A 255,147-nucleotide genomic window follows, 5' to 3' on the forward strand; every position below is an offset into this window, starting at 1 on the left:
AATTTTAATAACCTTCGTTATATAGTTAGCACGTGTATGATACTGATTAGAATTTTAAGATTTTGTTCAAATAAAGTGGTGTATCTGCACCGTTGTCCTTATTTGGCTTGTTGCTGTCTTGTTTATTTAATTTGTAGTGTCTCAAAGGATTAGTGTGTTTATATGCACAGCGAGTCAAAGGATCTGCCGAGCCAAATGGAAAATACCAGATTTGATTAATAAATCAAAGAACTGAGATACTTAAAACAAAACTTATTTACTTACTAACTAATGGAAAACATCTCTTCAAAGTAATCTACATAGGAAGAGTAACATGCATAACGTTTTCCGTGAATTGTATCTCGATGATGCTATAAAAGTCTGGAATAGAGAGATAATGTTTTTTTTTTTTGTTTTTTTTTAACTGATAAGCGCTCATTCGTAGAACTCTCATCAAAGAATGTGGTCGACATGATGATCACATTCTTTCTCCGATGCCTTGATTTCTTTGAGACTCCGAGGTTAGAATTACTAAGATTTCACTAATGAGAGTGAGTTGAAAATATTCTGGAGTGGTTGAGGAAGATCAAAGGTAAAGAATTAGAAAGATCATCATTGTTGGTTAGAAGCATTCTATTTATAGTGTGCATGTTTGCGAGTGTGAAAAGGTGTAAGGAGATGGTTATATATAGGAATGGGATCATATAATAAAGGCAACTAAATGACCAAAAGAAATCTGATGACTTATATTTATTGCATTATTTCATCACAATTGCTTTACGATTTTAAACAGCGTTTGCCATTATTAGCCAATTTCTCTCAGCTTTGGACAGAATTATTGTTAACCAAATTACTTCTGGAGCGAGTCAAAATATGTCGGAACAAACACAGGAAGATCAAAGAGACGGTGGGAGGATGGGATCAAAGAGATGACTGGAACTCGGCGGAAGAGAATAGTCATGATAGGACAGGATGGAGGACTTTGAGAGAGGCTTTCGTCCAGTGTATAGAAAATGGCAGACAGTGATGAAGATGTTGCCCAAAACACTTTCTCTCAAAACATATCAAGCATAGTATGAATTCACTGACGTATCTAAGTAATAATAATAATAATAATCTTCTTCTTCCCTTCAGGTATTAGACCTAGTGGCCTGTTACGGAGGAGTTATCTTTAGCCCTTCTAAATCGTGCCCATCTCGAGGATAAAGTGGCTAGCCCTATGCCTCACGGTGTGTCCTATGTCTGTAGCTGCGTATGTTCAGGGGGAAGGTTTGCCCGCTTGCGGGAGGAAAAACCACAGATAAACTGGGGGGAAAAACCCTGCAGGCCACGCCCAAGACCGGCTAACTTGGCTATGTCTGAGAAAGATCCCAAGCTACTCACGTTGACGACGAGAATCGAGCCCAGGTCACTCCGTTCTCGGGCAAGAGAACGGAGTGACCTGGCTGTGCGCCCTGCAACCGTATGCCTGCAAAAAATTGTAATTAACCGCCGTTAATTACAATTTTTATAATAATAATAATAATAATAATAATAATAATAATAATAATAATAATATTTTTTTAAACATTTTTATTATTTCTCAGATAAATTACATACATTATAAGAACACAATTATGCATAGCAAATACTTTCTCGTACATAAAGTTTTTTTAATAATAATAATAACAATAACTGTTTACAACGTATATTATTATAGTATTCATAATGATGATTATTACAGATGTTTCTTTGCAATTTTACACTCTATATATACAATATCAATGGATATAATCACTCTATATTGCAAACTCTTGTTACAGTTATTACATACATTACATACATTTGATTACATATTATACATATGATACAACTTGGATGAGAACTAATTTCTCTGCTTTCATCCTCGAAGCTTATATGTAATCTGAGGATGACACCAGTTGGTTATTATGTATTTTTTTTTTTTTTTGCTGTGTTGGGAAGCTAAGAAATCTATGATTGAGAAATTCGCTCGCACGCACGCACGCACGCACGCACGCACGCACACACACACACACACACACACACACACACACACACACACACACACACACACACACACACACACACACACACACACACACACACACACACACACACACACACACACACACACACACACACACACACACACACACACACACACACACACACACACACACACAATACCTTGGAATGTGTTGATGCGTCACTGAACTGGAAGCCTGAACGAATATATTGTGTTTCATTAAGTTTGTATGGGATTTTGGGTGCGTGTTTCTTGTTCATAGTATGTCCTTAGAGCTCTTTTCAGACTTTTGTAGTTTGTATGGTTTCTGTATTCAAAAGGTAATTCGTTTATCATGTCTGGGATGTAGAAATTTCGTGTGGGCTTTCCGTAGTGATTATTGTATTTATATGTGATATAATTAGTAATCTGAGGTCTTGTTATACGGCATGTATTTCTGACTGTCCTGTAGTTGGCATCGAAATAATGTTTTAGCAAAGCTGAATAGTGACATGAATGTTTTGACATTGCAATGTATATAAGGTCGTTATTTTCTCTTTGTTCCCAAAAGATCAGTTTTATCATTTTGTACTGTAGCGACATTAATCTATTTAATTTGTAGGGTGCACAGAATGCATACGTTGTTATAGCGTATCTTAGTATATTTTGGCATAGTGCTTTGTATATTAGTGTTTTTTGGCGTATGGGAACTATGTATTTTAACACGTAGAGTTTGCCACTTATTGTTCGGAGTTTGTTGTGTAGATGGTTTATGTGGCTATTCCAGTTCATATCTGCATCGAGGTAAATTCCAAGGTATCGTATTGTTTCAACCTGAGTGATTGTAGTGGTTTTGCTGTTCTGTGTGTTTTTTATGTTGGAAAGTGGATGTTGGATGGTTATATATTTGTTATCAACTGGTCGAGTCAGTGGATTTCTGCGGATCATTAATTTTGTCTTTTCTGAGTTTAGCTGTATGGAGTTTTTCGTGAGCCAGTCTATGATCAGCTTTATGTCATGTTGAGTATTTGTTTGGGCTATGCTTGCGTTATTGTGGATGGATATTATTGCTGTATCGTCTGCGTATTGGAATATCTTACCTTTGAGTGATAGCTGATTAATATCGTGCGTGTAAATGTTGAATAGATTTGGGGAGAGTACAGCTCCCTCTGGTACTCCACAGGTTACTGGTAGCTCTCTGCTTCTGTTTAACCCGATACGTGTGATATGCTTTCTATTTTGGAGGTAGTTTGTAAACCACCTGTGAAGAGGCCTGTCTATTCCAACATGCCTCAGCTTTTCTAACAAGGTTTGATGTGTAAGTGTATCGAATGCTTTAGTTAGATCTATAAAGACTACCATGGCAATTTTGTTTTTGTCTAAGACAGTATTAATTACGTCTGTAAAGTCTTCCAAGAGAGATGTTGTTCCCTTATTTTTCTGAAAACTATATTGTGTTTTGGGGATAATATGAAAGGTCTCTGTGCATGCTCTCAGTTTCTTCAGTACGATTCGCTCCATAATTTGATTGATAATTGATAATGTTGCTATGGGTCTGTAATTGCTGATTAAATTTCTTTTTCCTTGTTTGTATATGGGTGTGATTTTGGCAGTCTTTAGCATACTTGGTATCTGTACTGTTTTAAATATTTTATTTATTAATTTTAGTAGGATATGACGTAAACTAGTTGCATGTTGCTTTATATCTTTCGGTCTGATACCATCTATTCCTGGGCCTTTGTTTGGTTTGATTTGATGTATTGCAGAAAGAAGTTCTGCTTCTTTTATGGTTCGAAACCATAATGTCTGTTTTGATTGTGGTCCAAGTGGTGGGTCTCGTTTTGTGATTGGGGGAATATTTCTGTGCAGTTCTTGAATGGAGTCTGCAAAGTATTAGTTAAAGTCATTTGCTAGTTGTTGGATAGGTTTTGCGTCTTTCATGAAGCTGTGGTTTATGGTTTCGGAGGAGGTGGTGTTGGGATCAAAATCTAGTATCTCATTGATCAGATGCCAGGTTTGTTTCATGTTGTATTGTGCAGAGGTTAGTTTTCTCTGTAGTAGCTTCTTCTTTCTTCTCTAGTACATGATGTTATTGTTGGTATTAGATTATACATGGACAGCGTGTCTAGGTATTGTACAGTGTTGTTCTGGTTTTCGTTTGCAATATTTATGTTTATGTTGCCGATTATTATTAGGTATTCGGTTGAGCATATTTCTTGGCTAGAAAGCCAGTAATTGAGTTCGTGCAGAATTTTATCATGTTTAGGTTTGGTGGCCTGTAAATAGCATTTAGTATTATGGGATGTAGTATTTAGTATTATTAGTGGTATTAGTGATTTCGAGGCAAAGGGTTTCAGCATGCTCAAACTGATAGGCCGTTTCTTTTGCTATTAATTTTTGTTTAATAAATATTAATATTCCACCCCCTCTTTTTGTTTGGCGGCATGATCTGTGTTGTTGGAAGCCTGGAATTTGGAAAGCAGTCGCTTCGTCATTAGTTATGGATACTTCTGTAAGAATCAATATATCAATAATATGTGTAATTCCTCAGATAAGCCTGTAACAACAACCAATGTTTTCGGATGCCTCTGATGTCAATATGTAAGATTGAGTGACCTCTCGCTTGTACTGTTTGTTGTTTCCATGCATCAAGCGATTCGAAAGTACAATTACTGATGTATTCTGGTGTAATTACATCTATCTGATGGTTCACATTCATTTTTGTTGTGTTGAGATCTTCTTATTGAACTAAGTTGGAGTCTTTTGTTTCACTCTGGCAACCTGTCTATATCTTCCGAGCTTTTTATTTGTATAGACTTTATCTGTGACTTTCTCAAGAATATTTTGCCGTCTTTGATCCATAAAAATTGATACTTTTTTTCTGTTTTTTCTTTTCTTGCTTGGTACAAAAGATTCTGATTGAAAGGTGTTAAATACTCAGATAGGAAGATTGGCGTATTGCCTTGCGATGCATTTAAATCCTTGACTACTGGTTTTTTCAGTCTGCTGGCTTTTATGAGATTGTGTCTTGTAGCCTTGCTTGTCAGACGAACTATGACTGGTGCGGGTCGTGGCGAGCCTTGTTTTTTGTTCTTCCTGGGAAACCGATTTATGATCTGAATATCATTATGCTCTGGGGGATGTCAATTGCATGGCCTAACTTTAAACCAACGTCTGAGATTTTCTGTGGATTCAGTTTCTGGAAGATCGTTTATGACAAGGTCTTCTTTATGTTGTTGTTGGTTTAAAACTTCATATTGTAGTTTCAGGGAATTAAATTCTTGACGGAGTTCCGACGTGTCTTTTATCAATTTGTGCTGTCTGTCAGTTAATGCGTTAATGCTGGTTTTAATGTTTTGTAAGACTTCTTCGACTTTTGAATTATTAAATTTAACAAACTCTTCATATTCGCTAATTTTTTTGTTATTTGTTTATTCTATTTATCAAATAGTTCTTGGACAAGATCTACCAAGCTGGCTTTTATATTTTCTAAACCTTTTTCTAGTAATAAATTTACGGAACTCAAATTATAAGACTCACCGGTATTTTGTTGTCTGTTCAATTCATCGTCCGATTCTGCCTCCGGCGTAATCAGTTGCGTCGTGGGTGGTGGCGTTTCTTTGTTCTCTATACAGTTTAGGCACTTCCATTCTTCTCGTTTGGCATTGGATTTGCGTTGCCATGTTGTTTCTGAAAGTCCGGAACATGTAAACTGAAGATTCCTATGGCATTTCCTGCAGGTTATATAACATCCGTCGGACGGTAATTCCTTCTGACACTTGTTGCACTTCATGACTCACCTTTCTTCCTTTGGACAGCTGTAAAGATGGCGACGTCCCTTGTTCTATGCTCGTTAGCAACCGCGGTGCACGCTTCAATTTTTAGCACACTCAGATTTTGGATTCCACTTGGCCGATTTCGATGAATTATATATCACTGTCTTCAGCGTATATATATATATGAAACTCATAGATTCGTAGTTCTCGATCTTAGAGATTTGCTTACTGGCAGTTGATCAACAAGGGATTTGTATCCCCTTAATTATTATTAAGGATGCCAGAAAAATGGCCGTTTGGCTTTCAATTTATGTTAAAATGCAATATGTGTTTCTAAATTGTATTATCTTCTTTTCTCTATTATTAATTTTAGGCAAAAGACCGGGTCTATACACGATCGTCCTTTTCTAAATCCATTCTCTACTTCTAGAATAAAGTTTTCGGAATATTTCATTAGTTTGCTATTTAAGATTCTGCTATATATTTTGTAACAGGAATTTAGTATACTGATACCTCTATAGTTTTAGGGTCATCTCTATTACCTTTCTTAAAGATAGGAATCACACTTGCTTTTTTCCATTCTATTGGGGGGGGATACCAGTTGAGTAAATTTTATTTAAAAATAATAAGAGTGTTTCTTTGAATCTTGTTTTCCTGCGTATTTATATAGTTCTGAACCTAGCTTATCTTCTCCAGGTGATTTTCCGTTTCTTGTTTCTTTCAGGCTGATTTCTAATTCTTCTTTAGTTATTTCCTTTTCATTTTCATTAATTGTTTGCCAGTTGTCTTTTTTAAAATATTTGTCTGTCCACAGTTCTGTGTAGTAATTTAGAAATTCTTCTAATTTCGATGCGATGTTTAATTTTATGTTTTCTTTGGTATCCGCATTTAAATGTTTCAAAATCTTATATACATTGGGTCTTATTTTATATAAATCATGTTTCCAAATTAGAAACAAATTTATTCCATGATTCTCTATGTCTTTTTCTGACTTCTCTTTTTGCTATGGCTCTTATTCTTTTATATTTTATTTCATCTTCTAATCTTTTACTGTTTAACCATTTATGATAAGCTTCTTTTTTAATTTTGATTATTTATTTGATTGTATCATCTCATATCTTCAGTTTGTTCCTTTTATTGAATTTTTTGGTCTTTCCTAAGCTTCCATTTGCATTTAGTATCGTTTTTATATTAAGCCATTCTATTTCCATTTCTTCATTTTGTTTTATTTTATCTAGATATTGGTTAATTCTTTGCTCATATAGCTATTGTATATTTGTGTCATTTAATAATCTAGTTTTATAAACAAATGTTTTAAACTTTCTTTCTGTTCTTCTTGTTATTTGTAGCCATTTAGGTGTAATCTTAATTTTATTTTAACGAGGAAGTGGTCACTACTGATTTCATATTCTCTGTGAACTCTAATATCTAAAGAGAACTTTGCTGTCTTTTCATTTAATATAAAGTAATCTAATATTGATTTCCATCCTCTTGCTGCCCAAGTATATTTATGTATGTCTTTATGTTTATAGAAAGATTTCATTATTTTTAGGTTATTATAAACTACAAAGTCAATCAATTTTTTACCATTCCTGTTTAGAGTATGTTCTCCATGTATTCCTATATTATTATTAATTTTCATGTTTCCAATTCTTACATTTAAGTCTCTTGCTAAAATTACATAATCATTTTTGTTTATTTTATTATATATATTTTGTAGCTGATTAAAAAATTCAATATTATCCTGTTCTCTTACTTCTTCTGGGGCATATAAACCAATTATTGTTAAATAGCCTCTATCTATTTTTATTCTAGATTCTATTATTCCTTCATTCCATAATTTATAATGTTCTAACTGTTTTGAAAGGGAGTTATGAATCGAAATCATGATACTCCTGCTTGTGCTCTTTGGTCTCTGTCGACTCCACTGTATATCACATTAAAATTTTTTGTTCTCATGGTTCCTTTTAATTTCTTTTTTGTTTCAGTGATTACCTATTTCAAAATTTCTTTCATTTAATAATTGGTCTAATTCTATTTCTTTATATGCTATTCCTCTTACATTCCAGTTTGCTATGTGTATTATATTTTGTCGTTTCCATTTTTGTTTTACCTTTTCCATTCCAGGGTCGTTTTCCATAGATTCAGTCCGCTTATCTTTTTCTGTCAGCTTACAAGTAGAATTATGTTCTCCATGTCAGGGAACTAGCCTGACGATGGAATAGTTCAGTGGTAGGGCTGAACCTGACACTTTAAGGCTTCTGAACTGGCCTTCTTCTGAATTTAAACCCATAGGAGGAATAGGGTATATTGAAGGGGGGAAAGAATAGATTATAGAAGAATTATAGTAGGGTCTATAGAGAGGGCATAGTTGTAAGGCCAGAAATGAAACGACCCCATGGCCCTCGAGTACTCTAATAGCATAAGGGTCATAAAATAAGAAGAGTTGGCTGATAAGGTCTTATAGGAAAGATTAAAGTAAGTGGATCTTCCTCGAAGTAGAAGAAGAGGATAGATCCAGCTAGAGGGTCCATGGGAGTGCCACTTCCCTTACAATCAAGATGATTGGCCCTGATGGCCCACGAGTCCTTATTCAGTATATTCGGACCACCCCACCACACACACACACACACACACACATGCATGCGCACACACGCACGCGCACGCACGCACACACATACACACACATAGTGGGCTCCCCTATTCGTCACCCAGGGGACGCGCTCTCTAGGGGTTACAGGGTCCCCCCGAGAGTAATTTTAATTAAATTTTAATTAATTTAAATTAAAAATTAATTTAATTTTAATTAAATAGTAAATAAAGATAATGAATTAAATATGGAAGTCAGCTGATTAAATCTATAGTAACAGAAGAGAAAACACTTGAAACAACAAAGAGCATACAAGATAGAGTTCAGACCAATTTTAACTCGTAGATCTGAAGAGCAATAAAACGGGAATTCAATGAAGACCACAGACACAAGAATACTGAGGGACAGAAGAGTAGACAGTTGACATTATTGGAAGAACAAAATTAAAAATGAAAATAAAGATCGCAATAGCAGCAACAGAATGGGAAATGAAATTTTTTATACAGAAATAAAAGTCTTTATCTGATTTTTTTTTTCGCAAGAAAAATACTCAAAGGAAACTAAGAGAGAGGTAGAACGATGCAGTAAGGAGCTCTTTAAAAGATCAAAATGTAAGAAGTCATCAAATAGGAAACCTAACAAAATAATAATCCAGTTTGAAGTAAGTTATCGATAGGAAAAGGATCATGAAATATTAATTAGATTGAACTGGAATGACAACTCTCTGGAAGGCAGACACCAGAAAATGATACACCCACACATATATATAAAGATCCATTCCTTTCTATTTTATTTGAACGAAGAATATACCACCAACGTATTCCATTTGAAATTTCCTCCGGCGTGTGAACAAAAGTGCCTCTAGGGCCAAGTATCGGCTCCGTTACTATACAAAATGGTAAGAAGAGGAAGAAATATTCCAATACCAATGGAATGGACTAATTTTTTTTTTTTTTTTTTTTTCCCTGAGTGTTGTACTGGTCAACTGCCTGGTGGCGTAATGTTGTACATAATAAATTAATACACATAGAGAAGGACTATCCATGGGGAAAAAATTGGAAATAGTCCACCATTTTTAAATCTCGACGCGCGAACAAAAATATGACATTTCCATGCAAGCTTTGGATTTACTTCACACTGTCTGCTACAACTATTACTTTGAAAATGCCATTTTTCACTCCGCTGCACAGATTCAAACGGCACGCATGTATTTATCTTTCAGTAATGTTGCACATTTCAAATCTCAGCATACACACGCTTCTGCTATTTACATTTAATATAGAATGCAAGTAGCAAATGAAATATACAATAAACTGTTCTGTAGAATGTGAAAGGTATCTGATTCGTCGGTTTTTGTTAGGTTTTGTTGAAACTTTTATTGTTGCGTTGCTATGATAAAAACATATGCAAAACAAGGCAGATAAAGCAGACGACTAATGGAAATATGAAATCCTCTCATACGAATAAAATGTTAAAAGGTAGTTGCAAATGGAAACAGGAATATAAATGAGCTGTTTAATGCTCAAAACTGTAGGATGTACTTCTATAAATGAATTCTGAAAAAAAAAAAAAAAAAAGACATATCCTAAGCAGCTGAGAATTCCAAACGAATAAAAATTGGCTTTTAAATTCGAATGCCAATCTCAATTTAAAGAAGCAGGGTGCTTCAAACCTGAAAGTTCTTTATTTCATAGAGAGGATGCGAACTTGTTGAAATGATGACTTTCTCCGTGTTTTAAAATAATAATTCGACTCTGTTCGAAGTGAAACAAATATAGAGATGTCAATATAATCCTATATGTCAAAGATTAATAGCATTTTTTTTTTTTTTTTGCAAAACCAGTGTCCTATAGGCATGACAAGCCAAAATATCTCGAGTCAGAAATAATAATTACGAACATAATCTCGAAACCAAATGCCTGGTAAGAAATAAAATAGAACTCTATTATTTTAGTCGAAATTCAGGCCGTACGTTTTCCTTCAGTGAAAACAGAGAATTCGAACCTGGGTGGTAGAATTCCATCTACCACACCCAAAGAACCTGTATTAAGAATTTTTCAACTGCGGGTGAGTTAGCTGATCTGTCTCATACGGAGAAGGAAGGATTTCCTCCTGGAAGTCTGTTCCTCCCCCCCCCCCGCAAAACAGCCCAAAACATACCACCAGAAGAGCACATGCAATTAATAACTATCAATACTTTTAAATGCCATCGAGGGAAAGAAGTATAATAGGCAACTAAAGCTATTTTTTATTCCCTGAAGCGAGCAGTATATATTATTGTCTGAAACAGTGTGAGATCTACTGCCAATTTTCTTGAGTTCAGGATTAAACACCTAAGTTTCTGGGAAGGAATAAACTGTACTCGTCCATGTCAGTGATCGACTAACTTGGGAACCGATCGAAAAAGGCTTCCCTTGTCAGCGACTGGAATCGAACTTTCTTTAAGGTTTTTTCTTAGGCGGCCTAGCGCTATGGATGCAAACATCCTTTCAACAGGGCAACACGGGCCTTAATAAATAGATTAATATTAAATTTTAAAAAAAATGTTACTGTTAAGAAAGGAAGCTTGTAATTCGCTAGATGCAGAGCTGAAAACATTTAGTAAATTTTCTAACTGAAGAAGAAGATGGTCAGCTCTAAGCACATTTTGGAGAAAGGCTTCCTTTCTGAACCTGATATAGGTCTCCGCATCTCGTCCAATCTACAACTAACAGGAACCTAAGGGTGGGTGCGATTGTTCAGCTTAGAGGATTAATGCTAAGACTATGAGCAGAGTATTTGCCAATCGAATGCGCTCTCTGGCTAGTCTGTCTGCTTTGCAAGAGGAAGAGCGCTATCACTTCCGTATGAGTCCTGTTATAAACCCACATTTACTTGAAAAACTTATCATTCTGGACAACTCCACTAAAACATAATACACTAATTCTAAAAACATGGCGGTAGTCAAAAGACAAAAAATATGTAGCAGCCATGTGAAATTTAATGAAAGAAGTCAATGTTAGGAGAAGGAAAAATTATAATTCTCTATCATTAGTAGGAATTGTTATTTATTTTTCCTCCCATTGTCTGAAAGATATGAAGGTTTCTCTACAGATACTCTGATTATTCTGTTCTTATTGTTTCAATGAGAATTTATTAACGAAAATGAATTTCTTCCAAAACTCTCCGAAATCCTTGGCGATTACCTCTGTCGTAATTCGTCCATTTGTAGAAGACGTCCTTCTCTTTTATATTTCTCTTACTTTCAAAATTATTTTTAACTATCGTTTCTAACCAGGGACATCTGAGACAGATGCTAAAGTCTCTAATGTCTTTAAAGATCCTGTAAATGCGCTTTCCTTACGGTTGATGGACGTCAGTAATACCGCCTACTCCTGCCACGATGTTAATGGATTATCCTCGTACAAGTGAGTGCTTTTATACTCATAGGTAATATGAACATTATTCGATCATAGCACCAGGAATTGGGAGGCTATGTGGGTTGCACGAGATTGACAATTTTCCGTCATATTTTTGTCTTTATATTGAACTCAGCATAAAGGTAAACAATTAATTTCAAACATATCGCGATCTATAGAATGTGGAATTTTATTCAAGTGCTAGTATTTAAGCCTATTTTTTAAAAAAAAATTTCTTCTAAAAATTTAAATTTCTATAGATTTTTATTTAAAAAATAGTTATATCTTCTAATGGTATTTCTTTCATTTTAAGAGAATATTTGACACTCTTTTAAGTCCCAATTTTTTTTCGAAATTGGAAGACTGCGGGTAACAGATTCTCCAATGTTGAGTTTATTCCCATGGCATGCTACATAAAAAGCGATGTTCCTAATCCGAACTAGTATTGTTAGGATTACTTCTGTTCTATGATCTACGGTCGATATTGTTGGAATGCGGAGAGAGAAAAAAAGATAGAAAGAAAAAATAAAATAAAAATAAAAACTACTTAACTTGGATCAAAAAAATAAACGTTTAGAATTCTGAAATCGGATAAAAAAAAAGGTCCGAAAAAGTTCTTGCACTTTTGGCGACTAGATCAAACCTTCATTATCTTTTTTCTGAAGAATACCCATCTAGATGGCGAAGGTTGGAGTAACACAAAGTTACACTATTGGGCCATTTAGAGTTATGGCCGAAGAAACTAAGGCTATGAAGCTAGTGTATTATGTCTGTTAATTACGTGTATTCTTCGGTCGACTTGTCTGTTTTCTGGTATGGAAAATTCATGTTACCGGGAGGACCACGGTTATTCACCCCGCGTATTATACGGAGGTGAAAATGAGACCGACTAACCCAGCCTCAAGAAGTAAGCCGGTATCTTTTGTCTTTAAAGTTCCTAGGATATTTCGTAACTTTGCAGAAACTTGAAATTTATTTCGTTATAAGAGGATATACTGCACTCCACGGGATAAATGTCATAATTCATAATTTCAAGTGATGGATAGAATACCGTGGTCGAAAATTGTGCAATAAGTACAAGACTTCATCGGATCGACTAAAAATATTTCCGTTTAGTGAACCAAATATAAATTTAGGAAATATAAAATTGAATGTTAATAAATCAAATGAATCGATAAAATTTTAATAATTGCATTAATTTTAAAATATATCGCGACTACGTTAATTTATCTATTCTCTCTATCTAACAATTTTAAATTACGAAAAAAAGCGAAACATAAGACCATTCCTCAATGTGGAAATTTCGGCAAATGATTATTTTTTTTAACACACTCGATTCTACATTGTTAAAAAATTTTATATATGTAAAAATAATCTGACAATTGGCAATTATGTGAAAAGCTAGAATGCATTGGTTCATTTACACTGACTTGTAAGTGAGTCAGAGGTTTCACTCAGGTCACAGGTTGATATTCTCTCCCTCTGCTGTTACAATTTATCCCGAGACCGTAAATGAACGAATTTTATTCAAATTTGGCATTTGTAATCGTAACAAAATTTGTGAGAATTCCGAGGTGGACCAATTTTTGTTTCAATTGGACCATTTAATTTCATTTTACACTCTCTATTTCTGCCTGTTGACACTAGCAGACTCGTGGTATATACAATTTATTTATTTTTTACTTATCTGTAGCCATGCTTTTGTCTTTCCATATATGAATATACGAGAATGCGTAGTAGTTCTCTGTTTAACAACCAGATGGCGTTTGTCATCATACTTGAAGAAATTCCATAAATACATCAGAACAAATAGCATGCACTATTATACATTTATGCACATTTCATTACTATTTAATGTTTAAAGCAGATATTTGTCGTGCTAAGACTTTATACTCCCGTTATAGAAATTTACGATAACACAAGTCATAGAAAACATTCTGTATATTTTAAATGGCTATGCCCTGGTACTGCAACTTTAGTTATAGCAATTTTAAGAACCTAAATCTATTCTGCTATTATTTCTTCTCCACCCTTTCATCCCGTGATTTCAATGGCAACTGTCAAGAAAAATCTACAAATTTATTCGCTATCATCAGTGAGGTTATATGAAAGAAATCCTGGCAAAAGATAAAGGAAGGAGGGGGGGGGGGAGAGATAAATCGATGTAGAGATAGTGTTAGTCAAAGTGACATTTTGAGCTCGCAATGGCAATCTTTCTTTAACCTTTAACCTATTTTTGTTATTTTATTTCTTATTAAAGGTTCTCTAATTTCATAAGAATGCAAGAAATAAATAAATAAAAATAAAAATTGCAAACTGCTAAAGTGTAATACGATAAAGTACAATGTAACTTCGCTATAACAACAACAACAACAACAACAACAACAACAACAATAATAATAATAATAATAATAATAATAATAATAATAATAATAATAATAATAATGAAGCAGTAAAATTTATTAAGCTTTAATAAACAGCAAAAGAAGATTAATAGCAGATGAAAAGAAGAGATTATTGATCCAGCAGTGGGGGAAAAAATTAATCGGATCTGAAAGTTTCGCAAAGAAATTACGAGAGAATGGGAATATACGAAGAAAATAAATTCCTGTAGATTCACCTACTGGCAATATTTTAAGCTTTTTTGCAGTAATGAAACCCTTATCTTCAGTTGACTGCTAATGGTTGGTATGATCGTTTCTCGGACATCAAGTAATCCGGTAAAGTAACGAGGATAGCATTACATCTTCCATCACATTCTTATTCGTGCTGAAATAAGACCTTTAAAACATCTTCAGTTATTTCTTATTTTTAAACGCAGTAAAAGAAACTCGATTGCATTTATCGAGATGAAACTAGAGAATTTCTATTGCTTCTTTTTCAGATACCGGAATTTAATCAAAATAACTCATCGTTTATTATTATTATTATTATTATTATTATTATTACGGGCAACTCCAGGGAGTCATTAGACTCATCGAGGGAGGCCCCAAATCATATTCATCACAACTATTCGACATTCATACAGTATCTATCATACCTCGCCTTAAACTCATTCACTGTCACAGCATCCACCACAGACTCAGGGAGCGCATTCCACTCATTCACTACTCTAAAAGTAAAGAACCCAGCTCTAACACCTTTACTAACCACACTTTTGCCCAGTTTCCATGGATGTCCCCTAGTCCTCCCACAACCAGCCCTGTTCTCAAAAATATCTTCTGAATTAATTTTATAGAAACCCTTCAGTAATTTGAATGTCTCAATCATATCTCCCCTCCTCCGCCTATCAACCAATTTTTGCAACCCACAAATCCTCAACCTGTTCTCATACGGTTCATTCCACAGACCTGCTATCATCTTGGTCACTCGCCTCTGGATCCTCTCCACCTCCTCCCCATCAAGAAGAAACCTAGGTGACCAAATCTGAGCACAGTAGTCGAGATGAGGTCTTATCAAGGCTCGATACAGAGGAACAATAACCTGCTTGTCTCTGCTTGTCAACGTATTCTTCAGCAACCAAGTGATTTGATGAGCTGATTTGGCCACTTTTGCAATGTGTCCCCTAAATTTCAATTCCTTATCCACCAACACTCCTAAATCTCGTGCCTCATCAATTTCCTGGAGCACGGTTCCACCAATGCAGTAAACTGCCTCCCATCTTTTCACCCCAAAATGCATAACCTTACATTTTGCCACATTAAATTGACATCCATTCTCCCTAGCCCAGACCTCCAATCTATCCAAATCATCCTGCAAAATTTTGACGTCATCTGCATTCACTATTGCCCTACCCAACTTCGCATCATCAGCAAACAAATGAACTGTTCCTCTCAGATCCTTTCCTATATCATTTATGAACAAATTAAACAGCAGTGGTCCAAGAACAGATCCTTGTGGTACACCACTAGTCACAGGCCGTCTTGTGGACTCTACTCCTGAGTAAACCACTCTCTGATATCTCTCCGTCAACCACCCTCCTATCCATCTCACCAACCCTATGTCCATTCCCATATGCTGCAATTTACTGATTAGAATTCCATGTGGTATCCTGTCAAAGGCCTTAGCAAGGTCCAGCAGAATCACTGTAAACCCATTACCCTTATCCAGTTCAGCCGTCACTGTGTTATAATACGTGAGCAAGTTACTGAGGCATGACCTACCCTTCACAAAACCATGCTGTCCCCGATACAGTATCCCATTTTCTTCTATCCAATCTTGTATTTTCCTCTTGACTATTTTCTCTAAGACCTTGATAATGATTCCTGTTATGCTGATTGGCCGGTAATTTTCAACAGCAGCCTTGGAACCACCTTTGTGCAGTGGAACTATTTTCCCCTCTTTCCACCCCCTTGGGACTGACCCAGTCCTGAGGCTCAAATTAAACATAATGGTCAAGGGCACTGACAATTCTTTGGCCGCTTCACGTACGACACGAGCTGGTATACCATCCAATCCCACAGATGTATTGACATTGAGGTTCTGTAATAGACTAGTTACCTCTACCTCATTCATCACAATTCCAGTATAAGCTGTTGGTTCCTCCATTTCCGCAAAGCCACCACCTGGATGATATACTCTTGCAAAGTGTTCGCTCAGTAATTCCACAACATCGACTGATTCAGTTACCTCCCTACCCTCAGCATTTTTTAAGATCATTCTACCATGAGCATTTTTCCTTTTACTTGCAACATATTGAAAAAACTGTTTGGGATTCTCTTTAGCCTGCATGGCCAATTTCCTTTCGTAATCTGCTTTTGCTTTTCTTACCACCCTTGTTACCATCCTGGCCTGAGCTTTATACTGTTCATGCACCTGATGGTCACCCTTCTCCTTAAATTCCCTCCACAATTGTTTCTTTTTTTGCAGCTCAAGCTTAATAGTGTTATTCATCCATTTAACCCCTACCTGATTTATTATTCGGACTCTTGGTATACAGTCAACCATTGCCTCCTGCAAACAGTTCTTGACCACCTCCCATGCACCATCAACATCCAGCCCTTGCAGTTTTACATGCCATGGCATTGAGCCAAGCACACACCTAAGCTTGTCATACTTACCAGCCCGGTAATTCCACATATACCCTGTCTTAATTGTAAATTCGACTCCTTTAGCCACCTCCCAAGTCATGACCTTATGGTCACTCTCACCAATTGGTGGCAACAAGGTCATGTTCGTTACAGCCACATTCTCAGTTGCAATTACTAGGTCCAGCACTCTCTGCCCCCTGGTATTTTCCAATACATGTTGCCGTAGATAGTTGTCCCTTAATAACTGCATAAAATCCAATTCCTTCCTCCCATGTGCCCTCTCCTCTTTCCAGTCAATATTACCATAATTGAAATCACCCATAATAATTACCCTCCTTCCATTCATTTCTTCTATTTGCTTATGCATACTATTCCCACCATCCACTCCATCACCCGGTCTATAGCAGCACCCAATTGTATATTTTGTTCTGCTAGATTGTATCTCACACCAAACAGCCTCAAATGTGCTTTTTTCCCCATCCTGCAGTTCAACTTCTATACTCCTTGGCTGAAGCTCATCAGCTATCATCAATAACACTCCTCCCCCCTTTTTATTCACCCTGTCACTCCTGAACACGCTATACCCATCGCATTCAATCCCACTAGCTTTATCATCTTCTGTCAGCCATGTTTCACTAATACCGACAACCTGTGGCCTGGAAGTGCCAACCATGGCCAAAAACTCTTCCTTCTTGTTCCTAATACTCCTGGCATTAGTGTACATGAATCGCAGAAGCCCATTTGTCCCATCCCTACTTTGATTCCTTATACTAATTATCCCATTCTGATTTGTTGTCCGTCGTACTCGCCCGGGCATAATATACTCATTCATACACTTAACTTCCCCCCCTAAAGTCTGCATATCTACTCCCCCCCCTCTTAATAAATCTAGTTTCCCTGAGTCTGTACATCCACTTCCACATCATTCATCAACACTCTTTCAAGTCTCCGTACACCAACTCCATTCAAATGTAACCCATCCATCTTATATAAGTCCTTTCGCCCATCGAACTCATTCCACACATCCACAAATTCCACACCACTCTCCATGCATAACCCACGCATAAAGTCATTGGCAATTATGGCCCTCCTTCTAAACACTTCGCTGTCATACCGCGGTAAGATACTCACCATCCTAACTCTCTCACTCTTCTCTTTTGCTACCTCAAACAACTCCCTCACATCCTCTATCATTTCCATTTTGTCCTCTTTCAAATCATTCGTTCCTGCCACTATTATCATCTCTTTCACCCTCTGTTTTTGCAGTCGAATAGATTCGCTGACGTCCTTTATGTTCGCACCCGGCTGGTACGACTTCGTTAAACTCTCAATTATTACGCCTCTTAATAGCGAATCCCCATACAGCACTCGCTCCTTCATTTTATTGACGTTTACGTACATTCTATTATTTGCCGTCACAGACTTCCGCCGGTTATTTGTCGGTACGTTCAACACACATTTTTGCATACGCTCCAGTTGTCGTTTGGCTCTGTGTATCGCGCCATTTAAACGGGCAATTTCGCTACTCGCACTTATCACACCATTTTCGTTATCGATCAAATCATCCATTCCTTCGGTGTTTCTACCTTCATTTACACTTTCAGCGACGCTCTCACACATATCTGGCACTACCACGCAATTCTCTAGTACACCGCCATTTTCTGCATTCTGACTACCGTTAACGATATCAGTCTCGATACACGAAACACGCTTGAAGTCCTCATTCTCTTTACACTTTCTACACATATTAACTCCACTATCACTTTCTAACCAGACTCCTACCGCTCTTCGCAAGGCATACATCTCACAGACAGCACACTGCATAAATTCTTTTACATCAAAACTCTTAAGCAAGCATGGCGACCTGGCCGCCATTTTTTTCTTTATCGGTGCCATGTGTACGCTATCTTTTCTTAAAAATAATAGTTAAAATAACAGAAAACACGCAAAAATTGCACAGACACACCAAGAAACAAAAAGCAAACAATACTACTTAAAATTCTGGTAAAATATCTAATGTTAACACAAAATAATACTGATCTTTTCAGGAGCTCTCGACAAGCCGACGATCTAATCCGTGCGACACCTAGCGACGAGTGCTCAAATTATGCTCAAACAACAGACTTCTTTAATTATGTGTAACGAAAGAAACAGATTTGTTTCTTTCGTTACGCACATCAAAGTTCATTAATTAAAAAAATATATATTTGAAAATCAAACGTTGTGCGAAGATTATCGAAACAGGAAAAAAAAAATGTTTCAAAATAAAACGTGTAATAGAAGACAGAAAAATAAACATTCCTTGTTTTATACACGTGTCATATTTAGCAGTCGGGAAATCTACAAAGCTGATAATTATCGATGTTGTGCGCATGTGCAGAACAGACCAATCATTAATTGTATATACGCAGCGTAGCTAGACGTTTAACAGCCGCTATTTTGAGACACCTAGCGGCTGTCTTATGTCTTCAGTAAAAAACAGAAGACAAATAATATTCAAATTTATATTTAAATGTGTGATTGTTGATCGATTTTCCCGTAGGATAGATAAAATATACTAAATTATTATAAGTTGCAATCGTTATCGAAGAGAGTATAGCAGTTATTACTTTCTCATTTAACAATTTAATATTAAACTAAATTTGAAAATAAATATTTTGAATAGAAGCATTAAAAGCAAAATGGTCAATGACTATTCATACCGTAAAACTCAAGCAAAATGTTCAATGACTATTCATACCGTAAAACTCAAGCAAAATGTTCAATGATTACTTATAGAACTCAAATGTTACATTTGAGTTCTACGAGTAGTTAAAGTTTAATTAAACTTTAATTAATGTTTTACTTATCATTAAACTCTGAAGCGTACCTGAAGCGTCTCTGAAGAAAAATATTAATTCAATCATAATTAATTAAAACATTTAACATTTTTTAAATTATTAAATTTTGAAAAAGTTAATTTTAATCATCTAGCGCAGTGGTCTCCAAAGTGGGGTAAGCGAGTCGATAGGGGTGGGGGTACGTCTAAAGCAGTTTTACATTGATAGGAAAAAATTAAGTAATTAATTAAAGATAAAGAATGTTACTTTCCTTCATCAATTAAACATAATTTTCTTTGTCTAATATATACAAAGACGTCATAAAGATCCTGTAAACTTAAATTTGCGAGTAGCGCATATTGGGCTACTTTTAAAATTAAGGAGTAAATCTATTACTTCTTATTATTGACATTGTTTGTAGAGCATCCTAGTGTTGACGAGCCCAACCAGAGAAGGAAAATTGCTTAGTTATCCTGCTATCTACAGATTACACTACAGTTGCATTAATTATTTGACTATTAGTAGTAAGTTTAGCGATTTTTTTAGTATATATTGTTTCTGTGCAATTCCAACCATTTTTTGTGCTTACTTACGTTTACACTAGAAATAGTGAATTAATATTATCAAAATGCTTACATTTTTTTACAAGTGTATGATATTATCAATAGTAAATGAATTTTTACAACAACAACTTCCAAAACGAATTTCAACAGAAATCTCTTCACAATTGGTGGATGAGACTGAAGTCCGAGTATTCTTGAATGATAATCTTCCTCTAAGTAAAGGGAACAACTTTTGTCATACTCGATGACATGGTTAGTTGTGGAGAAATGAGACGATAGGCCAAAAACGACGAGTGGGACAAAAGTTGTTCCCTTTACTTAGAGGAAGATTACCATTCAAGAATTTTCAAAGAAGCAGCCACAGTCGCCCGTTCTACTGTCAACCTTAACAGAAATCAAGGCCTAATACTCCCAGAGATATGGAAAACCCTAATGAAATCTTTAATAACAAAAGAAATGAACTTTAATACAAACTACAGAAAGTTCTTCAGCAACAGCTAGCTAATCTTGAACACGCGATACGTGTTTCACGCACGTCCGATACTATTTTATTTGTAATTATTCTAGTCAGTTTTTTACAGTTATTCTTGTCAGTTTTATAGTTACACATAATTGTGAGATTGTTTCAACCTATATGTAAGTGCCCTGAAGAAGCAAACAGTTGCATTTTCTCTTTTCTGCTAAGGATTGCAGAAAAGAGAAAATACAGGGAATATTTGTATCTCTATGAAGTTGATTGTTTCTAACATACCACGGAGCGTTCAGAATCATTCTTGAGCACTTGTTCTGCACTCGCTGTATCTTGATAATGTTAGTATTAGAGGTGTGGCTCCAGGCTGGAGAGGCATAGGCGATTATAGGACGAATCGTCATCTGGTATAGTTGCAATTTGATTCTGTTGCTGAGCTTGCTATTTCTATTAATTAGCAGATAGATCTGAGCTATGGCTTTAGATGCCTTTGCGCACGCAGACTTGATGTGTTGGTTGAAAGATAGCTTTTTTGTCGAGAATTACACCCAGGTATTTTGTTTCTGTCTGCCAGGGAATTTTAGTATTAAATAGTAACACATCTCCTGCAGGAGACATTGGCCTTTTTGAGAAAAGAATGGCTGAGCTTTTTGGGGATTGACTTTCAATCTCCATTTGGAGAACCAACCCTCCAGCTTTAGAAGGTTTTCTTGAAGCTTTCTGGTAATGAAATGGAGTCGGTGAGATCTGGTTAGTATTGCCGTATCGTCCGAATAGAGGGCCAAAATGGAAGTCATCGGATTGTGCGGGATGTCCGACATGTATATAGAAAACAGCAATGGAGCTAGTGGGGATCCCTGCGACACTCCAGCAAAGATATGGCGCTGGGATAGGGTAGAACCATTGATTTTGACTTGTATTGATCTCTTATGAAGATATGAATGGATTAGATGAACGATTGTTAGTGAGGTACCGGCTGAGATAAGTTTGTGTAGGAGTCCAAAATGCCAGATTTTGTCAAATGCTTTGGACAGGTCTAGGAAAACAGCTCCTGTGCATTTGCGCCAGTTATAGTTGGTGGTGATGTATTCCACAATTTTGTGTATTTGCTGGGTAGTATTATGGTGTCGCCGAAAACCAAACTGTTCTTCAGGGAGGATGTTTAGGTCATTTACTGAGGTTTGGAGTCGTGAGAGGATGACTTTCCCCGCAACCGTACCCAGATTGGAGATGAAACTGATTGGACGATAATTTTGCGGTAGGCCTGACATATGTATAGGAACTACATCAGCCAGTTTCCAGGTGGAAGGAAAATAGTGAAATCTTAAGATTGCATTTATTATACTGGTCAGATGCACTACAGCTTTTGAGGCAGCAGCTTGATCACCCTGTTTGAGATGCCGTCTGGTCCAGGAGCTTTATTGTTCTTAAGTTTTGTAATAATATCATACAATTCGACAGGTGATGTGGGTGCAATATGGTCAGCACTAGTATCTGGGAGATTTAATGCGTGTCTGAGCTGTCTGTGGATTTTGTACAAGTGATTGAAATCTAAGTTGTTATAAGAAGGTTTGCAATGCTCCTCAAGATTCTTTAGTATGGCTTCTACCTTATCTCCATCTGTGTGAACTAAGCCCTGGTTTGAGATTATGGGGGAGAGAAATCTGTTTTTATTTCTGATCTTTCTCAGTGACCTCCAGATAGAGGGATTAGTATGTGAGATAGAGGCTAATCTTTTAACCCAAACTTGGTTCCTATGAGTTTTAAGTGCATCTCTTACAGCCCCATTCAATCTATTAAGAACTGTTTTGTCCTGAGGAGCGCGAGTGTTACGAAATCCCTTCTAGTTCTGTTCTTCTCTCTGATCAGGTCTATAATATCCTCAGGCAAACGACCAGGCTTGGGAACAGGTTTGCGGAAGTTTTCAACCGTTACAGCGGACTTAATCTGTTGGATGAGGCTATTCACTGCAGATTCCACATCTTCTGGTGTGCATATGTGAGGGAAAGGTCCAATTTGATCCCTAAGTGCTTCAGACAGTCTCTCCCACGATATGCCTGAATGAGAGAGAGGTGACAGGCATTCTTGTTCTCCCAGTTGCAGTAGAATTGGGTTCTGATCCGACGACAGCTCGTTTAGTGATTTAAGGCTGTACTGTAGTTTAATGTCTTGCAGGATAGCTATATCCAGAATGTCAGCAGTGCCAGACGTACTGAGATGAGTTGGTTCGGTAGGTCCAGCCACAACAGCATAGTTTGATCCTGTGTAGCTAGAAAGGATACGACCATTTTTATTGGTAGTTCTACTGTTCCAAGCAGGATGTTTTGCATTGAAGCCTCCAGCGATGACGACCGGTCCTTTTACTCCAAGGATGGTATCCAGATCCGAGGTTAATAATGTCTTTAATGGAGGGTTGTAAGCAGAAAAAAATTTTAGGTTTCCAATTGAGTTTGTGAGGACATTAATTCCTGTGATTTCGAGGTTGGTGGTTGTAGGGTTGGTTATTGAATGATGGTTGATATAGTTTTTGATAAGAGTGGCTGTACCTCCAACTCTATACCCAAGTCTGTCGTTTCTGTAAATCTGATTCCCTCTGATTTTTAGGGTGTCAGCAGACCTCAGGTGAGTTTCATTGATTAGAAATAATATCTGCGTTATATCTATTATTGAATTCCTGGATTTCTAACAATTTATTTTTGATACCGTTGGCATTCCAAGCGATAATCCTAAGCGAATCTGGGGCGATTTTTTCCCTATGTATCAGAGAGTGCAGATAATATGGATTGGGTTTGCTGTAAGAATCTTTTTGTAACACTTAGTGATGGATTTGAGTTGCTGAAATCTTGCAGCATGTTTGCAAGAGAAGAGGTGGTAATAGCTGATAGATTTGAATGTTAATTAGCCAGGTTCTGGGTTTGTACTATCTGTTTGGAGTGGGCCACATCAGCATATGTTATCGCTTGATGTTGAAGATTCATTTTCTTAAGGGGCTCAGTCAATGGTGGCGAGCACCTGTTGTCATGTTCTCACTCTTGGAGGACGAGGAGCCTGACCTTCAGGAACTCTCGCACTACATGACAAGGTAGATCGATTATTTGAATCGTTGCATCTGTTTTTGGGGTGATCTATACATCCTCCATAATTAGCAGGGTGAAGACCCCCACAATTAGCGCACTTAGCCGGGGTGGATTTTGTCTTGATGCAGGTGTTTGTGGGGTGATTCTCGCCACATTTTTGGCATCTGTACTGAGCTTTGCATTGCTTCTGAGCATGGTCAAATTTTTGTCATCTGTGGCACTGTCCAGAAGATGCTCTCTTTTTCAATGGTTCTGGGATGATTTTAAGTCCATAGATTAATTTTAGATTGTATTTGTCTTTGTAAATATTATGAATTTCTACTAAGACCAGAGGCATAGGTGTCCTATTTGATCTGACCATTCTAGTGAGCTTTATGGGAGATAGATCCTGTAAGTAGAGGTCAGTAACTATTTCATCTGTGTCAATATCCTCGGCGACTCCTCGAAGGACCACTTTCAGATTTTTTTCGGAGGCAAGTGAAAATGTGTGATATTGTGTTCCTCTTGCGTCCAGCTCCTTTGTAAGATTTCTATAATCAGCTGAATTTTTATGCCCTCATTTCCATTTTTAGCCGATCTATAACTTATTTGTAAGTAAGCCATGATGGTTCTTAGTGTTGTCCATCTCTGCTTTTCCCTTAGGGCAATCGGAGGCACCTTTTCATTAGGGGAAGCAGAGGAGTCTGAATTGGGAGCATCTTCATCCATACCAACATCAATTGTTGGCTCAGTAGCGAGGGTTTTTCGCTTCTTACGAGCGTGGATCTCTCCTTGATCAGAAGGATTAGAGGTAGAGACAACTAGATTGAGTTTTTCGTCCATTTGAGGAGAGTCTTCATTTTCCTCTACGTCGACTTCGGGTGAAGACTATAAGTTTAAGTAGCCGGGCCAATCCCGTTCAAATGTTTTGAGAAGCCCTTTATCGAGTGACTCGATAATGATGTCGGGGTCGATCATGCTAATAGGCCATGTCAGCTTGAAGTTCTTTTGGAGTTTATCAATAAGTACAAGAGTCGGCTCTTTATCGAGCAAATCAGTGAACACATCTAGGTCAGGCACGCTCATATCGATTTAATTGCGTATGAGCGCTAGTAGAAATCCCGCAGGTCTAAAGACCTGCAAGCAGAAATTTTGTAGAATATCCCAGAGCAGCAAAGGACTGCCAGCAATACCAAGCGTAGGCTAAACGAAGCAATAGCAATTAAATTGCATTTCAAAATCATCGTATGAACACTCGCTAAACTCCCCACTCTTTCTTTCGATCATCATTCTATGAACTATTTGTTATCTGTTTATATTAAACAAAGTTATATAAATAAAACAAAGGTGTATTTCCAAAATTTAGTATATCTTCAAAAATCTTAAATTATTGTAATATTTTAGGAATATATTTAGTTTATAATTTAAATACATATTATATATCAGATATTAAATTAAAATTCTTATATAAAATAGTAATTAACTTTTATTTTTGACTAAGTAATTGTGATGACTAGCAGTAAAGCTAGCAGTAAATTACCAGCTTTAAATATTTAAACTTTTATAATTAATATGAGAAATGAAGAAATAGATCGCGGGAAAAAAAAAGAAGTAATTTCTGCTATATTTCACCTTGGCATCGAAGTAAACGTTAAAAACATTTATATATTTTTTAAATGTGTGATTTATTTAAAAACACACTAACTGTAAAACGTTAATTTGACTAATCATATCAATATTGACAAAACTAGTCATTTATTACGAAATATGGTCATTGTAATGCAAGTTTAAAAAGTTCTTGAATGGTATGCTATTACAAGTAGGTCGCTTGTCAAAGACTCATTCGTAATCGGTTGTACTCTCTTTTTCATGTTGAATGTCGGTTAATTATATGTTCGAACTTCTTACACATTATAGATTCATTTATTCATCTATTCAAGCCAGAAGTTCCACACCAGTAACATCTCTCAATGTAGTGATTAGCAGTGAAAGCTTAGCATTTTTTTTCTTCATTTGACACCGCATTTTTAAAAATGCAATTTTCAATTACTGTATGTCAGAGATTTTATGAGCGTGCAATAATTACGATCTTCTTGCAAATTTCTTATCAGCATTATATCTAGTGCCATCTGACGTATAAATTGAAAACTAAACGTCGAAAAATATGAAATATAAATGTACTTGTGCCAACTGCAATGATTTATGATCACAACAGAATCGTATTTTAATGGCTAAAATTCCTTATTCTTTAAAGTTTGTTTCCTTCATAAATTTATGTTTTGTTAATTCTTTTGTTTTCTAAATTTATTCAAAGACATTAACGTAAATGTTAGTTATGTTAATGTATTTGAATCCTGAAATTGTATTTCTTTTTCAAAGTGAATTCAAAACATGATACAACAATCACTTGCAGAGAGAATTTAATTTAAAAATAAATTTATTTATTTTATTTTAAAATAAATAACCTTAATACTTTATTAAATAAATTATTTAATATTCTCTTTCGGCGTTTTTTTTTCCTTCTGTGATGAAAGATATCAGATACAGGCTAAAATATGAAACAACAGATTTCAAATTTAAAAATGTGGGATTGGGGTTGATTAGAAATGAGACAAGTAAATAGTGCATGTTATAAAGCATGTATATTTTACTCACTATTAACTGAGTACGTTCTACGGCTGATTTCCTTGTTTTGTACAGTGGCGAATTCTCCATGCTTGCTGCGCAAGCTCATTAATTGAGAGACGTAATGTTTATTTGTTAATAAATGCATGCATTTATAAGCATTCCACTTAGGCTCTTATTTTTGTAGACAAAAGACGCTTTAAGCTTGCTCGGCAATAATTGAGTTTTGCGTTGTTTATCGAAGGCCGACGCTAGTCAAGCTACCTTGGCTTGCTCAGTTGTGGGAGCATCCAGTTCCTCCCTTCAGCACTGTGATTTCCGCTCCCTCGTTATCTGACCCTGTTGCTTATACACAGGCCATACGCAGTCAAAGTAGCTCTAGCCAGTGAGCTTCAGCCAGCCTTTACAAGTGTGCGTGTAGCTTGGGAAAATTAAGTTACAAACAACTTTTCATGACGATATTATTGACCAGTTCATAAAGAAGAACCGTAGGGTAGAATTTGTATTCAAGTAGGTAAATTGAGAAAGATAGAATATCATTTGCAAAATAAATGTTGTATTTGTATGATTAAATGTACATAAATTTCTAAATACAGGTAACCCTCGTATAACGCGGTCTAAAATTGTAGTAACCCTTGCTGAACGGGGTACTTATACAACACGGTTCTGATAAAAACACGGTCTACAAATAGCAGTAATCCTTTATCTTTTCATATGTTTTTCACCGCGCGACTGAAAAATCAAATTTTATCTTCGTTAAATTTGTGTCTGCCTGTATCCCGCATGTATTTATAAATAGCGAATTTATATCAGGGGAAATACCCTTTACCTCGCATGTACCTCAATTGTTTACCACATAAAACGTTTATTGTTGAAAATTGTCCTCGTTTCTGCCAGGAAAGTGCATTAAAAATCATAACTGTGTTCATCTCAAGCTGAGCACTTTATTTTCTGGTGAGTTACATACAATATGTAATGCTTGCTTTTTTGTGTAAAAACATAGTTTTATAGTAATGGCCACAAACTGCAACAAAAGGGAAAAACCAACATCATCATCATCATCATCATCAAATTCCTGCCATGTACCCTCAAGGGGTGTACAGGATATGACAGTATTACATGAAAAAATTACATCATTACTAACTTCCTATCTACAATTTTCCTCCAAATCAGTCTGTTACTTGTCAAGGCTCCAACATTATCAGATCTTATATTTCTATCGTCTAAGACACTTTGTACCGTATCAATCCACCTATATCTTGGTCTTCCTCTGGGTCGTTTTCCTGCCAACCTGGCAGAGAACGCATGTTTTGCTAATCTTTCCTCTCCCATTCTGTTTAAGTGACCATACCATCTGAGATTAGCTCTGCTAACGCATTCCTGGATGCTGACAATGTCAAGTTCTTTCCTAATATCCTCGTTTTTAATATGATATTGCCATTGATGCCATCTGTTCACGCCTCTAATCTTTCTCAGGACTCTCATATCTGCGGTCTCTAGTCTTTGGTCAAGTGTTTTACTTCTGACCCAGCTCTCAGATCCATAAGTTAAAATTGGTTTGAACACAGTCTTGTATACAGCTAATTTAGTGTTCCGACAATTTCTTTCTTATTCCATATGAATTTATTCAATTGACTTCCTACCATACCAGCTTTGTTGATTCTGTTGTCTATTTCCATATTTAGTTTAACATCTTCAGTAAAAATTGTGCCTAAGTAGCTGAAATGTTTTACTTGTTCCACAGGTTCTCCATTCACAACACAGTTGACATTTTCAATGATTCTGCCTATTTTCATTGTCTTTGTCTTTTTATTGCTGACCTTCATACCATATCTATTACAACAGCTATTCAATTTAGTCAGAGAATCTTGCAGACTTATAGCGGATTTACTTAGAAGTATAACATCATCCGCATAAAGCAAAGAGCTGACATTAACATCTCCAATTTTGATATCAGGTTTAATACCACATTCCTTCATTATGTGATCCATATAGATAATGAATAACAGAGGGGATAATGTACATCCTTGTCTCACACCAGATTTAACATTAAACCATCTTCCTGTACTTCCTTCAATTCTAACTGCTGACTCACAACTCAAATAAAGACTAAGTATTGCTTGATATAATGCCCCATTGACACCATATAACTGCAGCGTATTGAATAGCTTCTCTCTTGGCACCTTGTCATATGCCTTTTCCAAATCGACAAAACTTAAATACAGATCTTTGTTATATTCCCATGCTTTCTCGACTATTTGTCGTAAAGTGAAGATCTGATCCTGACAGCCTCTATTTGGCCTGAATCCAGCTTGTTCTTCACCAAGCTTTTCTTCCACAATTCTTCTCAACCGTTTCTCAAGTATACTTGCATAGATCTTGCCAGGAACACTCAGTAGGGAAATACCTCTGTAATTCTCACATTCAGTTTTATTTCCCTTTTTATATATGGGTACTATGAGAGCTCTACTCCAATCATCGGGAATTCGTCCCTCTGTCCAGGCTTACTGAACTATGCAGTGCAGCCACTGTAAGACTCTTATACCACCATACTTCAGCATTTCTGTTCGAATATCATCTACTCCTGCTGCCTTTCCACATTTCAAGCCTTTGATGGCTTTTTCTACTTCAAGTATGGATATGTATTCCTGACTGCATGCCTGGTCAGTGTTTTTTTATCACTGTGCTGTCATCACTGCTTGTTTCATTTAGCAGTTTTTCAAAGTAATTACTCCATACTTCAAGGATATCTTTTTCTCCTGTTTTCATTTCACCTTTATCATCTCTAATTCCTTTTACAGCACTCTTTCCTCCATTCCTAAGCTTCTTCAACAACCTTCAGAATATTTTGCCACCTTCTTGATATTTATTTTCTATATTCTTGCCAAAGTCCTCCCATGACTTTTGTTTAGCTAGTTTTACACACTGTTTAGCTTTCTTACATTTGTCTCTGTATTCTGTAAGAGTAAAAGCTGACTTATTTGCCAGGAACTTTTGATATGCTTTCTTCTTTTCCTTCACTGCCTCTTTAACTTCCTGTGTCCACCAGAGAGTTCTGATTTTTTTTATCCTTGCACACAACCTCACCACATGCCTCTCTGGCAGAATCAATCAATGTTTCCTTCAGAGTTTGCCACTGAATCTCCAAGGTTTGATTCCTGTTCTCAAACTCTTTCATTTTCTTTTCAATAATATTTCTGTATTTTAGTCTACAGTTCACATCTGAGAGCTGCTCAACTTTTATTCGCTTTAAACCTTTTTTACATGTTATTCTTTTCAATATGAAATTCAATTTTATCCTGCTCAAGACTAAATAGTGATCACTTCCAATTTCAAATCCTCTGTACACTCTGGTGTCCTGCACCAGGGAGAAAACATCACTATTAACAATAACATAGTCAATGAGACTTTTCTTATTCCTAGCCTCTTCTCTCCATGTGAATTTGTGCACATTTTTATGTTGGAACATGGTGTTAGTAATAACCAGTCCATGTCCTGAGCAGAAATCCAACAGATATTTGCCATTATTATTAGCTTTGCTCTTTTCTCCAAATTTTCCCAAAATATTTTTGTATGTCTCTCAATCATTTCCTACTCTACTATTTAGATCCCCAACAAGGACAAATTTTCCTTTTTCATTGTGTCAGTTGCTTTTTCTAAAGCCTCAAAAAATTCCTCCACTTCTACCTTAGTAGAACCTTCTGTGGGACCATAGGCACAAATAAGTCTCATTGTCCAGTTCCCCATTCTCATATTTGCCCACATTACTCTACTTGAGACTGACTGCCATTCAAGAAGATTAGCCTAGTATTTTGTGTTGAATACAATGGCTACTCCTTCTTTTCCTTGATTGTCATTGCCTGAATATAACATTTTGTATTTATTGCTCAGAAAGATCTCACCAGTTTTGGTCTTTTTTGTTTCAGTCACCCCTATTATGTCGATCTGGTACTTATCTAATTCCTCAGCTAGCTCCATTTCTTTACCATTCAGGCTTCTTACGTTGATAGTACCGATCTTTAACTCTGGTGATGTTGAGTTGGGGTTTGTTTTCAGATTTGTTCCAGTAGCTGACTTTTCGCTGTTCGCCCTGGTTCCCTGGCGAAAACAACGGGGGCCTTGTTTAACCGGGCGACGCCCCAGCCGGCATGAAATTTTGTCATGTTGTACCATCATTTTTTATTTTGGTTTAACCAATAAGAATACAATTTGGTCGGCTAAATCCCAAATTGCCAGCCCATCCTCGTTCGTTCAGTATCAAAGTAGATACCCAACAGGGTGCACCACGAGAAGGTGAGGATTGGACATTAGGTCAGAAGCCCTGGTCGGTTCTCCGCATTCCTTTAAAGGCTATGTGGAGGTCGCTTAAGGGTCAAAGTTATACAGCTTTGACCCTTAAGCGACCCTTAAGCACCCTTAAAAATCAACATTGAAAACAGAATTAATTTCTCTCGAAGAAAAATATTCAAAATCTTGGATCAGTTGAAAAATGGAGAAAAACCAGATGTTTTTGCAGGGACTTTGAATTTAAATGAATCAACAATTCGAACAATCAAACAAAATGAACATAAAATTCGAGAAAGTGTTTATTGCTGGGTCAACGATAAGCGCATTGCTCGTGTACGCGATATTCTGATGGAAAAATGGAGAAATCTCTAATGATTTCGATAGAAGATTGCATCTCAAAAGAAAATTCCTATGGATAGAAATCTTATTAAACAAAAAAAAAAAAAAACTCTCAAAGTTGATAAACATTTATAGTGCATACCAGGTGTTCAATGCGGATGAATCCGGGTTATATTGGAAAAAAGTGCAAAACCGCACCTATATTTCGAAAAATGAAAGATCAGCTCCTGCATTCAAAGTTTCCAAAGACAGGATTACTCTACTGTTTTGTAGTAATGCATCAGGTGATTACATGACAAAACCGGTGTTTATTAACCAATCCTCAAATCCTCGTGCTGTGAAAGATTAAAATATGCACTTTATTTTATTTTGCCTAAAACATTTATGCATTATGTACAATGAAGTTTAAGTACAATTTGTAATTTTTATACTTTTATACTATGTATTTCTTTCATAGTTTATGTTTTCTTAACTTACGTGAATTACCTGAATTAAATAAAAATATTTTTTTAATGGATATGTCATTGTTGTTTATGTAATTAGATAAAAAAAAAGACTTTGGAACATAACCCTACTTTTTCTATGAGTTCTGAGACTCGCATAACGCGATTTATGTAACGCGACATTTCTGCGGAACTTGACATCCGCGTTATACGAGGGTTTGTACATAGTTTTAAATGGTCAGTAATTCATTATTCCGCTAATCAGACTTCAATCACACCTCGCATTCCCTGAATGATAATAAAAGCAAGCGCGAATTTCAAGACCAGCATTCGCCCCTGGTTTTGTACGAAGATTAACTTAAGTTTACGGAATGAAAGATCTCTGCTAGCCTCCGTATGAGATTGACTAACTCACATCCAGTTGTGAAAATCCATAAATACGGATTCACAAAAAAAAAAAAAAAAGTTGTAAGCAAGGTGCATTAGAAATTAAGAAACTTTTCTTTAAAAAAAAAACAAAAAAAAACTATATCACAGACATCAATATGCAAGATGAGATTCGGACGTGATACCCTACTTCGGTTAACTAGGAAGGTTGCCTTAATTTTCAATCATGATATTTCCCGCTGCAATATCAGAGTATTTCATTGATACAATATCACTGTAACTTTTTCATCAATAGTAAACCGCTCAGAAAATCTGTTTTTTCGTAAATTTTCACAATCGCTTTTTTTTCGTGAACGCTTTTCACGAAAACAGCGTGAACGCTATCGATTCCATTTATTATCCCTAACCCTGGCATCATAACTTGTCGAAAAGCTGACCCACGAATAAAGAAGCGCTTAGCAAAAACAGAGCTGACCTCATTAACTCAACCTTGCCACTGAAAACGTTCTGGTATCAAGGTTAAAGCATTAACCAACCAAACCCACTAACTCAGATGAGACAGCAAATAGCCATACCTCAAGTGGTGTCACTCCCTAGTGTTAGCCAAGGTGAATATGAGACTTTGCTTTTTATAAAGAGAGATTAAAATTGTATAATAATAATACTTCGTTAATTTAATTTTAAAAAAAATGTTGTAGTGGAACTAGTGGTGTATATATATGTAATAGCAAATCGCCTTTATCTTGAAAAATAGGTAACGAAATCAGCGCCGTTGTTTGAGTATATGCTTTCCCTAGGCAAGCACTATTTTGGCAGATTTGCCGCCTTCGAAATTTATCTTAGTTCGTTAATGAGATAAGAGATCACACTAACTGGATGAAATTACCTATGCAAGATGGAGGCACCTTTCATTGGTGAATCGAAATCTAATAAGACATACATATTTGAATATTTTTGATGTCCCGATATAAAACTGATATCATAACAAAACACAAGCATAATCAAACCAAACAAAGTAAGATAATGCAACGACTTTTGAATTTTTTTCCCCCAACACTTCAGAGGATTCAACCACTGACCAATTCCCAAAACCCAGAAAAACCTGCCAGGAACGGCATGAAAAACCAAACTCTCTTCTTGGAACGGTAAGTTTTTTTCATATTTATTGGAACATTATCTTTATAATCCGGATGTTCTTCCTGTTTTCGGCCACAACTTTAAGTTGAGAGCTTACTAAGGTTTAATAATCCGTTATCTTCACACATGGAAGATAACAAGTAACTAATAACTATAGATTTAAGTGATGCAACTTGTCTTGATATTGTTGCGGTCATTTGACACTTTTAGCATTTTTATAATAATATCAGTACCATCTACTATGGCATCAGTACTTGGCATACTCCATTTGTTTTATGCTGCTCATTCACAAGTGCTTTTTAATCATTTTCCCAGCCTTATTCAGCGTCAATCATTATCTTAAAAAAAAAAAAAAAAAAAGGTAGAGCTTAGTGTCCAAAACAATGGGGAACTGTTCTGGACACTAAGTAAATAAAAATCACAAACATTCTTAATGAAACTGAAAATGAGGAAAGAATGAAGGTACTTCAAAGAACGAATAAAAAAAAGAAAGAAAAGAAAACTTAAACATTCTAAATCTAAGTAAGGAGAATTTACAAAAGAATAGATGGAGAGACTAGAAGAAAATATATGATACCACCTTTATTGCTGATGGTAGGAGGAAACAATAGAGTGAATCAGGGACCTTTAAAACGTGATGTGAAAGAAGGCAATTCCATTGAAAAAAAGTGCTTCATTTGTGACACTGGGAAAGGATTATAGCCAAATAAACACTGATAGAATAAACTTCGGTGAGATAATATCAGTGAGAAGGTCATGACTTGAAAGGTAATGCAATATACATATTGAAGAAAATGCGAAAATAAATAAATAAATGAAATAAAATAAATAAAATACAGGAAAAGAAATAAAGAGAGTTATGTTTAGATCCGAAGAAAACATTCGACAGAGTGCTAAGGAAGATATTAAGGTGGCTGAGGGCAATATATATAATCAGAGTAAGATTCTTGCAATTTCTGAAACATTCATAAAGATAAGCATGTAGTTATATGGATAGCCCATGAGTCCATTTCTATTAATTACATTTTAAACAAAACACCATCCCCTGCATTATCATTTGCAGTACGTGACAGACCCATAATGCCTAAGACCTGCCCAGCTTGCTTTTTGTAATTATAATTTTTAGTATAAAGCGATTAGTCTTCCTATGCCCTATATACTTGGGAAATGGATTAAAACCAGGTTTATATTTAAAATAGCTTCATATCTTTAACGTATATTATACCCAAGGTAAAAAACTTTCTACATCTATCTCTCATCCTGAGATTTTTATTTAATAAGGTCAAAGCACCTTATAGTAAACTTGTTTTGGTAAAATATTTATAAGCTCTGTATTACTTAAACCTTGGTATTTCTAGCCTGGTTCCCACTAATGAGACCTCAATAAAGGTCGAAACCGGTCTGGGTAGTGGCCCCTTGCATTTAATACATAGCGTCATACATCTCCTCAAGGAGATGTGCCTTGCATTAAGGGTAAATACCAAGAATAGTGATCAGAGCTTATTCCAGCTTTACCACAAGTTGCCTAAGACTTGCACTACTTGCAGGCGCAAATTTCACTTACTTGTCTGTTTGCTTACTTGGGAAATGGATTAAAACCAGGTTTATACATTCTAAATCTAGCCCCAAACCAGACTTGCCTGGTTTGGGGCCAAAAAAATCCTTCCACCTACGTATAAGAGCACGTAACTCAAAGATCTGATAACTGTTTTTCGCGTCCTAGACGGGACTCGAACCCGTATCATTCCAACCAAGGATTTCGTCGAAACCGACTGGAGGCTCTTACATTTCTACTCACACGATTTTGGTTTGTTTGTAGATGAATTTTTAATCACTGTAAAATTGATACAAAAACAACATACGTGATTTGTATGCGTATTTTACAAACATATCTGAAATATCTGCCTACTGAGAATGAAGACAAATCTTGAAATGCAACATCATGGTCTCGTGAATACGAACAAACTTTTTAGCAGCCGGTTATGAGTGTACATCGTCTGATAACTCAAGCAGAGCTGAACGATCTTATGAGGTACACTTATAACTGGTTGCTAATTAAAAAAAAAAATGTATTTTACAATTTTTATTTATTTATTATTATTATTTTTTTTGTAATTTAACGAACGCTTTTATTTCGAAGTCGAAGTGAGTTCCTGGAACCTCCTTAAAAATCGCTAATCACATTATTTCTTGCATCAAGTTGATTCAGTAGTTCTTTATTATTATTTTTCTCCCTCTTGGAAAATAGACGAGATCGTAAAAACAACATTAAGCCATAAACCCAAATATAGACTTGATCAGAATGCGTGCTTCGTGGGCTATACGTGCGAACAGACCTTTCTAGGAACATTTCGAATGCCATTCTAACAAAGTCATAAAGCTGCTTTTGTAGAAACTAAATTATAAATAATTCACACGCCTCCTCTTATAGAATTAGTGTGGAAGCTCTCTTATAGTACTGCTACAGATGTCTAATTCTTTTTAAATATTTGGCAATAAAAGGAGCATACTGCGTATCCTCTCTTTTTTTTTTTTTTACTGAGTTTCCACATTCAAAACACACAAGTAAAATTTTATTGTAAATTATTATGGGGGGTTTAAAGTTAATAGTTTTCAGGCACGTGTTGTTTGTCTTAATCCGCCATATTAGTAATCCATCAAATCATCCGATTACAACATAATTAGAACGTTCCCAGATTAAGTGTGACTGACGTCATTAAAATATGGAAATGTGATGATGAAAATGAAACATGAATTCAGGCAGACTTCAAAAATACTGACCAAAAAGTCAGTATAGAGCTGGTGCTAGAGCTCGCAGCGATTGGACAGTAGATCGTTGGAAAATTATGACATGGAGTACCGAATCATAACACACTACAACACTTCTAATCAGATGAACGTACTCGTATATGAATGCCAGGAGAGTATTACTGTATTTAGTAAAAGGTATGTCTGTCTCTTCAGTATCGTGGTGGCAGTGGCATTAGTGTGTGGAGATGTTCTGGTTTGGATTAAAGTCCTTGTTATTGTGATGCATACTGAAAATTATATTGACGTTGTGGAGAATTTTGTGTTACCTATGCCGGTTATATAGAATGATGCAGCTCAGTATGCGCTATGGCGACTTGGTTTGAGAATATGTCAGTTGGTTGGTTATTTTACAGTAAAAGAGGGATGCTGATACAGAAGCAATCCTTGGGTGAGTCCTGTGATGGATTATTCAGGCATCTTTTTATTTCTGGCTCTTATTAAAGTCTTTAATCAAATTCTAGGTTTTTTTCTACTTCTAGATCAAGTTTTGATTTCTGATCTTTAATTCAGGTCTACTTAATCTGGATAAATCCTAGGTAAATCTTGGCTCTCAACACTTCACTCAGGCCATCTATAACAGATCATAATGTGCTTGTCTGACTATTGTGGGTTCTCAGGTTGGTTTGTCTGTTTGAGGGATGAAAAACTCGGTTATCTTGGAGAAATAACTCTGCCATTTTGGTATGAGACCGATTTATCCCCTGCAGTCGGGAGAGAGAGAGAGAGAGAGAGAGAGAAATGGACATATACATGTTCAAATAGTCCGCTAAATTCATTATCCGAATTTATTATAAGAACACCTTTAGGAAGAGTAAGAAAGTAGAGTAATCAGGATTAACATGTGCGTCAGTGCTTGACTTACATCTCGACCCCAACAAGGATTTGGGAAAAATACAAATACTTATAGTTTATAAACAACGCAGTTTGTGATTGTTAATTTTACTGCGTGAATTTAAAATAATATATGAACTATAATACAATAAAAAATATATAAATGGCAGGTGGACATAAAACTTACATTATGAATAATTGGAGCGAAAAAAAAATTAACATTTTATAAAAATTTCGAATTCCACACCTATTATTATTATTATTATTATTATTATTATTATTATTCGTGACACCTCCAAGGAGTCCGAAGACTCATCGCGGGAGGACACCTACAACTATCTCAACCACTACACCGAACCTCTACTACGAATTATCTCCATCAACGCCATCTACCCCACCTCCATCACTACCACAGCTAGTATTTTTTGTCTGTAAATTGCGTGTGTTTCATCATTTAAAATTTTCTGAATATCAGCTTCATACAGTTCGTAGGGATCGATATTCAAAGTCCTGACCTTTTAATAAAAGAGACCTTTAAGCATAACTTATTCATATTAAATTCGATTTTTGTTTATGAAATTATTGACGAACAGTATTAGCTTACGCATGCGCACACTGACACACGGGCATAACAAAAAAGAATATGACAAAGCACTTTAAAATATAGCTGCTATACTGCTACTGAAATGGTTTGCGTGTAACGGAAGAATACTTCTCGTGAACATTCATTCCGCTAACCCAGTTGTTTTGCAGTTACAAAAAGCCGATGACCTCAAAGTTGTGACGTAATAAAGTGATTGCGCACCAGTGAAGTTTTCTGGCACTGAATGATACGTGTATTCACAAGAATAAATAGACTGGTGCAAGCATGTTTTTTTATTCAAAAGAGCAAGTTGTTTTTTAAGTTTTTTTTTATTTTTTATTTTTTAAATATAAGCCCATATTTTATTTCTGCGACATATCAAAATACATATTAGGCAAAGTGAGTATGGATTAAAACCATCTCGCTGTTTGAATTTTATTTGTTTCTTCCTTGCTTTTTATTTAATTTTATTCGTTTTATTATTTTTTTTATGTTTATTTATTTTTGGTTGTCGTTATCGTCGTCATTCTTAGCTACAGTTTCAGACAACAGGATGTCTGCATATAAACAGATATAATCTCCGTTTTGTGCTGGTTTCACGTTTTAAAAATCCTCGAATATGTAAGTTTTAAATCATAAATACTTTTTGTTTACTAAACAAAATATAAAATAATAAAGTAAATAAATAAAACACATAATTAACTCAGTATCGAATAATGGATTAATTAAATAATAAACTGATTAAATAACCAAATACTAAAAGAATAATATGAAAATAAAATAATGACTCAAATAAAAATGAATAATAATTAAAAGAATTTTAAAAAACAAATAATACCGACTTAGTTGGAGCGGAATTCGAACTCACATTTTTACGGTGTGGGTTCGAATTTCATGTCTGTATGGATATATGGATATTTGGAAAAATGTCTTCTGGTGAGAAATCATTTTCATTACCCAGTGGTGAGACCACACATTCCGCTTATTGGAGGCCTAAAGGAATCTTATATTATCTAACCCTTAGCCCAGCAACGGTACTAAGTATGGTCTAGATTTCTAACTTATCTTAGACGGTTTGACATAAAGCATAATAATAATTAAAAACAAGTACACTCATCTCCTGCAGAATTTTTGCAAACATATCTAGATAGTAGTGCTCAGAGTGGCGTAAACTTATTTTTCCAAGATCAGAATCTTAAAAGAGTAAATAGTAAATTTACTTTTGCCATTTACTTTTATAAAATTTAGCAAACTGCTAAACCAGCTAGCAGTTTGCTGATTTACCTATTAAGTACCCAGTTGCCTTTTGAGGGACAGTTAATCTCATAAAATTAACAAATATTTAATGAATTTATCTAAATATAATTTAGAGCTGAAAAATTACGTACATAAAATATCATACACATATTTCATGTGTATGTAAATATCATACGTATGTGTATATTTTACATACACATACACATAAAATATGCGTATGTAAAATATCATACACATATTTTGTGTATGATACTTTATGTGTATGTAGAATATCATACACATAAAATATAATTTTTTAAAAAAAATTGATATGCTTAATTTAGGAGCCTAAATATTATCTTTGAAAATTTTTGCTAGATGTATTCATACGTATTTGTTTTAATGATTAATTAATTAATTAGTAATATATCAAGGACTCAAATTCTATAGCCCTATGTTTAATTAAAATGAATTAATTTCTACAATGTATGACGCAATAGAATAAAATTATTTACGCATTTTTAGTCGCATCTCAGAAAACAAATATCTGTACCTGCAATGCTGAACAAAAAAGAGTAGCTGCACGCCATGACGAAGGAGCGGGGAGAAACAGTTCCGGTTTATAAATTGCATCACAATAATCTGTTCTGCTACAGAAACTAGAGCATTTGCTTCGTTTAACATAGTTCAGCGGTACGTCCTTTTTACTTCATCCTATTTTTGTCTTTATTTATTGATTGATTAGTATTGTTCAGTGTTTTCATTTAATCGCTCAGGAACTTTTATTCTTCCAAGATTGAGTCTAAAATTAAAAAAACGAAAACAATTTCTTTATTTCAGATTTATTTGCAAAGTATTTACTTCGTTTTCATGCAATCCAGTGACTAATATTGTTATGCTTATAAAGGACGCATCATGGCGCTGTCAGTTTCAGGATTAGCCAATCATAATTTTATTGAAAAAAAAAAAGAAGCTTTCCTTGAAATATACATATTAATACATAAATATTAGCGGTTCATTAAATCAAAACTAAAATGGCTTTTTGTTTAATATTGCTAAATATCCAGTTTATTAAAGGAATAAATTATTTCGATGTGCATGCTTTGTGGGTTTTATGTTAGCGATGCATTAACTACAAAATTATTGAACCATTTTTGCAGCCTAGTTGATTATAATAAAGAATTATAATAAAGCAAAACGTTACAAATATTAATTAGGAATGGAATTTATTGTTTAGCATCAACGAGACTTAAAAGTGGGACTGTAAAAAGGAAATGTTTATCTTTTTAGGATGAAAGAAAATACTACCATAAAAAGAAACCTTACAAAATACGAAAGTGCTTCATTGTAAGCACAAATATGATCGAGAGATAGATAGCAAACGTAATAAAACTGATTCTGCTACTGATTCCTTATAACGGCTTATACCTGTTTTAAGCGAATATTATAACTTTTTTAAATCACTATAATTATACAACGTTCATATTTATAGATAAATTAAACTTCACTAATAAAAAGAGAAACGCTCAAATAATAAATAGAGGAATAGGAATAATAAGTAAATGGCGCAAAAATTAACTTGAGCCCTAGTAAAAATTGCCCATGATTATCTTGAATTTAGCAGCAATTATCGTTAGCGCTCCATAGGAGTTAGCACACAAAAAAACGTCACTTTGTGTTAGTGTAAAAGTAATGTATAAATTTGTTTTCGAAGTGACCATTATTCATGTTCTCATGAAGAATCAAAGTCAAGTCTCTCTCTCTCTCTCTCTCTCATAAAATTGTACAGCATTTATTGCATACTAGAATGTCAACATTTATAATAAACGTTACTTATCCGTGTTTGTTCTCACTAAAGAAGCTTTATTAATTGCTTTTGACTTTTCAGAGCATCTGACTAGGGGATGACGGCCACTATAGCCAGCTCAAAACTGATATCTGTCTTTTGACTTTTACGACTGGATAACTGGTTTCTTATCTTACCATTTAAGTGTGTGTGTCATGGTTAACAGCTTTCTGCCTGCAGACGTCCTCTCTCTGTAGTATTGTGTATCCCAGTGTTTTCCACCTATCATTTTCCTCCCATACATTCATTATCTCTTCTGATGCAAATAGTCACAGTAGTGCTTATGGTAAGACATACCATTCTTCGTTTTTCATTTAATAAATGTTGCTTTTTCAAACAATACAAGCATTAAGAACATTGTCAATCTTTTTCTGTTCTTTAAAGTGTTTACAGATAAGTATCTATACTTTCACGTACCTATAGATAAAAGGTATTGCACTGTAACTGAAATAGAATCTATAATCCTTCCACTTTCTTCATATTTTGATAGTAATGAACAATGGGCTAGAAATGAACAGACCACAAAGAATACTAGCATGAAAGACTTTTCGAAGTTGAACATATGATGTATTCCCTTTAAAAGTTAATAGCAGGCTTCAAGAAATAAAATACGTGTTAGGTTGTTGACTGATATACTAAGTTACCAAAACACGGTAGCTATTATCGCAGCAGGGAGAAACAAGGTCTACCCACGTTACAAAGAACAAAGTCTGAAGTTATGCGATGCTTCACTCTTATGTAAACTTCAGAAATAATCGATGAAACTCAAACTTTGTTCTTATTGGCCTTTTATGTAACTGCGAATTTACAGAATTCAGGCTTAGCACCAGTCAAAACTTAGCAATTGAAGAATTCCTAAGAAGCGGGAATTTTGTGATTGCTAATTTTTATTTTATTTTATTTTATTTTTTTATCTGTTGGCGAAAATGTGTGACAATTTATCCAGCGCAATTTGATACACTTGTTTTGTTGAAGTCTGCAATATTTTTGAAATGGAGCGCAAAACGCAACGCAACTACAGCTAAACTTTACTAAGTATTATTTCTCAGTGAGGTAAATTACATCTTTGATATAAATGGTGAATGACCGAGCAGATTCTATTCCATTCACATTTAGCTGACGGACATTTCACTAACTGCAATAGTATTATGTGAATGTTATTCCAGATCACGGAATAACTTTTTTTTTTGGAGGGGAAAGGAGTATTGAAATATCTGAAGGCGGATTAAAAATGCTCCTTTTCATTTCCTAATATTTCTTATTTTATAATTTATTTTTTGATAAAAAAAAATTTGCTGTTCATTAAAATTGAATGTGTTATGTCAAAAATATATAGGATTTTTTGCATTTATTAATAAACTAAAATTTCCCCCTTTTTTTTTTCTTTTTTTTTTTTGATTTTTGAAGAGTGGCCATTTTTCCGTATTTCTCATCACCTTACAACATGACAGTTCCTCAACATAACAATCTTTGTTGCTGTCGCATCGCACAAACGTTTGATGGCACATGTAAGTAATTCTCGTCAACGACTAGAATGATGTTTTTCCCCCACTTTGGAGATATAAACTAAAACAAGCAGAGTTACTGGAAGTATTTAATTTACAAGCAGAGTTATGTTCAATTTTAATATAGATAAATGATTAAATTCACGGTGCATTTTATTAAATTTTAGAATCTGCAATGAAGAAATATGGAATCGCGAATATTACTAGTAATATTATTATTACTAGCAGCATGACAGATAACCTGAAATAGCCTGCGAACTCTACAATGATTATATTTTTCTAATTGCTCTAAAAGTAATGCACTTGCTAAATAAAATACTCCACAGCATGATAAATTAATCAAGTACTCCACATTTGATAATGTAATCACTACAAAGATCGCAAATATTGATAGTGATTGGAAAACGAAAGAAAAAAAAAAAACTGAGATTACGAAAATGTATATGAATGCTTATTTACATTGATTAAGAACAGAAAATTAAGCTGTGTTTTAAATATTTAAATACGATTCGCAAATGCATCCGAGAAGAAAAAAAAAAACAACCTGAATGCGTATGGCAGTTTTCATTTGAAGGAGTTACAACTGAAGCAGTTACAGCTGTTAATCTGCATGTCAGGAATGCAAATCAAGTATTTCTTACTGCGAGGTCAATGCTTGCATTGACCTCGCTACTGTGCTGCAGAATTGCAGTGTGGCCACACTACCGAAAATATATAATAAAATTATTTTGTGTGCTTGTCAAGAAAACGTTTTCATGACTACAGCCAAATATGGACATAAATTTATTGCCAGCATACTAATAAATTGTATTAGTCGACTGGCAATAAACGTGTTATAGCATGCTATAATATTTATCCTATGATGATGATGAACAGCCTATTTTTCTACCCACTGTTGGGTGAAAGCCTCTCCCATTGCAGGAGGTTTTGAGTCTACTACTCCCATGGTGACCGAGTCCATATTGGGAGAGTATATCTATACTTGGGTGAAGGAATGTATAAAGGTGGAAGACAATCACAGACATCCATGCCTACGCGGGATTCGAACCCGCAGCCTATTGGCTGGAGAGCGGATACGCTAATCACTCGGCCAATCAGGCCGGCATTTATCCTCTAATTTTTAATAACATGTTATAAGAGCTTTCACAACGTCGTACTATGCTTAGCGCCAAGTGATTCAGGAGTTCTTGAGGCAAACTGGTTCACCGCTCTTTCAGAGCAAAGATACTACCTTATTTTGTTTTCTGAAGGGGAAGCGTGCTGGCCACTCGACTCAATTAATATCCTCAGTCTCCAGAAGTATCTCCACTGCTCGTGTACGATGTGGCGCGGCATTATCATCCATAAAAATTAATTCTTCGCCTACAGCACCACGGAACAATCGAACATGACGTTGAAGAACTTCGTTTCAATTATTGTTCACCAGTCATAGTCTCTTTTTCCACCACTTGTGGCTAGGTGCGTCCATTATGGTGCGTGCATTACCATCAAGAGAATCTTCTTGAAAGGGATAGATACGGAGATGCTGGGATCATGGTGTGGGGAGGCATTATTCCTTTCTCTTGATGGTAAACAGCACAATTGTCACGCGAGATCATGTGTCGTCTAGAATCGGAGGAAAGACTAAAACGACTCTCATCTAAAAAGATTAAATTAGTTCATTAGTGTGTTGTCCTTTTATGGATACCACACCACTAAACACGTCCTGTACGATGAGCTGTGGATAAAGGGATGTAGACCCTTCGGGATATATAGGCCTACCTGTCGCAGACATCTTGCGACACTTTGTCAAGATATCCATGTACCTGTGCTACAGTGGACCGACTTGCAAACTGACTTGCTATGGTGCGTCGATTACGTTTTACTGTTATAACCAAAAATCTGTCTTTGTGCTCTGTGGTAGAGGGAGGGCGACCTCTTAGTAAACGTCTGGAACAGATTCCATTTGTTTGGAACGCTGCCCAGAGCCTGGATACCACGCTGTGTGAGATTCCAAACTCTCTGGCAATATCAGTAATTCTACGACCTTCTTCAAGCTTTCCAATAATTCTTCACTGCGTGAAATCATTAGATGATGTGATTGAGACATTACAAGACATCCAAGTTTGCAACTTTATTCCTTCACCAAAAGAGCTTCCTTCAAACCTAGTTCTATTAGCGCAGTCTTTTGCCTTTTATCCTGTCGAGTGCTACCACGTGACCCCTTGGCGCATGATTCGAAAATTTGAATTGTGATTCAGACGAATCAGCTTGTGATTCGTCTGAATCTGCCGTTGTAATCTTCAGAAATAGTGTTTGTCCTTAGGTTTTGGACACCAGTGTAGATTGTTTTCTTCTGTATCTCCAGTTTCTCCGTAATTAACTACACCTCATATTTATGTGTAAGCCTACCTGAAATGCGCCAAGTACACGTAAATGTGAGGTGTAGTTAATTAAGGGGAAATTGGAGATACAGGGGAAACAATCTATCTGAAAATGAGAGAAATGTTCATGAATAGGCTCTCTTATCATGTTTACCATGTTCATATGCGAGGGAGCAGTATTCTTGTTAGTAAGTTACATAGATGAGGAATGACAAACATGATTTCAGGAACATGTAGAGCATAGGTTCCCAAAGTGGGCGATACCGCCCCCCAGTGGGCGCCGAAGCCTTCTAGGGGGACTATAGTGGGATCAGAAGCATTTGGGGGCGGTCTAGGGGTCGGTGGCTCTTTATAAAAGAAATTAATAATATATATTTAATAATTAATTATTTTCGGGATTTTGCGATTAGATAATCATTTAAAATTTAAATATTACATTTTAATTCATCTTATGCCCGTCTTACACGATCAATTTTTTTATCAATTTTCTATTTCAATTATTTAATCATTTGAAAATTTACCATGTCAGATAGAAATAGATGTCAATTTTCTATGTCAATGAGAAAATGGAGCATGTACACAGGGTGTTCGGGATAAATTTGACATATTTATAATTAATTATATTTTTCCGTAAGTTACATGTATTAACACACACTTCTCTTCATTTAAAAGTTTGGACCCTTCTTCATTCATATACAAGATGTCAGAAAGGATGGATAGCTGGAACCCACCTGAATCATGGAAGAGAATAACTTGTATCATGATGATTCGTGCCCGCCATTAAATAAGGATATTACGACTGCTGCCCAATGCTCCCTGAATACAGTAAAAACAATCAGGCATGAACTAGAGACTTGCAATGGTGACTACGAGGATGTAGCAAGAAGAAAGATCCCTAGCAGACGATCTGATTGCGTTCGTACAGCAGAATTCCTCGCAAATCTGCAGGAACAGGTGTTGAAGAACCCTGGCATTGGAATTCGGGCTTTGTTCGTGGAGTTGCTAACTGTAGTCAAGCCCTGGATAACAAGGGTAGCCAATGGTAGGCCGTATGTATGGCAGCAGGATTCGGCCCCTTGCCACACCTCTGGGAAAAGTCAAAAATGGTTGTCTGAAAATTTCTACGACTTCACCAGTCCAAATGTTTGGCCTCCAAACTCCCCAGACCTTAACCCCATGGATTATTTTGTATGGGGCGCAGTTGAAAAAGACACCAATCGCACTTCCAGTAATACAAAAGCCCAGTTAATGGATAAAATTAAAACAGTTTTTGCGGCCCTTCCCAGGGAGACTGTAGCATCAGCTTGTTCGAGGTTCCGAAACAGAATTGAAGCTGTGATCGATGCTAATGGTGGTTATTTTGAGTAAATCTTGTTGATAGTATTGTAATTAACTCTGCCTGTAATGTTTTTTTGTCAATTCATTAAATTTAATAGATACAAAGAAGATTTTCTTTTTCCTTACGAAACTGTCAAATTTATCCCGAACACCCTGTATATGTATGTATAATAGGTTATGTTTACAGTAGCAAATATATTCGTTATATTTCATTTCAAAAAATATATAAAATATATAAAACCACTTTTCTAATTGATTTGTACAAAAATAAACCCAATTTTGTATAATTTATATAATGGGGGCGTTACAAAATTTATGTCTTGCAAAGTGGGCGGTGGCCCGAGAAAGTTTGTGAACCTATGATGTAGAGGTACACAACGTCAGTAACCGTTCCCTCAAAAATAAATAAATAAGTTACAGATATTGCTGATACATCATACTACCAATCTGTATCCTGGTAAGTGCATTGCCTTCTTTATTTGTATATTCACGTTTTCAGGTGACTAATATACAAACAGTCATGTTTGTTCACTGCCACTGATCATGAAGGTTGCTCCATTCAATCAGTCATGCCCAATAACCATGCGTCAGCTCTTAATTTATTTAAAAAAATCGCGATTATTCACAATTCATTTCATATATCAAATAACGGCACATAAGGTTTTCATTTGCCTGTTTTAAGAATAGGGTACTCACTTGTCCTGCTGATTACAGTTTTACAACCACTGTGGCTTACAGAATATAACAGTGTATGATGAGGAAGGAAGGACGGAAATTAATACGAACTTCCTAAAGCGGGGACAGGCCAGCAGTCTTTAGTTGTGGTTATTTTGAATTATAGCAAGCAACTAAGACTATGAGGCTAGCGTATTATGTCCCTTAATGACCTATTTGTCTGTTTTGCAAGTGAAAAAAGAAAAACCTTATCACACCGTATGAGACATAACTCATTTTAAAAGCTCATAACGGTCTTTTGCTTCTTAGACGGGATTTGAACCTAAGTTTCCCATCCAAAGTTTCTGTGAGCAAATGTTCCCATTATTGATTTAAGTTCCCAGATGTTTGGAACTTTATGAAATGGAATCTGTTATGATGGGTATTTTTAGTTAATCATTTCCTAGTGACGATCTCTCAACGTGTATCTTGCTCTGGACTCACTCAACTGAAGTGGAACTCATTATGAAATGATACAGTATTAATCTGTAAAGAGTTTGTATTATAAAGTATATTAACTAATGGTTTATTCCTGTTTTAAGATATACTGCTCTGTGTCACATGTCAAGACATTTATTAAATTTTTTTCAAAATTTCTCAAACGTTCCTTTTGAAGTTTACACATATCCTTGGCAATATTTTGAAGTAGAGCCAATCCTCGACTTACATAAATTCAGACTTGCGCAAATTATCTTCCAAGGGCTAGAAAATGGTGAATTATAAAAATTTTACTTAATTAGCCTACGTTATTCGCACGCCACATAACGGAAGTTTTCCACAAGGCAGACAATTCACGTTGCGAATGTGTACGCTTCCATCAGTCTGAATTTCAAGACGAATATGCTACATTTTGGGGGGTTTTCAGTGCTGCATATTTTTAGCATTTACGTGGTTCCTAATGCATCAAGGGGGCGTAAATGTCCATAGAGGAATGCCTCTTATTGAAAGATTTGTAAAGAGAAGAAACAAGCTACCGTTGAGTCATCTCTTTTGTTTCATTTTTCTCATTTTTCATATAGTTTATACTGTATTATGTTATTTTGCTTTAATAATTACATATGGCAATCCAGATTTGTAAATTCTGTGAATGAAACCAACAGAAGTAACTTTTAAACAGCACTACTAAATACACATACTGTAAAATTAGGTGTAATTAATGTGGTGAGGGAGTTTAATCCGGCACGTAAAATTCAAGTTACTTAAAGTTTGCGAAACGTGAAACTTGCATAAGTCAAGGACCGCCTGTACTAACAAAGATACGTGTGTGTTATACCTTTTTGAGCAACGAGTTAGTTAAACAATTGCTAAATAATAATAAAAACTTGTCATTACTATATTATTCCTTAAATCCCTCGCAAAATTGTAAACACATAGCACATTAATATGATGTGGCATTGAATGGAGTAAGGATGAAATAATCTTGGAACACGATACTTTCAAGTCGCTTAAGTCTGATAAACAGAGCAATGGTTTTGCACATACTGTAGCTGTGACATTGGCCACCTAGATAGTGGTAGGTAACTTACAAACATCTAAGCTAACAATGGTAGATTCGAATTCACCTATAGATTAGTGTTGAAAGTTGAGATGCTATCCAGCCGGTCAATCACGCCTGCTGGATAGCATGCAATTTCTATCTGACCGTACATAAATTAACTACGATATTAAAACATACTTTGCTTACCGTTCGATGTACTTTGAACCAATCATCTCGTAAATCAGAACTCAAAAAAGTTACTTCTTGGTTTGCAAAATCACAAAGATCAAGCCTTACAACTTAAGACATCTCCAAATATATATATATATATAGGATTTTGAGAATAATACGCGTAATGCTCTGGTTAAATCAATAAAATTTGAGCACCACAGGGATTTTGTATTGTGTATTGTACTTATGTGTTTCTTAATTCTGGAATACCACACAGCTATAAAATATTACATGAAATGATAGACATAATAACTTAGACTAGACATTATTTAACTCGATTCATCGCTGTACACGTGTATATGATTAATTTAATGCACTGTACAAACATACTTTTCCTCAAGGATAAATAGCAAAATGTAAATAAAGTGTCTCATATGTAGTGACCCAACTCCAGAAAGTAGGCTAGCAATTTTCCTCTGGCTTTTTATAGTTACATACACTCAGCATAAAAATATATGCTCAGAAAAAAAACAAAAAAAAAACAGGAATATTGTACCGAAATGTGTCAACAGCTATAATGAATAAATTTTGTATAACGTACTAGTGTGGCATTGTAAAACAGTTAGCTTGTAGCTCCAGCTCATTAAAAATGGCTCTAAGCCCTTATGTGAACTTGCACATTATTTTCGTAATCCGGAAAAGTCCAGTATGGCGGCATCTTTTCTCAAGAGGAACATACTACTTATGCCTTTCGACGTACCTGATATCATCGCACTATTTAATAATATTTTTGTGGCCTTCTGAATGAATATATACACAACAACTTATCGACATTGTTCAAATGAACAATATTGAATTTCTACTGCACACATTCCATTAAGGAATCATATGACATTCTTCAATGCCGATAATTTGAAATAAATTTTATGTAATATGACATAAACAATATTTATAAAACAAAAGTAAAACCAAACGACGTTGAAGTTTGGTATATACATTTAACTGCCTTTGGAGGTTTAAAATACGAAAATTGAATATTTGTAAGTCCAGGAAACGTTGTTACTATTAATTTTTGCATTATTCTGTTATTCTGTTCATTAGTTTGACCAATTATAGCACACAGATTTTTCAATCCTTTGTTTCCAACCGCATGAAGAAGACAATATTTCCTGTTTTCCACACCATTCTTATTACTCTTATGATTATATGGCACTTCCATGGTGTCCTGGACTCATCGAAGAAAGCTTCTCGCTTATATATATAGCGAATATACTGATGAACCAAAACATTATGAGCCCTAAACCTATTTCCGGTTAACCAGACTGCATGGTTGGTACGAAACATGCCGGTGGCATCTAGGATACCACCGCAGTGGTATCCTAGAGGTATTGCTCTCACGGACATCAATGAATTCTCAGGTCCCCAGTGAACACGTCGTGACTACTAATTATTATGTGAGAATTTCTTAGGGCAAGATATTCAAACCCCCCCCCATGTTGACAACGTGGCCCGATGAACTTAGACCTTTTCAGAACGATAACGCCCCTATCATAACGGTAACATTGTGCAACCATGATTCAAAGAGCATCCAACATTCAGTGTGCTCCCCCGGGAAGCCTAATTTTCCTGCTTTGAATCCTGTCGCACATTTATGGGACAATGTCGACACTAGTACTTCACTAGGTCCCTGACGTCTGAGATGGTACTCTGTGTAATTAGTCCATAATACTTCAGGACACCTTCCATGGTCTAGTGGAGTCATTTCCAAGATGGAGAAAACAAATTATCTCTGGCCAAAGGAGGCCTAATACACTGATAGGTAGGTGGTTATAATGTTTTGGCTCATCAGTGTATATCCAAGATACTGTTATACATGGTTATCCAGCAAGGAATGAGCTTTGGTATAACGTGAACGGCCTCTCTAACTCGATCTAACTCACCTTTGCTCATGATCATATGTTTGAACGCATATAGTAACTCCCGAAGGAAATCTGTTCATAGGAGAAAATTTAGTACTATTTCATCCTTGTGGTGTAGACTCGGCCTGTGGATAAAATGATGCAATATAGTAACTCAAAGTTCCTATCTCTATCTCTCTCTCTCTCTCTCTCTCTCTCTCTCTCTCTCTCTCTCTCTCTCTCTAAAGAGATACTCCAATTACTATCGAACTTAAAATAGCATATATATATTATTATAGGTTTTATAATTATTATTTAAATTTGTAAGTTTCACAAAGAATGTATCAAAATTCTGCATAGACCAATTCCTTCTTATTTTTTAAATTTAAAGTTAGAAAAAGTTAAAGTTTAAAAAAAATTCAGTGATAAGGTCTGTGTAGCATGGTGGAGGTGGCACTTGCATCCTCTGTGAAAGCCTGGCCATAGCTAGATTTAAGTTCAAGTCTAGTCGCCGAATGGAGGACCTTTTTCTAAGCCTATCTTCGACCAGTTCCCGAGTTAGCCGATCTCTGGCACAGGTTTTTTCCTCCGGAAAACTCGGGTCTTTTCGTCCATTAAAGCTCTGCATTTTGTCAGACAGTAACATATCTTATTAGGGTTAGGTACCAAGAGATAGCAGCACTTGTTTGCTTGTCTCTTAATCACTGTTACCTATAATTAGATAGACATGAGCCAACTGTCTCTGATTGGCTACCGGTGGAGACTGAACTGCCCACTCAATCTTCAAAAGCTAGATAGCGTTTAAAGGCCTTGCCTTCTACCTATAAGGTATTAGCTGATTTCTTTTATTTTTTATTTTTAATTCTGTGATAAAACAGAAATGATCCAACGCTTAACGCGCCTGGTGTACAAATGTGCTACAAGCCTCTAATTTTTAGCTGGTATGAGTACAGTGTCAATGATATTACATAATTACAGTATTAAAAGCATGTCGCATATTGCTAATATAAGAGTGACAAGGGTCGAAACAGTTCAACACCGCTGTGTATCTAAGAAAGAAATATGAGCTTCATTGAAATTTCAAGCACAATATATACAAAATATTGGTCTCCAAAAGCTACTATAGAATTTTGCAAATCAACAAATTATAAATCTCTGATGCTTTTTTTATTCTTAAAAGGGTGTAAGTGAAAATTTCTCATAGACCTAACTGACTTTCAGGAAGTGGTACAACTGCGTTTCACTCTTAGTCATTATAGCCGAATTCACCTTTTCTGATTTAGAACAATGGATGATGGAATAGAATACAACCACAAATTAATGTTCCTAACTCTAATGATCCTTTCTTTCGACCGGTTCCCGAGTTAGTCGATCTCTGGCATGGGCAAGCAGGTTTTTTCTCCTGGAAACTCTGGTTTTTCATCCCATAAACTCAAGAAAATCGACCGTAAACCCCATATTATTTCAGACATTAAATATATATTATGTTAAGGTCAGGGATCATGAGATGGCAGCACTTTTTGAGCTGTCTCTCTTCGCTGCATGCCACTTAATTAGTGGTAGCCTTGGGCGAGCTATATCTAATTTGGTACCAGTAGAGATTGAACTGCCCACTCAATTTCCAAATGCTAGATATGGCTAAAACGGCCTCGCATACTCCCTATATGGGAATAAAAAGGCGTTAGCTGATTCTTTTAACGCTAACTGATATTATTGTCTAAAAACTGTGAGTTAGAAAAGTGGATTTTTTCTGATTTGTAGGGTTAAAAGCCAGAGTTCCATGAGATAAAAGAAATCTTTATTTGGCTGCAACAGAGGTCGACCAATTCTTGAACTAATTGGGAAAAAAGCTGAAACAGTTCCTGTAGTCAGTGACTGGAGTCGAATCAAAAGGCACATTCACTTCAAAAGCATCTAGCTGAGAATAATATTACTTTAAGTGAGACCTAAAGGAAGGTAATTATACATCCCCTAAGAAGCCAGAGTTCCATGAGATAAAAAAATCTCTATTTGGCTGCAACAAAGGTCGACCAATTCTTGAACTAATTGGGAAAAAAGCTGAAAAAAAAAAATATATATATATGAGGAGGGTGGTCTGAACAGTTCTTGGCCTTCAGCATAGATGGCAAGATATTTTTCTCCAAGTTGTTACATCTGTCATAAGCATCCATGTGAAATTGCAAGTCATTCTATCAAGTAGTTTGTTTTATACAGCTGTCTGAAGCAAAAGTGTTGTCTGTATCCCTTGAAATGGATAACGAGTATCGTGCGGTTATAAAATTCTTTGTAAAAGAAGGTTTAATGCCAAAAAATTCATTCGAAGTTCACAAAAGTTTATGGGAACTCTTCTCCTTCGTTTTCCACAATTAAGAAATGGGCTGCCGAGTTTAACGTGGCCGTACCAGGCTTGAAGATGATCCACGTGAAGGACGTCCAAAAGTGTAACAACACCAGAAATCATTGATCAAGTGCACGATATGGTATTGGATGACCAGCCAGTCAAAATGCGTGAAATTGCAGATCAAAAACGCAATCGCATGATAATCTCTGAACAGTGCTTGGAGCGTTTTAACAAGAATAAAACTGATTTTGTGCAAACAGTAGTCAAAGCAGTGAATAGAAACCGGTTGTTCAGCGCCAAAGAAGACAAAGTCGGTTCCTTCAGCAGGAAAGGTCATGGCGTCGGTGTTTTGGGATGTTTTGCAATATGAAATTTTGGAACATCCACTCTATTCCACAGATTTGGCTCCCTCTGACTTCTATCTCTTCCCAAAACTAAAACTCTTCCTCACTGGTCAGCGGTTTTCTTCGAATCAAAAGGTGACTGTAACTGTAGAGGGTTATTTTTCAGATCTTAATGAGAACCACTACAGGGACGAGATAATGGCGCTGGAGCATCGCTGGAATAAATGTATTAGTCTTAAGGGAGATTATGTTGAAAAATTTACATAATTAATAATTAGTTATTTTTATTTTTTATTAATATATATAAATGTTCTTTTTGTCCTAGCCGGGATCAAACACAGTTCTTTTCACCTAAAGAGTCTATACAGACTCAGATCGCTATGGAAGCTCTTGTAATTCTAAGACGCAGTTTTTTTTTTCGTTTATGAAAATTTTACTCCAATCATTCGGAATTCCACCAACTGACCAAGCCTTTTTAATTACACAGCTATATCTGTAATTTCATTACATTGCCTGCCACATTTCCGGTTTTAGATGGTTATTTTTGCCTGATGTATCGGTATGTATTCCTGACTTCATTAATCTTGAGTATTTTCTACTCCTGTTCTGTTACTTCTTATTTAACGGTCAATGGAAGTAATCTCCAGACATCTAGAATATCTTTATTTTCAGTTTTCATGTCACCTTTATCACATGTGAGTCCTTTTCTAGCTCTGTTCCCCCATTTCTAAGCTTTTCAATAGATTCCAAATCATTATGCCACATTCCAGACATTTACCTTTCGTATTCTTACCAGTCTTCAATGACTTCTGTTTACCTAACTTTATATATTTCTTCACTTGATTACATTTGTTTCTGCATTCTCTCAAAACACATGCTAATTTCTTTGCTAGAAACGTTTGTTATGCTTCCTTCCTCTATAGTATTGCTCCTTTAACTTCTTGAGTCCACCATGGAGATCTGATATTTCTATCTTTGCAGATAACTTCATCACATGCTTCTCTGGTTAAATAAATGTTTCCTCTAGAGTCTGCTAACACTCCAAGATAAGTTCTTGTTTTCAAATTCATTTATGTTGTAGTTTATAATATTTGTATATTTTAGTCTGCAGTTCACCACTGAAAGCTGCTCGGCTTTGATTATATTCTAAAACTTTGTTATGCAGTTTGCAATGCAATATTAATTTTATCCGGCTCAAAGCTAAATGGTGATCGCTTCATATTTCAAATCCCCTGTGTCCTCTTGTTCTGAACCAGAGTGAACATGTTGCCACGAATAATAATATGGTTAAAGAAACTTTTCTTATTTCTTCTTTTCATGTGAATCTTTGCTCATCGTTATGTTGGAACAGGGTATTAGTAATGACGAGTCCATATCGTAAAGAGAAATTCAGAAGGTAAATCCATTATTATTAGTTTTTCTTTTTTCTCAAAAGTTTTCCAAAACGTTTATTCGTGTCTGCTATTCATTTTCTACTCTGCTGCTTTAGATCACCAACAATGACCAAATTTTTCTTTATATGAGACACCTCTTCTAATCATATGAAAAATTCCTTTATACTTCCCTACTAGAAAGCTGGATCATATGCACAAAGAAGTCTCATTGTCCAATTTCTCATTCTGATGTTTGACCACATCGATCTATATGATAATACTTGCCATCCAGGAAGATTATTCTCCTGTTTTGTGTTGCGTGCTATAGCTGTCCTTTCCTTTCCTGAAGGTTAATGGCTTCACGTAATATTTTATATTTGTTATTCAGTAGAATTGCACTTCTTTTTGCTTCTTTCTTTTGGTAACACCAGTTGTATCAAGTTTCGTCGAAGTGAAAGTTATCTGGTTTTTCAGCTCGTTCCATTTTTTTCCTTGTTGATACTTCTCAAATTTATGGTGCTTTTTCTGAATAAGCAAAAGTTGTCACAACAATTTTCAGTGTAATAAATCTATAAATATTTGAAGTATTGTTTCCAATTGGCTAGAATTAAAGCAGTTCTTACTTCAAATGTTAGTTTTCACTTTCTTCAATGGAGTTCTTGATAAAATATTGATTGGATAGATGGCAACTGAGAACGGAATTTAATCGCATTGCTAGAAATCTGTGGACCGCATTGCTAAAATATCAAAAGTTACATATAGTACTATGAGAGGAATAGTTATCATCCTTTATTCAAAATATCGTAGTCAGGAAGTAAATATAATCATATTATTATTATTATTATTATTATTATTATTATTATTATACGGGTACCTCCATGGAGTCCAAAGACTTATTGTTGGAGACGCAATCTATCTACACAGCCTAACATACCTCTCCTTTAACCCATTAACAGACAAAGCACTCACAACTGACTCTGACAACCCATTCCACTAATTCACCACTCTCCAAGCAAAAAATCTAGTTCTCACATCCCTACTGACCACACCTTTATTCAACTTCCAGGGATGACTCCTTGTTCTGGTCACTCTAGCAAGTGCTGAAACATTTCTTCTGCCTCTATCGTATAAAATCCTTTAGAAATCTTAAATGTTTCTATGATATCCCCTCTTGTTCCATAATTTCGTGAATTATAATGGTTTAGTATGTGTCTGATACTTTACGTTTGCTTTGAGATCATTATGTCCATCTTTACCCCATTAAATTCTCCGTCGATTGAATTCTAAGTCCTCTTTATCGAACCATATTGCATCTAGTGAAAATGATTATTTTTTGTTTGATTAAAACTGACTAAAATTGACTAATTATAGCCATCAAAATTTCACTACAATGAAATTGTGTTTAAATTTCGATAGCTTACAAGCCGTTGGATGGTGTTTTTATTTCTCAGTCTACAGGTTGTGCATTCTAACAGTACTTTGGCATGGATGTTTGTGAAAAATAGATTGCAGATTATTTTCACCTGGTATGGGACTAACATCCTGTTTATTGTGGCCTGATGTGGCATGAAATGTCCCATATTTAGCTTCTAGATCAAATTATTTAGCCCTTAGCCTACCTATGAATCATAACTGCTCCTAAATAGGCAAGTTAACAACCTTTCTTGGGTAAAATTGATAAAGGGAAAAAATATTCAGGAAAATTAGAAAGTGATCACACACAACATATATCCATAGAATTAATTAATGGAAGACAAACTTTGGCTTTCAAATAACTTTCTGCCATCAATATTTGTTGTTTATTGAAAGTTAATATGAGACCTGCTTTATTTATATATATATATATTCGTATTTATTTATTTTAAAATAAAAAAAAGTCTTTGTACTAAGCTTTAAAATTAAGTGGTCGCCTTTACACAAGTATCTGCATCAGGTTTAACAAAATGATGAAGAACTGTTTTCTTCATAATTTTTGAATCATTTGGAACATTTGGATTAATGGTTTGCAAGCTCACATTTTTATATATATATCTCATCCACGTACGAAAGGACATTAATGCCTGTGTGGGCAATTATTCTAAAATTAATTCGGTGAATACTTCATAATAAATAACATCATCAAATGAGTAACTATTTCCCAAATCAAGCTGTGCTGTGGACCAACAAAATATCTGCAAATCTATATTACAGAGCATTAAATTACTGCTCTGCATCTTCTGTGAAACCGAGACTTACTGGAATTGGCTGGAAGAGGATCTTTACTTTCATCATCGCAAGAGGATGGATCAATATTAGTTGGAATTATGGCAGAGGAAACTATTTTCCTCTGAGATAGGCTTCTTATTTTTGTGGGGAGAAAGAAAGAAAACAATAAATATTTTACCGTTCAAAACCATTTAACCTCCTCTAATTTAAAAATGAGCACGAAAGTTCGTCGGATCCTGGATGAAATATGAACTCAGATGTGTGCAAAAAAGGGATACATGCAACGAAATCATTCTATCTGCTCTACGAAAGTAATGGTATGGAAAAACTGTTCAGGAACATTGCTTTTTATTCCACTCAATATTTATGAGTACTGCTGAAGCTACTACATCAGTGAGGCTACTATATTTGCTTGTCTTATCTAGCCGCTTTGGTGGTTTTGCGGCATGCAAAATAGGAGTTTACTTGAGGATAACTATGCGAGCTCCGTATAAAATCGGCTAATCTGTCTAATCTTGAAAAGAATTATAAATATTCTTGACATTCCAAAAATTCGTTCACTTCTCATAGCTAAGCTAATCCCACCAATCCATGTTATGGCCCTGTTTTTAGCGCGCCAAGCAACTATTGTCGCCCAATACCTTCGACAGGTGGAGTAAATGTCAACTATATGCCAAGGTAGTTTCATTTGCTGGATGAAGTATCACATTGCTTTTTTGCTTGAAGTGACTTTTAGGCCACAGTAGGGTATCCGGTTTCGATTTTCCCTCTTATATGCGGAGTGATACGTTCGCGAACGTACTTAAGACAAGAACTATGTGTTAGGCATGCTTATGAAGAACCTAATAATTCGAACTGAAGATGATGATAACGCATTAGAAGATTTACTAATCGGCAGGAGAATAACCTGTTGCTACTTATTTCATCAGAATGAACTTAATGTCTTATGAATGTCATTGTAATTGTTAGGCATTACAACCCAGTCAACTAATGCTATAAGGACAGTGTATTATGTTTGTAAACTGCGTGACCGATTCGCCTATTTTGTGGGATGTAAACCCAAGTTGTCAGTAGTATACCGACTTCCAGAGAACTCGCCTTCATATAAAAACACCCCTCTAAAGGTTCTTTGAGTCCTATACTGGATTTATTTCCAGGTAGTCATTCTGACCAAAACACGTCCGAATACCTAGTGATCTGTGCTGGAGCTGAAATCCGAACAGACAAGCGAGCATAAGGATATTATCGGCTATGTATAGAGCACGACAAATTTCTGCAGTTCAGAAAAATTTCCTTTAAAAGTCATAAAAAGCAGAAACAATATGTTGAGAGCAAAGTAAAGAAACGAATTCACCCAGTTTCAATCAATTTACGCTGGTATTAAAACTGAAATGAGAATTAAAATTAACAAAAATTGAAGAACAAGAAACAATATTTATATTTTATAAAATAAATATAGACGGTGGAGATTGTTTTGAAATTGCACAGAAAAAGTCAAGAAAGAAGAAAAGAATGATACATCTCTCGAGAACAATGCAGTTCTGGATGGCTTCATGTCTATATGAGAAAGTTAGAGTTCTTCACAAGAACGATTAAGTTATTCTGTTGCGCTCTGGGAGCAGTGCTTTCTATTACTTTCGTTGATGGCTGTTTTGAGTAAACATGCTACACGAGAATATTCATATTGCCTTCTTCAATTAAAAAGGATACCAGTTGGCCATTCTTCCGCGATCTAGAATAAACTTTCTCCTTACCTGTAGTAGTTATACTCTAGGAGTAATTTTCTGTAAAATTTCTTCGTAGGTTATTCTTGAGGTTTCTCCTAGATTGGATGATCCTTTTCTTGTGTGATTTAGGTAGAAACTGTAGATGGTGACCTTTGCAGTGATGAATGGGTAGTACGTATTCTGTATCTCTTGTGGTCTGTGTGGAGCAGATGGCAGTAGCCTTTTGGGTTGTGCGATTGGTCGTAGGGAGTAGAAGCAGTGTCCAGGGTATATCTGATAATAGCAGTATTTACAGGACATGTAAATATAGTAAAATATAGAGATTTCAGCCAATGCGTTTGACTTGTGCAGGATGTTATGTCTCAGCTTCCATTGCATTTGTGAGTCTCCTTTGATACTTATAAACTAGTATGGAAGGTTCTAGAAGTTGGACAGCACACACACACACACACACACACACACACACACACACACACACACACACACACACACACACACACACACACACACACACACACACACACACACACACACACACACACACACACACACACACACACACACACACACACACACACACACACACACACACACACACACACACACACACACACACACACACACACACACACACACACACACATTGTGGAGAGGAAGGTGCAGGTGATTATACAAAAAGTTAGGTATTCATCCATAAACCTCGTTACATGGAACATTTTCATACACTCAGTATACATACACAAACATAATAAGTGGAACGATTGTCTCATACTATGCAATGAACTTTATATCCGATCCAATAGCATTTACAAACATTCTTCTATCGAGCCATGATCTCTTCCTTGGAGAGCAGAGACACTGTTCACTCTGCCAACTAAGATAGCATAAAATTGAAATTGATCGATGTGGGAAGGTGTAAAATAGACACCTACAAATACAGATAATTTCTGTTGATTATTAATTATTAACATGGTGAATAAAAAATGAGCCTTTAAGGGTGATCAATAGAGTAAAGAAAGTAATTACCATATGAAGGAATAATGGCACTACATGCTAACGATAAGGCTTGTATAGCTCTGTGGAAGTGGCGCTTTCAACTTCTGCGCTAGGTCGTCCGAAGATAGACTTAGAGTTCAAGTCTCGTCTCCGACTGAGGTAACTTTTTTAAAGCCTTTCTTCGACCTGTTCCTGAATTAGTCGACTTCTGCACGGGCAAGCCTGTTTTGGAAACTCAGTTTTTCGTCCCGTCAACTCAGGAAAATCGACTGTAGAATCCACATTATTTCAGACAGTAACATATCCAGTTATGGTTAGGTACTAAGAAATGGCAGCATTTCTTAGTACCTAAATACTAAGAAATGCCGGTCTCTTCATCGGTGGCCGCCTATAATTAGTAATAGACATGGGCCAGCTATCTTTGATTGGGTACCGGTGGAAATTGAACTGCCAACTCAGTTGGAAAAAGCTAGATAAGGTTTCGCCTACTCTCTATAAAGGAATAAAAAGGGCGTTAGCTTAAATAGATTAAAATTTTTTTTATTTTTTATATTTTTAATAAAAAAATATAAAAAAAATCAGCTAACACCTTTTATTCCCATATAGGAAGTAAGCAAGCCTGTCTTTATCCTATCTAACTTTTGGAGACTGAGTGGGCAGTTCAATCTCTTCTGGTATCCACTCAGAGATAGCTGGCCGAAGGCTATCACTGATTAAGTAATAGCCTTAGGTGAAGAGAGACGGTTTAGCAAGTGCCATGATCTCGTGATCCCTAACTGTAACACAATATATTTAATGTCTGAATAGTATAAGTTCTACGGTGAATTTCTTGATTTTATGGAATGAAAAAAACCGAGTTTCAGGGAGAAAAAAACACGCTTGCCCATGCCAGAGATCGACTAACTCGGGAACCGGTCGAGAAAAGACAGAAAAATTTTCTCTAGTCGCCGACTCGATTCGAAACCAAGTTTTCATTCGTATGGTCAAGCGCCGTGGTGTGATAACGCCACATCCACTGAGCTACACAGTCTCCAACATTTATTTAATGAATATTTTAATTGGTCACTTTATTAGGGTATTATATTATAGCATATTTTATTCCTAGAGAAAGAGGCTGATTGATCAGCTTGCCAAACTTTTCCGGCCACATCTCACTTGGACAAACGAAATACCTCAGCGGCCTACCAGCTTCAGACCGTACCCTTTACTGATAGGTCGTATATAGTTGAGACATTTACATTTAGTTGAGACATTTAGTTGAGACGTATACATTTACTCTTCTAAGTGTAAAATAGTGGAACGGCAGGTAGAACATACACGAACTTACTATTTTTGAGTGTAATTTTGACTTCATTTTTCAGGATACTATGGCTGATGTTATGTACCATTGTGCATTCATGTGTTGAGATATATACATGTTGTAAAAGATTATTCATAATATTTTATTCAAATTAAACTGATTATGTAAAATAAGTTTTTTAATTAATACGATTTTAAGATATCATATTCAGAGGCCTGTGTAACTCAGTGAAAGTGGTGCTTGAGTCCTCTGGCTTTGCTCGCTCGAAGTCAGACTCAAGTTCAAGTCTAGTCGCTGACTGGAGGAACTTTTTCTAAGCCTTTCTTCGACCGAGTGCCGAGTTAGTCGCTCTCTGGCACGGGCAAGCGGGTTTTTCCTCCCGGAAACTCTGGTTTTTATCCCGTAAACTCAAGAAAATCGACCATAGTACCCACATTATTTTAGACAGTAACATATCTTGTTAGGGTTAGGTACCAAGAGATGGCAGCACTTGTTTGTCAGGCTCTTCATCGGTGGCTGCTATAATTAGTGATAGACATGGGCAAGCTATCTCTGATTGGCTACCGGTGGAGATTGAACTGCCCACTCAGTCTCCAAAAGCTAGATAGGGTGTATAGGCATCGCCAACTCCCTATTAGGGAATAAAAGGCGTTAGCTGATTTTTTTTATATTCTAAACGGTATCTGAAAATTTACAAACAAAGATGAATAAAAATATGTATTAATAAATAAAATTATCACCCATGCTTCCCACTAGTGGGCTTCGGACCACATTTTAAGAAATTCTGCTCTATATGTCACCAAGGTACTGGGATTAAATAACATTTCACCAAGTCTTTTTAACTAAGTGGCTGAAAAGTTGGTGCCACTGTTGTGGCTGCTGATGGATACGAAGCATATGAGGATGCGTATTTGATCCATAATGGCTGGTTACATGGTTAATGAAAGCCGTGCAGCCTAGAAAAGTCTCCCTGACAAGGGGAATGAAAGCAATTGTATTGAAGGTGTCCGTAGAATGGAAATATCAAAATATAAGCCACTTTATATTTTCCTCTGTGGTTGTTAATATTTTGGAAACATTGGTAAAGACTAATATATGTTGATTTTAGTAGATGAGGGCATTATCTGTGCAGATCACATAAAATTTCAGTAATCTGGTTGCTTTTTCGATTAGAGCAACAAGTTTTGCGACATATGGTTTTCGATAACAGGTTAGAGGTGTTGATAAGGAATTAACTGTATGAGATATATCAAAGAGCTGTGTATGAGGGATCGGTATCATAGAAAAGGAAAGTTATCAGTGGGATTCTATAGGACTCAGTATTGGGACCATTATTCAACCTTAATGTCAATGAAACTGGCACCGAACTGAATGGAAGCTGTTTGCAGATGATGCGAATGAGCTAGGGAGGATTATTTATTAGACATAGTGCTGATCTAGTCACTCAATAGGATTATCTGAATAAGATTGAAAGACGGTAAAATGAATGTCGAGGTCGATTTCCTTTCCTGCCAAGTGTAAGGTTCTGAACTGTGGGATCCACAGATTGCAGGTTATGGTTTCTTTGTGAAACTATACTGGAGGAAGCGGAAGAGGTATGTGATCTTGGGTGATGAAAGACAGAGAGACAGAGACGTATTGCATAGTAGTAAAGTAAACGCCAACGATTGCTGTAATATTAAGAAGGTTCAGCAAAGACAAGACGGTACTGCTAGTCCGAGTGTGTAAGGCTCTGATCAGAAAACACCTGTACAGCAGCACTTGTTTGCCGAACTCTTCATCAGTTGCCACTTATAATTAGTGATAGTCTTGAGCTAATTATTTCTTATTGGCTTCTAGTGGAGAATGAACTGTCCACTTAGTTTTTAAAAGCTAGATAGGGTTAAAAGGCTTGCCTACTCCCTATAAGAGAATAAAAGGCATTAGCTGTTTTTTTTTAATTAACCATAGAGCTCTTTTACTCACAATTTTTCACACAATAATATATAGTATTAGAGAACAGGATTGGGAAGCAGTGATTGTTCATATTGTCCTCCGCATTTAAAATCACTGACTTATGCTAGTCATCCACTATTGCCTTAGGGTGGAATATGGCTTCCCCTCCAGTCTTTAAAAGTTAGGGATAAACAACCTCTACTACTCCTAGAAATAAAAGGCGTTAGTGAATTATTATTATTATAATTATTATTATTATTATTACGTGATACTTTCATGGAACCATAGAGTCCAAGGATGCATTATAGAAGGGTATCCAACTCTGCACAACCTAATTTGTGTAGTAGCATCGAATATTAGACAGGCAAGTCGTAGTGTACCTCAGGGCTCTTTTGTTGGACCATTGCTAATTAATTTGTATATAAATGATCCTAAAAATCCGCTAAGACCTTTTATTTAGTCAAGGCTATCTATCTAACATGTAGATCCGGATGGTGAGTCACTCTTCATCATTAACCAATCAGAGAGTTTACTCAAGATTATCATTAATTTTAAGTGGCATCTGCTGAAAAGAGCATGGCTGATAATTGCCACCATATTGTTGCACCTAACACAATATATTACTATCGGAAATAGCGTGTGTTTTACATTCATTTTCTTGAGTTTTACACGACGACTAACCCTAGTTTCTTTGACAAAAAAAATTCATTTCTGTGTAAGAGATCGACTACCTCTGGAACCATTCAAAGAAACGGTTAGAAAAAAATTCCTCTAGTTATATATACATTCCCTTTCAATGTGGCAAAATGTAATTTCATATACTTTGATATGAAAGGTTTCAATCTATTACATTAATGAAGTTTGAAATTTGGAAATTGACTAGGGCAAGGATTTGGAAATATAGGTTGATAGGAAACTGACGTTCAGAGGCCATGTTGAAAAAATTGGTGAAATATTCACTATGGATCACTTGAATCTTTAAAAACATGCTTACCAATAGGAAAAAAGAAGTCATTAACCTATTTTGTAAGTCTGGATATGTCTTCGTTTGGAATGCTATGCTGAGATTGGATGCCTGGCTTTTTAGAGGATCCAGAGTGGTTGAGGGGGAGGAGAAGACAGAGATAGATAGTCTTAGATCTGTGGAATAAGGATAGATTTGATATCTGTGGATTACAAAATTTGCTTGATAGAAGGAAGAGAGAGTTATGATAGAAACATATAAGCCATTAAAAGGTTTTTCTAGTGTGGATGTAGGGGAAATTTTTCGATATATTTCAATAGGGGAAAGAACAAGATGACATCATTGGATGTTGAATATAAAGTTGTAAGTAGAGATGTGAGGTTTAAATAATTTACTACGAGATTAGTGAATGAGTGGGATGGGTTGCTTCAAGTGGTTGTCAGATTCCTGATCAGTGAAAACACATTCACGCTAGGAAGTGATTCATGTGGTTTTAGTGCAACACATGGCACGATATCCTACCCTGCTCATGAACATGTTTTAAGGAGAAGTATGATAGATATTCTAGGAAGAAACGAGATGTATGATAGGTTTATTGAGAATCTCGGTTATTGTGGATTTCTATGATCCTGGACTTCATGGAACCTCTCCATGGAGCGGTTGTTTAGCCGTTTGAAAATGAGAAAGGTACCCAAACTCAATCCTTAGCAAACAGATAGCTAAACCAAGACTGCCAATGATTTTAATTGCATATGAGAAAGAGAGTACGTCAGACAAGAGATTGTTTCCCCTCCCAGTTTCAAAAAGTTAGGCCAAAAGACCATGCCTGCTTCCTTTGGGGAATACAAGACGTTAGCGGATAATAATAGCAAAAATAATGACAACGTGTCAGTTATTTTTAAGCTAAATATTCATTTACGTTTTCAAAAATAATTTTAAACTAAATTTAAATTTAGTTTTTGTAATTAAATTTTTATCCAAAGTTCTTTATCTATTTTTAAAATACTAAATATGACGACCTAAATATAAGTTTGTTTGGAAATAAAAATGTTATTCTATTTTAACTGCAATAAGTGGTATTTTCGATAGATTAAATTCTCTATATTTTGTTTAAATAATTAATGTAGATTGAGTAAACATGGTTAGCATTATGGGGTTTAATATATATAGATAGATAGATAGATAACAGTATATATACACTGCATTTCCATCTCACGTCATAGAAGGCATTGCACTTATAGACCTAATTTCTTTATAGTTAAATGTTACGCTGTTGTTATTAAAAATAAAGCAGTCTTTTAAATATTTATTAATATTATAGTTTTATTAAATCAGTTCATTAGGGGGGAAAATGCTATGGGAATTTTTAGCACACTTATATAACATCGTGGTTTTGTTGAAGACGTAACCAGGTGTATATTAGTTCTAAGGTGTATTAGTGTGTCGAACCGAAATATGAATGTAAGGTTGGTAGTAGTGCTGTGGCAATTTACAGATGAAAGCGCAAATTAAGGTATGGTGTAAGTTACCAAAGTTTATTTATTATTCCAGTTATGAAAATAAAATAGAATAGCTTAATATTTCACATTGAAGTATCCCAAGGAAACCTTTAACGATTTTCTGATTCTTTTAAAATCACTTCAACCATATGTGTTGAATAGTTTTTGTTGCAGTGGATTTAAATCGCTTCGTTTGTGTTAGTTTCTAAAGGAGTCGTGATCCTTTGTAATATATATTTATTCACTTTATACTAACTGCTGAATTTCTTAAAATGATTACAATTTAAAGGTATTTTTATATGGAGACTAAGCGTAAGCCTACTTCATGTGGCATTTCAACATTGGGGACGCACAATGAAATAGTAAATAACATGTTCTCTAGTATACTAAAAGAAATATGAAAATGCAAAAACATTGCGCATTTTTAGACGGCGGATAATTTGGCAGTTTAAGAAGGTGTTTCTAAATGTTGCATGTAAATATTTATTGCAATATAGGCTTCTGAAAAAAAAAAAAAACTGATCGTGCCTACAGGTGAAGTATAACCGAATCTAGCACTGGATTTAACGTCATTCTGTTAAACATGTCAAATAAATCAGATAATACCGCCAATGATTCCATATAATGAAAGTCGTATAAATAGGAGATGACTTTATGATTTATGCCTTTCCCCTCAATTTCTTTAAATACTCGTAACGGATGACTGATATGTGAACAAAAGCCAAGAAATTCGAACATACTTAACCAGTTTTACAATTGTAATATAATTGTACAAGTTCATTTGATAAAAGAAGACTAACTACGAAATATCAATATCCTAAGTATGTTACATAAGATAATCCAAAATGTGATGCAGACATGGGCTCCTTGAGTGGGAGAAATCTGCCTTAAATTTCATTTTCACATGAAAAACCTTTTATAGCCTTTTTTTTTTTTTTTAATTAAAAGTGAGTTAGCCAGCACCATACAGAAATTTCAGAATTTCAATTCCAGAAATTCATGTTTTTCTCCCACTAATTAAAACTGTCCAGAGAAGATATGACATTGGATGGTGGGGGTGGTGGATGAATTGAAGTTTTGTGCACTGCTAAGGCATTGAGCAATTAGTCCTGAAATTTGTGCAAGTACTAAGTAATAATAATGAATGCAAACCACCAATAATGTGTGATTAATAACACAAAGCAAACACTGGCAATAAATAAATAGTAGATTGCCTTGGTGAAATAATCAGCAGGGGATTGTGACTTTGAACAGGAGATAATAATGTAAACTAGATGAGCCTTTAAAAGTATCTTAGAAAGTTGTCCTGTTAGGATGACTATGCATAATTGTAACTTGGGCATATAGAAAAAAAAAAAACAGTTGATGTGAGATGCTAGGATTGATAGCCCGGCTATCAATTCTAGCATCTCATGATTGATATCCCATTTCCCATGGAATATAATGGGATATCATTCCCATTTTCCAACTGGGCTACAGTTGATCAAATGACTATATAGAGATTGCAAGAAAGTATCAATTCACCATGCATTTGGACACTTCAAAATGATATATAGAAGCATGTTACTACTCGGGATGTCATGCTTGTTCACCAAAAACAAGCGGTTGACTTTTCTAGGCAGAGGAGTATATGAATATATCTCAATATACATTCAATCCTGAAAATGATGTACAATCCTGATATCAACTTAATTGATATTTTATAGTGTAGGCTAAGAGTAAAGATAGCTTCAAGTGATGAATCTGGGCTTTGGGTACATCATGCACAGGTAGGAATACAATGAATACAAAGCACCTGGTTACCTGAATTTTAGGAATTACAGTATTTCATAGGTTCTTTGAAATAATACATGTATAATACGTTTCAGCTTTAAATCTGAAACGTATTATTATGCATGTTATTAACTAACATATAGATAACGTGTGTGTGTGTTATTTATTCATTTATGTCAATCCTCCCCACAAAAAAATTGTCAACTTATAGTATATTAGTACTTTGGGCAAGATGAGAGGTACATCATTCAGGAATCATGCTTTAGAGATGAAATATAACTTATTAAACCACTAGGTTTTCAATAATCAGGGTGATGATGGTCTCACTGGGTGAAAAATAGATGTACTATCTAAAGACATTGACAAACTTTATTCACGTTCAAAGTGGTATTTGAATCCACAGCTTTTGAGAGCAGAGAATTCACTCAACCAACCAGACTGGTATTGCACTAAATATGTGGGACTCCAACTTAAATTTTAGATCATTAAAACTTAATATAATTTCATGTAGCATTAATAATGGAATATGGTTATCCAACATACATATCCTAATACTGTATTAATTTTTTTTTAGTTTATAACATTGCTTTTTTGTTCAGATTTTAAAGCACTAATAATAAGTGAAGTTATTATTAATTTTGTTATAATAAACTAACATTTTGAATAATTTATTTTTAATTAAATAAAATAGTTATTTTAAAATAATTAAAGTAAATCATCTAAAATATAGACAATTTATCTCTCTCCCTATCTGGGTTTCTTATACAGTTTGGCCATTATGATTAGAAATTGGAAAGCTAAAACAAACCAGTGAATAAAATGGCTTTTTCATGATAAACACGGATGGGTTATTATTAATGGAATGTATTGCTATTTAAAAAAAAAAAAAAAGTTTGGGTGCAGATGGAAACACACACATAAAAGGTATGCACATAATTTCACATAAGGTAAATAAAAACATACGTTATCTTTATACATATCATAATATTAAAATTTGCCTTTATAAACTATCCCTGGTACTCTGTCATATTTGAGGTCATACTAAAGAAAATAGCAGAAATTGGAAAATGCCAGATCTCTATCATATAAGATGGGAAATAGTGATTTGTGTTTCTGCACCAGTATAATACTACATATAAATAACTGTAAAAATAAATGGATGTTGCACCATTTTCTGATTGATGTTTTGAACATGCTCCATAATTAGATAAAAATGTATATCCAACATTTGGACTGTATTTCATTAATTGTTCAGCAATTGCTGCTGTCCTACAGAAAATTGATAATAACCCTAGAGAAAAGCTCTACTCCATCAAAGTTCAACAGATTGCCAAAGCAGTTCTGCAGATCCATGGTCATATCTAGAAGCTCTTCAGTTGACTCGACAACAACATTTCATTAATTCTCATATATGACAACCTTTTTTTTGATAGCTATTATATTGATTATTATGACATGGGCACCTTTTTGTTAAGTCCTGTTAATTATTGCAGAAAGCCATGAATGCATTCTTCTGCTTATTTTGCAGAAAGGGGAGGATCCTGATACCTCCATGTCAGCATGGCTTAGTTTTCTTCAGTTGAAAAAAAGCTCATATAAGACTTACATTATATATGATGAGAATAATTGAATCCATCAGAATGAGTTCAGTGAGGTTTTTAAATTCCTGGTGCTTTGGCTCACAAATTTTCATGAACTACATGTTCAAGACTAGCAGACAGCAAGCTGACTGCTTAATCCCAAATTTATGTTTTGGAATGTTATTAACTTGGCCATGACAGGGCACTAGACCTTGCACTCGAAAAAGATATAGAAATAACTATTATTTTTCAGAAAATAACATATACTAAAAAAAATTAATTATAATGACTTTAATTAATACTTTCCTATATATCATCAACGTTACATTGCCATCATCGGGGATCACAAAAGCAATATGTGCATGCAGGCACTCGCACTTTATTTCGTGTGGGGTTTCCCCCCATTGGATGGGTTAAGCCTACATAATGAGGGGATTAAGCATATGCATTTTATGATTGCAGATCCATGTGTATTCAATGGGGTCAGTTTGCCTGTTCTGAGGGATGAAAAACCAGTTTCTGGGTGGAAAAATTCTTACCTCCATATGAGACTGGCTAACTCACCTTTTTAGTCGAAAGAGACCTGATAAAAGTTCCTCATGTGATAGATGGGAATCGAACCCAAGCCTTTCTGACGAAAGGGTTTTGTCTATACTGACTGAACTACAGAGGCACGCTCTAACATTGAGCAAATGAAACTGAAGAAAGTCAGCCAAAGTTGGGCCTAGAGTCCTAAATGACGTCTCTTAGTGGACTAGATTGGATGGTCTTAGCTGTTGGGCTGAAGATCTGAGGATGAGTGCTTCCCAAATTTGGGGTAGTCACATGCATCCGAATTTGTTGAGGTTTGGAAAGTTTTTCAATGCTGAGGCAGATTCAAGGTATAGCCTCGTATTTATATTGGCTGCAGTGTAAGAGTGGTCGTCTTCCAGCATATCCTGTGGTGGGTGTCCCAAGCACGGTCAGTAAGTCCTGAGCGGCTGTAATCGTGGAACCAGATGTAGTCCTTATATTAAGAAATTCTGATATCGGCTGTCCTGCACATTTGGCTAGAGTAGGACAGTTAGTTTGCAACTGCAAGGAACCTGGTTGATCTAGGTAATGTAGCTGGTCTTTGGTGGAGCAAATATAGGATATCTGCTCCACCACCAATATCTGTGAGTGAATGTCTTCTTTCTACTGTAAAGGCTGGGGGATTCAAATCCCACTGCAACATGTTTGCCAACATTTTTAGGTGGTAAATTTTCATGGCCTACTGTGAGATCGCTACCTTGTTTTTTGGAAGCTTGATGTGACTTAGAATTCTGTGCTTTTTATTTACAGCAGGGTTTCCAGACCCCTTTTGAGGATGAAATTAATTATCTAAAATATACAATTGTATATAGAAATACAGTAATCCACTGTTTATCTGATCACATTTAGAAAGGGAATTTGCCATTCAGATAATTGAAGAGTTGGGTAATTAAAATATGGTTACGTGGTGCTGTACCAGAGTCAGTTAAATGAAGTTGTTTTGAACATTGGATAAATGGCAGATAACTATAATTTGACTAGAGACTGTTTCTGTGCCGAGCTTTACATAAAGTAGACACCGCAGTGCAGTGCTTTGCCAGGAGACAAATCACAATTGCTATATTTGAAAGGTGGCAAAAAAATTTCTTTAATCATTGAAGAAATCATATTAATAAAACTATGACTAATTACTAAAACTATCCAAAAGTAAATGGTAATTCAGTGATCTTTCTGATTTCTTAATTTTAACTCATAGTGAAAAATTAATGAATTAAATATGGCCAAGAAATTATATTCCAAGCGTGAACAAACAAAGTTTGCATGTGAAGTAACTTCATGACTGGGCAACTCGTATATAGAGTTGGCCTAGTCGTGAAGTTATTTCATGCACAAACTTTGTTTGCTTACACTTGGATAAAGAATTAAACCAAGAATATAATTTCTTGGCATATTTAATTTATACTATAACCAAGTAGAAAAACTTTCAAAATCTATCTCTAATTTAAAATACTTTAGTAATAAGGTGTGATACTGTTCAGCTTCTTGTATGTGGAAATATGACTTCTGCATTTACTTTGATATCACTTCTGGGACTGGCTTCCACTGATGAGACCTCAATAAAGGTTGAAACTGATCTGGGTAGTGACCCTTCCCATAATGCATATGCTCTGCATTATGGAAAGAAAACTGAAATTCAGGGAGCATATTGCAAAGGTGGTGAGGGTAACTCAGAGGATTGCTGCAATACTGAGAAGGATGCTGACCTGCAGAGATAAGAGTTATCATTCTGTTGTATAAGACCCTGATCAGACCACACATAGACTATTGTTCTCAGATTTGGTCTCCAGGATTTGAAGGGGATAAATTGACTGTGGAAAGGGTACAAAGGCAGATAACAAAGATGTTTCAGGACTGTACAATATGAGTTATGAGTGGCTGAGGGAATGTGGACTGCAGAGTTTGGTGGATAGAAGGAGAGGTGATATGATCGAGACTTTTAAACTGTTGAGAGGCAGTTACAGGATAGACATTGGAAGAGTTCTTTCACTTGGTGGAACAGCAGGAAGGAGCGATGACAAGGGGCTATCCCTGGAAGTTATAAAAGGAGGCTGTGCACAAGAGGGTGAGGAGTGGTTTCTTTGCATGGAGGGTGGGTGAGCCTTGGAATGCATTGCCGAGAGAGTGGTTGGAGCAGGAACGGTCAATGAGTTCAAGGAGTGGTATGATAAACTTTGTTTCCTAAAAATGACCTCCCACAATGAGTCTTTTAACTCATGGAGTCAAAATTATAATAATAATAATAATATTATTATTATAATATATAATAATAATATTATTATTATCCTGGATAATAATAATATTAAATGGCCATAAGGATATGTGCTTTGCATTATAGGATACTAAGGCAAGTTGTTGTTATTATTACTTGAAACCTCCAGGGAGTCCAAAGACTCATCGAGGGAGGGCACCTACTCTACAGCTCTGTCTCCATCACTCAATCCACCAACGAACCACAACTATATCAACGCCATCTATCTCCCACCAGTGACACCACTGGTATTTATTTTATTTGAATTCATTAACTTGTATATATGAGTTGTCCAGTCATGAAGTTACTTCATGCATTTACATTTATTTTGTGAATTTTAATTTTATATATATTTTGTTTAGTAATATTTTTTTATTTAGTTTTTATTTTCTCACCAGAGGTCAGGCTATGGTAAACGATTAATAATGCATTTACTCATTTTATTTTTGTGTAGGATCACGTAGCTTGTGTCCTGTACATATGTTTTCCTGATGATAACCTCAATACAGAGGTCAAAATGTTGAATATTATTTTCTTATAAGTAAAGTAATTATTCCAACATGTGTTTTTTGTTTCCATAATTCTTCACTATGAATGCTGACCACTATGTAACCTTAAAAGAAAAAACAAAACAGTTTTTTTTTAGTATGCGCTTAAACAAAACAAGCATTAGCTTCCTTTTGTGGGGAAACTTATTAGTTAAGCAAATTATTAAAGGGGAGATAATAAATATCACTCAGTTTCCATCCAGTGTTTGTGTCATGAAACATAATACTAATATATACATAATGGAAGATGGGATATATTTTTACTCCATAAGAGAGTACTAATATATCCGAGTTAGATGCAGTTGAAGCCTTCTAGGCTCATTTCTTCATTAAATAAATGCATTCAATTAACTTACACTGAATCACCCTCCAGATTTTGGTCTAACAGTTCATATCAAAATCATTCATTTTGCATTGCTCACTTAATATAAGGATCACTCAATTTACCTTTTAATTTTTTTATTAGCAGCAGTTTATTGAAAAGAGTAAAAAAAAATGATATTGAATTTCCAAGAGGTATGACTAGTATTTTTGAAATAGAATCAGAGAGCAGGACTCTTTGTAAACAAAGAGCTTTGATATAATTCTTAAAAAATGAAGAATATTCATTGACATCAATATATATCTTTGAAATGTTTTCAAACATCTATATTCAGATTCAAATTAAGGTGATGTAAAAAGCAGAAATCTCTTTGAACGAACATTCATTACTAGACAAGATTCTTTAGAAAGACACTCATCCATATATGGATGAGTGTCTTTCTAAAGAATCTTGTCTAGTATTTATGCCATGCTGGGTTAAAAAAATCTCATACAGGAAGTCAACCACAGACAAGAATATGTGAAGGAAATTAAATAGCCGAGTTATTCAGATCTATGTTCAGAGTTTGTTCCGTGATAAGTGACATATAAGAGCATGAAATTAAAAGGAAAGAAATTATAGTTGCTGACATAATATGAGAAAGATAGGGAACTTCCTTTTGACTAGTGATCATAAGCATCTGTTTACTGTGCAGTATGCATTACCATGATATTTTTCTTTTGGGACACAAAAAAAAATTTCAAATCTGCTTGACTAATTTTCAACACACCAGATTTTTGTTTTCAGTAGAAACAAAATTATTATTATGTGATACCTCTGAGGAGTCTTCAGAGGTATCACTTAACACACCAAAGGACACTACACCATATATATATATATATATATATATATATATATATATATATATATATATATATTTGTACTGACCAGAAGGAGCGACTGCTGTTTGGGCAAGAGGCAAGTTTGCAGCATTTAGCCCTTTTAAATTCTGATTGGATTCAGTGATGATTCTCTTACAACTGTGGCTAGCAGCAGTATAGGCAGAGTGAGCAGCTTGAGTAATGGTCTTGATCCATTCGTGGTATGCAGAGGTTTTTTCTTTTACTGCATTGGTCCACTTTTTGAGAACTAAGACTTGGATAGTGGCTTAGAATTTGGAATGGAATAAGGGATGAAAGCCTTCATTCCTTTGAGGATGTTTTCTGTTATTTGGTGTGAGCAGGTGTTTGGATCAGAACTGAAGCAGTAGTCAGTACATGGAAAGGAGTCGCAGAGGTCATTTTATTTGGCACCCTTTGGGTGCCAAAGGACATGAGGCTGAGAATTAGTGGCAAAGGTTTTTCTGTGGCAAAAGACTTGTATAAGGTTGTGATCTGAGTTACCAAGAGAAGAAATGACTTCCACACTCTGCTTGAGAGGAGAGCATGTTAGCAAGAGGTCAAGTGTATTAGCAAATTGGAGGGGATTATCAGGTATTATTATAAGGAGATTGATCTGTGATAGGTCATTGCTAATGGCAAACACCTCAACATCCCTTCCTGCTTGATTGGTGAAATTGGAGAAGGGAAGTCAATATGAGCATGGATGTTGAAGTCCCTGAGAGAGAGTGGTGAGGAAGAGATTAAAAGGAAGTGAAGCATGCAGCGAGAGATGACAGACCCAGAAACATACTGCCCACACAGAGGGAATTCAGTCTTCTTTCAATATGTGGCCATGACAGTTCTCACTGCAGACACTATTTGGTCTACCTCAGTCATGAACTGGCAAAATATGACTGCTGGATTTGATGCTAGCTGATAGGGAAGCCTCTAGATTCATTAGTAATTGGTTCAGTCTTGCGCACTAATGAGTGGCTGGCCTGCAGAACAGCTTTACTGCTGTATCCTCTAATGGAGTACAGGCCCCCTCTATGGTGCGATTAGTATGTCATCAAGGGTATCAGTCTCATTGCATGCAGGAAGAAAGTGGAGGTGACAGAAACTGGAATCCTTACTCTACCAATCAAACATGGCTATAGCCACTTCTCTAATAAGCAAGGTCATAGTATTTCACCACCACCTTGTTTGAACACTGTCTTGTATATAAGATGGTGTTCAAACCAGTTTTAATATATGGATCTGAGAGATGAAACACGTGATCAAAGACTTGAGACCACAAATGTGACAGTTCTGAGAAACATCACAGGCATAACCAGATGGCATGAATGGTAGTATCATATTAAAAATGAGGATATTAGGAAAGAATTTTACATTATTAGCATTCAGGAATGTGTAAGCAGAGCTAATCTCGGATGTCAGGGTTACTTAAACAGAATAGGAGTTAGCAAATTTTTTCAGGATGGCAGGAAAAAGACCCAGAGGAAGACCATGATTTAGGTGAATTTATAAGTGCTTTGCCTTAGAAGACAAATATAAAATCTGACAATATTGGAGTTCTGACAGATATAACATATTAATTTGGAGGAAAGTTGTAGATGGAAGTTATGGAAGTCTAGTATATGAAAGTTACATCATTACCATCATAATGGTGGTTGTGGACAGTAGATGGCATTGATATAGGTAATCGGTAGTAGAGGTTCTGTGTAGTAGTGGAGATGGAGAGTTGTACAGTGGGTATCCTCCCGCGATGAGTCTTCGGACTCCTTGGAGGTGTCACGAATAATAATAATATCCTTCTCCCCCCCCTCCCTCTGAGGGTACATATTATTATTATTATTATTATTGTTGTTGTTCCGGGAAACTCCAAGGAGTCGACAGACTCATCGAGGGAGGCCCTAACATCATGTCTGGAACAACTATTTAACATTCACACAGTATCTATCATATCTTGTCTTGAACTCATTCACGGTCGTAGCACCCACAACAGACTCTGGAAGCTTATTCCATTCATTCACCACTCTCCAAGTAAAAAACCTAGCTCTAACACTCTTGTCAACCACACCCTTGCCCAGCTTCCATGCATGGCCCCTAGTCCTTCCACCACCAGTCATATTTTCAAAAATATCTTCTGGATTAATCTTATAAAAACCCTTCAGTAATTTGAATGTCTCAATCATATCACCCCTCCTTCGCCTATCGTCCAATTTCTGCAACCCACAAATCCTCAACCTATTCTCATAAGGTTCATTCCACAGTCCTGCTATCATCTTGGTCACTCGTCTCTGGACCCTCTCCACTTCCTCCCCATCACGAAGAAACCCTGGTGCCCATAACTGGGCACAGAAGTCAAGATGGGGTCTTATCAAGGCTCGATACAGAGGAACAACAACTTGTTTGTCTCTGCATGTTAAAGTATTTTTCATAAGCCAAGTGATTTGGCGAGCTGTTTTAGTCACTTTTGCAATGTGCCCCCTAAACTTCAACTCCCTATCCACCAGCACTCCCAAATCCCTGGCCTCATCAATCTCCTGGAGTACGGTTCCACTAATGCGATATACTGCTGCTGTTCTTTTCACCCCAAAGTGCATAACCTTACACTTTGCCACATTAAACTGACATCCATTTTTCCTAGCCCAGTCCTCCAAACTATCCAAATCATCCTGTAAAATTTTGACATCCTGTGCACCCACAATTGCTCTACCCAACTTTGCATCATCAGCAAACAAGCGAACACTTCCTCTCAAATCCTTTCCAATATCATTGATGAACAAATTGAAAAGCAGTGGTCCAAGAACAGAGCCCTGCGGCACTCCACTAGTCACAAGACGTCTTTTTGACTCCGCTCCTGAATAAACCACTCTCTGGTATCTCTCCTTCAACCACCCTCCTATCCATCTTACCAACCCTATATCTATCCCCATCTGCTCCAGTTTACTGATTAGGGTTCCATGTGGTATCCTGTCAAAGGCCTTGGCAAGGTCCAGTAGTATCACTGTAAACCCATTACCCCTATCCAGTTCAGCCGTCACTGTGTTATAAAACGTGAGCAAGTTACTGAGGCATGATCTACCCTTCACAAAACCATGTTGTCCCCCATACAATATCCCATTTTCATCTGTCCAATCCTGTATTCTTTTCTTGACTAATTTCTCTAAGACCTTGACAATAATTCCTGATATGCTAATCGGTCGGTAATTTACAACAGCAGTCTTGGAACCACCTTTATGCAGTGGAACTATTTTCCCCTCCTTCCACCCGCTTGGGACTAACCCGGACCCGAGACTCAAATTAAACAAAATGCTCAAGGGTACTGACAATTCTTTAGCTGCTTCTCGTACTACACGAGCTGGTATACCATCCAATCCCACAGATGTATTGACATTGAGGTTATGCAATAGACTACTCACCTCCACTTCATTCACCACAATTCCCGTATAATCTACTGGTTTATTCGTTTCTGCAATGTCACCACCTGGATGATATATTCTTGCAAAGTGCTCACTCAGTAACTCAGCTATCTCAACTGATTCAGTTACCTCCCTACCATCGGCATTCTTTAAAATCATTCTGCCATGTACATTTTTCCTTTTACTTGCTACATATCTAAAAAACTGTTTAGGATTCTCTTTAGCCTGCATGGCCAATGTTCTTTCCTAATCCTTTTTTGCTTTTCTTACCACACTCGTCACCCTTCTGGCCTGCGCTTTATACCGTTCATGTGCCTGCCGGTCACCTTTCTCCTTAAATTCCCTCCATAGTTGTTTCTTTTTTTGCAGCTCAAGCTTAATGGTGTTATTCATCCATTTAACCCCTACGTGATTTATTATTCGGACTCTAGGTATACAGTCAGCCATTGCTTCATGCAAGCACTTCCTAACTACCTCCCATGCACTATCAACTTCTAGTCCTTGCAGTTGTACATGCCATGGCACTGAGCCAATCAAACTCCTAAGCTTGTCATACTTTCCTGCCCGATAATTCCACATGTACCCTGTCTTAATTGAAAATTCTACACCTTTATACATTAGCAGTAATTTGATGATTAGTCTTTGTTTTTAGCAATGTAGCAGAGCTATTTTTTTTTTAATAAAAGTAGTTTATAAGTTGATAGGTAGGACAGACATGCATGCATGCTTTAGTTAAGATTATATGTTATATTTTTGAGTTATCCAAATTCTGATGGCTTAAAAAAGATGATTTGGTTTGAAACAAATTGTACTGCATATAGGCATGTAAGGTTCTTATGAAACTTGTCATTCTGGTTAGTCACAAATGTATATAAGTCATATGAATTATAAACTTCATTCTTTTTCATCAGTTTCCCTTTCATTTATTAAACTCTTCACTTGCATAAAAAAAATTATAAACTAATTGGCAACGTTACAAAAAATACTGTAATAGTGTAATATCACTGGCAACAGTTTGAAAAAGTATACCTGTATTTAATTTTTTTTTTTTTTTGTTAAAATAAATATCTTTTATTCAACAGTCATGTTTTTGATATTGATAGTGCATTTATATTGTTTTATTTCTTTTCAAGGTATACATTCCTAAAAGTTGTCATGGCTGAAGTAGAAAGTGATGTTATACCTCCATCAGCATTTCATAGTAATCTGCAGTTTACTATTCATGAATGGAGGAAGAAATTTGAGTGTAAATCTCTAAATTATTTAGATCTTAGAGCATTTTGGGCACGAAATGTTCCAGCCATATATAGCCCTAAACCAGACTGTGATTGTCTCAATTTGACATTCGATGAAGAAGTAGCTACACGTGTACTATATGAGCCCCTAGAAAGATTCATTGCTGATAGTAATGACCCAAAAAAGGTGTTTGAAGAATTACAGAATATGGACAATCCTCCTACTCTTTGTGGGAGAGTTTTTAAAATGGGTGAACCTACCTATTCTTGTCGTGATTGTGGACTGGATCCTACATGTGTACTTTGTGTTGACTGCTTTAGGAATAGGTAAGGTATAAATTGGCACCTTAAATTTTAAGAAGTTTGAGAAATAATTTTATGCAGTTTGACATGCTTTTAATATATGCTGCTAAAAATTTAATGTTTGCAGGCACTTCTAGAAATAAATTTGTTTTGAAATGGACTGAAATAACTAAATTATAAATCTCTGAAGTTTAGGAAAATTAAATAATATTATTATTTGGGAACCTTCATAGTCCGAAGATTCATTGCAGGATACCTGAGCTATCCATATAATCTATTATACCTCTCCTCGAACCCATTAACAGACAAAGCACTCAACTGACTCTGCTAACCCATTCCACTCATTTGCAACTCTCCAAGGAAAAAATCGACTCCTGAAACCCTTACTAACTACTGCATAGTAAATTGCTGTAAAGCTTCAACCAAGGGCCCATAGGTATAATGCTACAATAAAAGTTCACTATAACAAACTATATTCCTGTGGGCCCTACAAGTTTGTTATAGTGAGAGTCAACTGTGTGTGTGTGTATATATGTGTGTGTGGTTTGTAAGTAAAACACAAAGTTGCATCTAAAACCTCATGAATAATTTCCTATTATTAACACCATACCCTTCATGGAGTCAAGACTCCTTGTAGGAGGTGCTCATCAAACTGTGCTTTAAACTTGTTCAATGCATCTGCATTCACCACACTGTCAGGCAGTGCATTCCACTCACCAGCCAGTCTTCATGCAAAGAACCTGCTCCTCACTTCCTTACTCACAGCCTCCTGTTTCTAGGGATGGCCATTGTTCTACTTCTTATTCTGCAAAAATGTTCAACATTAACCTGATAACATCTTATCAGCTTGTATGTCTCAGTTATACCCCTTCTCTTATTCACAAGGCTTTGCATATTGCATTTCCTAAATCTCTCTTCATACTGCACATTCCGGAGATCGGCTATCACCTTCCTCAACTAATCTGTACATATAATCCATATCGAGGCCTGAACAAAGCCTTAATGCAATGGTACGTAACTTTTCTTTATTTCTATATGTCATGATCCTCAGCATTGTTTCCATAATCCAATGCGTTGTCATCACAACTTGTGTAATGTAACCCCTGACGTTTTGTGTCTACCACTACCACGAAATCTCTAATCTCCTCTACCTCCTTCAAAATTTCCCCACCAAGTGTATGTTTTGCATCTTGCCATTGCCTATTCAATTTCAGAACTATACACTCTGCAACATTGAACTGATATAGGGAAAGATTTAAGGGGGGGGGTATTCACTCACTTACCCATCCACCAATCTATTCAACTCCTCCTGCAAGGACACAAGCAGATGATGTGGCCTTACAGGATGACTTGATGGCTATAAATTGGATAAAGGAAATTGGCTACACCATGATATTGCTGGATTTTGCAAAGGCATTTGACAGAATACCATATGAAAAACTATTACAAAAGTTGGAGGAGCAAATGGAAATGGATATGAAGTTAGCAGCATGGATGGGGGGGGGGGTGCCTGACAACACCAGAGAGCAGCATATGGTGGAGTGAAATCTAGGAGAATGAGAGCGACTAGTGGAGTGCCTCAGGGTTCTGTACTTAGGGCACTACTCTTTAATTTGTATATCAATGATATAGGGGAAAGATTTAAGAGTGGATATTCAGTTGTTTGCTGATGATGTAAAACTGGGGAGAGCAATAGTTGATAAAGGTGATGCGGATATCTTGCAGGTTGATTTAAATAAATTGGCATAGTGGGTCAAAGGATGATCATTGTCAATTTAATGTTGCAAAATGTAAGGTTATGCATATGGTGTATCATATTGATGGTACTAAATTGCAGGAAGTTGATGAGGCTTGGGGATAATGGTGGATGAAGAGTGGAAGTTTAGAGAGCATATTGCAAAAGTTGATAAAATAGCTCAAAGGATTATTTGGATGTTAAAAAACATAATAACAAGTAAAGATAGGGAAGTTATTATTTCTCTTTATCATAATATCATAACACTAATTACAGGTATAGACCATATTGGTGTGTTTTGGTCTCATTATCCATCCAATATCCTTTTTGAGGTCTGCCCTGCATTCTCTTTCCAGTTGGCTTATATGTTGGCCATTTGGTTTACATGTTCAATCCATTTTTGTTTATAATTGTTTAGTTTTTCTTCTATTGATTTTATTTTTAGTTCTTTTAAAATGTCTTCATTCCTTTTTTGATCTAATAATGAGTATTTTGCAGTTCTTCTCATAAATCTTATTTAACTTATTCTTTGTTTATCTTGTTTGGTTATTGCTCATATTTCACTGCCATATAATAATGTGGGCACTGCTAAAGTATTGTATATTTTCAAGCATGTTTCTTTTTGTACTATATTTGGGTTGAGTGTTTTATTTATCAGGCCATAATCTGTAAAAATTTTGAAGTTTTTAAATTTGTCTTTTTCTCCTTCATATGATATTTCACATCCAAGATAACTGAAAGTATTTATCTGTTCTATTATTTTATTATTAATAACTATTTTGCTTCTAACTGGAGTTTGTCCACCAAATGCCATTGTTTTATCTCTGGAAATTTTTCTATTATAATGTTTAAATTATATATTGCTCTTTGTAAATTGGCTTCCTAATCGGATATTATTACCTGATTATCTGCAAATAATAGTGTAATTATTTTGTTATTCTGGGAAATTTCTATACCATGATTGTTTAATTCCACTGTATTAATATTTCATTAATGTAAATATTAAAAAGTGTTGGAGACAGAGCATCTGTCTTACTTCTTGGTTTATAGATTGTTTTTCAGACAACTTTTCATTTATTTTTATTTCATTATCTTTTATATATATTCAATATTGCATGTAGTAAAATATTAGGTATATTTATTCTTTGTAATATATCAAACAGTATATATCTTTTTACTTTGTCAAATGCTTTTTTGTAATCTATAAACAAAAGATGAGTTTCCAAATTAAATTCTCTTCTTTTTTTTCTATAAGTAGTTTTAAACAAAAAGCTGCATCCATTGTAGAGTGTTCTTTTCTAAATCCATTTTGACATTCTAATAATATTTTTTCACTGTATATTTTTAGTTTTTCATTCTGCTATATATTTTTATAAGGCTGTGATTTGGCTGCATCTTGATTAATATGCACAGATTTGGTTACCTGGGTTTCTTGGAGACCAGAAGGTGGTAGAGAATATTCAGAGATGAGTGACTAAGCTGGTGACAGGTCTGTGGGATGCTTCTTATGAGGACAGGTTGATGGTTTGTGGGTTACAAAGTTTAGTTGATAGGCAGAAAAGAGGAGACATAACAGAAACTTAAGATATTAAAGGGGATTTATAATATTGATGCAAAGGAAAATTTTCAATATATGACAAATAGTCGGAGAACTAGGGGCTATCTGTGAAAGTTGTGTAAGAGTGTGGTTAATAGGGGTGTGTGGACCAGGTGTTTTGCATGGAGAATGGTGAATGAGAGCCTCCGTAGCTCAGTCGGTATAGACAAAGCCCCTGGGTTCAATTCCCATCCAAGACACGAGGAACCTTTATCTGGTCTCTTTTGACTTAAGGTGAGTTAGCCGGTCTCATACAGAGGTAGGGGGTTTTTCTCACCTGGAAACTAAGTTTTTCATCCTCCAAACTGGTCCCGTGAACACATGCATCTACAGACATAGGACACACTGGGAGGCATTGGGCCAACCACCTTATCTTCGAGACAGTTGCAGTTGTGAAGTTCACAACTAAAGAACCTCAATTCGCAAGAAAGCTTAAGACAAGACAAGATTGGTGAATAAGTGGAATGGATTGCCAGAATCAGTTGACTTCCCTGACAGTGAATGAGCTTAAAGAGATGTATGATAGGTTTTTTGTGTATAATAGCATGACCTCTCTTTAACAAGCCCATGCTGTCAATCACGGAGAATACTGCTGTTATCAACCCACATTAGCTATCACTAACTACAACTTCAGATATACAGATTGGCCTGTAATTTGTAAGAAGGAAAGTAAAATTATTCCACTTCACAAAGATGGTGATAAGAAATAATTTTACTTTCCTTCTTCTACTCCTTTGGGACTAATGCTGTTTTGCATGATTCTAGTTAAACAAGTATGCCAAAGCTGACACTTCCTGGAATATTCCCTTAAGACAGTGATGTCATGAAGTCCTGTTGCTTTCATTGACATCAAGCTTACTTAAGTCCTCGTACACCTCTTGTTCACCTCATCAGTAAGACATCTTCAACTCCCTCTGCACTAGTTTCTCATGATTTCACACTGATGAGGATGAAACACCCTGATGAATTGCTCACTAAATTCCTAAACTTTGTGCTCTTCAGCAGTTTTCAATTGACCATTTTCATCCATTAACATTATCTTACCATAATCACTACTTACCACATTAAAAAAAAAGAAAAAAAAGGAATTGTTTTTCTTTTCCCGATTTGTTAATTTCTGCTCATACTGCACTTTGCTGTCTTTACCAACTGTTACCTTCCTGGCCTGCTCTTTATATTCTTCATACAACTGAATATTGTTATTCATAAATTAAAGCTTGGTATAACATAATTATACCAAGCAATTATATACTTGGTTTAATCCTTTATCCAAGTGTAAGCAAACAAAGTTTGCACCTGAAGTATCTGCAGGACTGGAGCAAGAGTATTTTAATAAGGTGTGATGCCTTTTGGCTATTCATAAGAAATTATGACTTCCACATTACTTCAACCTTGGTATCATCTCTTGGTCTGACTCCCATTGATGAGACCTAAGTAAAGGTCGAAACTGGTCTGGGTAGTGACCTTTCCTATAATGCATAACATTATACAGACCCATAAGGATATGTGCTTTGCATTATGGGATACTAAGGCAAGTGATGTGAAATCATCAGCTTCCATATAAGAGTTGTCCCATTCCTGAAAACACTTCAAGTGCAAAATTTGTTTGCTTACACTTGGATCAAGGATTAACCCAAGTATATAATTGCTTGGTAACTTTAATTTATAGTATAACCAAGTGCAAAAACTTCCAACAACTATTGTTATTCACCTTATACTGTCTCCACAGTGTCTTTTTCTAGGTTTCATGCTTAATATCTTCATTTATCTACTTGACATGTAAATTATTCAGCCTTTTGACCTTTGGAATATATTCACACATTATTGCTGTTTAAATATCTCTTGGTTGGTGCTCAGTCAACATTTATCTCCTTCCTACTTAACTCCCCCATTCCATTTTATAGCTCCAAGTTGCCTTCTTAGCTTTTCATAATCACTAAAAGCAATCTATGCTTTTAGTTCCACATACATCCTTTCTTCACAGACGTCTTCGTATGGCTGGCCACCACCCAGTAATTACTTCATGATCATTCTCACAATCACATCTGTTGATGAAATGATCAAATATAAACCTCTCAATCCTTATGTGTTCTTCTTTACGTACTGCCTAAGATACATTTGAGTTCTTGAAAGAACTCCTTTAATTCTGAACTATATTACCATAGTTAAAAATCACCAATAATGACCACCCAGCCTACTTCCAATTTCTTTCATAATGGAGAATGAAGATAGTGTGTGCAGCCTTGTCTGATACACCTGATCTCAGTTCTTTACTTTATGAAGATGTTTTACTTTTAAATTAAATCCATTGGAAATCTGTCAAGTTTTCTTAACTAAATTGAATAACTGCAGGTATGAAAACCAGCAATAAAAAGACTGACTCTGAAAATTGATAGGAATAGGAACGTTGAAGACATAAACTTCATCCTGAATCGGAAAACATAATAGAAGTAAAATATCTTTGCTATTTGGGCACATTTTTTAATGCAGATGGCAAATATATGTGAATATAGACAATAGAATACTTCCAACTCTTCAGTTTTACTTAATCTAATTAGGACTTAAGTCTGTCCACGTGTTTCAGTTAGTTTTGTGCTGTGTGTGTGTGTGTGTGTGTGTGTGTGTTACAAGCCTCATTTTGTACTACCTGATGATGCCTCTGAGATGAAATATTGGGAGAATTGAATACTGTTTTTAATCCCTTCCTAGGGCTATTTCACTCCCTTCAACTTTCTAAGCACTTAAGCCCTAACACACGAATATTAAGCAATCTGAACACTACCATCTGGCCCTGATCACATCTCTCTTATTGTATTCAAACGTGCTCCAGAGCTAATGCCCATCATCTCTACTCAGCTGGCGCCTATCCCATCTCATGGAAACATATGTATGTGGTGATCAGCTTTTACTTGGTTGTTGTACATTTGAAAAAAATATAGATTTAATGACTAGAAAACCGAGATAACATTGAATTAACTAAACAAACTGGAAATTACAGATACAAATTGCCTCACATAATCGATACATAAAAACATTGTATTTTTTCAAGTTGTTCCAACTGGCGTGCCATTGTTTATTGCAATTGTGCGTGCAGGTTCACGTGAACGCCAATATTGAATAACTGCAGCATGGCTATCTGGGATGTTATAACTTAAATTGTTGTTTAAGTGGACAGGGTTCAGCAGGATTTCTCTTGATTCTACAATTTTCCTCTCGAACTCATCATCACAACGAAAGATATTTTCTGATCTATTCCAGCAAACAGAGTGGGTTTGTTGGTCATCATTAGGATTATTTGAAAAAAAGAACATGACTGGATAACGCAGTTGCATGAGATCTTTTGTAAGAGATGTCTCTCTTATGCTCTTCTATGCGTTGTTCAATGGATTTGTTAGTTTGTCCAAAGTATGGGATATTGCAATCGCACCACAATTTATATACTCTAGGGTACTTAAGGTTGTGATGAGTAGGTTTTGGATGGCTGATTAGAGAACGGATTTTAGGAAGTGTGGTGAAGAAGGTCCTGATATTATATTTTTTAAGGACTTTAGCTATTTTCTTAGAGACTGTGCTAATGTATGGAATGGAGATGCTACCTTTAAAATTAATAGTCTCTGTTGTGCACTGCTTAGGAGGATCCAGAAGAAATTTCTTAATTGTTTTTTCAGAGTATCTATTTTGTTTAAAAATAAGAGTGAGGTGATTCATTTCTTTTTGTAGTTCATCTTGTTCATTTAAGAGAGAACGTGCTCTGTGTCCTAAGGTAGATATAGTTCCAAGTTTTTGTGGTGGAAAATGATGAGAAAGATTATGCAGATATCTATTGGTATGCGTAGGTTTTCTGTACATAAAGATTTTTAATCTTTCAGAGCATCGTGTAAGCATAACATCCAAGAAAGGTAAGGAGTTATTATTTTCTAGATCAGCAGTAAATTTTATATTAGGATGTTGGATGTTTAGATGATGAAGAATATCTGTGAGAGATGTGTGCCCGTGATTCCAAATAATGAATATATCATCAACATATCTTTTCCAGACTTTTGGTTTAAATGAGAAGGAAGATATGGCTTTCTCTTCAAAATCTTCAAGGAAGATGTTAGCTAGCACTGGGGACAAAGGATTGCCCATTGCCAGGCCTTGTTTTTGTTGGTAAATGGAGTCCTCATATCTGAAGTAACCAGAATGAATGCAATGCTTTAATAAAGTGAACATTGTTTTGGATAATTTGTCCTGTAGTAATGCAAGTACCTCGTCCATAGGAATGTTAGTAAATAAAGATATAATGTCAAAACTAGCTAGAATGTCATTTTCATCGATGGGAATATCTTTAATATGAGAAACAAAATCTGTGGTGTTTTTGATGAAAGATGAAGATTTATTGGAGAAACACTTGAGGTACTTTGCTAAATATTTTGAAAGTTTATATGTAGGTGAATCAATTCCTTCCACAATTGGGCAAAGAGGGATGTTTTCTTTATGAATTTTGGGAACTCCATAGATGCGTGGGATAAGAGGATGTAGAGAGCGTGATGAGAGGCGAACATTATGAGGAAGTTCACTCGCAGTCTTTAACAAGTTGTTTGTACGGTTTTGTAATTCTCTTGTAGGATCTTCCTGAAGAATTGAATATATTGAGCTATCTCCAAGTAATTGAAGCATTTTGTTGTGGTAATCTTCAGAGTTGAGGATGACTGTGGAGTTGCCTTTATCTGCAGGTAAAATAATAATGTTACTGTTCTGTTTTAGATTTTTTAGGGCTCTTCTTTCAGGCACTGAAATATTATCTGTTGGAGGTTTGTCATTATTTATAATGAAAATCGATTCAGTACGAAGAAGTTTTGCCAAATGATTAGGAATGAGTGAACTTGCTTTTTCTATTTTTGTAAGGAGAGATTCTTTAGGGATAAATTTTGGTGAGGGAATAAAATTGAGACCTTTGCTAAGAATATCCGTTTCTGCATCCGTTAACATATGAGAAGATTTGTTCACTACAACCTTTTCAGGATTAATACGGGCATATCACTATGACCAGATCTGTTTTGTGTCCTTATTAGATTATTAAATTTCTTGATAAGAGTATATTTATTCTTGTTTTGTATTCGTGTGGCTTTATTTTTAAACAAAATGGATACTCTGAAAAAACAATTAAGAAATTTCTTCTGGATCCTCCTAAGCAGTGCACAACAGAGACTATTAATTTTAAAGGTAGCATCTCCATTCCATACATTAGCACAGTCTCTAAGAAAATAGCTAAAGTCCTTAAAAAATATAATATCAGGACCTTCTTCACCACACTTCCTAAAATCCGTTCTCTAATCAGCCATCCAAAACCTACTCATCACAACCTTAAGTACCCTGGAGTATATAAATTGTGGTGCGATTGCAATATCCCATACTTTGGACAAACTAACAAATCCATTGAACAACGCATAGAAGAGCATAAGAGAGACATCTCTTACAAAAGATCTCATGCAACTCCGTTATCCAGTCATGTTCTTTTTTCAAATAATCCTAATGATGACCAACAAAGCCACTCTGTTTGCTGGAATAGATCAGAAAATATCTTTCGCTGCGATGATGAGTTCGAGAGGAAAATTGTAGAATCAAGAGAAATCCTGCTGAACTCTGTCCACTTAAACAACAATTTAAGTTATAACATCCCAGATAGCCATGCTGCAGTTATTCAATATTGGCGTTCACGTGAACCTGCACGCACAATTGCAATAAACAATGGCACGCCAGTTGGAGCAACTTGAAAAAATACAAGGTTTTTATGTATCGATTATGTGAGGCAATTTGTACCTGTAATTTCCAGTTTGTTTAGATAATTCAATGTTTATTAATATTCTTTTCCTTTATAAATACCTGAAGAAGGCTGCTATATGCCGAAACTAGTAGTATTCATTATTAAAATCTTTATATGTTATCTCGGTTTTCTAGTCATTAAATCTATATTTTTTTCAAATGTACAACAACCGAGTAAAAGCTGATCACCACATATATATATCTCCAGCCTCATTCCAAAACAGGAAGACAAAGCCTACTGTTCAACTACCGACCAATTGACATCACCTCGATCCTTTCAAAATTAATAGAGAAAGTTATCAAGGTCAACTTCTTCACTACCTAGAAGCTTACCAGTTAAATAGCAGCCACCAGTGTGGATTCTTCCAATCCAGATCCATGGCTGATATCTTAGCCATTGGACACTTACATGAAAAGGTTCGAAGAAATGTGTACTGTTGTTCTTGACATATCCAAGGCTTTTGATTATGTTCGGCATCAAGGCCTGCTTTGCAAACTGCCTTCCTTTGGTCTGTCTCCCACCCCCCACCCTCTCTAACTGAATAGGCAGTTTTTTCTCTGGTTGTTCACTGCATGTCATAGTGGATAACACCCTCTCTTCAAGCTTTGCTATCAATGTAGGAGTTCCTCAGGGTTCCATTCTCTCACCTATCATCTTTGTCTTATACATTAATGAACTACTGTAAAATCTTTCATGATATGTAGCTATGTAACTTATCATGTTCGCTTTTATATATTTTTCTAAGGAGATTGCATTTAAAGAAATGTCAAATTTTGTCTGTAATAATTTCATATTTGTAATAAATTAACCATGAATCTTCATTAAAATAATGTGGCACATGACATCATGTAACACTGTTAACTCATGTCTAATTCTAAGAATTGCCATATATAGCAATTTCAAAAGACGTGTGCAAAGTATGAAGTCTTCATCGTTGGATGTTAATATGCGACCATATTTGGAAGTTTTGAGAGACACGTGCATGCATGCATGCAACCACGGTCCAGGCCTATATATAAGGCAAGATGTCGAAGCACTTTGTCTTAGGGTTCTCAACCTTCTCTTACCTGGGTCCACTGCCATGTGAAGTCCGTTGTCGATAATTGAAAGAGAAGCATTGTGGGTCTTACGTTTCTCGGTATCCTACCTGAGTCTGCCCCATTGAGAAGTACTATGTTGAGAGTCGGAGAGAGCTGCACATTGCTACCATGTTAAAGGTCAAAAAAGCATAGAATAATCAACAACTCGACAAAGAGTTGTTGATTATTTGTTGTTATAAATTTGGCAGGAAATTGAGAACGAGCCAGCAGAAGAGAAGGACAAAAGAGAGCACTTTTGTATGAACAGAAGATTCGTGTAAAGGGCAGTGTGCTGAATGAGAATTGTAAGCACTTATGTATGTGATAATTCTGAACAAGAATGGTCAACAACAATAAGATAATGGATATTGATATTGAATTAAGTTTACTCAAGGCATGCTTTATTGTCATCTGGAAGGATTGAAATTGACAGACTTGTAATGGAATTGTGTATTCCTTTTTGATTTAATTAAATGGTTTGTGAACGACATATTGGACTGATTCTGTCAATGCACTATCCTGAAAATTTTGAACCTGCATAAGATAAAATTTAGATCATCAATAATCAAGCCACGACTAATTAACAGTAAGGATTAACATAATCAAGGAATGCTAACAATATCTGCTTATAATCTCGCACTTGATACATAGTCTAACTGGCACAGTCGTAAAACAATTAAATTTGTTAGACTATAGAGCGTGAGAAATAAAATCAGTAGAAATAAATAAATGGTGGCAGTTGATAGTAATAGAAGTTCAGAACATTTATAACACTACTTTCAATCACTGCAAATCCTATCATAGCTTTTCTGATGATAGCACTTGTCTTACTCCTTTGACAAGCCATATAATTCATAGACATCCCTTACATCAAGATTATCTGCAACTATTGTCTTAAACACTGATCTCCATACCATCCTTCAGTTGGACAAGGAGTCACCTTCAGTGCTACCAAAATGCAGTCCTTCCTTCTCTCTTGGAAAAGGGATCTTGGTTCACCTTCCCTCATCCTCAGTAATACATACATCACCAGATAGGATGAATTCTCTCCTTCGCCTGACATTTACCTCCAACCTTTCTTAGCACAAACAGTTCATATCAATTGCTTCCTCTGCTTCTAAAACACTAGGCATTCTTTTCTACTCAAGAATAGTGTATCTGCTATTTTACACCTACCCAGCTACTAACCCTATATAAATCCCAAATCCACCCATCCTTAGAATGTTGTATACACATTTGGAGTTATGTACTTAAAACCTCCTTGAAAATTCTTCATGCTGTCTACAGGCCATGGTCACTGCTGCACTGAATTGGTAAACATCATTTCTCCACTTGATGTTGCAACATCCCTTTACAGCACTCATTGAGCTAGCTCATCGAACCTGCTTATCCTCTTCCTCATTTATTCCATTTGCCTCTGTCCTCTGGAACAGCCTTCCCTATGATGTGTTTCCCAACTATTTCAACCTACAGCTCTTTAAGAAGAATGTCCATGGGTTTCTTCTTTCTCAGCCTTCATCTGCACCTCACATGTGCATCACTAATGTGTGCTATATGTACTCGAACCATGTATGGGATAAATATATAAAAAAAAAAAAAACCTTTTGCATGCAAGTTGATATTTGTGGAGGCAGTAATTTCATATCTCTGCCAAAGTTCGATAAGCCCAACTTGCTAGTCTTATTTAGTCCATTGAATAGTGTATCTGCTTTTTAATACAAGTTGTGGATGTGTTTAGTATCTTGATATGGTATGTTTTTTTTTTTTTGTTATTCACTGAGACCACCATTCTGTTTATTGGAGGACCATACATGTAACTAGCAAAAGTTATATCTTTGGTCCCTAGAGTAGGTTCTCTGGACTATGCCAAGGTAGATTATGTGTTTGTAGCATTTAGTGTAAACTTTAAGCTAAAGTTCTAATGGAAAAGATTTTTTAGCCACCACAACATGGAGTGCCACATGTTGGTGAAGTTTAGTCAGTCTGCAGTGCAAATCTTTTACATTTCAGATTTTTAACAGCTTTTTGTACCTGTAATACTGAAATGTAATCATGACTGCATACCTCCTGGTTATTTCCTGATACTTGATTGCATTTAAATCTTTCAAGTAATTATTCAAGTGTCTCCATATCTCAGTCAATATTGACGATGACCTTTGATTGGAAAGGCCTGGGTTCGAATCCTGTTCAGGATGCAAAGAACCTTTAACGGAACTTTTCAAGTGAAGATGAGTTAGCTGGTCTGATATGGAGGTGGCAAAGTTTCTTCACCCAGATGAACACATGCAATTTACAGACATGTCAGAATCAGATTGTTGCAAATGCAACAATCTGATTTCTAAGAAGCCAAGTTATTTGGCTGCAATAAGCCATTCTTAAAATTTGACTTGTGAATGGCGATGCAGAAGTAACTTTTTTTTTTTTTGATTGAAGCATTGCTTTACTACTGTTCACTCACTCATTGACAATAATCCCTGTTTTTACTATATTGAGTGGCACTGTGATTCATCATGAGTGCAGCACACAAATAATTCTAAATGGTAGCTATTGTGAATGGTGTCCCAGAAATTCATTAACCTTAATACCTTCTCCCACTGCTTCTTTGTCCAGTAGTAGATGACATAGACAGCTTCCACCTACAAAGTTGCCAAAGAATGAGCAAAATCACTTTCATTGCCCCTTCCCCCTCCCACATGCAACTCATCCATTTTCTAAAAAAAATTCTATTTGCTTTAAAGCTGTAATGGAAAATCTTAGCCCAAATGATGGACATCGTGGTCAGCTTTGTCATTACTTCATTGCCCACCGATGCACCTTTAATGGAGACCTTTGACCTTGTTAAACCACGCTTCCCCTCTGATATTTATGAATTATTCAGATTCTTTTTTTATCGAAAGGAAAAATCTACAAAGAGCTAGATGAGATTGCAATGGGATCTCCTCTTTCATCTGCCAAATTCTATATGGAATTTCTGGACATTCAAGCACTCAGCATACCTACACATAAACCAGCAGTTTAGCTATGATATATAGATTGTGTTTGCTATTTGGCCTCATGGTCTAGTCCAGCATTTCCCAAACTATGTTCCGTAGAAAGTGAATATTATCAAAATTAATGAGCCTGGAATGGTTTTAAATGCTGCGACAAATTCAAACATGTTTGAAAATCGGGCATTCCTCACTTTGCGTGTGGATTGTGCTATTAAGGCCTTGACTCAGCTGCCCGCGGTTGTCAACACCTCTGAGTGCGAGTGAAGTACAGAGGTAGCTATTCTAGGAAACGTGCGGTCACAAGCAAGGTCAGTGCGATGCGCTGTGGCCTGGCATGCACCTGTAGTGTGTGCTTAGCTTTACAATGAATATGAGACTGATGATACTCGACTCTAACCAAGGTGTTCTATTAGAATTTCAGGATTTGTGAAGTGTTCCGTTGTAGGAAAAGTTTGAGAAACGCTGGTCTAGTTATTTTAGATACATTTCTGGTGTATTTAAAAATAGCCAACATCCATAAATACACTTCACCATATAATAAACAGCTACTCCCTTTCTTAGACTTCCAGGTAGTTCATTGTCCTTCTGTTTATAGAAAACCCACACATGACAAGGTACAAAAGCAGTCACACTACCTATCCCAACATTATGGCATTCTCAAAACACTTGACACAAAGCTGGCACTATTCATTTGAATGACAATCCTTTAACTAAACTCTACTGTGCAACATGTTTTGAGCCAATGTCTCTCCCTCCCCATAAAATAAACAAAACACTATACCCCACCATCTCTCCTACAACCAGCACACATAATCACAACTCAGCTATTCCCATCTTTTATGTTTTAAAGACATATCTGAAAAGATAGTTAAAGTTTTCCTGAAATATAAACTTCATTCTACATTGAAACAACACATTCAGCTAGCTAGCTAGCATTTTGGGCAGAATTTCATCATCACCAGCAGCCCTGCCAGATTTTAGCTATTTTATTGCTAAATGGACCTCTTCTGCTGTAAGACTAGTCATCGCCTTGATCTGCACCTCTTGGAAGGATATCCTCTATCTGTGGAGGATATCCTTCTTGGTTGTTAAAAGTGCACCATCAGAGGCTTTAATTGCCCTTGCTGTGCACAATTTCCTCCTTGAAGGTGGCAGATGGTCTGCCAAAATACCTTGTTTGCATTTGCATAGGATGAGTCTAATCTTTCTCCAAAGGATTCCCAAGGCACGAAAAGCTGCAGCAGCAGCTTTTCGTGCCTCAAAGTACCAGAAATGCATCTCAGGTGACCTGACCCTAAGCCATGTTAGGTAGTCCTCACTTTTTGTCCGGACAGCTTTTTTGACCTCTTGGTTCCACCAAAGTGTCCTTTCTCACTGCCTCTGCTTTCTCATAGTATGAGAGTGCAGAGGCAGTGACAGCTGTTCTGAATAGCTCCCACTACTCCTCAACATCTGCAGTATGTCTGGGAATCTCTTTGAACTTGGAGATGTTATTTGTAAATTTCTTCCTCACTGCCTTATTTTCCAATGCCTCCCATTTCATGTGTTATAGCTGCTTAAGAGTACCAGCATTGATGGTAGCATTTGGTTTCTGTAGCCATAGAGTGCAGACAACAAGGTGGTGGTCAGTTGACAGTTCTGCCCCTCTCCTCACATGAACGTCCAGCACTGAGGAAAATAGGTCTGCTGAGACCATAAAGAAGTCAATCAGAGACCTTTGTCTAAGTGTATCCTTGTACCAGGTATACTTCTCGGTGTGCCAGGTGGACTTCTCGGTGCTGGAAGAAGGTATTTATTCTGCAGTATGCATCGGTATGCATACTGCAGATGTGGATGTATGGAATGAGTTTGATGGGCGAAAGGATTTATACAACATGGATTGCCTGCATTTGAATGGATTTGGGTGTGCTGAGACTGGAAAAAGTGTTGCTGAATGAAGTGAAAATGGATGTGCAGAACCAGGGAAACTAGAACTACCAAGGAGGGGGGGGGGGGAGTGGATATGCGGACATCAGTGAGACAGTTGAGTGTAAGAATGTATATAATGTACCCAAGCCAGTACTAAAGACAAGTAATCGGAATGGGATAGTTAAAATAACGCATCAAAATAGGGGTGGGACAAAGGGACCCCTGCATTTCATGTATACTAATGCCAGGAGTATTAGGAACAAGAAGGAAGAATTTTTGACCTTGGTTGGCTCTTCCTGGCCACAGGTTATTGCATTAGTGAAACATGGCTGACGACAGAGGATATAGTTAGTGGGATAGAATGTGTAGGTTATAGTGTGTTTAGGAGGGACAGAGAGAATAAAATGGGGGGGGGTGTTATTGATGATAGCTGATGAACTGCAGCCAAGGAGAATTGAAGTTGTATTGCAGGATAGTGAAAAGAGTTTGTTTGAGGCTATTTAGTGTGAGATTGTGACTAGCAGAACAAAATATACAGTTGGGTGCTGCTATAGACCAGGAGATGGAATAGATGGTGGAGATAGTATGCATAAACAAATTGATGAAATGAGTGGAAGGAGGGTAATTATTATGGGAGATTTCAACTATGGTAACATTGATTGGAAGGAGGAAGAGGACACGTGTGAGGATTTTATTCAATTATTAAGGGATAACTATCTGAGACTGCATGTAATAGAAAATACTAGGGGTTTGAGAGTGCTTGACCTGGTAATAGCATCTGAGAATTTGACTGTAATGAATATGACCATGTTGCCACCTATTCGTGAGAGTGATCATAAGATCTTGACCTGGGAGGTGGCTAAAGGTGTAGAATTTTCGATTAAGACAGGGTATATGTGGAATTACTGTGCTGGCAAGTATGACAAGCTTAGGAGATTGCTTGGTTCAGTGCCATGGTATGTAAAACTGCAAGGGCTGGATGTCGATAGAGCATGAGAAGTGGTCAAGGAGCATTTACAGGAGGTTATGGCTGATTGTAAAACTGCAAGGGCTGGATGTCTATCGACATCCAGCCCTTGCAGTTTTACTGCAAGGGTTTTACTGCAATTCATCCATTTAACCCCTACTTGTTTTACTATTCGGACCTAGGGTCCGAATAGTAAAACAAGTAGGGGTTAAATGGATGAATAGCACCATTAAGCTTGAGCTACAAAAAAAAAACAACTGTGGAGGGAATTTAAAGAGAAAGATGACCTGCAGGCACACGAAATGTGTAAAGTGCAGGCCAGAAGGGTAACAAGTGTGGTAAGAAAAGCAAAAGCGGATTATGAAAGGAAACCAGCTATGCAAGCTAAAGAGAATCCCAAATAGTTCTTTAAATATCCTGCAAGCAAAAAAAAAAAAAAAACTGTACACGGCAGAATGATTTTAAGGAATGCTGATGGTAAGGAGGTCACTGAATCAGTTGATATAGTGGAATTACCGAGTGAGCACTTTGTAAGAGTATATCATCCAGGTGGTGACAATGAAAGAATGAAGGAACCATTAGTTTATATGGGAATTGTGATGAATGAAGTCGAGGTGAATACTCTATTACAGAACCTTAATGTGAATACATCTGTGGGATTGGATGGTATACCGGCATGGGTCTTATGTGAAGCGGCTAAAGAATTATCAGTGCCCTTGACCATGTTGTTTAATCTGAGTCTCGGGTCTGGTTTAGTCCCAAAGGTGTGAAAGAGGGGAAAATAGTTACGCTGCATAAAGGTGAATCCAAGACTACTGTTGCAAATTACTGACCGATCAGAAATCGTTAAGATCTTGGAGAGAGTAGTCGAGGGAAAAATACAGGAATGGATTGATGAAAATGAGATACTCTACGGGGGGAAAGCATGGATTTGTGTAGAGTAGATCATGCCTCAGTAACTTGCTCAAGTTTTATAACACAGTGACGGCTGAACTGGATAAGGATAATGGGTTTACAGTGATACTGCTAGTCCTGGATAAGGCCTTTGACAGGATATCACATGGAATTCTAATCCTTAAACTGCAACACATGGGAATGGATATAGGGTTGGTGAGATGGATAGGTGGGTAGTTGATGGAGAGATATCAGAGAGTAGTTTATTCAGGAGTAGAATCCAAAAGACCGGGCTGTGACTAGTGGTGTGCCGCAGGGTTCTGTTCTTGGATCACTGTTGTTTAATTTGTTCATTAACGATATAGGGAAGGATCTAAGAGGAACGGTTCATTTGTTCACCGATGATTCAAAGTTAGGTAAGGCAATAGTGAATGCAGAAGATGTCAAAATCTTGCACGATGATTTGGATAGATTGGAGTTCTGGGCTAAGGAGAATGGATGTCAATTTAATGTGACAAAATGTAAGGTTATGCATTTTGGGGTGAAAAGATTAGCAGAAGTATACCACATTGGTGGAACTGTACTCCTGGAGATTGATGAGGCCAGGGACTTGGGAGTGTTGGTGGATAGGGAGATGAAGTTTAGGGGACACATTGCAAAAGTGGCTAGATCAGCTCATCAAATCACTTGGTTGTTGAAAAATACTTTGACGAGCAGAGACAAGCAAGTTATCGTTCCTCTGTACTGAGCCTTGATAAGACCTCATCTCGAGGTCTTATCAAGGTGCCCAGATTTGGTCACCTAGGTTTCTTCTTGATGGGGAAGGAGGTGGAGAGGATCCGGAGTCGAGTGACCAAGATGATAGGTCTATGGAATGAACCTTATGAGAACAGGTTGAAGATTTGTGGGTTGCAGAAATTGGTTGATAGGTGGAAAAGGGGAGATATGATTGAGACATTCAAATTGCTAAAGGGTTTCTACAGGATTAATTCAGAGGATATTTTTGAGATCAGGACTGGTGATGGGAGAACTAGGGGACATCTATGGAAGCTGGGCAAGAGTGTGGTTAGCAAGGGTGTTAGAGCTGGGTTCTTTACTTTTAGAGTGGTAAATGAGTGGAATAAGCTGTCAGTCTGTTGTGGGTGCTATGACAGTGAATGAGTTCAAGGCAAGGTATGATAGATACTATGAGAATGTCGAATAGTTGTGCGGACATGATATTTAGGGCCTCCCTCGATGAGTCTAAGGACTCCCTGGAGTCGCCCGTAATAATAGTAATTATGGACAAGCTGTTTGTACAGCAGAAGTCCAATAATTTCAACCCATTCGAGTTAAGGTCAGGGTCTGTTCCTCCCAACCACACTCCTCCATGTCTGGTCATTGGTTCCAACGTGCATTGAAGTCACCCATTAGCAGGACTGGTTCTATGTCTGCCACCCTGTCCAAAGCAGCATCCACTTCCTCTAAGAAGGCAGAGTATTCTGACTCCAGATTAGGTGCATAGGCTTGCAGCACAGCCAAGCTGTGGGTTTTCATCTGGAGCCTTAACACACATACCTTCCCCCCCCTTCCTCCCCACACCCACCTGAGCAGATATTGTCAGGCTCACACCAGAGTAATAGAGCTTCCACTCCTCATCCAGCTCAACAGTTCCAGAGCCTCTCCAAGAAAAAAGTCGAAGAAAGCCTGACTAAATCTAGTTGATAGTGCTTGGCTTCCTCGACCAGTTCCGTTTCCTTCCCTGTCAGAGAAAAGATGTTCCAGTTGCCTAAAGCCATAGTCTGTTGCCATTTCCGTCCTTTTGCAGAACCATTTCTTTGCGCTGCCCCTAAACACCTCCCCAAACAGGTAGCAGGCCCATTGATGGAATTTTTTCTAGCAGATTGCTGAGGAATGATGTCTAAGGGAGACTGTAACATATTTTTTGAATGGATTCCTCTGCCTAAAACCCGAACACGTCCCTTGGTAACCTGAATGACGGATGATGCGGTATGACCATTATATGATGACCTGACCATGTTACAGTGTTTGGTAGTGCCCTATTAGCACTACCGCCTGGGTTCAGGGCTGCTCAGGTTTTCCCTCATTGCAGCTAGCTTTACATATCTGCAAGCCGTTCTGCTATCCACCACCTGCAGACCTGCCCAGTAGCTGAGGCTCGCCCTGGGACACATTTAAATATCTGTTAAAATACTTTTTCCCTATCTGTTTAAAGAATATTTCTGAATTTAAGATATTTAATGTTTTGCATACAGTTAAATTATCAAATATTTTCACACCTTCTCAAAGGTGTGGGAAGGGATGAGAATTAGTGGTAAAACTGCTGTAGAATTAAAGAAATGGCTTTGTAGGTGGGCCATGTCCCTGATGTCTGCAGTCATTTTCATACCTATGAAGCAGTAGAAAAATTTGAACTAACTAAGCAAATTATAATAAATTTAGTTTAATCCTTTATCCAAGTGTAAGCAAACAAAGTTTGCACCTGAAGTATCTTCAGGACTGAGGCAACTCGTGGTAAAGGTGGACCAAGCTCTCATCACTCCTTGTCTTAGTATCTCCCATAATGCAAGGCACATCGCCTTGCGGACATGTATAATACTATGCAATAAAGATCAAAACCGGTCTGGGTAGTGGCCCTTCCCTTAATGCATAGCATTATACTTGTCTGCAAGGAGATATGCCTTGCATTATGGGAGATACTAAGACAAAGAGTGATGAGAGCTTGGTCCACCTTTACCACGAGTTGCCTTAGTCCTGAAGATACTTCAGATGCAAACTTTGTTTGCTTACACTTGGATAAAGGATTAAACTAAATTTATTATAATCTAACCAAGTGGGAAAAAACTTCAAACAAAGCCAGTTATCGGTAATGGCATTGCTTTGTAATGTTTGATGCCAGATTGGCAGATGAAAATGTTAAGAGTCATCAACTAAAGCTTTTTTTTTAATTCACTTTCTCAGTTAGTTAACCTTTGCTGTAAGTTAGTAGGCTTTCTCTTCATGAAAATGAGTTTTTAACCCCACAGTTCTGAGAAGTTGACCGTGGTACTCATATGCTTCGATCATTAACTTGCTATTACATGTATAGATTTTCATCTATGACACTGACCAGAGATTGCATTAAATCTTTTGGTAGTGGAAAGATCAGCTGTCAGTCAACTTCTCAAAATTTTAAACCAACAAAGTACTGCTCTGTCCATTCGGAGAATAAAGAAAAAAGTATTGGAAGATAAGTTAACAGTTCATAATTAACATACTGCTTCAAGTTGCACATGATCATAGTATGAAGGGCCATCATATTTCATCATCATCAAATTCCTGCCATGTACCCTCAAGGGGTGTACAGGATATGATAGTACTACATGAAAAAAATTACATCATTATTAATTTCCTATCTACAATTTTCCTCCAAATCAGTCTGTTACTTGTCAACACTCCAATATTATCAGCTCTTATATTTCTATCGTCTAAAGCACTTTGTACCGTATCAATCCACCTATATCTTGTTCTTCCTCTCGGTCGTTTTCCTGCCAACCTGGCAAAGAACACTTGTTTTGCTAATCTTTCCTCGCCCATTCTGTTTAAGTGACCATACCACCTGAGATTAGCTCTGCTAATGCATTCCTGGATGCTGACAATATCAAATTCTTTCCTAATATCCTCGTTTTTAATATGATACTGCCATTGATGCCACCTGTTCACACCTATAATCTTTCTCAGGACTCTCATATCTGAAGTCTCTAGTCTTTGGTCAAGTGTTTTACTTCTGACCCAGCTCTCAGATCCATAAGTTAAAACTGGTTTGAACACTGTCGTGTATACAGCTAATTTAGTGTTGCGACTAATTTCTCTCTTATTCCATATGAATTTATTCAATTGACTTCCCACCATACCAGCTTTGCTGATTCTGTTGTCTATTTCTATATTTAATTTACCATCTTCAGTAAAAATCGTGCCTAAATAGCTGAAATGTTTTACTTGTTCCACAGGTTCTCCATTCACAACACAGTTGACATTTTCAATGATTCTGCCTATTTTCATTGTCTTTGTCTTTTTATTGCTGACCTTCATACCATATCTATTACAAGAGCTATTCAATTTAGTCAGAGAATCTTGCAGACTTGTAGCGGATTTATTTAGAAGTATAACATCATCCGCATAGAGCAAAGAGCTGACATTAACATCTCCAATTTCGATATCATGTTTAATACCACTTTCCTTCATAATGCGATCCATATAGATAAAGAATAACAGAGGGGATAATGTACATCCTTGTCTCACACCAGATTTAACATTAAACCATCTTCCTGTACTTGCTTCAATTCTAACTGCTGACTTACAACTCAAATAAAGACTAAGTATTGCTTGATATAATGTCCAATTGACACCATATAACTGCAGCGTATTGAATAGCTTCTCTCTTGGCACCTTGTCATATGACCTTTTCCAGATCGACAAAACTTAAATACAGATCTTTGTTATATTCCCATGCTTTCTCGACTATTTGTCGTAAAGTGAAGATCTGATCCTGACAGCCTCTATTTGGCCTGAATCCAGCTTGTTCTTCACCAAGCTTTTCTTCCACAATTCTTCTCAAGTATCCTTGCATAGATCTTGCCAGGAACACTCAGTAGGGAAATACCTCTGTAATTCTCACATTCAGTTTTATTTCCCTTTTTATATATGGGTACTATGAGAGCTCTACTCCAATCATCGGGAATTCGTCCCTCTGTCCAGGCTTTCTGAACTATGCAGTGCAGCCACTGTAAGACTCTTATACCACCATACTTCAGCATATCCATACTTGAACACTGCATGCCTGGTCAGTGTTTTTTACCACTGTGCTGTCATCACTGCTTCTTTCATTTAGCAGTTTTTCAAAGTAATTACTCCATACTTCAAGGATATCTTTTTCTCCCGTTTTCATGTCACCTTTATCATCTCTAATTCCTTTTATAGCACTCTTTCCTCCATTCTTAAGCTTCTTCAACAACCTCCAGAATATTTTGCCACCTTCTTGATATTTATTTTCTATATTCTTGCCAAAGTCCTCCCATGACTTTTGTTTAGCTAGTTTTACACAGTGTTTAGCATTCTTGCATTTGTCTCTATATTCTCTAAGAGCACAAGCTGACTTATTTGACAGGAACTTTTGGTATGCTTTCTTCTTTTCCTTCACTGCCTCTTTAACCTCTTGTGTCCACCAGGGAGTTCTGATTTTTTTATCCTTACAAACAACCTCACCACATGCCTCTCTGTCAGAATCAATGTTTTCTTCAGAGTTTGCCAATGAATCTCCAAGGTTTGATTCCTGTTCTCAAACTCTTTCATTTTTCCTTCAATAATCTTTGTGTATTTTAGTCTACAGCTCGCATCTGAGAGCTGCTCAACTTTTATTCGCTTTAAAACTTTCTCACATGTTATTCTTTTCGATATGAAATTCAATTTTATCCTGCTCAAGACTAAATAGTGATCACTTCCAATTTCAAATCCTCTGTACACTCTGGTGTCCTGCACTAGGGAGAAAACATCACTATCAACAATAACATAGTCAATGAGACTTTTCTTATTCCTAGCCTCTTCTCTCCATGTAAATTTGTGCACATTTTTATGTTGGAACATGGTGTTAGTAATAACCAGTTCATGTCCTGAGCAGAAATCCAACAGATATTTGCCATTATTATTAGCTTTGCTCTTTTCTCCAAATTTTCCCAAAATATTTTTGTATGTCTCACAATCATTTCCTACTCTGCTATTTAGATCCCCAACAAGGACCAACTTTTCATTTTTCATTGTGTCAGTTGCTTTTTCTACAGCATCAAAAAATTCCTCCACTTCTACCTTAGTAGAACCTTCTGTGGGACCATAGGCACAATTAAGTCTCATTGTCCAGTTCCCCATTCTCATATTTGCCCACATTACTCTACTTGAGACTGACTGCCATTCAAGAAGATTAGCCTCGTATTTTGTGTTGAATACAATGGCTACTCCTTCTTTTCCTTGATTGGCATTGCCTGAATATAACATTTTGTATTTATTGCTCAGAAAGATCTCACCAGTTTTGGCCTTTTTTGTTTCAGTCACCCCTATTATGTCGATCTGGTACTTATCTAATTCCTCAGCTAGCTCCATTTCTTTGCAATTCAGGCTTCTTACGTTGATAGTACCGATCTTTAACTCTGGTGATGTTGAGTTGGGGTTTATTTTCAGATTTGTTCCAGTAGCTGACTTTTCGCTGTTCGCCCTGGTTCCCTGGCGAAAACAACGGGGGCCTTGTTTAACCAGGCGATGCCCCAGCCGGCATGAAATTTTGTCATGTTCTACCATCATTCTATATTTTGGTTTAACCAATAAGAATACAATTTGGTCGGCTAAATCCCAAATTGCCAGCCCATCCTCGTCCGTTCAGTATCCAAGTAGATACCCAACAGGGTGCACCACGAGAAGGTGAGGATTGGACATTAGGTCAGAAGCCCTGGTTGGTTCTCCGCATTCCTTTAAAGGCTATGTGGAGGTCTCCTCTCAGTTATACAGCTTTGACCCTTAAGCACACCATCATATTTCATCACCTTTGTAAAAAAATAGTTGTACAGACAATGCAAAGGTGTTTCACCAATATCAGGATTCTATATAATAATAAGCATGCGAGACTTAATCTTGAATATCAGGTGCTGCTTGCAAAATCTGCTAAAAGTGAACAGGTGATGTGAATTGGGTGTGGAGTTCGGGATCAAATAGGTCAGATCTCATTAAATGTTATTGGGATGTGCAAAATTGCATTTTTTTTTTTTTTTTTTTTTTGCATGGAGAACACAGCAAATGTCCTGAAGCTGTCACAAATCATCATGGATGTTACCAAAATGATGGACACAGTAAATATGTCCTCAAATTAATACTTGACCTGGGTAGATCTGACACCTGAAAAGAGCAAGTAAATGAATGGTTGCTTCTTCTCCTTGGCCAAAGAAACTTTGCCAAGATTCCAGTAAAGTCAAAGTGATGTTGATTGTTGCTTATAATATTGATGTAATTTTTCATGTGTTCTCAGAGGTCTGATTGTCATTATGGAGTAATACCAAGGTTTTCAACCCTCTGGGACCACATGGTATGGGCAGTATACATTGTCACGTAATTTCTGAGCACGAGAACTTTTGACTTTGATGAGCAAATGTCTCTGTGATAAGCCACTTTTGTAATGTGGAGGAGATTATCCTTCACTACACCAGTTATTGCATAACCCACTGTCTTTGCTATACCATGTGTAATTTTTTAATATAATTTTCACACACACTTGTGAAAGATATTTATTTTAAATTTTTAGATGAGCAGAAAAATATCTTAATTTACTCTATTCCAAGAACTTTTCAAGACAACTTTTTAAAGAATTTTTTCAATTTTTTTTGAACTACAAAGGAGAATTGCAAAAATCTTGAAACATTATTCGATATAGTAAGAAAATTCACTGCAAAGCAGGAGAGCACGTACTCATTATGACTATTTGATAGCTAATGCCTTCATTAGCTATAATACATTAAAATTAATTAAAACTTATTAAGAATCTTTTATAAATCAGTTTTTACAAGTTCCAAAATTAATACCATTACTAATTGCAGAATTGTATTTAACAGTGGGAGTCCATTGTGTGAATTTCCATTAGACTCATATTGCATGTTAGTTTTCTCTTGTGCACTCTAGAAGTCTTATTTTCATACAATTTGCAGTGACCATCGCAGTCATAGGTACAAGATGAGCATGAGTGGTGGAGGTGGTTATTGTGACTGTGGAGATGAGGAAGCTTGGAAAACGCATGCATATTGTGAATCTCATATTCAGGGAAAATCCCAGGTTTGTTTTAATTGAGAAACCTAATTTAAATTGGTTTTCAAGATGTAAACTTTGTTTTAGCAGTTTAATTTTTACTTTTTCAATAATTTTTTTAAGTATCAGTTGTCTCATGTATTCATACCACTAAGTCTGTCTTTTCTCACTATCTTATGAGGAATTTTGAGTATTGGTCTATAAAAATTGTCTCATGTATTCATACATGAAACAAAATGATACTTAAATTGTTAAAACATGGAGTGTTTGCATGAGAGCTTGAATAAATAAGTAAATAAATAATAATTAAAAAAAAAAAGATGTTTGTGGTTCATGAATAGGGTGTACTGTGGACAATGGAACAAAGCTTTTTTTTTTCCAGGCACAGATTCATGACATGACTGAATCTGTATGTGAGCAAGCAGAAGATATGATTGTACTGGTAGGAATGAAAGAATTGAAATGAGATAAATATAAGTATGATATAAGATATGAAAGATGTTGGAAGGAGAAGAAAAAGAAGAGTCAAAATTGTTAAACTGTTGCCATATAGGATAATTTTGAAGACAGAAAAGGTTTATTTGCAGTTTGGATTGCACTTAGTCAGATTTGGTGTCAGAAATCTGAATAAATTGTTTTTCACTGAAAAGGTCAATATAAGCAGTGAGGGAAACTAGATGTTTTGGGGCGGTTGCATGAGAGCTTGAATATACACAATAGGGGTGAATGGTAGACATTGTGATTGTGACAAAATGAGTGACAAAGAGAAGGTAGGGAAGAGAACTTCAAGAACAGCAGAACTAGTTTTGTTTGATAGGAGAAGTTGTGAATACAGAAGTGGGAAATGGAATTTGGTTAAAGAGTCAACTTGAGTTTCTTGAATATGTCAGTTATTATGAATGTTCACTAATGTCAGGAATATATGCCTGAGGAATTTTGAGTATTGGTCTATAAAAATTACTGGTATTACTGAGACCTGCTTGACAGAAGTGGATAGTCTTTTACAGGAATAAATACAATGGGTAACAGTATTTTCTCGGAAGACATAGAATGAGAAAGGAATGGTATTGTGGTTCTTCATAGTTTTGCTGATTGTAGATGAATTAAATCAAACTAATACAAGCAGCATTCCACTATATACTTGGTTGGATGTTGCTGTAGACCTGGATCATCTGAAGAGTTGTCTGAATGCATTGACATATTAAGTTTATAGATACAAGGACTATCATCATTATGGGTGATTTCTAATTTGAGGAAGGAGGAACATGAAAAAGAAGGGAAACAGAATTTATACAGTTACTGAAGGACAACTTCCTTAAGTAGCACATGTCGAAAGAGACTTGCAGTGCAAGAATACTGGATCTGGTAATATCGGAGAATCTGTTTTGTAAATGGAGTAACTTCAATGGCTACAGTTTGCGAAAGTGATTATGCAGTTTTAATTTGAGTGGTAGCAAATCATAGAGAAGTTTTTTTTTTTCAAAAAAGGGATGGGATATATGTAGAACTAAAGGCAGGTGATTTTATATACGTGTGTGTGTGTGTGTGTGTGTGTGTGTGTGTGTGTGTGTGTGTGTGTGTGTGTGTGTGTGTGTGTGTGTGTTAAAGATACCAAGCAATTTTATAAGCTAGGTTTTAATCCTTTTTTTTTCCCAAGTAAGTCAAGTTTGCGCCTGCACATAGTGCAAGTCTGAGGCAACTCGTGATAAAGGTGGAGTAAGCTCCGATCACTTTCCTTAGTATTTTTCCCTAATGCAAAGCACATCCCCTTGCGGAGATGTATGATGCTATGCATTAAAGGCAAGGGCCACTACCCAGGCCAGTTTCAACCTTTATTGAGGTCTCATCAAGCCAGACTTAAAAATGCCAAGGTTGAAGTAATGCAGAGCTTATAAATTTTACCTAAACAGGTTGTCACAAGGTGCTTTGACCTTATTAAATAAAAATCTCAGGATGAGAGTAAGATATAGAAAGTTTTTTACATTGTGTATATATTATGTTAAAGATACCAAGCAATTTTATAAGTTAGGTTTTAATCCTTTTTTTTTTTCCCCCAAGTAAGCAAACAGACAGGTAAGTCAAGTTTGCGCCTGCATGTAGTGCAAGTCTGAGGCAGCTCGTGGTAAAGGTGGAGTAAACTCTGATCACTTTATTGCTTTATTGCTTGGTATCTTTAACATAGTATTTACACAAGGTAAAAAACTTTCTATATCTTATGAGATGTAGAAGATACCTTTGACCTTATTAAATAAAAATCTCAGGATGAGATTTTTATTTAATAAGGTCAAAACACCTTGCGACAACCTGTTTAGGTAAAATTTACAAGCTCTGCATTACTTCAACCTTGGCATTTTTAGGTCTGGCTTGATGAGACCTCAATAAAGGTTGAAACCCGCCTGGGTAGTGGCCCTTGCCTTTAATGCATAGCATCATACATCTCCGCAAGGGGATGTGCTTTGCATTAGGGGAAAATACTGAGGAAAGTGATCGGATCTTACTCCACCTTTACCACGAGTTGCCCCAGACTTGCACTATGTGCAGGCGCAAACTTGACTGACTTGTCTGCTTGCTTACTTGGGGAAAAAAAGGATTAAAATCTAGCTTATAAAATTGCTTGGAATCTTTAACATAGGATATACCCAAGGTAAAAGTTGAAGAGGTTTATGAAGTACTGGAGAGAAACGGTGGTGAAGCTAAGTTGTTGAGAATAGCGAAAGCTAGAGATAAGGCCTCGAAAGACATAACATCAGTTAAGCAGATAAAGGTCGCCGCAGGAGTAGTACTACAGGAGGAGGACAAAATCAGAGGAAGATGGGAAGAATATTTTCGTAATCTACTAAATGAGGAGAATCCAAGAGAGAGAGAGAGAGGTATGAGGATAGAGAGGCAAACAAAGGATCGGTGCAGGACATAAGCAGAGAGGAAACGTATTGGGCACTGAGAAAAACGAAGAATGGAAAGGCTGTTGGAGTGGACCAGATATCTGGAGAAGCTTGGGTAGTGAGGGCATAGACATGTTATGGGATCTGATGAGGAAAATAGCCCAACAGGAAAAGATACCAGAGGAATGGAGGAAAAGCATTCTCGTCCGAATCTACAAGGGAAAAGGAGATGTTCAAGATTGTGGCAACTATAGAGGGATCAAGCTGATGTTGCACACGTTGAAGATATGGGAAAGAGTAATTAAAGGTAGGATATGGTGGGAAACAAAAATTGGCGAGGAGCAGTTTGGATTTATGCCAGGAAGAGGGACAATGGATGCAATATTTGCGCTAAGGCGATTGATGGAGAAATATAGGGAGATGCAGGTGGACTACATATGGTGTTTATAGACCTGGAAAAGGCGTATGACAGAGTGGCCAGACAGGAGGTATGGAGTTGTATGAGGAAGAAGGGGGGTGTCGGAAAAGTATGTGAGGTTGGTGAAGGAGATGTATGAGGGAGCAAAAACTCAGGTCAGGTCTAGTGTTGGCATGACAGAGGGGTTCCCCATTGTCGTAGGGCTCCATCAGGGATCAACTCTGAGCCCCTACCTCTTTGATCTGGTCATGGATGTACTAGTGGAGGATGTCAAGAAGGAGGCACCAGGGATCATGATGTTTGCCGATGATATTGTTCTCTGCAAATCGTCCCAAGAGAAGCTTGAAAAGATCCTGGAAGAGTGGAGAAAGGTATTGGAGGAGAGAGGCATGACAATTAACCGGGTAAAGACCGAATATATGTCAACGGGGAGTGACGAGGATATGATCATATGACTCCAGGGTGAAAGGTTAACTTCAGGGAAGAAATTCAAGTACCTTGCGTCGGTCGTCGAGAGGAATGGTGACCTGGATGAGGAAATACAGCACCGAATAACATGCGCTGGATGAATTGGAGGAAGATGAGCAGGGTCCTGTGCGACAAGAGAGCGAGTTGTAAGAAAGCTGTATAAGATGGTGGTGAGGCCGGCGATGCTCAATGGTACAGAGACGTGGCCTATAACAAAGGCACAGGAGAGGAAGACGGAGGTGGCGGAGATGCGGATGTTGAGATGGATGAGTGGTGTGACAAAGAAGGACAGGATAAGGAATGACTACATCAGAGGGACGATCAAGGTGGGACCGATAGGTAAGAAGGTACAAGAAAGCAGACTGAGGTGGTTTGGTCATGTAGAGAGAAGGAGTGAGGAGTATGTTGTTAAACGAGTGGAGCGTGTGGAGGGAAGGAGTAAAAGAGGCAGGCCCAAACTCAGATGGAGGGATAAGGTGGCAGAGGATGCTAGGGAGAAGGGATGGAGTCGGGAAGATGCCCTGGACCGGAGAATCTGGAAAAAGAAGATTAAAGATGTGAACGCCAATCCCGTTTAACACGGGATAAGGCATAGCAAAAGAAGAAGATACACAAGATAAAAAACTTTCTATACACACACACACACACACACACACACACATATATATATCATTTTTCGTTGGTCCCGTCTTAAGGCCTATTCTTACAATATATTGTTTTCCCACCATTAACAACTTGATGTGGACGTTATTTCCCGTGCTTTGCGTTTTTTTTTTCTCGGGTGGCCATACTGATTTTTGAATTGATTTCTGTGGAAATCTGCGCATTTCTGTTCCCAGATGCCGTTGCTTTCGGCTGTAGTTTCATTTCCGCTATCACATTGACCTGCACGCTTGCAGTAGTAATGTAGTGATGAGCGATACCATGATTTTTCAATTACAGTATGAATTGATATGGCAGAATTTCTGCTACGTAATTTAGCGTGTGAAAGTTGCTTTCACACGCTAAAGTTGTCGTGGTGGATTATCCATGTTAGTAACATGGAGAAAAAAGACAGATAATGTATTTCGGTAGAAGAAAAGATGGCAATTCTGCGACGTGTAGATTGGTATGCCGGAACATGTGCATTTAGCAAAAGATCTTGGACTCTCTGTGTCCACTTTGAACACGACAGTAAAAAAAAGGTCAAGCATTGAACTCAATGTAAAGCAATCTGGCGCTATGTCAAAAAAAAGAAAAGCAAAAACAATCAACAATTAAAGATTTTTTTAATAGATAAATGTAATTGTAAATTCATTTATTTTCAGTTATTAAATTTTGTAATCGAGTATGTAGACTCACTTACTAGCAGTAAGTCATTGTTTAGCCTTTTTTAAAATGTTTTTTTTACATTTCCTGCTATTTACACTTTTTTCCATCAGTCCCCTGAAAAGTGTAAAAAAGGGGTTTTACTGTATATATATATATATATATATATATATATATAAATATATATATATATACCCAGATTATGAAAAGAAGTTGGCTGAACAGGACAAAGGAAATAAGAGAATTCTTAGAGTAAAAGTAAAGAAACCACGAAAGGATAACCTTAGTGAATACAGATAATAGGAAAGTTATGAATGCTCAGGAAATAGCAGAATTATTAAGTAATTGCTTTGGTATACATTGAAGATGAACTCAGGGTGGAATTCAACAAAGGATAGAGGTGGATAAGGTATTAAAGATATTTCAAAAGCTTGATGCAAAAACACTACAGTGACATGCATTGGATGAGATATCAGCACAGGTGCTAAAAGGAATATCAAGGGAAATAGTACTGTTCCGAATCTTGTCATTTAACTTCGATCTCAACACTAGCACAATTTCCAATGAGTGGAAAATGGGCAATATAATTCCATTATATATGGAACCAGGACTGATGCAGACAGTTTAGAGACCATTCTATACCTCTGGAGTAGTCATTCAGGTATTGGAGAGGCTGCTGCTTTAGGCCTGCATTCAGAGGTAAGTAGATAGCATTCTTAGAGGACAGTTTGGGCAGATGGTTAAATATTTAACAGTATGCTATTTTTTTACATAGAAAACAGCAGAAATATCAGGAATAGATATACCATGATACTTGTGGACTTTGGCAAGGCATTTTGGTAGTGTTTCACATAAGGTTATTATACAAACTTAAGGGGATGAATATATGTAAAATGGGCTTGTGACATGGATAGGAAAGTGACTAACAGGTTTACAGTGATGTATTGAAGTGCCGAGTCTATGAAAAGGAAGTTAACCAGTGGTATAGATACCACAGGAGCTATCTAGACCATTGCTGTTTAGCTTCATTATCTATTTCCTGATATGTACTCTCAAGGGGCATTAGGCTACAATGACAGCACTACATGAATAAGTTTACATTATTAATAATCTTCTACTGGGTGCTTAAGGGTCAAAGCTGTATAACTGAGAGGAGACGGCCACATCGCTTTTAAAGGAATGAAGAGAACCAACCAGGGCTTCTGACCTAATGTCCAATCCTCACCTTCTTGTGGTGCACCCTGTTGGGTATCTACCTGGATACTGAACGAATGAGGATGGGCTGGCAATTTGGGATTTAGCCGACCAAATTGTATTCTTATTGGCTTAAACCAATATACAAAATGATGGTACAACATGACAAAATTTCATGCCGGCTGGGGCGTCACTCGGTTACACAAGGCCTCCGTTGTTTTTGCCAGGGAACCAGGGCGAACAGTGAAAAGTCAGCTACTGGAACAAACCCTAAAACTCACCCCAACTCAACATCACCAGAGTTAAAGATCAGTACTATCAACATAAGAAGCCTGAATGGCAAAGAAATGGAGCTAGCTGAGGAATTAGATAAGTACCAGATCAACATAATAGGGGTGACTGAAACAAAAAAGACAAAAACGTGAGATCTTTCTGAGCAATAAATACAAAATGTTATATTCAGGCAATGACAATCAAGAAAAAGAACGAGTAGCCATAGTATTCAATACTAAATAGGAGGTTAATCTTCTTGAATGGCAGGCAGTTTCAAGTAGAGTGATGTGGGCAAATATCAGAATGGGGAATTGGACGATGACACTTATTTGTGCCTATGATCCCACAGAAGGTTCTACTTGGGTAGAAGTGGAGGAATTTTTTGATGTTTTAGAAAAAGCAACTGACACAATGAAAAAGGAAAAGTTGTTCCTTGTTGGAGATCTAAATAGCAGAGTAGGAAATGATTGTCAGACATACAAAAATATTTTGGGAAAATTTGGAAAAGAGCAAAGCTAATAATAATGGCAAATACCTGTTGGATTTCTGCTCAGGACATGGACTGGTTATTATTAACACCATGTTCCAACATAAAAATGTGCACAAATTCACATGGAGAGAAGAGGCTAGGAATAAGAAAAGTCTCATTGACTATGTTATTGTTGATAGTGATGTTTTCTCCCTGGTGCAGGATACCAGAGTGCACAGAGGATTTGAAATTGGAAGTGATCACTATTTAGTCTTGAGCAGGATAAAATTGAATTTCATATCGAAAAGAATAACATGTAAGAAAGTTTTAAAACGAATGAAAGTTGAGTAGCTCTCAGATGTGAACTGTAGACTAAAATACAGAAATATTATTGAAAAGAAAATGAAAGAGTTTGAGAACAGGAATCAAACCTTGGAGATTCAGTGGCAAACTCTGAAGAAAACCCTGATTGATTCAGCCAGAGAGGCATGTGGTGAGGTTGTCTGCAAGGATAGAAAAATCAGAAATTCATGGTGGACACAGGAAGTTAAAGAGACAGTGAAGTAAAAGAAGAAAGCATATCAAAAGTTCCTAGGAAATAAGTCAGCTTGTGCTCTTAGAGAATACAGAGACAAATGTAAGAAAGCTAAACACTGTGTAAAATTAGGTAAACAAAAGTCATGGGAGGACTTTGGCAAGAACATAGAAAATAAATATCAAGAAGGTGGCAAAAAATTTCTTCAAGGAGGTTGTTGAAGAAGCTTAGAAATGGAGAAAAGAGTGCTGTAAAAGGAGTTTGAGATGATAAAGGTGACATGAAAACGGGAGAAAAAGATATCCTTGAAGTATGGAGTAATTACTTTGAAAAATTGCTAAATGCAACAAGCAGTGATAGCACAGTGGTAAAAAAACACTTAACAGGCATATAGTCTGGAATATATATCCATATTTGAAGTAGACAAAGCCATCAAAGGTTTGAAATGTGGAATGGCAGCAGGAGTAGATGATATTCAACCAGAAATGCTGAATTATGTTGGTATAGAAATCTTACAGTGGCTGTACTGCATAGTTCAAAAGGCCTGGACAGAGGGACGAATTCCTGATGATTGGAGTAGAGCTTTCATAGTACCCATATATAAAAAGGGAAATAAAACTGAATGTGAGAATTACAGAGGTATTTCTCTACTGAGTGTTCCCGGCAAGATTTATGCAAGTATACTTGAGAAACAGTTGAGAAGAATTGTGGAAGAAAAGCTTGGTGAAGAACAAGCTGGATTCAGGCTAAATAGAGGCTGTCAGGATCATATCTTCACTTTACGACAAATAATTGAAAGAGCATGGGTATATAACAAAGATCTGTATTTAAGTTTTGTCGATCTAGAAAAGGCAAATAACAAGTGCCAAGAGAGAGAAGCTATTCAATACGCTACAGTTATATGGTGTCAATGGGCCATTATATCAAGCATTAATTTGTGTTTATTTGAGTTGTAAGTCAGTAGTTAGAATTGTAGGAAGTACAGGAAGATGGTTTAATGTTAAATCTGGTGTGAATCAAGGATGTATATTATCCCCTCTGTTATTCATTATCTATGTGGATTACATTATGAAGGAAAGTGGTATTAAAAATGATATCAGAATTGGAGATGTTAATGTCAGCTCTTTGCTTTATGCAGATGATGTTATACCTTTAATTATATCTGCTACAAGTTTGCAAGAATCCTTTCATCAATTCCAAGAAAACTAAATTCAATAGCTGTTGTAATAGATATGGTATGAAGGTCAGCAATAAAAAGACAAAGACAATGAATGTAGGTAGAATCGTTGAAAATGTTAATTGCGTGAACGGAAAACCTGTGGAACAAGTAAAACATTTCAGCTACTTAGGCATGACTTTTAGTGAAGATGGTAAATTAAATATGGAAATAGCCAACAGAATCAACAAAGCTGGTATGGTAGGAAGTCATTTGAATAAATTCATATGGAATAAGAAAGAAATTAGTCAGAACACTTAATTAGCTGTATACAAGACAGTGTTCAAACTTATGAATTTGTTTTAACTTATGAATCTGAGAGCTGGGTCAGAAGTAAAACACTTGACCAAAGACTAGAGACCGCAGATATGAGAGTCCTGAGAGAGATTAGGGGTGTGAACAGATGGCATCAATGGCAATATCATATTAAAAATGAGGATATTAGGAAAGAACTTGACATTGTCAGCATCCGGGAATGGGTTAGCAGAGCTAATCTCAGGTGATATTGTCACTTAAACAGAATGGGCGAGGAAAGATTAGCAAACCAAGTGTAGTCTCTGTCAGGTTGGCAGGAAAATGACCCAGAGGAAGACCAAGATATAGGTGGATTGATACGATAGAAAGTGAATAGATATCGTCTAAAGAAGTGCCTTAGACAATAGAAATACAAGATCAGATAATGTTGGAGTCTTGACAAGTAACAGACTGATTTGGAGGAAAATTGTAGATAGAAAGTTAGTAATGATGTAAATTTTTCATGTAGTATGATCATATCTTGTACACCTCTTGAGGGTACATGTCTGGAATTTGATGATGATGATAATCTCCTACCAACAGTTTTCGTCCAAATTCATCCGTTACTTGTCAGCACTCCAATACTGTCATATCTAATATTTTATTCTTATGAGACACTTCTGACTGAATCAATCTACCTAGACTTTGGTCTTCCTCTTGTGTCTTTTCTTGCCATCTTGGCATCAAACATTGGTTTTGCTAACCTTGCTTCTTCCATTCTGTTTAAGTGACCATACACACTTAGATATGTCCTGTTCATACATTCTTGAATGCAAACAATGTCACGTTCCTTTGTCTTTCAAATGAATGTTGAATGAAATTCAAATTCATTTGAAATCACTGGTTACAATGAATAAATTGTTTCAAGGTTGTGAGCCGAAGTGTGATATGCTGATGTATTGAGACTAAAGACAGTATTTTTTAAATTCTATTGTAAACATAAATTCTTGTATAAACACTTAACGAATAATGTCTTATTTTTTATAATTAAACTCAATGGCCTTTTTTAAAAAAATTCAAAAAGCCAGCTGTATAAAGATTGTGTTGCACCCATGTGCATATACAAAGCTTTATTTTTAATAATGCAAAAGGACCTCTTCTGTAAGTATGCTCTTGAAGTTTTACAAGTTCTTTGGCTCGTTTTTCATAATTTCCATTAGCAGAATCTTTTGCTGCCTTCTTGCAAGCATTTCATTTCCATGTTTGTAAAATTCCTTTTGCTTTGAAACAAGATTTTGAGAGGGGTTTTGAGAGAATGTGCTAAAGAACTGACAGCTCCGTTGACCTGGCTTTTCAATAAAAGTCTGGCCGAAGGAAAGGTACCCAGGGAATGGAAGGAAGGTAAGATAGTGCTGCTACATAAGGGCGGTAGCAGGCTGGAAGTGTCTAATTATAGGTCTGTTTGTGTGTCATCAGTAGTTAAGGTCTTGGAGAAATTAGTGAGGGACTATATACTGCGTTGGGTAGATGAGGGGTAATGTTATCTGTGAGAATCAACATGGATTTGTTAAGGGGCACTCTTGCTTTAGTAATATGATTGTCTATAATAAAGTGACAAGAGCAGTTGATGAGCGAAAGGCATATACTGCCATTTTTTTGGATTTTGCAAAGGCGTTTGACAGGGTGCCACATGATAAGCTGTTATATAAGTTGCAGCACATGGGTTTAAATGTCTGGCTAGTTGAATGGATTCAGGATTGGCTGACTGATAGGTATCTGAGAGTTGTGTATGATGGGGCAATATCAAGGAAGCAAAAGGTTACAAGTGGGGTTCCACAGGGCTCAGTACTGGGACCAATATTCAATCTTTATATCAATGATATTGTCAATGGATTGCAAGGGGACATTCAGTTATTTGCAGATGATGTGAAGTTGGGAAGGTTATCAGTAATAGTGCAGATGTGGCAGCCCTGCAAGAGGATTTGAATAAACTAGACAGATGAGCAAATAAATGGGGTTGTCGGTTCAATGCAGCAAAATGTAGTCTTGAGGTTTGGGATCCATCGATGGGAGGATGCGTACTCGATTGGAGGAGCTGTACTGGAGGAGATAGGGGAGACAAGAGATCTGGGGGGGGGGATGATTGATAGAAAACTGAAATTCAGGGAGCATATTGCAAAGGTGGTGAGGGTAACTCAGAGGACTGCTGCAATACTGAGAAGGACGCTGACCTGTAGAGATAAGAGTTATCATTCCGTTGTATGAGGCTCTGATCAGACGACACTTAGACTATTGTTCTCAAATTTGGTCCTCCAGGATTTGAAGGGGATAAATTGACTGTGGAAAGGGTATACAGAGGCAGATAACAAAGATGGTTTCAGGACTGTACAATATGAGTTATGAGGATCGACTGAGGGAATATGGACTGCAGAGTTTGGTGGATAGAAGGAGAGGTGATATGATCGAGACTTTTAAACTGTTGAGAGGCAGTTACAGGATAGACATTGGAGAGTTATTTCACTTGGTGGAACGGCAGGGAGGAGCGATGACAAGGGGCCATTCCTGGAAGTTACGAATGGAGGGTGAGGAGTGGTTTGTTTTGCGTGGAAGGTGGTTGGAGTGGGGACTGTTAATGGATTCAAGGAGTGGTATGATAGACTTTGTATTTCCTAAAAACGACCTCCCACGATGAGTGTTTTGACTCCATGGAGGCCTGGAGATGATGATAATAATAAAACATGCAGACATTGGAAGCACCTTGACTTACCTCAGAACATGCAAGTGTTTTTTTGTATCACCAGTCCCAGCCATAGTAAATATGGACCCCCTAATTCAAAATAATTAGATATTAGAAATATATAATATTGAAAATTAAATATATTTATTGATTATACTTTTACAAAAAAAAAAAAAATTAGAGAAATTTATCTTGCTGTTTTTTTTCCTTCAGCAAAATCTAAAACTTTATCAAATTTTAAATTTCTTATTTTATTACCTAACAGTGCCCATTTGATCCAATAAGCCATGGACACTGCAATGTAAACTTCTGAATGAACAGTAATCTAATAGTGCAAATTATAATGAATGTTATGGCAGAAGTGAAATACCCCTTTCCCCCCAAAGAAAAAAAATGCTCAAGTATTAAAGTTTATATTATTATGATTAAAAATAACATCCTTTCAGTTGATCAAAGAATGAGTTTATCTTGCTAGTTTTTCTCGTGAGGTATTTTGTTATGCTCATATTGTACTGTGGAAGTAATTTCATGTGCTAATATCTAGCATATGTCCTTGTGGTAATCCCACATATGAGAGATTGTTCAAACTATAGTACATTAATACTGTGGTGATTGAACAGAAAGTTGAGAGAAATTTATTAATATTTGGTCTCGGTGAGTTTCCAGATTATGTATTCAAAAAATAAAATATTTTGAGCTTTCATTTAAGCAGAAAAATAAACATATCCAGAGATTTCAATGAAAGACAATTGTAATGTGCAGTGGTCTTTGTGTATAGCCTTGCACACCTGAGAGAACTTGGATAAGGAATGGGAATTTAAATAGGAATGAATGTTTCCATACTATTAAGAATTGACTTATTTCAGTAATATGTTTGTTGTAAATATTTGGATCAGAAAGCAATAACCAAACCCAGAAAATAACATTTAGAAATCACAAAGATCGTCTACTCAATATTTTTTATAATGCCACAGAAAAGTGACTGCATGACTGCTTTTTGAGAAAAATCAGTACCAGATTGTGGTCTAAATGACAAGCATCCACAATATTCTTGGTCTTTGAGGATCACATCTAGAGTGTTATTTGCAGACTGGTAAAGATTATCTGGTAGGCATGTGAACTAATTCTCTGAGATTATTAGTGATGATAGCTATCTTGCATCTCTAGCAGCTGGATCAATTCAGTTATGAAACCAAAACTATTTAGTTCATAACACTGAAATCTCTAAGCATTAGGATTGTAATGTTAGGAAAGTAGGATTGAAAAAAAAAACCTTTTAAAGAAAGGAAGTCTAACTTTAGAATTGTTGGAATGCTAGAAAAGCAATAGACAACAAATGAATTTCATATATATACGTGTGTATATAATCTGGGGAGAGAGGGGGAACTAGCCAAAGAAGATCGAAAGAGAAGATTGTAAGTTGGAAAACTCTTCCCAAATCTTTTGTCCTTCAGAGCCAAGAAGTATAATTAGGAAAACTGAAATTTGAGTTTACTTGGGTTTGCAGATCAGATGAACATCATGGAGGTTGGAAATAAGGTCACATATTTGTGAAGTAGATTTTGGGAGGTTTGCTTTTTTTAGCATAAAACGTATTTCTCTCTGCTTGACTTTTCATTACTTTTTGTTTAAGTTGAATTAAAATTGGCATGGACATGGAATTTACAGTAAGACTCTTTACCAACCACAGGCATGATGAATTTCATCCACCTCTTCTGCAGATCGTGGACTCTGCAATGTCCTTAACATGTACTGTGTTATTTCCTTTCCTAATTTACCTCCTAAAGTGTTACTAGTAGTTTTGGTCCAGTATACTATTTTGCATCTTGTATGCAATAACTGTTTTAAAGCTTTACTACCCTCAAAAACAAATGTTAGTTTTTCTCTCTGTGATGTCTGACATACCTCTAAACATCACTCATTGTTCTCTCCAAACTTGGGTTTTCCATCTCACATTTCACACTCCAACACCATACTCAGTGGCAATTTGTCTTTTGAGTCATGGATGTGTGCTGAGAAAGTACATATATTTGAATGCTTTCTTGGAGATGTATGCATTTTATAGCTACACAAAATGAATAAACACTATGAATGTCAATTTGTTTACACTATTAAAAATGCACAACACTGTTAATAAACATCGTAGAGACAGCTAAAACATGCAGCACTCAATGAAAATAGTGAACTAAAACCAAAGCTGAAAATAGTAAACTAAAATTAATTGTGAACTGAAACCAAATTAAAATAAATAAAAACTTGATGAAAAATTGTCTTCTCGGGACTAATTTGTTTGCTACTTTACTTTATTTTATATCTTGGAAATAATATGTAATGAAAAGATCAGAAAAAAATATGCCACACTGGATAAATCCTAGATTTTAAAACCTTATGAACTGTAAACTGTTATCATTTTTAACATCAAACTAAAATCAAATTGCAAGCTTGTGTATAAATTTCATTTCAGTCTATACTTTGCTATTGTTAACTAATTTGTCATGTAACAACATGTAACATCTGAATTACCAATTTATAATTTCATTTTGTTTAGAATTCTGAAAACAACTGCCCATTGGACAAGTTACCTCCTGATCTAGTAGAGAGAGCAAAATTTATATTCAGGGCTGTGCTACAGTACTGTTACCAAATTTTAACATTGGAGCATTCCATTAATTTACCTACAGATTTAGCTCCTAACCAAAGTACTGATTCAGAAGATACTTGTGTTACAGTACTTTTTAATGATGAGGTCCATACTTATGAACAAGTAAGGTTTAAATTTTAATGTTTATATATATACATTTATTACTTTATCTTAACTGGTAATTAATTTACGGAATTAACAACGCATATAAAGTAAATTAATTAATTTATCTTAATTAATGCCTTCCATTCTGGCTTCTGTGACTGCTGGAGTGAGTGACACTTTGTTAATAGATAGTAAGTTTGAATTTATTGTGACATCAGCATTTGTAAGTCTTTAGTTGGTACAAAATTTTATAATTTTATTGCAGTTATGAGTATAGAAAAAAAAAATTGTATTTAGGAGCTTGATGTTTCTTATATATCTTAAACCAAATCAGCTGGTTTTGTGGGAAGACCTCTCCATGTGAGGCACCTGTTTGTGGTGGAGGGGACCTCTTGGTGGTGTTATTAGGTGTTTTCAGTTTTATTCTTTTACTATGTATTTCTTCCTGTATGCTTTGCTCTAGTCTCCTGATTTTTTTTTTTTTTTTTTCATATTCCAGACTGCCATCACTGGGATCTAACACTTTGTTCCTGTGTTTACTATGCAGTGCATCCTGTGGACATCTGGAAAGGGTGATCCATGGTAGTCTCGCACTATCAAGCTTTGACCTCTGCTTTACCAAGATAGCTGCTCCTGGATTGCTCAACCAAGAATAATCGGCTAGTTGCCTGCAAAGGTCAATAGTGTTGTAATAAGTTTGCTTCCTCATGGTTGAGGGATGGGACCCATGACTTACTGTGGTGCTGGTATAGCATCCAAGGTAGCTCTGGCATTCCACTCCTGAGCATTGTTATTGCTTGCCAGAAAGTGAGCATTTATGCATGGCTCCATGGTGGGTGGGGAGCTCTGGTGCTGAAACAAACTCCCATTGAGAACGAGTAATTTTTCATTCTCAAGTTTATCAGGACCTCAACAAACCTCAAAACCATGTCCAGAAGTCATTGAAACCAGCTTAAAACAAAATAAAAAAGCAAAAAACATCAGAGGTGGCAACAAATATACCAATGTTTTTAATACTGAACTTTACTGAAGAACATCCTCTTGGGGAAAATGTCGCCCTTCTTCATCCAGAAGGGTTTGCAAGCTCCATTCAGAGGACATACTTTTAGAAACTTAAAGTTCCTAAAAGTCAAAGTTAGACCATCTCCTTCATGCAACATCCATTGGAGAAATATCAGTCATGGTTATTGTCATCATCCTTACTTTTAACACACCTGCTACTATCTGTAAAAGCTGGATATTTAAACTGCCCAGTTAATCTACATCCTGAACCTTCTGTGCTGTTTACTGTTTTGAATGTTAAAGTATGATCATCCTCAAACTGCAAGGACTGGAAGAGCGAAACACCAAAATGCCCTAATTGTGAGGGAGACAACCGTACATATTCCAGAGCATGCCAAAAGTGGAAGGATGGAAAGGAGATTTAAAAAATAAAAACTGATCAGTGTATCCCATACCAGGAAGTGAAAAAGCAACATATTGCAAAAGTTGCAACATCCAGTGGTCAACTCTCTTATGATGAGAAGGTATCAATGTGTTAGTTGAGACTTTGACATGTGTCAATTCCATCTTCTCATAACTACATCCCTGAACTGTATGATTTGCTTGCTATCTCTCTCTCTCTATAGTACATAAAAGAAAAAAATTGATATGGGCTCGTTTCTGAGGGCATGCCAAAAATGGTTCGATTGCACAAGAATCCATTAATTAAAAAAATAATAGACAGAGGATCAATGACATGCCTCCAGACTCTTTAATAGATGGCCTGTCAAGAGATCGCATGGATATTTCTTTTCCTCCAGAAGATAAAATAATTAATATACCTAGTGCCCTAGAGGAGTCAGGTTGATGACATCTTGGATATTTTTCTTGATGAAGAAATGACAGTTACTGACTGTCCATAATTTTCCATGACATGTTTAAGATGTCAAGGCTCTCTTGCAGAAGTATAAACCAACATGCTTCTGCCTGCAGGAAACTTATCTGAATCCAATTGAACTGGCATTCCAAAATGCACCACTATTCCTAAGGACAGGGGATGCAATCTTCCATTCTTGTGGGCAACCATACCTGCTTCCATTTCCAGAAAGTCCCACTTAATACCAATGTAGACTCAGTTGGAACTCTAATAACAGTTTGCTGCATCTACTTTCCTCATGCTGCAGATATTTCTCAAGATGATATTTATGATATCATAGTTACCATCCCTTTTAATGAGGGATTTAAATGGACACAAAACTGTGGTGTAATGCCTGAACAAACATCAGAGAGAAGGGTTGTTGAGTTTCTGCTCAAAAACAATAATCTCTCTCTTTCTTATATAAGAAGCAACACTTTCTTCTATGTCTACCTGAATATTCACTGTCATCAACTTAACTGTCTGCTCATCCTCTCTTTTCCCACTGCTCAAGTGCAAAACTGAAGACAACCTGTTTGGATATGATTATTTTCTTGTTATATCTACCTTTCTACATCATCAACTTTGCACTACATCATGGATATCACAATAGAAAATTGAGCAATCTGATTGGCTCACCTTTTTTACTTTAGCAGAATTTGATTCTGTGACAGTCAGATCATCTATCAGTGATGCAGCATTCCATATGATAGTGTATTACATGAGCTGCCATAACTGCAGTTCCAAAAGCATATCAGTTTCAATGTTTCCCTAACCCATGATAGAATGATTGCACAGCAGCCATTAATCTCAAAGAAAGCATAGAGTAATCATCATAGATGCCCTACAACAACAAACCTCATTGGTCTTTCAAATGTGCTAGAGCTGAGCAAGACACATCCATCATCAGAGCCAGAAAGAGTCCTGGATTCAATATACATAGTCCATAGCAAGAGCAAACAATGTCGGAGACAAATTCCAGAAAACAAAAGGCAGATATCGCCCACCAACTCTCATCCTTGAACATAATGGATGCATGGTTGCCAATCCAACAGCATTGTTGACACACGCAAGGAGATGTTTACTAAAATATCAGCAATATCTTCTCCCCCAAATTCCTTTCCCAAAAATGCAAAGCAGGAAAACAAATTCTGTTTTCTTTGAGCAGTTCTGAAGAATACAACAGGCTGTTTACTAAAGATGAAAAACTTACTTAAATATCGTCCAACTGTTGTTGGGCTGGACAACATCCATTATGAAATGACCAAACATGTCATAAACTTCCAAGGATCAGCTATTCAACAGAGTTTCTGTAAGAACATTTTTCTGGATACTTGAATAATTGTCAAAAGGCAATTATTGCTTTTTCTGAGCCAGGGAAAGATCCAAAATCACTAATAAATTATTGACCAATTTCTCTGAGCAGCTGCTTTTTCAAAATTGTAGAAAAACATCTTTAACTCCTGCCTTTTATGATTTCTGGAGAGAAATGACTTTTTTTTTTCCAGAACACAATCTGTAACTATCATTCTAAACTGATCATCTAGTCTAGCTGGAAGCATCCATTACAGATGTCTTGCTAAAATACAAGCACTTAGATATGGAAAAAGCATATGACACTGTGAAATCTGATAATAAGATTATGAGAAGCACTTAGCTGAGCAAGGTAAAAGAAATCCAAAGGGTTCTATTTATGCATAAGAAAAATGTTTATGGAAGTGGAAGAATAATCTTACTAAATGCAGACAGAGCATGACAGCTTCCAAAAAAAAAAAAAAAAACAATTGAACTACTGAACCACTGTCATCTTGGTAAAAATGCCATGTTCCCTTTTGATGTAGTAAGAACAGATGAAAGGATAGAAGTGTATGCATAAATAGAATATACTGTAGCTGTGCAAAATTTTAATGCAAAATGGGAGTTGGTAAGATAGGGTATTTGCATGTGTGTTAACAGAATGTGTTGGTAATGCTTTTTGACCTGGATGGGTCAACATAAGCAGGATCCTGAAGAAATGAAATGAGGTTGAGATTGTGCCATTGTACAAAGATGATCCACCTAATTATAGCATAATCAGTAACTCCATGGTAGGTAGATGAAGTTTTGGAAAGGTTGACAAGGTCCATATTAGGAATCAACTTCTGTCAATAATATCATGCTTTTGTTCCTTTAATGTCAATGCACACATTGATAAGATAAACTGAGTTGAACAAGGAAAATGGATACACCAAAATATTGCTGGAATTTGATAAGGCATTTGACAATATATCAAATGGAAGGTTATTGTATAAAATGGAACAAATAGAGATGGAAAATTAACTTGTGACATGAATGAGCGGATAGTTTATTGAAGCTATAAGTAGTGTATGGAGGGGGAGGGGGTTACAACAATTTAGTAAACCAGTGAAATACCACAAAGCTCTGTACTTCAACCATTGATATCCAGTTTGTATATTGGGGAATGGCACTGAAGGGTAATTATCCATTTGTTTCAGAATGACAGAGCAATTCTGACTTGGGTGCTAGAGAATGCACCCAAGTCATTATAGTTTTGACTGTAAAAGAATGGTGGCTAGTCACTCTTTGTTGCAATAGGTTTAGTGGAAGTGTGATGGATGCTAGTTTAGTGGACTAGCACCTGTTGAAGTATCTGCAGAAAAGATGAGTAGAAACACTGTTCATAATGTAGCATATAAAGCTTGAGAGAGAGAGAGAGAGAGAGAGCATAGTTATCTGAACTAACCTTTTCTGAATAATATCAAGAATTTTTATTTATTTTTGATACATTACCCCAAAGAACAGCATTCTAAGGTTGGCTGAATTTGGTAAAGTAGCAAAGGATGGCAAGTTTGTTATAGACTTAGGAAGTTACTGTTGGGATGTGTCTACCAGTATAGATGAATGTTAGTCTCTCTTTTTTGGGCTAAAACTTATATCGAGCTTTTTTCTGGTAAAACATTACATAGACTTGTCTGACAGTCTGGATATATTATCAAATGAAGGCAAATATTGAAATTTTTGCAAGGCAATACTGTTTTCGTAGCATTGAAGGTGACTAGGTTTTTCTCATTCTAAAGAATTTAATATGTTTAAAACATAACCATGAATTTATCATTTAATACTAATATCTAAGATATTATATGTGTGTTTTAATATATATATATATGATTAGTACTATTAACTCGGGGTTGGGATATGTTCATTTTTCTAAATTAACTGACTTAAAACCCGAGAATTATAACACAATGACATTTATTTGAAAAAACGCAACATGTTTCGTCAAGAACGACTTCATCAGGCGATAAGAACATAGAAAGATATTAAAAGACACGAAATTAACATTGACACACTCCAAAGCCATAATATTCGACTGTAAATTACAGTTATTATGAGCTTGAACTACAGTCCGAGTTAAAGTTCTATTGTTGTACACCTGTGCGTGTGTGGAATCGCGCGATCTCCAGTATCTAATAGTAGAGTTGAAACTCTACTATTAGATACTGGAGATCGCGTATCTAATCTAGTATTTAAAAATTTAATCGCGTATTTAATCTAGTAAAAAAGTTGAAAAAAAATCTCATAATAGAGTTATTATGAGCTTGAACTACAGTCCGAGTTAAAGTTCTATTGTTGTACACCTGTGCGTGTGTGGAATCACGCGATCTCCAGTATCTAATAGTAGAGTTGAAACTCTACTATTAGATACTGGAGATCGCGTATCTAATCTAGTATCTAATAGTAGAGTTGAAACTCTACTGTTAGATACTGAAGATCGCGTGATTCCACACACGCACAGGTGTACAACAATAGAACTTTAACTCGGACTGTAGTTCAAGCTCATAATAACTGTAATTTACAGTCGAATATTATGGCTTTGGAGTGTGTCAATGTTAATTTCGTGTCTTTTAATATCTTTCTATGTTCTTATCGCCTGATGAAGTCGTTCTTGACGAAACATGTTGCGTTTTTTCAAATAAATGTCATTGTGTTATAATTCTCGGGTTTTAAGTCAGTTAATTTAGAAAAAATGAATACACACACACACACACACACACACACACACACACACACACACACACACACACACACACACACACAGTGCAAGTTACTAGTTAAAAAAAAAAAAAACTTTATTATCCTAAGTATTCTAATCTTCAACTGTAGGTAATCCAGACATTGGGACGTGCAATAGGTTGCACTCAGAAGGAAGCAATAGAATATGCAACTACTATTGACAGAGAGGGTCGAAGTATTGTCAAATGTTCATCTTTCAATGCTTGCAGTCACATACGTAGTCTTATTGAGCGTATAACTTCACGTCATGGCAGTCGTCCACTAAAAGTTGTAGTGATGAAAGCTGAAGTAATTGCTCATCAAACATTTGCTATGCGGCTTCTTAGTTGGCTTCAAAAAATTGTAGCATTTGCTGAAGGTATGAATATTGCAAACTATTAAAAAGTATAAATTTCTTTAAAATATTGTTTATAATCTTCTATATTTGAAGCCAGTGTTATTAACATTACTGGGCTCTCTCTGAGTGGTTATTTTAGCAAATGTGTCACTTATGAAGTTCAAATATTTCATGTGATTTTACAGATTTGGAAATGATCGTTAATTTATATTTTTACTTCTGAAGAAAATTCATAAAAATATAAACATTTAATGACGTTAACTTATTTCTTAACTTCAATTTTGTGAAACAAATTGCCTTGAACTTCTATTTTTTTTCTTTTTTAATAATAAAATTGGTCTGGAAAAACTGGATCAAGATACACTTTCAATAAAGGAACGTGAACAATTTCATAGCTTCTAATAGTGAAAATAGTTATTAGCTACCTGACATCCAAATTAGAATCTGGATAGGAAAGTGACTGACAGGTTTACAGTGATGTATTGAAGTGCCGAGTCTATGAAAAGGAAGTTAGCCAGTGGTATAGATACCACAGGATCTATCTAGACCATTGCTGTTTAGCTTCATTATCTATTTCCTGATATCTACCCTCAAGGGGCATTAGGCTACAATGACAGCACTACATGAATAAGTTTACGTTATTAATAATCTTCTACTGGGTGCTTAAGGGTCAAAGCTGTATAACTGAGAGGAGACTGCCACATAGCCTTTAAAGGAATGAAGAGAACCAACCAGGGCTTCTGACCTAATGTCCGTTCCTCACCTTCTCGTGGTGCACCCTGTTGGGTATCTACCTGGATACTGAACGAATTAGGATGGGCTGGCAATTTGGGATGTAGCCGACCAAATTGTATTCTTATTGGCTTGAACCAATATACAAAATGATGGTACAGCATGACAAAATTTCATGCTGGCTGGGGCTTCGCCCGGTTAAACAAGACCCCCCCCCCCCCCCGTTGTTTTCGCCAGGGAACCATAGCGAACAGCGAAAAGTCAGGTAGTGGAACAAATCTGAAAGCACATCCCAACTCAACATCACCAGAGTTAAAGATCGGTACTATCAACTATAAGAAGCCTGAATAGCAAAGAAATGGAGCTAGCTTGGGAATTAGATAAGTGCCAGATCGACATAACAGAGGTGAGTGAAACAAAAAAAGACAAAAACTGGTGAGATCTTTCTGAGCAGTAAATACAAAATGTTATATACAGGAAATGACAATAAAGGAAAAGGAGTAGCCATAGTATTCAACACTAAATAAGAGGATAATCTTCTTGAATGGCAGGCAGTCTCAAGTAGAGTAATGTGGGCAAATATCAAAATGGGGAACTAGACAATGAGACTTATTTGTACCTATGGTCCCACAGAAGGTTTTACTAAGGTAGAAGTGGAGGAATTTTTTGATGCTTTAGAAAAAGCAGCTGACACAATGAAAAAGGAAAAGTTGTTCCTTGTTGGGGATCTAAATAGCAGAGTAGGAAATGATTGTCAGACATACAAAAATATTTTGGGAAAATTTGGAAAAGAGCAAAGCTAATAATAATGGCAAATACCTGTTGGATTTCTGCTCAGGACATGGACTGGTTATTACTAACACCATGTTCCAACATAAAAATGTGCACAAATTCACATGGAGAGAAGCAAGGAATAAGAAAAGTCTCATTGACTATGTTATTGTTGATAGTGATGGTTTCTCCCTGGTGCAGGACACCAGAGTGTACAGAGGATTTGAAGTCGGAAGTGATCACTATTTAGTCTTGAGCAGGATAAAATTTAATTTCATATTGAAAAGAATGAAATGCAAGAAAGTTTTTTAAAGCAAATAAAAGTTGAGCGGCTCTCAGATGTGAACCGTAGACTAAAATACACAAAGATTATCGAAGAAAATATGAAAGCGTTTGAGAACAAGAACCAAACCTTGGAGATTCAGTGGCAAGCCTTGAAGAAAACCCTGATTGATTCAGCCAGAAAGGTATGTAGTGAGGTAGGCTGCAAGGATAGAAAAATCAGAAAAATTCATGGTGGACACAGGACGTTAAAGAGGCAGTGAAGGAAGAGAAGAAAGCATATCAAATGTTACTGGCAAATAAGTCAGATTTTGCTCTTAGAGAATACAGCGACAAATGTAAGAAAGCTAAACGCTGTATAAAACTAGCTAAACAAAAATCATGGGAGGACTTTGGCAAGAACATGGAAAATAAATATCAAGATGGTGGTAAGATATTCTGGAGGTTGTTGAAGAAGCTTAGGAATGGAGGAAAGAGTGCTGTAAAAGGAATTAGAAATGATAAAGGTGACATGAAAACTGGAGAAAAAGATATCCTTGAAGTATGGAGTAATTACTTCGAAAAATTGCTAAATGAAACAAGCTGTGATAGCACAGTGGTAAAAAACACTCAACAGGCATACAGTCAGGAATACATATCCATACTTTAAGTAGAAAAAGCCATCAAAGGCTTGAAATGTGGAATGGCAGCAGGAGTAGATGATATTCAACCAGAAATGCTGAATTATGTTGGTATAAAAATCTTACAGTGGCTGCACTGCATAGTTCAGAAAGCGTGGACAGAGGGATGAATTCCTGATGATTGGAGTAGAACTCTCATAGTACCCATATATAAAAAGGGAAATAAAATTGAATGTGAGAATTACAGAAGTATTTTCCTACTGAGTGTTCCTGGCAAGATCTATGCAAGTATACTTGAGAAACATTTGAGAAGAATTGTGGAAGAAAAGCTTGGTGAAGAACAAGCTGGATTCAGGCCAAATAGAGGCTGTCAGGATCACATCTTCACTTTACAACAAATAGTTGAGAAAGCATGGGAATATAACGAAGATCTGTATTTAAGTTTTGTCGATCTGGAAAAGGCATATGACAAGGTGCCATGAGAGAAGCTATTCAATACCTACAGTTATATGGTGTCAGTGGGCCATTATTTCAAGCAATGCTTGGTCTTTATTTGAGTTGTAAGTCAGCAGTTAGAATTGAAGGAAGTACAGGAAGATGGTTTAATGTTAAATCTGGTGTCAGACAAGGATGTACGTTATCTCCGCTGTTATTCAGATGTTATACTTCTAAATAAATCCGCTACAAGTTTGCAAGATTCCCTGACTAAATTGAATAACTGTTTTGATAAATATGGTATGATGGTCAGCATTAAAAAGACAAAGACAATGAAAATAGGTAGAATTGTTGAAAATGTCAACTGTTTTTTAAACAGTCAACCTGTGGAACAAGTAAAACATTTCAGCTACTTAGGCACGATTTTTAGTGAAGGTGGTAAATTAAATATGGAAATAGACAACAGAATTATCATAGGAAGGCAATTGAATAAATTCATATGGAATAAGAGAGAAGTTAGTCGGAACACTAAATTAGCTGTATACAAGACAGTGTTCAAACCAGTTTTAACTTATGGATCTGAGAGCTGGGTCAGAAGTAAAACACTTGCCTTGAGACTGCAGATATGAGAGTTCTGAGAAAGATTAGAGGCATGAACAGATGGCATCAATGGCAATATATTAAAAATGAGGATATTAGGAAAGAACTTGACAATGTCAGCATCCGGGTATGGGTTAGCAGAGCTAATCTCAGGTGGTATGGTCACTTAAACAGAATGGGCGAGGAAAGATTAGCAAAACAAGTGTTCTCTGCCAGGTTGGCAGAAAATGACCCAGAGGAAACCAAGATATAGGTGAATTGATACGGTACAAAGTGCCTTAGACGATAGGAATATAAGATCTGATAATGTTGGACTCTTGACAAGTAACAGACTGAATTGGAGGAAAATTGTAGATAGGAAGTTAGTAATGATGTACATTTTTCATGTAGTACTATCATATCCTGTACACCCCTTGAGGGTACATGTCAGGAATTTGATGATGATGAGATGTGATGATCAAATCCAAGACTCTCAGTCCTTGTCTGCCCTCTGTTTCATACTTCCTGAGGTAGTAACATCTAATTATTTCATTTTCTTCACCTCTATCTCCTACCATACTGTCTGAAAACTCACTGCCACTATTTCCCATTTGCATGGACATAACTTCTCTATCATCAACAGCACTTCACCTCCCTTTTTTTACCTTTTCTATCTTTGCAAAAAAAACATCATGCCCTTCCATCTCTATTCATATTAACATGTCATCCTCATCCAACTGTATCTCACTTATTCCAACAATTTTGGGGGCAAATGAACTCGATCAATGCAACCACATCCCTTTCTACCATTCATATACAAACATAACATCTCGTTTCTGGATCTATAACAAGTTTTGTTGATACCACTTATTACAGTTGATGTCTCCTTGCTTTCCTCAAGTCAGTTTTTTTTTTTTTTTTCCTTACCCATCCCAGAACCTTCTTAAAATCCAACTGTTCCCCCCTACATCCCAGGCCATCCCATTACTTTTTTGTCTACACACACATACACACTTACTCTTTGAGCATAGCCTTTCTCACACTGTATTCCCCTGCCATCCCGAGTTTCCCCCTCCACACCATTTCCCTGTCTGTTTTGCACTTGTCCTCTTATTCTTTACACTCATGCTATCTGTTTCTCCATACATAAGCACCACTTCTTCAATGTCCAGTTCCTTATGCTCTTATTCTACTGCTCTTTCACATCACTCTTTCTTGTTCAGATTCATTCTCTGCACTCATTTCAGCAGCAGTTTCTCCAAATTACTCACACCAAAACTATTGAAATGCAGTTCAGTTCATCTTTCAAACTCATTCTATACATTAACAAACTGCACTCTTTTCTCTTCACACATTTCTGGTAACACATTATTCACAATCCTTGCTCTCTGACTCAACTCATCACTTTCATCTGGACAACACTAACTACCTTTTCGACAACCTCCTGATATCCAGTCTTGCATTCTCCTTGTACCCAGTCAGATCATTTTGTTCCTACTACCACGACCGACTCTTTTGCTTGTTTACTCCTCATACCCCAACACCTCAAACACTCTACTCATTTTACATCCTAGAATGTGCATCTTGTTCCTCACATCTCTAATAATTAAATCCCCATAAAACTCCACTCATGAGTCTTTTGTTACCTCTTTCATACCAGCATCATTCGTTTTTGTCTTCTTCACTCTTCCACACATATCTACATTTCTCTTCATTTCACTCTGCATCCACTTCATTACTCTTGTTTGCTTATCTTCAACTCAACTTTCAAATCTTGCATCATTTTTTCACTATCATTCACTATTGCTGTCTTATTGCCAGTCACACATGCTTTTTTCCCATCAGCCCAGCTTGCCATCCTACTGTTAACTACAGTATATCTCTAGTCATGTCTACATAATGTAACAAAACTTGTCTCTGCAGCATATCTCATAGCATGGCCATGGATGCATTACTCTGTCTAAAGCATGCTTAGCTCGCTTTTGCTCATCATACAAGCGTAACCAGGTTAACCCTTTTAGTTCATTATTTGCTACCAATAAGTTCTATTTATAGGTTTTCTTTCTGTATATTTTTCTGTGCTGCATATTTCTAAACATTAGACATATCTTTAGATACCATTCATTTCATTTAAACGCCAAATCCCAGATCCATCCATTTTAGCAAGTGCTGAAACATTCCCCTGCATTTATCCTATAAAACCCTTTAAGCAACTTAAATGTTTCTATCATATCCACTCTTTTTCTCTTATCAACCAACTTCTACAATCCACACACCTTCAATCTATCCTCATATGGAACATTCTTTGGGCCACTCACCATCTTGATCACTTGACTCTGAATCCTCTCCACTGCTTCCTCTTTCCCAAGAAACCCAGGGGACCCGACTTGAGCACAGTAATCCAAATGTGTGCATATCAAGGCCTTATAAAGAGGAATAAGCACTTCCTTATCTCTACTTGTTAATGTGTTCTTTAGTAGCCAAGTAATCCTAAGGGCTACAGTTAGCAATATATCCTCTAAACTTTAACTCTCTGTCTACCCCACCTCTAAATCTTTAGCTTTGTCTATTTCCTGGAATACAGTGCTATCTGTGTGATACACAGCTTATAATCTATTTATCCCAAAATGCATAACTTTACATTTCTCAACATTAAACTTACACCAATTAACTTTGCCCATACTGCAGTCTATTTAAATCATCCTGCAAGCCTCTCCACATTGCTTTGATCAACTATTACTCTACCTAATTTTGCATAAGTAAACAACTGAATATTTCCTTTCAGATTATTTCCTATATCGGGTGTTCAACCCGTCGACCACGGGGCGATTTTTGGTTCAATCTCTTGTGTATTCCTCCTTACTTACAAATTTAATTAACACTGAAAACATATTTTATTTATCATTATTTTGTATTATTTTTAATTCACTCTAAGTGTTGTTTATTGTTTATTTATTTTTCCTCTAAATTGTCAAATCAGTAATTTTCTTATAAGTCCGGATAAATGAATTCATTTGGATCAGTGGAAGTCAAACAGCGAGCCGAGTGAATACGATTATAAGCAAAGTGTAAAAACTCGATTGTAGCTTAAATATTAAATATTCCAAAGCACATTACATCGATTTTTTACTTAGGCTAAGCTCCATGTGAATATTGTAAAAAAATAAACTTTGTTTGTCTCGGTATAGTTTGTATTAGATGTTTTTGTAAATAACTCTTTTGAAGCTAACTGTATATACGGCTTTAATAAGAATATGTTAGAGTGTTAAAAACAAAGGCAATGTTTTTGTCACCAAGCTGTACATGGCGGCATTAGAAAGATTGTTATTGAAACTTGTATGTTTGAGAAAGGCTTGCAGACTTTAAGTGTAAACATCTCCGAAGTTGGTCAGAAAGAGTTCAAACAACTTTCCGATGGCTGGCAACTTGCAATCAAAAGAAAGCGGAAGAGAACAAAAGGCGTGCTGAACTTGAAACTTAAGATGAAAGACTCATACCGATTCTTTGGGGGTTGCCAAACTTTATGCGAGGTCTTGCAGGAGGCCTAATAAAAAGGGAGTGAAGTAAGCAGAAGGGTCCCAGTTCCAGAATTGCTGTCAGAGAGGAGGCTGCCTGGTCCATAGTCACCGTCAGAGAGACTGCCCAGATCCACGTTGCTTGATAGAGGAGTTTCCCGCTTCCAGAAAGGAGCGTCTTGGTTCAAGGCATCGCTAGAGAGAGAGAGATGACTACTAGGTCACAGACAAGGTTTCAAATTGCCGAAAGGAAGAGTTCCAATTGCCGGAGAAAAGTTTCCAGGCCAGGTTAATGTCAGACATTTACCAGTGTGTTGCGTTTTCATTACAATTTGATGAATCAAACGAATTCACTGATATTGCTCAGTTAATGGTATTTATTCACATGTTATTTCAAGATAATTCAAGCAAAGAACTTTTGAAAATTATACCATTATTGGGAAGGACTAGAGAAGACATTTTTTCGGCATTGGATGAATTTGTGAAACAACAAAAACTTCTGCTTTTTAAACTTGTGTCTACTACTGATGGTGCTCCTGCAATGATAGGTAATAAATCAGGCTTCATTTTATTATGTAAAAACAATGACAAATATCCAGATTTTTTAACATACCACTGTATTATTCACCAACAAATACTGTGTAGTAAAAGGTTAAACACAAAGATGTTTTGGATATTACATTTAAAATTGTAAATTCTGTTTGAGGTAAAGCCCTGCAACGGTGGTTATTTAAATTACAGGCAGATGATGATGATAGGGAACTTCTGTTGTTCAATAATGTATGCTGGCTCAGCAGAAGTCAATTTTTAGAAAGATTTCTTGTATAAATTAACGATATCAAAATTTTTCTTCATGAAGAAGGAGATATTTATCCACAATTGAGTGATAAAAGATGGTTGTTACACTTATCATTTTTAGTAGTAGATTTCTGTACGAAATTAAGCAATTTAAATTTAGAGTTACAAGGTAGAGATAAAAATTTAATTGACATGTTAAGTTCAATAAAAACTTTCCAACAATACTTACTTTTATTAAAGAAAAATATAAATGACTGCGAATATAGACATCTCCCATATTTATTAAAATATTTTGAACAAAATCAAGAAATGCTTCGCTATGATTTAAAAGAATTTATTTGTGAAATAGAATTAGTTGAGGAAGAAATAAATTCAAGATTTAAAGATTTTAATAAAACTGAAATTATTGTATCTTTTATCAATAATCCATTTCACGAAAACTTGAACATCACAGAAATTTCAAATAAAATTAGTGGGCTGTTTGATATAAACCAAGCTGAAGCAGAACTTGAGATAATAAACATTCAGAATAGTTTACATTTAAAATCAATAAGAATGCACATGAAAAATTCCAAATATTAACTGCTATTGCGCAAAAAATTCTGTCGTGTTTTGGATCAACATACTTGTCAGAATCCACTTTTTCAAATATGACTGTCATAAAAAATCAATTAAGAAACCAAATTAAAAATGATCATTTGGATGATTGTCTGCGATTGGCCACTTCTTCATATCAACCTGACTATGAAAATATTGCGAGGTCCAAACAATGCCAAATTTCACATTAACTTTTTTTATTTTAATCAACCAGCATTTCCTGTAACTTGTGAGTTTGTAATCAATCTGTTGTTTTTTCTAACTTTGGTTTTCCAAAATAGAGAAATAAATATTTTATTCCAGTATATTTTTTTTTTTTTTTTGTTGTATTAAGATAATTAAAAGTGATAAATAAATTTTTAAATACAAAGTTTTTAGTTGTGTATTTTTTTTTTAGTTGTTTATTTGTGTGTAATCAGATATCAGGTTGGGGGAACGTGATCTATATAAGAGAGTAGATCGCCGAATAACTTTTTATAGAAAAATAGCTCGCGTAGTAAAAAAGGTTGAACACCATTGTCCTATATCATTTATTTACAAATTAAACATGTGGTACACCATTAGTCACCTGTTTTTGCCTCAATTCTTCTCCTCCATATATCACTTTTTGATATATGTCCAACAGCCACCTTCTTATCCATTTAACAGTGTCATATCCATCCCAATTTGTTCTAAATGCGTAACAGTTTCATGTGATATTCTGTCATATTCCTTTGCAAAATCATTGTGCAACCATTTCCTTTATCTAACTCAGCTGTTATTCTATTATTAAAAGTTAGTAAATTACTAAGGCATGATTGACCTTTCACAAAGCCTTGTTGATCCTCATACAGTATGTTATTTACTCTCTTGGAACTCTGCTAGAGCTGAGACTTAAAGCCTAGTCAAAGGCATTGCCAGTTCCCTTGCACATTCTTGCAAAACCATAGCTGATATGTCATCTAATCCCACAGCTTTATTTATATTGAGATTTGGCAATATCCTAAGAACATCAAATTCATCCATCTCTGTTCACACAGTGTCTGCCACATAGGTTAAAGCAGTAACCTCACTAGGATGATGTACCTTTCTAAAGTGGTCACTCAGTAACTCAACTATTTTATCTGCTTCTGTCTCCTTGTGACAATCACTTGTTAAAGTTAATCTTCCACAGTCATTCTTCCTCTTACTTGCCACGTAACGAAAGAACTCTTTGGGATTTACTTGTGTCTGATCCTAGATTCTTCTCATAATCTGATTTGCCCTTCCTTGCCATGCTGGTCACCTTTCTCTTTATATACCCTCCACAGCATTTTCTTCTTCTGCAGCTCATGCTTAATGATATTACTCATCCATCTAGCTCCTATCTGATTAACCCTCCTTACCTTAGGTATACAATTTAATATTGTTCCTTTTCGATGACCCTTAACTATATCCCATGCACTATTCTTAATGATTAAGAAATAACATCCTTACTCTGCAGTGTTTTATGCCATGGCAGAGATTTAAGCTTCTTCCTAAGCTTGTCATAATCACATACCTTGTACTTCCACATATGTCCCTTCTTGACAGAATGTTCCTCATGTTTAACAATCTCCCAAGTCAAGACTGCATAGTCACTTTCACCAATCAGAGCAAATATGGTCACCTTGGTTTTGGATAGATCTTCTGATCCTGTGACCGGGTCTAATACCCTCCCACTACTAGTCTCCTCCATCTCATGCTACCTTAAGTAATTATCTCTTAACAGGTGTATAAATTCTATTTCCTTCCTGCTATGTGATCTTTCTTCCTTCCAGTCTATATCTCCATAGTTGAAGTCCCCTATAATAATCACATGACCTGTACTTATAGTATTAATTTGCAATTCATGTCTTCCAGATTATCTGTGTAACTCCCTGGCCTATAGCAACAACCAACTGTATATTTTGTCTTACTGGACTTAATCGCGCACCAGATTGCTTCAAATGAACAGCTACCCTCCTTCCCGTCTCCTATTCTTTTTGGCTGCAATTCATCTGCTATCATCAGTAGTACTCCTCCTTCATCCTATCTTTTCTGAAAATACTAAACCCTTCACATTCAATCCCTTTAACTACATCATCTGCCGTTAGCCAAGTCTCACTAATGCCTATAACCTGTAACCTATAACGTGGCAACTGCATCCAATTTTCCAATGAAAAATTATAGAAAGAAATCACATAACAGTTTGAAAGCTATGCAGTAGATTTCTACTGCACCTGTATTGAATATATTCAGAAGTGGTGTACACCATTTCTCACACCTCTTCAGTTTATGGATTGGATTAATTTGAAGGGAAAAGATCCTGTGACTTGGAAGAACATACAAGAAAGCTACATATTCATGCAGACAGTGTCACCAAGTTTTACTGTGAATGAAGAGGACTTATTTGATGAGTTTGTGTGTGTGAAAAAATATTGTGAAAGCAAATTTGAAGTGTGGAGTGAACAGAAGGATCAAAGTGTCAGTGATAAATGGTGTGAAATGTTTGCTCATTTTACAAAGCAGGGTATAAATTCTGGGAGTATTAAATGCCTAGTTAGTTTTTGTTTAGCACTGCCAGGAACTAATGCAGCTGTTGAATGTGTTTTTTCATTAATAAATGCGCTCTGGACAGATGAAAAAACAGACTTAAAATTGAGACTAAAAGCTTTATTCATTGTAAAGACATATTTTAAGAATTTCTCTTGTGCTGAGTTCTATGATCAAATATCAAAAGAAGAAAAAAATTCTTGAACATGTCCATAAATCTGATAAATATTTTTCAAATGAAATATGTTTGTGATTAATAATTCTTTTTTAAAGTGGATTTAATGTTAATGTATGTTTATAGCAGTATTTAATTTAAAGTGCAACATATATAATAGTTTTATTTGGTTTTCTTAATTTTTAACATCCCGTTTTTTTTACAAAATGTCCCAGGTGCTTTCAGTAAAAATTTCAGAATGTCCCAGATTTTAGTAAAACATTATGGGAAACCTATGTTAGGATCACATCTAATTATCAACATTGTAGTGTTCCAACCACAAGATTCGAACTGTTTGCATTAAAAGTTTAAATTTAAATAATTTGAACCATGCTGTTAGAACTTTCTGATCACTTTTGGAATCATTCATATCTTTAATTGTAATGGGCCTCAGCAATTGTTTCCCCACTCATGGGTACACCTACTGAATTTTTTGCACCTGGGAACTTCAATAAACCCACCTCTCTTCTTGAAATATAGACCTATCTATAGCTAAAAATAATATATATATTATATATATAACCATTGGCTGTCATCTCCCTATGGTAGGGGTTCTCAACGTGTGGTATGCATGCCCCTTGGGGTTACGTGATAAAAGTTTTGGGGGGTGCACCTCGAGAGCTCAAAAGTCGCTAAGTTGGCAACACTGATACTACTTAATTTCTGAGAACTGAGTGACGATGCACGGCGCTGTAGTTCATGCCTATACACATTTGTCAATCCTCCTTCCCTACCTGAACAGCTGATTGCTCAGTCAAAACATCCATTCTAAGTGAGTGAATGTGCCTTCTTACTGCTCTATGTATTTGTTGTGATTTATTTCATTTGCGGTGCTTAAAGTTATTTTTAGTCTTCAGTTTACTGTGAAGTTAAATGAACGTATTTTTAAAGTTCCTTGAAACATAGATCATTGAAGTCTCGACTTTTTTCTGTTATCTGTGAAGAAATGGGTAGCCTGCATAAGAGATTGCTGCTTCACACAAAAGTACATTGGTTGTCATGAGCGAATGTTCTTTGCTATTTATTTGAAATCCACAATGAAGTATGCCTTTTTTTCATGGACCATGAGTTTCGACCTTTCTTGGAGACTACAAGACTTAAAATGGCTTCTACGGTTAGCATATTTAGCTGATATTTTTTTTTTAAAAAAAAAAGAATATTTGGAACTTATTGTTGCAAGGAGACAACATTGATGTTATCTATGTTGAGAAGAAAGCAGACCATGGTAAAAAAATTTTATCTCTGGAAAAATGGAATTAAAAAGAACAGCTGTGACCAATTTCAGTGACTAGTTGCATTTCTTAAAGAAAATGAGCAAATGATTGCAGATTTTGAAGACATCAATCAGATAACAAATAATCATTCACTTAAGCACTCTTAAAATTCTTATAAGGTAGTATTTTCCACCCTTCTGATGAAACACAAGAATGGATTTGAGACCCCTCCCCCCCTTCACGTTTGATTTGGAAAAATGTAAGCCTCCATCATCCAGTAAAGAAGAGTTGATTGAGATATCTTGTGACAATAGTTTAAAAAGCATTCATTCCAAAAAGCCATTGATTAGTTTTTCGATTGGAATGGAGAAGAAATAATCCGACTTTGTCAAAAATTGCAGTCAAATATTTGTTACCTTTCATCAGTAGTTTATGTGAAATTGGATTTTCATCTTTAACTGCTTTTAAAAATAAATATAGGAACAGGCTGAATGTTGATAATCACTTGCGACTCTACCTTAGCAAGTTAACCCCAACCATCAATGAACTCACTGATTACCCAGTAAAATGTTTATAATTTTATAAGATTTGTTAAATAGTTTGTCACTCTTTGTGTTTATCAATATATGTAATTTATGAATACAAAATATTGTGTGTGTGTTTATTTATTTTCCCATTGGTATACTATAACTAATGATGAAATCAAATTTTATTGCCTTAGTTGCCTGACCATTATTGCATCATTTTCAGTGATGCAATAATAGTTTTTTTTAATCCCATAGTGCAAACCACTGCCCTATGGGATTAAAAAAAACTCTTCTATATGTGTGTGTATGCATCGAGAGAGAGAACCAGATTTCATGAAACTTTCTTCCAGCAGACAGTTTCGTTTGTCTCATAATTTTTTAGAACTATTATTACTAAAAATTTAAATTTCATAATTTTTATTTTTAATGTGCTGATGTTTATATATTGGATTCATGTAACTAAAAATGTATTTAATTTAAAAAAAAAAATTATAAATTATAATGCAAGGGTTTGAAAATTCTTTTATAGTTATACATGTTTAAATGAAATATAAATTTGCCTTTGCCTGACAGCAAATACAGTGTTACTAAAATTTTAAAAGGGGTATGTGGCTACTGAAAGTTGGAAAGCACTGGCTTAGCATTTCCACAGAATCTTTTTTTTTTTTTTCCCGACTGTCTTTCCAAAATTTTATTGCCTTATTTGCCTGATCATAATTGCATCTTATGTTGGGGGTGTGGGTTAATATTTGAGCACCATAAATACTAAAACACATTTAATGTTTTTGTACTCTTTATCTTTGGGTTGTTTTTAATATATGGTATAGGGCTGTTTTTATTTTGGAGTATTGTACTGTGCTTATGTTAAATCATTTTAAAATATGATTTTGTGTTCTTAATATTAGCATTTCATTTCTTTTTTTTTTTTTTTTTTTTTTTCAGGGTTTAGATTAATATTTAGTGCTGTGATGATGGAACACGTATATTCAGACTGTCCTCTTGTTGAAAGTGTTATGCTCTCTGATACCCAGCTTTGGAAGAGTGCTAGAAATCAGTGGCATCAACTGTTCATTTCTGGAATGCTAATGGATCAACAATGCAAAAAAACATTTGCTAAAGTATTTACAAAAAATTATCCAATTTTATTAAAAGACTTTATTGCTGATGATCATGAACATTCAGTTTCAGTTACTTCACTATCTGTTCAAATATTTACTGTTCCTACTTTAGCTCATGCATTAATAATGGAAGAAAATGCAATATCTGTGCTTCTGAGGACATTTTTAACTGAATGTGATCGAAATAGAAATGAAGATGGAAAGTTAGCATTTGAACGTAATCAGCTGCATGTTAACTTTCGTAGAGCACAGTATGTTTTATATGACTTAAAATATCTTTTGACTGTCAAACCTCAAGACTGGACTGATATAATGCGAAAAAACTTTCAACATGGAATCACCTCCTTACTTACTCTTTTAAACTGGATGCAGGGCATGGATTCTGTTGTACGACAAGTTGGACAGCATGTAGAATTTGAAGCAGAATGGGAAAGTGGCATAAACTTACAGCTCAAGCTTGCTTCTGTAATTACTTTGGTTCTTGAATGGTGTGGTTCAGACAGAGTTGTTTTTATTAAAGCACTTCGGGCAGCACTTAGAAATCTTGAAACACTACAAGGTAAAATGGTTTGTGTTGGGAGAGAATTAGCTGACCACTCAGCCTCATGCATTGATTATGATGTATCATCCATGCCAGTTACAGTTCATCTTCCTCTTTCACGATTTTTAGCTGGTTTACTGTTACACTTAGAAAAATTTGGTCTTACTTATGATTCTCCTGAATTTTTCATTCAAAATAAACCTAGTCCAGAGCAGTTAATGGAACTTCCTTTAAGAACACTTGTAATGGTAGCACAGTTTCGAAGTGGAATGTGGAGAAGAAATGGATATTCTTTACTGAATCAAGTTTATTTTTTCCATAACGTACGTTTACGAGATGAAATGTTTGATAGAGATATTATAATGCTTCAGATTGCAGCAGCAATGATAGAAAGTAACGAGTATCTTATACACCTTCTCAATAAATATGGACTTTTGATATGGGCTCGAGAACAGTATGATGGGACCTCTCGCAAACCTGAAGATGATCACACAAGACAAACTGTTACAGTGGCAGAAGAATTTTTAGGGTTAATTTTAACTATAGTATCAGAGCGTTATGTAGTAGGCATTGGGAATGTGACAGAAAGTGATAAGATCAAGAAAGAAATAATTCAGCTTTTATGTATTGAACCAACAACTCATAGTCAGCTCTTTAAATTGCTACCAAAGGATCCGAATTCTGAAACTGGAATGGAAGAAGCCATAAATGAAGTTGCATATTTCAAAAAACCTCAGGGACCAGGTACAGGAAAGTATGAATTAAAGCAAGAATATTATAAAGAGTTTAACCCATTTTTTTACCATTATACAAGAGAAGAACAATCAAAAGCAGAGGAAGCACAATTGAAGAGAAAAAAACAAGCTGGAGAAGATCAGTGCTGCCCTCCTCCATTACCTCCAGAGTTTTGTCCAACTTTTTCAATGGTTATTAATATATTACAGTGTGATGTGATGTTGCATGTTATGAAACTTGTATTACAAAGAACTCTGAATTTGCAGTCAACAGCATTTTCAGAAACACAGTTTGAAAAAATTCTTCATTTAATGGGAGTAGCTCTTAATGAAGAACACCGAAGCTTGGAAAATGGATGCGAAAATTCATTTTTTAGTTTTAGTGACAAAGCAAGGAGAAAAGATATCATTTCACTTTTAGAAGAATGTTTAAATTCAGCACGTGTTGAATCTCAAAAAGATCTTATAAAATGGATTTTGAAGAAATTTAAGACTGTTCAGAATCTGAAAACAAGAGGAAATACTGAAGATGTAGGGCTTGATGTGAGCAGTATAGATAATCAAGATGTAGAATCATCAAAGAAGGAAAAGAACAAAAATGCAGAACAAGCAGCAGCTAGAAAAGCTCGCATTATGGCACAGATGACAGCAATGCAGAAAAGCTTCATACGTGAAAATGCAGAATTATTCATGGAAGTCGAATTAGAAGAGTCATCTAACAGATCAGGTTCTCAACAAGATTTATCTGCTGAATTATCTCATTCAGATCCTGTTGCAGTTGGAAGCCAGCAGCATGGAAAAACAACAAGCAACAAAGTCTACACTTGCATTCTTTGTAGGGAGGATCAGGAAGTGTCAAGTTCGGGTCGTGCATTGGTTTTAGCAGCCTTTGTTCAGAGGTCTACAGTATTATCAAAAAATCGAAAACATCTTTTGTCGGATCCAGAAAATTACGATCCAATGCTGTTACCATCTGACCTCTTTTCTGGCCCACATACAAGTACCTGTGGGCATGTTATGCATAGTGACTGTTGGCAAAAATTTTTTGACTCTGTTTTGGCAAAAGAGCGCCGTCGACCACTTCGGTGAGTTATTTACTCTTATCTAATTAAAATTATTTTTTCTATTTATATATTTAAATTACAGTATATTAACTAATCTTTAAGATATGTCTAAACCAGAAATACAATTTTATTAATACAGACCAGTTTACAATAAAACTTATATTAAAACCTACCAGTTTCGCCAGCAAACTGTCTGGCTTTTTCAAGGCGTTTACAGAGATATGAAAACTAGTAAATGCAAATTGAAAGGAACATAAAAAACGTTGTAAACCAACTAGTAGCTAAGGTTACACATTCGTGTGACAGAGAGGACTTATTGTTCTTATTCATTATCACGCATGCATGTTTGTTGTAAACGTGTAATGTGATTACTGGCTAGCTGTAGTTCAGATTGATTGAGAGAGAGGATCAGGTTTTTCCATGACTTGTTTAGAATTACACTCTGATATCTGTTGAAGTTTCCGCCGGTTATAGACACTATTGTGGCTTCCTTAAATAAACAATGCCTATAATCGTCATCGAGATATGGCATGGAGCTGTTTTGCCAATCTATTGTGTGGTTAGATGTACAGAAATGATGTGCTAAGCCGGAAGAGATGCTTCTGTTGTGGTTTACATCACCAACATGTTCTTTTTGTCTAATTTCTAAACTTTGCGAAGTTTGTCCGATGTTGGCAAGACCACAGGAACAGGGAATGTAATATACTCCTGGGTATTTGTAAAACAGCACTTTATCTTTTGGGGATCCTAAAACTTGTCTGATGTTGGTGGTTGGTTTGAAGACCACTCTGATGTTGTGGGCTCTTAGTATTCTTACTATTTATATATTTGATAAGAAATTGACTTGATGAAAGGTATCACTACAGTAGAAATGTGCTGACAGTGGGATTCTTCTTGTCTGTGGTTGTCATTGTATAGATATTTTTTGATGATGTTTTGAGGATATCCATTTTGTGATAATGTGTTGGCTATTAGTGAGAGTTCAGTCTGTGTATCCTCCTCTTCTGATATAAACTTTTTGGCTCTATGTTTCAACACGTGGATAATGCTCAGTTTGTGTGTCTTGTGATGGTTTGAAGTATAATGAAGATATCTTCCAGTATCTGTGGGCTTTCTGTAAATGGATAATTTGTCCATTTACAAATGATGGTTTGAAGTATAACGAAGATATCGTCCAGTATCTGTGGGCTTTCTGAAAATGGATAATTTGTCCATTTACAGAAAGCCCACAGATACTGGAAGATATCTTCATTATACTTCAAACCATTCACAAGAAGCATCTCTTCCGGCTTAGCACATCATTTCCGTACGTCTAACCACACGATAGATTGGCAAAACAGCTCCATGCCATATCTCGATGACGACTATAGGCATTGTTTATTTAAGGAAGCCACAATAGTGTCTATAACCGGCGGAAACCTCAACAGATGTCAGGGTGTAATTCTAAACAGGTCATGGAAAAATCTGATCCTCTCTCTCAATCAATCTGAACTACAGCTAGCCAGTAATCACATTACACGTTTACAACAAACATGCATGCGTGATAATGAATAAGAACAATAAGTCCTCTCTGTCACACGAACGTGTAACCTTAGCTACTAGTTGGTTTACAACATTATTTATGTTCCTTTCAATTTGCATTTACTAGTTTTCATATCTCTGTAAACGCCTTGGAAAATGCCAGACAGTTTGCTGGCGAAACTGGTAGGTTTTAATATAAGTTTTATTGTAAACTGGTCTGTATTAATAAAATTGTATTTCTATTATAAAACGACCAAATATGTATAATTTAAATATGTCTAAACCCTTTGAAACTTTAAATAGTTAACTTTAAGCTTTTAGCTAGTTGATTTTTCTGTTTAAATTTTGAACATGTGAACTTATTACATTTTGTATTAACAATTTTTTGATATATGTCCTCAAGGGATATAAAGGATACTGGGATAGTATTACATTAAGTTTACATCATTTAATAGTTTCCTATCAGCAATTTCAGATTAAACAAATTTTCTAATCTGTTTATGTAGTCATACATTTTAGCTCTGTTCATACATTCTTAAATGCTGATGTCCAGTTCCTTTCTAATACAGTTGACTTTCACTATAGCAGAAAACTTGTATGAATCACAGGAATAGTTATAGTGGACAGACTGTGATGAATGTGTGTTTTAGTATAGCATAGTCTGTCCATTATAACTTTTTGTAGGTTGTTTTGCTTCATTGAGTTTGACTGTATCTTATTTTTTAATGATTCTGCCATTGTTCTCCTCCTAATAAATCCAGTATAAGTCCTGAAACTGCATGTCCTTGAGTTTCTCCTTCACTGTTTCACATAGCCTCTTCTCATATATGTTTACCTAAAAACACTGAGAAGGGATATTCCTTTAATTTTCATATTCAGATTTATTTTGCTTTTCTAAGATGGGTGCTATGAGAGCTCTACTCCGGTCATGTGGAACTGATCCCTTGGTCTGGCTTTGCAAATTTTACAGTGTAGTCATTGTAAAACTTATATATCTGTATTTGAGTAGTTCTGGTAGATTATTATGTACTTCAGCTGCCTTTCTTCGGTACTGGTCTTTGATGACTTTTCTACCTCAGGTATTAATATGTACTCCTGATTGCATTCCACTTGAATATTTTCTGCAACTGTGCATATATCAATATCCTTGAAAATATCAGAATATCAAAGTTCTTTTGCAGTATTCTTTTCTTTATTTCTAAGCTTGTATCAATAGCCTCCAGAACATTTGCCACCTTCATAATATTTATCTTCTGTATTCTTATTGAAGTCTTCTCACTTGTATAGCTACTTTTGCACATAGTTTAGCTTTTTTAAAATTTTCTGATTTATTTTAACTGACTGACATACTTGTTAGGAACTTTCATACTTATTTTTTTCAGGACTATCTTCTTTTTTTCAGGACTATCTTCTTGAATTAGCCATGAAGTTTGGATTTTTCTATCCTTGCATACAACTTCATAACATCTTCCTTGGTTGAATCAGTGAAATTTCCAACGGGTTTTGCCACTGAATCTTCACTGTTTAGTTCTTGTTTTCATACATATTAGATAATTATATCTATCTGTTCATTCCCTACGTGTCATGGTGGATGGCATCTCTCTCTTCCAACATTTGTCATTAGTGCAAGAGTTTTTCAATGTGGTAAAACAGTGTTTGGCTCTGTTCTATCACCTACCTCTTTCTCCTGTACATAACCAACCTGCTGTTAATCATCACTAATCCTATCCACTACTTTGCCAGTGATAGTCCATTTTATTCATTTTACTCTTTTGATAAACCATGTAGTTCTGAGACATCGCAAGCATCAAGATCATTTACAACCAATACCTTAAACACTGATCTCATACTATCCTATGGTTGGGTAAGGAAAACTTCATCTTCAGTGTCATCAAAATGCACTCTTGCCTTGATCCACAAAAAAGGGCATCTGAGATGACATTCCTTACCTTCAGTAATGTACAAGTCTCAGATAGGGTCATATCTCTCCTTGGACTGACATTTACATCCATTATCTCTTGATGTAAACACATCACATTGCTAGCTTCCTTCATCTCTAAGAATCGAGGCATTCTCTTCTACTCAAGATGCTATTTTTAACCCATCCAGCTACTTGCACTATACAAATCCTAAATTTGCTCATCCTAGGACACTCGTCACATGTTTGGTATGGTGCACCTAATACTTCCCTAAAATTTCTCAATGTTGAGTTTATAGATGATGGATATTATAGATAGATGGGTTTATACAGTGTGGTTTATAGACGATCCCTCCCCATCTCACAGACTAACTTCAACCTTTATCTCACAGATGCACTGTCTTAGCTCTGTTTCTTTTTTGCGGGGGTACTTCCATAGTCACTGCTCTAGGATACTAGCAGCCATCATTCCTGTGCTTTCTGTCAGGCCTGTTAAAGCAAGAGCAGTAGCTGCCCAACATCCCTATTCAATAGAACTGCAAACACATTGAATCAGCTTCTCTTATTTATTCCATCTAGCTCTGTCCTCTGGAACAGACTTCTTCATGAGGTTTCTCAACAACTACAATCTCCAACTCTCTTCAAGAAAAATGTCAATATTGATTTTTTTTCTTAATTCTCACTTTCAGCTTGCACTTGGCACCGATGTACTGTAGGTTGTTCTATCTTGTGTGTGTGTGTGTGTGTGTGTGTGTGTGTGTGTGTGTGTGTGTGTGTGTGTGTGTGTGTGTGTGGAATAATTATTAAAAAAAAAAAAAAAGAAAGAAAGCAACTTTGAACGGGCATGAAGATATCACTATATAATCTTTTCACAAATTAACACCATAACACAAGGAAAAGAATGATTAATATATTTAATAACCACATACTTCAACCTGAAAAGTACAGGCCATCATCAGTGGCATCAAGCATTTTGAACGGAGATTAGAACATGAACAATGGATTTATTTAAATAGTAATTTTAAATAACCTGTAATTTTCAGGTTGAAATATACGATAATAATTAAATATATTATTCACCCTTTGCATTGTTGTTATCTTGTTATTAATTTGTCAAACATTATTATCATTAACAGCACTAGACCTCTATGGAGTTAAAAAAAAAAAAAAAATAATAAATAAATAAATAAATAAAATAAAATAAAATAAAAAAAAAAATGGGAGGTACACACTGTTATGCACAAATAATGCACAAAAACCCATCAAAGCTGTGCTTTACATCCAATGTATCTGCATTTACCATGATGTCAGGCAATTCATTTCACTCAGCAACCACTCTCCATGTAAAGAACCTGCTCCTTATACCTCCTGCTCATATTCTTCTTATACACCTTCCAGTGATGTCTCCTTGTTCTACCCCATTTCTAATTCTATGTAACATTTCTTCACATTAACCCAATAATAACCCTTTGCCAACTTAAATGTCTCAATCATATCCCCCCTCTCTTCCTTCTATTCACAAGGCTTTGCAGACTGCATTCTCGCAATCTGTCTTCATATCTCACATCTCAAAAACAAGTTACCACCTTAGTCTTCTCTGGCCCCTTTCCAATATATCCTTATCACTTTTAAAACCAGGAGACCAAATCTGTGCACAATAATCTGTATGAGGCTTGATCTAGGCCTTACAAAATAGAACCAGAACATATTTATTTCTGGATGTTGATGTCCTCTGTAACTTGTTTGAACTCTGAACTTCAGATCCTTGTCCACCACTACTTTAAGGTCTCCTCTCTCCTCAACTTCCTCCAAAATTTCCTCACAAGTATATACTTTGCATCCCATTCTTGTCTTATTTCAGAACTTTGCACTTTGCAATAGTTCCATGCTGTTGCTCACACATGCTGTCCATTCAAGTCTTCCTGTAAGGCCACAACATTTTGATTCTTCATCACTCTCTCTCTCTCTCTCCAGTTTTTCATCATCTGCAAACAGTTCTATATCACCAGTTAAACCCATTCGAGTGTCATTAACATACAAATTAAATATGTGGTCCTGTGGAACACTGCTACTGACTTTCCTCTTCTGGGATACTGCACCCTTGTATGCAATTTGCTGCTACCTATCTGAGAGACAGTTGCCTATCCAATTTACCGATCTATTATTCAATCCCATCTGCTCCAGTTTAGTTACTAAAAAGTGTGGCAATCTATCAAAAGCCTATGCAAAATTGAAGTATGCAACTGTATATGTCATCTCCCTTGTCCAATACATTTATCACCTTGTTATAGCACATAAGCAAGTTGGTAAAACATGACCCCCCCCCCCTTAACAAACCCATACTGATAAGTGAAAATAACACCACTGTTATTAACCCACTTTTATATCCTAGCCCTATCCAACCTCTCCAATACCTTAACTGCAACTCCAGATATTCAGATCGATCTATAATTTGTAACTTTAGCCTTATCACCACCTTTGTGAAGTGAAACAATTTTACCTTCCTTCCACTCCTTGTGGGACTCCTGTTAAACAAGCAAGCCAAGACTGACGCTAACTCTTTGAAACATTCCCTTAAGACGTGGTGATCAAGTCCTATTGCCTTATTGCCATCTAGCTTGCTTAAAACCTCGTATACTAATTGCTCACTCACCATTAAGTCTTCTTTCATTTCATTCCCTACACTTGCACTTCGGATTTCACACAAAGGATGAAACACCCTGTATGAACTGCTCATTGAATACCTTGACTGGCATCTGTAGCAGCTGCCAATCTACCAATTTAATCCATTAACTTCATCTTGCCATAATCACTCTTCCTTCTGCTAGTCACATACCGAAAAACTTCCAGTGGTTTTTTTTGGCCTATTATTATTATAATATGGGCACCTTGGAGATGTTAATGTCAGCTCTTTGCTTTATGAAGATGATGTTATACTTCTAAATAAATCCGCTACAAGTCTGCAGGATTCTCTGACTAAATTGAATAACTGTTGTAATAGATATGGTATGAAGGTCAGCAATAAAAAGACAAAGACAATGAAAATAGACAGAATCATTGAAAATGTCAACTGTGTTGTGAATGGAGAACCTGTGGAAGAAGTAAAACATTTCAGCTTCTTAGGCACGATTTTTAGTGAAGATGGTAAATTCAATATAGAAATAGACAACAGAATCAACAAAGCTGGTGTGGTAGGAAGTCAATTGAATAAATTCATATGGAATAAGAGAGAATTTGTCGGAACACTAAATTAGCTGTATACAAGACAGTGTTCAAACCAGTTTTAACTTATGGATCTGAGAGCTGGGTCAGAAGTAAAACACTTGACCAAAGACTAGAGACCGCAGATATGAGAGTCCTGAGAAAGATTAGAGGTGTGAACAGATGGCATCAATGGCAATATCATATTAAAAAGGAGGATATTAGGAAAGAACTTGACATTGTCAGCATCCAGGAATGCGTTAGCAGAGCTAATTTCAGGTGGTATGGTCACTTAAACAGAATGGGCGAAGAAAGATTAGCAAAACAAGTGTTCTCTGCTAGGTTGGCAGGAAAATGACCCAGAGGAAGAACAAGATATAGGTGGATTGATACGGTACAAAGTGCCTTAGACAATAGAAATATAAGATCTGATAATATTGGAGTCTTGACAAGAAACAGACTGATTTGGAGAAAAATTGTAGATAGGAAGTTAGTAATGAAGTAATTTTTTTTTCATGTAGTACTATCATATCATATAAAAGGAATTTGATGATGATATGGGCACCTCTATGAAGTCCAAAGACTCATTGTGGGAGCCCAATCTATCCGCACAGTCTAACATACCTCTCCTTGAACCCATTAACAGACAAAGCGCTCACAACTGAACTCTGACAACCCATTCCACTCATTCACCTCTCCAAGCAAAAATCTATTCCTCATACCCTTACTAACCACATCTTTATTCAACTTCAAGGGATGACCCCTTGTTCTGGTCCCTTTAGCCAAGTGCTGAAACATTTCTCTGCATCTATCTCATAAAACCCTCTAAGCAACTGAAATGTTTCTATCACATCTGCTCTTCTTCTCCTATGAACCAACTTCTGTAATCCACACACCCTCAATCTATCCTCATAGGGAATATATCACAGACCACTTACGATTTTGGTAACTCTCCTGTGAATCCTCTCCACCGCTTCCTCATTCGCAGCGGACCAGACATGAGCAAGATGTGAGTGTATAAAGAGGAACAACAACTTATCTCTACTTGTTAATGTGTTCGATAGCAATATGTTCTGTAAACTTTAACTCTCTACCATCAACCCTAATTCTCTAGCTTCATCTTTCCTGGAATACAGTGTCATCAGTATAACACAGCTTGTAATCTGTTTTTCCCAAAATGCATAACTTTAAATTTCTCTACATTAAACTCATACAATTATTTTTTCCCATACTGACAACAGCCTATTTAAATTGTCCTGCAAGCTTCCCACATCATCTTGATTTAACTATTACTGTAGATAAGTACCAGATCGACATAATAGGGTTGACTGAAATAAAAAAAACCAAAACTGGTGAGCTCTTTCTGAGCAATAAATACAAAATGTTATATTCAGGCAATGACAATCAAGGAAAAGGAGTAGCCATAGTATTCAACACTAAATGCGAGGCTATTCTTCTTGAATGGTAGGCAATTTCAAGTAGAGTGATGTGGGCAAATATCAGAATGGGGAACTGGACAATGGGGGGGGACCCTTTCGAGTCATTAGAATTCAGAGAGAACTGGCCTACCAGTCTGGAACACGGGTGGTTGGGCAGCGTATCCCCCCCCCCCCCCCCAGTATTTGTATATAAATGTATAATGAAACAAAATATAAAATAGTGTAATTCTTGTATATTTTTATGACTTATGAAAGGCTAAGCTATAGTAAATTTAGTGCCTTGAGTGTGCAAAGATATATATTTCTCTTTCTTATATAACTCAGAAAACCCAGACTAGGGACAAAATAGAAAATTTTCAAGCCACTTCTGACTGCATTAGTGACGCAAAGGTCGCACAGGTGGTGATGAAATTCTTCTCCCATGGTGGGATTTTATCCCACAGCCTGTTGGCTGGAAAGCTGATAGTATGCCAGTCGCTTGGCCAGCCAGGCTGGTAAAATATATATTAAAAACTGCTGTTAAAACATAATTTGGATTAAAAAAAAAAAAAAAGGTGCTTACCTTTTCTGAATACAAAAGTAGTATTTCATTAATGAGCATGTCATGAGAACTATGTTTGATAAATTAATGGTGGCTTATGGAAATAGAAAGTTTCTTAGACTAATATTTGAATTTTTTTTTATAATCTGTTCACAGGATAAGCAGACATCTCAGTTTTGATGTTGACAAAAATGAGTACCTTTGTCCATTATGTGAACGACTGAGTAATAGTGTCATTCCACTAGTGCCTCCCATAAGTACTCTGGTCTCTGATACAAGTAAGGTCATTGAGATTGATATTGATCATTGGTTAACAGGAATGCTTAAAGCTGTTGAAAAAGTCCAGGTACAAAAATCTAAGGAAACAGTTTTGCCAGGTAAGAAACCGTTAAAGCTATATGTTCCATTTTTTGTCACAGGAAATTGTTTTAAATTCCCATTGATTTGAACTTAGAAATTCCTAGTATTTGCCAGAAACATCAGTGAAATGTTATTTGGCAAATACTTGGAATAAAGGAGGGTGTTTACATGGCAATATTACACTGACACCACAGTCAGTCCTTAACTTATAACATATGCCTAATGATAGCCATTCCATTAATATGTTTATTGAATATCACCTCACTCTTGCACCCCTAATTCATGGGTTTCAAGAGCATATTATTTAAGAAGTGCTGTTGCTAAGAGTGAGAAAATCTGAGACTTTTGGAAGGAATATATGCATTATACAAAGAATGTAGATGCAGCTTGGAGTGAAATGACAGCAAAATGTTTGGTGTTTGGTAATTCACATATGACAAAGCCTGACAAGACATTGGTGGCAGATCATCATCATCATGTGTTGTCTCCATCCAGGAGATTGACTACCATAATGTGACTCATGGTTAACTATGGGAGTAATGATAATATGGTGAGGATCCTATATCTTCCACGTTGTTATAAGTTGTTGTAATCCGTGTGTTTTTATAGGGCTGGTTTGCCTGTTCTGAGGGATGAAAAACAACTCAAGTTTCCAGGTGGAAAAAAACATACCTCCATATGAGACTGGCTAACTCGCTTTTCAAAAGAGACCAGATAAAGGTTCCTCATGTCATGGACTGGTATTGAACCCAGGTCTTTCTGACCAAAGGGCTTCATCTATACTGATTAGGCTATGGAGGCTCTTCTGGTGACAGATAGCACTGCTAATTAAACTTTAGAGATGGAGGTTGAAGATGTAGAGCAGTTCATGGAAGCTATGTGGAAGAAGAGCTATTAAATTGAAGGCCTTATAGAACTAGAAGCACAAAGTTTTGGGAGGGAGAGAAAGCAAAAGAACAAGAAGCCAGTTGCCCCCCCCCTAAAAAAGTTGGAAGATAAAAAAAAAATTTGGAAGAGGACTTTGCCTCAGTTAATTAGGCCAATTTTGTGCATCATTCTGTCTGCTTGCTAGAGACAAATTTATACAGAAAAGAAAAAGAAAACTATACAGTTTGGATGTACAAATTTTTAAAGAAGCCCTTGCTTACTGTCACTTCACTTCTGAAGTGACAGTAACCAAGGGCTTACTGTCACTTCAGGAATGAAGTGACAGTAAGCCCTTGCACAAGTTATGCATCCAGTTAAAGATCCTCATGATACTTTGCTGCAATTCCTGAATTGGAAGAATTTTTGTTGATGACTTGGCCTTCCCTACTTTCTCTGATAAATCATCCAATCAATAAAGCAGCAGTTTTGAAGAATTGTTCTTTTGCCATGTGTTTCCAGATGATTATTTTCTGATAAGTGCAATTAGTGTACTGTACTCTCATGTTTCATTACTTATTACAGTACAGTTCTGCACACAGTAATAATTTTGTTATAGTTTGTAAATTGTATTATTTTACTCCTAAACATAGAGTAAAATTAGTTGATAAAGAAAAAAGTAAATACACATTAAAAAGTAAATACTTTTTAATACATATTAAAAAGTAAATAAAGTTGACCCCTGAACAACACAGGGGTTAGGTGCACCGACTCCCCGCGTTGTTCAAAAATCTGCATATAACTTTTGACTCCCCCAAAAACTTAACTACTAATAGCCTATTGTTGACCGGAAGCTTTACTGATAACAGTTAACACATATTTCGTATGGTATGTATATATTATATAATGTATTCTTACAATAAAGTAAGCTGGAGAAAAGAAAATGTTATTAAAGAAAATCATAAAGAAGTGAAAATACATTTACAGTACTGTACAGTTATCCCTCGATGTTACCGCATATATCAAAATCGCGTTAATCAAATCTAATAATCAATGGTAAAATTCATCCCTGATCGATTACTGTACTAATAGTTCGTTTTATATGGTACTCTTTAGGAAAGATAAAAAATGAATGCAAAGTAAATGTTTAATAAATACTTGTACCTACATTAGTTACTGCAATTTTTTTTAATCAAAAGAAGTCATAAAGAGTCATTTGAACAGTTAGTTTTTTTCTTATCGGCATAAATTCTACGATAACAAGCAAAATGGCTCTCCAGACCTCGGCAAACAAACATTCTTCGATTAACATCTGGATCCATATCCATTATTTGCTGCTTAAGCGATTCTAAACTGCGAAATATTCCATCCAGTTCTTTGACTGTTATTTCCTTTGGAACCTCATCTTCACATTCCATTTGTTCGTTGTCTTCAATTTCAAGAATTTCATGTGCGTTGTTCAATTTCAAGAAAATCGTTGTCACTGAAATCTTTTGAATTTGAATCCAATAATTCTTTAACATCTTCTGCATCAACACCATCAAACCCAAGGTCTTCAACAATTGCAATGATTTCTTTGACCATGTTGTTCACAGATTTTGAAAACAACCCAAGTCGTTAGCACATTCTGCCAGAAGGTTTTTCCAAACAGCTTTCATGCATCTAGAAGATACTTGCTCCCACGAGTCACGAATGTTCTCAATTGCGTGTTTAATGTTAAATTTTTTCCAAAATTCGCGGAGCGTAATCGCATTTTCTCCCGTTGTTGTTTCTACTGCCTTTGAGAATGTCTTTTTAAGAAAATAGGCTTTGAAAGTTGCAATGACGCACATGTCCATGGGTTGTAGAAATGATGTCGTATTTGGTGGGAAAAATAAAACTTTCGCATTCTCACACAGATCATTAAGAGAATTTGGATGACCATGAGGCTAGCAGTCTCGTGGCATGAGCATGATTTTTCATGGTAAATTTAAAGGCACGTTAATCAAAACTCTTGCTGCGGATATCAAGGGATTGCTGCAGTTAATTTCACCGTGATAAATCCGCGTTAGCAAAACTGTGTTAAGCAAGGGATACCTGTACTATATTTATTGATACCGTAAGTTTATATCGTCTGTTTACAAGATGAATCGTATGTATGACAGTGCCTACATCAATATAGTCTTATATGATACAAAACATTGTAGATGCTATATGTATTACTAATACTAGACATCAAAAATTCAATAAAATAGACATAACAATTCATGCATTGATAACAAAGAATCAGCTATATGATTGCTCTGCAGTAGCCTAGCATATACACTAATGAATAAATTGTTATAATTTTTTCATATTAATTAATTTAACTAATTAATAACAGTTAATTTTGTATAGTTATGATTTAATACTGCATCCTTATGTTTGTTTACATTTCTCTTGACTACAAATGGTCTAAGTGTTTATGTGCATAAGTTTTGATAAATTTTAACTTTTTACAATAGATTTTTGTATACTTTATGGTAATAAATGATAAAATAGACTAGTATCTACATATATTTTATGCATTCATGGCATACCTAACTTTTTCTTAGTTTTCTTCATATGGCTATGCAGTTCGTTTGTGAGTTTTTTTTAAATTGTCACAAATCTCCAAAAAAATTTCAATATATTTATTTGAAAAAAAAAAAGTGTATAAGTGGAACTGCGCAGTTCAAACCTGCATTCTTCAAGGGTCAACTTAGAACCACACGTTTTAGTATTCATGCACGTTGATTGTTAACATACAGTGATTTCCTACTTGCAACCTTTTTGACTTATGATGGGATCATCAGAATGAAACCCCGTTGTAAGTCGAGTATTGACTGTATTTTCACATCATCGATAAAACAATGAAAGCAACACTTTTAAATCTTGCTAATTGTAAAGTTATTACTTCTACACTTGGTTGTTCCAGAACATGCTCTCCAGATAACTGGAGAGCATGTTCTGGTGCAAGTTCATGCTGGTTTATTGACATTGAATATATATGAAGTGTTTAAAGGCTATGTGTGGGATCTGTAGTAGCAGAAATGTAGAAAACTTCAACTTCATTCGCAATGTGAAACTATAGAATAAGTAAAATATTGTAGTTGTTAAGTAGAGTTTTTGTGAAGATGCCAAATCAATAATAGAATAAGCATGGCTAATATGGTGGGGAGACAATTAAATTTATATGAAATAAGAAATTGTCAAAATAGTTAACGTATTAATAATAATTAATGACTACTAACAGTTCATTCATGATATAAAGAACTAGAGAAAAATAATTTATTTATTGATCTTAGATATTTTTGCTGGATTTCTAACTAGCATTATCAGAGCACACAGTTTCAAATATGTATATACATAGTACTTAAATGGTTGTAGAAACAGTTTATATTGTAATTGAAAAGGAACTAATGTCCTAACAAGATACTGTTTAGAGATCATATAAAAGAAGTGAATTCAGAAAAGTCAGGCTAAATATCTTCTTAGAGTGATGGTCTCCCAGATCTTTGGCAGATTAATGCAGCTGCATTTGTTGATGTTAGAAGAATTTCATAGTTGATGCTGATTCTTGTCTCTTATTTCTTTTAGCAACTAATGTACAGCGTAACTGTATGGTTTTAAGATGTTATGAAAACTAGATTTGCAGTTCTATTTTCAAGCTACATCCAGCTATCAACCTTCATCCTCATGCACATCCTAGAGTGTATAAAGTTTCTTATGCCTGCAACTAAAGATTGTAATACCGGTAAATTGATTTATTGGCAGTTTGACCAAAAATTGGTTAAAGATTTTGCAATTAATTCAGCATTCTCTACTGGTATTTTAGTAAATCAAAAATAGTTTTAATACATGCTGTAATAATTTTATTGTTCATTGATTTTGTAACATATAGTTCGTTGTTTGAATAAATTACATTTAGCCTTTGATGAGTCTCGTGGTTGTGTGTAACCCATGCTAATGTTAGTAGTTGAATGCTTGCATTATTATTTGCGATTGGTTTAACTTTTAGTATGAGCACCCATAAAGTTTAGCATGTTCACAACGGGCTGCGTCTGTCAATTGGGAACTCTTGACTTTATCACATGTCCCTTTGGCATCTGGCAGCCACATTTTTACAAGTTAAGATGTGTGTGTGTGTGTGTGTGTGTGTGTGTGTGTGTGTGTGTGTGTGTGTGTGTGTGTGTGTGTGTGTGTGTATTTATATGCCATGCCAATTTTAATTGGATAAACTTATTTCTAAAAATAGTATTTGTGAATTACCTTATTTCAAGTCATAAAAAAGGAGGAAGCAGCATTTGTGTTTAAAAATTGGCATTACATAAATTTGTTTGTATCTACACTTAGTGTATATGAATTAATAAATTTCCCTTATCAGTTCTGTTGAAATAGGTTAAGATAGTGTACTTAATTAGGCCAACAGTAAAATTTCTACATTGTTTGGCTTGCTTCTTGTGCAGTATGATGTCAGGAAAGGATGCTTTTCATGCCTGTACAGGGTCATAAATTTTAGTTCTTACTAATTACACTAAATACTGTAATTACTCCTGTTGGCACTAATATGTTGTATTTAATGCTACAATAAAACTGTTTTGCTTGTAGCTGTGCAGTGCAGCATAGTATCTTTGGGGAAAAGTTTTCTTAAGCTGCCTATATGTATAGGTGCTTTTTATTATTGGTTAGTTTAAATATATCAACCACATATAGAATTTTCCTTCATCAATGGTTTCTAGCATGCTATATCCTGAAACAAATAGATTCTTCCTCTGCATACATTTGGTTTTGATGGAATTGCTTATCCCTACCTATGCAGACACGTTCAAGTATCGTAGTATTTTGACAATGTATAATAATGACATTATTATATCGTGTGTTCTTACTGATTGTTGAGAGAGAGAGCAGTGAGTAGTGTCATTTATTTACTAATTGTATCAAATGATAAAGTCAAAAGGTATGTTATTTAAGATATTTAAGATACATTCACAAACTTTCCCATCATCCCCCCCCCCAGCAATATAGTGTCATAAAAGCACTAACCCAAAAAGATTATAACCTTTGTTCCAATGAGACCTCTTAGAACAGAATTCAGTCATATACACCACAGTTTTCTAAATAGTAATAATAATAATCAGTCCTTTCCTTAATCCACGACCTTCTCTTCAGAAAAATTTTAATAATGCTATCATTATTTTCTAAATCCGAGGCACATCAGAAACAAAATATCACTAATATTAAAGAAATACAATCTTCGCTTTGCAACCATATGCCAGGGGAAGGAGTGTCCCAGGTTCGATTCCTGTCGAAGACGTGAGGAACTTGAAGATCTTCCTCAGGCATATCCAAGTTAGCTGGTCTTGGGCACGGGCAGTAGGGTTTTTTCTGCCAGTTTGTCTGGCATTTTTCATCCCGCAAGCAGGTAAACTGGCCCCGTGAGCATATGCCTCTACAGCCAAAAATATACCCCTCACCCCCCCAGCGGCAGACTAGGCGACAGGTTGGTTGGGAGTGTTACTAACAAGAAGTTGCATCTAAGTAACACGCGGACCCTGCATAGGAAGCGGGAATAACGCATAGTAAAAGAAGAAGTTCCTTACTATCGTGTTGTGGAAGATGGGTTTCATGAGGATTTCAGGAAGGGATGCTGTCTTCACTATGTGCTGGAAATTTAACTTCCATCTTCGAAGGGCATCTTTGTAGAAATTTGTTAGATTCACTGGCATGTGCGCTCTTGTCATTCTTAAAGTTGTAGAGAAAGAAAAAAGACCTCTAGTGGCAGAACTGAAAATATATTTGGTAGTGTATTTGTGAACTGTTTCCTGTTGTAAGGTATTAAGGAAAAAGCAAGTGTGGAATGCTGTTATCCTGTCAATGGAAGTCAATTTCTCTTTTGAGAGAAGTACTTAGTTTGGAGTAGGAAAGCCAGTTTGTTTGGTTCCATATGAATCGATAGATGGTTGACTGCATTTGTTTGATAAATTGCACTGGCAGCATAAGAATCTTTAGCGTATGCCAAAGGACACTGGTAGCTATTTGGTTAGCAGTTGTTGTTCTCCCTCTTGTGAAGGTAGAGGCTCGTATTGCTGCCCACTTTCCTAGTACTTACTTGAAACATTTAATTAATATTTCCCAGTTCTTAGCCACATAAAAGGGCATGCTTCCTAGGTAAATTCCTAGGTATTTGTTTCTTTCTGCAGACTAGTGACCAGATATTGGGGAATTGGTTTGGTTTTTCCATTTGCCACACTGCAGTCCTGTGGTTTTATGTGCATTTGTGGTGTGCCTCAGGGTTCTGTTCTTGGACCACTACTATTTAATTTGTTCATTAATGATATAGGAAAGGATCTGAGAGGAACTGTTCAGCTATTTGCCATTGATGCAAAGTTGGGTAGAGCAATAGTGAATGCACATTATGTCAAAATTTTGCAGGATGATTTGGATAGATTGGTAGACCAGGCTAAGGAAAATGGATGTCAGTTTAATGTGGCAAAGTGTGAGTTGATGCATTTTGGGAGTGAAAAGACTGAGCAGTATACCACATTGGTGGAACCATATTCCAGGAAATTGATGAAGCCAGAGACTTGGGAGTGTTAGTGGATAGGGAGTTAAAGTTTAGGGGACACATAGCAAGAGTGGCTAAAGCAGCTCATCAGATCGCTTGGTTACTGAAGAATACCTTGACGAGCAGAGACAAGCAGCTTATTGTTTCTCTTTATCGAGCTTTGATAAGACCCCATCTTGACTACTGTGCGCAGATCTGGTCGCCAGGGGTTTTTTGGTGATGGGGAGAGAGGATCCAGAGGTGAGTGACCAAGATGGTAGCTGGTATGGAATGAACCTTACAAGAATAGGTTGAAGATTTGTGGGTTACAAAAACTGGTTGGTAGACAGAAAAGGAGTGATATGATTGAGACATTCAAATTATTGAGGGGTTTTTGCAAGATTAATTCAGAGGAAATTTTTCGGAACAGGTGTGGTGGTGGGAGAACTGGGGGCCACCCATGGAAATTGAGCAAGGGTGTAGTTAGCAAAGGCATTAGAATTAGGTTTTTTACTTGGAGAGCAGTGAATGAGTGGAATAAGCTGACAGTCTATTGTGGATGCCATGACTTTGAACTTATTGAAAGCAAAGTATGATAGATACTGTGCAAATGCTGAATAGTTTTTGACATGTTTAGGGTATCCCTTCAATGAGTCTAAGGACTCCTTGGAGTTGCCCATAATAATAATTTAGTTTGGCTCCTGATGCTGCTTGGTATTGTTGGTATGCTGCTTGTCATCATCATCAAATTCCTGCCATGTACCCTCAAGGGGTGTACAGGATATGATAGTACTACATGAAAAAAAATTTACATCATTACTAACTTCCTATCTACAATTTTCCTCCAAATCAGTCTGTTACCTGTCAAGACTCCAACATTATCAGATCTTATATTCCTATCGTCTAAGGCACTTTGTACTGTATCGATCCACCTATATCTTGGTCGTTTTCCTGCCAACCTGGCAGAGAACACTTGTTTTGCTAATCTTTCTTCGCCCGTTCTGTTTAAGTGACCATACCACCTGAGATTAGCTCTGCTAACGCATTCCTGGATGCTGACAATGTCAAGTTCTTTCCTAATATCCTCGTTTTTAATATGATATTGCCATTGATGCCATCTCTTCACGCCTCTAATCTTTCTCAGGACTCTCATATCTGCGGTCTCTAGTCTTTGGTCAAGTGTTTTACTTCTGGCCCAGCTCTCAGATCCATAAGTTAAAACTGGTTTGAACACTGTCTTGTATACAGCTAATTTAGTGTTCCGACAATTTCTCTCTTATTCCATATGAATTTATTCAATTGACTTCCTACTATACCAGCTTTGCTGATTCTGTTACCTATTTCTATATTTAATTTACCATCTTCACTAAAAATCGTGCCTAAGTAGCTGAAATGTTTTGCATGTTCCACAGGTTCTTCATTCACAACGCAGTTGACATTTTCAATGATTCTGCCTATTTTCATTGTCTTTGTCTTTTTATTGCTGACCTTCATACCATATCTATTACAACAGTTATTCAATTTAGTCAGAGAATCCTGCAGACTTGTAGCGGATTTATTTAGCAGTATAACATCATCCGCATAAAGCAAAGAGCTGACATTAACATCTCCAATTTTGATATCATGTTTAATACCACTTTCCTTCATAATGTGATCCATATAGATAATGAATAACAGAGGGGATAATGTACATCCTTCTATTCTAACTGCTGACTTACAACTCGTTATAGAAATCCTCATCTTTGCGGGCTATAACTGTAACAGTAGCATATGCTGTCAGGATTATGACTTGGTAAGAAAGTTTAGGAAGGGATGTCCTAAGCAACATGCTTACTCTACGCATAAAAGGCTCTATGGCAATTATGTAAAGAGGACCAGAAAGAGGACAGCCTTGTTTAATACCTCTGCTGTATGGTACAGATATGGTGAGCTTGTTTATTTTCATGCAAAAGTGTGCTTTAGCATATAACATCTTAATGGATTGAATGATGCTTGAGTAAAGCTGAAGGCTTTCAAGCAATTGAATAGGTAAGAATAAATCAATAAATGTCTAGGTGTCAAAAGGGGGTCAATAAACACCTGAAACGATTTTGAGTAACACCTGGTAAACATGCAACTGTTCATCAAACACATGCTTGTCATTAACCATTGCAAGTAAATCAATAAAATGTAAGAAAATTTTTAACGTTCTTTATAAATTTCTTTAAGTATTTTCTTTAAATTTTTTTTGAATGTTTCTTATCGAGAAGCAGTAATGAAGTAAAAGGGTGAATGAATTATTTTTAAATTGAAAAATTTATTATTGATAACATTTATTCATTGATTTAACATGATGGGGTTTGGTGAGGGATCAAGGATTCTATGAAGGGGTCAATTGTCTTAAAAAGTTTGCCGACCCCTGGTCTAGTGTTACAAGGCCTATTGTTTCACTGTTGTTAGCTATACTTATCAGATTCCTTACGAGGTGTAGGTTTTCGTGAATAGATCCAGGGATTTAATAGCTCTGCATATGTTTGTTGGTAATAGCTTTTGATATTATTTTACAGTCAGTGTTTATGACGGAAATGGGTCATCAGTTTCCTAATTTTGTCACGTCTCCTTTCTTTGGGATTAAGCTTAATAACAAATGCTGTCATATTGGGTTTGGAAGCCTTTGGTATTGGCTTTTTTTTAACTACAAAGTCGATCAATTTTTTACCATTTCTGTTTAGAGTGTGTTCTCCATGTATTCCTATATTATTATTAATTTTCGTGTTTCCAATTCTTGCATTTAAGTCTCCTGCTAAAATTATGTAATCATTTTTATTTATTTTATTATATATTTTGTAGCTGATTATAAAAATCAATATTATCCTGTTCTCTTCCTTCTTCTGGGGCATATAAACCAATTATTGTTAAATAGCCTCTATCTATTTTTATTCTAGCTTCTATTATTCTTTCGTTCCATAATTTATAATGTTTTAACTGTTTTGAAAGGGAATTATGAATCCAAATCATGACTCCTGCTTGTGCTCTTTGGTCTCTGTCGACTCCACTGTATATCACATTAAAATTTTCAGTTCTCATAGTTCCTTTTAATTTCTTTTTTTGTTTCAGTGATTACTGCTATTTTAAAATTTCTTTCATTTAATAACTGGTCTAATTCTATTTCTTTATATGCTATTCCTCTTACATTCCAGTTTGCTATGTGTATTATATTTTGTCGTTTCCATTTTCGTTTTCCCTTTTCCATTCCAGGGTCGTTTCCCATAGATTCAATCCGATTATCTTTTTCTGTCAGCTTACAAGTATGGTTATGTTCTCCATGTCAGGGGACTAGCCTGATGATGGAATAGTTCAGTGATAGGGCTGCTACCTTAAGGCTTCTGAACTCGCCTTCTTCCGAATTTAAACCCATAGGAGGAATAGGGTATATTGAAGGGGAAAGGGTAGATTATAGAAGAAATATAGTAAGGTTTATAGAGAGAACATAGTTGTAAGGCCAGAAATGAAAAGACCCCATGGCCCTCGAGTACTCTAATAGCACAAGGGTCATAAAGTAAGAAGAGTTGGCTGATAAGGCCTTATTGGAAAGATTAAAGTAAGTGGGTCTTCCTCAAAGTAGAAGAAGGAGAGGATAGATCCAGCTAGGGGTCCATGGGAGTGCCGCTTCCCTTACAATCAAGATGATTGCCCCTTATGGCCCTGTTGGTCCACGAGTCCTTATTCAGTATATTTGGACCACCCCACCATATATATATATATATATATATATATATATATATATATACACACGCACGCATGCGCATGCACACACACACACACACACACAATGGTGGGCTCCCCTATCCGCCCCCCAGGGGACGCTCTCTCTAGGGGTTACAGGGTCCCCTGAGAGTAATAGTATTACTCTCAGGGGGTTAGAAGTAAACGACATAAAGTGTATATCCTTTAAAAAAGTTGTAATTTTTATTAAACAAATAGAAGTGCCAGTTTCTGATTTGCTGGGCAAATGAATGGGTATATCGGCTCCGTCCCACTGACACCCCATTCATCTGTCCACACACAGCAACTTTTATATTTTATATGTTATCTTCATTCATCTGCCACCCTCATTAAGCTCTTCCCACAATAACGTTTTTAGTCCCGTTGGCACCATGGGCAAATGAATGGGGAATGTCGGTGCTGTCCCTCTGATACCTTCATTCATCTGCCCACAACGATGTTTATCTTTAATCCCCATTCATCTACCCACAGCAACTTTTATATTTTATATGTGATCCCCATTCATCTACCCATACTCATGAAGTAAACCCCACAGCATACTTTTATTTTCACCACTCTCTGATTCCACCTGTGACATGTAAACTGTTCCATTTGCTAACTGCGCTGTGAGATGAGGGGAAATGTTCTTATCTTACTCCATTCATCATAATACTGAATACAAACTTGACATCCATGGATTCCATCATGAATGACATCCATTGTCCTGTCCAAACCATTCCCTGCATATACTCTAAAATTTCACTCAGAACATCCCAATGCCATTAATGTCCTCCTTCCCCCATCCACACGTGCATGCACACACACACATACACACACTTCCGGCCGATGCAGATCGCCTTATTTCCTGACGAGTTTTCCATGACCAGCAAAAAAATTTAAGACATCCTGTTATGTGAGGTCCTTCTCGATATCTATTAACAGTCCAACCCACGATGTTAGTCGCAAAGTGTCTTCCATGTGGTCGGGCACATTTTCCCGACAGTAACCGTATGCCATTTATACCATACGCATGTGATTTGTACTAGTCATGTTATAATGGTGGTTTTAATTATATTCGTCCTGTTTTATTTAGAGGCACAGCAGTGGTCATCGTAAATCTGGCAGATTCATTAATCGTGTGGTGGTTTTATTTATATCCATCCTGTGTGCTGCTTGTATTCGTTATGTTGTGATGTGTGTCTGTACAATCCATGACCATATGGATGTTGTTGTCTGCATGCGACGGATTCGGTGTGCTCAGCTGCATATTCTTGCAAGCAACTGTATGAGATATGGAACCGCTAAATGGGACGTGGGCAGCTATCCTCCTAACCAGCAGAGCTGAGCCATACTGTGATGTCACTTTGCATAACTTTCGTTTCATCCCTGATTCTGTCTGATTTTGGAAATGGATTAATTTCAAAACCACTAACAAGAATAATCGGAAATTGTAGTCCAAATCAATATGATATAATTATGTTACTACTTACTTTTAATGAGATGGTTCAGCTTCTTGGCCTTTGCAGAGTTGCTGGATATCTGGCTCAATATTGGTCAACTTCAGTTGAAGATTGACACACACTCAGAAGATTTCTGCATTTTGCTTTTATTTGAAGGAGAGGTGAAAATCCTTTCTCACAAATACTGGTTGTCGAAAACTGCATGACGATTTTCAGTGCTGCTTCAGATAATTCGGGAAATTCACCTCTCACTTAGAGCAAGATCCAGAATCCACAACACTTGAAAGCTCAATTAACTGTTCTTTTTTCAATAACGAAAGGTCGTTCTCATGATTGTAAGCCTGAAATAGATCTTGCACCCACAGAAATTTCTTATAAGAGTTATTCGGAAAATATGTTTCAAAATTCTGTTACAGAGTTTTGAGGTGGTTGTAAACCCTTTCCAGAAACTCAGAATCAACAAAGATATAATTTTCCACTAAAAAGGATTTCAATGTTGGAAAAGGTGCAAATTGCCTGTCTTTTACATAACTAATGCACCCCCCCCCCAATGCCTTTATTTTGTCGAAGGCATCAAGAACAGTTAAAGAATTTCCATGAAGGGAGAGATTCAGTTAATTTAATTTTGAAAAAAAATTTTGGAAGTTAGGATAGTGTTGATAACCATGCTTTGTCAACAAGGAGTGATACAAAATCAGAATTACATTCATTTACAAAAAATAAAACTTCGTGCCTTAATTGAAATAATCTTGTTAGTACTTTGCCTCTAGAAAGCCAGTGAATTTCAGAATGAACCAAAGTTGTATATATTCACTGCCCATTTCATCTCGGAGAACTGAAAATAACCTGTTTTTATACGGTTGAGCCTTAATAAAATTAACTAGCTTTACAGCATTGTATAGCACAGTTTGAAATTCTGCTGGCATTCCTTTGGAGGCCAACCTTTCCCTATGTATGAAACAATATACCCGATTCATATCCGGAGCCACTTCCTTGACTGTAGAAACAACCCCCAACTATGCCTGCCTCTAAGGGCATGAGCTCCATCCAAACAGAGGCCCATGCTTTTTTCCCCACTGGATCCCTTTGTGTATTATGTAATTATTGAGAGTGTGAAATATTTCTTCTCCAGTTGTTCGGGATGACAGATTTCTACAAAACAGAATATCGTCATGAATGTATCTATCATGCGCATATCTTATGTAGCATATTATATGTGCATCATTTGTAACATCAGTAGTATCGTCTATTTGTGACTAATAATAAGGGCTCTTAACTATTTCGATTAACGAAGATTCTATGTAACCTGCCATATCATTAATTCTGTGACCGACAGTGTCATTTGAAAAAGAGGAATAATGTCAACATCTTTTAATGACCTGTTGCCAAACGTAGTTTTTACCACATCTTTTATAGCTGGAAATAGTAAATTTTCCCAATAGAATGAGGTTTCCCTGTTTTTGATGTGCGCAAACTTAAGAGATAGGATGCTTCCAGTGCCTTGCTATAAATAGAACCCATAATATTGCTAAGCGTCACTGAAATTGGCTTTTTTTTTTCCTCAGTTTGCTTACTTTTCCTATTACAATGTTTAGTTTCTAAATGTCATCGGAGTTTCGCAGGTTTCATGCACTCACTCGTTCGACAACACTTCATAACACAAAACGCATTGAGGTTTCTGTTCACTTTCATCTACACACCAAGTAAAACCGAATTCCAAATATGAACTGTTATATTTTCTACTGTATTTTTTCTTTGAACTGCTTGTTTCTTCTACTTTAATAGTATCAGATTTCCTCACCGTTACAACATGTCTATCACAGTTAGGGTTAGCATCACCTGTTTCATTTGCTCTTCTTTTCAAAGTCCTAGTCCTAAGCCACTTTTCCATTATTAAAAACACTTAGGAAAAATATATGCATACTGGGGTTAACCCAAGACACACTTTGTCCAAGTATCATTTATCATTTCTGAAGGTATACTGAAGCTAGCTTGAAGGAGGAAAACCTTCAGTAATAAAAATCAATAAAAACAACAAGCAGTTGGTTGAAATGTGGATAACACATGTTCACTTTAAATCTAACAAAATAGCAAGGGAAGGCAGAAGCAATAAAATTATATTGTTTTCACTTCTCCCTTTTATTATTTGTTATTCTGCTGCTACAAATTATTGTAGTGCCAGAATGACGAGTAATAAGATGGGTGAAGTGAACAACAATATAGTTTTATTACTTCCACCTTTGAACATTCTGATGCTATTTGTTGTTGTTTTTAAGTCTCTATTTGATTAGAATAATTTTTACTTATTAAATTTTAATTTTTTTGTTTGGATAATAATAATAATAATAAAGTGTGCATGTGTTGGGTGCCACATTGGCTGACTAATGAAATTAAACATGTGAGACTGGAAGTTTACCACTTGCATCAACATTACAAAAAGGAAACACTTCTTCTTACAAAATTGTGATTGGAAATCACATTTGACAAGTGTATGGTGAAAGGGATGACAATAAATTCACCAAATTATTTGATCTTGCAGAAATTAATTCAGTTTGGCACAAATTTTCCTTTCATACTTTTAGCTCTTCCTTTTTTTTTTTTTAAATTGGTTTTAACACTTTCGTATAAGTTTATCATGAATATGCCAAACAGCAACCATTGCTGCGTGCAACATATCTATCAAAAATATTGAACTTGAAGTTATGAAACATACCTTTTACAGCAGGATTAGATTTCTGGTTATTTCCTAACTTTGAAGATGCATGTAGAGTACCCATTTTGGAAATGACAAACATGTAAAAAAAAAAGTGGTTCTGAAAACAACCAGAAGATTTTACAATGTCTTAGCAGTGGAGGAAACATTGAAATTGTGAATATATTGGAAATGGTGGCTTCCTTTCAATCTTTAAAAAGATAAGCATTTCAGACTATCTTTTGTTTTTCATTGACATGCCTCTCTCTTAGATGGAGGGCTATCACAATCAATGAAAGCATTACTTTTGGAATACCCCTTGTATGTCTGGTAATTGGAGCTGTCCAAGATACTCTCAAAAATGTTCCTTTGAGTACAATTTTATTTCAGAAGTGCTCTGTTGTGCCCAAAAGAGATCGTAAGAACACACAGTACTTTAAAAAAATGTTCAAGAATTCATTTGCTTATATTTTAAGTATAATTTTGTTTATTCTATGCTGATATTTTGGATTTACTTGTGTAATTTTTTTTTCAGCTGAAGGTGGAGACAAAGTTACACAAAATTATAAACCCACATCACTTAACGAAGTAGCTGCTTTCTTACCACACGAATTTTCTGAGAAATTTGTATCACTTTTTTCATCATATAACAAGCTTGATAATGATAGTAGAGAGATAGTCTTCTCAGATAGTTTAGTTGAAATGATGAAGCTGTTTTCACAAGCAACATATACAGTAAGTTCAGATTTCCTTAAAAATAAAATACTTTGAGAATTAGTATTGATCATATCTAAATGAAAATTTAGAAAAAATACATTAATAATAAGGCACTTTCTTACTTGTGTAATTCTTTCCTGTCTGTAATAATTTTGGATCATCATCAAATTCCTGCCATGTACCCTCAAGGGGTGTACAGGATATAATAGTACTACATGAAAAATTTACATCATTACTAACTTCCTATTTCCAATTTTCCTCCAAATCAGTCTGTTACTTGTAAAGACTCCAACATTATTAGATGTTATATTTCTATCGTCTAAAGCACTTCCTTAGATGATATCTATTCACTTTCTATCTTATCAATCACCCTATATCTTGGTCTTCCTCTGGGTCGTTTACCTGCCAACCTGGCAGAGAACACTTGTTTTGCTAATCTTTCCTCGCCCATTCTGTTTAAGTGACCATACCATCTGAGATTAGCTCTGCTAACCCATTCTTGGATGCTGACAATGTCAAGTTCTTTCCCAATATCCTCGTTTTTAATATGATATTGCCATTGATGCCATCTGTTCACGACTCCAATCATTCTTAGCACTCTCATATCTCCAGTCTCTAGTCTTTGGTCAAGTGTTTTATTTCTGACCCAGCTCTCAGATCCATAAGTTAAAAAAACTGGTTTGAACACTGTCTTGTATACAGTTAATTTAGTGTTCTGACTAATTTCTCTCTTATTCCGTATGAATTTTTTCAATTGACTTCCTATCATACCAGCTTTGTTGATTCTGTTGTCTATTTCCATATTTGATTTATCATCTTCACTAAAAATTGTGCTTAAGTAGCTGAAATGTTTTACTCGTTCCACAGGTTCCCTGTTTAAAAAACAGTTGACATTTTCAACAATTCTACCTATTTTCATTGTCTTTGTCTTTTTAATGCTGACCATCATACCATATCTATTAAAACAGTTATTCAATTTAGTCAGGGAATCTTGCAAACTTGTAGCGGATTTATTTAGAAGTATAACATCGTCCGCATGAAGCAAAGAGCTGACATTAACATCTCCAATTCTGATATCATTTTTAATACTACTTTCCTTCATAATGTGATCCATATAGATAATGAATAACAGCGGAGATAATGTACATCCTTGTCTGACACCAGATTTAACATTAAACCATTTTCCTGTACTTCCTTCAATTCTAACTGCTGACTTACAACTCAAATAAAGACTAAGTATTGCTTGAAATAATGGCCCATTGACACCATATAACTGTAGCATATTGAATAGCTTCTCTCATGGCACCTTGTCATATGCCTTTTCCAGATCGACAAAACTTAAATACAAATCTTCGTTATATTCCCATGCTTTCTCAACTATTTGTCGTAAAGTGAAGATCTGATCCTGACAGCCTCTATTTGGCCTGAATCCAGCTTGTTCTTCACCAAGCTTTTCTTCCACAATTCTTCTCAACTGTTTCTCAAGTATACTTGCATAGATCTTGCCAGGAACACTCAGTAGAGAAATACTTCTGTAATTCTCATATTCAATTTTATTTCCCTTTTTATATATGGGTACTATGAGAGCTCTACTCCAATCATCAGGAATTCGTCCCTCTGTCCACGCTTTCTGAACTACAGTGCAGCCACTGTAAGACTTTTGTACCACCATAAATCAGCATTTCTGGTCAGATATCATCTACTCCTGCTGCCTTTCTATGTTTCAAGCCTTTGATGGCTTTTTCTACTTCAAGTATGTATTCCTGACTGTATACTCATTGAGTGTTTTTTACCGCTATCACTGCTTGTTTCATTTAGCAATTTTTCGAAGTAATTACTCCATACTTCAATGATATCTTTTTCGCCCGTTTTCATCTCACCTTTATCATCTCTAACTCCTTTTACAGCACACTTTCCTCCATTTCTATGCTCCATTTCAACAACCTCCAGAATATCTTGCCACCTTCTTGATATTTATTTTCTATGTTCTTGCCGAAGTCCTCCCATTACTTTTGTTTACCTAATTTTACACAGCGTTTAGCTTTCTTACATTTGTCTCTGTATTCTCTAAGAGCACAAACTGACTTATTTGCCAGTAACATTTGATATGCTTTCTTCTCTTCCTTCACTGCCTCTTTAACGTCCTGTGTCCACCATGGAGTTCTGATTTTTCTGTCCTTGCAGACAACCTCACCACATGCCTCTCTGGCTGAATCAATCAGGGTTTTCATCAAGGTTTGCCACTGAATCTCCAAGGTTTGGTTCTTGTTCTCAAACTCTTTCATATTTTCTTCAATAATCTTTGTGTATTTTACTCTACAGTTTACATCTGAGAGCTGCTCAACTTTTATTTGCTTTAAAAAACTTTCTTGCATGTCATTCTTTTTCAATATGAAATTAAATTTTATCCTGCTCAAGACTAAATAGTGATCACCTTCCAATTTCAAATCCTCTGTACACTCTGGTGTCCTGCACCAGGGAGAAAACATCACTATCAACATTAACATAATCAATGAGACTTTTCTTATTCCTTGCCTCTTCTCTCCATGTGAATTTGTGCACATTTCTATGTTTGAACATGGTGTTAGTAATAACTAATCCATGTCCTGAGCAGAAATCCAACAGGTATTTGCCATTATTATTAGCTTTGCTCTTTTCTCCAAATTTTCCCAAAATATTTTTGTATGTCTGACAATCATTTCCTACTCTGCTATTTAGATCCCCAACAAGGACCAACTTTTCCTTTTTCATTGTGTCAGTTGCTTTTTCTAAAGCATCAAAAAATTCCTCCACTTCTACCTTAGTAGAACCTTCTGTGGGACCATAGGCACAAATAAGTCTCATTGTCCAGTTCCAATTCTCATATTTGCCCGCATTACTCTACTTGAGACTGCCTGCCATTCAAGAAGATTAACCTCCTATTTAGTGTTGAATACTATGGCTACTCGTTCTTTTCCTTGATTGTCATTGCCTGAATATAACATTTTGTATTTATTGCTCAGAAAGATCTCACCAGTTTTTGTCTTTTTTGTTTCAGTCACCCTTATTATGTTGATCTGGTACTTATCTAATTCCTCAGCTAGCTCCATTTCTTTGCCATTCAGGCTTCTAATGTTGATAGTACTGATCTTTATCTCTGGTGATGTTAAGTTGGGGTGTGCTTTTGGATTTGTTATATAACTATTATGCAGATTGCTTTATTGCAAATTTTGCAAAGAAATCCATATTATTGTAAAATTTAAAGAAATTAATTCAGCTGTCACACATTTTCCTTTCAATCTTTTAGCTCTTGCTTTTTTGTAATTGGCTTTAAGTGTTTTAAATTGTAAACTACAGAGAACTTGAACACAAGTGTTAATTGTATATGTATAAGGTAAATCTGAAAGAATGCAGGTCAATTTTGATGCAGCCTGATAACCTATATATATATATATATATATATATATATATATATTATTATTATTATTCAGCTTGTGCTCTTAGAGAATATTGAGACAAATGCAAGAATGCTAAACACTGTGTAAAACTAGCTAAACAAAAGTCATGGGAGGACTTTGGCAAGAATATAGAAAATAAATATCAAGAAGGTGGCAAAATATTCTGGAGGTTGTTGAAGAAGCTGAAGAATGGAGGAAAGAGTGCTATAAAAGGAATTAGAGATGATAAAGGTGACATGAAAACGGGAGAAAAAGATATCCTTGAAGTATGGAGTAATTACTTTGAAAAACTGCTAAATGAAACAAGCAGTGATGACAGCACTGTGATAAAAAAACACTGACCAGGCATGCAGTCAGGAATACATATCCATACTTGAAGTAGTAAAAGCCATCAAAGGCTTGAAATGTGGAAAGGCAGCAGGAGTAGATGATATTCGACCAGAAATGCTGAAGTATGGTGGTATAAGAGTCTTACAGTGGCTGCACTGCATAGTTCAGAAAGCCTGGACAGAGGGACGATTCCCGATGACTGGAGTAGAGCTCTCATAGTACCTATATATAAAAAGGGAAATAAAACTGCATGTGAGAATTACAGAGGTATTTCCCTACTGAGTGTTCCTGGCAAGATCTATGCAAGTATACTTGAGAAACGGTTGAGAAGAATTGTGGAAGAAAAGCTTGGTGAAGAACAAGCTGGATTCAGGCCAAATAGAGGCTGTCAGGATCAGATCTTCACTTTACGACAAATAGTCGAGAAAGCATGGGAATATAACAAAGATCTGTATTTAAGTTTTGTCGATCTGGAAAAGGCATATGACAAGGTGCCAAGAGAGAAGCTATTCAATACGCTGCAGTTATATGGTGTCAATGGGGCATTATATCAAGCAATACTTAGTCTTTATTTGAGTTGTAAGTCAGCAGTTAGAATTGAAGGAAGTACAGGAAGATGGTTTAATGTTAAATCTGGTGTGAGACAAGGATGTACATTATCCCCTCTGTTATTCATTATCTATATGGATCACATTATGAAGGAAAGTGGTATTAAACATGATATCAAAATTGTAGATGTTAATGTCAGCTCTTTGCTTTATGCAGATGATGTTATACTTCTAAATAAATCTGCTACAAGTCTGCAAGATTCTCTGACTAAATTGAATAGCTGTTGTAATAGATATGGTATGAAGGTCAGCAATAAAAAGACAAAGACAATGAAAATAGGCAGAGTCATTGAAAATGTCAACTGTGTTGTGAATGGAGAACCTGTGGAACAAGTAAAACATTTCAGCTATTTAGGCACGATTTTTACTGAAGATGGTAAATTAAATATAGAAATAGACAACAGAATAAGCAAAGCTGGTATGGTGGGAAGTCGATTGAATAAATTCATATGGAATAAGAAAGAAATTAGTCGGAACACTAAATTAGCTGTGTACAAGACAGTGTTCAAACCAGTTTTAACTTATGGATCTGAGAGCTGGGTCAGAAGTAAAACACTTGACCAAAGACTAGAGACCACAGATATGAGAGTCCTGAGAAAGATTATAGGCGTGAACAGATGGCATCAATGGCAATATCATATTAAAAACGAGGATATTAGGAAAGAACTTAAAATTGTCAGCATCCAGGAATGTGTTAGCAGAGCTAATCTCAGGTGGTATGGTCACTTAAACAGAATGGGCGAGGAAAGATTAGCAAAACAAGTGTTTTCTGCCAGGCTGGCAGCAAAACGACCTAGAGGAAGACCAAGATATAGGTTGATTGATACTGTACAAAGTGCTTTAGACGATAGAAATATAAGATCTGATAATGTTGGAGTCTTGACAAGTAACAGACTGATTTGGAGGAAAATTGTAGATAGGAAATTAATAATGATGTAATTTTTTCATGTAGTACTATCATGTCCTGTACACCCCTTGAGGGTACATAACAGGAATTTGATGATGATGATGATGATGATGATTATTTTTTTTTTTAAATTTCACTCTTAAGTTGCAACAGTATTTCAAATGAAAAGTATTTATTAAGAAGGAGAGTTGAAAATTTTAAATAAAGTGACTTAGTGATAATAAAAGATGATAGGAGACAGTGAAAAATAAACGTTGGACATTCTGTTTTATGATATCAAGTATATCTCCAATGTGCTCACACAACTCCAAATGATAAATCTGATATGTTATTGGATTTATGGCCGAAGCAACCAAGGCTGCGGCCAGCGTATTGTATTGGTTAATTGTATAAGTTCTTCTCGCTAGTTTGTGTTTTGCAAGAAGAAAATCTAGGGTTCACTGAAGGAAAAGACTACTATCTCCATATAAAACTGGCTAACTTGTCTTTGGTTGAAAAGCTCTCATAATAGAATTTTTGCATCCCAGGTGGTAGTAATCAGACTTGTTTCCATCTCATGAATCTCCTTTAGAAGCCTTAGCTATTGTTCATGTTCTATGTAAATGGTTACAAAATCTGCTTCCAAATGGTCATTCTGGTAATGTAGAAAAGTTTTTTGTACATTACCATTTTTTTTTTCAAACTTCCTTTCCCCTTCTTAGGTGCCTTGCAAATTTAAACTAGTTTAAGTTAATCTATTATTTGAGTAATCATAATTACTGAAGTAATCTTCCTGGAGTATTATTTTTGAGTTGGTCAGTTTTTTTAAATATTTTTTGAAGTGAATTTTCTTAGATTTTAAAAATTAAATTGCTGTTTCTAATCTGAGATTTCAAAACTTTCTAAAAAATGCTTTGTGATCAAAGGTTGCTCTTAACTTGTTGCCTTCACTGTCATATTTTCCAAAGTTCTTTTTCCTTTCTAGATTGTGATATTATTTAAGAACAGCTCCTCAGACATTTTAATATCTTCAACACAACTGTAACCAAAATGAAAAAAAAAAAAATTCCAATACCAGCAATATGTTTGCACATAACTTTCCACAAGTTAAACAGAATGGACTTAGCAGAATAGATTGAAAAACAGCATTAAGCAAAGAGGTAATTGCTGAAACAGTAAATTAATATTTGTTCCTATTTTCTATATTTACTGTGTTGCTTTTGAAGTGGTAATTATCCCTTAACTGCTATCAGCCTCATCAGGAATTCAAAACACAATCACCAAAAATTTCAGACTTCACTTAAATTTGTTTTATAGAATCAATGAAGGGAAAAAAAAATGAGGATTAAAACCACTCAAAGTGGATTGAGTTAAATCCCATTTAACTCAGTGGATTGAGTTAAATGGAAACTCTTTCTGGTTTTTTGTAACAAAATTCTTCATTTTGGGTATTTTTCTAACTCTTCTTTCCAATAGTCAGTTTTGCAGTGGGATTCTATCTTAAACTTAATTTCGTGCATTGGCAATTACACCGAAAAGGGTTTGTAATAAGTATTTAACTCCCCCCCCCTCCACACACACAGACACATGAAAAAAGCATATTTAAAATTTTACATTTAAGAATTTGAAGGTTATTTATCATAGAAAGAAGGAAACTTAGTTTTGACTGTTATATAATTAAGTTTAAAAGATAATATATTTTGAACTTAATTATATAACAGTCGAAACTAATTACCTTCAAATTCTTAAATGTAAATTTTTAAATATACTTCTTTTTTTTCTCCACGTGTGTGTGGGGGGTGGGGGGTAAACACTTATTACAAGCCCTTTTCTGTGAAAGGATCTCTCTCTCTCATAACATATATATATAATCCCACTATATCGAATTTGTAGGAACCACAGGAATAATTGGTTATAGTGAATTTCTTTTAGCATAGTTGCACCTATGGTGCATTGTTAGAACTTTTCACTAACTATTACAGGCTACTGAATTTGTAAAAGCTGGTGTTTGTTATAATGAGAGTTAATTACTGCAGCTATAGACTATCTCAGGATGTTTATAGTGTATTTGATTGTTGGAGATGGCTGGTATCCTGTCACTCCCCTCAAAAAAGGTCAGGTAATGTATTAGATGTACATTATAAATTGCAATAACCATTAAGAATTACATATAATAAACTTATTTTCATTGCTGTCGAGAATAAAAGAAACTGATTACTTCAGAACAAAAACAGTTTATGATGAAAAAGGTATTCCAGACCAAGCAACATGAAAAACCAAATTACTGTTTTCTCATGCTTAATCTGGAATATCCAGCATGAGTACCATAAGTCTACAGACAATGAAAGGCAGTTTACATTGTTGCAATATTTTTTATTTATGTGAATTCCATGCACAAAAAGTTTGTAAACCTCATCACCATCAAATTCCTGCCATGTACCCTCAAGGGGTGTACAGGATATGATAGTACTATATGAAAAATTTACATCATTACTAACTTCCTATCTATAATTTTCCTTCAAATCAGTCTATTACTTGTCATGACTCCAACATTATCAGATCTTATATTTCTATCGTCTAAGGCACTTTGTACCGTATCAGTCTGTTCATGACACCTTTATCATCTCTAATGTCTTTTACAGCACTTTCCTTCATTTCTGAGTTTCTTCAACAACCTCCAGAATATTTTGTCACCTTCTTGATATTTATTTTCTATGTTCTTGCCAAAGTCCTCCCATGACTTTTGTTTGGCTAGTTTTACACAGTGTTTAGCTTTCTTGCATTTATTTCTGTATTCTCTAAGAGCACAAGCTGACTTATTTGCCAGAAATTTTTGATATGCTTTCTTCTTTTCCTTCACTGCCTCTTTTATTTCCTGTGTCCACCAGGGAGTTCTGATTTTTCTGTCCTTGCAGACAACCTCACCACATGCCTCTCTGGCTGAATCAATCAGGGTTTTCTTCAAGGCTTGCCACTGAATCTTCAAGGTTTGGTTCCTGTTCTCAAACTCTTTCATTTTTTCTTCAATAATCCTTGTGTATTTTAGTCTACACTTCACATCTGAGAGCTGCTCAATTTTTATTCGTTTTAAAACTTTCTTGCATGTTATTATTTTCAATATGAAATTCAATTTTATCCTACTCAAGACTAAATAGTGATCACTTCCAATTTCAAATCCTCTGTACACTCTGGTGTCCTGCACTAAGGAGAAAACATCACCATCAACAATAACATAGTCAATGAAACTTTTCTTATTCCTTGCCATGTGAACTTGTGCACATTTTTATGTTGGAACATTGTGTTAGTAATAAGCAATCCATGTCCTGAGCAGAAATCTAACAGGTATTTGCCATTATTATTAGCTTTACTCTTTTGTCCAAATTTTCCCAAAACATTTTTGTATATCTGACAATCACTTCCTACTTTGCTATTTAGATCTCCAACAAGAACCAACTTTTCCTTTTTCATTGTGTCAGTAGCTTTCTCTAGAGCCTCAAAAAATTCTTCCACTTCTACCTTAGTAGAGCCTTCTGTGGGACCATAGGCACAAATAAGTCATATCTGAGCAATAAATAAATTTCTTGCTCAGAAAGATCTCGCCAGTTTTTGTCTTTTTTGTTTCAGTCACCTCTATTATGTCAATCTGGTACTTATCTAATTCCTCAGCTAGCTCCATTTCTTTGCCATTCAGGCTTCTTATGTTGATAGTACCGATCTTCAACTCTGGTGATATTGAGTTGGGGTTTGTTCCAGTAGCTGACTTTTCGCTGTTCGTCCTGGTTCCCTGGCAAAAACAACGGGGACCTTGTTTAACCGGGGCGATCCCCAGCTGGCATGAAATTTTGTCATGTTGTACCATCATTTTGTATTTTGTTTAAGCCAATAAGAATACCATTTGGTCAGCTAAATCCCAAATTGTCAGCCCATCCTCATTCGTTCAGTATCCAGGTAGATACCCAACAGGGTGCACCACGAGAAGGTGAGGATTGGACATTAGGTCAGAAGCCCTGGTCGGTTCTCTGCATTCCTTTAAAGGCTATGTGGAGGTCTCCTCTCAGTTATACAGCTTTGACCCTTAAGCACCCCGACTGAGCTAAGTTAGATAATCCAGAAATTTTAGAGACTAAATAGTACTTTTCCAAGCCATGTCAAGCTTCCAATAAGGTGGAGGTTGAGGGTTGGAATTGGTGTTGACTAACAATAGGATGGAGGATAGAAGGCAGGCAGTTCAGTAATGCAAATGTTTTTTTAGAATTTTAAGTAACCTCAATGTTAATGTGGTGGGTGTGGGACTGGATGGGATATTGCTGTGCATTAAAGGAATATGTAGAGGAGATGGCAGTGTTCAACAGAAACTACTTTGGACTTTGGGAATCTAACTCAGTTTCGAGTTAGATAGGGATGGATAGTCATATGATAGCTTGATTACAGGGATTGCTGGCCACTGTTGAATTTTTATATCAGTAATATAGTGTGAGAAGAGATGTTCACTTGTTTGACAATGATACTAAATTAGAAAGAGCAGTGTCAGAAAGCTCTGATGTGATTACAAGAGGATTTGAATAGGTTGGTGCTTTCAACTGAAAAATTGGGATGTCACTTCAACATTGTAAAGTGTAAAATCATGCACTTTTGCCAGAGAATGTGGAATCAGGATTATTATTGTTGGAGGAACTCTGCTTCAGAAGGTGAGGAATCAGGGATTCTGGGTGGATTGGAAGCTGAAGTTATAAAGGCATCTTTGACTGCAACTGTCATCAAAAAGGCTTAACAAATATGCTATCAGCAACCTAATCCTTGGCCACAATTTTACCATGGCACCAAAACAAGTACCGGTGCTAAACTATGTTGAACACAGAATCTGTGTTCAGCTTGGTTCCCAAAATAGCAAACAGCAGACTTCACATCACCAGTATTCTGTCTCGCACACTGTTTCCCTCCACACAGGTCATACCACATCCTATATAAAACAACTCTACCCAGTTTAAAACTTCAGTTGAGAACTTAATATTAAATCATACAGATATATTGGTTAGCTTTGACATCACTTCACTGTTTACCAGTATTCTCTTGATATTTTTCTTGGAAGAACAAAATTTAGAAACAGATAGAGAATGCTATGGATTATCCTCCTCTTACCGCTACTTATTAATTTTTGCATGGAAAATTTTGAGAAACAAGCTCTTACCTCAGTCCCCCTCACACGCACACACCAAACTTCTATTTGACTAAGATATTTTGACAATGTGTTCTCAATTTGGACTCATGGTTCAGCCATATTACTCTTTTCTCTGTCATCTCAGTAGTCTACATTCAAGAATCTAGTTTATGATGGGAAAGGAAACTAACAGCAGTCTACTTTTCCTAGATGCTTTATTAATATTTTTTTCTAATGGTAACTTCTCCTCCTTCACAGTATACAGGAGACCTACTCACACAGGCAGATATATTCACAAAATTTTCCATCACCTTTCTTTCCCATCCTCCCTCCCCAGTAATATAGCGTCATTAAAACTCTAACCAGCGGAGCCTACAATATTTATTTGAGTGAAGCCACTCTTTCAACAGAACTCAGCTATATACACAACACACTTTCTTATCTTATATTAGCAGCAGATTCAGAATAAAAAGAAAAAAGAAAAAATCCATCACCATCTCCTACATCTTGGGTAATCCAAAAAATGGCCAGGTGTTTAAAGAATAAAGCCTCTGTGTAGCTTTTAAGCCTCACCTGAAACTAGCTACCCTCTTTAAAATGAAAAGCCAAATGGCTAGTTTTCTGGCAACTTAATAGAAATTAAGCGGATAAAAATCCTATGTTGTTATATAGCCAGTAAGTGAAACTCAAGATCGAGAACTAAGATCTATATGAGTTTCAATGCCGAAAAACTATCGGCGAAGGCAATTCGAAGCAAAGGTGGAGCAAGCTCACTCACTATTCTTGATATTCTCTCATAATGTAAAACAGCTCCTAGGAGATGTAATACTGTCATTACATTATGAGGAGAGGTCACTACCCAGACCGGTTTCAACCTTTTTTGAGGTCTCATCAGTGAGTAGGTAGACCTGGAAGATATCAAAGCTTAGTGAAAAGAACTTACATACTTTCACTAAGCTTTGATATCTTCCAGGTCTACCTACTCACTGATGAGACCTCAAAAAAGGTTGAAACCAGTCTGGGTAGTGACCTCTCCTCATAATGTAATGACAGTATTACATCTCCTAGGAGCTGTGTTTTACATTATGAGAGAATATCAAGAATAGTGAGAGAGCTTGCTCCACCTTTTGCTTCAAATTGCCTTCGCCGATAGTTTTTCGGCATTGAAACTCATATAGATCGTAGTTCTCGATCTTGAGTTTCACTTACTGGCTATATAACAACATAGGATTTTTATCTGCTTAATTTCTAGCTACCCTCTTGTTTTTCCACTGAAGACCCCCCTCCCTCCCTTTTCTCTCAGTTCCTTGTGTATGTAAAGTTTTATTCATTTTGGCATACTATGGATAGACAGGTAGATCCGTGACTGTCTGCATAGAAGAACACAAAAAATACATTGGGAATCATGACTACGGTCAGTCTATTCTTGCAGACCATGCATTGGATACTACTCATAGGATCAGTTGAAAAAAAACATCACAGCAAATTTGGAAAAAGACTGATTTTAGAATCTGCAGCTGTCCAGAAATCAGTCGAAATAGAGTTGCAAGAAATTTCCCAAAATATGGAAAATATTAATCCTTCAAGATTTACAACCAAGACCTCCTGTAGATGTCCAAAGAGCATTCCCACTTAGTTAGGACTCTAGTTTTACATCCACTGGATGTAATTTTAGTTTTGTGTGTGTATGTGTGTTACAAGTGTTAGTTTTTACTCCCTGATGTTTTTGTGATCGAGACAATATTGGAAGAATTTAAATAGTTTGTACTCCATTAAACTTCAACATGTTGTAAAGGTTACTCAGAAAATTGCTGATATGATGCAAAGAACCATAGCAAGTCAGGATAGTGCAATGATAGGTTTGTTGTATAAGGCAAACACCTGAATTTCTGTGCACAGATCTAGTCACCTGGTTATAGGGTGATTAAAAAAAAAAAAAAAAAAAAAAAATTGGATTTCAGAGGCAAATGACTGGCTCAGGAATCTGGAATGTTGAGTATAATAGCCTATTAAGGGAGTGTGTCTTGTAGAGCTTGGTAGATAAGAGGAGAAAAGGTGTGATATTGATAGAAGCTGATGAGAGGAGCTTCTCACATGGATTAAGAGAATTGTTACACAGATAATTCCACTGAAGAATAGAAGTAACCCCTGGAAATTGTACAAAAGTCATGTAAGAAGGTGTGAAGGGAATTTTTGTATGGTGAATGAATGAATGAAATATATTGCCAGAGCAGATGGTGAATGCTCCAACACTGAATGAATGTTTTCAAGGAAAAGTGTGGCAGGTATTGCAGTCTGAGTGACCTCCCATGATAAGTCTGACTCCACTTAAAGATAATCTCAAACATCAAAGTCACAATGGGGTATAAACAGTGTGTGATGTGCAGTGTTCATTATATACTTTATTATATACTGTGAAATAGTAGTAAAAATTCTTAAATGGAGGGAAGAAATATAAACTAAAAGTACCAAAAAAAAAAGATTAAACAAGCTTCCTGTTTTGACATCTGCATTGGCGAAAATACTCTGCCGTTCCACTGTCATGTGTAGCTGTGTAATTTGTATCTAACACTTTCTCTGCCTCTTGTTAAACTCAGTTTCACAAAGAATATTGTAAAGTAAAAATGTGCTTTATGGTACTTTAATATTTTTATCACTTCTTTCAGTTTTACAGTAATGGTATTTACTGTTGCTCTAGAATGCAGATCCTGGAGTTCTGGAAAATAATTTTTATTTCAAATAAAATTTGCTCTATTTTTAAACAGTTATAAATATATCTGAAGATCAGATACACTTAAAATTAGTTCACTGACTTACATTGATTTCCTCAAATTGTTAAATTATAATTAAAACAATTGATTTTAAGCAGTTTTTGCCATATCAAAGTAAATGCTGTCATAATTGTATGTAGCGTATATTGTGAAAGGAAGTGATCTTTTTTTTGTTGATCCCATACACCAAAAAAGTTGGTTGTTCAACTATCCATCCATTCATGGTGGATAGTTGAGAAAGAAGAAACTTTATTTGAAGACTTGTGTGCTTCCATAACAGAATGCAATACATAAGAGGGGAGACTGCTGCAGAGGGCAGTAGTAGAAGGAATGAACAAGGAGGAAGAGAAATTTGTTCTGAGTTTGAATTATGAAGGAGGAGGATTGAGTGATTGCTATGCACATTTCAGTGGATTTAGTAGAGAGTGAAGGAATTATCGATTCCAGTTCAGGTGGATAATTTTACCATGGAAATATTGATAGAAGATGCAGCAATAGAAACAAAATGCCTGTGTGAAACTGGCATTTTGGGTCTTAATTAGCTTAATTGCTATCTTCTGCATTGTCAAGTTTTCATATAAAGAACTCTTATGAGCACTACCCCAAATGTGAAAGCAGTATTTAATGGTTGGACAGATTCATGATTTGTATGGGGTTAAACTGGTTGGAGATAAGCAGTTTCTTTTCTTGATTGGGAATGGTTTAACCATTACCATTCCCAATCAGGAAAAGAGGATCATTTGAGTATCTATTTGATATATAGTTGAAATATTGTTTGTTGCAGTTTCCCACGTGGACCATTCTTAAATTACACAAGTGAAATCCATTTTCTTGTTTAATAATGGAATCAAGTTCAGTGATAAAAGGATTTGATTTACTGGTTGTTGAAAATAGTCTGTATTTTATTGTTACTATAGTTTCACAATAGTGGATGAGTGGCTTCTCCAAGGTGGTCGATTAAGTAAGAAATAAAAGTTAAATACAATTTTAAAAAACTCAAACTATTTGAGTATTAATAATAGAATGAGGATCCAGCGATGTGCAGTATATGCCACTCATTTTCTAGAATTATTTAGAGGTGACTGAAAAGTTGAACTTGGTTATGTTCAGAGAACAAATCAAACCACTCATATAACCTCACTCTAACAAAACTGTCTAGAGAAAAAATTCCAGTATCATTAAAATAGCAATAACCAAACAAGGAAATTTCCTTACCAAATGAAAAGTTAGTTATTAATATCTCACACTGCCCTTCACCAAGATTGAAAATAGCATTAATAATAATAATGTTAATGTTTGCTATAATCCCTCATTATGTCTTACAAATGATATTAGGTTTAAAGTTGGTGTCCTTTCATTATACCAGTAGTATCCCCACATTCATCATAGCAGTTCCATTTCCATCCCATACATCAAAAATATTCCAGGCAAAACTGCTACCCAAGTCATATCAGAGTTGCCTATAAGCCCATCCAAACCACACACAGCTTCCTCAGTCTTCAAAAAAAAAAAAAAAGTAAGCTCTACCTACTATAAATAGTTGGGCAGGTTACAGAATTCTTTGTTCTTGTGGTCTTCTTATACTGGTTCAGACCTGCAGAAGTTTCAAGATAAGAAAGAAGGAACCTCTCAGCAATGTAGCATACAGAGGAGTTAAAAACATTGGGACATCATTCTTCCAATACAAATCATATCATTGATTGGATAAAGCTGCCATGCCCATCTTCAAGAAAACTTCCTTTCATGTTGCTTCAAAGAATCTACTACCATCATTCAGACATGGCTCCCTCAACAAAACTAAGGACTTATCATAAGTGATTCTGTAAGTCATTGATTAGATCTCTCAACATGACAGTTAAACTTCTCAAACAATCCCTTCCAAAGTATCCTAGAAAACAGATGATGCATGCCACCACTGATTCCTCATTATTAACTGAATGAGGAATCAGTGTTGCATGCCACTTCCTCATTCAGTTAATACACATTTCATCTGGGTTATTTTTAATTGCATTTAACTTGTATTCCTTATTGAATCTACTATCCAAAGAAGCCATTCATTCATTGTGGTCAAACTGGTCAGTATTTTTTTATATGGTTACTATAATTTTGATGACTAATAAACTTATCCTTTTATCCTAAAGATTTGTATAAATGAAGAATCTGGTTGAGGCTCTTTTAAACAGGTCTCATCTTAAAGATAAATACATGTTTATTCATTATAACTGCTAAGGACTATGGCTAATTCTGTAATTGCATTTGCACCGTGCATTCTGCATGCTCTCACTACAGACTGGCAGCTACTAAATCATTCTTACCAGTTGCATAAATGACCAGTTTGTAGTTATGAGTCAGATTATGATACTGTGTGATTTGTTTATTTTCTGACATCTAAATTATACTATTTACATCAGGGGTCGCCAAACTTCTTTGACTGTCGACCCCTTCAAGAGTTTCTTGACTTTTTATTGACCCCCTCTATTTTACTATTACGTAATTATAATGGGACAAGCAAAAAAGACTTATGTGAGTTTTTAGATTGTTTATTTTATAGTTAGTGTTTATTGTATGTATAATATAGTATATATTATTATATTGGCTTAACATCAAAGGGATACGTTTTTGTTTTTGACATCCTTCTTAACATTACATATTTCATAGGAGGGATAAATAATATATAAAATATAAAATTTAATGTAGATAAAAAATAACAGTAATATAATCTTCCTTATATATATATATATATATATATATATATATGAAAATAACGCTTTTATTAACTTAGTATACATTCCTCAAGGGCTCACTTTAGTGAGTATGGGCATGGCAAACCCGAGGTACCTATACCGTTCCTTCTACCCACGTCCAGTACTTCACCCTTCATTCTGCCACACACCACAATTACTACACCATTTCTTCCCTCGTTAATCTTGATGGTAGATTGAGGGAGGAGGTGGAGATTGCAAAGGAACAATTTGGCTTCATGCCTGGTAGATCAACAACGTTACGACAGATGATGGAAAAATATCGAGAGAAACAAAGGGAGCTACATCTGGTATTTATTGATCTGGAGAAAGCATACGATAGAGTGCCAAGGCAAGAAGTCTGGAGGTGTCTGAGGGAGAAGAAGGTGCCGGAGAAATATGTCAGGTTGGTGCGGGAAATGTACAGAAATGTGAAGACAAGTGTTCGGACCTGTTTGGGACAGACAGAAAGTTTTCAAGTAACAGTTGGCTTGCATCAAGGGTCAGCATTAAGTCCGTTTCTGTTTAATATTGTGATGGAGGTGGTAACAGAGGAGGTGAGAGAAGATGCACCTTGGATGATGTTGTATGCAGATGACATCTTGCTGTGTGTATATTCAAGAGAAGAAGCGGAAACTGAACTGGAAAGATGGAGAAAAGTACTGGAAGAGAGAGGTATGAGACTGAGCAGAAGTAAGACAGAGTATATGTGTTGCGCAGTGGGCGGTGGCCAGGAGACGGAGCTGGAAGGAAATGTCATCAGGAAGGTGAGAGATTTTAGATACTTAGGTTCAACAGTGGAAGAAGATGGAGGAGCGGAGAAGGAAGTGGGATGCAGGATACAAGCAGGTTGGAGGAACTGGAGGGAGATGGCTGGAGTGTTATGCGATAAGAGGGTTCCGATCAATCTGAAAGGCAAAATTTATAGGACAGTAGTGAGGCCAGCTATGACATATGCTATAGAAACTGTGGCCCTGAGGAAAAGTAACATCAGCAGGATGGAAGTAGCAGAGATGAGAATGCTTAGGTGGATGTGCGGTGTGACCAGAAAGGATCATCTGAGAAATGACTGTCAGGGGAACAGTGAAAGTTATAAACTTAGGAGCGAAAATACAGGAGGCAAGGTTGAGATGGTTTGGTCATGTGATGAGGAGGGAGGACGAATATGTGGGAAGAAGGGTCATGCAGATGGATGTGCAAGGAAGGCAGAAGCGTGGGCGGCCAAAGAAGAGATGGAGGGAGCTGGTAGAAGAGGATTTGAAGATGAAGAACTTGGATGTGGTGACAGCCCAAGACAGGAAGGTGTGGAGGAGACTCATAACAAACAGTGACCCCACTTAAATGGGAGAAGCTGTAGAAGAAGAAGATTAACTTAGTATACAATTTACTAATGTTGTCAATGTGAAGGGTGTGCTTCATGACTCTTGACAAAATTAGCAATGTTGGGTTCAAAATTAATAAGTTTCAGCCTTAAATTGCCATGGAATTCTATATCTAGCTTATTTCTTTGTTTTGTGAAAATGGAATTAACATAGCTGAAACCAGATTCAACCATGTACGAGCTGGGAAATGCAGGCAAAAAGGGAAGTACTACTTCAGAAAGTTTTGGATATTTTTCTACAACATTTATATTCATCCAAAAGTAACTTAAAGTCCTGTTTTTAAAACGCGTTACCTTCAAGATCAACTGACAATTCAGTAAGTTTATCTTGTAAGTTACATTCGATATTTTCAATATCTGCAGAAAATGGCCTGATAACCCAATCTGGAATGTGCATGTTTTCAAAATCTGCAAAGCGCAATTTAAAATCATCGCTCAAATTTTGAAGATGTTTTGTGTATATTTCTAAGTCTTCATCTTTTACTTCCAATTGCCGTTGATTTGAAAAGTACTGAAAATCTTTTCGTAACAATGATGATTTAAATAAGGTTAATTTAGCTTGGAAGCCTAAAAGAATCGTCTGAGCTTGAATAATTGTGACATCTTTACTTTGTAGACAGGTCTGTACGTCATTAAATTTTGAAAATAAGTCTGCCAAGTAAAAAATATGATTCTTATTTCTCTTCAGTTCATCACTCAAAAACAAATTAACATCTGTAAGAAACTCTAGGGTTGAGTCAAACAACTCAACAAATCTTTGTAGACTTGCACCTCTAGACAACCATCTTACTTCAGTATGCAAGAGTAATTGGTTTGATACTGCATCATTTTTTTCACAAAGTTTGGCGAACAATCGCGATTTAAGAGGATGAGCTCTAATTTGATTAATAGATTTAATACACACTCTTAGAGTATCATGCAGTTCGTCACTGAGAGTTTTTGCCACCAAATGATTTCGGTTCAACACACAATGAATAGTACGTACACTTTGAACTTTATCTTTCAGAAAGTCAGCGAAACCTCGATAATGGCCCACCATTGCAGGTGCGCCATCTGTGGCTGTTATATTAGTAAATGGAATATCATACGTATTTAAATATTCCTCCAATCGCTGAAAAATTGTCAACCCTGTTTATCACTTTCAAGATATTTTGCAAATGAAAATTCGTCAATAATTTGATGTTTGGTTTTACTATAATATCTTATATAAGCCATAAGAATAGAAGAACTATCGAATATAGATTCATCAAGTTGGATGGAGAACTTACTGTTTTTGAGTTCTGATACTACAGTTTTTTCTACATCTTCAGCCATTTCACCAATACGTCTTTTCATGGTATTCGCACTCGATGGTAAGCATTTTAAAACGGGAACAGAATCTTTTTTTCATTATAGTTTCAATTACTTCTTTGATTGCAGGTATAACAATTTCCTCTGCAATTCTATATGGTTTTCTTTTTTTTTTTTTTTTGCTATATTAAAAAAATATTGCAGGAGGCTGTTAATCCTTGTTTATTGTCAGCTTCGGCAGGTGCTTTCATAAATGATTTTATAGTTGGTCGATGTGTGTATTTCTCTTTGAGTTCTTTAAAAAAGTCAAGATCTTTATCTTTCTTATCGAGATGGAGTCTTTGAAGATGATCTTTCATTTTTGCTGGTTTCATTGCATCGTTACTAAACGTTTTTTTGCAAAGAAGACACATAGGCCTCGTTTCGTTTCTTAATGAAGCAATAAACCCAAGTTTCAAATATTCTACCGAATATTGTCTGCATTTCTATTTAGAATCTGAAACTGCCATTGTGGTTACTAGGGTTGTGACAAAATAATTAAAATTGAAGTCAGTAAGCAAAAGTAATAAGTCTAAATAATATATACCTACTCACTATTTCTATATGATGTACAAAACTACCAGCCCTGCTCAACTCTTCAACATAGAGAAGTTTAGTTCGTGAATGAATAAGGATTGAATTATAATATGTATGCTGATGAATTTTAGAACATTAACGCATAATTGTATGTCGATTGCCAAAAATGAGACTGATACGTGTAAGTATAAGTAAATAAGCAACCACGCATGTTGCAATCTTGCTCCCCGCTCCGGGAACCACCGACATCCGTTTATTGGTAAATACGTCATTTTGGCCTACGTGATTGGCCTCCGTAATTATTTTCATGACTTTGCTCCGTCGTACAGGTCCTATTCATGTCACTGTTCCCACGATTCACTCTTAATTGCATTGTCATTCAGGATGGAGGTAATCCAAGTTAACCGTACCCGTACAATGATGTCTTATATTTTTCTATCGACACCTGAGCCTGAATCAACACCTAACAATGTTATATCGACCACTGGTTTACAATATTAAGAAGTCTGATCAAAAAGTATTGAAACTAAAGTTTTCTTTCAAATAGACACCTTTATTGTATGCTTTATTCTTACCATGCTGGAAAGCACCTTTTATATTCATCAACAATAATTGTCCTAATCGCAAGTCGTAAAAATGTGATCATATTTTTGCTGATCTAAATCAGCAAAAAGATGATCCTTGCTCATGTAGTAGCTTCTCAGTTGCACGGACTGAATTATCTTCGCAATGGCTACTTTGTGAGCAAGGAAGTTATCTCTTTGGAGAATTGTCTTCTTGTAATGGAGGGGTGTTGTACTATTCAATTGGAATACTGGGCTGAAAATAGAGTGGAAGTTGTCATTAAGTTTCTGTTCATTGAATGTTTACTTTAGGTATATGACATTACTACCTCTTCAGGTATCTGCTATAAATTCTCTAAACTCACTTCAGTCATTAATTCTTCACTTTTAGCAGTTTGCTTTTATATTAAACATTTTTGTACCATAAGTTGAAGTACACATTTCCCACATCCAAATCCAACACATGATCATAGCACTGTTTTTCATTGCTGACTGAGAGTGATGGAGCAATATAGTTAAAACAACATTTCATGTGTAATTTGTCTGTATACATTACACCATGGTAGCATAGTTTATTAAATTAAAGTCTAGGTTGATATTTTATGATCAGATTTCATTTCACAGTATTATATATTTTCACTATTTAAGAATTTTCACTTGTATTACTTGATCTGTTTAAAATTTCTAAATGAGTGAATTTTCTTTCAGGTAGGACTAAATGTCCATCCTCATACATCTGATGTAAGAGTGCCATTAATGTCATGGTGGTCTTGCAGTTATTCAATCCATGCAATTGAGTGGCTACTTCGTGAGCAAGGAAGACCTCTCTTTGGAGAATTATCTTCTCGTAATTCTCATTGCTTGGAGGCAATTATTCGATTTGCTGGAACTAGTATGTATGTGTTTAATCAGGAAGCAGTCTGTACTCAGTGCATAAGAATGCTTAGATTCCTTTTACTTGGTGAACACTATCTCTCAAGTCCACAGTGCTGTCTAGAATTGGATGCCTTTGCACTGCTAGTTTTTCTTAGCTTGTCCATGCCAGTTCTGTTCTCCCCAGAAGGTAAAAAATTATCTGTGCCTTTTGCCCTTGGAAATGTAGTTGACTCTCATATCTTGCACTTGATATTTATATTTCATTTAGTGCAGCTACTGTTAACATATTATTGTGAAGATGATACTATGGAAACTGATGTGACAGAAGATTGTTCTGAAGATAGTGAAGCAGTAATTGCAGCTCACTTTTACAGAGAAGTAATCTGTGCTGCTGGTTTCAGTCAAGATAAACCCATGCCATCTGGTACCTCACTAGTACATTGTATCAAATTTGGTTCTCTTCCTTTTCTCCGTTGTTGTGCAATATTTTTCCACTTTATTACTGATGTTGGACCTCCTCAGAAACTTCAAGAGAATATGGATAATGAATTTGAAGATCTTTGTAAATATCTTGGCTTCCCATTTCAGATTAGTAACTTGTTGAATTCATCATCACTTAAGCAACTTGCTTTAAGGTAAGAATGAAAAAAAAAAAAAGTTTATTGAATATGTTTATATAATTTACTTGTTTCACTCCATATTTGATTATTTTCATCTTGCTATCATGTTAAAATATGTGAATTTTAAAAATACAGAATTTTTATTATTTTTTTTTCGCATTTATTTCTCATAGATGCATTTCTCTCTCACTTATCTGATTTTCAGTTAATGAGTCTTTTATGGATAGCATATCAACACTATGCATTATTATATTCAGTTAACTTAACTGACCTTAGCTGATCAGTTAAGACCAGCAAATCAATTTCCCAATGTAACAGAATAATTGAGAGATATATGTATCAATACTGTATTTGTTTTTATAACAATTTCATTTACAAAAGGTTGTAAACATGTAGCATGCTAGTACATTGATAGAATAAAATGTAGATCTGGAAAAACACTGCTCCAGTGACCACAAATGGTACTCATTTCAAGCCACTTCAAGGCTCCAATAAGCAGGTGGTAGTCTCATACCAGGTGATGAAAATATAGTACTTTCACAATGTTAAATTCAAGTCCACATTTAGACAACCAGGAGAGTGACATGGATATGGAAAATCTGTTTGAGTATAAAGCATATCTCGATGCTAGAATATCAGTGCACCAAAAGGAATTTTCACTGATTTATTCACTTTAATACAAAATATTTTTTTTTATAAATGTTCATTAATTCAAAAAGTTCAACTTGCTGGCCTTGGTTGACTGAGAGGTTAGCACATCTGCTTTCCAACCAACAGGCCGCAAGTTCAGATCCTATTATGGGCATGGTTGTTTGTGATTGTCTTTAGGTGAGAGATGAATTTCATCACCCAGGCTTGAAAAATTCTATTTTGATTTAAGAGTTTCTGAATTATGTAAAAAATATTTAAATAAAAAAAAAACAATAGATAAAAAACTTTGCCTACCCACATACAAATGTACTATAGATTTACAAAAACCTTTCATGTGTGGGGGGGTACACAAAAAAAAATAATGATAATAAAAGTATTAACTAACTGAGCTTTTGAATATGTAAAAATCACTTGGTAACATGCATATGGCTTAATTCTTTCCTTCCAGAAGATAAGAACTAAGTTCAAGTCTGGAATTGAAAACTGCATAAGAGTTTGGATTACTTAATTCCAATGCCTTTGCTTTGATTGTGATTTCTGTTTATCTGTTTCTACATAGACTATTCTCTTTCTAGCATTTATTGTTACAATTTATTAGTATACAAAATATTTCATAGAGTAGTTGGGACCTCAAATAATGTTTGCATTTGGTCTCCTCATAATTATAACATTTGGTACTAGAATATCATTTACTTTTGCTCTTTCTTCCCCCTCCTCTCATTCTGACACACACACTCCACTTCCTTTCTTTTTATTTCAAATAAAACTGCATAATTCTATTCTATATAATTCATCTGTTAGTTTTGATCCACATTATTTGAATGTTTGTAAGGTGAAGACTGTTTGGGGATATAAAATGCAAGTTTTTTATTTTATTTTATTTTATTATTATTTTTTTAACTGTGACTATAACTAATAGATAATTTTGTGATACAGATAAAAAGCCTAAGGCATCCACTGACGAACCAAAATCATAATATGGTGAATCATGTTTCATTGGTTAGTATAAAAGTTGAGTGATTAAGGAATGTGGACCTCATGATGTATGTCGTGCTTTAATATGCTATCATTTGATAGCACAAAACCTAACAAAGTATGTCATTTTAATTTCAATTGTTTTGAAAATAAAAACAAACCATGGAATGAAATGTAAATTCATGCTCAGGAAGATACTTTTTCTATCCCAATTCCATCAAAATAGTTCTAGCATTATATAAAGCAGCTTACTATCTTCTTCTGTTGCATCAGTCTTTGACTGGTAGCTCAGCAGCATTTCCTTCCATTCTTCTCTTCTGTTTGCTTTCCTCTTTATTTTGTAGTATGTTTTTAGTCTAGTGCTTTGTTTTATTTGATCAAAGTATCTTTTCCTTGGTCTTTTTCCTTTGATTTTGCTTTCCATTATTCTTCTCGTCAGACTTTCATGTTGTACGATATGTCCAATCCATCTGTCTCTTCTTGTTATTAATATCTTTATCAGTGTTCTGGGTTCATTTACTTCCTCAAACACTTCATTAGATTTTTTGTCTGTCCATTTTATCTTTTGCATTCGTCTCCAACACCACATTTCAAATGCCTCCAGTTTTCTAATATCTCCTGTTCCCATTGTCCATACATAAGTTTTTTCCTTAGTTGTAGACTTGAGTTTCCTTTTTAAATACCTTTTGCATTTTATTGAATTGGTTTTTTTTGCTATGCCTATCTTTGTCTTTTTTTGATCTTCCTTCCTCTTTTATTGTACTGCCTAGGTATTTGTAATTCTTTACTTGTTTTATCTCTTTCCCATTTAATTTAATTTTCTTTATGATCTTTGGTTTCTTGCTTGCCAGTAGGATTTTGGTTTTTTCAACATTTATTTTCATGTAGTATTCGTTAAATATTTAATTTGTTGCTTTGATTAACTTTTTTAATCTTCTTCTTCTGCTGTTTGCTATGAATGCGATATCATCTGCAAATCTGAGGCAAAATATCTCCTCTCCACCATCTTTATATCACTGCTTATCTTTTCTTTAACTTCTCTGATGGCATTTTCAATATATATGTTGAAGAGCAAGGATGATAATATGCACCCTTATCTTACTCCACATCTAATATGTATGGTTTCTTATTATTTGTTCTTATGTATCCCATTTGTCTTACATATATATATTTGATCACTCTTCTATCATTATGGTCAATATGACTTTTCTTCATAATATTCCACATCATCTTCCAATTAACTTTGTCAAATACTTTTTCTAAATCCATGAAGCATATATTTGTTTTTGGTTCAGTTCCATTCTTTTTTCGATTATAGTTCTCAGGCTTAGTATTGCTTCTCTTGTTCCCTTTCCTTTCCTGAATCCATATTGGTCTTCCTCTTGTTGTGAATCTATTCTTCTATATATTCGGTTTTGTATTATTATTAATAGGATTTTGCTAATGTGAGTAATTAGGGCTATTGTTCTGTGTTGGTTACATTGGAGAGCGTTCGCTTTCTTGGGGATTGGTATTGTCAGGGATTTTGTGAAGTCTTCTGGGAGATCTCCATTTTCATATATTTTAGCTATTAGTTCAAATATGTCATTTGTTTCCTCATCCACATTTTGGAGGGCTTCACTTGGGATGTTATCGATTCCTGAGCTTTTCTTCTGGCTTAAGTCTTGAAGTGCTTTTTCAAACTCTTCTTTTATTATTATTGATTGTCCACTAGTGTCTTCAACTTCTGTATCATTTTCTTCCTGATGTTCTTCTCCTTGATATAGGTGCTCAAGATATTTTTTCCATTCTTGTAATATTTCTTCAGAATAAATAATTAGGTTACCATTCTCATCTATTAAGGCATTACTATGTGTGGCCTTTTTCAGTTTGTTGCTGATTTTTGTTATTTGGTTGTAAGCTGTTTCTAGATTTCCTTTATTAAACAGTTCTGTTTTCTTACATTCTTTATGGAGGTATTCTTCTTTTGCATATTCTTGTTATCAGATTTTTTAATTTCTTGTATTTTTCTTTGTGTTCTACTTTTTCTGTATTCTTGTATAGCCTCCTTTCCTCCATTAAATCTAATATTTCTTCATTTATTCATGGTTTTCTTATATTTTGCTTTTCTCTTCCTAGTATTTTGTTACTAGCTTTTAGGAGATTATCTTTTATTTGATTCCACTTATCATTATTGTTTGTATTTTCCTTTGCATTTTCTTGTGTTTTTTTTTGGTGGTTATCTGAAATTGTCTTTTGATGTTTTCATTTTTTAGTTTCATTATGTTGATCTTTGTGTGTTGTTGTTGTTTTTTTTTGGTTGCTTTTTGAATTTCAATTGTGTTTTCATTAATACAAGGTTGTGGTCACTATCGACATCTGCTCCTGGGAAGGCTTTACTAAATTTGACTTAGTTTTTAAATCTTGCTTTAACCATTATATAATCAATTTGGTATCTATTTGTGTCTCCGGGCATCTTCCAGGTGTATCTTCTTCTTTTGTGTGTTTGGAATTATTAATTCCTTCTATTTGCAGAAATCTACTAGATGTTGTCCTCTGTCGTTTATTTGTCCTAAGCCAAATTTTCCTACAGTATTATCCTCCTTTCCTTCTCCTACAATTGCGTTCCAATCTCCCATTATTATTGTGTTGTCTCTTTGTTTGAATGTGTTCCATATATCTTCAATTTGCTCATACATTTCAGCTATTTCTTTATCTTTGTCCAGTTGTAGGCATATAGACCATTATAATGTTCAGGTTTACTGGTTCAGATTGGATGCTAATTGCCATGATTCTGTCACTGTGTTTAATTGTAGTGGTTACTTTTTTGCCTAAGTGTTTCTTGAGTATTATTGCTACCCCTGCTTTTCCTGAGAATATTATCCTGTAGTCGTCACTCCAGAAATCACCTTTGATCTTGCCATCTTGTTTCACTTATTCTCACTATGTCTATATTAAACCTCTTCATTTCCTTTTTAATGTTTTCAAGTTTTCCTATTTCCAATAGGGTTTTTACATTCCATGTTCCTATGTTTGTATAATTTTTCTGCTTCTTTCTGTCTGTATCAGGGTTTCGCTGGTTTACGACCTGAGAAGCCTGATTTCTTCCCCTGCTGGGCATGACTCCTCTCATGGAGGCCATCACCAATCTCATTTTGATTGTTTCTAGTTTCCATGCTGCTTTTTCTAGGGATATTAATGTGGTAGTTTCCCCTTGCTTTTCACATCGCAGTGTTACAACCCTTAGTCCTATAAATTTGTCTGGCTTGTAAGTTTCTGGTTATGAGCCTTTCTAACATCAATTGTCTTCAGCCTCAGGCCAGTACTGGTAGTTGCTGCTGCCACTACCAGGGTTTGTATCGGTGTTTCCCTCTCCTTGGTATCCCTCTTAGTCTGGCTCCTACCCCACGAAGACCTGTTCAGCTTGGGTGGCCCTTCTGGTAGTTTCACTACCTCGAGGTTGTCGAAGCATGGTAGCTCCACCATCACGTCAAGGTGGAGATACCTTTGGGGGAAATAAGTCCTCCCCCCCCCCAGCCTACTATAAGTTTTAATTTAGTATTATTTCTTGACATGCACCTTCAAAGAGTAATATCTCAAATAGAAAATTTCAAGTGCAGAAAAAGCAGAAGGTTGGCTGTCATATGAAAAACAGCTTCTTTGTTATTTTTATTAGTTGTATTGTTGCAGAAGAAATTGAGTCCAGAAGGAAAGATCCCATATATGCAGAGGAGTAGCTAGGGAGTGGCAGAGGGGACAGTCTGCCCTGGGCAGCACTTTGAACTTTTTTGAACTTTTGCAGTTAATTCTAAAATACAGTCTCGAGAACTCATTTCCAATTATTGTAATACTGCTGCAAATTTTCCTCACAATTGCTGTAGATGTTGCTAGTTGTGAGAGAAGTTTTTTCTAAATAAAATAGATTAAGAATTACCGGCGAAGTCTATTTCATAATGATGAAATAGACTTTGCCAGTGTCATCGATTCTGCGAACATAAAAGCAAAAAATTAACATTTTAGAATGTTGAAATTAAAGTTTTACTTCAAAAATAAACAGTGTTTTAATTTATTTCCCTATATGTTGTTTTGACTTTTTGTAGTACTTTTGGTGTGTGTTGAGAGGGATGGCAAAAGCTCTAGCTACACCACTGCGTATATGAGGATTAGTCAACAATAGATTGTCTAACTTCTCATGTGTGGAATCATCATAAAAAAAAAAGCCAATTAGCTGCTTCTAGATTACTAACCACCTGCTTTCCCAGTGCCTGATATACCAATAATTGTCCAGACACCCCTGTTATTTGAAGTTATGGAACATTCCAGTTTGTTAGCATATAGTAGTGTAATATTACCTCCTCTTTTAATTACTATTTCATTTATTATAAACCTTCGAACTGTGCCTCTATGTTCTTTTCCTTAACAGTTGTAACACCGAGTTTGTAGTCGTTGCTTGAGCTAGTTCAATCTCTCTTAATCCTCTCTGGCTACAATTTAATTCCCTCCCTTCTCAAGGTCGTAAGTATGATTTTTTTTGCGTGTACATAGTCTAGACTTAGGAAGTGCTTCGGGCTGGAACCAATTCCTTTGACTAACTTACTGACTTTCTTTTGCACTGATCTTTAAAAATTTATTTGTTTTTTTGACTGCGCCATTAAAGATCACATAGAGGAATTGTATGCAAGAGAAATGTCCAGCTCAGCACGGAAATATCTCTAAATTTAATTCTAATTCAAGCAACTTTTAAACCTAAAATCAGTCAGTTGTGGCTATTCTACCTTCAGGAGACGGGTTCTATGTTTTATGAGATAGTGCATTGGCAAGTCAGAATCAAGCAAGCTATTAACAAACAAAACAGTCTATTCATTCTAAGTTAAGGCAATTACAAGGATTAAATCTACAAATATCAAAATGTCTGTCTCTGATTAACTCAGCTAAATAACATTGGAGACAAAAGCACGTGCCTGGATCTCCACTCGATTAGATTAGCATTTCATGCTTAAGCTTAATTACAAGGACAATATATATATATATTCACAACAATCAGACACGTAGATAGACCTTTTTACACATTCTAACTTGATTTAACTCGGACAACAAAAAAAAAAAAAAAAACGAATTAGGCATAAATAAACTTGACAATCGATTTCCCTTTCATCACATGACATTAGCAAATTTCTTTGAACTCTGTAAACAGTTTGTTCACAATAAATAATAAGAGTGGCTTTCCTACTTCACAAAAATGTTCCTTACACTAACTAACTATGGGATCAGCATTCTTAGCCTTAATTTTCACAATCTAGGAAAGTTCTACAAATTCTTAGTTGTAACCTTGTCAGCTAGTTCAGTACACTCGATCCTAGAAATCGATGAACACGTTCTTCTTCCTTCAGGTGAAAACCACACTTGGGCACTAGTTCACAGCAACGATGATACAGCATACCTGGAGATCATCAAGAAACTTTGCGGTGGGACTTCTGGAATAGACCGTCACTGCTTTTATGAACCTCCTATCATCGTCGGACTTCTGCTGGTGGGACGTGACTCTCTCATCCTTGGAATGGCTGGACACAGGTACCTCTTCGAAGCAAGACCAGAAGCGAGAGCGAGGAACAGAGCCTTTTGGCCCTTCGATTTCACCTTTTTTATCCTCTTCTCCCGATCTTGGAATGGCCTCAGATTAAACCACCCAGATATTCTTGGAGGGGTTTTCTCCACCACCCTGCTGTCGCTGAGTTCTGGCAGGAAAACCTGTAGCCCGTTGAACTTCGTAATTTTCTCTAGTCTCAGGTCTATATGTCTAATCCTGTCTGAGCTATTTCTTTGTTTGTACAATTTCAGTGGTTCTTAAACACTTTAACAACAATTTTACTCTAATATTTTACCAGATTCAATATAGCAAAAAATTGAGGTAAATGTTAATTCAATTACAAGTATTTTGTATAATTTGTTATTTCCAAATAATATCGGTATAGAAAAATTTTGTTCTAATTTTTCTTCATACAAGATTTTACAGTAGGAAGCAGTATTTCATCGTAGCAGTTGAATACAGTATGGCAACATGATGTGAACTCAGTCACTTCTAGAGAAGTGTCATCATGGGCTGTCACATTGGTGGCATGTCCATACGTGTTGTTGCCACTTAACTTGGAATATCCAAAATCAATGGTTGATGATGTGGTCAACAAATGGAGACATTCTGGCTTCACTAGTGCAGGAAAACATCCAGGGCAGCCACTAGAAATGACTGACAGGGAGAGGTGATTGTAAAAATGGGTGGCATGCAAAAACTGGCCACAATTGCCACAGACCATCTGTGATTAGTTCCAGAATGCCAGTAACACCATAGTGAGCACTAATACTGTACGAAAAGAACTCCATTTACTTGGTTTTCACAGAAGAGCAGCGGCATACAAGCTGAATATCACAACAACGAACAAAATGGCTCATCTGGCCTGGTGCAAAGAGCATGTGAACTGGATAATTGACCATTGGATAAACAATACTCTATAGCAGCGTTTCTCAACCTTTTTGCCCTTGCGGAACCCTTGAAATAATATCCATGTTGTAGGGAACCCCTACATAATAATTATTATATATCATTACTAGTATCTTTCTTTATTATTTATGAATTTAAAGATCATAAGGAAAACAAATAAGTGCTATAATAACTTTATCATTTATTTGTAATTTTCAAAATAATAAGATAAATCAAAGTAAAATGTCATGTAAACAAAAATATGTGCCAAAGAATTGTTATTTTTGAAACAAATATGAATAATAAAGTTTAATTTTCTAATGTGAAACCTGTGCTTGTCTTTTGGTACACAAATACTTAATTCGGGGTCGGTTTTTAGATAAACACGGATTTCATCTTCAACAGAAAGGAGACGATTTCTGTCTTTGCTCTTAATACTTGTCAAACAAGAAAAAGCTTGCTCACACATGTAAGACATTGAAAACTGCAGCAATATATTTATTGCTTTCCTATGAATAGTATGATACTCTTCTTTAATAGAAATCCAGAACTTGTCCAGGAATGGGTCAGTAAATCTTATCTCGAATGTATGATCAGATTGCATCCCACAAAGTTCTTCCTCTTCTCTTAAAGTCAAGTTCTCAGGATGAGCAGAAGATTCTGAGTATGGATCTCTCACTCAATCATGTATTTGTGTTGGAAGGGATGGAAAATAATGTTCAATTTTTATCATCAGTTCTTCCAGGTGGGTTACAATAAGACTTGAAATTTGATGATATCCATCTTTACTTTTATGCCCCACCAGTAATTGAAACATATCAAGATTCCCTTTTGCAACATGATTTTTCCAAAGATTCAGCCTTCTTTTAAATCCAAGAATCTTGTCACTTGAAGTTAATATTTTCTCCAGGACCTGCAGTGACTTGTTCAGCATATTAATGTAATGAAAAATGTCGGCTAAATAGGCTAGCATCTGCACCCTCTTTTGATCTTCAAAACACTTCGCAAAATCTTGTTTACCGTTTTCTTGAAAATATCTTTGCAGTTCATCTTTTAGCTCAAACATCCTATTTAGAACTTTTCCTCTACTTAGCGACTGGATTTCTGTATAGAGCAAAATATTTGTATGCTCTTTGTCCAGGTTTTCACACAGATTTTTAAACATTCTGGAGTGAACTTTAATGAAGTTAACCATTTTTGTGGCATGATCAAAAACGTTTTTTTTTCAGTTCATCTCCAAGAGATTTTCACATAACACTTCTCTATGAATAAAACAGTGTGTTGAGACAACATCATCATTTTCTTCTTTTACATGAGAAACAAAACCTCTTATGGAGCCAACCATGGATGGAGCACCATCAGTACAGATGCCAATACAGTTTTTCCAAGAAAGACCTTTTGTTTTCAGATATGAGGATAAAATATTGAATATATCTATTCCTGTGCTTGTCTTAGTTAATTCTTTACAACAGAGAAAGTTTTCTTGAATTTCGCCCTCATTGACAAATCTTACAAAAGCTATAATGTAACACTTATTGGTAAGATCTGATGACTCATCAACTCGGATGGAAAAAACTGCTATTTATATTTAATATAAATTATGTACATATAGGTTTTATTACTTTAATTTATTGTATACGTGCCTTTTAAAATGTTTTGTAAATTTTTTTACACTTTTTATTTCTTTTTACACCTGTTTTCTATACGTTTTTTTTACACCTTTTTACATCGGTTTGTGTTCTTTTATCTCGTATACTGCTAAGACATTTTTATATACCAATTTTTAGATCTGTGTGTGTGTACACTGCTTATTGCATTGTGTACTTGGCACAGCATGACAATGGCTGTTCAGTTTAAGTTTCAGCTCAGAGTATTCCATAGGATATTCTGAGAAAGGGTATCAAAATACAGAACAGTATTTCAGCAGTGGTAGTTAAGATATTGGAGAAGTCAATTAAAAACACAGTTTGGAAATGGAAGGCAGGCACGGCATTGTGAAAGAAAAGGATTGCCATAGTGATTTGCTTCTTTTAATAAAGTGACAGTTAATTGGATAAGGAAATTAGCCTACACCATGATACTGCTGAACTTTGCAAAGATATTTGACAGCAGTATAGAACTTTATGAAAATTGAAGCCGATGGATGTGAGACTGGTAAATTGGATAAGAGTGGCTGAGGGATAGATGTCAGCCACTCTCTCATTTGAAGTATGTGCAGTAGTTTAAATATGGTTTGGCCATTTCAAGTGATGGAAGCTTTCAGATGAAATTGTACAACTTGATTGTCTTATGCAATTAGAGGCTGAGTTTTCCTCTGGGGAGTATGTGTGTGTATACTATGTTCTAGCTCCTTTAGTTTAAGGCAGTGTTTCTCAAACTTCAGATATCTGCGGACCCCTTCTTAAATTTTCATTATTACCAAGTACCCCTAATTAATTAATTAAAAATTTATTAAAAATAATTAAATTAAAACGAATAAATTAATTTAAAATATTAAAAAATTAAATATCTATTTTATTTGAATTTACGTAGGCTGTTCAATAAGTTATAAGACTATATTTATACAGAAAACAGATTACCTTTAATCGTCATCATTTACATAGCCCTTTTAGAAGTAACTACCGTGAGACGCGATGCATTTGTCCCAATGTTGCATCCACTTCTTAAACACATGTGAAAGTCCTTTTCTTGAGGGTTCTTTCAAAACCGCCTCCGCAGCTTTTACACATGCTTTGTTGCTTTCGAAATGGCGGCCTCTTAGTGTGTCTTGAGCTGAGGAAACAGCCAGAAATCGATGGCACGAGATCAGGACTGTGTGGTAGGATATCTATGTTGTTCTTCTGCAAAACGTCCACTACACAACCAGCAATATGTGGCCTTGCATTATCGTGGTGCAATAAGAAGCCATTCTTCAGCAATGGACGCTTCCTTTTGACGTGCTGTACCATTGTCCGTAAAACATCCGCATAGTATGAGCCGCTTACAGTATTCCCGGGTTCTACAGCTTGTTGGTAAACAATGCCTTTGTAGTCAAAAAAACATTATGGTCATAACTTTACCAGCCGATTTTACAGTTTTTGCCTTGGGGTAGACGAAGACGGATGCTTCCATTCACTGCTTTGTTGTTTCATTGTAGGGTCATAGTGATACAACCAAGCTTCATCTGCTGTAATGATGCATTTTAAGAAGTTGTTGCCTTCTTGTTCCAGTCTTTCCATTCTGTGCACACATCGACTCGATGCTGCATTTGCTCCGGTGTCAAGAGTTTGTGAATCCATCGGGCGCAAACACGTTTCAGTCCCAAATGTTCAGCCATGATTGAGTGAACACTTCCCACAGAAATATTCAGGACAACATGCAGCTGGCATACTGTAATTCTGTGATCCTCTTTGATGATAATCGCTGCTGTGTTGATCATTGTCTCTGTGATGGACGTTGAAGGTCTTCCCTCACGTTCAAGATCTTCCACATTTTGCCTTCCTTCCTTAAAAGTTTTATGCCAGTGAAAAACACTTGCCCTCGACATTGCTTCATCATGGAAAGCTTCGCGTATCATGTTAAAAGTGTCTGATGCCGATTTTTGCAAACGCACACAAAATTTAATCGCATAACGCTGTTCCAAGAATGCTTCCATTTCGACGTTCGTGTCTCGTAGGCATGCTGAAACAAGCTTGCATTTAGTCACGTGAAACTCTGGCACATCAGCCCATATACGCCATCTATCAACCTCTTTTGTTAATACAGACAGCAACATTTCTTTATTCCACAGAAATTAATATTGTGATGAGTGGTTTCGCGACAGTAAAATTAGTCTTATTACTTATTGAACAGCCCTCGTATATGTTCATGTAAACAAAAAATGATTTATTTTTAATAGAACAAACTTTATAAAGATACTATAAAGTATTACTTACTTGAAATAATTTATCATCAATGAGAGGAATGAAATTGCTTATGGTGAGATAAAATTTCATCAAAATTTGGCTGTATAGTTGTTAATTTTAATCTCAGATGGGGTTCGACATCTATAATGCGATTCCTCTTCTTTGTCTTAATATCTACAAGGGCCGAAAATCTAACTTCGCACAGATATAAACTTGAAATAGAAAAATGAACCTTAGAGCTTTATCTGTTAATTCAGGAAATTCATTCTGTATTTGTAGCCAAAATGATAACGTATTCTCACTGTATTTATTTTTTAGGAAACCATCAGAAGCTAGTTCTAAAAGTTGTTCTTCTATTGACGATAGACCCTTTGGCATAAATTTGTTTTTATTGAAAGGGTATCTTATCCACTCAATATTAATGTCCAATTCAGGGAAATACTTTTGTAGATTCATTTGTAAACTTTTTAAATGCTGCATGATAGTAATTTTGACATCATCAATCTGTTCATTTGAATTTGCGAGCAATTCATGAAGCGATGGAAACGCGTCAAATTCTCCATTACCAACCCGCTTTTGCCATAACTTCATTTTTGCCAATGTGGCGTTCACTTTATCTTGGACATGAAATATAGAAATTTCCTTGCCTTGTAAAGATAAATTAAGACTATTTAATACAGTAAATATATCTGCCAGGTATGCTAGTTGACTGAGCCATTTCTAATTATGTAAATACTTTTTCAATTCAAACTTTTCATCAAGAAAAACTTGTAGTTCATTCCAAAGTACAAATAAATGAGTAAGAACTTTTCCACGAGAAAGCCAATGAACATCGGTATGGAAAAAAAGTTGTGTATAGTTGCTTCCCATTTCTTTGCAAAGTTGAGAGAAAAGTCTGGCATTTAGAGGACGACCTTTAATATAATTTATGATTTTTACAGCTTCATCAAGAACTTTTCTTAGGTCTGTAGACATCATATGTGTAACCAAAGCCTCCCTGTGTATGCAGCAGTGTGTCGACTTTGCATTTGGTGCAACAGCTTGAATCCTTGAAACAAGCTCTTTTTTAGATCTGACCATGGATTTCGCTCCGTCTCTGTGCTTATTCCAACACAACTTTTCCAATCAAGCTTGTTTTGATGCATAAAGGTATTTATGCTGTTGAATATTTCTTCTCCTGTTGTATGTTCTGGCAAGGGTTGGCAATATAAAAGGTCGTCATGAATTTTTTGATTTTTTCATACCTAACGAACACTAAAAATTTGCAAAATTTGTAATGTCGGTGGATTCATCTACCTGCAACGCATAATAACGACTCTTACGTATATCGGATAACAATGTTTGTTTTATATTTTCAGCCATTTCAGTGATTCTTCGATGAACGGTACTATTTGAAAGACAAATCCTTTCAAAAGGTCTTTTTGCATTATCTCCGCTCATAATTTCCACTATTATTTTTGCTGCAGGCTTGACCAAAGTTTCACCAATTGTTTCCGCTGCACCACTTTTTGCTATTAATAGCGACACATGATACGAAGCTTCTAAAGCTTTCATGTTTTCACCTCCTGACACGATCGACATCACTTTTTGAGATTCTTTTAAATTTTTTAGTTTATTTTGAAAAAATTTTAACAGGTTTGTCCTTGTGTTCATTATGTTTCGATTTAAATTACATGGGTTCATGCTTTCATTTTTTAAAGTTTCACTGCAAATTACACATAATGGAATAGGTTCCTCTTCATTTCCCGTCCATGAAAATCCACATTTCACGTAATTTATATCGTACTTACGAAGTTTTCTCATCATCTTCCTAGTTGGTTCTTTAGAGATGTCAGACGACACACACTTATCAATTTCACTTGATCCAGATACAATATCAACATTTTCTTGTTGCTGACAGCTACTTGTATCTGCTATGTTCCTCTCTTCTGCATATTTTAAAAATCCAGTCTTTAGGAATTTGATCATACAGTGATCCATACTTAAGAATTTGAAAGCTAAAAAAAAATTACCGTATTTAACGAACAGTCCTTCAACATATGGCTAGTGAAAGCAGAACTCGAAACAGACAGCAATGGTAGGCCAGTAGAGATAAAGCAGCTATGAAGACATCCATATGATTGGTGCGGTATTAACAAAAGATCGCGCTACTAATTGACAAAAGCAAGCCGACAGTTCAGTTGAAGTGCTAATTCTCTTCAACCGAATTCCTTATATAATATCTGAAACACATTCACTATATATTTCTTAGTTTTAACACGTTCACTCATACAAAACCATATGTTGCCGGTGCACCATATGGTTTTGATTGTCTATTATACAACATTTTATGTGAGAGGGGGGTCATGCGATTCATTAGTTCCGTTTTTACCCAGTTGTCTCTGTACTATTGTATAGAGACATCTGCAAGCTGTGTAATCTGCTAATTCCTATTGTATCAGTGATACAATAGGAACGTTTTATGATCTCAAACTTAAATTTTATTCCATGCGTTAATGATGCATAGCCGAAAATTGCCACGGACCCCCTGAAGACCTTTCACGGACCCCTGGGGGTCTGCGTACCACACTTTGAGAAACACTGGTTTAAGAGATATAGGACTGCTAACAGGCCAAATAATGTGAAGGCATTAACAGAAGATCAGATAATGTCAGACCAACTGAACAGCAGTCTAGTTAGCTATCATTTGAATTTGCCTCCATAGTTAAAAATTGTGGTTTTCATAATCCTGTCCTTTTCTAGATAAGCTTTTACTGATTCTGTTATCTTAAAAAAACTACATGCCATATGTTTGAGGTAGCTGTCAGTAGTAATTTTGAATAATACACACAATTTATTATTTCTGTTATAAGATTAATGTTAACAGTTTGAGTAACATATATAATCCTCATTTTACTAAAATGACATTTGAATTTTTTTCCCCTCTTCTAGCTGGGTACGACATCCTCGAATCATTCACCTGTTAAACTTTGCAACAACTAGTAATTCATCATTGTCAAATAATGGCAATGCTCTAGAAACTCTGGTCAGGCACCCATTGTCAGTAAATCAATTGGTTTCATTACCAATGGATTACAGTGAACTTATTAATAGCGTTTCCCTGTTCACATGTCCCAATTCTGATGGGGATGATAGTCGCTCGCCAACTATGTGCCTCGTTTGTGGATTGGTACTATGTTCTCAGAGTTATTGCTGTCAGACTGAACTTGATAGTACAATGGTGGGAGCCTGTACCCAACATGCCCATTTCTGTGGAGCTGGAGTTGGAATATTCCTCAGAATCAGAGACTGCAAAGTCCTGTTATTAGCTGGAAAGACAAAAGGTTGATATTTTGGCAATGAATTTGATTTTTGCTTTCTTTGTAATTTCATATAGTTTAAGCATTTAATTATGATCTTGAATATATTTTGAGTTTAACTATTAGTAGAGCTTTGTGGATTAAAAAAAAAAAAAAAATTGCATTTCATGTTACTCCAGAATTAATCATTTTCTATTTGTGGATGGCAGGTGTAGTTGTCCTGTGGCCACAAAAAAACAGTTTTCATTAACTTTTTTCTCCATCATATCTCCAACCAAATTTGGTTGGAGATATGATGGAGAAAAAACTAAATATCATGTAGTGAGAAGAATATGACATACCCTTTATTTGGAAAAGACCTGTTTTGAATCGCATGATGTAAGGAAGATTTAAGGATTTTTCATAGGTGAGTGGGTCAATTTAAAAAGACTGCCTCTTTTTTTTTTTCATACCCACACACAAAGTTGAAACCTATAGATATATTGCACATTTAATACCGTGGATTGGCTAAGGGTTAATCTGAAATACCCACTTTAGATGACCAAACGTGGAACATATGCATGCCAAAATATCAGACCCAAAGTAAACAGAAATGGTGGTTTGACACCAGGCAAGGAAAATCATGTACCACTAAATGACAAACGCAAACATCCATGCTACAGTGAATTTGAACATGGCTTGTTGGTTGGAGAGCTTGAGCCACTATCCATTTGGACCAGCTAAATCAGTTATAAAATTGTCAGTTTATATATGTTGTTTAAAGATGCTTTTTTTTACACACGAATTTTGAAAATTCTGCTTATTATGGAATTATTGCAATACAGAGCGGTGCATAACACAATTGTGAGGATTACTCAATATTTCCCCTTGCATTGGAAAGATCTCAGATGAAATCCTATAATAAAGGTTTTTCAAATTAAGGCGAGTTAGCTGGTTACAGAAGTTGTAGGGTTTTTGTTGCACAACAAACTAGCTGGAGAACACACTATTAATAGACATAGTTGACTGTTAGTACTTTTCATGGCTCATAGTGAGAATGGAATAAGCTGCCAGTGGATGTTATGAGTTTATCATTGGTGTATGTTTTTAATCAGAGATAAGATACCAAGGATTTCACCTTCAGGAGCCATCTCTTAATGAGGTCTTGACTCTGGATGTGCCTGCATATAATAATATATTGGCATCATGGTCTTAGTTGCTTCATCTATAATTCCAGTGTATATTTTAACCTCCTGTGTAATGTATTATTATGTGACACCTCCAGGGAGTCCAAAGACTCATCGAGGGAGGGCAGATACTCTTCAGCTCTGTCATCGCCACTCAATCCACCAACTACAACTAGTATTTTCAAAGACAATCGCAAACACCTTGTCCACTGCGGGATTTGAGCCTGCAGCCATTTGGCTGGAGAGCAGATATGCTAACCACTCGGTCAACCTGGCTTATTTGCATCGACTAATGAGAAAGCCCAGTTTCTCTTAGTGCAGATTAAATGATGAACAAAGTTTTTCTGTAAGGTTCTTTCAAATATAATGCAAAGAAGAAAAAAAAAAGCAGATATTACAGTTTATTGCTTTATAGAGAATAACTGAATGATTTCCTTGTTTATAGTATGCTAATATCCTTAACATTTTCATATTTTTAGTAGACGGTTCAAAACTATATTTAAATCTGACAGATATATGCATACAACTTGCTATGGATATCTGGTGCCTTTCCAAGCTTCGCATTAAGATAGCCTTAGCAAGGATATTTGTGACTATCATTATTATTATACAATCATCTCCGTGGAGTCCTAAGAAAGACTCATCACGGGAGACAAAAATCTATCATACCTCTCCTTGAACCCATTAACAGACAAAGCACTCACAACTGACTCTGACAACCCATTCCACTCATTCACAACTCACCAAGCCAAAAACACCTTTAATCAGCTTCCAGGGATGAACCCCCTTGTTCTGGTCTCTCTAGCCAAGTGCTGAAACATTTCCCCTGCATCTATCCTATAAAACCTTTTAAACAACTTAAATGTTTCTATCATATCCTCTCTTCTTCTCCTATGAACCAACTTCTGCAATCCACACACCTTCAATCTATCCTCACAGGGAACATTCCACAGGCCACCCACCATCTTGGTCACTCGCCTCTCAACCCTCTCCTGCTTCCTCATCCCCAAGAAACCTAGGGGAACAAGACTTGAGCATAGTAATTCAGATGTGGGTGTATCAAGACATTAAAGAGGATTACCTTATCTCTACTTAATGTGTTCTCCAGTTGCCATGTAATCTTATGGGCTACCTTAGCAATATGTCATCCAAACTTAAATTCTCTGTCTACCAGCATCTCTAAATCTCTAGCTTCATCTATTTCCTGGAGTCAATGTGATACATAGTTTGTAATCTATTTATCCCAAAATGCATAACTTTACATTTCTCAACATTAAACTGACACCCATTACCTTTTGCCCATACTGACGGCCTATTTAAATCTTCCTGCAAGCTCTCCACATTGCCTTGATTAACTATTACTCTACCTAATTTCATATCATCAGCAAACAACTGAATATTTCCTTTCAGGTTATTTCCTATATCATTTATGTACAAATTAAACAGCAATAGTCCCAGCACTGAACCTTGCGGTAAACCACTAGTCACCTGTTTTTGCCTCGATTCTGCCCCTCCATATAACACTTTTTGATATCTGTCTAGCAACCACCCTCTTATCCAGTTAACAATGTCATATCCATCCTCATTTGTTCTAATTTGCCTAACAGAGTTCCATGTGGTATTCTGTCAAATGATCCTACCTGATTAACCCTCCTTACCCTTGATAAACAATTGAATACTGCTTCCTTGAGATGACCCTTAACTATACCCCCATACACTACTAACATCCTTACTCATTCCTTTTATCCAACTCAGCTGTAAATTATAAAATATGAGCAGATTGCTCTGACATGATCTCCCTTCAGTAAACCTATGTTGTTATCAAAGTGTAGTTTGTCTGTCAACCCATTTCTGTCTGCAAGTTCTTACCAGCTTCTCTGAACAAAAAAAAAAAAAAAAATCTTCACTACCACTCCAGAGATACTAATAGATCGATAGTTGTACATCAGTTTTTGCACCTCGCTTCTACAATGGAACCATCATACATTTTTTCCATTCCTGTGGGATTTTTCCTGATCTGAGATTCAAATTATACAAACATGTCAAGGCCTACGAGTTCAACTCCACATTCCTTTTGTGTATATCTGCAGCATCTGTCCTATTTCTGAATTCTTATTCAGGTTATGTAGCAACTCTAGAATCTCCTCGTGCATCTCTCTCTCTCTACATCCAATGTAGTATATAACACTGTGCTTCATGTTACATACACTAGATTGATCGATCTTGGTGAAGTGAGTGCTCATTATTTGAAATCACATCTCTTTTTGACACAGTACTCTCTGTATTCAGCAAAAGTATTGTTCCTTATGCATTCTCTCTTTTACTTGCAGTGTAATGATAAAATTTGTTTCAGTTGTCTTTAGCCTACTTATATTATTTTTATACTCTGACTTAGCTTTTCATACAATGCTTGTAAAATTGTTGAATAACTAGCCTCTGCTTTATATATTTCATAACTCCTCTCATCCTTATTCTCCCATTATTTCTTCCACGTCATTTTCTTATGGATTTCATGCTTAATAAGATTGTATATCTATTTTGCTTATGTCTTATTTGTTTGAATTCTAGGAACATATTCAGACACTGCATCATTTTAGTATTTTACTACTTTCCATGTTGCTGGTATCTTTCCCACTCAGTAATTGATATAGGACTGAGCATAGTATTCTCTTGAGTTGTGTCATAATCATCATCAAATTCCTAACATGTACCCTCAAGGAGTGTACAGGATATGATAGTACTACATGCAAAATTTACATCATTACTAACTTCCTGTGTACAATTTTCCTCCAAATCAGTCTGTTACCTGTCAAGGCTCAACCATTATCAGATCTTATATTTCTTTCTTCTAAGGCACTTTTTACCGTATCAATCCACCTATATCTTGGTCTTCCTCTGGGTCTTTTTCCTGGCAGAGAACACTTGTTTTGATAATGTTTCCTCTTTCTCAGGACTATCATATCTGTGGTCTGATTGTTGATTCTGTTGTCTATTTCCATAATTAATTTGCCATCTTCACTAAAAATTGTGCCTAAGCAGTTGAAATGTTTTTCTTGTTATTGCTGACCTTTGTACTACCATATCTATTATAAGTTATTCAATTTAGTCAGGGAATCTTGTAGACCTGTAGCAGATTTATTTAGAAGTATAACATTATCTGCATAAAGCAAAGAGCTGACATTAACATCTCTAATTTTGATATCAGGTTTAATACCACTTTCTTTCATAATGTGATCCATATAGATGATGAATAACAATGGGAATAATGTACATCCTTGTCTGACACCAGATTTAACATTAAACCATCTTCCTGTATTTCTTTCTATTCTAACTGCTGATTTAAAACTCAATAAAGACTAAATATTGCTTGATATAATGCCCCACTGACACCATACAACTGTAGCGTTTTGAATAGCTTCTTTCTTGGAACCTTGTCATAAGCTTTTTCCAGATCTACAAAACTTATACAGATCTTTGTTATATTTCCATGATTTCTCAACAATTTTTCATAAAGTGAAAATTGGATCCTGACAGCCTCTATTTGGCTTGAATCCAGTTGTTCTTCACAAGCTTTTCTTCCACATCCTTCTCAACCGTTTCTCAAGTATACTTGCATAAATCTTACCAGGAACACTCAGTAGAGAAATAACTCTGTAATTCTCACATTCCGTTTTAATTCCCTTTTTATATATGGGTAATATGAGAGCTCTACTCCAGTCATCTTGAATTCTTCCCTCTGTCCAGGCCTTCTGAACTATGCAGTGCGGCCACTGTAAGACTTTTATACTTCCATATTTGAGCATTATTTCTGTTCGAATGTCATCTACTCCAGCTGCCTTTCTACATTTCAGACTTTTGATGGCTTTTTCTTCTTAAAGTATGGAGATGCATTCCTGATTGCATGCCTGGTCAGAGTTGGTTGGATTATAATCAAGTTAATTATAATCCAACCAACAGACAACTAAAGAAATTAAATTCTCTCTTAGATGAAGCCATCAGTTTAGATAGAGACACAATTGAAAGACTTAAAACTCATTTGGCAAGACCTCCTAGATTTTATGGTCTTCCTAAAATACATAAGATTGACTTTCCTCTTCGTCCAATAGTAGATTGTATTGATTCTCCTACTTACCATATAGCCAAATATCTAGCTAAATTATTGAAATCTCACATAGGCAACTCTAGTTCCTTTCTAAAAAACCCCTCAGATTTCTTAGAAAAATTGAAAAATGTCTCATTACAACCTACAGATCTTATGGTGAACTTTGATATAGAATCTTTATATACAAATGTACCTCTCAAGGAGACTTTAAAATTACTTGCTGACATCTTTCCAGAAGACATTATAAAACTATTCGATTTCGTAATACACTCTGGATATTTCTTATGTCAAAACAAATTTTACAGCCAAGTGGAAGGAATGGCCATGGGAAGTCCTCTCTCTCTCTCTCACCTGCTTTAGCCAACTTTTATTTAGAACATCTGGAAAAAGTTCTCTTATCTATTTTCCCTCAACCATCCTTTTGGGTAAGATATATAGATGACATCTTTACTGTATGGCCACACAACAAAGACTCCTTATCTTCTTTTTTTAAACAGTATCAGTTCCTTACATCATCGTATAAAGTTTACTATGGAAATGGAAGAAAACAACTAGTTATCTTTTTTAGACATTCACAGGTCGTTATATTCTTAAAGAATCAGCCCATCATCCTTGTCAAAAAACAGGAATCATGAAATGTCTAATCAGAAGAGCCAAAACTAATTGTTCTACTTATAATTTTCTACAGAAAGAACTTTCTACTATCCAACAACACACGAAACTCAATGGCTTTTCCAAAAAGAGTACTCAACATCTTCTCGATTCTTATAATCCACCACAAAACACAAAGATTCAATATGTCAAGTTCCAATTCTCTGGGATTTCAGAACCTATAGCAAGAATTCTGAAGAAATATGAGTTAACAGCTACGTATTCATCTATTAACAAATTATCTTCCCATTTTCCTTCTCCTAAAGACAAAGTTACCACACCATCCTTTGGCCAAAAACTCGCCTCTTACATAGATCCCGTTATAAATTTGAATCTTTATTCAAAGAAAGCGTAGAGGCCTTACTCCATCGTCCTAACCTGAATCGGAATGACTGTATATCTATATCAAAAATCTGGAAAAGTCTAATCAGGATAACTCATTAATTCATATTAATTTTATGTTATTTAATATTATTAATTAATATCTTTATTTCAATAATGTCTCTGCTTAAAAATATTCCCTTTAATATTTTTTGATATAACATCATGCAGCTTGTTCTATTTTTAAATGATCTATTGTTTGCATTCCACCTTGTATTTTTTTTAAAACTGTTCTTGTAGTTCCACTGAAGATGGTTTACTATTTCCAGACCGAAATATTTGGTTAATTAAATATCTTTCTTGTGTTTACGTGCTTATATTATTCTTGTTCCTTGCCTCTTCTCTCCATGTGAATTTGCACACATTTTTATGTTGGAACATTGTATTAGTAATAACCAGTCCATGTCCTGAGCAGAAATGCAACAGGTATCTGTCTTTATTATTAGCTTTGCTTTTTTTCTCCAAATTTTCCCAAAATATTTTTGTATGTTTGACAGTCATTTCCTACACTGCTGTTTAGATCCCTAGCAAGGACCATCTTTTCATTTTTGTCATAATCAGTTTTGTAATTCAGCCTGTAGCCTTTCCTAATTGGAACACTATATATTTGGCTACTTTCCAAAACAGTATAGCATGATCACTGTCACCAGTTGGTGGCAAAATTGTCATATTTCACAGAAACCTCTTTAGATGCTATGATCAAATCTGTAACTCTTTGACTTCAAGTTCCTTCTTTCATATGCCGCTTGAGAAAATCTCTTGTAACAGCTCATAAATCGTTCTTCCTTCTTATGTGTTATCTCTGCTATCCTGTAATTTGTCATATGCTTCTTCCAGATCTACAAAACTTATACAGATCTTTGTTATATTTCCATGATTTCTCAACATTTTGTCATAAAATGAAAATTGTATCCTGACACGTCATCCATGGTGATTAAAATTTATATTCTTGGTTTAATTTTTTTTATTTAAGTGTAAGTAAACATAGTTTGTGCATGAAGTATCTTCACGACTGAGCTACTTGTATATGGATTCTAATGGCTTCACATTGATTGACTTAGTATCCAGTAATGCAAAGCACACTCCCTTGAATACACACCATAGAAAGTTTTTGAAGCTCCTTTGTCTTTGACATTTCTAAAGTATTCGATTGGATTGGCTCTACTTACTAAGTTATCATTTTATGGTTTGACTTCCATCCTTTTCAATTGCACTGTTCTCTTGACCATTCACTGCATGTCATGTTGAATTTCATTTTTCATGATTTCTCCACCAGTACCAGAGAAATCTAGAAGTCTATACTTTTGCTTATGCTTTTCCTTTTTATATATCAGTAACTTTCTTCATTTGACAAACTGCTAAATGCTCAAATGGTTTTCTATCTTCATGACTATTGTCAAAAACTGATCTACTTGCGCTTCTGCAAATAGAATGAGGACAGCCTAATAAATTAATACTACCAAGAAAGATCTCGCATTGCTTCCTCTTGTTGACAGTCTCAAATCTCCAGTCATTATCAGATTTCTCTTTTTGGATTGACTTATATTGGTAGAAAAAAAACATTAAAAACTTAATGTGGAAAGGCAGCTGGATCAGATTATATTCAGCCAGAAATGCTCAAATATGGAGTATAAAGTTTCACAGTATAATTAAGAAGGCCTGTTCAGAGGGACAAATTCCAGATGATTGGAGTAGAGCTTTCATTATACCCATCCATAAAAAGGAAATAAAACTGTTCATGGCAAAATTTATGCAAGCATACTTAAAAAGAGGCTAAGAAAAATAGAAGGGAAACTTAGAGAAGAGCAAGCTTAGGTGGCTAAATAGAGGTTATCATGATCAGATTTTCACTTTTAAGACGAGGATCTCTATTTAAATTTTGTATAACTGGAAAAGGCATATGACAGGGTGCTGAGAAGAACTGTTCAAAATGCTATAGTTGTTTTATGTAAATGGTATATCTTCAATATATAGTTTATATTAGTTGTAACTCAGCAGTAAGAATTGAAGGAGTTTCAGGAAGACAGTTGTGAGACAAGAGTGCACATTATCTCCACTGGTTATCTCTATGAATCACATTATACCTCTCCATATTACAGCATTTTTGATTGAATATCATATACTCTAGTTGTTTAAATTTAAATAATTTAAATACTCTAGTTGTTTGTCCACATTTAGTTTTTTCTATGGCTTTTTCAGCCTGAAGTAACCATATTTTGGATTCCTCTTGCTAATTTCTATCATTTTTTTCTTCTCACTTCTTGTTTTGTTAAAGAATCTTTCAGAGTATTGACTCCAGGCTTCTGTTTTCATGCCTGATTATTTTTATAGCACATTTTGCTACACTTCTAAGATTATTCAAGTAGCCTCAGAACATTTTGCCGGCTTCCTGATATTTATCTTCTATATTCTTAGTCTTCAAGTGACTATTACTCGGCTTCATTTCCTTACATTTTTCTCTATATTCTCTCAGAGTACATGCTTGCAAATTTTTGATACTTTCTTTTCCAGAATTGCCTTTTTAATTTCCTGAATCCACCATGGATTTCTGATTTTTCTATTACTGCAGATAACTATGTCACAACCCTCTCTGGCTAATCATGATTTAGTCAGTTGCAGTTCTGAATCCATTGATTACATTAAACATAATTCCATCTTACAAAGTTGCATTTGTCATATGCTCATTAATTATTCTTATTGCACATACTCCCTAATTTACAAGAAATGAGTATGATAAAGTTAATGTGAGATTAGCCAGTTGAGAAGAAGTGTTCTAATCAGTAAGTTTTATTTGAAATTTTTGATTTCAATAAGTTATCAGTTTTTGCTTGCTAATTTCTGTCACTTTTTTTTTTTTCTCACTTCTTATTTTGTTTAAGAATCTTTCAAAGTATTGACTCCAGGCTAAATTTATGCATATTGCTACACATTTTCATTCTTATCTCAAAAAAATGTTCATATTAAAAAGTGCTTTGTAAAAAAGAAAAAAAAAAGCTTTTTACATTTGTTCCGATAAAGAACTTATTGTGAAGCTGTTTACAATCCTTGTATTTAATAAGTAATTTTTTTTACAGTGTTTCTGTATTTATTAATAACATTTAACTTTTCTTATTGCATCATTTACGTTTTTTTTTAATGTGGTATATTTTTAAAATATATTATGTTGGTTGGCTAAGTGGATATCATAACTGTTCTCCAACTGAACAAGCTGTGGATTGAATCCTACCATGTGCATAGATATTTGAGAATATCTTTAGGTGATAGAAATTCATCTATCACTTAAAGTAAGGTGTAATTTCACACTGAATGATGAATTTCATCACTTAATATGATACCATCCTGCTTATTTGGGTAAAATGGCTTTGTAAGATTCCCTGTTCTTTACAGAGCAGAGTTGCTGGATTATCTAATGTTTAGCCTGCTCACATTACTAATAACAATCGATAGCTTTTGTGGGTGATATTTATATTTAACACAAAAATAAAAAAAAAAGACGCGACAAAGCTTCTAGCTTATTGAATATTCCCTAGCAAGCAAGTGTTGATAGTAAACATTTTTTAGTTTACAATGCCAGTTCATTTTAAGTCAAGATGAACCACCCAGTCTAATAGCATTTTATGTACTAACATAATTCTAATAGAAAAATTAAAGATGCTAAGAAATTTTATTCTTTTAATCCTTTATCCAAGCATAAGCAAAGTTTGAGCATGAAGTATCTTTACAACTAGGCTACTTATATATAGAGGCTGAGTTTAAATTTAATTTCCTTAGTATCTCATAATGCAAAGAATACATGTGAATTTAAGTCATTCCAACTCATATTTCCAACAATATGTATAACCAAGTGAAAAAACTTTCGGGTTAGACCTTTTCACTACTTGTATATGGGAAATATAACTACTGCATTACTTCAGTAACATAATTTCTATATAATGACAAGAATATAATTTCTTGGCATCTTTAATTTAATGTATAACCAAGTGAGAAAAAAAAAAAATTTTCATTAATTCTAATAGCACCAATTAGTAAAAATTTCATTTATGACCAACTAAAAATAAAACGATGAGGAAAATTAATCTGCTTGGCATATATAAATTTTGGGAAAAATTCTTTATTGACATATTTTTCATGCTAATACATTTCAAAACCTGATATTCTGTTGGCTATTCCTTAGTTGGCATTAATAACAGAAAACGTAGACTTATGAAAATATAGATTTCCTTTTTTGAATAAATTAGTAACATTTTACTTCCAACTAATTTTATTACTATAAAAATTTTGTTTGTATATGAAGAACAATATTGCATGTCTCTCCTCTTTCATCTACTTTGCTTGGATGATGCCTGGGACTATTTTGCCCCTACTTTTCTGCTACATACATAAAATAATTTTAGTTTAGTGTTGCCTACTGTGTAATATATCAAAAAATTTCTCCCAGAAAACATTAAGTTGAAATTTAGTTGTATTAGGTACTAGCCTTATTGTGAACTTTTATTTACAAAACATAATCACACATTCTACATTGTTTCCTCCTCCAAACAAATAAGTTTATTAGATTTCAGTGGTGTCAACACATATCATCTTGCATGGCACATGTAATACTTTGCCATCACATAACTTAACCTTAATTGTCCAGTTGTCCAAAAATATGACTTCAAAAGGCACGTTAATTGTGGAATAGATTAAACTGAAGCACTTATGAAAGATAAATTTTACAAGAGTGCAACTTCTTGAATTAAGCAACATCTTGTATTCAGTAGAAATGTGGTACCCAGGATTTACATATAAAGTTCTCATTTTCATATCTTTAATGATGATTTGTTGCTTAATTGATTTAATGATAGTAATATTTCTAAATGTAACAATCAGGAACTTGCTTGTTATTTTGGTGGTGTTTTAACTTGTGCTGTAATATGACCATATTGCTTGATAACTTTATTATTAGAAATAGAAAATTTGTGTCTTATTTGTCAGAGACAGATATTTTTGCTATTTGCTGCAGCAGACAGATATGTTTAAGATTTAAAAAAAAAGTTTCTGTTTTAGTGCAAAGCAAGTTCACTTTGATGTTTATCTTACAGGATGCTATCTTCCTCCACCGTATGTTGATGATTATGGTGAAACCGACATAGGATTAGCTCGTGGAAATCCTCTCCATCTCTGTTTGGATAGGTACAAAGAACTGCATCAGCTTTGGCTTAGTCATGGCATTCCTGAGAAAATAGCTCATGAACTAGAAGATTCATTAAGTTTAACAATTAATAATTGGCAGCTGTTGTAAATTTTTAAAGTAACAATAAGATAGCTAAAAGAAATTACTGATGCTGTTAATGAAAAGGAACCACATATACTCTCACACACTGTCATTGCATTTTAAGTGTGGTGAAAATTGTCCCTTTTACTTCTATTGTATTCAATAATTACTGTTTATCATGTGTATGAATGTATATTTTGAAGGTAGAAACATTTCCCTTGAATCATTTTGATAATATAACTTTTAAAAAAAAATAAAAACTGCTGTTTTTATTTTCTCATAGACAAAATTATTCCACCTTCACACTACTGTACTTATTTCTACAATACTCATCACAGGTTAGGTGTGCATTCTCAACATTTTAGGAAGGATATGTCATCCTTAAATATATAAACAGTATTTATGCCACTGCATTGCAAATTTGTTGATGCAGGCAGTGTGTAATGTTCTTGTATGGTTGAAGTTGAAATATGTAATATAAAGTATAATATCAATTGCATATTCCTCTAAATTGTTTGGATACCATGTTCCGAAATTGACCTGTATATACGTCTAACAAGAACATTATGAGGATATTTTTTTGTTTGTTTCTTTAGAAACATATTTATTGTGAAACATAAATTTGTTTTTGTACAGAACATTTGTTGATGCAGCCCAATTACCTGCAAATCAAATTTTGCAGATAAATCCATTATACATCAGTATACTTATACAGAATGAAATATTTCTGTAATAGGCAAATGATTTTTGAAGTTTCTGAAACTTTACAGTGCTGAAATTTTAATGTTTTGTAATTTACAATGCATGTTGCATAGATAGAAACAATCACATTCTCTGTAGAAAGCTGTTTTAATCTTTGTGTGGAGTAGAATGGTACTACAAGAAAATTAAAAAAAAAAAAAAAATAGGGGGGAAAGAGTTGCTCATGATACATAATTTATTAGCGAAACAATGCTATTAAGAGAAACTGCTTTGCTATTTTTTTTTTTTAGCTACTTGTATATTATAACTTGCCTGTATAAAAAAAAAATTGCTTATAGCATGCTGTTATCCAAATATGAATAATATACAAGATGGGATTGTTGAATACTGTTGTTTAGTTTGTGGAAATTTATGGGTATTAAAGTATTTTATTTGATTGGTAGCCTGACATTTTGGCTTTAATAATTTTGTTACAAAAATATTTATTATATTTTTTAAATATTTTTATCTTCCGTGGTTTCACTTGTAAAGTTGAAATAAGACTTAGAATTTTGCTGTAATATCTTGGCTGTATTTTCTCAGTTTCATGTAAAAACTTGTAAAACTTGTAAAATTTTATAAACAAGTTACTCTTATGACATGTTTTCAGTGCTTTGTCTTTTCTTTAAAAGAAAAAAAAAATCATTCACATTAGCTTTACTCATAATGAATGTGGGCATTGCAAATATTAAACAGCTGTTGTATGCTTCTTATAAATTAACTGATTTTGTTCTCTAAATTTGCTAGGACAGATAAATTGAACATCACTTTCTGTAAACTTAAATCTCCTAGATTTTTAAAATCAAAGGATAAAATTTGTCTGATACATTATTTTATCACATGTAACAAATGAGTTGATTCAGCTATCCACCTCATGTCAGTTTCAACATTGAATAGAATTATAATGGATGCATAAGCCAGTATAAACTACTTGCTTTTAAAATACCAGTTTGTAATACTAAAGCATGGATATAAATTTATAGTGACCATTAAAAATCCAAAACTGTTTGAGCAATTAGATAAACTCAGTGTATACCCTCTTATAAAATCCCTACATAAATATAAACAATTTCTAGGTTCTGCCGTTTCACCTTGATGCGATGTGGGAAGTTTGTTTATAGCCTTATCATCTAACATAGAAAGCAATGGAAATAGCCTTAACTTGCTTTTTTTGTTAATAGCTGAGTGCAGTAATTTGTTTTCTACTGAATGCAAAATTGCAGCAGTCCAAAGAACAAATTTGTGGTCTGAAGTCACCTTGGAACTTCTACACTGGCAGCAGAAATCCAACAGCTTTCCACCTTTGGATTTATCACCAGCTGGACCGACCATAATCAGAAATATCAAAATGTTGTTCACGTTATTACTAAATTAAAAATGCTTCTTATATAATAAAGGTCTGAGTATGTGTGTGTATATATATAATAAAATACAAAACGTTTTTTTTTTATTCTATGCTGTTTGAAAGATGCAACTGAGCTGACTGAGCTTGATAGTTGATGCATAATTAGTACTACATAATACTTCGTTGTGTGTAAATTTTGTAAATAGCTGAATGCAATTGTTTGCAGTCAAGATATGTTTAATTCATAATATACCACATATATGAATAGAGCACTAGCAGTATAGTTCACATTTAAATATTAAAAATCATTCAGGCATGGTGTTAAATCATTTTCATTGATGGAATTATTCTACTTCTTGCATCTGTTTAGCTAGGTTTTTTTTTTATTGAAAATAAAGCATATCTTTTGTCTCGTCATTGTAACTGAACAAATAACTGGCTATATGTTAGTATTCACTGTTCTACCAGGAAGCAAAGTGAGATGATTGAATCAAGAATGCTATGAATTCCCTTAAACAATCAAGGTTTCTCTCCAGTTAAGATTATTAGAAATTGCAAGAAACTGTTTGGGAAACATAAATCTTTAGAACATGCTGGAAGAACATTTCTAGCTAAAATATTTTGATAGTCATAACACACATTAAAGATGCATTTGAACATAATTTTACATCAAAATGGTTTCATAATCAAAAATTATATTACTATCTTGCAACATTTTTTTCATAATCACAGCAAATATTGTCCCCTTAAGTTAATATACAGTGACTTGTGTATCATTCATTCTATGGGAATCATTGTTTTTTTTTTTTTGTTTTTTTTTGCAAATTTTAATAACTTACATGCATAAGTTTTGATGTAAATTAATTGTATATTGATGAATGATTGTGATTTAATAAAACTGCTAAATTATATTTTGTTGACTATAGCTGTCACTCCAAAAACATTCAGGCAACAATAGTATGGAAATATAATCATGAAGGGTTGAATGTAGATAGTTTTGGTGGTGGTTATACAGGTCTGCAATTCGTGATGATCCATTATGTTAATAGTACTTGCAGACTCAAAACACATGACTTAGCCATATTGGCTTTTGTAATCATAATCTTTAGGATGAGGTGGTTAGTCTTATGCCTAAATCTCTTTTGTGTATTTTATTGATAAGTTTGCCTGGTTGTGGGATGAAAAACCAGAGTTTCTGGGTAGAAAAACTTGCCACCTCCATATGGAACTGGCTAATTCACATTCTGTTAAAATTCCTGATAAAACTTCTTTATTCTAGGTGGGATTCAAACTCATGTCTTTCCAACTCCCAAAGGGTCTCATCCAAACCAACTGAGCCATTGAGGCTTTATAATGTTTATAACAGTATATTCAAATTATTTCTCCCTCTTGATTTAAAATAATGTATTATGGTCAGAAATCACTAATCATATAGGATAATGAAGTGTAAACATTCTTGTATTAGATATAATCTAGGTTACATCGATAACAGTGGCATAGCTAGAGATTTTGCCACCCCTCTCAGTACAAAATACCACAAAAAGTCAAAACGCTGTATAGGGAAAGAAATTAAAAGACTGTTTATTTTTGAAGTAAAACTTTAATTTCAACATTCTAAAATGTTATTTTTTTTGCTTTTCTGTAAGCAAAATCATTGATAACATTGGCGAAGTCTATTTCATAATGTAGGTAATTCTTAATCAATTTTATTTAGAAAAGCTCCTCTCACAACTAGCAACACGTACAGCAATTGTGAGGAAAATTCACAGTAGTATTACAATATTTGGAGCTGAGTTCTCGAGACTATTTTAGAATTCACTGCACAAGTTCAAAAAGGTTAAAGTGCCGTCAGGGGTGGACCGTCCCTCCACCCTTCCCCTAGCTATGCCACTGATCGATAATCAGCAAGAGCCAAATTTGATACTATTGTGCAATATATCATTTATGCAGAAAATATGATTGTGTTGCCACTTGAAATATTTCATTATGTTGGATTATAAATGACTGAAAAAAAAAAAAAAATTGCTAGTCTGGCAGTTGATTGTTGGAACTTATACATGCTCTCCTGCCTGCCTCCTTCTCTCCATACATAATTGAACACACATTGTATAAAAGAAACTTGTGATATAGTGTTACAAATCACATATAAACAAGGACAAGAAAGTTTTTAGAATACTTGTTTAGTCTATAAAAATTAACAACTTGCAAAATAGTTGTGTTGTTGTATGCTTCTGAACTTGCTGAGGATAGTTACTATTAAGACAACTGTATAACCAAATGAATTCCAGATTGGGGGGGGGGGAGAAATTGTCACAAAGAAGATATCAATATTTCCAAATAATAGCAACATAGAAAAATAGTAACAAGAATTGCATGAGTCTCTTGTTTGGGGCAGGAAAATCAACATCCAGGATTAACTGAATACAGAGCAGAAGAAATAGATCTCAGAATGCATATTGCTAATCTATCTGGTTGTATAAGATTGCAGTGCAAGACTGACAAGCATGAATCCTCCTCCCCCGATGATTGTGAACAGAGGCCATTGGTTGTTTCAAGTGTTATGTGGGAAAAAAATCATCCTGTTGTGGGATTATTTTCAAATGGAATCGTAACCTGTTCTGAAGATAACTGAATCCACATTTCCTACATCATCTTGGCTACAATTCCAACATTGCTGTAGTCAGTACAAAAAGCCATAACACCAAAGATGCAATCTCATCTTTCAGACTTTATTCCTCTAAAGATCAATCTCTTCTCTTTGTATTTTCTAATGTCTATAAAGTTCCATACTATTGTGAGCTAACGTGTCAATCACATGAAGAAAACCCACTAAACTCTTATGCTGCATTACATTATATCACAGCTAGTTTAAATGTGGGAAACTTTCTCTGGAATCTGCACAGCTCCTCTTGGAAAATATTTTCTCATATCTTATGGTTTTTGGGGAGATGGGAATAAGCTTGTCTCCTCACCAAAAACCATGGTTGCTGACTAGTAGCACCCATGGAGCATTCAAAGACAAAACTAATTTCCACTGTGTTTGGAGCCACAAATATGAGTGTACTCAAAGTTGTTGAAAGGCTGCTATATTGGTTGGCTAATTATAATTTGTACAAAATTGAAAGGCAATGAAGCACAGCATGGATGAATAAAATAAAACATGAAGTAATTCGATGAGATTTTTTTTTAATGCTGAAAGCAACCGACTTCAGCATTGTTTTAACTATCTTAGATATTTAATGTAACTTGAAAGGATATCTGTCAGTGTGGTTAGCCTAGTGGCTATGCACTTTGCAACCATATGCCTGGGGAAGGAGTGTTCTAGGTTTGATTCCCCTCGACGACGGGAGGAGCTTAAGGATCTCCTCAGCCATAGCCAAGTTAGCCGGGCATGGACAGCAGGGTTTTTTCCACCAGTTTATCTGGGGGTTTTTTATCTTGCAAGCAGGCAAACCAGCCCTATGAACACAGGCTACAGTCATAGGATATAGTACGGCAAGGGGGAAACCACCTTGCTCATAATCTTCCCTAGTATGGTAGCATATAGCTACCCCCCCACCACTGTATTGCTGAGGGAATAGAATAGAAAGGATATCTATAAATATCATTTTTAAAGGAAGGTGTGTGTCAGCTAGTCTCTCAGTTTTTTTTCCCCCTCATACCTTGTGGTGTTGAGGGTTTTCTCTTCATTTAACCACAACCATTATTATATTATACAAGGATAAGGTGGTTAGCCATATGCTTCCCAGTGTATCCTATGTCTGTAGAAGCTTTGAGTTCTCAAGGTGGGAGGAAAACCCTGCAATCCATGCCCAAGACTGGCTAACTTGGCTATGTCTGAGAAAGATCCTAAGCTTCTCACGTCAGCAACGGGAATCGAACCGAGGGCACTCCTTTTCCAGACATAGTTGCAAAGTACATAGCCACTCGGCCAACTGCGTGGATCAGGGTTTTTTATTATTATTATGCAAAACAGTGGCCTTAGTCCCTTGTTAGTGGTGCCCTAAACATTGAACTCCAAGAGGTTTCTGGTCAATGCAATGCTTCATACTTTGTGCCACTTTTACAGAACTGACCATTGTTTCTTTCAGCAAGACAATGCACCGTATCATAAGGCTGTAACTGTGTGGTTAGACAGGTCTGCAGATCCCTGATCTCAACCTTAGTGAACATCAGTTGGGTGAACTGGAGCATCTGGTGCCCCACAGCAGCCCAAGACCTCATTACATGCCTACAGGAAGAATGGCTCAAAATTCCCATTAATTGCCATCATATGCTTGTGGAAAGTATGCCCCCATAGGATTGCTGTAGTCATCGCGATGAAAGGAGGTCCTACATCTTAAGCGAGTGCCATGGGTATTTGTTCCTCACATGGTGTCTGTTGACTTCTTTCCAAGCTGTGTATTGCATTTAATAATTCTGCATTAGAAACGTTACATGACCATGTTCATGATTTCTTAATCCTCTGTTTAATAACGTGCCTTCCATTACAAAACCTGCCCAAAATCTTTTTGTTCAGGCTTTGTAATGGAAGGTAAGTAGCCAGTCTTGTATGCAGGGCATATAATTTTATCACTTGTGCTTTTTATTCTGCGAACGGGCCAGAGCACAATTTGCAGATATAATACTGGCCTCAGAAAGGTGATTGTCCATAATTCCAAACAGTCACTTCTTTTAATGAAATTCACTGGTCACTTATTTTTGTACCGAGTATGCAAAGTTGCTGAATGTCACATAATAGCTGTGGACCAATTCAAATGGAATCTTATTGCTCTCTTTTCTGATGGTTTATTATTAGTGCTGCATTAGATTGATAATGTATATATAAATTTCTTTTTTCTCTTTGGATATCAGCCACAACCATAACTCCTAGTGAAAATTATGCAGCCCAACAGTGATTAAAGACACATTCATTCAATAATAAGTGATCTTGTTACCCATTTCTCACCAAGTTGAGGCAGCTGTATGCCTGATGAGACCAAAGTTTATAATCACCTCTATTGCTAACAGTGTGCATATATTTTTTTCATACTTTTTACATACTTAATTGGAAGTGAGATCAGAAATTTCCAAGGGAGAATGCTGGTCTTGAAATTCATGCTTGCTCTTGTTATCATTCAGGGAGTGAGGTGTGATTGAAGTCTGATTAGCGGAATAATGAATTACTGACCATTTAAAACTATATTTAGAAATTTATGTACATTTAATCATACAAATACATTTATTTTACAAATAATATTCTATGTTTTTCAATTTAGTTACTTGAATACAAATTCTACTCTACGGTTCTTCTTTATGAACTGGTCAATAACACTATCATAAAAAGTTGGTTGCGACTTAATTTTCCCAAGCAACATGCACACTTGTAAAAGCTGGCTGAAACTCACTGGCTAGATCTACGTTGACTGCGTATGGTGGCCTGTGTTTAAGCAACAGAGTGGGACAACGTGAAATGGCTATGCGCGCACATGAAATCACAGTGCTGCTACGAGAACCTGGAAGCTCCTACAACCGAGCAAGCCAAGGTAGCTTTGACTAGACGAGCAAACATCGGCCTTCGATACACAACGCAAAGCTCAATTATTGCCACGCAAGCTTAAGACGTCTTCTGTCTACAAAAATAAAAGCCTAAATGGAATGCATGGATTTATTGACAAATAAATATTACTTCTTTCTCAAGTAATGAGCTTGCGCAGCAAGCATGGAGAATTCACCCCTGGAAATTTCATATGCAGATAGGGATACTAAATTTCAGATCTTACGTTTTATTGAATTTTGCATCATTTGGCAGTAAGAAACTCAAGAGCTCCACTCCATAGTATGCAAGAGTGTAGGCCTAGGATTGTTGACTGCATTAATAACAGCATATGACATGTTTGGCACTGATGACTTTCACAAACCTGAATATCCTTATCCAAACAGGCATAGTTTAAAAACACTAGTTAATCTTCAAAGTGTTCTCTAGCATCTGAAGTAGGTCTGTTAGTTCTATGCCATCCTTAAACCAAGTCACAATGAATATGAGATGACATTTATTAAGATGGTGTTCTTCATGGCCTTTGAGTGCATCCAAAAATATCAATGAGTTGATTTGACAACAAATACACCTGAAGGATACAAGAGTTTCCAGACTGAGTTCAGTCTGTGAGAGTGAAAAGCTGTGGTACCACGTCTTAGGCATGATCATTAAAAGAACCAATCAAACATTTGATTCTTGGTACAAACCAAAAAGTGTGAGGATTCTTACAGTGTTGAATAAATTATTTTGTGATCAAGAATTGCTGCACTGTTTCACATGTGTAGTATAGTAATAAATTTAGTTTAATCCTTTATCCAAGTGTAAGCAAACGACATTTGCGTCTGAAGTATCTTCAGGACTGAGGCAACTCGTAATAAAGGTGGACCAGGCTCTCATCACTCCTTCTCTTGAGCTTGGTCCACCTCTACTACGAGTTGCCTCAGTCCTGAAGATACTTCAGATGCAAACTTTGTTTGCTTGTACTTGGATAAAGGATTAAACAAAATTTATTATAATCTAACCAAGTGGAAAATAAACTTCCAACATGTGTAGTATAGGCATGATTGTCTTAGGATAACATAGTGACTGTCCAAAACATCAGTATGGCTATTACCGTTTAGGATTAATTCAAGCTTGGGAATGATTATATTTGAGCAAGAATTGTTTTCTTATAAGCATACATTCCTAGTGGGAAGAAAGCCAACTATAACCCAAGGTTACAGATTATGTTCACTGCTCATCGAAACACCTCCCTTCATATTAGATTAGAGACCAGAAGTAGCTACCAGCAGGTTTGGTCTACAGGATCTGTTCAACCCCGCCATCTTTTACGTGTGTGGCAGATTCACACCCGCCTTATATCATTTTCTAATACGTGTCTGTCAATAAGCCACTTATTCAAGTCAAGAGTTTATATTCCATATTCTTCAGTTTATGAAACAGCCTTTCATGTGGTCTCCTATAAAATATCTCAGCAAAATCCAACAGAATCACAGCATATCCATTCCCTTTTTTCAACTCCGCCATAACATTGTTATAAAATATAAGCAAATTGTTAAAATATGTCCTCCCTTTTAGACCCATGCTATTCCTTGCAAAGTATAGCTTGTATGTTAGCCCATTTCTGTATGCGAGTTCTTACCAACTTCTTTAAAATCTTCACCACCACATCAGAGATACTGATCAGTTTTTGCACAACGAAACTATCACACATTCTGTCTGTTCCTGTGGTACCGTTCCTGAGCTGAGACTCAAGTTATACAAACATGTTAAAGGCCTAGCTAATTCGCATGAACATTTTGTATTCTGAAGGCTTTTGTAAAAGTTCTGAAATGGAGGAGAGTATTGTACAAGAAATCAGATATTACAAAAGGTGGCATAAAAACTGAAGGTAATGATTTAAAAATAATTCAAGAGGAATACAGTTAGAAGTGTAGATCAATACTTAAGGTAGGAAAAAAAAACATCAAAAATTACGGAAAGGCAGAGTAGATGATATTCAACCAGAAATGCTAAAATGTGGCAGTATAAATGTTTTACAGTGGTTGCACTGAATTCAGAAGGCATGAGGAGGTCGAATTCAGGACGATTGGAATAAACCGCTCACAGTATCCATATATATATAAAAGGGAAATAGTATATGAGAATTACAGACCGATTTTTCTACTGAGTGTTCTAAATAAGATTTATGTAAACATGTTTGGCAACAGGCGAAGAAAAATTGTGGAAGGGAACCTTGGGGAACAAGCTGGGTTCATGGCCCAAAAAAAGAATTGTTAAGATTAGATTACAGAAATAATTGAGAAATCATGGAAATATAACGTGGATCTATGTTTTATAGCGTGGAGTAAATTTTGTAGATTACATTTCGTAGAAGGGAAGAGGTACATGACAATGTGTCCAGAGAAAAGCTATTCAAACGCTACATATTCGAGTTGTAAGTCACCAATCAGAATTTACGGAGGTGCAGGAAGGTGGTTTGATGTAAAATCAGGTGTCAGACAAGAATGCACAATATCTCCATTGTTATTCATTATCTTTTTCGATCATTTTTTGCGGGTTCGAATCCCGCCGTGGGCATGGATATTTGTGATTGTCTGTGGGAATACTAGTGGTGGTGGTCGGTGGTAGGTCGCGTTGATGTAGTGCAGTCAGTTGTTGGACTGTGTGGTGGAGACAGAGTTGTTGAGTAGGTGCCTTCCCTCTATGAGTCTTTGGACTCCCTGGAGGTATCAAATAATAATAATAACAATAATAATAATAATAATAATAATAATAATAATAATAATAATAATAATAATAATAATTTTTGGTGGAAATTAGTATTAAACCTAATATCAAAGTTGGAGATGTTAATCTGAGCTCTTTATTTAGGAACGGCCTTGCCTACTCCCTATATGAGAACGAAATGGCATTAGCTGATAGCTAATAGTATCTACATAAATACAGTACAAGTCTGCAGAAATTGCTTAACAACTAAATAACTGATGTAATAAATTTGGCAAAAAATCAGCAATAAAAATACAGTCTGAAAATAGATACGAAAGCGGAAAACATTAGCTGCATCCTAAATGAAGATCCTACAGAAGCAAAATATTTAAACTATTTTAGGCATAATTTTTAGTGAAGATGACAAGTTAAAGATGGAAGCCAACAACAGAATAAGCTGAGACTCTCTGTAGCTCAATCAGTATCGACAATGCACCTTGGAAAAACCGATTCGAATCCTGTCTATGATGTAAAGCTTTATCTGAGCTTCCTGCTCCCATACGGAGATGGCAGGATTTTCACTCCAGGAAACTAGGGTTTTTCATCCATGCAAACCTGCCAGAAGAATACACTCCATTAAAAGCCATAGCAAACAATACAGTTAGAATTAACAACTTCTCAAATGGAGTAATCAGCTTTGATGTCAAGTTACTTGGTTGTGACACACAATTGAGCATAACCAATAGAATAAGTAAAACTGCTACAGCAGGGAGTCAAATAAATACATATGATGTAAAAGAAATTAGTCAAAATAATAAACTAAAACTAGATTAACATTGGTCTGACAGTGTTCAGACCAATGTCAGGTTAGAAGCAAAAGAATTATCAAAGAGTGGATGTAACAGATATGAGAGATCTAAGAACAGGGAGTGAGCATATGGCATCATTGAAAGAATAATATTGAAAATGAAGACATTAGAAGGAACTTAACATTGCTGTCATCATTCAGGAATATGTGAGTAGAGCTAATCTCAAATGATATCACTTCAACAGAATGAGAGAGGAATGGTTAACAAAGCAGGTGTTTGATGTCGTGATTAAGAAAAAAAAACCCAAGTGATCAAGATATAGACGGATTGTTGTAGTTAGAAGTGACTTAGAAGAACGAAATATTAGATCTAACAATATTGGAGTTCTGATATATAACATTCTAATTTGTAGGAAAATTATTGGTATGAAGTTAGTAAGAGTGTAAGCTTTTTGTTTGATATTTTAAGCATCCTGTATACACCCTACAGAGTTCATATCAGACATTTGATGATATGTAACAGCAAAGCGTATAGGATATGGAGTTGTCGCCATATAACCAACCTAATAAGGATAAAAATCAGTTGTTTAGTTACTAATTCATATTTATCATAGAGAGAATACCAACCAGAACACATACCTGAATATTCTTGAAGGGAAAGATGATTGTCATATTTGTAACACTTTCAAATAATTGCTTCTAGGTTTTTATCTTATTTTTAGATAAAATGTTAATCTTTTTCCAAGCACAAGGAATATATTGAATCATAATTCAAAGTAAGGAAAATTTTTCACATCATCATTATTATCATCATCAATTTCCTTATATGTACCCTTAAGGCGTGTTCAGGCTACTATGACATCACTACATGACTACGTTTACATTATTATTAACCTCCTATCCATAATTTTACTCCAAATCAGTCTAATAATTGTCAGAAATCCAACATTGTCATATCCAACATTTTGTGCTTCCATTTTGGCATCAAACACTTGTTTTGCTAATCTTTCTTTGCCCATTCTGTTCAAGTGACCATACCACCTTAGACTAGTCCTGCTCAGATATTCTTGAATGCTAATAATGTCAAGTTCCTTTCTAATAGCTTCATTTTTAATATGATTCTACCATTGATGCCATCTGTTCAGGCCCCTAATTTTTCTCAGAACCCTCATATCTGTGTCTCCAATCTTTGATCAAGTGCTTTATTTCTCACACATCTCTCAGATCCATAACTTATAACTGGTTTGAACACTGTCTTGTATACCTACTTTGTTGTTTTGGTTAATCTTTTTTTTGTTCCATATAAATTTATTCAGCTGGCTCCACACCATACCATTTTTGCTTACTCTGTTGTCTATTTCCATATTTAATATGTCGTCTTCATAAAAACTGTGTTTAAGTAGCTGAAATATTTTACTTGTTCTATAGGCTATCCATACAGAATGCAGTTGATATTTTCAATGCTTCTGCCTATTTTCATAGCATCGGTCTTTTCATTGCTGATTTGCATGTCACATTTGTTACAACTGCTATTCAATTTAGTTAAAGATTCCTGGAGACTTGCACTAGATGTGTTTGGGAGTACAACGTCACATGCATAAAGCAAAGAGCTACGTTTGACATCTCCAATTCTAAAATCAGGTTTAATGCCACTTTATAAAAATAAATCCTCTTTATTTCTCAAAGAGAATAAGCAGATCTCATATTCCTAACTTTTGTAAACTGGAAGGTAGCTAGGCTCCACCTGTAACCAACACCGATAACGATAGATTTGCAATGGATAACTGATGCTTTCTCATAAAGATGGTATCTCACTTGTTCATTAATGATCATAAAGGAGAAAGTTTTTTATTTTATTTTCTTGGTTTTATCTTATATTGTCATGCATTACGGTAAATCACTAAAAAATAGTATCCATAATCCACACCACACTTCCGAAAAGGAGTGTGCTGTGGATATTAAAGATTTTTAATTCTCAATAAACGAATAAGTACATTAAAGTGAATCTTCAGCCAAGTGATTCGCAGAAAGCTAAACTAAAATCGGAAAAAACAGAAATTCAGAAAAATATAGGGGAAGACGGAGAGATTGTGTGTGTGTGTGTGTGTGTGTGTGTGTGTGTGTGTGTGTGTGTGTGTGTGTGTGTGTGTGTGTGTGTGTGTGTGTGTGTGTGTGTGTGTGTGTGTGTGTGTGTGTGTGTGTGTGTGTGTGTGTGTGTGTGTGTGTGTGTGTGTGTGTAGCGGAGTAGAGAGTTGAGTGTTCTCTCGTGATGAATCCTTAGACTCTAGACGTGTCATGCAATAATAATCATAATAAAATCACAATTAAAAAAAAAAATCAAGAGATAATATTGAAGATCTAAACCTCCAAATCATGAAAATGTGTTGGACTTTATTCTGTCCAGTCTAAAGAATGAATCTTAAGGACCGAAAATAGAAATGTATTCGCTCTTGTAGTAATTTAGTAGTTATATGATTTGTGAAGTTGGTACCTAATGCAGTTTCGATGTTTTGCAGCCAAGGAGAAATATTTCTCGCCGCAAGTACTCATTGCATTTTATATCTCTATTTTAAAAATGAAATTGCAAAGAAAAAAAAAAAAAGGCAATGCGTCTAATAAAATGTGAGAAGCGTTGTGGCAAGCAACCAGTGGGTTCTAGATAAGATATTGCTGTGGTCAGCTTCACCTTTAAATAAGTTACATCCAAATCATGCCATCAGTGTGATTTGTCAAAATAGAAACATTAAGATGGACCTTCTACGAAAGAAAGAACTTCTTTAACACCACTCAAAATATCGTTTAAACCTAAGATTGTAATAAAGATTGCAAACCTTATCTAGAACATCGCGCAGAAGTATATTGATAGGTAAGCCAAAATAGCGTGCGATATCATTGCCCATATCAGCACCACCAATAGGACGCCAGTTAATCAGATAGCACTCTTTCTTTATCTGTGAATTCCTTGCTGTGTATATTTGAGGGCGTGAATTTTCACGAGAGTAGCTTCCGTAACGCTTTGCCCCCTCATCATAAGAGTTCAGTAATCTAATTTAAAAAAAGGACCATCGACGATTAGAAGTCTGTGCTAAGAAATTCAATTTCTCTACAACTAGAGGGCACTGATGGCCAAATCGATATGACGAAGCTCGCCAGACTTTGTAGCTCATGGTGATAAGGGAAACAGATGACTGGCAGGAAGCACAACCCTCCACCATAGCACTGTATTATCCACCTCCCTAACCTCGTGTCAGACAGTAACAAATTATCATATGTGTATTTTAACTGGGCGAAATTTCTATTTTGCACAGATCTTCCGATAAATCAGGACTGACTTTAATTAATTTTCATCTGTTGACCTGCCAGTTAGCGGGTTAAAAAGAACGTAGATGTCTACAGTGATACGGCGGAGAATCCCGACCACGCATATACACGCTTTTTTCTTATTGTTATTATTTATTAGCACTTTTTTTTTCTTCTACCCTTTTTTCAAGTTTGCAGTCATCAATCTTTGGGGCATCCATTACAGTGAACACTACAAGTTTATTATTATAGCCGTCCGTTTGGAAAATTTCTGAAAGCTGTCCAACTTAAAATGAATTCTCTTAGGTGCTTATGTTCCAACAAATGAATGATCTTTATATATGTGTGTATCTAATTGAATAATTTGTACAAATATGCAAATTTAGATTATTTTAATTTAAACGTGAATAGGCAAATGTTATCTAAATACTAACTTCATATGACCATTGTGAGAAAATAAACCGACAAAACTATCAGTGTCTTGGGCAAGACACATGTTCGATTCTAGTCGCCACACACACACACACACACACACACACACACACACACACACACACACACACACACACACACACACACACACACAAAGTGTGTGTGTGGCGACCGTATCGACCATAGATGATGATAATTGTCTACCTTACTCTTGCTTCAATGAGTTTTCGATGATGTCTAAGGGTAAAGGTTCTGCACTCCCCTGTTTTCCAAAAAAAAAAATAAATAAATAAAAGAATTTCGCCTGCTCCTTTTGGGGAATAAAAGACACGAGAAGATTTATTAATTTTAAATTTTCATTTAAATAAAAGAATGTATTCAGAATAAACGCAATAGCCACATCATCAAGAGCACTGCAACAACTTACATGCATATTTATATTTTGGATAAATCGTTTGTGGAATAACTAATACAGTATGACGAAAACAAAAAAAAAATAATAAAACACGGTACTTAATAACTACAACGATATATGTTATGAAATAAACGGATTTATAAATAAAGAAATATGTTTACACCTGATGATAAGTACATCCACAAATGTCGGTGAAATCTTGGTCGAATAAAGCATTAACGACAGAAAGATTACGTGGTCAAGATGTACACCTTGTCTTTCAAAACAGGTTTCGTAGCGCATGCGAAGGTTCACTGTCATCTTGGAGAACAGGCGTTGGGACATCTGCTGGACATATCGTGTAATTTTATCCTTTAGTTCATCACGGTTTGATGCTGTGTGTAAATGAATAAGTACATTAAAGTGAATCTTCATCCAAGTGATTCTCATCATCATCATCATCATCAAATTCTTGACATGTACCCTCAAGGGGTGTACAGGATATGATAGTACTTCATGAAAAATTTACCTCACTACTAACTTCCTATCTACAATTTTCCTCCAAATCAGTCTGTTACTTGTCAAGACTCCACCATCATTATCAGATCTTATAATTCTATCGTCTAAGACACTTTGTACAGTATCAATCTACCTATATCTTGGTCTTCCTCTGGGTCGTTTTCCTGCCAACCTGGCAGAGAACACTTGTTTTGCTAATCTTTCCTCGCCCATTCTGTTTAAGTGACTATACCACCTTAGGTTAGTTCTACTAACGCATTCCTGGATGCTGACAATGTCAAGTTCTTTCCTAATATCCTCGTTTTTAATATATTGCCATTGATGCCAACTGTTCACGCCTCTAATCTTTCTCGGGATTCTCATATCTGCAGTCTCTAGTCAAGTGTTTTACTTCTGACCCAGCTCTCAGATCCATAAGTTAAAACTGGTTTGAACACTGTATTGTATACAGCTAATTTAGTGTTCTAACTAATTTCTCTCTTATTCCATATGAATTTATTCAATTGACTTCCTACCATACCAGCTTTGTTAATTCTATTGTCTATTTCCCTATTTAATTTACCATCTTCACTAAAAATCATGCCTAAGTAGCTGAAATGTTTTACTTGTTCCACAGGTTCTCCATTCACAACGCAGTTGACATTTTCAACGATTCTACCTATTTTCATTATCTTTGTTTTTTTATTGCTGACCTTCATACCACATCTATTACAGCAGTTATTCAATTTGGTCAGGAAATCTTGCAAACTTGTAGGGGATTTATTTAGAAGTATAACGTCGTCCGCATAAAGCAAAGAGCTGACATTAACATCTCCAATTTTGATATCATGTTTAATACCACTTTCCTTCATAATATGATCCATATAGATAACGAATAACAGAGGGGATAATGTACATCCTTGTTTCACACCAGATTCAACATTAAACCATCTTCCTGTACTTCCTTCAATTCTAACTGCTGACTTGCAACTCAAATAAGGACTACGTATTGCTTGATAAAATGCCCTATTGACACCATATAACTGTAGCGTATTGAATAGCTTCTCTCTTTGCACCTTGTCATATGCATTTTCCAAATCGACAAAACTTAAATACAGATCTTTATATTCCCATGCTTTCTCGACTATTTGTCGTAAAGTGAAGATCTGATCCTGACAGCCTCTATTTGGCCTGAATCCAGCTTTTCTTCCACAATTCTTCTCAACCGTTTCGCAAGTATACTGACATAAATCTTGCCCGGAACACTCAGTAGGGAAATACCTCTGTAATTCTCACATTCAGTTTTATTTCCCTTTTTATATATGGGTACTATGAGAGCTCTACTCCACTCATCAGGAATTCGTCCCTCTGTCCAGGCCTACTGAACTATGCAGTGCAGCCACTGTAAGACTTTTATACCACCATACTTCAGCATTTCTGTTCGAATATCATCTACTCCTGCCTTTCCACATTTCAAGCCTTTGATAACTTTTTCTAATTCACATATGTATATGTATTCCTGACTGTATGCCTGTTTAGTGTTTTTTACCACTGTGCCATCACTGCTTGTTTCAGTTAGCAATTTTTCGAAGTAATTACTCCATACTACAAGGATATCTTTTTCTCCCGTTTTCATCTCACCTTTATCATCTCTAACTCCTTTTACAGCACTCTTTCCTCCATTTCTGAGCTTCTTCAACATCCTCCAGAATATCTTACCACCTTCTTGATATTTATTTTTCATGTTCTTGCCAAAGTCCTCCCATGACTTTTGTTTAGCTAGTTTTACAGTGTTAGCTTTTTTACATTTGTCTCTGTATTCTCTAAGAGCACAAGCTGACATATTTGCCAGGAACATTTGGTATGCTTTCTTCTTTTCCTTCACTGCCTCTTTAACTTCCTGTCTCCACCATGGAGTTCTGATTTTTCTATCCTTACAGACAACCTCACTACATGCCTATCTGGCTAAATCAATCAGGGTTTTCTTCAAGGTTTGCCACTGAATCTCCAATGTTTGGTTCTTGTTCTCAAACTCTTTCATTTTTTTCTACAATACTTTTTGTGTATTTTAGTCTACAGTTCACATCTAAGAGCTGCTCAACTTTTATTCGCTTCAAAACTTTCTCACATATCATTCTTTTCAACGTGAAATTCAATTTTATCCTGCTCAAGACTAAATGGTGATCGCTTCCAATTTCAAATCCTATGTACACTCTGGTGTCCTGCACCAGGGAGAAAACATCACTATCAACAATAACATAGTCAATGAGACTTTTCTTATTCCTTGCCTCTTCTCTCTATGTGAATTTGTGCACATTTTTATATTGGAACATGGTGTTAGTAATAACCAGTCCATGTCCTGAGCAGAATTCCAAATTTGCCATTATTATTAGCTTTGCTCTTTTCTTCAAATTTTCCTAAAACATTTTTGTATATCTGATAATCACTTCCTACTCTGCTATTTAGATCCCCAAGGACCAACTTTTCCTTTTTCATTGTGCCAGTTGCTTTTTCTAAAGCATCAAAAAATTCCCCCGCTTCTACCTTAGTAGAGCCTTTTGTGGGACTATAGGCACAAATAAGTCTCATTGTCCAGTTCCCCACATTCTCATATTTGCCCACATCACTATACTTGAGACTGCCTGCCATTCAAGAAAATGAGCCTCGTATTTTGTGTTGAATACTATTCAACACAAAATACGTTGAATTCTTTTCCTTGATTGTCATTGCCTGACTATAACATTTTGTATTTACTGCTCATAAAGATCTCACCAGTTTTTGTCTTTTTTGTTTCAGTCACCCCTATTATGTCGATCTGGCACTTATCCAATTCCTCAGCTAGCTCCATTTCTTTGCTATTCAGGCTTCTTATGTTGATAGTATCGATCTTTAACTATGGTGATGTTGAGTTGAGGGTGGGCTTTCAGATTTGTTCCAGTAGCTGACTTTTCGCTGTTCGCCCTGGTTCTCTGGCGAAAACAACGGGGGCCTTGTTTAACCGGGCGATGCCCCAGCCGGCATGAAATTTTGTCATGTTGTACCATCATTTTGTATATTGGTTTAAGCCAATAAGATTAAAATTTGGTCGGCTAAATCCCAAATTGCTAGCCCATCCTCGTTCATTCAGTATCCAGGTAGATACCCAACAGGGTGCACCACGAGAAGGTGAGGATTGGACATTAGGTCAGAAGCCCTGATAGGTTCTCCGCATTCCTTTAAAGGCTATCAGAAAAACAGAAATTCATGGTGGTCATGGTACTTCGGAACCTCTCAATGATCACACTATTGCTTGGGGAACGCTTACGGAAACGACAAACTGTTCACAAACATGTCATAGGCTTGGACCATTTGATCTCCCAACTCCGTGTGAACGAAAATAATGCTCAACAATAAACATCTTTTCTTCCAACGTCAACATCATTGCTACAGCTAAATGTAATGGCGTGGACTCCATACGTGCTCTTCTCTTAAATGTGCATGCAGTCGAACAGCATAGCGCGGTGTACTAAAGGAGGTGTCGAAGTTCAGTACTGTTTTTTTTTTTTTTTTCTTGCGCCATACCGTACATGCATACTGTTTTGGGGATGGAGGAGGAGGGGAAAGTGGGTCACCTTCAAGAATTTTTTTTTTTAAAGGAAATTCATAAACTTTTGTTTTTAAAACTTTGTATTAAATCTATTTGTTTTGCAACTTTCGTAATTTTCAGTCTGCAAATGCTTCAGTTGTTCAGTAATCAGAGGTGATCATCATCTCTCGTTGAAATAACTTGGATTCGAATCTTGCTTAAGACATAGAAACATTTAAGAGCTCTTCAACTGAAGGTAAGTTAGTAGTCTCATAGATCAGGGGTTATTCATCCACTATACCACGTAAACCTGTCAGAGAACATTTTCAATTTACTGATCATCCTTACTTCATAGATTTAAATTACTCCAAAGCAACTAATTGAGTCGAAAGAGAACTGCAGTGTTAAACCTTTGCAGTAAGACACTTAATCCTGATTAGTTTGTTCTTTTTAAAGAAGAAATGTTTGTAATTTGCATAAAACTGTCTTTAGGAAAGATTAATAGCATTTTGATATAACAATTATGGTTGCATTTACAACGAAAAAACATCAATAAACGTAAGTTGAAAAAGATAACGCAGAACTGATGACACCATCTGTATCACAAAGAGGGATAAAAATGATGTGGCTAATGATAGCTTCACGTTGAAGAATAACAAAAACTAATTAATTATTTATAACATGAGATTATTACATTTAAACCAGCTATTGAATTTGACGTCAATGGTTCATGCCAATATGCAAAAAAACTTTGCATATGGATTACAATTAAGAAACTAAATCTCATTTTAAGATTATCAAGAGTTTATTAGAAGACGAATTGATGAAAATTCGAGTATATTTAGCACGTAATTGCTTTGCTGACTGACATCCAACTAGTCACGTTTCGTATCTCATTTGGAAAATTTCCAGATAACGAAGTCGAAACATTTTTAGGATAAACATACCGCTGAACAAATGAAATAAGGTTACAACCACGATGTTTATTTAGAAAGAGTAAACAAACTGCATGCAAAAACAAAAAGGTTTCTTCAAAGTTAATTTCGAATAATATTTGTGCTTTTTGAACCCATAAATGCGATTGGCAGAGGAGAGTGTACACAGCATCAAGATAAGCACATAAAATATATGTCAGACGAAATGAGAAGCTAATCATAATTTTACTTCGTTTTAAAATCCTCTAATGCCTTTTTTATTCACCAAGGAAAATAGAATTCTTTCAGTCTTCACTTCTGAAAATCACTGGCTTTTACCCTAAGCTGCCAACGATAGCTGAACTCATGCCCGACGAAATGATTTTAAAAGACATCGGGGTGAGAGAGTACGGAAGATAACTTCCCTCTCGTGATCCTAAACCCTCATTCGTATACTGTCCACTGAAACGTTGAGTTCTACTTGAGTTTTCTAAGATAACACATGAGGTCAAAAAGCGGAGTTTACAGGAACAAAAAACCCTACTAGCTTGCACCAAAAATAGATTTACATATAAAAGGGTTAGAAAAAAGCTTCTCTAGTTTGCGATTAGAATCGAACCTATAACAGTGTCTTTCTTCTGGTAGTCTAGCATTATGTACCAGAAACGTTGTCACAATTATACCTAAGTTGATTTATGTCATGAATAATGGCTGTATAGTATTGTGCATTCAAGATTTTTATAATCAGAAAAAAGAAATTATAATAATATCAAAATGATTTGCAGCAATTTACAAATCTGTCTTTTAAAATGGGGAATAGTTATATTGAATCTCACAGGAAATTTCACCTATTAAAATACAGACTGATCTTAAAGATTTTCTTTCTTTTCTTGTTTCTTTCTAAACTTGTCTTAGCCTTGTGGCTCTGCAAATTAAATTTAGACTATTATATTGTATTATATGGCTCAATGAACTGGAAAAGATTTCCAAAGATAATTTATTTTATTTTGTAAGTATAAGAGTAGTTCGCGCGATTAGCCTAGTGGTGGTGCGCTTCGCAACCATATGCCTGGGGAAGGAGTGTCCTAGGTTCGATTCCAGTCAGTGATGTGAGGAGCTGAAGGATCTTCCTCAGCCATAGCCAAGTTAGCCGGTCTTGGGCGTGAGAGTATGGTTTTACCCCAGTTTATCCTGAGGTTTTTCATCCCGCAAAGCAAGCAAACCTTCCTTTAGAACTCAACACTACGGCCATAGGATACACCAGGGCGTAGGGCTGACCACCTTATCCTGTGAACGGCTTGAGGTCCGATGATTAATAAACGCTGGACACCGCAAGGTAAAAGAGGGTAAAAGGAAGATGAGATGAGATGAGAAGTATAAGAGTAAGAAAATACATAAACATGCATATTTTAGGACTGATGCAAAGTTCATAAAATGGCGAAACACCATTTTCATTAATTAAATAGCTTAGATGTACGCAATGTCATCCCCTCCCAGAAGCCTTCTTATCCTCCCCAGAATCCTTTGGCTCGCATCGCCACTGCAACTCCTCTCCATGTAAATCGATGGTGCTCTCCTCTCTCTTTCTCTCTCTTTCTTCCACACCGTCCTGCTGACCATTTCATCACTTTCTTGGAATTTCTCTCTTGAAGCATTCATTGGAATACGACTATATGATTGAATTTTTTTGCAAATTTAATCTCTCCATAAATATCCTATTCCGAACACAACTCTTTGAAGGCAAGATATATAAATCCTTCGTCTAAAACCATCTAACTCCACAGCTCTGATACGACTCGCGTGCAAAGGCCATCCTTTCGCCAGCAGTATGCCAACACGCTCGTTTCATTTGGAGTAGCATCCTCTTGGTTTTCTGCCAGATGGCACAACTCCACAACACATCATTCGATGGCTTAATCACATTACTGGCCTGAATGACAAAATCATGTACATCTTTTCTCATACCTTCCCGACTTATGAATAATTATTCAGATACTTAGGATCTATTATAATAGATCCTAAGTATCTGAAATCATTTACTCCGTTGACTTAACCGGCTAAGAGGTTTAAGTCTCTGCTTTCTCTACCAATCATTTTTGGGCAGAACACTGGGAGTTTAATAGTACATATTTAAAAAAAAACAAAAAAAAACGTTTTGTAGGAAGGAATCGGTGAAATTTTAAGAGTGTAAAAGTTCGTTTTGGTAATTTTAGCTTTTTGTTTAATTCACTATTTTTAATTTATAAAACTGAATGTAAAATCGTGCTTTGTTTTTAACTCTCCAGTTCTTTTACTGTGAAGATTTTGCAATAAGAAACTCTACGAAATAGATTTAATGAAATATTTGATTTACACGAACGTTGCCGTGTTTTATTCCTTGTATTCAAGTAATAATAATAATCAATTAACTGTTAAGACCTAAGATCATTCTGTTTATCATGCAATATTTAATTAACTAATCAATGGAAAATTTTATTAACAGCTAAATCAAATAAATAAATCAGCTAACGCCTTTTATTTCCTTATAGGGAGTAGGCGAGGCCTTTAAACCCTATCTAGCTTTTGGAGACCCAGTGTGCAGTTCGGTCTCCACCAGTAGCTGATCAGAGATAGCTGGCCAATGGTTATCACTGATTATAAGCGACAACCGATGAAGAGATCGGCAAATAAGTGCTGCCATCTCTTGGTACCTAACCCTAACAGGATATTTTACTGTATGAAATAATGTGGGATCTACAGTCGATTTTCTTGAGTTTATGTGACAAAAAATCCACGTTTCCAGGGGAAAAATCGCTTGCCCTTGGCAGAGACCGACTACCTCGGAAACGGGTCGAAGAAAGGCTTAGAAAAAGTTCCTCCAGTCAGCGACTTGACTTGAACTTAAATATCTTTGGGCGGCCTAGTGCAGAGGATGCAAGTGTCACTTACATTGAGTTACACAGCTTTCAGATAAAGCACTGCTTATAAAATGATAAGTATTTGTAATAAATTGATTTTATTATATTACTTAAATGTATGACTTGTACTGTTAATATTCAGAAATAGAGAGATCTGTTTAGCTATTGTTTACCTACCTACCTATGATTTGTTATAACAGATCTGAAACAACACAATCCAGTTAGCAAAATACTGACTGTTGAAGTACGTAGATTTTGTTGTAATGAAAACTTCTTAAATAAATAAATACTGACATTTCATTTATGTGTTGTATTGCTTACGCGAAAAAGCCTCTGCTGTAGCTTGAAATAAGATATTTCAAACGGCTCCTGTAGCTTAGTTGGTACAGACGAACCCTATGCCTTCAAGGATCCGGGTTCGAATCCCGTCTCATACGTGTCTAGACTTTTATCAATCTTTTCAATCAAATTCATATTTAGGAATTTAAGGACACAAAACACATGTATTGAAATGATTATTTTAATAATTATTAATAAAATAATACTTGACGTTTCGACCCCTGTATTGAGGTCATCATCGGTAGGATACATGCGTATAGGGAACCAAGCTACATGCTCTTGCCCTCTATACCGGTAAATTAAAGCTACACTGTTAATTAATCTTTTTCTTAGCCTAACCTCTAATGATAATTAAATAAATTAACATAAAATTTAAATAAATAAATAAAAATTAAAAATAAATTAAATAAATAAATAAAAATAAATAAATAAATAAAAATTAAAAATAAATTAAATAAATAAATAAAAATAAATAAATAAATAAAAATTAAAAATAAATTAAATAAATAAATAAAAATAAATAAATAAATAAATAATTTAAATAATTAATAAATAAAAAACTACAATAAACTCTGCTAAAGTCCTCATGTACTAAATGTCTTCTGGATTCTACAGGGCGAACTACCCCAATCAGGAAAGACAAACACAAACGACACATTAAATATCTCCATTTTGGAAAAACCGGCCTTTCTGACCATGCACTCCAAACATACCACAGAATTGATTGGAAAAATACTGCACCAAACCTGGTTTGAGAGGACATTTAAAGAAGCATGTGAAATGCTCAAACATAACCCAAATCGGAACAAAAATGATGGCCACTTGGAATGCGGAGGACCCATTTGCAACCTGTATAACAACCAGAACAAGCCAAAGAAAAATCCCACTTCAAGAAGACGACTTGGTGAAGTGTTTTATTTTTTTTTTTTTTTAACATTCAATAGCAACTGAAGAAAATCATAGTATAACAATCTGAACTGTAAAATCCAGAAGAAATTTAGTACATGAGGACTTTAGCAAGGTTTATTGTAGTTTTTTATTTATTAATTATTTAAATTTATTTATTTATTTTTATCTATTTATTTAATTTTTTAATTTTTTAAAATTTTTATTTATTTTTTTTTTATGTCATTTTATTTAATTATCGTCGGAGGTCAGGCTAAGAAAAAGATTAATTAACAGCGTAGATTTAATTTACCGGTGTAGATAGCTTGTAGGTAGCTTGGTTCCCTATACGCATGTATACTTCTGATGATGACCTCACTACAGGGGTCGAAACGCCAAGTATTATTTTATTAATAATTATTAAAATAATCATTTCAACACGTGTGTTTTGTGTCTCTAAATTCCTGAATATGAAGGCTGATCACCATGTAACCTTAAAAGAAAGCGTTTTCAATCAAATGGTGATTTATTCATGGTCTCATACATACGCAGATGGAAGAATACTGTCATCTTTCCAAGAGAAACTCGGGTCGTTTACCTCAAAACAGTGAAATCGGTGTCCTATAAACAGCTCTATAGGTATAAATACTTGCCCTTAGGGAATTCAGTAGAAGAATGGTGTGTCGGCTGCATCAGTTCGCCCTTACTCATATTCAAAGCACTCTTCCCGTTCTAAGGGACATGTGGTTGAAGAAGAATGGGTCCCAATTATGACCTACTGTGTACTATACCGATAATATTCAAGATTTGTTCCTCTTACAATTGGGATTTTCTTAACAGCTGGTTACATATAATATCATTATTCATGAGCACTAGGTAATTAATATATACATTTCAATGCATTTATGCATTCCATTTATAGAAGTATTTTGATTCTAGAAATAATGTCGAAAAATATTCCTGGTAACTTCGCATATCACTTTGATGGTGACGCGGGAGATTTTTTGATAGTATGAAAACCGACAAATACAGAGTGAATTAAGCAAATACATACAATACATGAATGTTTTTACTTCACGTGTCTCGGGCATCTTCACTATAATATCGACGAAGGAGATAGTTCAAGCGCACACGACAGATGGCTTACAAATGGCAGATGTGGAATGTTTCGGTAGAGGAGGAGCACGGTCTAAATCATAATTGAAATCCATTAATAGTTTAGAACAAGGGAACATACAATAAATAAAATAATATCAATTAGCTATATTAGCATGATACTTTGCACAATGGATATAAACGTACTCCATAGATTTCTTCAAATTAGGACCATGTAAAGAGAGAGATTTCCTTAGGTTCAGCCCCTTTCGTTTCGTTATAAGTGGCGTATTTCTTATGCAAATGAAAGATAAACACAGATGTTAAAGATATTATAAGATGTTAAAGATATTATAAGATGTTAAAGATATTATAAGATGATAAAGATATGTTAAATACTGACATTTATTGTTCCATAACTAACGTTTTGCATTTTGTTTACTTTACTTGTTTTTCCGCCATTACTGATTATTTTTCATGTACCCCTGAACGGCCAGCACGTACCACCGGTTGGGAACCGATGGAACCACTGATCTAGAGGTTGCTAGTTGAAAGCACCGCGTTTATAGACACACATTTAGTTTAGTTTCCAGTTCAAAAGAAGACTAAAGACTTACTCCATCACTAGCAGCATCCCTATTTTTGTAGATAATTATCATTTTGTTCGTATGCATATTCTGCTCTATTTAAAAGTAGTTTTTAAAATTCTAATATCTAGAATTGCATTGCAATAATACGACACATGCACACAAGAATACCTCCTTGTTGGGTGCTGATGTTAAGCCAAGAAATTGGTTTCACTTTTCTCCTATTTTTCGCAACTGCATGGGGATTTCTAAGATGATTTATCTTGGACAAAAATGCTAAACTTGGATAAAAATCCTCTAACCCTTTTTTTTTTTTTTCTTCGTTCGAGTACTTTCATGCTATGCACAAACGTAGTATTTATGGAAAAATGGTTAATATATTAACCAAGACTACTTTATCAGAAGTAGGGTCAGGCTACCACAGCTGCGGGCGACAGGCTATTCTGCAAACGTGCCCCAGGAGTGCTGGCGGGGGACGGTTCACAGCTTCGCACGTCGCTCAGAGACCGACCGTGGCATTCAACGCCTCGTTCTACACTTCGTGGATTTTAACGGGCGGCGGGAAGATCCCTAATCACATGGAACCAAGCTGGCGGTAATAGCTGGAAACGGCAGAGGTGGCAATTTGCGCCCTCATTTGCAATTCAACGAGCAGGAATTGAGAAAGGACAAATTATCACCCAATTTCGCTCGTACAATAACGACTTCTTGTCACAAATAACCCACGGGGGTTATGACCTTTCGTGGCGATTCGTGGATGATTAGTAGGGTACGGAGAGATATCCTTCATTCGAAGGAGAAACAAATGAAATCACGAGGTGTTTCTCGTGCTAACGGAAATGTAATTTCGACAGGCGATTGCAACACCGCTACAAGCAGACCGACCCTTGACTGGATGCCGCCGAAGAATCTCCAATCTGCGTTTCGATCTCTTAACCCTAAAATATGGGAATTCCATGCTTTCTCACCAAAATATGGTTAATATATTATTTTGGAATGGTAAAACGAATCAGGTTTACCCTCTTCTTAGCACTTTCATTAGTTACATATTTTTTTATTAAGGTGCAAACCGTAAGGTGACTATTAAGTGTCTTTCAGTTCCTTTTGCCGGATACTTTCCTTTCTGCTTTTTTTTTTTTTTTTTTTCCAAGCAACTATAGAACTGCCACGGTACAAAATCTCATCATGCAGGGAAGGATAGGAGGAAAAAACATCGTTATGTTACTGCCTGATGTGGGATGGGGAAATAATACTATTGACCGTGTGATCATGAATACTTCAACGATATTTTGCGACAGGTTCTGGAAAAAGGATATAAAGTAGCTTAAACAGTGCAGATGTCCCATTCTCACTATTGCCAATGGAGTTACATGAAGATATATATGTTCAGTGCTTACCTCTCAGGAACTTAAAACTGGTCATTAACTATTAAATTCTATTTGTTACTGATTGGATAATGTCCATTAAGGGACACTTACAGGCTTTAACAATGTTGAGAACTATACTCGGGCTTAAACATAGATGTGAGATTAGCTTTTATAATCCGACAGGCTTGAACATTTCGTAAACATATCATCATGGAACAATGAGGATCGATTGAAGTCTTGAGGAACACACATACATGATGATTGGATAAATCTTATTTCCTTAAAAAAAAAAAAGTATAATCGCTTAATTATTGCAACAGTGATATTTACTTACCATGAAGGATAAACGTTTATTTTTAAAACAAGCAATCTTATCCTAAGCTGAATTTGAGATGGACGATTTGAGACAATTCAAATCGCTTTTCACCAAATTTCACTATGATTTTCATATGGTACTGAGGAAAATAAATTTTAGTACAGGTGAACTCAATGCTTTATGAGGCTGACTGAGCTTGATCAGATTCATAATCTTTGATCTTAAGCGACAAAATAATCCACTGAATATATATCTAATCTAAAATAGACGTCCTATCTATTTACTAAAATGAAAATGAAAATTCTTTCTCACATACTTTAACTATTGGAAGACATTTTTGAAAATTACTGTCTTTGCTGTACTTAGAGCAGGCCTTGCCATTGCGACAAGACAATATTCGCAAATCGATTTTATCTAAACAGAAAAAACATTCTTTATAAAACTTTTCTCTTAATGCTTCTAAGGGTTATTTCGTTCGTCTGCTGACTGACACACTCCATCATTGTGGTGGACTGATCTTCCATCAGAGAGTTATAACTCGTTCAAGAGGAACAAAACTACATTGCATATCCCCCATTACCAAAAGATGTAAAATAATAAAAAATGGCTTAATGAAGTAATGGTATTCTTGAATGGTCCTAACCGGAATGGATTACAGCGAAAGTATAGTGTGGATGGAAACTAGTTTAACGACATTATTAATATTCAACAGTCAAAGTAGTTTATGAAATGGTAACAGTCGCTAAGTAATTGTTTAAATCGAACTGGCATAAAAACTTTATTACATTTGACTGATGAGAAATGCTACTTGGTTAAGTCAATTGTCAAGTTAGCTCACATTCGGAGTAGACCATGCCCTTCATAAAGACACCATATCATAGAATATAAATGACGTAACTTGTAGAATAGATTTCTTTGCAGCAAGCTAAGAACAGGAGAGGTCGTTTTCACAGTTTCCATTTTTTTTTGGCTTCGTTTAATACATAAGGTATAGTGATTGCTTGACGCTAATTCCTTCCTGTGCTCTGATTTCAAAGCCATGGGATATCATGTGCTTGCTCTGTTTATTTACATTACGGCACATTTTAACTCCAAATATCCTCAAATGAAAAATATTCATTCAATTCTTTAAATATTATTTCATGTAACTGCATAAAACTCGGTTGAGAAAAAAAAAAAAAAAATCCAAGAAACCTTCCATCAATTCCGATTCAAAAAGAACTACACATTGGAGAGGAGGGATCGTATCAGAAATATGATATACCAAAACATGATTAAAAATACTGGATTAGAAACAATATAAATAATTATTATCCAAGAAGTACGGAGAAGCAATGCTCTAAATGTACCAATAACCAAAATATTTTGTAAGATGACCCAAAACCATATGGATTTTCGACGTCGTATCCAAGTCTCTCACTTTCCTTCTGATTACTATCGCTCTAACTACAATATAATCGTTTGTCTTGAGGACAGCAAAGGTAGGATCATATAGCAAGTATGATTGTTGTCACAGAGGAGCTTCAAACAATTTTTTGTTTTTTTAGTAAATTAAAAACTTTTTGTGTGTATATGTCGATCTTTGCGTAAACTATGCGCAGTTAAACAGGTAATTTGGGCTTGATTATTTAATAACGACACATTTATTTCCTTTCCAATCTTTCTACTATCCTATTCTCGCTAGTATTAAGTGAGCCCCCCCCACGTTTTCAACACACCCATTTACTGTTCGCCATATAAACAAAATTCATTATTATTATTATTACCACACACCTCCAAGGAGAGAGTCGCTCATCGAGAGAGAGAGGCAACATCCCAGCAGTCATACCTTTTCTTGAATTCATTCGCACCACCACATACACAAGCAACCCATCTCAATCACGTATTTAAATACACATATGAGCCATTACATTATTATTATTATTATTATTATTATTATTACCGCAAATGTGCTGTAAGTCCGCCTGATGTTGGTTACTCCGAGTAGTGATCACTTCAGCCTGTCCCAAGCCTGGAAAAAGGATTTTTGATATATATATATATATATATATATATATATATATATATATATATATATATATATATTATTATATATATATATATATATATATATATATATATATATATATATATATATATATATATTATATATATATATATTACATCAATAAATTACATCATTACATCATTAAATCATTAATTCATTACATTAAATCATTACATCATTAAATTACATTATAATTATTGATGTAATAATTACATCAATAGACGTCTTTTAGTATTTTTTATGTAATTATTTGTCGATGTAAACTATAAATACATTATTTTCATTTTACATCGATTTTAATGATCTTTAATTGTTGGGAAAAAATATTCGGAATTATTACAGTTTTAGCACAATTTTATATATAAAAAAAATGACTGGCATATTTTAAATCAACTAATTAATTAATCCTAAAATCCTAAATTAAATTATTTCAGTTTAAAAACAAAAAAAATCATAAAACTAACAAGTGAAATAATATTAAATTACATACACTTACCTTTTAAAAATGTATTTTTCTGTTCAAATTTGTTTCACTATAAATTTACAATTCACACTTCACTCAGTAACTCACTAGCCACAGCAAACTCACCCATAACAAACGAACATTGGTCGCTGTTCACAACAGTTCATTTTTTTCACAAATCAGAAAAAGATGAACCAAAAACAGGAACACGTTTTTTATTGCAGCAATAAAACACGTGTTCTATGACTACCCGGCCGTGAGCCGAAACAGGCCAACCCATAATAAAATTTTAAGACAGAACAAGCATCCCATGGTCGAGGGTGTAAGGTTACATATCTCAATCACGTTTACGATTATAATTTGTGGAATTTTTTAATCGATCCGGGGGGGAGTTACCATCCCCCCCTCCCTCTCTGCAAATGCACATGATTGCATTTTTATCGATGTATGAAAGTTTTGAGAGTGTATAGCGCATCAGCGCTCAACTTAATTGGTCCAATGCAATTAATTGCAGGAAAACTGAATACTTCTGGAGTGGGGGAACAATCGGTTTGTTTTAGGATTTATTAGAAAACAACAATGAAAGAGAATGCTATATTTGGTTGGTATATTTGAAATACTCAAAGATGAAAATATGTAAACCATCATTTATAAGACATGTTAGAATAGGAAATGAAAAGAAAGAATAAGTGTGAGTAGAAATACTTTCATTAATGCTAAACGAATTATTAATAATTAACATTTGTGATATGTGTGTCCTACAAGTTGCTGGGTAGAGCGAATAGCACGAGCCTATAAAGTCTAGACATGAGTAAGTGAATTTATGATGGCATAATTAAAAAAAAATAAACTCACCAGGAGACAGAGTATGGCAGGAATAAATATGGTTTGATGGAGCAGCCAATCATTTCGTAAAATTTGTTGCCCATGTTATGTGCATTTCTCTGGTTTGTGCATATTTCGCTCCGTTTTCCAAGAATTATCTTTTGTTTACTGAGACTCTTGAGTACATAACATCCCATCATTATCGGAATTATCCACACTTTCGGAAATCCTACATTCATTAGTTTTTTTAGATATGTGAAGAGCCAATGGCTTCACATATCTAAAAAATAAACTTCTAGTGTTATTTTTGTAGATCAACAACGTCTTATAATACACGGAATATTCATTTTTATTCAGAAGAGATATTTTTTATTGTCTGTTGTTTCTGAAGACTAGAATAAAAATGCCTGTATACCGTTAAAAAACTTTGCAACCTCAACAGATGCCATACTGCATAACAAGAGAAATACTTATGTTTTTTTTTTTTTCTCCTAACATCCACTTTCAAATTTTCAGTTCCAGAAAACATGTATCAATCACAGACGCAAGGTGCTGGGTGAGCTCAAAATGTTAGCTCACCTAGCTTACGCCTTCTCAGCGGTTTAAAAATACTACAACGCTAAGAATTTGACCCGCAGCGCCCTCTTCACATATTTTCAAAGAGCGCAAAGGTGTAAGCATTGCATTTAGAAAGCACACCCCAGGCTATTAACACGAATTTGACGCAATGTTTACGCATCGAAAAGTCTTCATGAAGCAGTAATGCCAGGGTCGGCTCTACCGACGGTGCAAGACGTGCATTTGTACGGGGCGACAAGTTTTTTGGGGCGGCAAAGTTGGCATAAACTATACGAAAAATAAGGGAGACGGGGCGGCAAAATATGCTACTGCACGGGGCGACAAAATTTTTATGGGCGGCCCTGAGTAATGCTTTATTACCCTCGTGAAGAGGGCAATGAAACATTAGTATATTGTGTTTAATTTTAGGAATCACGCAAAGTCTGCAAACAATTGGGGGGGGGGGGGTCTTTAACGGGAATAAATGCAAAAACATAATATCGGTGATACTGATATTTCGTGGATGAGCACCGCACACCTAGCACATCAGGAATATTCGCCCCTGATATATATATATATATATCAGGGGCGAATATATATATATATATATATATATATATATAGAGAGAGAGAGAGAGAGAGAGAGAGAGAGAGAGAGAGAAAATGATATGACTGGATTACGAAATAAGAAGAAAATAATAATAAGAAGAAAAAATTATCAAAACGGCAACATGGAATGTAAGGACAATGAAACAAATAGGAAGGATGAATGAAGTTGCTCATGAAATATAAAATAGATCTTATTGCACTACAAGAAATGCGATGGCAAGGACAGGAGAGAATTGATAGCATTATAGTATTATTTATAGTGGTCCCAATGAACGAACTGGTCAGCTGTGTACTGGCTTCATATTAAGAAAGGAAATACGGAAAAGTATGTGAATACGAAGCCATTAATGACCTAATATTAATGACCAAAAGGGAAATTTAAAAACATTACTGTCATTTCAGCTCATGCACCAACTGAAGAGAAAGAAGAAATTGATAAAGATAGATTTCATGAGAAACTTGACAAAGTTTGCTGTAAGACACAAAGGTATGATATTCTATTAGTCATGGGATACTTTAACGCTATGATTGGGAAAGAACAAAATCAAAAGCAACTGGCAGGAATATTTAAGTTACATGATAAAAAAAAACAATGAAAATAGTGATTTACTGATGCAATTTGCAATCAGAAACAAATTGTTCATAAGAAGCACATCGTTCGCACATATGAGGGTGGTCTGAAACGTTCTCGGCCTAACAATGAAAAAAACGAATTTATAATTTCAAAATTATTTTTAGTTTTCAACATAACCTCCCTTAAGACTAATACATTTATTCCAGCGATGTCCAGCGCCATTGTCCCGTCCTTAGTAGTTCTCAGTAAGATCTGCAAAATACCCCTCTACAGCTGCAATCGCCTCTTCATTTGAAGAAAAACGTTGACCAGCGAGGAAGAGTTTTAGTTTTGGGAAGAGAGAGAAGTCAGAGGGAGCCAAATCTGGGGAATAGAATGGATGTTTCAACAATTCATAGTGCAGATCCCTTAATTTTCCCATTGCCAAAACACCTTTGTGGGCAGGTGCATTGTCCTGATGAAAGATGATTTTTTTCTTCTGCAATTTTTTGGTCTAATGCGGTTAAAAGACCGGAATAATATTCTCCGGTTATTGTTTTACCTTTTTCAAGATAATTAATAAACAAAATGCCTTTAGTATCCCAAAACACCGATGCCACAACCTTTCCTGCTGATGGAACCGACTTTGTCTTCTTTGGCACTGAACAACAGGCTTCTGTCCACTGTTTTGACTACTGTTTGGATTCTGGTGTGTTATGGTGAATCTAAGTCTCATCCATAGTAAAAAAATCGACGCACAAAATCAGTTTTATTCTTGTTAAAACGTTCCAAGAACTGTTCAGAGATTTTTCATGCGAACGTTTTTGATCTGCTGTGAGCAAGCGCGGCACCCATCTTGCGCAAAGCTTTTTCATTTGCAATTATTCATGCAAAATATATCCTACATTCTTTTGAAATGCCTATAGTCTCAGAAATTTCACGCACTTTGACTAGCTGGTCATCCAATACCATATCATGCACTTGATCAATGATTCTAGTGTTGTTACACTTTTTGGACGTTTTTCACGTGGATCATCTTCAAGGCTGGCATGGCCACTTTTAAACTCGGCAGTCCATTTCATAATTGTTTTTGCAATTATGAAATGGGCTGCCTTCTTTTACAAAGAATTGTATAACCGCACGATATTCAATTTTATCCATTTCAAGGGATACAGACAACACTTTTGCTTCAGACAGCTGTATAAAACAAACTACTCGATAGAATGACTTGCAATTTCACTTGGATGCTTATGACAGATGTACCAACTTAGAAAAAAATCTTGTCAATAGTGTTTCCATCTATGGTCGAGGCAGAGAACTGTTCAGACCACTCTTGTAAAGCAATCCACCTGGGAACTTGGAAGGCAGGAACGACGTAAACCAGATTGATCATGGTTTAGTCTCGAGACGTCACTTCTCCTATGTCCTTGATATCAAGAGCTGTAGAGGACCTAATTGTGACAGTGATCATTATTTAGTGAAAATGATTATAAGATAAAAATTATCAAATCTGATAAAAATGACAAAAAAGAAGGCTGGGTTATGGGACATAGAAAACTTATAATGATGTAAAGGAAGCTAAGAAATACCAAGATGACTTGAAAACCAAATTAACTAAAATTGAAAATAACGCAGTAGATAGATTTAACAGTATTGATAGAAAATGGAATAGAGTAGAAAATATGATTAAAGAAGCGGCTGCCGAAACGATAGATGAAAAGAACTCGTAACGAAGAACGGTTTGATGAAGAACGTGATACAGCTATAAAAGAGAAGAACAGAGTCAGAGCACAAATGATGTAGCTAAATAGTAGAAGTAATCGGGAGAGATACAATGAACTTAGAAGAAAAGCAAATAATATATTAAAAAAATAGAAAACAAAAATTATTATGAAACAAATAAAAGAAATAGAACAACTTAATACTCAAAATAAAAGTAGAAAATTTTATGCTGCCAAAAAATGAAAAAAGGATTTCAACCAAGAACTAGTGGATGTAAAGATAAGAAAGGAAATTTATTAGCAGAGGAGAATAAAATAGTAGAGATATAGGCAGAATATTTTAAGGATTTATTAAATAGAGAAGAAAATGGAGAATATATTCATTTAGAAACAAGAAAGAACGCTGAGGTAGAAGAGAATACCCCTATAAAAAACCACCGACAAGTAGTGAAATTGAAGCTAAAATACAAAAAATGAGAAATAATAAAGCACCAGGAGAAGATAATATAGTTGCAGAATTACCGAAACTTCACAGAGGAGATTCAATAGGTTTGGTGCTACTACAGGATATAATTTCGACAGTTTAGTCCAAGGAAGAAATGCCAGACCGCTGAAATGTTGGCATAATCTGTCCTATTTATAAAAATGGAGATAAATTTTACTGTAGTAATTACAAGGGTATTACGTTGCTTAATATAGTTTATAAAATTCTTACATCCATAATAAATGAAAATAGGAGAATATCAATGTGGATTTACATCAAATATTAATCAACTTTTCAATATCAGACAGATGATGGAAAAATGCTTTGAATATTCAATAGATCTACGTATGTTATTTATAGACTTTAAGCAAGCATTTGATAGCCTAAACAGAGATAGTCTACAAAAGGCTATGAAAGAATTAGAGATACTACCAAAATGAATCACATTAGTAATGATGACGATGAAAAAAAAAAAAAAGTAAAAGTTAAAATAGATAACAAATTTAGTGACCCCTTCGAATTTAATAAAAGTGTAAAACAAGGAGATGCACTATCAGCATTATTTATCATAGCTGTTTATCATGCGATTAAAGATTAGATAAAAGAGGGACGATTTTTAAATAAATTAAGTAAATTATGTGCTTATGTTGATGGTATAGTCATTGTGTTTTTGACGGTTAATTGAGGTGCATAATGAACTGGAGAAAAACTAATGATATGGGATTAGAGATCAAAGTAAATAAAACTAAATATATGGTAATGTCAACTTCAGAAGTAAGAAGAAAACCACAGAATTTACAAGTTGGACAGAAAATATTTGAAGGGGGATTTAAGTAACTAGGGGATATTATTGAGAACTAGGCACGATCAACCATAGCAATTAAAGAACGCAAGCTGGTAATAAAGCATATTATGCAAATATGAGCATGATTAAAAAGTAAACTAATAAGCAGAAATACTAAAATACTTATATATAAAACGCTCATTAGACTCGTGTTTACGTACGGAAGCGAAGCGGGGAGTCTTAGTGAAAAAGGCCAAGACAGTTTGAGGAAATTTGAAAGGAAGATTATAAGCAGAATTATGGACCTGTTGAAGAAAACAGTGTATGGATACAGTACAACAAAGAAATTAATCAGATACTAAATGAAGAAGATATTGTTAGGTTCATAAAAGCACAAAGATTGCAATTAGGTATGTACCGTGTGACAAGAATATGCAACCAGGAAAAAAGGAAGACCGAGATTAAGATGGATCGATAACGTAATCCAAGATTTAACTACTACGAAAGTGAAAGGCTGGGAAAGATTAGTCAAGGATAGAAGATTGTGGAGCAAGTTGTATACTTGTGTAGAGGCTTAAGTGCTGTGAGGACATTATGTTGGAGGTTTAATGGATTTTTTACAACACTCAAAAAGAATTAAAATAGAATTTAATACTTCCTATATTTCGTCCTAGTCACTAGGACATCTACGGGGATTACAAAGACAATTAATGTAACATGCACACAAAAACTTACAATACTAAGCCCAACCACGTGGGTGACAATAAAGTCCTATCTAGGTGGAGCGCCCTCTAAGGGCAGTAGTAGGTGGCCTGGAATGTAAGGTGGGACCTCTGGTGATGAGTGTTTTCCAAATCTTCGGAAGCTTAATGCAACCGTATTTGTTAAGATTTGGTTGGTTTCTGAGAGCTGCTGCTGCTGCTTCTAAGAAAAGTCTCTCTTTCTTGAATTTGCTGTGGTGGAGCATGGTGGTTTTCTTCCATGATACTCTGTGGGTGGTGTCCAAAACATGGTCAGCCAAACCTGAATGGCCATAGTTGTGTTTAACGATGTAGGACTTGTGTTCCTCCAGGCGGATGGATGCTGATCTGCCTGTCTGTCCAAAGTACGCAAGCTTACAGGAACAGGGTACTTTGTAAACTCCAGGCAGAGAGAGAGAGGAGGGAGCTGATCTTTCGTAGAACGGATAAGGGTAGCCAGTTTGCGGTAGGGCTTATATGCTGTGTGTAGGTTATACTTGTTTAGTATCTTGGCTATTTTTTCCGAAGTGCCACGGATGTAGGGTATGGTGATGGCATTTTTAAATTCTTGTTCACGAGAGGGACAGGGAATGGGGGAGGAATTGATTATTTTTTTGATGTTGTGTTCGCTGTAGCCATTGGAGAGGAAAGTTCTGTGTATGTGGTTAAGCTCAGTAGTGAGGGCGGTTCCACTGGAACAAAGATTGTGGGCTCTCTTGGTAAGGGTTTTAATGATGCCATATTGTTGTGAGGGGTGGTGGTGGGAGAGTTTGTGAATGTATCTGCCTGTGTGTGGGGGTTTTCTGTATATAGTGAAGGCAAGTGTATCATTAGGCAGGCGCGTAATTAAGGTGTCTAGGAAGGGTAAACAATTGTTCTTTTCCTTTTCCATAGTAAACTGGATTCTTGGACGTAGGCTATTGAGATGACCGAGGAAGGAGTCTAACGTGTCTGGGCTATGAGGCCAAATAGAGAACACATCATCTACATATCTTAGCCAGATAGAAGGTTTGAGTGGGGCTGAGTCTATGGCTCGTTTTTCGAAATCTTCCATATAGAAATTGGCAAGGGGGGTGAGAGGGGGGAGCCCATAGCGGTTCCCTCTATCTGCTTGTAGATTTTGTTATTCCAAGCGAAATACCCAGAGTTGATGGCGAAGGAAAAGAGATCTAAGATGTCAAAGGGAAAAACGTTTTCTAAGAGAGATAAAGAGATAAAGTGACAGTTAAGTTGTATAAGAGGCTAAGGCTCACAACGGGTTGTAATGCCGGGTGGTAGGTAGGCAGGTATATGCGCTGTCCATCAGGGATCCGCGTTACATACAAATCTGACATAAAGATGTTCTCAGGAACGTATCTCGTTCGTAACCTGGGAATTGTCTGTATATATTTAGAAGGATCTCGCGCGTGTGTTTGTCTTCATTTCAATAACACGTCATGTGAATGTGCCACTTCTCTGATTCTGAGCTCTAATTTTGACTTTGGTTTAAGACAATAATAATAATAATAATAATAATCCATGTCGCTTAGCCCTTAAAGTCCACACTTGCCCAAATTGGCTTTCGTGACTACAATTTTAATAGTCACGAATCCCGTGTGTGTGTGTGTGTGTGTGTGTGTGTGTGTGTGTGTGTGTGTGTGTGTGTGTGTGTGTGTGTGTGTGTGTGTGTGTGTGTGTGTGTGTGTGTGTGTGTGTGTGTGTGTGTGTGTGTGTGTGTGCGTGCGTGCGCGCGTGTCTTCTCCTGGCCGAGTCGCCTGGGTGCGTGATGAAAAATCCGAGTTTCCTGGAGAAAACTTCTGCTATTCTGTATGCAACCAACTTACTCACTTTCAACTGAAAAGTCCTCATGAAGGTTCTTCGAGTCCTACAAGGGATTCGAACCAAGAATTTTCCAACAATAGGGCTTCGCTGAAACCAACTGAGCCACAGAAGCTCTTGGTTTAAGTCAATGTAGAATATAATTTGGTCAGCTAAATTCCAAATTGCCAGCTCATCCTCGTTGTTCATCCAGTTAGATATATGAAGGTCTCCTCCCAGTTATCTAGCTTTGACCCTTAAGTGATCCCCTCGCAAGCATCCAGCTGCAAGAGAAGCTAATATAAAACGACTAAGAAAATTTATTTACAAAGAGCGCAGTCTCACTATTAATGAAGGCAAGAAGGATGGAGATTGGCTACCCACTTGTCGTCTAAAAAGTTAGTCATGGTTAAAGAAGTTCTGCTTTTCCTCTTTGAGGAATAAAGGGTGTTAGAGCGTTTATTTTTACTGACTATTCTCAGTGCATAACCCATTTCGTGGATATCAAATGCACCCTGCTTACGGTTGCACTGCAATTACCGACAACTTTTAACTGAAAGACATTTCAAGTTACACGTATTGTCAGTGAGTACTTTCACAGAAACCTCAGGTTTCTTCCGCACGAAACAAAGAAAATGGCGAAGAAATCCACGTAATTAGGTGAACATAATACATAGCCTCGTAGTCATGGTTGCCTTTGCATAATCTAACCAATCAACTTTTATAAAGACATCCCCTTTTTTGGGAAAATACATTTACTACTTTAGCTTATTTTCAGCTATCGGTCACAGTCTAAAATCTAAATGATGGTCAGTAAGTTTTCTTTAAGCTCTTGAAACATTTTTAACTTCTCTCGCCACATTACGGGATAGATCGTTAAACCTGAAAATTTCAAGTTTTGTTTTTATTAATTGCATTACTGACTAGAAGGAGAATACCCAGTTTTGTTTGTACATTGAATAGCAGAATTAATAGTCACTGTGTTAAAGTCTGGTAAAGGGTGGACCGCCTAGGTCCTAACATCTTGGGTCAGGCATTAACTCATGGTATAGGAACAGATCTCTAACTTCCAAGTCTATTCAAATGAAAAGTGGAACTACTTTTTTTTTTTGGTTATAATTTATTCAATCCCAAAGTAAAAATATATTCCCGACAATCTCCTTAAAAATCGTTACTTACCAGTAAGGGATCATTTTTACAAGTTGTCGAAATCAATTAGCTAATATACTCTGCTTGGAAAGAAGACAACAAACACCCAATGGGAAAGGTGCATCGTGGTATGTAACGAGTCACGTGTTTAAACGAGTCTAGTATAAATTGGAGAAATATAATGTTACCAAGTCAGCGCAGCTGTGTCCGGGTGAAATGGCTACGAGAAGGAAACTGACGGAGGTTTGAAAGATGCGTTGCGATAAGATGTCCTGATGCAGGCCTATTTGTTCCACAAATTGTTGACAAATTGAGCCATCTCAGGTCAATAGTCAGTGATACCATACTGAGATGGGAGTCAACTGTAAAGGTACCCGTAGTAGACGACCGATCACACTCACCGAACATGACTGTAGGGTGCTAAGAAGGATAATATATAAAAACCGCCATTCGTCGGCAGATACGTTCAATGAGGAATTCCGGGCATCGACTGGAACAAGAATCTGCATAGAAATATTCAGAACCGAGGGTCACAATGGGTTTTCATAGTAGGACCGCAATATGCAAGCCCTACATTACGCGAACCAACCAACATGCAGCGTCTTCTTCAGTGGTGCAAAGAGCGTGTACAGTGAGATGTGTAAGCTTTGGAAGATGTGTTATGAAGCGACGAATAACGCTACCTCCACTGAGCAGATGGACGTGTGTGGTTGTGGCGGATGCCTGGTGAACGTCTCTTACTAGATTGCATAACCCCAAGTATGAAATTTGGATCTGGCGGTGTGTTGGCATGGTCCTGTTTTTCCTGGTTTGGCTTTGGACCTCTGTTTGTACGGAACCACTGTCTCTCTTTCAGCAAGACAATGCACCTGTCATAAGGCTGCTGCTGTAACTGCTGCGTGGTGCATTGTGGACACGAGCGTCACCACGCTTGACACCTCCGTCAAGAACACAGATGTTCAATAGGATTGAGAGCTGGGGATGAACTGGAGTCGGGTGAGGTCAAGGGACGTCCGCCCCACAAAATCGAGGACCTCATTACATGCCTACACGGTCCAAAATTCCCATTGATAGCTATCGTATGCTTGTGTAGGATTGCTGTGGTCATCGCAGCGAAAAGAGGTCCTAGATCTTATTAAAATGGACACCATGGCTGTTTGTTCCTCATACTACGGTGTCCGTTGACGTGTTTCCATGCAGCGTATTTACAGTCTGTTAGAGTGGGGAAAATCAATTATCAGTATAACGAAAAGGAAAACTATTCTAAGAAGAAACTGTCTTTGAAGTATAGAGCAATATTGGGAATATTAAGAAACGTTAAGTGAGAATTAATTTCAGAAACTTTTGTTTCATCGTAATAACATTTTATATAGCATATATCAGCATAAATTACTTGAAGATTCGATTAAGCAATAGTGTATTTATCTCGTGACCAATAATATGTAATTATATGCAGTTGGATAACAGACCAATATACTAGCAGAAGACCCTTTGATTTTTATGCTAAAGGAATGCTTTCAGTTTCAAGTTGATATAGTCTGTTTATTCTATCGTTTGTGCTATTTGCAGACCAGCTTCTCACACATCTAAAAATGTCCTTAGACTCATAAAACCGTAATGCAATTTGCGCACGCACACACACGCAAAAATGAAGCCCCCCTTTAACTATCCAGAGTAATCTCCCCCTTCCCCCCATAAATCCATTTCTTCGAGACATTCGAAGCGCACGAGAACAAGGTGCATTACTCACACTGGTACTTACCGTGTAAAAGGTTAGCCTATTAGCTTTGCAGTTATTAATTTGAAACACTTGTAGGGAGAAGCACTCTCACGTGCACCACGTAAGTTATGGGTCGGGTCACCGTGTGACGTGCGAGCCAAAATGCCCGCCGAGAAGTCGTGCTCTAAACATGCTCATCAGCTTGAGTGGCGAAGGAAGAGAACGTGGTAAGGAGCCTTTGACCCCGTGACCTCCTTATCCCACTTACTAAGGGCTCCCGAAGCACTCGATTTTCTAGCGCGGACTAAAGGTGATGCCGCCCGTAGACGAAGGCAGTCCGTCTGAGGGTCAAAAGGCACCCAGTGTATACCTATCTTGGCTACCAAACTGTCGGCGAACTCTCTCATCGGCGATGAAAAAGTTTCGAACTAAAATATCCCCTTGTCCGGCGACCAAGTGATCTATGGGTGGTGATGACATGGATGAAGAGATGCAGTGTAGGATTAAACAATCTATCTAATAATTTTCAGCCTCTGGAGATGGCTTGGATATCCAGTTTGGACCACGGACTATCATTAACAGGCTCGTAATAGCATGTGCTTGTTGACATTGTATTATTACACCTTATTAAGATATAAACCCATTATGCCCTCATCACACACATTTTTAGCAAGGAAACAATGAGCTGACAGGGCTGCATACACAAGAGTGGATGATGGAGGATGGTGGAACAAAAAAAAATGAAAGCAAGACTCAGCCGCTAAACGTTGCAAGAAAAAAAATAAAAAATAAAAGGGGAAAGCTTTTCGTTCAACATCCATTTCTTAAGGAAGGTTAACAGAACTTAAAACAATCTCTCTCTTTCTACATATCTGGCTTATTCTTTTCATAAAGTTTAAATCCTATAACTGTAAGACGATGTTTTAAGACATTTTCTTTCTCTTTTCAAGTAGGAAAAATGAGTTTCATTTGTATTACTGGCGGGAAAAAAAAGTTTAGTTTTTCTATATTTCTATATTTAAAACAAATGCTGTCGTTTTCATTTTAATTATATATAAATTGCCTGAATTGAAAATTTGTTATTTTCTATGAGTTGCAATTTTGTCCTTTTGATTGCTAAGAGAGTCCCTTTGATTGCTTTTGATTGCAATCGTTCTGCAGTCTCCCAAGAGGATAAATCAAAAATTAAAAGCAGATCATTTTTTATTCTATTTTAAATGGATCCGCAATCTTCTTATGGATATCTGTGAAGAACGTTTTCAATTGTCCCTTAAGTCGAGTATGGACTGGCTTTCATTGATTTCGTGTTCGTGTGAATACTTTTTTTTTTACGATCGCTGGAGTTATATTCGAAATGCAGAGTTGAGGAGTAAAGCAGTCGTGATTCGAAAGAAAACATTTGATAGCAATTTTCTGTTTCAATAGGAAGTTGTTCCAGTTTTTATTTTGGATTTTTATTTATACACTTTCACTTCGTTTTTTGAACCTTTTAAGTAAAATCTGATAATAATATGTTGTTCACTAATGATACAATCGGAAGCAAAGGCATCTTTACCTCTCGAATGTATCAAACACAATTAGCACTGTCACTGGCAATCAGCAAACCCGGTTGATTAAATTATATCGGCGTGTAAAGCTATATTAGCTTTCTTCGGATGATGTTTCAGATGTTATTTCCTGGAAGAATTACAGTGACTTAAAAATCATTTTAAAAAAAAGCAAAAGGAATGTGCAAGAAATTCCAAACAGGAACAATCATGACTGTTAGGCGACTGGCTGTTGGAATGCAACATGGCTCCTCTTCCCTACAACTCACTGTATTCGGCCAAACTGCTGTTTAGGTTTTCTCA

The 255,147-nt window shown here is 35.7% G+C and overlaps 1 protein-coding gene across 3 annotated transcripts; it reads left to right on the forward strand.

Annotated features, from left to right (window-relative positions):
- Positions 1–64,169: 64,169 nt before the first annotated feature.
- On the forward strand, positions 64,170–215,042 carry Ubr1 (Ubr1 ubiquitin ligase). Of its 3 annotated transcripts, none has more exons than XM_090412591.1 (11): positions 64,172–64,381; positions 76,823–77,251; positions 101,925–102,048; positions 116,304–116,519; positions 122,563–122,830; positions 136,568–139,103; positions 147,859–148,079; positions 163,902–164,101; positions 184,533–185,335; positions 200,216–200,607; positions 211,965–215,042. In XM_090412591.1, the coding sequence occupies exons 1-11, from the start codon at positions 64,377–64,379 to the stop codon at positions 212,162–212,164; spliced, it is 5,394 nt and encodes a 1,797-aa protein (XP_090268717.1). In that variant the 5' UTR covers positions 64,172–64,376; the 3' UTR covers positions 212,165–215,042. The 3 variants fall into 3 exon arrangements, with proteins under 3 accessions (XP_090268719.1, XP_090268717.1, XP_090268718.1); XM_090412592.1 differs by having other exon boundaries at positions 64,172–64,374; XM_090412593.1 differs by lacking the exon at positions 200,216–200,607 and having other exon boundaries at positions 64,170–64,381; positions 211,965–212,137.
- The last annotated feature ends 40,105 nt before the right edge of the window (positions 215,043–255,147 follow it).

This window comes from Typopeltis vanoorti, chromosome 23 (assembly GCF_054136105.1).
Source record: "Typopeltis vanoorti isolate ZY-2024b chromosome 23, IOZ_Tvanoo_1.0, whole genome shotgun sequence".
Taxonomy (NCBI): Eukaryota; Metazoa; Arthropoda; class Arachnida; order Uropygi; family Thelyphonidae; genus Typopeltis; species Typopeltis vanoorti.

Excerpts from the sequence above, each read along its gene's own strand:
- Ubr1 (XM_090412591.1), top strand. Across the intron at positions 102,049-116,303 it reads ATATTCAGGGAAAATCCCAG|AATTCTGAAAACAACTGCCC; the intron begins GTTTGTTTTAAT and ends CATTTTGTTTAG. Across the intron at positions 148,080-163,901 it reads TAAGGAAACAGTTTTGCCAG|CTGAAGGTGGAGACAAAGTT; the intron begins GTAAGAAACCGT and ends TTTTTTTTTCAG.